This window comes from Anolis sagrei, chromosome 2 (genome assembly GCF_037176765.1).
Source record: "Anolis sagrei isolate rAnoSag1 chromosome 2, rAnoSag1.mat, whole genome shotgun sequence".
NCBI lineage: Eukaryota > Metazoa > Chordata > Lepidosauria > Squamata > Dactyloidae > Anolis > Anolis sagrei.
This window is the reverse complement of record NC_090022.1, coordinates 302301948-302568373: the sequence shown is the minus strand read 5'-3', so window position 1 is coordinate 302568373 and position 266426 is coordinate 302301948. Positions and strand designations below refer to the sequence as shown.

Genomic DNA, 266426 nt, shown 5'->3' with positions numbered 1-266426 from the left:
TGTTGTGAGCTGAGGGGGGGCTCCTCAAGTGGCAGTCGAGGGGCATTTACAGAGGCGCCACTGTGCCCCTGGCAAAAAAAAAGTGTTCAGCGACCGCTTACTTCGCGTAATGGACGAGCCACCCCTGCCGCCAGGAGATCCAGGAAGCCGGGAGGGAAGGGGCCACTCTGGAATCCGTTGGTTTATAGAGCTCCAAGGGAACTCGAAGGGGCATCCAGTCCAACCCCCTTCCTCCAGGCAGGGACAACAACAACAACAACAACAACAACAATGTTCTTTCTGACCATTCGGCCAAGAAGCAGGAATATTGCATTCAAATCACCCCTGACAGATGGCCATCCAGCCTCTGCTTCAAAGCTTCCAAAGAAGGAGCCTCCACCACACTCCCTCCGGGGCAGAGAGTTCCACTGCTGAACGGCTCTCTCAGCCATGAAGTTCTTCCTCATGTTCAGGTGGAATCTCCTCTCTTGTAGTTTGAAGCCTTTGCTCCATTGCGTCCTAGTCTCCAAGGAAGCAGAAAACAAGCTTGGTCCCTCCTCCTCCCTGTGGCTTCCCCTCACATATTTATACATGGCTATCATGTCTCCTCTCATCCTTCTCTTCTTCAGGCTAAACATGCCCAGCTCCTTCAGCCGCTCCTCATAGGGCTTGTTCTCCAGACCCTTGATCATTTTAGTCGCCCTCCTCTGGACACATTCCAGCTTGTCAATATCTCTCTTGAATTGTGGTGCCCAGAATTGGACACAATTCGTGTAGAGTTTGGTCCAGATCCATCAGTGTTTGAGTCCACAGTGCTCTCTGGATGTGGGTGAACTACAACTCCCAAGCTCAACGTGAATGCCCACCACACCCTTCCAGTATTTTCTGTTGGTCATGGGAGAAATGTGTGCCAAGTTTGGTTCAATTCCATCCTTGGTGGGGTTCAGAATGCTCTTTGATTGTAGGTGAACTATAAATCCCAGAAACTACAGCTCCCAAATGACAAAATCATTTTTTTGAGTGAAGTACCTACATTGGGTTGTTAGGTGTCTTGTGTCCAAATTTGGTGTCAATTCCCCCAGTGGTTTTTGAGTTCTGTTAATCCCACAAACAAACATTACATTTTTATTTATATAGATGTGTTGTGTTGTATGCTTGAGGCCAAACCCAGAACTCCCTGCCTTCAAACTGATCTGACCTGCAGCAGGGAGTTCCACAGTTCTCCAATGCCCCGCTTGGGCCAACCACATGAGCGTGGCCACAGCAGCAGCTGCAACTCAGAAGCCTTCTCATTTCTTTGCTTTTCCCCCTTCCTAACATTGTAACTAATCACCCCAATAAAAAGTATCAGTTAGTTGTAACTTTTCCCTTTCCATAGTGTTACTTTGTGTCCTTTTACTGCCTCAAACCTCTTTTTCCATCAATCTTTCTTCTCCCGGGCTACAGATGCCTGTCAGTCCTCCTGGGATGCAAGGGGGCTGTCCAGACTTGGAACCGGTGCTTGGCTGCTGTGTCGGTCTGGATGAGGGCTAACAAATTGAAACTGAATCCAGACAAGACAGAGGTCCTACTGGTCAGTTGCAAGGCCGAACAGGGCATAGGGGGACAGCCTGTGTTGGATGGGGTCACACTCCCCCTGAAGGCGCAGTTGGCAGCTTGGGAGTGATCCTGGACTCATCGCTGAGCCCGTACCTTGGGAAGTCTGATCTGGCCACAGTGGTCCACGCTCTTGTTACATCCCGTATAGACTACTGCAACACGCTCTACATGGGGTTGCCTTTGAAGACTGTTTGGAAACTTCAACTAGTCCAGCGGATGGCAGCTAGATTTCTCACTGGAGCACCATACAGAGAGCATACCACTCCTCTGTTATGTCAGCTCCACTTGCTGCCGATTCAGTTCTGAGCACAATTCAAAGTGCTGGTTTTGCCCTATAAAACCCTATACGGCTCCAGCCCAGCGTACCTGTCCGAACAAAGCCCTATGAGGAGCGGCTTAAGGAGCTGGGCATGTTTAGCCTGAAGAAGAGAAGGCTGAGAGGGGATATGATAGCCATGTATAAATATGTGAGAGGAAGCCACAGGGAGGAGGAGGGAGCAGATCAGGGGTCTGGAGAACAAGCCCTATGAGGAGCGGCTTAAGGAGCTGGGCATGTTTAGCTTGAAGAAGAGAAGGCTGAGAGGAGACATGATGAGGGCCATGTATAAATATGTGAGAGGAAGACACAGGGAGGAGGAGGGAGCAAGCTTGTTTTCTGCTTCCCTGGAGACTAGGACGCAAGGGAACCATGGCTTCAAACTACAAGAGAAGAGATTCCATCTGAACATGAGGAAGAACTTCCTGACTGTGAGAGCCGTTCAGCAGTGGAACTCTCTGCCCCGGAGGGAGTGTGGTGGAGGCTCCTTCTTTGGAGGCTTTTAAGCAGAGGCTGGATGGCCATCTGTCTAGGGTGATTTGAGTGCAATATTCCTGCTTCTTGGCAGAAAGGGGTTGGACTGGATGGCCCATGAGGTCTCTTCCAACTCTTTGATTCTATGATTCTATGATTCTATGTCCCGCTAGGAAGTTAAGATCTTCTGGAGGGGCCCTGCTCTCGGCCCCGCCCTTGTCACAAATGAGGTTGATGGGAACGAGGGACAGGGCCTTCTCAGTGGTGGCCCCCCGCCTGTGGAATTCACTCCCCAGGGAAATTAGATCATCATCATCCCTCCTCTCTTTCAGAAGGAAATTAAAAACATGGATATGGGACCAGGCATTTGGATAACCTGGCAGACTGACAATGGACAATGATGACTAAAGCTTTGGAAACAGACTATGATAAGCGGAATGAATTTATTTATTAATTTATTTATTATTTAGAAGATTTCTATACCGGCCTTCTCAACCTCGGCGAGGGACTCAGGTCAGTTTACAGTGCATATCAAATACAATCATATAAAACAACAATTACAGGTCAATACATATTAAAATAGTACAACTCAGTACAATAAAAACATCATCATTACATCATTACAATATGCCAAATCGTCAATCCAGTCATAGTCAAAATCATATTCATAGTCACAGTTCATCATAGGACTTAATTACGGACTTGGCAAAACGATGGCCACCAGGCCGGTATTTTATTGTATTTTTATTGTATTAATGTAAGGTTTTAACTGTTATAATTCATTTTTACTATGTATTTTACTTTGTGAATTGTAGGCATCAACGTATGCTGGTTGGAAGCCACCCTGAGTCCCCCTTGGGGGGTTGAGAAGGGCGGGGTAGAAATACCTGAAATAAATAAATAAATAAATTCCCTTAAACCGCGGATACGGAAAACACCTCGGGGCTCCGTATCCGCGGGTCAACGGATCACTTCAAAATTTGTGTCATTCTTCTCCTGGGAGAATTATAAGACTAATAGCTATCTCGGTTTTGCTCCGCTATCCCCTCCACCCCTCAGCCAGCATTCTCCAGGAATAACCTTTTTTGTCTCTGAAACCCCACCCTGGAGCCCAGCTGTTTTTCCAAAGATGATACCACGTTGCTACCATTTTGTGGATGTCCAAGGAGCCTGCTGATGTTGGGAAACTGTCACAGTCAACCCATAGGATCCTCAAGGTGTTGGCGGGCCGCCTTGGTCCTTGGAGTAGAGGGATCTGTAGTTCTCTCAGTGGATCTTGATCTCCAATGCTGGCAGCCAGCTCATAAGAACTCCATGGACTCTGGGACACCTTTCCCAACTTCCCTTGCACTTTACAACTTTTATCAATTTCCTTCAACTTTCAAGAACTTTTGACAACTTTTTGGAACTTTGTCCCAAACTCCATGAACTCCCCTTGGAGTTCCCCATGATTATGAACTCTCTCTCCTTTGGACTCTGGTGGGTGGGATGGTGTATATGAAATTCCTTTTACTTCATTATCCCTTACGTATCTCCCCTGGACCTTATAAATGCACAGCAGAGGAGCACCAGTAGCCCAAAGTGGTAAGAGAACAACAACACACAGATCAATGTATTGTTGAAGGCTTTCACTGGGTTGCTGTAAGTTTTCTGGGTTGTACAGCCATGTTCCAGAAGCATTCTCTCCTGATGTTTTGCCTGTATCTATGGCAGGCATCCTCAGAGGTTGTGAGTTCTGCGGAAACTAGGCAAGTGAGGTTTATATATCTGTGGAATGATGTCCCGGGTGCAAGAAAGAACCCTTGTCTGCTTGAGGTAAGTGTGAATGTTGCAGTTGGCCATCTTGATTAGCATGTAATGGCCTTGTAGCTTCGAAGCTACAAGGGGGGGGGGGGGGGGGGTTGGACTGAATGGCCATTTGGTCTCCTCCAACTGCTATTCTATGATTCCATGACTACCTTGGAGAGCATTGGGCTCTTCTTCCTTGGAAGCCTTGGCATGGGTGTTAGGTGGGCATTTCTCTGGAGTGCTTTCTCTGTACAGATGACCTCTGGGGGCCCTTCCAGCTTCAGGATCCTTTGGCCAGGCTCTCCTACGCATGATGCTCTGGCTGCGCATAGGCATTCTCTGTGCATGGACAGGGGGGAAGGTCTGCATAGGGCAGTGGTATTCTACCTTCCTCATGCTGAAATCATGGAGGAATTCAAAAGGGTCTGGCCCTGAAGGAGATACCCTTGTGGACCCACCAAAAAGGGCTCACTACAATGGTGAGCAAGAGAAGCCACAATGTAAAAGATTTTTCCCTAAGTTCCCAAAAGAATCTCACCAAAGTTGAAGGAAGCGCCACCGAGATGATTTTATTGTGATTCAGCTGAAAAGGATGCAAAGCATCAATATTTTGCCAAGCTAAGCATAACATGTACACAAATAAAGGCCTTTTTATACATAAAACAGAGCTGCCAGGCTTGAATCTCCCATTCCCCGCCCCTCTGCCAGCTCGATGATGATTGGCTGGTGCTCTTCAGCTGGAAGGAGGCTTGGCCTCCTCCTGAGCGCCTGGGCCAATCGCTGGGCTTCTGCTGCCTCGGCATCCTGACGAATCAGGAGAGAGGGAGGCGGGACGAGAGGGAAACAATAGATTCTTGAGAGGATTATGGAGATTTTGAGATGTCCAAGTGACCAGCGAGTCCCAAGGGCCTGTGAGCCAGTCTGGTTATCGTCACTGAGTGGCTGCAATAAACATTGATGTTTGGCGATCCTGCCAAAATCCAGATTTTTCCAGTGCTGAGAGACAAAAACAATGAGGGAATTTTGGCTGTGGTTGTTGCAATCCAGAGCAGGGAACGAGGCCCTAAGATAACTATCCACCACACTTGACTGTAAAAAACAATCCTTTTTTATTGAAGAAAAATGGTTACAAAATAAAGGAAAAATGCAAAGCCAAAAGCCACAGCAAAATCAGCAAACATGAATTTAAATGGACAAAGCAAAACCAAAAGCCTCACTGGGAAATACTGGAACCTGTTAGCAATCCACTAACCGTACTTGATATCCTAGAAATCTTCCCAAACTATGGCCAGGGAAACCGGGAGAACTGCCAAGGTCTTCATCAATCTGAAACGATGCCTGAACTGAGACAGTCAGACCAGCGGAAGGCACTTCAAGCCAAAGAATTGGTTCCGTGAACCGCCCCTCTGTTTTGAAGTCGTTTCTTTTAATTGGGAAGACCTTCGCAAGCTGAGTGATTTACTTCTGTCTTGCCAAATCTGACCCCTTCTGTTCTCATTAAAGTTACCAGATGCAGAAGGGAGTGAAAGGTCATGGCTTCCCTCTGAAACATTCTCATGAACACTGGTACTTTCATTTTCCAAATCTACAGAAGTTCCTTCCTCACTAATTTCAGGAACATTGGCATCAAGAGGTACATTTCCACTAGCATCAGTAAATATATTTTCATTAGCATCAGGAGGAACAAACAGAGAATCAGGTTCAAGTTCAAACTCAGGCTGAACCCCAACAGTGGTTCCAGTGGCTAAAAGTTGAATCAGTAACAGATTAGGACAAGGTGTGGCTTTCTGAAGGCTTCCGTTGTCCTATTGAGATATGTTCATAAATGCCAAGTGACCGCTTCCTCTGGGGGGCCAACTCCGAGCCCAGAGGTCACGGTCCTTTGTTATTGTCCATGCAAAAAGTGTCTTTTGATAAGGGTCTTTTTCAACTGGAGATTCCCTTCTTTCCAGGGTCACACAGGGGTGGCTGCCTTGTATTTTTATATGTTTTTCAATAGAGAGGAATTGGGCAAAAAGGCCAGGAAAAGGTCAGGTCAGATACACAGGGAGGAATATAGAAATATAGAAATCATGATATAGAAAACATACCCACTTATCCCTCCCACCAGAGTCCCATAGAAGTTCAAGAGAGCACATAAGTGTCAAGGGAGGGAGGGGGTTTCTCAGTAGTAAATGTGCTATCTTCTGCTATATATGAAGCCTAGGGCATAAAACCCTGATTGAATGTACACACTAGTATCTAACATGGGAAGGGTCCTTGTTGTTGTTAGTGTCTTGGCAAATTGACCAAGGCTTAACCCTTGTCCTTGTCCTTAGCAAAACTATAAGTTACTATCTTTTATGGGGGGGGGGGGAGGTCATGTTTGACTTCAATGCCACAACCCCTTGATACACTTCCTCATGTTCATAGAATCCTAGAATCCTCGAGTTGGAAGAGACCTCCTGGGCCATCATCCAGTCCAACCCCATTCTGCCAAGAAGCAGAAAAATTGCATTCAAATCACCCCCGACAGATAGCCATCCAGCCTCTGTTTAAAAGCTTCCAAAGAAGGAGCCTCCACCACACTCCCTCTGGGGCAGAGAGTTCCACTGCTGAACGGCTCTCACAGTCAGGAAGTTCTTCAACGTGTTCAGATGGAATCTCCTCTCTTGTAGTTTGAAGCCATTCCTCCATTGCGTCCTAGTCTCCAAGGAAGCAGAAAACAAGCTTGCTCCCTCCTCCTCCCTGTGGCTTCCTCTCACATATTTATACATGGCTGTCGTATCTCCTCTCAGCCTTCTCTTTCAGCCGCTCCTCATAGGCTTGTTTAGTTGTCCTCCTCTGGACTCATTCCAGCTTGTCAATACCAATATGTTGTGCTGACCTCCAACCATAACATTATTTCCGTTGCTACTTCATCACTGTAATTTTGCTCCTGTTATGAATTGTAATGTAAATATCTGATATGCAGGAATGTATTTTCATTCACTGGACCACATTTGGCACAAATACCCAATACGCTGCAGGGATTTTCTCATTTGGGAGTTGTAGTTGCTGGGATTTATAGTTCACCTACAATCAAAGATCATTCTAAACTTCACCAACAATGGAATTGAACCAAACTTGGCACACAGAACTCCCACAGCTAACAGAAAATGCTGGAAGGGTTTGCTGGCATTGACCTTGAGTTTGGGAGTTGTAGTTCACCTACATCCAGAGAGCACTGTGGACTCAAACAATTATGGATTGGGACCAAACTTGCCACAAATACTCCATAAGCCCAAATATGAACACAGATGGAGTTTGAGGAACATAGGCCCTGACATTTGGGAGTTGTAGTTTCTGGGATTTATAGTTCACCTACAATCAAAGAGCAATCTAAACTCCACCAATGATGGAATTGAACCAAACTTGCCACACATTATTCCCACGGCTAACAGAAAATGCTGGAAGGGTTTGGTGGGCATTGACCTTGAGTTTGGGAGTTGTAGTTCACCCACATCCAGAGAGCACTGTGGACTTAAACAATGATGGATTGGGACCAAACTTGGCACAAATACTCAATATGCCCAAATGTGAAGTGGTGTTTGGGGAAAACAGACCTTGACATTTGGCCGTCGTACTTGCTGGGATTTATAGTTCACCTATATCCAGAGAGCACTGTGGACCAAAACAATGATGGATCGGGACCAAACTTGGCACAAATACGCAATATGCCTAAATATGAAGTGTGAAGTGGAGTTTAGGGAAAACAGACCTTGACATTTGGCAGTCATAGTTGCTGGGATTTATAGTTCACCTATATCCAGAGAGCACTGTGGACTCAAACAATGATGGATCTGGACCAAACTTGGCACGGATACTCAGTATGCCCAAATATAAACACAGATGGAGTTTGGGAGAAATAGACCTTGACATTTGGCAGTCATAGTTGCTGGGATTTATAGTTCACCTATATCCAGAGAGCACTGTGGACTCAAACAATGATAGATCTGGACCAAACTTGGTACGGATACTCAGTATGCCCAAATATAATCACAGATGAAGTTTTGGGGAAATAGACCTTGACATTTGGGAGTTGGAGTTGCTGGGATTTATAGTTCACCTACAATCAAAGAGCATTCTGAACCCCACTAATGATAGAATTGGGCCAAACTTCCCACACAGAACCCCCATGATTAACATAAAATACTGTGTTTTGTGATAGTTTTTGGCGACCCCTCTGACACCCCCTGGTGACCCCTCCAGGGGTCGGGACCCCCAGGTTGAGCAACACTGGCACAGAGCCTGTGGACCCCCATCTGCCTCCTCTAGCCCTGGCTTCTCAAGGGCGTCCTTGGGCTCCCCCCACCCCCCAAGGATGGAAAGGCTCAGCCTGGCATATGCCTAGTGACACTCCCCAATCGCCCCCTGCAACCCACCCACCTGTTCTTGGGCATCAACGTAAGCTGCAGCCAAGCCTCCTGCAGTAATCTCACCTGGATCGGAGTGCAGGTTGGGGGGGGGGGGGGGGACAGCTGCTGGGGAGAGAGCCTGCCCCCCCCCCCCTCCAGGACAATTTTAACCAACACAGACTTAACAGTATTTCAGTGGAAGACCCCAGGGGCCATCCAGTCCAACCCCCTTTCCTTCTGCAGGAAAGGCACCATCAAAGCACCACCAACAGATGGCCATCCAGCCCTAATAATAATAATAATAATAATAATAATAATAATAGAAATCCCACAGGAGGTGGGCATCCCCTGAACATCCCCTGCAACTGTGGCAAGCATCCTCAGAGGCAAGTGGAGTGTATATATCCCTGTGGAATAATGTCCAGAGTGTTAGAGAGAACCCTTGTCTGTTTGCAGCAAGTGTGAATGTTGCAATTAGCAAGCTTGAATAGCATTGAGCAGCCATGAAGCTGTACAGTCAATCAGTGAGGGTATCTGCGTCAAAGTAGCCTGGCTGTTGTTGCCTGGAGGCACCCTCTGTGGATTGATGTTCAGGTTGGGAGGAAAAACCCTTGTCTGTTTGAAGCAAATGTAGATGTTGCAATAAGCAAGCTTGAAAAGCATTGAGTAGCATTGCAGCTGCAAAGTCAATCAGTGAGGATATCTGCATAAGGGTAGCCTGACTGTTGTTGCCTGGAGGCACCCTCTGTGGGATGATGTTCAGGGTGGGAGGAAAAACCCTTGTGTGTGTGAAACAAGTGTAGATGTTGCAATTAGCAAGCTTGAAAAGCATTGAGTAGCATTGCAGCTGCAAAGCCAATCAGTGAGGATATCTGCATAAGGGTAGCCTGACTGTTGCTGCCTGGAGGCACCCTCTGTGGGATGATGTTCAGGGTGGGAGGAAAAACCCTTGTGTGTGTGAAACAAGTGTAGATGTTGCAATTAGCAAGCTTGAAAAGCATTGAGTAGCATTGCAGCTGCAAAGCCAATCAGTGAGGCACCCTCTGTGGACTGATGCCCACGGTGGAGAAAGAACCCTTTTCTGTTTAATGCTGCAATTTGCATGCACTGAATAGCATTAAGTAGCCACAAAGCTGCCAAGTCAATCAGTGAGGGTATGTTTGTGAGGTGTTTACTAACCCTTGATAGTACACTGTGGAATGATGCCCAGGGCAGGAGAAAGAACCCTTGTCTGTTTGAAGCAAGTGTGAATGTTTCCATTAGCAAGCTTGAATAGCATAGAGTAGCCATGAAGCTGCAAGGTCAATCAGTGAGGGTAATTGCATAGAGGTAGCCTGGCCTCTGTTGCTTGGGGGCTACTCAACAGACAAGAGTTCTTTCTCCCACCCTGGACATCATTCCATAGGTGTGATATATATATATATATATATATATATATATATATATATATATATATATATACACACACACATATACACACACACACACACACACACACACATACATACACATACACATACACACACACATACATATACACATGTGTGTGTGTGTGTCTGTGTGTGTATCTCCATATGCACACACACACACACACCACTTGCTTCACTGCCAACAGAACCTCTGAAGATGCCATGAGGCACAGATGCAGGCAAAACGTCAGGAGAGAATGCTACTGGAACACATTGGCCATACAGCCTGCAAAACCCACAGCGACACAATACACAGATGGCTACTGTTTTTGGAATAGCATCAAGGCGGGTTAATAAAATATGTCGAGAGTCTGTCGGGAGTGCTTTGATTGTGCCTTCCTGCCTTGGGAATGAATGGCATTCCCTTCCTTCCAACGGTGTGGTTCGGTGAAAGCGCACCCCTGGCCCTTTGCCCATCCTGATCAATCACTCCTGTGGTGTGGCCCAGGGTCAGGAGAGGGCCCGCTGACCACCGGAGCCTCCTTTGGCCACTCTCCTCGTCGGCCTCCTGGACACACAGGCTTGGCTGGGCAGCCCTTTGAGGGGAGGGAGGGAGGGGACGCGTGGCTGACCTGCTGCGTGGCTCCTGGGTTGAGTGACCGCTGCCCTCCTGCCATCCGGCTAATTCCCTTGGAGTGACAGGCCGGGAACAGGTGTGGAAAGGGGAGGGGGCGCCTGCCTGCCTTCCTTCCCCCCCCCCCCTTGACCGGCCTCCAGGGTCTATTTCTGGCTCTGGACTCAGTGCAGGCATCTGGGGATTAGGGGGGCTCCACCTCTGCCGGCCTTGGCCCAAGAGCCTGACCTCTAGCACTGCTCCGGCCCTCCAGGGACCCAGGCCGTTGCACCATTGCAGGATGGACAGAGGAAGGGATCCTTGTGAAGTGGAACATGACCCCCCCCCCCCTAAGAGATAGTAACCTATAGTTTTGCTAAGGGCAAGGACGCCAGGCTGGATAGTAAGGGTTAAGCCTTGGTCAGTTTGGTGTGGATCATTTAATCAAGGCTTTGTGCCCTATTTTCATATGTTTACAGCAGAAAGTGATTTTCAAAATGCCATGTGGCCTGCGAGACAAAGGATTACTGAATTTGATTACTGAAAATCATGCCACAAAAGTATTTGAATTTTCCCACCTGGGACACACCTGGGCTCCTGAGGGTCCCCCACCTCACAATCAAGGGACTCTCTTTCCCCCTCGTGGATATAGTTCCCTTTATGGACCTTCCTATGAATAATATGAACTATGGACACATAATATATATTTCGTGGCAAAGGCTTTTCCCCTTTTTATTGACCCTTTGTTCCCCTATACTCATGAGGAAATCCCACCAAGGGATTGCAGAGCTCCAGACATCCCAAAGACCCTAATCCACGGTTTCCTTTGCATGGAAAATAGACTGGCAGGTGGCTTTGTTTTCGGAGGTTTGCCCAACAATGCTGTTTGCCCCCTGGCAGACCCCTGGCCATCTCCCTATCTGGAGATCAGTGGGCCTTAGGAAAGCCCTCACCTCCGCACTGATTAAATTTTACTGTATATTCATCAAAGAACAATCACGTCAGCCTTATCTTCATTGTTTTCCTGTTTGCTGGCCTGGAAAAATCTGGTCTTTCCTCACACATGCCACTCAAGGGACAATAGACTAGCCCTGCTTTGAGACCTTTCCTTTGTCTCGCAGGCCACATGGCATTTCCTTTTTTTCAAAACTCATTCATAGACTCCATTGTGTTCCCTCATCCCGCCTCCCTCTCTCCTGATTTGCTGTTGCCACCAGGAGGCAGAGGTCTCCCCATTGGATCCTACGGACCACTGGAGCTTCCTGATTGGTCCAGAGCCGCCAGGGGCGGGAGGGCCGCTTCCCAGCTGTTCACCCACCGCCCAATCATGGCAGGGAACAACAGGGAAGCCGGGGCGGGGAGTTTGAACTCTGCAACTTTGAATTTGCTATAAATTTATTTATTTATTTACTGCACTTGTAGTATAAATATGACTGTATTGGTGTACTCCCCTCATGCTTAGCTTTGGCGAATGATTGCAGCTTTGCATCCGTTCCAGCTGAATCGCATTAAACCTCGATGGCCTTTCTTCAACTGGTGAGACTTTTCATTGGGAAATCAGGGAAAAATATGGGATGCTTCTCTGTCTCGCCAGGGCAAAAAGAACTCTTTGATGAGTCTAATTGGTCTCTGCCTCCTGGCAAAGACCCCTAAATTTTAGCTCTACAACACTGGGCCTTGTGATCTCAGGGTGACGCTCTCAATGGAGGAGGACCCAGAGGAAGCTGCTTCGGGACGTCCCCAAAGCAGCTCCAGCCACCCGAGTGCCTTCTGTGACATGCAATGGATTGCTGCTCCCACTGGTCTGGATCGTGTTGTGGGTCCCTCTGAAAGCATGTCAAAGCAGCTCCCCATGCAGGATGTCCAGCTGAGCCTCTTGGCCATGGACATGCCTCCATTCCTGTGGCCCCTGCCACCCTCCTGCCCGAGACCACAGCTTTGCTGCAGAGCCCATCTTGGTTACATCGAAAATGGACTACTGCAATGCACTCTATGTGGGGCTGCCTTTGAAGATGGCCTGGAAACTGCAATTAGTGCAAAGGTTGGCTGCCACATGACTCAATGGGCTAATTATAGGAGCACACATTGCTTCTATTAAAGTAGATGGCAACAGTGGCTCCCAAAGTGACCCATTTAAGGTGGAATCAGGTGTCAAACAGGAATGATGTGTTCTTGCCCCAACTTTATTCTCCATCTTCATCGCCATGATACTTCACCTTGTTGATGGGAAGCTTCCCACCAGAGTGGAAGTAATCTATCGGACAGAAGGCAAGCTGTTTAACCTCAGCAGACTGAAAGCCAAAACTAAGGTTACAACAAAATTTGTTATAGAACTCCAGTATGCTGATGACAACGTCGTCTATGTGCATTCAGAAGAATATCTACAAGCCACTCTAAACACCTTCGCAGACGCATACGAGCAGCTCGGCCTGTCATTAAACATTGAGAAAACCAAAGTGCTGTTCCAGAAGTCTCCAGCCAATCCCTCTCCAATGCCAGCGATACAGCTTAATGGTGTTAACATTAGAAAATGTTGACCATTTCCGCTCCCTTGGCAGCCACCTCTCCACCAAAGTCAATATCGACACCGAAATACAACCCGCCTGAGCTCTGCGAGTGCAGCATTTTTCCCAATGAAGCAGAGAGTGTTTGAGGACCGGGACATCCGTAGGGAGGGCAAGGGGCTTGTCTATAAAGCTATTGTCCTCCCAACCCTGCTCTATGCCTGTGAAACGTGGACTGTCTACAGATGTCACATGCAACTCCTGGAACGATTCCATCAGCGCTGCCTCCGGAAAATCCTGCAAATCTCTTGGGTAGACAGGCGGACAATCATCAGCGTGCTGGAAGAAGCAAAGACCACCAGCTTTAAAGCCATGCTCCTCCGCCATCAACTCCGCTGGGCCGGCCACATTGTCCGGATGCCCGACCACCGTCTTCCAAAGCAGTTGCTCTACTCTGAACTCAAGAACGGAAAACGGAATGTTGGTGGGCAGGAAAAGAGATTGAAAGATGGGCTCAAAGCCAACCTTCAAAACTCTGGCATAGACACTGAGAACTGGGAAGCCCTGGCCCTTGAGCTGGAGGTCAGCTGTGACCAGCAGTGCTGCAGAATTTAGGGGTCTCTTCCCACTCTTAAGATGCTACAGTTCCTGGGGGCACCTGTCCTAGGTGGCAGGTCTCTGCAAGGAAGGAGTTGGACTGGATGGCCTTTGGGGGTCCCTTCCCAGTCGTAAGATATTCCTGGGAGCACCTGTCCCAGGTGGCAGGTCTCTGCAAGGAAGGGGTTGGCCTGGATGGACTTTGGGGGTCTCTTCCCTGTCTTAAGATGTTCCTGGGGGCACCTGTCCCAGGTGGCAGGCCTGGATGGACTTTGGGGGTCTCTTCCCAGTCTTAAGATGTTCCTAAGGGCACCTGTCCCAGGTGCCAGGTCTTTGCAAGGAAGGAGTTGGACTGGATGGACTTTGGGGGTCTCTTCCCAGTCTTTAGATGTTCCTAGGGGCACCTGTCACTCCGAGGCCAGGTCTCTGCAAGGAAGGGGTTGGCCTGGATGGACTTTGGGGGTCTCTTCCCAGTCTTCACATATTCCTGGGGGCACCTGTCCCAGGTGGCAAGTCTCTGCGAGGAAGGGGTTGGACTGGATGGCCTTTGGGGGGTCCCTTCCCAGTCTTAACATATTCCTAGGGGCACCTGTCCCAGGTGGCAAGTCTCTGCAAGGAAGGGGTTGGACTGGATGGCCTTTGGGGGTCTCTTCCCAGTCTTAAGATGTTCCTGGGGGACCAGTCCCAGGTGGCAGGTCTCTGCATAGCCAGGCCACTCAAGGTGGGCTCTGGCTGAGGATGAAAGGAGAGGCTCCTGCCCCCTATGATTGTGTGCATCTCCTCCCTCTGGGGTCTGGCTTTGATGGCAGCTGCGCCTCCTGCCCGCTCTTCCAGCTCCTCCATGCCTGGCATTCTTTCCATGCGCGATAAGCATGCCTTAGTGCCAAGGAGAGTCTCCCACAAGAGTTATAAATGAACCTTGGCTGCATGGCGGGCATCCAAAGGGGCGCGTGTGACGAGGAACCAGTGGCTTTCAGGTGTCGCAAAGGGCTTTCCGGTGGCCACGCTCAACCAGGACCAGGATGGGCCCCACACAGCTCCCCTTCCCAGTGGGGTTTCTCTTGAGATGACTCAAAGGGTGAGGGGCAAGTGTGCTGGGAAATATGAGGGTGTCACTCCTGTCCTGGCTCTTTTGAGGTCCGAGGAGGGCTACCTCAAGCTGCAGGAAAGGAAGGAGAAGCCAGCAAGACCCAGACTGTGGCCTCCTTTGGAACGCTGCCCCACATTTCTCTTGCCCGAGGAATGCCCTGTGTTCGTCCAGTCCATCAGCGCCTGGTCTTCCATGTGGGTCAGAGAGTGGTGCGCTTGCATTTCCAAGATCCAAGCACAGACTTGCTGCTGGCTCAGCTGAAGACGGGGAGGGCCCTGCCAGGCTGGATTTCAGGGAGGCTTACGTCCGAGTGAGAGCCAAGGAAGGGGCCAAATATAAAACAAGCTATTTGGGAAACAGTCATAGCAACTGTTCTTCCAATTTCAAAGTTGGACTTTACTTTGAGAGACAGGTTAGCTCTGCACCTGAGGTCTACCCACCTCCCTTGGTGTATGTTTATATATGTGTGTGCATATCTGTCAACACACAGGAGACAGATGTACTATATTTGGACCTCAATCCCATCCAAGGCATGCTCTGACACAGTCCTGTGTGTCAGTGTCTGTGTCAAGGATACCAAGGTGCTTGTCTACAAAGCTATTGTCCTCCCAACCCTGCTCTATGCCTGGGAAACGTGGACTGTCTACAGATATCACATGCAACTCCTGGAACGATTCCATGAGCGCTGCCTCCGGAAAATCCTGCAAATCTCTTGGGAAGACAAGAAGACAAACGTCAGCGTGCTGGAAGAAGCAAAGACCACCAGCATTGAAGTGATGGTCCTCCGCCATCAACTCCGCTGGACCGGCCACGTTGTCCTGATGCCTGACCACTGTCTCCCAAAGCAGTTGCTCTACTCTGAACTAAAGAACGGAAAATGGAATGTTGGTGGGCAGGAAAAGAGATTGAAAGATGGGCTCAAAGCCAACCTTAAAAACTCTGGCATAGACACTGAGAACTGGGAAGCCCTGGCCCTTGACCACTCCATCTGGAGGTCAGCTGTGACCAGCAGTGCTGCAGAATTCGAGGAGGCATGAGTGGAGGGTGAAAGAGAGAAATGTGCCAGGAGGAAGGCGCGTCAAGCCAACCCCGACCAGGACCGCCTTCCACCTGGAAACCGATGCCTTCACTGTGGGAGAAGATGCGGGTCAAGAATAGGGCTCCACAGCCACATGCGGACCCACAAAAATAGTCATCAAGGAAGACCATCTTACTCGTCCAACGAGGGATCGCCTAAGTAAGTAAGTATGCTCTGACAACAACCAAAAGCAGGGGAAAGACATTTGAGTGTTCGTGGGAAGACAGGAAGGCCTAACCCAACATGGACATGCTCAGGCGTCAGCTTCACATACACACTCTCTTATGGCAGATCAGACCCCCATTGGCCCACCTCTGGGCTGGACATCCACCACTCACCCCTGGAGGCTTTGGAACAGAGGTCGGACGGCCATTGGTTGGAAGGGCTTGGGTTGTGTCTTCCTAGACTCACCGGATTGGAAGAGAGCCCGAGGGCCATCGAGTCCAACCCTATTCCTACCAAGGGAGGAGGTCACAATCACATGAAGAGGATGGACGCACTGAAGTCGTCACCACGGAAAGGTGTGATCTTCCTTTCTCTTTGAAACACTTCAACCCATGCTTCTATGACTTGGCTCTTCTTTCTCCTTGAAGCCACTTGGTTTCGGGAGATGTCCTCAGCCCTTTGATCAAGTGTGGAAGGTGTAAAAGTTTGCAAAGCAGGTGAGCCAGGAGTGTGTGTGTGTATTATTATTATTATTATTATTATTATTATTATTATTATTATTATTATATGAGCCAACAATGTGATGTGGCAGCAAAAAAAGCCAATGGGATTTTGACCTGCATCAATAGGAGCCTAGTGTCTAGGTCCAGGGAAGTCCTGCTCCCCATGCTCTCTTCTGCCTTGATTAGACCACTTTACCTGGAATATTGTGTCCTATTCTGGGCACCACAATTCAAGAGAGATATTGACTCTAAGCTGGAATGTGTCCAGAGGAGGGCGACTCAAAGGATCAAGGGTCTGGAGAACAAGCCCTATGAGGAGCGGCTTAGGGAACTGGGCATGTTTAGCCTGAAGAAGGGAAGGCTGAGAGGAGATATGATAACCATGTATAAATATGTGAGAGGAAGCCACAGGGAGGAGGAGGGAGCAAGCTTGTGTTCTTCTTCCTTGGAGACTAGGCCGCAATGGAGCAATGGCTTCAAACTACAAGAGAGGAGATTCCACCTGAACATGAGGAAGAACTTCCTGACTGTGAGAGCCGTTCAGCAGTGGAACTCTCTGCCCCGGAGTGTGTTGGAGGCTCCTTCCTTCTTTGGAAGCTTTGAAACAGAGGCTGGATGGCCGTCTGTCAGGGGTGATTTGAATGCAATATTCCTGCTTCTTGGCAGAATGGGGTTGGACTGGATGGCCCACGAGGTCTCTTCCAACTCTTTGATTCTATTATTATTATTATTATTATTATTATTATTATTATTATTATTATACTGACACAAAAGCACAGTATGTCACAGCAAACGAGATCTCTCTGCTGGGTTTCATATCCCAAAATCACAAGTCGAACCCTTTCCAAGTGTCTAGCACTGTGTGATGTATTTTCGAGTGATGTGCGCAGATCCAAGTCAGACGGCCTTTTGCAGTTGACAGATCGTGATTTTGTCTATGTTTATTGTTTCCAAATGCTGGCTGAGATCTTTTGGCACGGCACCCACTGTGCCCATGACCACTGGGACCACCTGGACTGGTTGATGCCATCAGAGCCTTTGCCATTCAATTTTGAGGTCCTGATAGCGGCTGAGTTTTTCCTGTTGTTTTTCCTCAATGCGACTGCCACCTGGAATGGCGACATCAATAATCCAGACTTTTTTCTTTTCCACAATCGTGATGTCTGGTGTGTTGTGTCCTAAAACTTTGTTAGTCTGGATTCAAAAGTCCCACAGTATTTTTGCGTGTTCATTTTCCATGACCTTTGCGGGTTTATGATCCCTTTGCCAGTTCTTGACTCCTGGCAGGTGGTCCTTGTGACATAAGTTCCAGGGAATCATCTGGGCCACAGCGTTGTGCCTCTGTTTGGAGTCCATCTGTGTGATTTTCTTGCAGCAGCTGAGGAGATGGTCCATGGTTCCATCCACTCCCTTGCACAGTCTGCATTTTGGGTCATCCGCTGATTTTCCAATCCTGGCCTTAATGGCCTTGGTTCTGATGGCTTGCTCCTGGGCTGCAAGAACCAGGCCTTCTTCTGTCTCCTTCTTCAGGGTTCCATTCGTGAACCATCACCAAGTCTTCTCCTTGAAGGAAGAAAGTAGAACTAGGAAAAAGGGGTTATTATATATCTGTGGAATGACCAGGGTGGGACAAAGAACCCTTGTCTGTTGGAGCTAGGTGTGAATGTTTCAACTGACCACCTTGATTAGCATTTGATGGCAGTGCCTGGGGCAATCTTTTGTTGAGAGGTGATTAGATGTCATAGAATCATAGAATCAAAGAGTTGGAAGAGACCTCCTGGGCCATCATCCAGTCCAACCCCATTCTGCCAAGAAGCAGGAATATTGCATTCAAAGCACCCCCGACAGATGGCCATCCAGTCTCTGTTCAAAAGCTTCCAAAGAAGGAGCCTCCACCACACTCCCTCCGGGGAAGGCAGAGAGTTCCACTGCTGAATGGCTCTCACAGTCAGGAAGTTCTTCCTCATGTTCAGATGGAATCTCCTCTCTTGTAGTTTGAAGCCATTGTCCCATTGTGTCCTAGGCTCCACGGAAGCTCCCTCCTCCCTGTGGCTTCCTCTCACATATTTATACATGGCTATCATATCTCCTCTCAGCCTTCTCTTCTTCAGGCTAAACATGCCCAGCTCCTTATGTCACTCCTCATAGGGTTAGTTCTCCAGGCCCTTGATTGTTTCCTCTCTGTTGTTCTGCTGTTGTAATTTTAGAGTTTTTTTTAATGCTGGTAGCCATGAAAATGAACAAGATCCGGCTACCAGTATTAAAAAATTAAAACAGCAAAACAACAGAGAGGAAACAAACAAGGACATCTAATCACCTCTTAACAAAAGATTACCCCAGGCACTAACAAGCCACACCAAACAACTGCCAAGCCATCAAATGCGAACCTAGGTGGTCTGTCGAAACATTCACACCTCACTCCAGCAGACAAGAGTCCTTTGTCCCACCCTGGACATCATTTCACAGATATATAAGCCCATTTTCCTAGTTCCAACAGACCTCACTACCTCTGAGGATGCTTGCCATAGATGCAGGCGAAACGTCAGGACAGAATGCCCCTAGAACATGGCCATATAGCCCGAAAAAACCTACAACAACCCAAAGTTTTTGCAGATTAACAAACCTTTTCCCGTGTTTTTATGATAGAACCCATTAGGAAATGACATTTGTAACCCAGGAACAAAAACCATGGTGTCACACACTGTAATAATCCCCCCTGGGAGGCTTTTGGAGGGGTGGAAGTCCATCCCCAGGAGCCGAGCATTTTGGACAGAGTTAGGCCAGAGAGTTCCACTCTTCTTCCTTCGGTCACTCTTGGCCTGGGGTAGCAAGACCCTGCTTTCCGGGTTGGGGGCTGCTGGCATTTGGGGAGTCCGCTTGGCAGCCCCCCTCCCCCCCCATGCTGCTGCTCTGTATTTTTGCACAGGTTCTATTCTGCTTTCAGACATGAATGCAGTAGGGCCATTGACATGGCGATCCCTCATAGTCCGAGGATGATGGTCCTCCAAGTTCGGTGTTCTGGGGGTGGGTCCGTAGGTGACTGTGGAGCTCTCTTCTTGACCTGCATCTTCTGCAGTGAGGGCATTGGCTTCCAGGTGGAAGGTGGTCCCGGTCGGGGTTGGCTTGACGCGCCTTCCTCCTGGCACGTTTCTCTCTTTCGCCCTCCATTCATGCCTCTTCAAATTCTGCAGCACTGCTGGTCACAGCTGACCTCCAGCTGGAGTGCTCAAGGGCCAGGGCTTCCCAGTTCTCAGTGTCTATGCCAGAGTTTTCAAGGTTGGCTTTGAGCCCATCTTTCAATCTCTTTTCCTGCCCACCAACATTCTGTTTTCTGTTCTTGAGTTTGGAGTAGAGCAACTGCTTTGGGTGAAAGTGATCGGGCATCCGGACAACGTGGATGGTCCAACAGAGTTGATGGCAGAGGAGCATTGCTTCAATGCTGGTGGTCTTTGCTTCTGAGCAAAGGAATGTTGGTGGGCAGGAAAAGAGATTGAAAGATGGGCTCAAAGCCAACCTTAAAAACTCTGGCATAGACACCGAGAACTGGGAAGCCTTGAGTGCTCCAGGTGGAGGTCAGCTGTGACCAGCAGTGCTGCAGAATTTGAAGAGGCACGAATGGAGGACGAAAGAGAGAAATGCGCCAAGAGGAAGGCGGCATCAAGCCAACCCCGACCGAGACCGCCTTCCGTCTGGGAAGTGATGCCCTCACTGCGGGAGAAGATGCAGGTCAAGAATAGGGCTCCACAGTCACCTACAGATCCACTGCCAGGATACTACACTTGGACCGCATTTCTGTGTAGGAATCCACACGTTCTCTTCAATCATCTGGAGAGGCCCTGCTCACACTCCCAGTAAATCCTTCATTAATTAATAGTCCCTTTATAAAAACAGCTCCTAAGTTGATATTGATAGTTACTGGACTTCCTCACAGTAAGTCTAAAACCAGTCCTGGGGTCTGTGTGCCTGCGGCTTTCTCTGAAAGTGCCGGATGCAATCTGTCCCACTGAAAATGTATTAAACAACATGTTAAGGTTCAGGAAGTGACGCCTGGCTCGAGAGCAGTACGTGTGAAAAAGATCTTGGAGTCCTCGTGGACAACATGTTAAACATGAGCCAGGAATGTGATGTGGCGGCAAAAAAAAAGCCAATGGGATTTTGGCCTGTATCAAGAGGAGCCTAGTGTCTAGATCTAGGGAAGTAATGCTCCCCATGCTCTATTCTGCTTTGGTTAGACCACATCTGGAATATTGTGTCCAATTCTGGGCAGCACAATTCAAGAGAGATATTGACAAGCTGGAATGTGACCAGAGGAGGCAGACTCAAATGATCAAGGGTCTGGAGAACACGCCCTATGAGGAGCGGCTTAGGGAACTGGGCATGTTTAGCCTGGAGAAGAGAAGGCTGAGAGGAGATATGATGAGAGCCATGTATAAATATGTGAGAGTTCACAAGCTGGAATGTGTCCAGAGGAGGGCGACTAAAATGATCAAGGGTGTGGAGAACAAGCCCTATGAGGAGCGGCTTAAGGAGCTGGGCATGTTTAGCCTGAAGAAGAGAAGGCTGAGAGGAGATATGATAGCCATGTATAAATATGTGAGAGGAAGCCACAGGAAGGAGGGAGCAAGCTTCCTTTCTGCTTCCTTGGAGACTAGGACGCAAGGGAACAATGGCTTCAAACTACAAGAGAGGAGATTCCATCTGAACATGAGGAAGAACTTCCTGACTGTGAGAGCCGTTCAGCAGTGGAACTCTCTGCCCCGGAGTGTGGTGGAGGCTCCTTCTTTGGAAGCTTTTAAGCAGAGGCTGGATGGCCATCTGTCAGGGGTGATTTGAATGCAATATTCCTGCTTCTTGGCAGAATGGGGTTGGACTGGATGGCCCATGAGGTCTCTTCCAACTCTTTGATTCTATGATTCTAAGTATTGGCTGGATCCCAGACCCTTGGTGCAGGTTGGGAGAGGGACTGACCAGTCGCGGCTGGCTGACCCTCGGCACCCGGACCCTTGTTGTCCCCTCGTCCAGCCAAGGAGCTTGAAAACATGGTTGTTCCAGTGTGCCTTCCCAGAATAGTGATCCCATAGCACTTTGTCCTCCAAAGCACTTTATATTGTTTTAGGTCTGCTCGTATGTTCCCACAAACCGCCTCATCACTTTTTCGCCCATGTCCAGCATTATTTTTCATTTTTATTACATTTGGCCTACCCATAGTTTTTACACTGTGTGGTCCTATTGTCAATGCTTATGTTATTGTTTTATTGTCTTCTTCGTTTTTAAATTGCTTGTATTGTTGTTGTTATTGCTTGTATTGTTGTATTGTGGGCTCGGCCTCATGTAAGCCACGGTAGTACACGCTCTGGTCACATCCCGCCTTGACTACTGCAACGCTCTCTACGTGGGGCTGCCCTTGAAGACAGCCCGGAAGCTCCAGCTAGTCCAGCGCGCAGCAGCCACGTTACTAACAGGAGCGGGACGCAGGGAGCACACAACGCCCTTGTTGTTCCAGCTCCACTGGCTGCCGATCTGCTACCGGGCCCAATTCAAGGTGCTGGTGTTGGCCTACAAAACCCTAAACGGTTCCGGCCCAAAATACCTGTCTGACCGCATCTCGGCCTATGAGCCTACGAGGACCTTGAGATCGTCTGGGGAGGCCCTTCTCTCGATCCCGCCTGCCTCACAGGCACGCCTGGCGGGGACGAGGGACAGGGCCTTCTCGGTGGTGGCCCCCCGGCTGTGGAACACCCTCCCTGTAGACATCAGACAGGCGCCCTCCCTTATGACATTCCGCAAGAGACTAAAGACGTGGTTCTTTGAGAAGGCGTTTGAGTAAGTGCTACAACAATTGGCAATGACGATTGGAACGGAACACGGATAACGAGATTTGGATTGTGATTCAACGATGAGACGTCGCGAATGATTTAGTGTAATTGTATTATTGATAGTTATGTTGATATTCTGTTGTGATATTGCCTTATTGTAAACTGTTTTTATATGTGACTGACCTTGAGGGAGCTGGGGGTGGTAACGGCCGACAGGGAGCTCTGGCGTGGGCTGGTCCATGAGGTCACGAGGAGTCGGAGACGACTGAACGAGTGAACAACAACAACACCGCCGTGAGTCGCCCTAGGGCTGAGAACGGCGGTCAACAAATGCAGTAAATAAATAAATAAATTGCTTGTATTGTTGTTGTTATTGCTTGTATTGTTGTATTGTGGGCTCGGCCTCATGTAAGCCGCACCGAGTCCCTTGGGAGATGGTAGCGGGGTATAAATAGAGTATTATTATTATTATTATTATTATTATTATTATTATTATTATTCTGCGTCCACCACAAGCACAGAGATGTTTCTGCAGGGAAACCCGTTTATTCAAGCAAAGCCTTCCTCGGCAACCATTACCCTCGCGCACTTCTGTGCCGACCTCCCCTCCCTCATCATCCTCATCATCCTCATTGTCCACATCATCATCATCACCATCATCCTCAACCCTCTCTTCCCTCCTCCCTGGTTCCCCGACAAAAAAAAAGAGCTTTTGAGAGGCAGCTTAACTGTAGTATCAAAATTACAAAAGGTGAGAAGCCTCAGCGGGTGAGGGTCTTGGAAAGGGGCCGCAAAGCGTGGTGAGATGAGATGGGGAGAGAGATGGGGGGGGGGGGCATTTGCAGCAAAGGGGTGAGTGAGGCAGGCCGGAAAGGAAGGGGGGGGGCACTTGGGAAAGCAGCAGAGGCACTTGGGAAGAAAGAGCAGCAGCACCGGCGGCAGAAAGGGGAGCACACGTATGGGGAGGGGGGCACAGAAGACATGCTTCCATCCTCTCCCCCCCTCCCCAAGCTCCCCTTGGATTAAGGCAAAACCATTGTCAAAATGGGTGGGTGGGTGAGGGAGGGAGAGAGAGAGAGGCAGCCCCTCCCATTGCACGATTCGGAGAGGACCCCCCCCCCCACCCCAAAAAAGGCACATGGAATATTCTGGAAAGAAAAGGCAAAGAGGGGAGGGGGAAGGGCTTGGATCCCCTCCAAAAAAAGGCAGTCCGGACTCACACGACCCCTTTGGACGGGGCGTAGTGGGGGGGGGGGGTGTCTTTGGGGCTTGTACAACAAGCAAGCCTTGGATGTGGGGCAGCAGGAGGAGCAGTCCGTGGGGCGCTCTGTGCGCCTGCCCTCCTGGCTCGGGCGGGTGGCATCCTTAAATAGGGGGGGCAGGCAGGCAGCGGTGACAGGGAAAGAGGGGGTGGGTGGGCGGTGTGCCCCCCCCCTCAGTTCTGCCCTTCGTCCCGCAGCTCCGAAGGCAGGAACTTGTACTGCTGCTGCCGGATCATGGCCAGCTTCTTGCGCGCCTCCTCCAGCTCCCGCTCCTTGCGCAGCATCTCCTCCTGCGCGGCAATGATCTGGGAATGGCAGGCGGGAAAGGCGTTTAGTCACTTCCGTCCCCCATGAAACCGCTTGAAGTTTTGGAGTTTGGTGTCAAATTTATGCGGACGACACCCAACTCTATGACTCCTTTCCACCGAATGCCAAGGAGGTTGTTGTGGTCCTGAACTGGTACTCACCTGCGCGATGCCGCCCACCATCTTCTCCTTCACCACCACCGTCTCGTTCTCGTGGTCCTGGAAAGCGGCCGCCTTCTGAGCCGCCTTCACCAGGTTGTCGGACGCTCGCTTCACGGCGTTGCCGGCCGCCTGCTCACCAAAAAAAGTGAAAGAGAGAGGACTCAGAGCAGTGTTTCTCAACCTTCCTAATGCCGTGACCCCTTAATACAGTTCCTCATGTTGTGGTGACCCCCCAAACATAGAATCATAGAATCATAGAATCATAGAATCAAAGAGTTGGAAGAGACCTCATGGGCCATCCATTCCAACCCCCTGCCAAGAAGCAGGAATATTGCATTCAAATCACCCCTGACAGATGGCCATCCAGCCTCTGCTTCAAAGCTTCCAAAGAAGGAGCCTCCACCACACTCTGGGGCAGAGAGTTCCACTGCTGAACGGCTCTCACAGTCAGGAAGTTCTTCCTAATGTTCAGATGGAATCTCCTCTCTTGTAGTTTGAAGCCATTGTTCCGCGTCCTAGTCTCCAAGGAAGCAGAAAACAAGCTTGCTCCCTCCTCCCTGTGGCTTCCTCTCACATATTTATACATGGTTATCATATCTCCTCTCAGCCTTCTCTTCTTCAGGCTAAACATGCCCAGTTCCCTAAGCCGCTCCTCATAGGGCTTGTTCTCCAGACCCATGATCATTTTGGTCGCTCTCCTCTGGACACATTCCAGCTTAGAGTCAATATCTCTCTTGAATTGTGGTGCCCAGAATTGGACACAGTATTCCAGGTGTGGTCTAACCAAAGCGGAATAGAGCATGGGGAGCATGACTTCCTTAGATCTAGACACTATGCTCCTCTTGATGCAGGCCAAAATCCCATTGGCTTTTTTTGCCGCCACATCACATTGTTGGCTCATGTTTAACTTGTTGTCCACGAGGACTCCAAGATCTTTTTCACACGTACATAAAAATATTTTAATTGCTACTTCGTAACTGTAATTTTGCTACTGTTATGAATTGTAAATATCCAATATGCAGGATGTATTTTCATTCACATTTGGCACAAATACCCCATACGCATTCAGAACTCTACCAACAATGGAATTAAACCAACTTGGCACACAGAACTTCCATGACCAACAGAAAATACTAGAAGGGATTGCTGGGCATCTGAGCTGGCGAACATTGAGCATGAGATTGACCTTATTGACTGTGATATATAATTGATTGTTTTAACTGCTATAACTGTTTTAATTGCTGTTTATATACGATTTTTGTACTATTGTGTAGGCATCGAATTGTGCCTTTTGCAAGCTGCCCTGAGTCCCCCCTCGGGGGTTGAGAAGGGCGGGGTAGAAATACGCGAAATAAATGAATAAATAAATAAATCGTCCTTGAGTTTTGGAGTTGTAGTTCACCTACATCCAGAGAGCACTGTGGACTCAAACAATGATGGATATGGACCGAACTTGGCACAAATACTCAATATGCCCAAAAGTGAACACTGGTGGAGTTAGGGGAAAAGAGAGCTTGATGTTTGGGAGTTGTAGTTGCTGGGATTTATAGTTCACCTACAATCAAAGAGCATTCTGAACCCCATCACCTGTAGAATTGGGCCAAACTTCCCACACAAAAGCCCAATGACCAACAGAAAATACTGCATCGGAGACCCCCTCACGACCCCCCCCAGGGGTCCCGACCCCCAGGTTAAGAAACACTGACTCAGAGGAAGGAAGGAAGAAATAATAATAATAATAATAATAATAATAATAAACCTTTATTTATACCCCGCTACCACCTCCCGCAGGTCTCGGTGCGGCTTACAAGAGGCCGAGCCCAAATACAACAACAATAAAACACAACGACAACAATACAACAGTAAAAACTCATAAACAAAGCAAAACAATAACAATAATATCACGACGCATTTAAAAACCTGTGGCAGGGCCAAATGTAATGATTAAAATAATTATTACATTAATAATAATAATAATAATAATAATAAAAATTTTAAAAATGCTGGGCATGTCAAAGTGAAATAGGATGGATATTTTAGGGATTGGTGGGCGTGCAGACAAACCTAACTCTCTCGTAAAGTGCATTTGGGACATATTGCTTGGGATTCCTTATTCTGGGAAGGCACCCTGGAACATCCATGTTTTCAAGCTCCTTCTAAAGACTGTCAGCGTTGGGGCATGCCTGATGTCCTTTGGGAGTGAGTTCCAGAGTCGTGGGGCCACCACCAAGAAGGCCCCGTCCCTCGTTCCCACCAATCGCGCTTGCAATGCAGGTGGGATTGAAAGCAGGGCTTCTCCAGATGAATGGAGGGAATGCGTGGGTTCATATATGGAAATGCGGTCACACAGGTAGATGGGTCCCAAACCGTTTAGGGCTTTGTAGGTAAGCACCTGCACCTTGAATTGGGCCCAGAAAATGAACGGCAGCCAGTGGAGCTCCTTAAACAGGAGGGTTGACCTCTCCCTGTAAGGAGCAGCAGTTAACAACCTGGCTGCCGCCCACTGGACCAACTGAAAGGATGGAAGGAAGGATTGACTAATGGACAGAGGAGGTAGAGTCTCAGCACAATGGATAAGTGGAGGGGCCACCGATACCAGGGTCCCCCCAGAAAGCCCCTCTGCTTCTTAGATTTATGTGGCTCAAGGTGTTTGGCTTCCTCTTGGCATAAAGAGGTCATCTCCTCCCACTTTGAGTCCCCTTGTAGAGAGAAAAAGTGGGTTATAAACAATTATATTCTCAACTCCAATGGGGACTCACATTATTATTATTATTATCATTATCATTATTATTATTATCATTATCATCATCATCAGGAGTTAGGGTGAAAGCCAGAGCTCAAGTGTGCTTTTTAAAACTGTGAGCTGAAAACAAGGTCAGCAGCTGTGCCATAAATCTCTGCTAACTGGGATAAGGACTCTGCAGTGTTTTGGATTAGAGCTAATTGCTTGCCTTGAGGACAGTTATGTCTCATGTGCAGTTCGAGGAGGATGCGAGAGAATTTATTCACTTAGCAGAGGTGTTTTGTGTGTTTACTTACCCCCGTGACATTGTCGTCCCACAATGGATAAAAGGGTCTTTGTGGATTTCCACAAAGACCCTTTTAATATTTTACCAGAGCACCTTCCCTCTCATTTCCTATCACAGGCTCATACACACACACATACATATACACACACAGACATACAGCACAGGCTCCACTGCCTCTGACCTCTTAGAGATGCCCCAATATGTACCCCCAAGTTCACATTAATTATCATTATCATCATCATCATCATCATCATCATCATCATCATCATCAGGAGTTGGGATGAAAGCCAGAACCCAAGTGTGCTTATTAAAGCGGTGAGCTGAAAACCGGGTCAGCAGCGTGCTATAAATCTCTGCTAACTGGGATAAGGACTCTGCAGTGTTTTGGATCAAAGCTAATTGCTTGATTTGAGGAGAGTTACTTCTCATATGAGAGAATTTATTCACTTAGCAGAGGTGTTTTGTGTGTTTACTTCCCCCCGCGACAGTGTTGTTCCATGGGATTTCTACAAAGACCCTTTTAATATCTTACCAGAGCTCCTTCTCTCTCATTTCCTACCACAGGCTCACACACACGCACATACATATACAGCACAGGCTCCACAGCCTCTGCCCTCTTAGAGATGCCCCAATATGTACCCCCAAGTTCACATTAATCATCATCATCATCCTCAGGAGTTAGGATGAAAGCCAGAGCTCAAGTGTGCTTATTAAAGCGGTGAGCTGAAAACAGGGTCAGCAGCTGTGCCATAAATCTCTGCTAACTGTGATAAGGACTCTGCAGTGTTCTGGATCAGAGCTAATTGCTTGCCTTGAGGAGAGTTACGTCTCATATGAGAGAATTTATTTACTTAGCTGTTTTGTGTGTTTACTTTCCCCCGCGACATTGTCGTTCCATGGGATTTCTACAAAGACCTTTTTGATATCTTAGCAGAGCACCTTTTCTCTCATTTCCTACCACAGGCTCACACAAACACACGTGTGCACATACATATACACACAGAGACATACAGCACAGGCTCCACAGCCCTCTGCCACCAATGTGTGCATTGGTATGCAGTTTTCTCTTAACTCTATGTTGTTTGAGTTTGTGGGAGGGACCACAGACTACGTGACCAGATCTGGGACTATTCAGACTGAGACTCCATTTTAGAAGTCAGTGTTGTGTTGTGTATAGTGTTGTACTGTCAATGTTAGTTATGCATAAGACACCCCAATATGTTCCCCCCCCAGGCGACCCCTCCCTCCGTCCCTGGGCCCACCTGCAGGCGCCGCATGGCTTCGGAGTCCTGGTCGGCCTTGACCTTGCAGGCCACCAGCAGCTGAGCCGTGGAGGCCGCCACTTGCTTGGCCGAAGAGATGAGCTTCTCCTCGCTGGCATGGCCCTGCACTGCTGCGTTGGCCGCCTCGCACAGGTTGTTCGTGGCCGCGGCCACCATCCGGGCCTTGATTGCGGGGGAGAAAGAGAGCGTGAGGAGGGGGAGAGGCCAAAAGGGGGGCTGGGGACCCCAATGCACATGGCAGCTCCTGTTGCTGCCATGTGCCTCTCTAGAGGTCTGGATCACAAAATTAAAAAAAAATTAAAATATCAGGTTGTTGAGGCCCTTTGCCCAAAGGGAGTGCAGACCATGGGATCACATCTGGGACTATTCAGACTGAGACTCTATTTTAGAAGTCAGTGTTGTGTTGTGCACAGTAATGTGTAGTCAATGTTAGTTATTTCTAGTCTCCATCCCAATCAGATCAAAACATCCTGGCATCCCCTGGGCAACGTCCTTGCAGATGGCCAATTCTCTCACACCAGAAGCGACTTGCAGTTTCTCAAGTCGCTCCTGACATGACAAAAAAAAAATCCCAATCCGAAACTAGAAAAAAGGAGATTTAAAATACAATAGTTTAATCTGCAGAAAATACACAGGGGTGGGTGTATTAGTCGAGCGCCCTATACCATTGCTTACTATATTGGATATGTGAGCATTGGTATGCATGCAGTTTTCTCTTAACTTTATGTTGTTTGAGTTTGTGGGAGGGACCGCAGACCACGTGACCAGATCTGGGACTATTCAGACTGAGACTCCATTTCCGAAGTCAGTGTTGTGTTGTGTATAGTGTTGTACAGCCAATGCTAGTTATGCATTAGACATAAGGCAGAGAAGAGACTGCCACAGAATGCCTTAGAGAACTTACTGTGTAAACTTCCAAATGATAAGCACTGAAATTTGTAAGTAAACATTATTTTTAACAAATACTACTTATTTTTGTCTCTTGAGAGCCTGATTTAAAACCAAATATATTTTATGGGAGAGCAGATGTTTTTGGGCACTGAAAGAAACAATGCTCTGCTATATATTTTGTGCATTGGCATATCTTTGTTCCTGACAGTTCAGAGAGATAACCAGGGATATCAGTCTAACAACTGAGAAACCCAATTGCCTTGCATGGATGCTAGGATATTTACCACTAAGGAGATGATTCACTCAAGCAAGTTTTTAACTCTTCTCAGGAAGATCAGACTTTTCAAAAGGGTGATGATTTTGCAAATGGCCGTGAATGCCAATTAATCTCCCAAAGGTCACGCTTCCAAAAGGCTGTGGAGATTCTGGTTTTCCAAAAGGTTATGATCTCAAAGGTCATCCTTTCCCCAAAAGGTCACGCCTTTCCAAAAGGATGGGTAAAAAGCAAAATTATATAAATACTGGTTCAAATATGGAACACTCACCGCTGAAATGAGGCCTTGGGACCACTGACCGTCGTCCAGAGCGTTGGCCGGAATGGCACCCACCTGGGAAGAAATGGAGGGAGGAATGGAAGGGGCAGGTGAGTCCCAGGTACTTCCAGGAGGAGGAGGAGAAAGCCCCGCCCCTAACACAGGTGAACCCACCCCCTCTCCAATACATAGACACACACAGACTGACCTTCCCTTGGGCCACCAGCTCCCTCTGGGCCGCCGATGCCGCCTTGACCAAGGCGCTGGTTGCCGCCGCGATGGACTTGGCCGCCTCCAGGATCTGCTCCTCAAAGTTCAGGCTCTCGTCCGCTTGCTGTCATTGGGGGGCAGAAATCCAAAATATGACAACAGAATATACCGTGCGCACTGACCCAGAGAGAGATCTACTTTTATACTGTCAGATCACATATGTGTGTGTGTAACCGGACAGTATAAAAGTAGAGTGTTTTAAAATACATGGCACACTCAAGCCAAGTAGAGCACTTCTGGATTTGCTTGTAATATACAGAAAGCGTTCCTAATGGTGTACACAAGACAACAAGCTATGGAAACGGTTGGTCTTGATTTCTGAAATATCAGATGGGAGTTGGGACCAAACTTTTGCCTCCATTGTGTAAAAAAGATATTTATATCCTTAATTATGTCATTTATAATCCCACTGGCCTGTGATCAAATGAAGCTCGCAAAAGCTGACCCATGAATGACCCATGCACCTGCAAAGACATTGTCCACTTTGGGGACGGAAATAACGATAGCTTCGCTTTTTCTGGACACAAAACAAAATGTTTCATACACAAAATTATTAAAAAATGTTGTATAAGCTTATATTCAGCCAATGTGTATGTAGTCCATATGAAAAACTAGCTGTACCTGCCATGCGTTGCTGTGGCCCACCTTCCTCTTTCTCTCCTTCTTTCTTTCTCTCCTTCCTTCTTTCCTTTTCCTTTCCTTCTCTCTTTCTTTCTTTCTCTTCCTCTTCCCTTCCTTCCCCTCCCTTTATCTTTCCATTTTTCTTTCTCTCCTGTTTTCCTTCTCTACCTATTCTTGGACTGCAACTCCCATCAGTCCTCCTGATCAATCTCTCTACCTACCTACCTACCTCTATCTATTTTATCTATCTGGAGGATTGCTGGGAGTTCCAGGGATTTCCTATCCCTGGGAGTCCATGGATAGGAAATAGGAAATATGCCAGGATTGGGATGCTCTCAAAGAAATCCAAGGAGAAGAAAGCTTGCATCTTGGAAGCAGCGCACTTGGATCCTCCTTGTAGCGAGGGAGAGAGACTATTACTTTTTTTAAGAGAACCTCTTTACTCTTATAATGATTCAGTTTCTTCTATTATATTAGCTGAGGCTTTCTGTGTGCTATTTAATCTTTGTACAGGCACTGAAACACACTTCTGTATAACAAAGTAACACAGTTTATTTATAACTTCTGGCTCCAATGCTTGTGGTTACATTTGCATTTTGTTGCAATCTTGAGGCTTACAGTCAGTGTAATATACTTGGTTTACTTTTCTGAAATAGACTTTCAATGTTTCACATTCACAAACAGGTTACTTGCTTAACATACTCTTGACTGAAATTATATTCTGACTAAAGCACCACTGGCTTTCTTTATGTTCCTAAAACTTGAGCTCTATTTAACTAACTGCTTCTATATATCAGAAGTCTTTAACACATCTTCATAACTGCTTATTTCTAACAGGAGTTCCTAACTCTTTTCTCTCACAGAAGCTCCTGTCTCTCACAAACCGCAATTCCTAACTACCTTCACAAACAGCAATTCCTAACTAATTCTTTTGTCTCTCTAACTGCCTATTTTTAAACCTTGGCTCCGCCCCTTTGGAATGTTTAGCTCTGCTCTCTCTCCAACTGTCATTTTGGCCAGCAACCTTTTCAAATCCTGGGCCTACGCTAATCTGCATATGACCAATTAGCTTCCATATGCAAATGAATCCTATCTCTGCTGTTGCTACCCTGTCTGTGCCTATTCTTCCCTATCTGCCATATGTAAACATAGAGCTATACACCAAAAATTTAACATAGAGTAGCAATTTCGCTACACTCCTCTCTTAAAGAGCCTGGTCTAGGGGATGCTGGGAGCTGTAGTCCAAGAGTGTGTGTTTTTCAATGTTTTTATGAGTGATGGTCACTCGTTGGCCTGATGGGTGTATTGTGTCCACATTTGGTGGTTTTTGAGTTATGTTAATCCCACAAATGATATTACACTTTTATTTATATAGATAAAGGAATTTCATGTTTAGGATCCCATCTAATGTATATTTTAAATGGTGATGATGATGCTTTTATTATGTTAGGCTGCTTTGAGTCCCATACCTGACATATAACAATGAAAACTGCCTTGCTCAAACCTATGGAGCAGGATAGCCCTGCCGCTGCCTGTGTCCACATGCATGGGGTGCCTCTCCGTTCTCCTGGCACTGGGGGCTATGGATCCCCACCAGGGAATGATTGGGTGTGTGTGTGTGTGTCTCCATGACCCACCTTGGGCTTGGCCCTGGGCTTCAGCTGCTCCAACTTCTTGGCCGCAGCCTCAATGGCCGCCGCTGCTCCCAGCAGTTCGTTCTCTGCAATGACCGTGGGGTCTTCGGGGTCCACCCACTCCGTTCCTGGAGGAGGAAGAGGAAGAGGAGGGGAGAGTGTGACTCCCCACAAACATGCACACACCATCCCACCAAAGCCGCTTGCAATGGTTGAGCAGGAGGTTAGGCTCCGCACACAGCCTACCAGGCCATTCCCATCCCTATGAGCCTTTTGTCAGGTAGAAAGAGGCTGTATTAGGTAGGAATGCGTTGCATGGAGCTCCAGTGTGGGTGAAAAATACAATTCTAATGTGCATGTGTTCACAGAAGAGTGCATTGAAGGGTTAAGAAAGCACAGATGTAGTCCTAAGGCCCTTTCACACAGCCAGAATATCAAGGCAGACAATCCACAATATCTGTTTTGAACAGGATTATCTGAGTCCACACGGCCATATAATCCAGTTTAATCCAGGGTCAGGATTAGAGAGTTTAGGATAAATCAGCCAGTCCAAGTCAGGGAAGGAGAAGGCTCAGGGAAAAAAAAAGGCAGTCTGATGAAGTACAATTAAGGACTAGTCAGAGGAAGGTTCTCAAGCTGCTGCTAAAGGCGCGGAGAAAGAGAACTGGAGGCTGTAGCCCCTCCCACTGGCTATATGCACTCTCGGGGGAGAGTGGGCGGGGCTACCACCAAAAATGTTTAATAATTTTGCTAGAAGGTTCCGAAGCTACTCTGCGCAGGTGCAGGAATAACCCATATGTGCGATTCACAGTTGACCACGATGGGAAAAATACAATTCTAATGTGCATGTGTTCACAGAAGAGTGCACTGAAGGGTTAAGAAAGCACAGGTGTGGTCCTAAGGCCCTTCCGCACAGCCAGAATATCAAGGCAGACAATCCACAATATCTGCTTTGAATTGGATTATCTGAGTCCACACTGCCATATAATCCAGTTTAATGTGGATTTTATTCAGCTGTGTGGAAGGAGCCCTAGAGAGACAGCCCAGTGAATTTCTCCCTGGAGGGAGACATGGGAGTGGCTTGCATGTAAGCTTCCTCTTGGCCATGCTCTTGCTCTCCGCCATCTTAGATAGCTGGCCATGATCTCTCTGCATCTGTAATCCATCATCATCCCTGTTGTGTGAGTGTCTTGCTATGTTTGTGAGTATCTCTGTATACTAATGGCAGATGTGTAAATAGTTGTATATAGTAACGACTGAAGAATAAAGCTCCAAAGGATGAAAGCCAGAGCTCAGGTGTGCTTATTCAAGTGGTGAGATACTAAACAAGGTCAGAGGCTGTGCTATAAAATCTCTGTTCACTGTGACCAAAACTCTGCAGTGTTTTGGATCGGAACTAACAGCTTGCCTTTGAGGGAGTCCGTCCTATTACGCAGCTAGAGAAGGATGTGAGAGGAGGAATTCACATGCCTACCCAGCAGAGGTGTTGTGCGTGTACTTACTCTCCATGCAATCATCCCATGACACTTTTGATTTTCCTCCAAAGCCCTGGTTTGAGGGAGAAAGAAGGCTACCCCCCCCCAAACAGCCCCCAGTTGAAACCCACCTTTCATGGCTTCTGCTGCCTGGATGAGTTCTGTGACGGATCCGGCCACCCGCTTGGAGTAGGCGGCCAACTGCTGCTTCAGATCGTGGCTCGGCTTCTGGAGGACCTGCCATTTGGGGAAAGGTGGAGGGGAGGAGGAGGGGTTGAGGTCCACTTGGGCAACGAATGCAACCCAAGGGTGTTTTGGGCCAACTTTGGCCTTCCCTCCAGGTGTTTTGGACTCCAATTCTCACAATTCCTAACAGCCTCAGGCCCCTTCGTTTTCCCCCTCAGCCACTTAAGACCTCACCTCTGAGGATGCTTGCCATAGATGCAGGCGAAACGTCAGGAGAAATGCCTCTAGAACATGGCCATATAGCCCGAAAAAACCCACAAAAACTGAGTGATTCCAGCCATGAAAGCCTTCGACAATACATTAAAACCTAAAAAACTAAAAAACCTTAAAAACTAAAAAAACTAAAAAAAGGTTTTGGCACTTCTCTAAAAGGCTATAAATGCCATTTTCTAAAAGATTATGATCTTAAAAAGGTCATGCTAAAATAAAAAAACTTTAAAAAAACTTATAAAACTAAGAAACCCTTAAAAAAAGGTTATGATCTCAAAAAGGTCATGCTAAACTAAAAAAAGTAAAAAAAAAACCTTTAAAAACCCTAAAAACAAAAAAAAACTTTAAAAGTTTTTGGCACTTCTCTAAAAGGCTATAAAAGCCATTTTCTAAAAGGTTATGATTTCAAAAAAGTAATGCTAAACTAAAAAAATTAAAACTAAAAAAAAAACCTTTAAAAACCTCTAAAAAATTAAAAAATAAAAACTAAAAGAAGGTTTGAAAATTGAGTTCCACATTAGATTTGATGGTGCATTAAACTTGAGTAAACACAGGTATTCCTCTACATGTGGAATTTCTACACCCAATACCAGGACCTTAGAAGTTCTGCCTTGCCTAGGGAACACGGCACCCGCACGCCATGGCACCCTATGTCACAACGCACACGCCAGAAGGAGAGTATCAAGGTGCTCGGGGTTCAGATCTGTGTTGAGGGCTCATACCGGGCTCGGCCACAGCAATGGCCCCATCCTGTGCTAGTCCCCCTCCTCCTTGTGCCCCTTTTGCCCCACACCGTGCTCGCACACACGGCAGGCCACGGCACACCATGCCAGGTGGCACACACTCCCATGCATGGCACACGCCGTACTCACCGGCTGCCCAGAAGAGGAGAGAAAGAAGGAAGGAAGAGGTAAGGAAGGAGGAAGGAAGGAAAGAAGGGAAGCCCCCACCGAGACCGAGCCCCACACCTCCCCACCGGATGAGACGGATGGCTCTTACCACCAGCACGTGCTCCAAGAGCTCCAGGTATCCGCTGGCGCACTCCTGGCCGAAGCGCAGGGCCCGGTGGCGCACCTCCCCGCTCACGTCCGGATGGTAGGCTGCCTCCTGCGGAGCAAGACCTCAGTGAGGAGCAGCCCCACAAAGGTGAGTGTGCTCACCACCCGTCCCCCAAACACACACACTGAAAGTGAAGACACTCTCAACCAAAGTGAGCTAGCTTTCTTTGGTCCATCTACTCTGACAATATGGGATAAAAGTAGGGGTTCACCCTTTCTTTTTCTGAAAACCTGGCAGAATATATGTTGTCTTCACTGTCCACATAAGAAACAAACATTAGAATGTATTAACTATGGAGAGCATTACAATTGCGGAAGGCAGACATGATTCCATTGCAAAATCAGAGTCATAGTCATGCAGTTATGCATCTGGGTGAGAATCCGTGCATAATTTTCCTTTAAAAGGGTCAAAATCTACCTTGAGAAGAGAAAGAGAATGTCAAAATAGGGTGTAAACAATGTGCAACATGTTCAGAATGGTAGTTTTCATGCTGGTGGGTATCTGATTCAACCGTTATACCTCACCAGAGGATTTACCCATCTGCTTTTATTATTGTTATTATTATTATTACTACTACTACTACTAGCTGTACCCGCCACCTTCCCTCTTTCTCTCCTTTCCCTTCTTCCTTCACTCCCTCTTTCCTTCCTTCCTTCCCATCTTTCCTTCTCTTCTTCCTTTCTCTTTCCTACCTCCCCCCTTTTTCTTTCTCTTCTGCTGTCTCTCTTTTCTTCCTTCTCTCTTTCCTTCTTTCCTTCCCTCCCTCTTTCTCATATTCCCCCTTCCTTCACTCCCTTTCCTTCCTTCTTTCCTTTTTCTTTCTTTCTCTCCTTACTTCCTTCTCTAACTTTCCTTCCATCCCCCTTTTTCTTTCCCTCCCTCTTTCTCTCCTTTCTTCCTTAGCTACCTCTTTCTTTCCTTCTCTCTTTCCTTCCATGCTTCCTTCTTCCTTTCCCTCCCTCTTTCTCTCCTTTCTTCCTTCTCTGCCTCTTTCCTTCCTTCTCTCTTTGCTTCCATGCTTCCTTCTCCCTTTCCTTCTTTCTTCCCCTCCCTCTTTCTCTCCATTCTTCCTTCTCTACCTCTTTCCTTCCTTCTCTTTTCTTCCATGCTTCCTTCTCCCTTTCCTTCTTTCTTTCCCTCCCTCTTTCTCTCCTTTCTCTATCTCTTTCCTTCCTTCTCTCTTTGCTTCCATGCTTCCTTCTCCCTTTCCTTCTTTCTTTCTTTCTTTCTTTCTTTCTTTCCCTCCCTCTTTCTTTTCTTTCTTTCTTTCTTTCTTTCTTTCTTTTTGTTCTCCCCTTCCCTCCCTCTTTCTTCCCTTTTTTCTGTAATGTCATTTAGCTTTTCATCATTTAGTTTTTTGGGGGCTTTTAAAGTCCTTTCTGCTGCGTTTTACAGTGTTTTTATGAGCGAAGGACATACATTGGGTTGTTAGGTGTCTTGTGTCCAAATTTGGTGTCAATTCCCCCAATGGTTTTTGAGTTCTGTTAATCCCACAAACGAACATTACATTTTTATTTATATTGATTTTACTGACACAAAAGCACAGTATGTCACAGCATATGAGATCTATATGCTGGATTCCGTATCAGAAAATCACAAATTATTATTATTATTATTATTATTATTATTATTATTATTATTATTGAATATACAAAGAATTAATCTTCTGCTGGTCTGCATGCATTGCCAAACCGTAACATCTTCCACCCCACATCCCAGGCAAGGAAGCCTTTGGGTCAAAAGTGTGCCCGCTTTGTCGCATTGCCTCTCACTTGCTTGGCCCCCTTCCACTCCCTTTGCCCCCTTCCACCCACCTTGCAAGAGCGCAGCATGTCGGCGATGGCGCGGCGGCTGAGGTTGGCGGTAGCGATCACGTCCTCTTGTCGGCACGAGTTGCCGGCCGCCACCGCCTTGGCTGTGGCCATGGTGATGCCTTTGGTCATGCGGATGAAGTCCTCGGGCGTGGAGGTCTTGGCGGGGGGCACCTGGGAGGAGAAGACCTGTGGCGGAGAAGAACGGAAAGGAAAGTGGCAGGGTGTCACACCTCAGAGTAGAACCACCTTGCTTAGGACACCAAATAGCACACCAGCAATAGTCATTATGGTTTATTAAAATAAAAGACCCTTGCGCTGTGCTACTCTGCTGCTGAGTGTGCATTCCCAGTGTGGAACACATCCCACCACACTAAAACAGTGGAAGTGGCTCTTAATGAGACATGCCGCATTATCACGAGGTGTCTGCGCCCTACACCACTGGACAAATTACACTGCTTAGCCGATATTGCACCACCTGACATCCACCGGGAAGTAGCAGCCAATAGTGAAAGGACCAAGGCAGAGACATCTCCAGCTCATCCCCTGTTTGGGTATCAACCAGCACATCAGCGACTTAAATCAAGACATAGTTTTCTAAGATCTACAGAGACACTCGCTGGAACACCCCAGCAAGCAAGAGTCCAAAAGTGGCAGGCTCAAACCCAGAACCTCAACCAAAGGCTGATACCAGATGAGAGACTCCCCCCTGGGCACACAGAGGACTGGGCGACCTGGAAGGCACTGAACAGACTGCTCTCTGGCACCACGAGATGCAGAGCCAACTTCAAGAAATGGGGCCACAAAGTGGAATCCACGACATGCGAGTGTGGAGAAGGGCAAACCACTGACCACCTGCTGCAATGCAAACTGAGCCCTGCCACATGATGCACAAGGGAGGACCTTTTTCTTGCGGCAACACCAGAGGCACTCCAAGGGGCAGATACTGCTCAAAGGACATTTAACCAACTACCAAACTCACAAGTTTTGCATTTTGTCTGTTTGTTTGCTTTGTTCTGTTAGAAATGTAATATAATGGACTGGTTGCTCTGACACGACAAATAAAATAAATAAAAATAAAAGATAAAAAGTTCAAAAGGCGAAAGTATATTTCAAAAGATCAATCCAAGGTAACATAGGCAACCAAGATCCATGAAGACACAAGCAAGGCAAAGTCCCATGAGAACATGACAAAGTCCTGAAACATGAGCATGAAAAGCTGCAAGATAAATCCAAAGTCTCTGGGTTGAAGCGGGAAGTTGCTCTGACACTGAAGCACATTCAAACAGGCTGTTTAATACTCTTTGGACAACATGAAGGTGTTCCTCTGGCCCCGAGCCTCCCTCTCTCACCTGCTAGTGATCCTGACACTCCTTCAAACCTTAAATTCCAACCGATCAGCTCAATCTAAACCTCCGGCTTCATCAAGGTCAATTCCCTCATTAGTGCTTTTCCCCTCATTATCAGGCTGAGAACTATCCTCCCTTCCTGAATCCTGCACCTGGCTCTCAGAAGTTTCACTTTACTGAGCGTCATCCCTTGCTGTGGGAAACAACTGAACTTCTGCCCCCTCTTCCTGGTCTTCATCTAACACAGGGACATCCTTGCTTTGCATCTGAATCTGAATCCCATCATCCCCACCAGAATCATTCACACTATCACTCTGTGATTCCAGCTGAGTCACAACACAGGGTCAGGCAGGAGTGGAGGGTCAGTGGTGGCATGAGGGAGGGAGGGAGGGTCACTCACGGCCAGCTCCTGGCGGATGTGCTCGATGGTGGCCTCCAGCGCCCGCGTGCCCTTGGTGGCCTCGTCCTCCACCGCCTTGACCGTCTTCAGCAGTGAGGTGACGTTGGTGACCATCACCTGCAAGGAACCCTGGAATTAACATGCATTTCGAGGGCCCTGAAACGGCCTCTTAGTTGCAATGCACACTGCAGGGTATCTTTAGGGAGGAAAGTGCAAAGCAAAGAGCGTAACTGAATTTGGCTGTTCGAGGAAGTCAATCCTCACAATATTGGAAAAGAAGTAGTGAGGAAGAAAGTATATTTTGTGCATACATGGTATGATGCTGCAGCAAAAGAGAAAGAAAAACCTTCCTGCTTATTCGGGAAAGAAAAAAAAGTCTCTGCGTGTTTTTTGTTGTTTGAGTAGAAAGAAACTCACTCACAACTGTCTGAGTGTCAGCTGCATTAAGATCACTTCTGGCCATAAGGCAGGGAGCTTTGAGATGGTTGAACAGAAGCTCTCCGAAGCTCTAGGTGCTCTTACTGCCGATGACAGGGAAAACCAGATGATCCCTAACCCATCTAAAACACAGACATGTGCCTTTCACCTTAAGAACAGACAAGCATCCCGAGCTCTGAGGATTATTACCTGGGAAGGAATCCCTCTGGAGCATTGCAGCGCACCCAAATCCCTGGGAGTCACCCTATACCGTGCTCTGACCTACAAGAAGCACTGCCTGAACATCAAGCAAAATGTGGGCACTAGAAACAATATCATACGAAAGCTGACTGACACAACCTGGGGATCACAACCAGATACAGTGAAGACATCTGCCTTTGCGCTATGCTACTCTGCTGCTGAGTACGCATGCCCAGTGTGGAATACATCTCACCACGCTAAAACAGTGGATGTGGCTCTTAATGAGACATGCCGCATTATCACGGGGTGTCTGCACCCCACACCACTGGAGAAATTACACTGCTTGGCCGGTATTGCAGCACCTGACATCCGCCGGGAAGTAGCAGCCAATAGTGAAAGGACCAAGGCAGAGACATCTCCAGCTCATCCCCTGTTTGTGTATCAGTCAGCACGTGAACGACTTGAATCTAGAAATAGTTTTCTAAGATCTACAGAGACACTCGCTGGAACACCTCAGCAAGCGAGAGTCCAAAAGTGGCAGGCTCAAACCCAGCACCTCAACCCGTGGGTGATACCAAATGAGAGACTCTCCCCTGGGCACACAGAAGACTGGGCGACTTGGAAGGCGCTGAACAGACTGCGCTCTGGCACCACGAGATGCAGAGCCAAACTCAAGAAATGGGGCCACAAAGTGGAATCCACGACATGCGAGTGTGGAGAAGAGCAAACCACTGACCACCTGCTGCAATGCACCCTGAGCCCTGCCACATGCACAAGGGAGGACCTTCTTGCGTCAACACCAGAAGCACTCCAAGGGGCCAGATACTGGTCAAAGGACATTTAATCAGCTACCAAGTTTGCAAAATTTGTGTGTTGTTTTTTATCTGTTTGTTCGTTTTGTTCTGTTAGAAATGTACTACAATGTTCTGGTTGCGGACGACACAATAAATAAAAAAAAACAACAATAAATAACCATAAGGTCATGAGTTCGAAGCCAGCCTGGGTCGGAGTGAGCTTCTGACCAATTGTGTAGCTTGTTGTTGACCTTTGCAACAGACAGTTGCATCTGTCAAGTAGGAAAATTAGGTACCATCTATGTATGGGGAGGCTAATTTAACTAATTTACGAGGTCATAAAAAAGGCTCCAGCAAAGCATGCGAGGAATGTGGAAGTACTTCATCAGCGTCGCAGATGGACGGTGAAAGTGACAGCTCCCCTGGCAGCCAGAAAAAGTTAAATAGCCTCTGACGTCTGTCTGTATCTGTTGTGTGTCTGTGGCATTGAATGTTTGCCATATATGTGTGCATTGTAGTCCGCCCTAAGTCCCCTGTGGGGTGAGAAGGGCCGAATATAAATACTGTCAAAAAATAAACTGGAGACCTGGTTCCTTAACCAGAACTTCTGCAAGAACTGGAGTTTTCAGCCCTGACAACTCCTACCTTTGCCGAATTCTTCAGCTGGTAGACAGCCGGGTCGTCGCCAGATTTGCCGGCTGCGGCCTTTGTGGCGCTGATGAGATCACCCAAGGCTTTGGCCACGTCCTTCACGGCGTTGATCAAGACCACCTGAAAGAATGCAGGACCCACGTTCAGGATTGGGGAAGCAGGGAAGGGGACACCACCCTATATACCAGGCACGGGCCATCTTCGGCCCTCCCTCCAGGTGCTTTGGACTTCAACTCCCATCATTCCTAACAGACTCAGGCCCCTTCCTTTCCCTCCTCAGCCGCTTAAGCGGAAAAGGAAAGGGCCTGAGGCTGTTAGGAATGATGGGAGTTGAAGTCCAAAGCACCTGGAGGCAAGGCCAAAGATGGCTCGTGCTTGCGATACACCTTGTTCCCTCCCACGTTCCCCTTCTTGTGGCTGACCTGAGTTTCAGGGTCTTCGGAGCCCAGGCTGGCGGCGCCCAGCTTGACCACCTCGGCCAGGCGTGTGATGGTGGCCACAGACGACTGGGCAGCTTGGGCCAGCTTCTCCTGGCTGGCAGTGGCGTTCTGCACCAGCACCTTGGTGTCCTCCACCAGCGCCTTCGCCGTCTTCAGGATGCCCTCCCTGCCAAGGAAGGAAGGACCAGGCCGGCCTTATTATCACCTTTTCACATCAATGTTGGGGTAAAAACGTTGACTACCTGCATCGAGTGCCATGCACCATCGAATCTAATGCGCACCTCTATTTTCAAAACAAAACATTATTTGCTGGATGTAAGACAATAGGATCTGTATAGCAATATTAAATAACCACTCACAAGCCGGTTTTGCTTTGAAATGGATATATTGCTTGTATCTCTGCAGCAAAGAAAGACACTACTGACTTTTCCCCACCACCACTTCCTTTTATACACCTTTCCTGCCCATCTCCCCCTCTTCTCACTTTCCTTATTAGAACTTGTTGCTTCACAAGTTCCAATACAAGGCTTTCAAAATGTCACAGAGAGAGCATTAATTCAGCCAGGATGATTCAGTCAGGATGTCACGGCGGGAATTTGTGATGCCTTCATACCATCAGAAATTGACTCCGGACACTGGCAAATGTAATGCACAGCGGCAAAAAGTGCAATCTCTGTCATATGGTCATTGATTAGGATTTCTTCTTCAAAAACAAAAGTGTGGAGAGCACCACAGCTTTAGCAATGGAAAGGTAAACCTTGGGGTGCATCTATACCAGGGATGGGCAAACCTGAATGCAGCCCCTTGAGCTCTTTTCTCAGGCTCCCCCCTCTCTCACCATCCTATCCTTCTTTCCTTCTCTCTTTCCTTCCACCTTCCCTTCCTTACCTCTCTCATTCTCCTTCCATCCTTCCTTCCCTTCCACACTTACGTCCTTCCTCCCTTTCTCTTTCGTTCATCCTTCCCTCTCTTTCTTTTTCCTTCCTTCCTTCTTTCTCGCTCCCTCCCTCCATTCCCTTCCACCCTTCCTTCTTTCCATTCTTCCGCCTTCTTCCTTCCTTCTTTTTCCTTCCCCTCTCTCTCACCATCCTATCCTTCTTTCCTTCTCTCTTTCCTTCCACCTTCCCTTCCTTACCTCTCTCATTCTCCTTCCATCCTTCCTTCCCTTCCACACTTACGTCCTTCCTCCCTTTCTCTTTCGTTCATCCTTCCCTCTCTTTCTTTTTCCTTCCTTCCTTCTTTCTCGCTCCCTCCCTCCATTCCCTTCCACCCTTCCTTCTTTCCATTCTTCCGCCTTCTTCCTTCCTTCTTTTTCCTTCCCCTCTCTCTCACCATCCTATCCTTCTTTCCTTCTCTCTTTCCTTCCACCTTCCCTTCCTTACCTCTCTCATTCTCCTTCCATCCTTCCTTCCCTTCCACACTTACGTCCTTCCTCCCTTTCTCTTTCGTTCATCCTTCCCTCTCTTTCTTTTTCCTTCCTTCCTTCTTTCTCGCTCCCTCCCTCCATTCCCTTCCACCCTTCCTTCTTTCCATTCTTCCGCCTTCTTCCTTCCTTCTTTTTCCTTCCCCTCTCTCTCACCATCCTATCCTTCTTTCCTTCTCTCTTTCCTTCCACCTTCCCTTCCTTACCTCTCTCATTCTCCTTCCATCCTTCCTTCCCTTCCACACTTACGTCCTTCCTCCCTTTCTCTTTCGTTCCTCCTTCCCTCTCTTTCTTTTTCCTTCCTTCCTTCTTTCTCGCTCCCTCCCTCCATTCCCTTCCACCCTTCCTTCTTTCCATTCTTCCGCCTTCTTCCTTCCTTCTTTTTCCTTCCCCTCTCTCTCACCATCCTATCCTTCTTTCCTTCTCTCTTTCCTTCCACCTTCCCTTCCTTACCTCTCTCATTCTCCTTCCATCCTTCCTTCCCTTCCACACTTACGTCCTTCCTCCCTTTCTCTTTCGTTCCTCCTTCCCTCTCTTTCTTTTTCCTTCCTTCCTTCTTTCTCGCTCCCTCCCTCCATTCCCTTCCACCCTTCCTTCTTTCCATTCTTCCGCCTTCTTCCTTCCTTCTTTTTCCTTCCCCTCTCTCTCACCATCCTATCCTTCTTTCCTTCTCTCTTTCCTTCCACCTTCCCTTCCTTACCTCTCTCATTCTCCTTCCATCCTTCCTTCCCCTTCCACACTTACGTCCTTCCTCCCTTTCTCTTTCGTTCCTCCTTCCCTCTCTTTCTTTTTCCTTCCTTCCTTCTTTCTCGCTCCCTCCCTCTATTCCCTTCCACCCTTCCTTCTTTCCATTCTTCCGCTTTCTTCCTTCCTTCTTTTTCCTTCCCCTCTCTCTCACCATACTATCCTTCTTTCCTTCTCTCTTTACTTCCCTCCCTCATTTTCCTGCCTCTTTCTCCCTTTCTCCTTCCTTACCTTCCACCCATTCATCCTTCCTTCCCTCCCTCCTACCTCCTGACCTCTCTCCCTCTTTCTTGCTTCACTGTCATCAGAACCTCTAAAGATGCCAGCCACAGATGCAGGTGAAACATCAGGAGGGAATGCTACTGGAGCACAGCCATACATCTCACAGCAACCCAGACAAGGGTTCTTTTTCCCATTCTGGACATTATTCCACGGATTTATTACACTCCACTTGCTTCACTGTCAAAAGAACCTCTGAGGATGCCAGCCACAGATACAGGTGAAACATCAGGAGAAAATGCTACTGGAGCTTGGCCATACAGCCTGGAAATCTCACAGCAACCCAGACAAGGGTTCTTTTCCCATTCTGTACATTATTCCACAGGTATATTACACTCCACTTGCTTCAGTGTCAACAGAACCTCTGAGGATGCCAGCCACAGATGCAGGCGAAACATCAAGAGAGAATGCTACTGAAGCACGGCCATGCAGCCTGGAAATCTCACAACAACCCAGACAAGGGTTCTTTTCCCATATTACACTTCACTTGCTTCACTGTCAACAGAACCTCTGAGGATGCCAGTCACAAATGTAGGCAAAACATCAGGAGAGAATGTTACTGGAGCAAGGCCATACAGCCTGGAAATCTCACAGCAACCCAGACAAGGGTTCTTTTCCCATTCTGGACATTATTCCATAGGTATATTACACTCCACTTGCTTCAGTGTCAACAGAACCTCTGAGGATGCTAGCCACAGATGCAGGCGAAACATCAAGAGAGAATGCTACTGGAGCACGGCTATACAGCCTGGAAATCACACAGCAACCCAGACAAGGGTTCTTTTCCCATTCTGGACATTATTCCATAGGTATATTACACTCCACTTGCTTCACTGTCAACAGAACCTCTGAGGATGCTAGCCACAGATGCAGGCGAAACATCAAGAGAGAATGCTACTGGAGCACGGCCATACAGCCTGGAAATCTCACAACAACCCAGACAAGGGTTCGTTTCCCATATTACACTTCACTTGCTTCACTGTCAACAGAACCTCTGAGGATGCCAGCCACAGATACAGGTGAAACATCAGGAGAAAATGCTACTGGAGCTTGGCCATACAGCCTGGAAATCTCACAGCAACCCAGACAAGGGTTCTTTTCCCATTCTGTACATTATTCCACAGGTATATTACACTCCACTTGCTTCAGTGTCAACAGAACCTCTGAGGATGCCAGCCACAGATGCAGGCGAAACATCAAGAGAGAATGCTACTGGAGCATGGCCATACAGCCTGGAAATCTCACAACAACCCAGACAAGGGTTCTTTTCCCATATTACACTTCACTTGCTTCACTGTCAACAGAACCTCTGAGGATGCCAGCCACATATGCAGGCGAAACATCAGGAGAGAATGTTACTGGAGCAAGGCCATACAGCCTGGAAATCTCACAACAACCCAGACAAGGGTTCTTTTGCCATATTATACTCCACTTGCTTCACTGTCAACAGAACCTCTGAGGATGCCAGCCACAAATGCAGGCGAAACATCAGGAGAGAATGCTAGTGGAGCAAGGCCATACAGCCTGGAAATCTCACAGCAACCCAGACAAGGGTTCTTTTCCCATTCTGTACATTATTCCACAGGTATATTACACTCCACTTGCTTCAGTGTCAACAGAACCTCTGAGGATGCCAGCCACAGATGCAGGCGAAACATCAAGAGAGAATGCTACTGGAGCACGGCCATACAGCCTGGAAATCTCACAACAACCCAGACAAGGGTTCTTTTCCCATATTACACTTCACTTGCTTCACTGTCAACAGAACCTCTGAGGATGCCAGTCACAAATGTAGGCAAAACATCAAGAGAGAATGCTACTGGAGCAAGGCCATACAGCCTGGAGATCTCTCAACAACCCAGACAAGGGTTCTTTTCCCATATTACACTCCACTTGCTTCACTGTCAACAGAACCTCTGAGGATTGCAGCCACAGATGCAGGTGAAACATCAGGAGAGAATGCTATTGGAGCAAGGCCATATAGCCTGGAGATCTCACAGCAACCCAGACAAGGGTTCTTTTCCCATTCTGGACATTATTCCATAGGTATATTACACTCCACTTGCTTCACTGTCAACAGAACCTCTGAGGATGCCAGCCACAGTTGCAGGTGAAACAACAGGAGAGAATGCTATTGGAGCACGGCTATACAGCCCAAAAAACTCACAGCAACCCAGTGATTCCAGCCATGAAAGCCTTTGACAACTCATTGATGAGGTATTCATTGAAAGACTATAGTAAATGCGCTGTACCTGTGGTCAGCAAACGTCTCTGCGTTCTCCCGGTTGAGGGTGCCGGCCGTGGCGAACATGATGGTGGTGTCCAGGTCGGCGATGATGCCGGACACGGCACTGGCCGCAGTGATGCACGCCTGGGTGCCCCGGTTGCCGGCCTGCAGGGCTGCCAGGACGTGGGAGACCTGTGGGGAAGAGGGGAGGCGTTTGCATCCGTGCAGACCCCACAACATGACAGCTGGGTGATCTCTTGACCCCCAGGCCTGCCCCCTTCCCTTTGCTGTCTCCAAAAAGTACAAGGCTACTCAAGTTTGCTAATTGCAACATTCACGTTTGCTTCAACTTGGCATCACTTCAAACAGGCAAAGGGATGCTCCATCCCTCCAGGTGTTTTGGACTCCAACTCCCACAATTCCTAACAGCCTCAGGCCCTTTCCTTTTTCCCCCTCAGCCGCTTAAGCGGCTGAGGGGGAAAAAGGAAAGGGCCTGAGACTGTTAGGAATTGTGGGAGTTGGAGTCCAAAACACCTGAAGCAGTGTTTCTCAACCTGGAGGTCAGGACCCCTAGATGGGGTCACGAGGGAGTCGTCAAAGACCACCAGAAAATATAGTATTTTCTGTTGGTCATGGGAGTTCTGTGTGCCAAGTTTGGTTCAATTCCATCGTTGGTGGAGTTCAGAATGTTCTTTGATTGTAGGTGAACTATAAATCCCAGCAATGACAACTCACAAATGTCAAGGTCTATTTCCCCCAAACTCCATCAGTGTTCACATTTGGGCATATTGAATATTTATGCCAAGTTTGGTCCAGATCCATTACTGTTTGAGTCCACAGTGTTCTCTGGATGTAGGTGAACTATAAATCCCAGCAACTAGAACTCACAAACGTCAATGTCTATTTTCTCCAAACTCCACTATTGTTCACATTTGGGAATATTGAGTATTTGTGCCAAGTTTTGGTCCAGATCCATCATTGTTTGAGTCCACGGTGCTCTTTGGATGTAGGTGAACTACAACTCCCAAACTCAAGGCCAATGCCCACCAAACCCTTCCAGTATTGTCTATTGGTCATGGGAGTTGTGTGTGCCAAGTTTGGTTCAATTCCATCATTGGTGGAATTCAGAATGCTCTTTGATTGTAGGTGAACTATAAATCCCAGCAACTAGAACTCACAAATGTCAAGGTCTATTTCCCCCAAACTCCACTACTGTTCACATTTGAGAATATTGAATATCTGTGCCAAGTTTGGTCCAGATCCATCATTGTTTGAGTTCACAGTGCTCTCTGGATGTAGGTGAACTACAACTCCCAAACTCAATGCCCACCAAACCCTTCCAGTATTGTCTATTGGTCATGGGAGTTCTGTGTGCAAGTTTCGTTCAATTCCATTGTTGGTGGAGTTCAGAATGTTCTTTGATTGTAGGTGAACTATAAATCCCAGCAACTAGAACTCCCAAATGTCAAGGTCTATTTCCCCCAAACTCCACTATTGTTCACATTTGAGAATATTGAATATCTGTGCCAAGTTTGGTCCAGATCCATCATTGTTTGAGTCCACAGCGCTCTTTGGATGTAGGTGAACTACAACTCCCAAACTCAATGCCAATGCCCACAAAACCCTTCCAGTATTTCCTGATGATAATGGGAGTTCTGTGTGCCAAATTTGGTTCAATTCCGTCGTTGGTGGAGTTCAGAATGCTCTTTGATTGTAGGTGAACTATAAATCCCAACACCTCCAATTCCCAAATGACAAAATCAATCCCTGTGCCGTCGCGCCTGGGGGCTATTATTCTCAATAAAGGAGGGATGGACGTGGCACCTTTCCCCCAGGGGATTGCTTCTTGCCCTCCTATAGGAAACTGGAACTCCCAAAAACCCAAAACGACGTAAATTGCATCGGTGGAGTTCAGAATGTTCCTTGATTGTAGGGGAACTATAAATACCAGCAACTAGAACTCACAAATGTCAAGTCTATTTTCTCCAAACTCCATCAGTGTTCACATTTTGACATATTGAGTATTTATGCCAAGTTTGGTCCAGATCCATCATTGATTGAGTCCACAGTGGTCTCTGGATGTAGGCGAACTACAACTCCCAACCCCACCAGTATTTAAATTGGGGTGTATTGGGTATTTGTGCCAAATTTGGTCCAGTGAATGAAAACGATCCTGCCTATCAGGTATTTACATGATGATTCAGAACAGGAGCAAAATGACTGTTATGAAGAAGCAGCGAAAACAATGTTGTGGTTGGGGGTCACCACCACATATGAGGAACTATATTAAGGGGTCACAGCTTTCGGAAGGTTGAGGAACACTGATCCACAGCAAACTACATATTACACATCCAGTGTGAAGTGGCAATGGGATATGAGAGCATGAATAGATGGAACGCAGCAGGTCCGTTCCGGGTACCTTCTCGGAGACCCTTCGTGCGCACTCGATCAGCTCCTTCTTGGTGTATGCGTCGCTGGGGCTGCACTGGAGCGCACCGGCCTTGGTCACGAGAGCGGCACAGCCGTGGCCCAGCTCCTGCACACGGTTCTTGATGTGGGAGCCAATCTGGGGGTGGAGGAAGCACACAAGAGAAGCCTCAACTCATCCCTTCTGCACATCCCAGGCCAGAATTTATTTATTTTGCTTTATTTCTATACCGCATTTTTCAGCCCTTAACAGGCGACTCTGCTAGAAACGCCGAGCTAATTGGGAGCAGCCCTAGCAGGTGCCTCTGGTTCCGCTCAGGAGGGAGAAAGGCGCCGCATAAACAAATACATGCCACATAGAGTGAAGAAACACAACCTACAAACGATCTGTCCTGATTTGTCCCCCAAGAACAGCCTTAATACCACGTTGAAAGTAAACTACTTCAGCAAAACGTAAGAGAACAGCACACGCAGTTGTATAATGGAAAAGAAAGCAAAGAAGTCTTAATGCAGACACAATACTCAAGTCTCTGGTAAAGTCCAAAACAAAACAGCAGTCTTACATCAGACAACGGGCAATCTATATACATAAAAATGTCACGTTCGTTTGTGGGATTAACATAACTCAAAAACCACTGGATGAATTGACACGAAATTTGGATACAATACACCTAACGGTCCAATGAGTGTCCATCACACATAAACACAAACACACACACACACACACAAAACCCCAGCAGAACAGACTTAAATACCCTAAAATACACCATATATACATATACACATACACTCATACACATGCACACATTCATACACACACACACATATATATATGTGTGTGTGTGTGTACAAACACACACAAATATACACATATACACACATACATAGAATCATAGAATCATAGAATCAAAGAGTTGGAAGAGACCTCATGGGCCATCCAGTCCAACCCCCTTCTGCCAAGAAGCAGGAATATTGCATTCAAATCACCCCTGACAGATGGAATATACATATGTGTATACATATACATACACACATATATGCACATACGCATGCACATATACATGCACACATACATATATACATATACACATGCACACACATATGCATATCCATACATATATACAAACAAATATGCATATGGACAAGCACACACACGTACACAATATGCATGTATATAGACTAGCCGTTCCCTGCCACGCGTTGCTGTGGCCCAGTCTGTGTATATGTGTTTTGTGTGTGTATATATTTGTGTTTGCGTGTATGTGTGTGTGTGTGTATAGAGGTGTATCTATTGTGTGTACATATTAGTGTATTTGTGTGTGTATATTTGTACACACACAAATAAACTAATATGTACACACAATAGATACACCTCTCTCTATATATACACACACAAAACACATACACGCAAACACAAATATATACACACACAAAACACATATACACAGACTGGGCCACAGCAACGCGTGGCAGGGAACGGCTAGTCTATACAAATAAAAATATAATGTTCGTTTGTGGGATTAACATATCTCAAAAACCACTGGACGAACCGACACCAAATTTGGACACAAGACACCTCTCAGGCCAATGAGTGACCATCAATCATAAAAACACTGAAAAACACAGCGGAAGAGACTTAAAAAGAAAAAAAACATTACAACGCATGCACAAAACCACATATATATATGCAGACACACATATATACACAGATTGGGCCACAGCAAGGTGTGGCAGGGGACAGCTAGTCTGTATAAATAAAAATGTAATGTTTAATGTATTGTGGAAGGCTTTCATGGCTGGAATCACTAGGTTCTTGTGGGTTTTTTCGGGCTATAGAGCCATGTTCTAGAGGCATTCTCTCCTGACGTTTCGCCTGCATCTATGGCAAGCATCCTCAGAGGTTGAGAAGGTCTGTTGGAAGTAGGAAAAATGGGTTTATATATCTGTGGAATGGCTGGGGTGGGGCAAGGAGCTCTTCCCTGCTGCACAAAATCTGGCTACCAGTATTAAAAAACTCTAAAATTATAACAGCTAAACAACAGAGAGGAAAAAACCAGGCACAGCTTAACACCTCCCAGCAACAGATTTTCCCAGACTCAGGCAGGCCTTCAAATGCTAATGAAGGTGATCAGCTAAACATTCACACCTAACTGCAGCAGGGAAGAGCTCTTTGCCCCACCCCAGCCATTCCACAGATATATAAACCCCTTTTCCCAGTTCCAGCAGACCTCACAACCTCTGAGGATGCTTGCCATAGATGCAGGCGAAACGTCAGGAGAAAATGCCTCTAGAACATGGCTCTATAGCCCGAAAAAACCCACAAGAACCTAATGTAATGTTTGTTTGTGGGAGAAACATAACTCAAAAACCACTGGATGGAATGACATGACATTTTGACACAAACCTAATAGCCCAACGAGCATCCAACACCCCTAAAAACATACAACCCCCCCCACAGCAGAATGGACTTTAACCCCCCCAATAAACCATATATACATATACACATACATTCATATACATATACACATGCACACATACATACATACAGACACACACACACATACATGTAAGCACACACATACATATATACCTACACAATATACACACATACATACACATATATGCATATACACAAACACACACATACACAATATAGATATACACATATAAACACAGAAATACACAAATATATACATATGTATACACACATGCATATGGACACAAAACACACTTATATACACAAATATATACACACACCCCAAACGCATATATACACACACAAAACCCATATACACAGACTGCTTAGTTTCCAATATGCCACGCAACCTCTCCATAGATGTGGGCGAAATGCTAGGAGAGAATGCTTCTGGAATATGGACAAAGAGCCTGTGATTCCGGTCATGAAAGGACAGATAGCAACCCAATGATTCCAGCTATGAGAGCCTTCGACAACACAATATATATATATATATATATAAGAATTGGGAACACCATGGGGGGAGGGGGGTCATTTGCCTCAATGAGTAGGAAAGGACTCTCCCAAGGTGTCTACCTTGAAGGCATCTATCTCCAGAAGGATGCCTTCCAGCTTCTGCTAGACTCTAGAACTGCCCCTCTGAACAGGAGACCCCCTACCCAGCACCAGCCATGCTTATTTCCTCCTCCCGCTCAAAAGGCAGCCCTCACCTCCTCGTTCTCGGCAGTAATGGCTGCCGGCTTGGCTTGGTGGGCCAGCTGTCCGTAGTCGCTGGTGAGCTGGTTGGCCAACGTGCCCAATTCATCTGGATTGGTGGTTGATTTGGTGACCTGCGGACGAGGAAGGGCGCCATGGTGAAGAGAAGCACACTTCAGGAGGCCCTTCCACCCCACCTCTGGGCATGGAGGAGCCCCTCGCCACCCTCCCACAGCGCCCTCCTCACCATCTCTTGGACGGTCACAGCGATGGCCTTGGCGGTCTTCACCATGGTCGTCTGGTAGTCCACAAAGGCCCCGTCCGGTTCCCCTACTGGTCCCTCGTCCAGCTGCAGAGAAGAAGGACAAGACACACTCCTTCCGTGGGATGCTCTGATGGAACACGGGCTACTCCTTGGGGTCACAGTGGCCTCAGTCTCCTGGTCAGGGGCCCATGGTCAGTTCCTAGTGACAATTTGGCACTGGGCAAGGCGGTTGGACGGCCAGAAGGTGAGCCAGTTGGCACTTAATAGCACCGGGATTGTGGCGCAGCTGGCTGAGTGTCAGCTGCATTAGGTCACTTCTGACCAGAAGGTCATGAGTTCAAAGCCAGCCCGGGTCGGAGTGAGCTTCTGACCAATTGTGCAGTATTGTAAGCTTCTGACCAATTGTGAGCATATTTGTGGAAAGCGTTCACAAATATACTCACCTACCTACCTACATACATACATACATACATACATATGTTCACTTTTGCTAGATAAATGCACCAGGACTATTGCACAGCTGGCTGGGAGTCAGTTGCATTAAGATCACTACTGACCAAAAGGTCATGAGTTCAAAGCCAGCCCGGATCGGAGTGAGCTTCTGACCAATTGTGCAGCTTGTTGTCGACCTTTGCAACCCGAAAGAGAGATATTGTCAAGCTGGAATGTGTCCAGAGGAGGGTGACTAAAATGATCAAGGTTCTGGAGAACAAGCCCTATGAGGAGCGGCTTAGGGAACTGGGCATGTTTAGCCTGAAGAAGAGAAGGCTGAGAGGAGATATGATAGCCATGTATAAATATGTGAGAGGAAGCCACAGGGAGGAGGAGGGAGCAAGCTTGTTTTCTGCTTCCCTGGAGACTAGGACGCAATGGAACAATGGCTTCAAACTACAAGAGAGGAGATTCCATCTGAATGTGAGGAAGAACTTCCTGACTGTGAGAGCCGTTCAGCAGTGGAACTCTCTGCCCCGGAGTGTGGTGGAGGCTCCTTCTTTGGAAGCTTTTAAGCAGGGGCTGGATGGCCATCTGTCAGGGGTGATTTGAATGCAATATTCCTGCTTCTTGGCAGAATGGGGTTGGACTGGATGGCCCAGGAGGTCTCTTCCAACTCTAGGATTCTAGGATTCTATGAAAGACAGTTGCATCTGTCAAATAGGAAAATTAGGTACCACCCATGCGTGGAGAGGCTAATTTAACTAATTTATGAGGCCATAAAAATCTCCAGCAAGCATGCGGGGAATGCAGAAGTACTTCATCAGTGTCGCAGATGGACGATGAAAGTGACAGCTTCCCTGGCGGCCAGAAAAGTTAAATAGCCTCTGTCTGTCTGTCTATATCTGTTGTGTGTCTTTGGCATTGAATATTTGCCATATATGTGTACATTGTAATCCGAACTGAGTCCCCTGTCAGGTGAGAAGGGCGGAATAGAAATAGTGTAAATAAATAAAGAAATAAATGGTGGTAACCACTATGAATGCTGTGAGGACCCTGTTGCACTGACCGTCCATGTGGAGAGGCTGTCCGGCCCAGGGCCACCAACCCTCATGGGCCTTGGAGTGACCCATGCAAGTAGTAGCCCAACAAGCAGTCTCCTGGAAGATATTCCTCAACAGAGTGGCTCGGTCTTCCAGAGACCGAGCCACTCTGGTATCCAGAGATACCACCATTTACCACCAACAATGTGATGTGGCGGCAAAAAAAGCCAATGGGATGTTGGCCTGCATCAAGAGGAGCCTAGTGTCTAGATCTAAGGAAGTCATGCTCCCCATGCTCTATTCTGCTTTGGTTAGACCACACCTGGAATATTGTGTCCAATTCTGGGCACCACAATTCAAGAGAGATATTGACTCTAAGCTGGAATGTGTCCAGAGGAGGGCGACTAAAATGATCAAGGGTCTGGAGAACAAGCCCTATGAGGAGCGGCTTAGGGAACTGGGCATGTTTAGCCTGAAGAAGAGAAGGCTGAGAGGGGATATGATAGCCATGTATAAATATGTGAGAGGAAGCCACAGGGAGGAGGAGGGAGGAAGCTTGTTTTCTGCTTCCTTGCAGACTAGGACGCAATGGGACAATGGCTTCAAACTACAAGAGAGGAGATTCCACCTGAACATGAGGAAGAACTTCCTGACTGTGAGAGCCGTTCAGCAGTGGAACTCTCTGCCCCGGAGTGTGGTGGAGGCTCCTTCATTGGAAGCTTTTAAGCAGAGGCTGGATGGCCATCTGTCAGGGGTGATTTGAATGCAATATTCCTGCTTCTTGGCAGAATGGGGTTGGACTGGATGGCCTATGAGGTCTCTTCCAACTCTTTGATTCTAGGATTCTATGATTCTATGAAAGACAGTTGCATCTGTCAAATAGGAAAATTAGGTTCACCCATGCGTGGAGAGGCTAATTTAACTAATTTATGAGGCCATAAAAATCTCCAGCAAGCATGCGGGGAATGCGGAAGTACTTCATCAGTGTCGCAGATGGACGATGAAAGCGACAGCTCCCCTGGCGGCCAGAAAAGTTAAATAGCCTCTGTCTGTCTGTCTATATCTGTTGTGTGTCTTTGGCATTGAATATTTGCCATATATGTGTACATTGTAATCCGAACTGAGTCCCCTGTCAGGTGAGAAGGGCGGAATAGAAATAGTGTAAATAAATAAATAAATGGTGGTAACCACTATGAATGCTGCGAGGACCCTGTTGCACTGACCGTCCGTGCGGAGAGCCTGTCCGGCCCAGTGCCACCAACCCTCATGGGCCTTGGAGTGACCCCTGCAAGTAGTAGCCCAACAAGCAGTCTCCTGGAAGATATTCTTCAACAGAGTGGCTCGGTCTTCCAGAGACCGAGCCACTCTGGTATCCAGAGATACCACCATTTACCACCAACAATGTGATGTGGCGGCAAAAAAAGCCAATGGGATGTTGGCCTGCATCAAGAGGAGCCTAGTGTCTAGATCTAAGGAAGTCATGCTCCCCATGCTCTATTCTGCTTTGGTTAGACCACACCTGGAATATTGTGTCCAATTCTGGGCACCACAATTCAAGAGAGATATTGACTCTAAGCTGGAATGTGTCCAGAGGAGGGCGACTAAAATGATCAAGGGTCTGGAGAACAAGCCCTATGAGGAGCGGCTTAAGGAGCTGGGCATGTTTAGCCTGAAGAAGAGAAGGCTGAGAGGAGATATGATAGCCATGTATAAATATGTGAGAGGAAGCCACAGGGAGGAGGAGGGAGCAAGCTTGTTTTCTGCTTCCCTGGAGACTAGGACGCAATGGAACAATGGCTTCAAACTACAAGAGAGGAGATTCCATCTGAACATGAGGAAGAACTTCCTGACTGTGAGAGCCGTTCAGCAGTGGAACTCTCTGCCCCGGAGTGTGGTGGATACTCCTTCTTTGGAAGCTTTTAAACAGAGGCTGGATGGCCATCTGTCAGGGGTGATTTGAATGCAATATTCCTGCTTCTTGGCAGAATGGGGTTGGACTGGATGGCCCATGAGGTCTCTTCCAACTCTTTGATTCTAGGATTCTATGATTCTATATATGGAATGAAAGCACCAAAAAAAAAAAAACAGCGGGGAGGGGGGTCTTGCAAGAAAGCAAGCCCACCCTTCCCATGTTTCTCTGGGGCAAAACAACAGGGCCTGAGGTTCCTTTAATTTTGAATATGCATTGAATATGCTTGAATGGTTTTTAACTGTGGGTTTTGCTATTTATATTTTCTTCTGGTTTTTTTTTTCATCCCAAGGAGGATAATCTCCTTCTCTGGATGCCATGTGTGTGGTGTGCTTTGATTGTGTTTTCCTGCCTGGCAGAAGGGGTTTGGACTAGTGGCCCTTGTGGTCTCTTTCCAACTACGTAGTCCTAGGATTTCACCCCAGATCTCGTTCTGAATGTGCCCAACATTTTGAAGAAGTGACGTAAATGAGAAGGAACTTCTCTGCAGACGTGAAAGAAATAAACATTTCTTTGGACATGTGTCAGGAGTCAATTTCTGAGGGCATGAAGACATCACAAATTCCCTCCGTGACATCCTGACTGAATCATCCTGGCTGAATCAGTTCTCTCTCTGTGACATTTTGAAGCTAGCAGATTGCACTGGAAACCTTGTTTTGGAACTTGTGAAGCAACAAGTTCTAATAAGGAAACTGAGAAGAGGAGCAGATGGGTAGGAAAGGTGTATAAAAGGAAGTGGTGGTGGGAAAACGTCAGTAGTGTCTTTCTTTGCTGCAGAGATACAAGCAATATATCCATTTCAAAGCAAAACCGGCTTGTGAGTGGTTATTTAATATTGCTATATAGATCCTACAATCTGACAACATAACCAGAAAACTTACTTGAGTGAACCAGAGAATTCAAAACTGAGAAATTAGAGAATTCATGAAACCAATCAACACCTGATCAAGAGGAGGGTTTGGATGTGCTCTCTTAGATCTTAAGAAGCGGGAGAAAACTCAGATTTCAAGACCGACCAAAACAACAGAGAGATGATACTGAGGCTAAAACGATTGAGGCTTTTGCTGATTTTGGGGGGAATTTCATGCCAGATCCAGTGGCCACAGGCAGACAAACAGCCACTGGGCCACTGCAGTCCAGCAGAGTAGCCATGCCTTAGCCAGTGGGCCTTCAGTAAGCCCACAAGTGAGGACACGTGCCATGGCCGCCTGCAACCACATCAACAGGTCCTCCCAAAGTCCACAGGAGACCTTCCCGTCCACAGCAAGCTCTCCTTTCTCCCGCAGTTAGAGGAGGAAGGGGCTCACAGGCTGGGCCCAGGATGGTGCCCTCTTGCCCTGTCCCTTGCGGCCTCACAGCCCCACTGCCCAGTCATCCCACTGGATCCCTGTCGCACCTGGTTGATGGCTTGGGTGATGGAGTCCACCATGCCGCCCACCACGCCTGCTGCGCTGGCAGCCTCGTTCAAGGTAGCGGTGAGGTCCTCCACGGCTTCTTTCATCATCTGCACAGCCTCGTCCAGGGCTTCCTGGGTGTGGGGCGCTTGCTGGGGGGAGAGAGCACAGCTCAGAGTCAAGGAGTGGGACATCAAGAGGACACACTTTGGTGATGCTCGCTCATCCATGGGTGGATATGACAGGTGATTCTGGCCATCAGTCCACGCATGGGGGAGCACATCTGTGCTGACCGCCCAGTCTCCCCTCCCCCAGGCTCCACCTGCCCCACCTTGGGGTTTCCGCCGGCCTCTTTGGCCGTGTAGAGCATCTGCAGGGCTGACTCGGCCAGCGTCTTGGTCTGGTCCAGGAGGTTCATCTGCTGCTGGTGGTTGAGCATCTTGGAGGCGGCACCCACGGCTGCCAGCACCAGCGGTTCAAAGTACTGAGCCAGCTGAGACACCTGCAGAGAGGGAAGACTTGGAACTGAAGCCCTGCTATGGCACAAGGAGAAGGGGGACTTGGGGAACTAGCTCTTGCTCGAGCATCAAAGCTGCGATTAGCCTCCTGCATTGCTCTGGCTTCTTTGCAAAGAGTTTCAAGACACAGAGTTAGGCCAAGAATTCTCCCTCCCCATTGTGCAAAGAGAAGCATTTGGGAGACCCTGCAAGGGGATATACCAGGCATGGGCAAAGTTTGGCCCTCCCTCCAAGTGTTTTGGACTTCAGTTAGGCCAAGAATTAAGAATTGTGGAAACTGAAGTCCAAAACACTTGGAGGGAGGGCCAAACTTTGCCCATGCCTGGTATATCCCCTTTCAGGGTCTCCCAAACGCTTCTCTTTGCACAACGGGGAGGTGAGAATTCTTGGCCTAACTCTTGACCTAACTGAAGTCCAAAACATCTGGAAGAGGGCTGAAGTTTGCCCATGCCTGAGCTATAGGAAGAGCAGGGATGACTCATATGGGAAGGAAGAGATCAATATCCACTAATTGCAGCAGTGCAAATGTATCTAAACAAACTCAATGTATACATACAAATGCAAATGTCAATAAAATATAAGATGGTTACATTCACATTAAACAGAAATAATTTGTTCTTTTCTTGAAAGATGAAAAAAATATTCTTCATGTGTCTTTACTACAGACGAGTAGACTACAGGTCCTTGCACAAGGACTGTCCTATTTTCTTTATTACACAAGAGTAGGCTCCAACATTCGGTTTCTCCTTTTTGCATATAGGAAGGAACCAGGCAGTGAATGGAGAAGCCACAGGTGAATATGGGAGGCCATTCTGTTCCATCAGCCGAGAAAGGGGACGCCAACTTCACAAGTCCTCCCTTTAGTCTCTCCCCAAGGTGTCAGGGGGTGACATTGGTGAGTCCTCATGTGTCAGTCAAGTTTGGCCAGAGCTGACAGAGGAGGCCACAAACTCTCCCTCCTCCCTAGGACTGAGTAGGAAAGACCACGGGCAAACTGGCACACTCCTGCCTTGGCACCCATTGCTTATGGGGCAAGAGGCTGCCGCTACAAGGAAAGCTTGCCTGCAGGGATAACACTCCCCATGCCCACCCTTTGTGCAGTTCAGCAGGCACCTTCTGCGGTCCCATATGTAGCCTAACCTCATGGATGCCTGACCACCGTCTCCCAAAGCAGTTGCTCTATTCCGAACTCAAGAACAGAAAACGTAACGTTGGAGGACAGGAAAAGATGGGCTCAAAGCCAACCTTAAAAACTCTGGCATAGGCACTGAGAACTGGGAAGCCCTGGCCCTTGAGCGCTCCAGCTGGAGGTCAGCTGTGACCAGCAGTGCTGCAGAATTTGAAGAGGCACGAATGGAGGGCAAAAGAGAGAAACGTGCCAAGAGGAAGGAGCATCATGCCAACTCCGACCGGGACCACTTTCCACTTGCCCTCACTGTGGGAGAAGATGCAGGTCAAGAATAGGGCTCCACAGTCACCTACAGACTCACCGCCAGGATACTACACTTGGAGGACCATCATCCTTGGACTACAAGGGATCGCCTAAGTAAGTAAGTAAGTAAGTAACCTCACGGCAATCTGAAAGTGGTCCAGAGCAACTGACATCCCTCAGAAACAGTCCTACAAGGTAAAGCCATACATGTCTGAGTTTCTGGTCAACTTTAGACTGAGCTTGGTTACTTGTGGTGCTGATTCAGAAAACTGCATTGGACAGACCACCTCAGCTCTAGTTTCTGATACAGAACATACACCATCTAGTAGTCGCCATATGCCCACCCACAGGAAACCATATTTAATAATTAGGGGGTGATGTGGTCGTAGTAATCTTTCGTGGGTAGTCCCCCTCCCCCTCCCGACATCCCCGTTGTCTTGGAACCAGAAGAGGGTTTTGCGAGACCATTCACTCTCATTGCCATGTGGTTTAGAGCCAATAGTGCAGTAATGGTGAGGCCAAAGACCAGATTTTCAATCTTGGGGACCACTGGTGGTCCACTGACCACAGGCTGAGAACCACTGCCTTAGGCCATGACACTTTACTGGTCTCCCTCCTGGGTTTGACCCAATGCCTCCCATCTCCTCCTAGGACACGGAGCAGGACATACACACAAGTTGGCCCACAGTACCTTGTGCCCAAGCTGGGAGGCTTCGGCTCGGGCGGCTCCAGCCACCGGCTCAATGAGGTTGCTGATCTCCTGGACGGCGGTCATCATCTGGTTGTGCAAGGCCTGTGGGGAGAGAAAGGGGCCAAGTGGGGGTGAATTCCTAGAAAAGCTGCCCCAGGAAGCACGGGGTCAGAACCACCTCCTCTGGCTGACCAACCACGGTAGCAACTTTCCATTCTGACAAAATGTATTTATTTATTTATTTAAAGCATGTATATTCCGCCCTTCTCACCCCAACTCAAGGGACTCAGGGCGGAGCACAACATATAAACAGCAAACATTCAATGCCAAAACGTACTAACCATACACATACAAAAACATTAAAATCACTCATCTTGATGTTAAAATCCTCTAGTTAAAACTGTTTCAGAAACCATATCGACTTTGGTTAGCACACTAAGGGTTCCCATCTCTTCCTCATTGCACAGTCCCAAAGGCTTGGTCCCACAGCCACGTTTTTATCATCCTTCTAAAGGACAAGAGGGAGGGGGTTGACCTGATCTCATTAGGAAGTGAGTTCCATAGACCAGGGGCAATTACGGAGAAGGCCCTGTCTCTTGTTCCCGCCAAACGCACATGCGATGGTGGTAGGACCGAGAGCAGGGCCTCCCCAGAAGATCTTAATCTCCGTGGCGGTTCATAGAGGGAGATGCGTTCGGACAGGTAATTTGGGTCAGGCCGTTTAGGGCTTGATAGGCCAAAGCCAGCACTTTGAATTGTGCCTGGTAGCAAACCGGCAGCCAGTGGAGCTGGCGTAACATGGGAGTTGTATGCTCCCTGTATGCCGCCCCAGTTATTAACCTGGCTGCCTCTCGCTGGACTATTTGAAGCTTCCGAGCAGTCTTCAAAGGCAACCCCACATAGAGTGCATTGCAGTAGTCTAGTTTTGTTTTTCTGCAACTTGGCAAGCATGAGCCAAAGGGTGGGGCTTCTACTGTGCAAAGGAGTCTCCCTGCTGCTACAACTTGGGATGGACTATGGAGAGGGCTTCTTCAGTTTGCAGACCCCCTTCCCCTTTCAGACAGCAACATGGAACATTACGATGAGCAGGAGCAGGCACTATGTGCAGGAACAGCGCACTGCGACAGGGTGAGTCCTCCAGGCAGGAGCAACAAAGTGCTGGGCTCCTTGGGGTCAAGGAGCCCTCCAGACCCACAAAAGGCTGGCCGATTCCTCCTTCTGGCTTAAAAGCTGCCATTGAGCGAGCAATGGTCAGGGCCGCCTCCATATCTTAGTGACGCACCAGCACAAGAGAGCTCTTCCCCACCCACTCACCTCATGGGAGATGCCCTCGCGGGGCGCCAACTGCTGGCTAATGGCGGCCAAGGAAGCCTGGTCCACGTCCCGGATGCTCTTGGTCAGCTGCTCAATGGCCTCGTCGCACTCGCGCTGCCCAGGGGCCTTGTCCCTGAGGGAATTGCCACAGATGGTTAGCCAAGAGGCCTCCTCTCTGGCTCCCACGCCTCATCCCTGCACCACTCAAGCCCCCCCTCTCTGGGTCCCACTGCTACATTGTCCAACATGCCAGGCCAAGGCTCACTCCGGACCACCAGGAAGCCCAGAGCCACCACTGAATGGTCCTTTGCCACTGTTCTGGACTGGGCCACACCTACTGTTGGGGTTCACCCTGCATGTGAACCTGAACCTGATTCTCTGATTGTATTTCCTGATGCTACTGAAAATGTATTTTTCCCTGATGATAATGAAAATGTTGATTCTGAGGTCAGTGGCTTGGAAAGTGAAATTACACATTCTGATGAGAATGTTGCAGAGCCAAGCGGTGATAGCTCTTCAGAGGAGTTAACACCTGGGTTCCTTAATGAGGATAGAAAAAGACAGACTTGGAAAAACAGGAGTGAATCGCAGAGTCTGCGAAGGTCAAGCAGATTAAGGGAAAAGGAAACACAGGCTTCAAAGCCTGGAGGCGTGTCATGAAACAGTTTCTTCAGTTTTAAGTGCCTCTCGCCAGGTTGCCTCATTAGATCAGACATCGTTTAGACTGAGGCATTACCTTGGCAGATTTCCCGTTTCCCGTGGCTTACATCCCAAGAGGCTTCTAGTGCTCCAAGTACGGTTAGTGGATTGCTAACAGGTTCCAGGTTTTTACAGTGTTGCTTTTGGATTTTGATCTAGTTCATAGATATTCTTGACTGCTGAATTTTACAATGGCTTTTTGACTTTGCATTTTCTTCTATTTTGTAACCATTTTGCATCAATAAAAAGGGATTGTTTTTTCCCACAGTCAAGTGTGGTGGATTGTTATCTTATGGTCTCGTTTCCTGCTCTGGGTTGCAACACCTACCTCATGTTGGTGATGAGCTTCTTGATGGAGTCGGAGACGGTCCGGGAGTGTCCGGCCAGGACAGACCACTTGGGCGGGTCCTTCGGGTTGACGGCCAGCGAGCGGGCGGTCTGGATGAGGCCGGCAGAGCTTTCCAGCATAGTCTTGGCCGAGGCGACGATGGGCTCCATGGCTCTGCGGCCCTGGCAGGAAAGGGGAGAGGGAGGTGGTCATTGCTCAAGGGTTCCCAGCCATGGCTCTGCAAGGGCCCCCTCCCCTAAAGAAAGCCATTCTTGGCCACCCAAGGGCTGGGTGAGATGTGTGGCAGTGGCTCCTTTTCCCCTGCTCCGCCCGATTCCAGGGCCGTACGTACCTCTGGGCTGATCTGAGCCGGGACAGTGGCAAACTCGGGGTTGGCGGCAAAGGCGGTCAGGTTGTCCACAGCCTCGATGAGGGGAGCTGTGGCTTCACGGCAGCGCTCCCGGTTCTCTGGGGTGAACGCCCCGTCCAGGGCCTGAGGGGGACACAAAGGTCAGCCTCCCCTCCTTGGGGGAGAGAAGCCCACCCCCAGGGGAAAAAGCAGGGGACCCCCTCCTGCCTCATCTGGCTTCATGAGGCACAGAAGACTCCCTCCAAAAGGGAGAAATACCCAACTTTATGGCTGGAAAGAGGTCCTGGAAGCAGGAGTCCAACCTCTGGCTGGCTAGATGTTGTGGGACTCCAATTCCCATCAGCCTCAACCACTGGCTGTACCTCTGGAGCTGACAGGGAACCACAGGGGGACACCTGCCTTTGACTGAGCACCTGATCCCCTCCAGCCCTGGCAGGTTGGGCATCCACAGCCTTCCACATATTCCAGGACTACAATTCCCATCACTTCCAGATAACAATGGTAAAGGGCATTGGAGGCTATCATCTGGGAGTGATGACCAGAGGAGCTGTCTTCTGCTCTTTGCATCCTCCAACCAATGGATTCTCCTTTTGGAGAGTGACCATTTATTCCACTTCTGTTTGCCCCACCTATAGTGTTGCCCCTATGATGCACTTTCCCCTGCCCTAAACTGAAAGCCGTACCCCACTGTTTATCCTTCTTGGTCTCCTCTCACTTACACATTTTCAATTCCTATCTCACCCAGGGTTTTATCATTTTATCTCGTCCATTTGGCCTGCCCTTCCTGTCTGATTTTATATTGTGTTAATTTTGCTTTATTGTTTTGTTTTGCTACTGTAATTATTTTCTGATCTAAGTTTTTTTTTTTTTTTTTTTTTTTGCATTCTGTATATTATTGCGTTGTACTGTACTGTCTGGGCTTGGCCTCATGTTAGCCGCCCTGAGTCCCCACTGGGGAGATGGTGGCGGGGTATAAATAAAGATTATTATTATTATTATTATTATTATTATTATCCAATGTATTTTCGAAGGCTTACATGGCTGGAATCACTGTGTTGTTGCAGGTTTTTTTGGGCTATATGGTCATGTTCTAGAAGCATTCTCTCCTGACGTTTCACCTGCATCTGTGGCAAGCATCCTCAGAAGACCTCACTACCTCTGATGATGCTTGCCATAGATGCAGGCAAAACGTCAGGAAAGAATGCTTCTAGAACATGGCCATATAGCCCAAAAAAACCTACAACAACCCAGCGATTTTCTGTTATTCTTTCTGCCTCCAGCTAGATCCCTTTCCTTGGTCAATGGTTGATCCCATGAGCCAGAGAGGCATTCACTGATGTCACGTGGCCATATTGGCGGATAGGGGTAGAGACTTGGACCTTCAGTGGCTTCTGGCAAATGACATATATACTAGGCTAACACCAGGTTTTGCGTTGCCAAAGCCCCCTTTTCAGTTCCTCTGTTTTGCAGGCTGTGCTTCCTCATGGCCTGGGGAGGGGGAACCGAGGGGCTGCGGGGGGGGGGGGTACACCACTGAAATGAATAACAGGAGCACCCCTCCTCCCCCCCCTCCTTCCCTGCCAGCAAGAAGGAACTGGCTTCAGATCCCATCTCTCCCGCACAAATATTTTCCGTTCCATTTCTATCTCATCCTGAGTTTTAATCATTTTATCTTGTTCATGTGGCCCACTCATTGCGATTGTATTTTTTGCACTGTTTTATTATTTTCTTATGTTTTATTTACTTCATTACGATGTTTGTTTTGTGTTTTGGTTTTAAAATAATAAAACAGTGCACCGGGATTGTGGCGCATCTGGCTGAGTGTCAGCTGCATTAAGATCACTCTGACCAAAGGTCATGAGTTCGAAGCCAGCCTGGGTTGGAGTGGGCTTCCAACCAATTGTGTGTAGCCTGTTGTCGACCTTTGCAACCGGAAAGACAGTTGCATCTCTCAAGTAGGAAAATTAGGTAGGGGAGGCTAATTTAACTAATTTATGAGGTCATCAAAAAGACTCCAGCAAAAGCATGTGGGGAATGCAGAAGTACTTCATCAGCGTCACAGATGGACGATGAAAGCGACAGCTCCCTTGGCGGCCAGAAAAGTTAAATAGCCTCTGTGTATGTCTGTATACCTTGTATGTCAAAATTGGCATTGAATGTTTGCATATATATGTTCACTGTAATCTGCGGGGTGAGAAGGGCGGAATATAAATACTGTAAATAAATAAATAAATAAATAATATTTTGTAGTAATGCACTACTGGGCTTGGCCTCATGTAAGCCGCACCGAGTCTCTTGGGGAGATGGTAGCAGGGTATAAATAAAGATTATTATTATTATTATTATTATTATTATTATTATTATTACCTGCAAGTGCCAGGCATCAGATTCCCCGTGCCTAAGGGCCATCGGGTAACGGGTTCAAGCCCCAGCGTTGCAGACTGGCGAGCTCCCTTGATAAGAGCCACCCACACCAGACTGAACGCGAGTGAGGGGAGAGCGGTACCTTGATGGTCTTGACGAGGTTCGCGGTGCTGTTGGCCACTTCCTTGGCCGACTGGACGAACTGGCGCTTGGCCACCGGGTTGGCCGTGCGGGAGGAGGCCAGGCGGCAGGTGTTGCAGAGGGCGGACGTGTGCTTGGCCACGATGGTGGCTGCCGACAGGACCTGCGGGGCCAAACAAGGCTCGCTCATCTCAGCCCTTTGTACCCACAGGCACCCTCCCTTGCCCCATCCAGGCAGAAGAAGGCACGCTTCCTTCCTTCCTTCTTCCTCCCTTCCCTTCAAGTCCCTGCTTCTGCTCCCAAGGCAGAGCCACCAGACCGCGTGGCACCTCTCTCTTGGGCTTTGGGGTCGGGTCTGGGGGTGTCCCACCTCCCACAAGATCCCTTGCAGGAATTTCAGGAGAGGATTTGCTTTGCCTGTTCACCAACTGGCCACCTGCCCTTCTGCTGAGTGGCTCACGACAGCGGCCCCTTACCTGGGACTGGGTGCAAGCCGGGTCGATGAGGTTCTGGCAGGCCATCTGGATGGCGTGGTTGGCACGGGCAAACTGGGTGGGGTCCACCAAGCCTTGCTGCCCTTCCTGGCTGTTGGGATCGGAGACGCCCACCAGGTAGGCGGCCTAGGAGCAAAGGTGGGACAGAAGAGGAGGGGTGAGAGCAGAGAACGGAAGGGAACTAAGTGGGGAGAGACTCTGTGACGCTGCCCTGTTGGGATTCAACCCCACGCTGACCAAGTCTCAAGTCCTCAATGAGCAACAGTTTAGTTAGCTTAGTACAGACTAAGGGTTTCCCTTCCCTCACGTCTCCTGTATGACAGTTGGGAATGTATCTGATTTCTGTATTTTGCTGTATTATATCTTCAGGCTTGGCTTCATGTTAGCTGCCCCGAGTCCGCTTTAGGGAGATAGTGGAGGGGTATAAATAAAGTTTATTTATTTATTTATTTATTATTCTCCTGTCTCTGTTTCTGCTCTCATTCTGATTGGTTGTTTAGAATGGATCCTTTTCTACTACAAGCTTTTTGAATCTGCCTTCTGCTTTCTCACACTTTATGGAGAACAAAGTGCTCTGCTTCCTTGGAGACTAGGACGCAATGGAACAATGGCTTCAAACTACAAGAGAGGAGATTCCATCTGAACATGAGGAAGAGTGGCACAGTTCCTGACTGTGAGAGCCGTTCAGCAGTGGAACTCTCTGCCCCGGAGGGAGTGTGGTGGAGGCTCCTTCTTTGGAAGGAGCCATCTGTCGGGGGTGATTTGAATGCCATCTGTTGGGGGTGATTTGAATGCAATATTCCTGCTTCTTGGCAGAATGGGGTTGGACTGGATGGCCCATGAGGTCTCTTCCAACTCTTGGATTCTATGATTCTATGATTCTATGAGTATGTGCTGTGTGCTTTGAGATCTTTCTCTGCTCATGTGTTGGAAGAGATGTAGTGACTGAGTTTTCCCTCTCTGAAACCTTAAAAGAGATGGGCGTTAGAGTAGGCCTCAGGCCCAGTTCTTTACTATGAAGAATTGTAGTTAGTTTTTGTGCCGTCACACCCAGACACTATAAAAAGTTAAAATAAAGATGCGCTTTTTTCTTTATCCGGGTGAACTGCAGGTGCCTTACTTAGAAGCTTAGGATTCTCAGCAACTGAGGCCAATCCAGATTTGAACATCAAACAGAACATTTATTTTTCAAAGTCCTTGACAGACTTGGCACAGCTTGATGAAGTTACAAACACAAGCAGTCAACTTGTGAAATTATATAGATGTTCTTTCCTTTTTCCTTCAGCTGCTGAGTTAACTTTCCCCCAACGGTAGAAAAATCCTGGGATTCTTTACCCTAACCCTGAGCTGCTTTTTTAAGAAAGAGCAGGTCTTTCCCTATCAAAGCTCAAGATTAGTTTGGGGATGAAGTAATAGAGCCTCTCTCAATGGCAGAGAAATCCTGAGATATTCTCTGCCCCAGCGCCGACCTGCTATCTCTAAAAAGAGCAGGTCTTCCCCTATCTGAGCTCAGCACCGGTTTCAAAGGCAAGAGGGTAACCATACTCACAATAATAATAATAATAATAATAATAATAATAATAATAACAACCTTTATTTGTACCCCGCTACCATCTCCCGGAGGACTCGGCGCGGCTTACATGAGGCCAAGCCCAAATACAACAGTAAAAACAACGACAACAATACAACAAAATGAAATCAAAACAAAGCAAAGCAATAACAAAGCAAAGCAATAACAGCTGCGCCCGTACCTTGGGAAGTCTGACTTGGCCACGGTAGTCCACGCTCTGGTTACATCCCGTTTAGACTACTGCAACGCTCTCTACGTGGGGTTGCCTTTGAAGACGGCTCGGAAGCTCCAACTAGTCCAACGCTCGGCAGCCATGATTTTAACAGGAGCGGAGCGCAGGGAGCATACAACCCCCCTGTTGCGCCAACTCCACTGGCTACTGATCTGCTACCGGGCTGAATTCAAAGTGCTGGCATTGGCCTTTAAAGCCCTAAACGGTTTCGGCCCAAGCTACCTATCTGACCGCATCTCTGCCTATGAACCCACCAGGACTTTGAGATCTTCCGGGGAGACCCTGCTCTCGATCCCGCCTGCTTCTCAAGCTCGGCTGGCGGGGACGAGAGATAGGGCCTTCTCGGTGGTGGCTCCTCGGCTGTGGAACGCCCTTCCTACGGACATTAGACTGGCACCATCTCTAATGGTATTCTGCAAAAAGGTGAAGACCTGGATGTTTGTGCAGGCGTTTGAGTAATTGAGTGCAATCTGGTAATGGAACATAGGAATGGAACAATGGACGACGAACCTGGACTACGCTTGGATGATGAGAAGATTGGGCACGGTTGTTTTTTGTAATAATTGTGTATTGTAATTGCTTATTGGTAATTTATGGATAATGTGTTAAGTCAATTGTTATATGTTGTATGGAACCACTGCTGTTTCTACTGTTTTTACTGTTTGTGAACCGCCGTGAGTCGCCTTCGGGCTTGAGATACAGCCGTAGAGAAGCAAAGTAAATTAATAAATAAATAAATAATAACATTAACAAAACACCACGACGCATTAAAATCTATCGCAGGGCCAAACGTAATAGTTAAAATTAAAAATATGCTGGGCATATTTTTAATTTTAACTATTAAAGAGTTAAAATTAACTGCCTAGCTTGACCACAAGCACATCCGAGGCTTTTTCTAAACTGAAGAAGGCAGAAGAGCTTCTCCAAAATGGAGTTCTCATCCCCAGGAAAAAGGGCGGTCTCTGGACCAAAGAGATACTTTTTTAAACCAATAACAGCAAAAGGCTTTTGCAGGCTGGCTTTAAGCCCCTGTTAATAGTTAACTTTCAGGGTGCTGCTGAGACTGTAGCAACCCTGGGAGAAATGCAAAAGGAAGGTATTTCATGCAACTAAGGGGCAATGCAAACCAAGCTCCTGGAAGACGGAACAGTCCTTATTATTGTAAATATATCCTTCGTGATTTTTTTAAGATTGGACTTTGCATCTTTGCCTCCTAAGCTCTGGATTCTTTACAGCCACATCACACGGCACTTCACGCTCTGCTCGCTAATGAACTGAATGCTCAACTTTTGTATCCTGTTTGTTTTTGGATGCTCTGCTGTATATTTTGGGGTAGTTTTTCCTAACAGCCTCTTGGTCACATTCCTCGTGCAATGGGCACCAAACACAACACAGCACAGCACGTGGGGGACAAGAAGGAATCGTGCCCTTCCCGCACTTCCTTACCTGGGCAGCGGCTTCAGTGAAACCGCAGAGAGCCTTGGAGGCGGTGCTGATGGACTCGCCAAACTCGGGCAGCTTGCTGTTCTTGGCATTCTGGGAAATGCCCGCCATGGCCTCCCCCAGGACCTGCAAGAGGAAGAGAGGGCATCAGCTGGCCGGCCGTGGGGTTTGGCTAAGGGCCACTTATGGAAATACATTCCAAGGTGATGAATTCCATGCCCAAGCCAGAGCAGGACATCCCCTGCAAGGCTCACCACAATGGCAGCAAACACAGCTGCTTTGTGTGTGACAACCTGGCAGCTGGTGGATGTCTTCACAAAGGGACCCTCACCCTCAACAGGGAGTTCTTTCATGGTTTGGTCTCAGCAAGGGGAAAGTCTAACTATCTGGTTACAGTCACATCCTGATTTTGGTTTAACTCTCAGTTTACAATACCTGGTGCTCCAAAAAGTGTTCCAGAGGCCAGGACTTTTGGCCAGACAGAGCCCAACTTCCATTTCTCCCCCAAGGTGACCTTCCGACACACCTGGGACCCTCTTGTGACTTGGGAGAGCTGCCTTTGGACCCCTACCTTGCCCCTGCCCTGAGGAGGGGGGTCTCAATCCAGAAGGACCCCAGGCAAAGCAAGAGCCACAAATAATCCTGTCCTGGCCAAACCAGAGCCCAACTTCAATTTCTCCCCCAAGGCAACCTTCCGCCACACCTGGGACCCTCTTGTGACTTGGGAGAGCTCCCTCTAGACCCCTGGCTGGCCCCTGCCCTGAGGAGAGGGGTCTCAATCCAGCAGGACCCCAGGCAAAGCAAGAGCCACAAATAATCCTGTCCTGGCCAAGCCAGAGCCCAACTTCCATTTCTCCCCCAAGGTGACCTTCCGACACACCTGGGACTCTCTTGTGACTTGAGAGAGATGCCTTTGGACCCCTACCTTGCCCCTGCCCTGAGGAGGGGGTCTCAATCCAGAAGGACCATAGGCAAAGCAAGTGACACAAAAAACCCAGCCTTATGGGCCACCCAAGAGACAGGGAGGTGCCTCCCCCCCCCCAACACACACTCACCTTGGAGTTCTCCATGACACTGTCCAGGCAGTTGAAGTAGGACATGTCATTGACCGCCTGAGTGGGGTTCTCCAGAAGCTCTCGCACAGTCTAGAGGGCAGCGGGGAAGGAAAGAGAGCGGTCAGCAGACCACCAAACCCTGCTGCTGAGGACCCCTTAGCCTCATTTCCTCCTAGCCAACCTGGGCAAATGTAGCCCATCCCACCCACATCACCTCCAGCTCTCTCAGGGCGTTGTCACACTCCTTCTGTCCTGGCGCTTGCTGGGTGCACATGGTGATCAGCTGGTTGATGCTGTCCGTCACCGCTCTGCAATGGTAGTGGGCACCCCATGAGTCCCCTCTGGGCAGAATGGCTGGATAGTTTTCTCAAGCCAGTGAAGCTTAGCCATTCTCCTCCCCCCACAAAAAAGGGCTCAGGAGAGACCCCCCAACTCTGTCCCACCCCACGTTCCAGCAGAGGACTCTACCGAGCAGCGGCTGCCAGTTGGTTCTTGAGGTTGGGGGCAGCAGGGTCAGCCGAGAGGGCCTTGGCGGCCAGCAGGAGCTTGCTGGATGACATGGAGATGCTCTTCAGGTTGGAGACCACCTGGGCCTGGGCTTCCTTGGACTGTGGCAGAGGAGAAGAGAGAGGATCAAATGGTCACGCGCTGGAGCTGGTTGGGACACTTGCCCCCTGGCACCCCATCCTCCATACTTAAACCAAACATCTCCATCAACCCAATTGACTGCCACCGGTAAACCCTACCCAAGGAGACCACCCAAGAGACCCACCCCCCTCGGCCACACCAAGGAGCAGCTCTCACCGGGGACTGGCCGGCCATCTCCACGCCGGCCTGAAGGAACTCATTGAAGTCTTGGCCAAACTTGCCGGAAGCCTTGCCCAGGTCCTGGGCGGTGCCTCTTGAGGCCTGCACCAGCTCATTGGCGGACTGGTTGAGACCAGCTGCGGCCTGGTTCAAGTGGCTCTGGGCCTCCTGGAAGTTCTTGGCACTTGGTGGGAACTTGGGTGGATGGGGGGGGGGGGGAGAAGAGGACAGAAAAAGAAGATAAGAGACTCTGCAATGGTCTGGAGGTGAAGCAGCTGGCCATGCCTTCAAGTTGGTGAAGAAGAAGCGGTCGCATACTGGGCTGCTGACTACTAGGACTTGCACTGCAGGAACCATGGCAAAGATGACAACACCAGGCACCTGCATCACCACCCCAAACACAACATCCTCACCAAGCTATACCCACCTCAACCAGAACCTGCAATGAAACTATGACCAACACCCTGGTAGCCTGGAACTAAAGATAAACCCAACTGGACTTTTCAGGGGAGGAGGACACAGAGGACCTTGGTGGCTTTGGTGGGTTGGATGGACGCCCTGAACCACAAACTCAGACATTGCCCAGTTCTCTAGAACCTAAACACGGTCAGTTGTCCAATAGGAAACCCACTGTATGATACCAGGGAGGGCTAGAAGGCCTTGGCAGAAATGCTTCTGGGGAGCCTGCCAATTAGAGTCCTGGACAAGACCGCCTCCAGGAACCTAACCCAGAGAAAGGGCAGCCTCCTGCATTCCGAGGGACAATCACTCAAGGTCTGCAGGAGTTCACCTGTGACTGAAGAGGAAGACATGCAAGGCTGGGGGTGTTTGGCTTTGCAGCATTCCTCAAGGGGAACGGCCTTCCTCTCTGGCCCTTCCTCTCACTCCCTTTTGCTACCTCCTCCCATCTCCTTATCTCATTCTTAATGTCTTCTTTTTTTTTTTTGGAAAATTCACCATAATCTGTCCATAATATTTCTAATATTACAATGTAATGCAATAGAATACTAATACTAATAATAAGATATTATAATTATATATTTACATTACATGTAATAGGTTCTTGTGGGTTTTTCTCGAGGCATTTTCTCCTGACGTTTCGCCTGCATCTATGGCAAGCATCCTCAGAGGTAATGAGAGGATCCTCATTACCAAGCATCCTCATCCTCCACAGGGAGGAGGGAGCAAGCTTGTTTTCTGCTTCCTTGGAGACTAGGATGCGGAACAATGGCTTCAAACTACAAGAGAGGAGATTCCATCTGAACATTAGGAAGAACTTCCTGACTGTGAGAGCCGTTCAGCAGTGGAACTCTCTGCCCCGGAGTGTGGTGGAGGCTCCTTCTTTGGAAGCTTTTAAGCAGAGGCTGGCTGGCCATCTGTTAGGGGTGATTTGAATGCAATATTCCTGCTTCTTGGCAGAATGGGGTTGGACTGGATGGCCCATGAGCTCTCTTCCAACTCTTTGATTCTATGATTCTATGATTCTATGAGGATGTTTGTCATAGATGCAGGCAAAACATCAGGAGAAAATGCCTTGAGATCATGGCCATATAGTCCGAAAAAACCCACAAGAACCTAGTGATTCCAGCCATGAAAGCCTTTGACAATACATTACATGTAATATTACTAATAATATTACAATATAATCGTATAATACAATATAGTAATATCTAATACTAATATTATACTATTCTAATAATACAATGTATTGTATGTATATATATCTTGTTAGCTGCTCTGAGTCCCCTTCGGGGTGAGAAGGGCGGCATAGAAATGCCACAATAAACAAACAAACAAATAAATAACTAAGTGGAGGGTTACTCACCGATTCAGCCAGGAGCCTCTTGCTAGCCTCGCCGATGGTGCGGATGGCGGCGTCCACATCCCGTTGCCCTGGCAGGCAGTTCACGCAGCGGTTGAGGGCCTGAGAGACGGCCTTGGCCACCTGAGAGAGGGAGAGAGGGAGACACCCACCCATGGGGTTCAGCCTCCCATTCTGGGTGGGAAGCACTGCCCCACTCACCGGGCGACCCCCATTGTGCCCCAGCAAAAATGGCCTTGCATCTGGCGGGGGGTCACGGTCAATGAAGGCAAGCCAGACTCAACTCCTGCCCTCAACTCACCTGTGCCAAGCGCTGCTGGCTCTCCGGGTCTCCCGGTTTGGCCACGGCCTTGCGGGCCTCCTCAATCAGGTTGCCGGCCTTGTCCATGACGTCTCCAGCGCAGTCCAGGACGGCCGCTTGCACCTGGGGGTCTTCCGTGTTGGCCGCTACGCCGCGTGCCGCCTGGCTGAGGGAGCGCAGCGCGTGGGCCACATCCCGGGCCGCGATCCCTGCAAGAGGGGGAGGACGAAGAAACAGAAGATCGAGGGAGAGCCTGACCTTAAGGCACACATGGGCAAACTCTGGCCGGCACTCCAGGTGTTTTGGACTTCAGTGCTGCACCTCAGAATAGATTCACCTTGCTGAAATCACCAGAACGGCACACAGGCTGAAGTCTTTGTAGTTTATTAAAAAATAAAAGATGAAAAGTTTAAAAAACAAGTAATGTTCCAAAGATCAATAAAACATAATACTATAAAGCAGGATTCCAAGAGGCACCAATGAAACAAAGTCCCGTGAGAGCATGACAAAATCCCAAGACCATGGACACAAGAACTGCAAGATAATCCAGGCAAACGAGCACAAGCTGCTTGGTTGAGCGAGAAGTTGCTCTGACAAAGGTTTGTTTTCAAACACACTGCTTAATACCCTTTGCAATACATGAAAGCATTTCTTTGGCCTCAGACCTCCTTCTTGTTGGCTATTCTCACACTCCTTCGAACTCTGAATTCCAAATGGTCAGCCCAATCTAAGACTCCCGTTTCATCAAGGTCAGGCTGCTCGTTAGTGTCAGCCTGGTTGCCTTCCTGCTTACTATCAGGCTGAGAACTCTCCTCCTTTCCTGAGTCAATTTGCACCTGACTAGTTTCAGTATCAAAAACATCCTTCCCTGCTGTGGGAAACTGAACTTGCACACCTTGCTCCTCATTGTCTACAACAGGAACATTTTGAACCTGATTGTGAACCTGAATCCCATCATCCTCATCACTCTGAGATGCCATCTGAGTCACAACACTATCAGTCTGTGTCTGTGGTTCCAGCTGAGTCACAACACTCAGCTCTCACAATTCCTAACAGCCTAAGTTTATTTTTAAAATAATTTTGATTCACATTTTCAATTGATCCTTTACATAAAATTATGTAGGGAAATAAATAGGGTGTGAGGGTAGGGTGAGGGGGTGAAAAAATGGGTAGGGATTTGATAGGGTTAGGGAAATGGAAAGAGAGGGTCAATAATGGGGAGAGGGAAGGGGGTGGAAGATGGTTGTAGCTTCCGTTCTTGTCCTTTGAGGTTTTGTTCTCCTTTGAGGAGTATTATCCAGTCTCTTATTCCCTATTCTTTTTTCTTTATCTATATAAATAAAAATGTAATGTTCATTTGTGAAATTAACATAACTCAAAAACCACTGGACAAATTGACACAAAATTTGGACACAAGACACCTCTCAGGCCAACGAGTGACCAGCACTCATAAAAACACTGGAAAATACAACAGAAGAGACTTAAAAAGCCAAAAAACAAAAAAAAATGCGCAAAACCACATATATACACAAACACACATATATATACACATTTACACAAATATATACAGAAATATATACACACATATATGCACACACAAAACACATACACAGAAAGGGGGAAGGAAGGAAGGAAGGAGAGAAAGAGGGAGAGAAAGAGAGAAAGAAGTAGAGAAGGAAAGAAAGAAAGGTAGAGAAGGAAGGAAGGAGAAAAGGAAATAAAAAAGTGAAAGAGGGAAGGAAGGAGAGAAGGAATGAAAGAGAGAAAGAGGGAGGGAGGGAGGGAGGGAAGGATGAAACCAAAGAGAAAAGAAAGTGAGAGAAAAAAACAGGTAGAGAAGGAAGAAAGAAGAAGGGAAAGAAAAAGAGGGATGGAAGGAAAGAGGGAAGGAAGGGAAGGTTGGCCACAGCAGAGCTAGTGTGTGTATGTGTGTATATATTTGTGTGTGTGTGTGTGTGTGTGTGTGTGTATGTATGTATGTGTATATATATATATATATATATATATATATATATATGTATATGTATATGTACATGTACATATATATTGATAAAGAAAGGTTAGGGGAAAAGGTAACGTGGTAGAAAAGAAAAAAAGTTTTTCACATGTAAAGTAGGAGAACAATAATAACAGAAAAAGTAATACTCAAGTAATACTACAAAAAAAGGGAAAAAAACCTGATAAAAATGATTTTAAAAAGATAAAAATAAAAGTCCTGGTGACTTCCATCCAATCCTTTGCAGTTTCAAAATTATGTGTTCTATAGTGTTCTGTATTATTGTATTACATCGTGTTCTGTATTGATTTTAACATAATAAAACTTCCTTCTTCTTACATTCCCTTTAATAAGAGTTTTATGATTCTTTAATTTTTTTCATTTCTTCATATTCGTCCATCAGTGACCAATCTGTCTGTTTAGTTGGGTTTCCCGAATTTTCCTTTAGTAGAAAAGTTAATTTGTCCATGTCTTTTATTTCCCTTATTTTCTTTAACCACTGATCAATTCCTGGTGTTTTCCCCTATTCTTTTTTCAAGTTCCTAAACTAACAGCCTTGGAGCCCCCAGTGGCGCAGTGGGTTAAAGCACTGAGCTGCTGAGCTTGTTGATCGAAAGGTCACAGGTTCGATTCCGGGGAGCGGCGTGAGCTTCCGCTGTCAGCCCTAGCTTCTGCCAACCTAGCAGTTCGAAAACATGCAAATGTGAGTAGATCAATAGGTACCGCTCCGGCGGGAAGGTAACGGCGCTCCATGCAGTCATGCTGGCCACATGACCTTGGAGTTGTCTACGGACAACGCTGGCTCTTCGGCTTAGAAATGGAGATGAGCACCACACCCCAGAGTCAGACATGACTGGACTTAATGTCAGGGGACTACCTTTACCTTTAAACTAACAGCCTAAGTTTACCCATGCCTGACTAAAGTGCTAGTGACGAACGTGCTGCAACCCACCTGCAGAGGAGGCCTTACGTACCTGTGTAGTTCTCATTGCCCTGGGTCACCTCTCCCAGCAGCTGGGCAATGGCCGAGCTGACGGCTTTGGTGCTGTTCCCAAGGTCCTGGGCCGATTTCTCCATCTAAGGCAGGCAAGCGGTCAGAAAGGGGTCCGCTAAGTCCCAGGAGACACCCCCCCCCCCCCGGACTTCCTCCCCATGGTTCAGCCAGCCCTCGTGTCCCGCACAAGCTCTTCATCTTCATGCCAATGGCAGCCCCTCTGCTCACCGTCTCCCCCGGAAGGGGCTTCAGCTTGCCGTCCCGGGCGGCCGCCTTGGCTTCCTGCAGGTCCCGCTCCAGGCTCTGCACCAGGCTGAGGGCCGAATCGATCTCCAGGGGCCCACAGGCTTCCTGGGCCTGAAACAAAGACGCAACATTCTTAGGATTTTATTGATTTCATAGAATCATAGAATCATAGAATCAAAGAGTTGGAAGAGACTTCATGGGCCATCCAGTCCAACCCCATTCTGCCAAGAAGCAGGAATATTGCATTCAAATCACCCCCGACAGATGGCCATCCAGCCTCTGCTTAAAAGCTTCCAAAGAAGGAGCCTCCACCACACTCCTCAAGGGGCAGAGAGTTCCACTGCTGAACGGCTCTCACAGTCAGGAAGTTCTTCCTCATGTTCAGATGGAATCTCCTCTCTTGTAGTTTGAAGCCGTTGTTCCTTTCCGTCCTAGTCTCCAGGGAAGCAGAAAACAAGCTTGCTCCCTCCTCCTCCCTGTGGCTTCCTCTCACATATTTATACATGGCTATCATATCTCCTCTCAGCCTTCTCTTCTTCAGGCTAAACATGCCCAGTTCCCTAAGCCGCTCCTCATAGGGCTTGTTCTCCAGACCCTTGATCATTTTAGTCGCCTTCTTCCTCTGGACACATTCCAGCTTGTCAATATCTCTCTTCAATTGTGGTGCCCAGAATTGGACACAATATTCCAGGTGTGGTCTAACCAAAGCAGAATAGAGCATGGGGAGCATTACTTCCCTAGATCTAGACACTATGGTCCTCTTGATGCAGGCCAAAATCCCATTGGCTTTTTTTGCCGCCACATCCCACTGTTGGCTCATGTTTAACTTGTTGTCCACAAGGACTCCAAGATCTTTTTCACACGTACTGCTCTCGAGCCAGGCCTCATTGTCCCCCATTCTGTATCTTTGCATTTCATTTTTTATGCCAAAGTGGAGTATCTTGCATTTGTCACTGTTGAACTTCATTGCGTGAGTTTTGGCCCTTCATCTCTCTAATCTGTCAAGATCGTTTTGAATTCTGCTCCTGTCCTCTGGACTATTGGCTCTCCCTCCCAATTTGGTGTCGTCTGCAAACTTGATGATCATGCCTTCTAGCCCTTCATCTAAGTCATTAATAAAGATGTTGAACAGGACCGGGCCCATTTATTTATTTGCTTCATTTGTATATTGCTCTCTCTCAGCCCGTCGGCGACTCAGAGTGGTTTAGAACCAAATCAGTATACAAAGTGCACAACATTAGCATTTAAAACAGTAATCATGATAACTACATCAATATAACAATACATCAATATAGCATCAATACATCCATATAACGAATCCATCACGTCTCATCAGTAAAGTCATAATCCGATCTCCTTGTCCATTATTCCATGTTCCAATAGTCAATCAATTAGTTGCACTGCTTAATTAAACGCCTGTTCAAAGAGCCAGGTCTTCACTCTTCTCCTGAATGCCAGTAGGGAGGGGGCCGATCTAATGTCTGCAGGAAGGGCGTTCCACAGCCGAGGGGCCACCACTGTGAAGGCCCTGTCTCTCGTCCCCGCCAAGCGCGCCTGTGAGGCTGGCGGGATCGAGAGCAGGGCCTCCCCGGACGATCTTAATGTCCTAACTGGTTCATAGGGGGTGATGCGTTCGGACAGATAGGTCGGGCCAGAACCGTTTAGAGCTTTAAAGGCTAAAGCCAGCACTTTGAATTGTGCCCGGTAGCAAATTGGCAGCCAGTGAAGCTGGCTCAACAGAGGAGTGGTGTGCTCCCTGAGTGCCACTCCTGTTAACAGCCTGGCTGCCGATCGTTGGACCATTTGTAGCTTCTGAGCAGTCTTCAGAGGCAACCCCACGTAGAGAGCGTTGCAGTAGTCTATACAGGATGTAACCAGTGCGTGGACTACTGTGGCCAAGTCAGGATTGGCTAGATTAAAAGGACGCCTCTCTCCACGTCCATCCATCCATCCCCTTTCAAGGCAATGAGACTTGCATCCATCGTAGGATCTCAATTACACTTTTTTTATTCCAACCTCATCCAGGGTTTTATCATTTTACCTCGTCCATTTGGCCTGTCCACTGTGCCTGATTTCATGCTATCTCAATTTGCTTTATTTATTTTATTTTGCTACTGTATGTATTTTATTCTGATATAATTTTTGTTGTCTGTTTTTTGCAATTTTTTTTGTTGCATTGTATCTTTGGGCGTGGCCTCATGTTAGTCGCCCCGAGTCCCCTTTGGGGAGATGATGGCGGGGCATTAATAATAATAATAATAATAATAATAATAATCTTTCTCCCCTTAATCAAACTAGACAAGCTGACACCCTTTCTCCTTGGGCCATCACAAGAGGGCTTCAGAAATAAAAGGAGGGCAATTAGGAATATGGGAACCAGATTGCTCTAAGACAGCATTTCTCAACCTGGGGGTCGGGACCCCTGGGGGGGTCGTGAGGGAGTGTCAGAGGGGTCGCCAAAGACCATCAGAAAACACAGTATTTTCTATTGGTCATGGGGGTTCTGTGTGGGAAGTTTGGCCCAATTCTATTGTTGGTGGGGTTCCGAAAGCTCCCAAACGCCAAGTGTACTTTCCCTACACTCCACCAATGTCCATATTTAAACATATTGATTTTCATGCCAAGTTTGGTCCAGATCCATCATTGTTTGAGTCCACAGTGCTCTCGGGACATAGGTGAACTACAACTCCAAAACTCGAAAGCCTTCCAGCATTTTCTGTTGGTCATGGGAGTTCTGTGTTCCAAGTTTGGTTCAATTCCATTGTTGGTGGAGTTCAGAATGTTCTTTGATTGCAGATGAACTATAAATTCCAGCAACTACAACTCCCAAGTGATGGAACCCTCAATCCCCCTCAATCCCACCAGTATTCGAATTTGGGCGTATTGGGTCTTTGTGCCAAATTTGGTCCAATGGATGAAAATATATCCTGCATAACAGGAGCAAAATTACAGTTGTGAAGTAGTAATGGAAATAATTTTATGATTGGGGGGGTCACTACAACATGAGGAACTGTATTAAGGGGTCCCGGCATTAGGAAGGTTGAGAACCACTGCTCTAAGAGGTAGTCATTCAAAGAGGAAGAAGGAGAAGAAGCCCCCCCCCCCACCACCACCACCAATGGGCAAATGCCTATCTCTGCCTTGAATGGCCAGTGGAGATGCCATGGGGATGCCCAGGGAGGCCAGGCGCTGAGCAGAGCCAACCCTTCTTAGCGGTGCCTCTTACCTTCTGAGCGGCGGTTCGCAATTCGGCCAGGGCCCCCGCCAGGTTCTTGGCGCATTGGCTGAGCTGCATGGCGGAGGCCTGGTCTGCAATGGTGGGTACCGTGGCTTTGGCAGCTGCCACCATCTTTCCTCCCGGCTGCAGGGAAGGAAGCAGAAGGGGAAACCGTCAGGAGGACCATTCCAGGAGCACAGAGGAAGTCCTGGACCATAGCCTTGCAGGCACAACTCAGGACAGTAATAGAATTCAACAAACAGTTATATAAACATGTTGTACTGTTCAACTTCACAGTGATATCAAACAATATTGTGCAAATTTTGGTACAGTTCCTTTGATGGAGATACCACTGAGCCAAAAATCTGTATCTCCTGAGGAGATCAAATTCTCAAGTGTATAACTTTGTAAGTAGGTTCTTGTGGGTTTTTTCGGGCTATAGGGCCATGTTCTAGAGGCATTAAATGCCTCTAGAACATGGCCCTATAGCCCGAAAAAACCCACAAGAACCTAGTGATTCCAGCCATGAAAGCCTTCGACAACTTTGTAAGTACTTAAATGTGTTGTAACTTATGGTATTTAATGGATATGATCAACAAATATTGTTGTAATAACAAGGGTGAAGACTTAACTAATTTCTTAATGTGTAAAATACTTTAATATTTAATACTTCTACAAAATAATCATTTTTAACATAGTAATTTTCAAACTCTCATAGGCACATTTCGTTCCTTTGATGTAGATACCACTGAGCCAAAAATCTGTATCACCTGAGGAGAACAAATTCTCAAGTGTATAACTTTGCAAGTACTTAAATGTGTTGTAACTTATGGTATTTAATGGATATGTTCAACCAATATTGTTGTAATAACAAGGGTGAAGACTTAACTAATTTCTTTGAGTACATTTCAGTATAAGATGTTCTATACGTATGCAACTGGAGCAAAATATTGATTTATACATTAATTTCAGTCCACCAGAAGAAGGCCTGAAGTAGGCCGAAGCCGGTCGTGGACGGCTGATCTATAAGCTACTCAACATAAGAAGATACGACTGTTCCAAAATGTGCACAATATTGTTTGATATCACTGTGAAGTTGAACAGTACAACATGTTTATATAACTGTTTGTTGAATTCTATTATTGTTTACCTTATATAAGTGGTATGAAGTGTATGCACTTCATTCAGGAACCTATTTATATTATATTACAACTCACCTGCAGGAAGTTCTGGCTGGCAGAGATGAGGGAGAGCTGGGCGCTGGGGCTGTCCGGCTGGGCCTGGCTCCCACGCACCCCCTGCACCAGCATCGGGATCTGCTCGGCCACCACCTGCGGAGAAAGGAGGATGAGGAAGGGGATGGGGTAGCCCCAGAAATATGGGGAAGTCACTCCAAGGAAGCAATATGGGGAGCTCACACCAAGGATGCAATATGGGGAAGCCACTCGAAGGAAGCAATATGGGGAGGTCAAGAATGCAATTTTTTTTGGGGTCAGGAGCAACTTGAGAAACTTCAAGTCGCTTCTGGTGTGAGAGAAGTGGCCATCTGCAAGGACGTTGCCCAATGTTTGATATTCTACCATCCTTGTGGGAGGCTTCTCTCATGTCTCAGCTGGAGCTGACAAGAAGGAGCTCAACCTGCTCTCCCTGGATTTGAACTGCTGACCTGTTGATCAGCAGTGCTGCTGGCACAAGAGTTTAATCCAATGATGGGCATCCTTTTGAGCTTGGTGTGTCAAAATTTGTCAAAAACCCGACCATAACTTGGGTGGGGTGTCAACTTTGAGAAAAAAATACATGTAATTTTGCAATATTTATAGTTTAAATAAGAAAAAATTTATATTCCATGCTGAGTTATGGAGTGAACAATGCTCAAACATGCAGATGTTAAATTTGTAGAGCCTTTTACAAATTTAAGGATGGAATTAGATTGGCTCTTATAAGGTGTATTTCTCTGTATGCGGCCGCATGTGGCTGCATGTCATCAAAAATAGCCATGTGTGTCAGTGCTGACACGCATGTCATAGGTTCACCATCACGGGTTTAACCCATTGTGCCACGGGGACTCCAAAAATGCAATATAGGGAGGCTGCTACAAGAAAGCCATATGTGTGGTCACTCCAATAGAGAAAAAGGAGGGACTCCAACAGACAGCATCCTTTGCAACAACTGAATATAACGTTATTAAATGTTTTAGATGCTTAATATGTGCTGACTTTAATTTAATTTAAACTTAACTTTAATGTTAATTTTAAATTAAATTTAAATTTAAACTTAACTGTGGCACAGCTGGCTGGGAAGATCACTACTGACCAAAAGGTCATGAGTTCAAAGCCAGCCCGGGTCAGAGTGAGCTTCTGACCAATTTGTGTAGCGTGCTGTCGACCTTTGCAGCCCGAAAGACAGTTGCATCTGTCAAGTAGGAATCATAGAATCAAAGAATCATAGAGTTGGAAGAGACCTCATGGGCCATCCAGTCCAACCACCTGCCAAGAAGAAATTTAGGTACCAGTTATGCGGGGAGGCTAATTTACGATGCCATAAAAATCTCCAGCAAGCATGCAAAGAATGAGGAAGTACTTCATCAGTGTCACAAATAGACGGTGAAGCGACAGCTCCCCCGGTGATCAGAATACCCTCATGAAAAAAAAAGCTGGAATGTTAAATAGCTTCCGTGTGTCTATCTATATATGTTGTGTGTCTATAGCATTGAATGTTTGCCATGTATATGTACATTGTGATCCGCCCTGAGAAGGACAGAATATAAATACTGTAAATGAATAGAATAGAATAGAATAGAATAGAATAGAATCGAATCCTGGAGTTGGAAGAGACCTCCTGGCCCATCATCCAGTCCAACCCCATTCTGCCAAGAAGCAGGAATATTGCCTTCAAAGCACCCCTGACAGATGGCCATCCAGCCTCTGTTTAAAAGCCTCCAAAGAAGGCGCCTCCACCACCCCGGGGCAGAGAGTTCCACTGCTGAACACCACACATAATGCTTGATAATAATGAGACGCTAATGATGTTGTTTTTATTGCTTTTGTGGTGTTTTATACTGTTTAATGTTTTAATTTGTATTATGTTTTTATATGTACTGATTGGTTAGAAACCGCCTTGAGTCGCTGATTGGCTGAGAAGGGCAGTATACAAATAAATAAATAAATAATATAAATACTGTAAATAAATAGAATAGAATCCTAGAGTTGGGAGAGACCTCATGGGCCATCCAGACCAACCCCATTCTGCCAAGAAGCAGGAATATTGCATTCAAAGCCCCCTTGACAGGTGGCCATCCAGCCTCTGTTTACTGGGATTGTACGTGTTTTAAAGCATTGAATGCCTCTGTTGTAAGCTGCCTTGAGACCCTTCGGTGGAAAGAAAGGCGCAGTATAAATAGAGTAAATAAATAAACAAACAAACAAACAAATAGGCATCGCTGAGCAAGACATGCGGTCCACCTCCAAAGTTCAACTGATTGCCCCCCCCCCCCAACCTTGAGTCTGGCCCAGGGAACCTTTGCTAACGAGAAACATGCTGAACCTCCCTCCCTACCATTCCTCAATCTCCCCCCCCCCCTTCCCACAAATTTCCCATAAGTTACCTTAATTGTTATTATCCCCATTTATGTAAATTTGCCCATTTGAAAATTATAATAATAAATATTTCAAAAAAAGAGAAAGAAACACACTGACCCTGGCGATGCCCCTTGGCCAAAACTCTCTTCCCTCTGAGAGCAAGATTTATGGTCTGGGAAGCTGAGAGTCCAAGGTGACCCTGGGCCAGCCCTCCCCATGCACTCTGCCTTGCAGGGCTGCCCTGCTTCAGTGAAACCACCCCACTGCAGGCCTCTGACAAAACTGGGGTGAGGGGGCACCCCCTCCCATCCCTTCCTCCTGCTCACCTTGCAGCTCTGGGCCAACTGCTGATGGGCAGCCGGGTTCTTGTTGGTCGTGGCAGCGTGCTGGGCAGCGGCAATGGTCTGGGTGGCGGCAGCAGCTGCCAGTTTGGCCGCATGCTGAAAACAGGGATGTGGAGAGCAAAAGAGGGGGAAATTAAGTCATTTTGGGGGGAGGGGGCACTCAGGTCAGCCTCAGCCGCCGAGGCCGAGGGGAACGGTCTCAGGTGAGCTTAAAAGGCTCACCTGCCGCTGGGTCTCCCGCCTCCCACCCATCCCAGGATATAACCCCCGACACGGACCTCCAGCCTGTGGACCAGCTTCTTCTTGATGGCGTTCTGGGCTGCTGCGTTGGTGGCCATCCGGAGCCCTTCGGCCGCCTCCCGCAAGCGCTGCTGCTGCTCCTCGCTGTCCGGGTGGGCCGCAGCCCCCTTTGGGTATTGAGGATGACCAGTCACAACAGCCTCCCTCTCCCGCTCACCTTTGCACCCATGCCCACTTCCATCCCCCTACCCCAAACAATGGGGAACAAACCAGGTCAGGTATGGGCCAACTTCGGCCCTCCTCCAGGTGTTTTGGACTTCAACTCCCAATTCCTAACAGCCAGCTTGCCCATGCCCAAGCTAGAGTTACCTATGCCAATACCCTGTGATATTGTTGCAAGTTCGAAGCCCCTAGTTGGTGTGAGCTGCCAACTGTCAGCCTAGCTCATTGCTTACCTAAGCAATTCAAAAACAGCTTTAGCTGTGATTAGAGAAATTAGGTACCGCTAAAAGCAGGGGAGGTGTTTTACAACGCTATAAAGAAAGAAGTTCAGAAAATGCTGGGCGATCAAAAGGAAGAAGCAAGTACTGACAGCTTTTCGTCATAGAGGATAGAGCAACATCACCCCTTGGACTCGAGCCCAACCTTCCATGGCACCTCCTTCTGTTCTGTCTGTCTGTGTATTGTCTACACAAAGCAGCATTGAATGTTTGCCGTGTATGTGTGTTGTGATCTGCCCTAAGCCCCTTTCAGGGTGAGAAGGGTGGATTATAAATAAAGTATTATTATTATTATTATTATTATTATTATTATTATTATTGCCCTCAAGATGAGGGAGGACGCAATCTATAGGTAGCTATTCCATCCCATCCCATCCCATCCTTAATCTCAAATTCACAGATTATCTGGCCTCATATAATCCAGTTTACAGCAGAACACCTGGAATCAGACCCTGGGATATAGAACCGATCTGGAAGGGTCCTCAGATATCTCAACTCCCAATTCCTAACAGCCAGCTTGCCCATGCCCAAGCTAGAGTTACCTATGCCAATACCCTGTGATATTGTTGCAAGTTCGAAGCCCCTAGTTGGTGTGAGCTGCCAACTGTCAGCCTAGCTCATTGCTTACCTAAGCAATTCAAAAACAGCTTTAGCTGTGATTAGAGAAATTAGGTACCGCTAAAAGCAGGGGAGGTGTTTTACAACGCTATAAAGAAAGAAGTTCAGAAAATGCTGGGCGATCAAAAGGAAGAAGCAAGTACTGACAGCTTTTCGTCATAGAGGATAGAGCAACATCACCCCTTGGACTCGAGCCCAACCTTCCATGGCACCTCCTTCTGTTCTGTCTGTCTGTGTATTGTCTACACAAAGCAGCATTGAATGTTTGCCGTGTATGTGTGTTGTGATCTGCCCTAAGCCCCTTTCAGGGTGAGAAGGGTGGATTATAAATAAAGTATTATTATTATTATTATTATTATTATTATTATTATTGCCCTCAAGATGAGGGAGGACGCAATCTATAGGTAGCTATTCCATCCCATCCCATCCCATCCTTAATCTCAAATTCACAGATTATCTGGCCTCATATAATCCAGTTTACAGCAGAACACCTGGAATCAGACCCTGGGATATAGAACCGATCTGGAAGGGTCCTCAGATATCTCAACCATCTCACGAGACAGTTGAGATGGGAATGTTGCAAACTATCCAAGACTGTCTTCTCTGAATAGACCTCAAAGACGCATATCTCCATAAACCCATGGAAGGATCGGACAGATAGTTTTCTGAGATTTCAGGTTCAGAGCCAGCATTCCCTATTCAATGTTCTCCCATTTGGTCTAGCATTGGCACCGCGAGTTTCTGCAAAGACGCTAGCACCCCTGATTGTCTATTTCAGAGAAAGGGAATTGTGTTTGCACCCCAATCTGGGTGAGGAATGTGGGCAGGCTCATAGCCACTCAACCACTTTCCCCTGACCTTGCTTCCCTAGTGAACTGCCTTTCAGGAATGTGGCCTTCAGACACAGATTGCTCATTTTCAGGACTTAAAATCTCAGAATCTCCAGTGTCATCAGAATAACTTGCAGGCCCAGAATCCCCAGAGAAATCAGGTGCAGGCACAATCAAAGGCTGAAGCACAACGTGTATATAGAGAGCAACAAGGGGCAGAGGGAACCCTGTGGGGCATGTCTCTCATCTGGTTACCTGCCACCGTTTCTTAGAGCCACGTAACTCAAGGTGTTTAGCTTCCTGCCTGGACTGAACAGGTCACTTCTCCTTCCTTTCTTCCCAAAAGCCTTTAGTGCTTTATTAGCCTTTGTTTACGAAGAAACATGAACTTTCTCTTTGCACCCCTATCTGGGCGAGGAATGTGGGCAGGCTCATGGTCCCTCAGCCACTCCCCGCAAGCCTCGATCCAGCCCCTCCCGGCACCTGGGACCCCTTCTTTCTCCTCGCCCTCCCTCTCCCTCCCTCTCCCTCCACCCCAGACCTTGGCGGCTTCCACCATCTTGGCTGTGGCGTCCGCTAGGATCTTGGCTGCGCTGAGCAGCTTGCGCGAGTTCTCCAGGTCCGTCTCCCCCTCGGCATCGGCCTTGATGGCATTCACCAGGTCAGAGGTGGCCTGGGCCAGGATCCGGGCCTGACGCACCATTTCCCCTAAGAGAGGAGAGTAAGGAGTAACTCAGAAACAGAGTCATTGGAAGAGACCCCCTGAGGGCACCCAACCCAACCCCTGACATGTAGGAATAGAGGGAGAGCCCTACTCTATGTACCCATGTTTTACACTCCTGGTTTATGACTTACTTGTCTGAATGAATCTCCCCTTATGAACCTGCTAGGACAGTGGTTCTCAACCTGGGGTCCTCAGATGTTTTTGGCCTTCAACTCCCAAAAATTCTAACAGCTGGTAAACTGGCTAGGATTTCTGGGAGTTGTAGGCCAAAAACATCTGAGAACCACTGTGCTAGGACTTTAAGATCATCCGGGGAGGCCCTGCTCTCGATCCCACCTGCATCACAAATACGTTTGGTGGGGACGAGAGACAGAGCCTTCTCAATGGTGGCCCCTTGGGTTTGGAACGTCCTTCCTGGGGACATTAGATTGGCCCCCACCCTCTTAACATTCCAGAAAAGAGTCAAGACCTGGCTGTTTGAGCAAGCGTTTGAAAACGCAATATAGAAGACATAGGAACTTGGAACGACTGGATGGATAATGTTTTTAATTAGGAGACAGAAATGGCTTATGTTTTTATTACTTTTGTTTGGTTTTATACTATGTATTAATGTTTTAAAAGTTTTATGATGTTCTTGGGCATCGAGTCGTTGCCTCTGTAAACTGCCCTGAGTCGCCTGAGGGCCGAGAAGGGCGGGATACAAATATAGTAAATAAACAAATAATTATGTTATTAAAAACTCTGAAAATGAAATTAAAATCTGGTAAAAGAAAAAAGACAGCACAATACAAAACTTAAAAAAACCCAATTGATGAAGGGCTAGGAGGCATGATCATCAAGTTTGCAGACGACACCAAATTGGGAGGGAGAGCCAATAGTCCAGAGGACAGGAGCAGGATTCAAAACGATCTCCACAGATTAGAGAGATGAAGGGCCAAAACTAACGAAATGAAGTTCAACAGTGACAAATGCAAGATACTCCACTTTGGCAGGAAAAATGAAATGCAAAGATACAGAATGGGGGACAATGAGGCCTGGCTCGAGAGCAGTACGTGTGAAAAAGATCTTGGAGTCCTCGTGGGGAGGAAGGGGAACATGAACCAACAATGTGATGTGGCGGCAAAAAATGCCAATGGGATTTTGGCCTGCATCAAGAGGAGCCTAGTGTCTAGATCTAAGGAAGTAATGCTACCCATTCTCTATTCTGCTTTGGTTAGACCACATCTGGAATATTGTGTCCAATTCTGGGCACCACAATTGAAGAGAGATATTGACAAGCTGGAATGTGTCCAGAGGAGGGCGACTCAAATGATCAAGGGTCTGGAGAACAAGCCCTATGAGGAGCGGCTTAGGGAACTGGGCATGTTTAGCCTGAAGAAGAGAAGGCTGAGGGGAGATATGATAGCCATGTATAAATATGTGAGAGGAAGCCACAGGGAGGAGGAGGAGGGAGCAAGCTTGTTTTCTGCTTCCCTGGAGACTAGGACGCAAGGGAACAATGGCTTCAAACTACAAGAGAGGAGATTCCATCTGAACATGAGGAAGAACTTCCTGACTGTGAGAGCCGTTCAGCAGTGGAACTCTCTGCCCCAGAGGGAGTGTGGTGGAGGCTCCTTCTTTGGAAGCTTTTAAGCAGAGGCTGGATGGCCATTTGTCAGGGGTGATTTGAATGCAATATTCCTGCTTCTTGGCAGAATGGGGTTGGACTGGATGGCCCAGGAGGTCTCTTCCAACTCTTTGATTCTATGATTCAATTAAATAGTAAATACATACACACAGACCCCAATCCCACCCACCACCCCCACGGCCCACCCCCGACCCTTCCCCAAAGGAAGGTCTTGCTGGTGCCACCCGATTCCTCACCTGCGTCCCCCATGGAGCTGAAGATGTTCTCGGTGACGTTGAGGATGGTGTCGGTGGCCTGGTCGTAGCGGCCGATGGGCTGGCCTCCCATGGCGTGCTGCTTGATGTGCTCCAGCAGGTCGTTGAGGGCCTGGGTGACCGCCGTGGCCGCCACCCCCACTTGCTTCAGGAGCTGCTCATCGGCCGTGGCCGCCTGGGAGGCATCCACGCAGCCCTCCACCGACTTGGCCACCAGCTTCCCAGCCTCCACCAGCTGCTCCTGGCAAACGGGAGAGCTGATCGTGGGAGCCACCACCTGCCACGGGAGGAAGGAAACAGCACTGGAAAGTTAGCGAAAGGCAGAGCCTGACCGGGGAGAGCGGCCTAGCCACTGCAAGAAGACCCAGCAGAGAGAGAGAACAAGGGGCAGTGTGTTGTGGCTGAGCTAGTTTCTGACGATGAGGATGATGGGATTCAGATTCCTGTTGGGTTTCAGCTTCCTGGCTCTTTGTCTGTGCCTGAAATCTCTGAGCCTGCTTCCGAGGCTCTCACAGACAGACAGTGCAGTGTCAACACAGCTGTTTTCACCAGAAAGGAATTTGAACGAAGGGGATAGCGGCCAGGTGCCTTCCCACAATGATACCGAAAGTAATGATAAGGATTTGACCCGAGAAGCTCGCCTTGATCTCCGGGTCAGGCGCAGTTCACGTCTGGCAAGCAGACGGGAAGCTAGCCCGGTGCAAGGTCGTCGCAATGCTTTTATGATGCTGAGAGCTTAATGTTTTGATGTTGGGAAGGTATTTAGGCCTCCTGGAAACTCTGTGAAAGTGTCAGTTCAACGTAGCTTACTAGCCTGAAAGCTTCATGGAATAACCTTAGCCTGGAAAGCAGTACCCTTGGGATTTCTTGCATTGTGATTCTTGGGGCAAATGTTTCCTTGCTTGTACCTGGGACTCTGGTTTGAACTTTGCCAATAGGATTATGTCTCCTGCTTTTACCTGAAGGTCTTTGGAACTGTATCCTGCATTTAACCTTCATCTTTGGAACTTTACAATGCTTATTCTTTATTTTGACTTGGGTTTTTTCCTAATAAACTGTAAAACTACAGCTCTTGTGTGGTGGCGTTTGAAAGCAAGGTGAAGCCTACTCTGAGTTGCAACACAGTGACTCCGATGCATGTGCCTCATCTGCCGTGGCAGGAAGACACACTCGGGTGACTCCTATGGCTAGGGAACTGCCCTCAAGGGATCATGAGGCCAGAAGGGTGCCACTCACCTTGGTGCAGGCCACCAGCTGGGAGGTGGAGAGGGCGCACTGGGTGGCCGCCGCGATCACCTGCGTCTGCAGCACCGAGTCGTCCGTCTTCTGGGCCACGTTCTTGGCCTGCAGGACCAAGGCGGCCGCTGCGCTGGCCACGGCTTTGGCCAGCTGCATCAGCATGTCCTGAGGAAGGAGGAAGAGATCAAGGGAGGAAGACACCCAAGGGGGACGATCACAACGCCGCTCATGAAACTTTCAGCAGGGAAACCCAATCCTGCACAGTGAAAGGTGACCTTGTGCCACCGGAGAAACCTGATGCTGCATCTCTCACCCGACACACACCTGAAGTCACCGCCCTGACCAGCTGATCACTCGGCCTTCCAGGCACCATCCTTTGCAGCATTCTGAACCCTACCCATGATAGAATTGGGCCAAACCACCCACACAGACCACCAGAGTGGGCCACAGCAATGCGTGGCAGGGGACAGCTAGTTTTCAATAAACTGCTTTGCTTATTAAAGAACACTAGCAGTCCCCTGCCACGTGGTGCTGTGGCCCAGTCTGTATATGTGCTTTGTGTGTGTGTATATGCATATGTGTGTATATATTTGTGTATATGTATATATGTCTGTGTTTGTGTATATGTGATTTTGCACATGCGTTGTAATGCATTTTTCTTATTTTTTGACTTTTTAAATCTCTTCTGCTGTGTTTTTCAGTGTTTTATGAGTGATGGTCACTCGGCCTGATAGGCGTATTATGTCCAAATTTGGTGTCAATTTGTCCAGTGGTTTTTGAGTTCTGTCAATCCCACAAACGAACATGACATTTTTATTTATATAGACTAGCTGTACCTGCTACGCGTTGCTGTGGCCAACCTTCCCTCCCTCTTTCTCTCCTTCTTTCTTTCTCTCCTTCCTTCCTTCCCTCTTTTTCTTTCCCTTCTTCTTTCTTCCTTCTCTACCTGTTTCTTTTCTCGCTTCCTTTGATCTTTGGTTCCATCCTGTCTTGTCTCTTTCCTTCCTTCATTTTCTCCCTCTTTCTCTCTTTCGTTCCTTCTCTCCTTCCTTCCCTCTTTCACGTTTATATTTCATTGTCTCCCTCCTTCTCTCCTTCCTTCCTTCTCTACCCTTCTGTCTTTCCTTCTTTATCTCCTTCCCTCCTTCTTTCCCTCCTTCTCTACCCTTCTTTTTTTCCTTCCTTCTCTCCTCCCCTCCTTCTTTCTTTTGCTTCTTCTCTCCCTCTTTCTCTTCCTCTCCTTCCTTCTCTACCTTTCTTTCCTTCTTTCCCTTCTTCTCTCCCTCCTTCCTTCTCTACCCTTCTTTTTTTCCTTCCTGCTCTCCTTCCATCCCTCCTTCTCTCCCTTCCTTTGTCCTTTCTGTGTATGTGTTTTATTTATTTATTTATTTATTTCTTGCATTTATTGACCGCCCCTCTCAGCCCGAGGGCGACTCGGGGCGGTGAACAGCAACAAAAAGACAGTGTACAATAAATCACGACAATACAAACCAGACAAATACAACATAACATATACTTATACTAAAAATCCGCTTCGTCAAGTCCTGGGGTCATAGCCAAAATTCATAGTCCTAGTTCATTCCAGTGTCGTTTCAAGATACACTCAGTTGAAGGCCTGCTCGAAGAGCCATGTTTTCAGGCCCCTACGAAAGGACATCAAGGAGGGCGCCTGTCTAACCTCAGCAGGGAGGGTGTTCCACAGCCGGGGGGCCACCACCGAGAAGGCCCGCTCTCTCGTCCCCGCCAGACGTGCCTGTGAGGCAGGCGGGACCGAGAGAAGGGCCTCCCCGGATGATCTCAAGGCCCTCGTGGGCTCGTAGGCCGAGATGCGGTCTGCAAGGTATTTTGGGCCGGAACCGTTTAGGGCTTTGTAGGATAACACCAGCACCTTAAATTGGGCCCGGTAGCGAATCGGCAGCCAGTGGAGCTGGGACAGCAGGGGCGTTGTATGCTCTCTGCGTCCTGCTCCCGTTAACAACATGGCTGCCGCGCGTTGGACTAGCTGAAGCTTCCGGGCCGTCTTCAAGGGCAGCCCCACGTAGAGAGCGTTGCAGTAGTCGAGGCGAGATGTGACCAAAGCGTGTACCACCGTGGCCAAGTCAGGCTTCCCAAGATACGGGCGCAGCTGGCGCACGAGCCTAAGCTGTGCAAATGCTCCCCTGGTCACCGCTGAAACCTGAGGCTCCAGGCTCAGCGATGAGTCCAGGGTCACACCCAAGCTGCGAACCTGCGCCTTCAAGGGGAGTGCGACCCCGTCCAGCACAGGCTGTAACCCTATACCCTGTTCGGCCTTGCGACTGACCAGGAGTACCTCTGTCTTGTCTGGATTTAGTTTCAGTTTGTTCGCCCTCATCCAGACCATTACAGCGGCCAGGCACCGGTTCAGGACTTCGACGGCCTCCTTAGTAGCAGGTGGGAAGGAGTGACAGAGTTGGACGTCATCTGCGTACAGGTGACACCGCACCCCGAAACTCCGGATGATCTCACCCAGCGGCTTCATGTAGATGTTAAACAGCAAGGGGGACAAGATGGAACCCTGAGGAACGCCACAGATCAACGGCTGTGGCGTTGAACAGGAGTCCCCCAGTAACACCTTCTGAGTACGACCCTCCAGAAATGACCGGAGCCACTGCAGAGCAGTGCCCCCAAGACCCATCTCTGCAAGGCGCCCCAGAAGAATACCGTGGTCGACGGTATCGAAGGCCGCTGAGAGGTCCAGGAGCACCAACAGGGACACACTCCCCCTGTCTAGCTCCCGGCGCAGATCATCCACTAAGGCGACCAAGACCGTCTCGGTACCATGTCCCGGTCTGAAACCAGACTGTGCCGGATCCAGATAATCCGTGTCTCTCAAGAATACCTGGAGTTGTGAGGCCACCACGCTTTCCATGACTTTGCCCAAGAAGGGAAGATTGGAAACAGGCCGAAAGTTGTCCAATTTAGTGGGGTCAAGTGATGGTTTCTTCAACAGCGGCTTTATAACAGCCTGTTTTAGGCTCGCTGGAATCTTGCCTTCCCGAAGGGAGGCATTAACCACCACCGTTACCCACTCGGCCAATCCCCCTCTGGCCTCCTTCAGAAGCCAGGATGGGCAGGGGTCTAGGATGGACGTGGTGGGTCTCATTCCTCCAAGTATCTTGTCCACATCCTCGGGTTTCACAAACTGAAAAGAATCCAACAAAACTGGACAAGCAGGTGCTTGTGTCACATCCACAGAGACTGCATCTAATGTGGCGTCCAGCCCAGAGCGGATCAAAGCGACTTTGTCTGCAAAGAACCGAGCAAATGCTTCACAGCGCGCTGCCGAATTGTCAGGGCTCCCACCTGAGATGGGGGGAGTTAAAAGACCTCTGACAACCCGGAACAACTCCGCCGGACGGTTTTTTGCAGACGCAATAGTGGCCGCAAAGAAAGTTTTCTTTGCGGCTTTTATTGCCGCGGCATATGCCCTTAAAAAGGACACAAACCGTGTTCGGTTTGACTCGCTTGGGTCCGAGCGCCACACGCTCTCTAGAACCCTCTTCCTTCGCTTCATCGCTGCCAGCTCCTCAGTAAACCAAGGGGCTGGTTTAGCTCGGTTACTTGAGAGGGGACGTTCCGGAGCGATCTTGTCAATAGCCCTGGTCATCTCCCCATTCCAGAGAGCGACCAAGGCCTCGACATGATCACCTACCGCGGTGGCGGGAAACTCCCCAAGAGCCGTCAGGAATCCATTCGGATCCATTAGCCTCCTGGGGCGGACCATCTTAATGGGTCCTCCACCCTTGCGGAGGTTAGGGGGCGCAGTGAGCCTAAATCTAATCAGGAAATGGTCGGTCCACGGCAACGGAGAGATGGACAACTCCTCCACACCGCCACCCTGCTCCCATCCCTGGCAGAAAACCAAGTCCAATGTGTGTCCAGCACAGTGGGTGGGGCCAGTTATTTGTTGGGACAGCCCCATGGTTGCCATGGCGGACATGAAGTCCTGAGCCGCACCTGTGAGGGTTGCCTCGGCGTGGATGTTGAAGTCCCCCAGCACAAGAAGCCGTTGGGACTCCACCGCCAGGCTCGAGACCACCCCCGCTAGCTCAGGTAGGGAGACTGTAGTGCAGCGAGGTGGACGGTACACTAGCAGAATCCCTATTCTGTCCCGGTCACCCACCCTCAGGTGGACAGATTCAAAATTTGTGGTCTGCGGGATGGGGCTCCTGGTTAGATGGATGGTATCTCTATAGACCACTGCGACCCCGCCTCCCCGTCCTCCGGTTCTTGGTTGGTGTTGCACGGAGAAACCTGGAGGACAAAGCTGGGAGAGATTTACGCCCCCCGCTTCATCCAACCAGGTCTCCGTGATGCACGCCAGATCTGCCTGCTCCTCCAGGATTAAATCCTGAATCCAAGTTGTTTTTCCGTTGACAGACCTGGCGTTCAACAACACCACCTTCAAGCCAGAGGGCCCGCTCACCTGGTTACACCAAGTTACCTTAGGAGACCTATTGGGAATAGTTAATTTGGAAAAACGGTCCGAATTAGGCCGAATTCGGGGTCTCCTTCTCCCGCATCTCCTCCTTCCCACCACGACCTCTATGGGGGCCCCTCGGCTAGTGGAACACCTCCCCCCCTCCATGCCGCAGTTATGAGTCATAAGATTACTTTCTCCTACGTTTGTTGTTAGGTTTATTGGTTCTTGCCAGCATCCCCCCTCCCCCTCCTCCCCCCTCCCCACCCCACTTTCAATCACCGGCTCCGGGCCACTTCCTCTTCTGCCCCCTCCGCTACACCAGAGCAACAGAAACAGTACCTAAGTGCTCTAATTTGTTCTTATCACAATATGACAGATGGCAACAAAGACTACCAGGAAAGTGCTAGTTGATATTCTACGACTACCCCTTATGGGGCGATAGTGGTGGTAGTTAGCTAAATATTGCTATGACCCCGGTGAGACTCTAGACGGTTGGTAAACCAGCGGATAGGCTTCCGGAGTTTTGTGTGTGTATATGCATATGTGTGTATATATGTGTGTTTGTGTATATATATGTGGTTTTGCACATGCGTTGTAATGTTGTTGTTTTGTTTTTTGGATTTTTAAGTCTCTTCCGTTGTGTTTTCCAGTGTTTTTATGAGTGATGGTCGCTTGTTGTCCTGAGAGGTGTCTTGTGTCCAAATTTGGTGTCAATTCATCCAGTGGTTTTTGAATTCTGTCAATCCCACAAACGAACATGACATTTTTATTTATATAGATTGGTGTGTTTGTGGGTTCAAAGGTGCCTACTGCAGCCTCGGTGTGCAACAACTCCTGCAAGAACAGGAGTTTTATGACTGCACAGAATCCAACAGTGGAGTCCCTGATAGTGCAATGGCTTAAAAACTTGTGCCGGCAGGACCGCTGACCAAAATGTCAGCGGTTTGAAACTGGTGAGCAGGGTGAGTGCCCATCTGACAGCTCCAGCTTCCCATGCGGGGTCGTGAGAGAAGTCTCCCACAGGATGGTCACACATCTGGGCAACATCCTTGCAGACATCCAACTCTCTCACACCAGAGGTGACTTGCAGTTTCTCAAGTCGCCCCTGACATGGGAAAAAAACAAACCCCAACACCCTTTACACCCACACACATACACACACACACATTACACAGCTAGTGCTGCTACTGCAGTCCATCACCGTCCAGCTCCCAACACACCTGAACCTCCACCAAAGCTCAAGCCCACCACCATCACCAAACCTCTGGCCTTGATCAAAGGCTGGAGAGGGCCATGCGCCACGCCTGCCACCAAGAGCAAGTGCCAGAGCCCAACACAAAGAGTTTTCCTCAAGGAGAGAGAGAGAGAAAGAGAGAAAGAGGAAAAGAAAGAAAGGGGTGCCTGAATTTTCCAAAAAGATAGCAAGAAGTACATGGATGGAGAAGAGCCACTAGTGTGCACGCTAGTCCTCCTGGAGGAAACCAGACCTATGACCACTGCTTTACTTTTGGGAAAAATATTGAAGAAAATGGAAAACTATTTAAAATATCTGGGTTGTTGTAGGTTTTTTCAGGCCATATGGCCATGTTCTAGAGGCATTCTCTCCTGACGTTTTGCCTGCATCTAAGCAAAGCATCCTCAGAGGTAGTGAGGTCTGTTAGAACTAGGAAAATTGGGTTTATATATCTGTGGAAAGTCCAGGGTGGGACAAAGGACTCTTGTCTGCTGGAGCTAGGTGTGCATGTTTCAACTGACCATCTTGATTAGTATTTGATGGCCTGGGAGTGCCTGAGGGAATCTTTTGTTGAGAGGTGAGTAGATGTCCTTGATTGTTTCCTCTCTGTTGTTTTGCTGTTGTAATTTTAGAGTTTTCAAATACTGGGAGCCAGATTTTGTTCCTTTTCATGGTTTCTTCCTTTCTGTTGAGATTGTCCACATGCTTCTTGTGGATTTCAATGCCTTCTCTGTGTAGCCTGGCAGTGCCTGGAGCAATCTTTTGTTGAGAGGTGATTAGATGTCCCTGATTGTTTCCCTCTGCTGTTTTGCTGTTGTAATTTTAGAGTTTTTTAATACTGGTAATAAAAGGTGGTCTGCTAAAACATTCACACCTAGCTCCAGCAGACAAGAGTCCTTTGTCCCACCCTGGTCATTCCACACATATATACACCCATTTTTCCTAGTTCCAACAGGCCTCACAACCTCTGAGGATGCTTGCCATAGATGCAGACGAAACGTCAGGAGAGAATGCCTCTAGAACATGGCCATATAGCCCGAAAAAACCTACAACAACCCAATATTATTATTATTATTATTATTATTATTATTATTACATGAAGTAAAAGATCCAAAATTATTGAAAGCTATGATCTTTGCAGGACAGGAAGTGGTAGCATGGGGTTGGGAAGATGAAAGAAAATGGATTTTACGAAACTGGAATAACTACCATATCTAACTCTGGAGCGTAAAAGAAGATTAATCGGGATTGTTTGTATGAGATGCGCAAAAAGCGACGAAGCCAACTTGAATATTGTACAGAAATTTAAGAAAACTGTGCTCATATAGCTGGTTGGGAGTCAGCTGCATTAAAATCAGTACTGACCAAAAGGTCATGAGTTCAAAGCCAGCCTGGGTCGGAGTAAGCTCCCGACCATTTGTCTAGCTTGCTGTCGACCTTTGCAGCCCGAAAGACAGTTGCATCCGTCAAGTAGGAAATTTAGGGAGGCTAATTTAACTAATATACGACACCATAAAACTCTCCAGCAGCGAGGAAAAGAATGAGGAAGTACTCCATTGGTGTCACAAGTGGACAGTGAAGCGACAGCTCCCCCGGTGGCCATTTATCTAGCTTGCTGTCAACCTGTGCAGCCCAAAAGACAGTTGCATCTGTCAAGTAGGAAATGTAGGTACTGCTGATGCGGGTGGCTAATTTAACTAATTTATGACACCATAAAACCCTCCAGCAGTGTGCAAAAGAATGAGGAAGTACTTCATAGGTGTCACAAGTGGACAGTGAAGCAACAGCTCCCCCAGTGGCCATTTGTCTAGCTTGCTGTCGACCTTTGCAGCCCAAAAGAGAGTTGCATCTGTCAAGTAGGAAATTTAGGTACCAATGATGCGGGTGGCTAATTTAACTAATTTATGACACCATAAAACCCTCCAGCAGTGTGCAAAAGAATGAGGAAGTACTCCATCAGTGTCACAAGTGGACAGTGAAGCAACAGCTCCCCCAGTGGCAGAAATTCAAATACCATACCCTCCTGAAAGTTAAATAGCCTCTGTGTATCTGTCTATACATGTTGTGTGTCTATGGCATTGCATGTTTGCCATGTATACGTGCATTGTGATCCGCCCTGAGTCCCTTGCGGGGTGAGGAGGGCGGAATATAAATATTGTAAACAAACAAACGAACAAATAAATAAAAGAAGCATTTGATCTGGGCAGTAGATGGAGGGAGTGGGAAGTTTTTAGTACCATAATTTAAAAAACTAATTAAAATTATTTTAAAAATAAAAGAAAGAGAGTGGGGTGCAGATGTGGGGTGTCGAAGGAGCGGAGTCCAAAGAGACCTATATATATATATGTATAGAGAGAGAGAGAGAGAGAGAGGGAAGCAGAGCCCCAAGCCCCATGATTGGAGCTGCCACGGCCAGGAGCCACCGGGCCCTTTACCGTCTTCGGCTTGGGAGCGGACAGGCTCTGCAGGCGCCGGCTCTCCGCCATCTGCACGTGAATCCACAACACAAGGTTGGTGACGCATTGGAGCCCACCCTCCTCCCGCCTGCAGCCAGCCCCCCAACTGCCCCACAACAGGGCAAAGGAGACCCTTCCTCAGCAATATCAGTCCCGGCCTGGAAAGCGTGGCTCACCTGGAAGTGGGGGTCCGTGTCACTCTCCCCGATCTGCTGCAGCAGCTCCCCACTCGTCTGCCCCACGGCCCCCGCCGCCTGAAGCAAGTTCTGACGAGGCTGAAAGAAAGGAAGAAAGGAGGGAATCAAGGGGGAGTCAGGAAAGGGTCCAACCAATCTCCTCCTATGAACTGGAGCAGGCTGTATCATCTGCTGGGGAGGCCCTCCTCTCAGTACCACCTCCGCCTCAAAAGTTTGGCTAGTGCGGACAAGAGAGAGGGCCTAAGATCTGCTGGGGAGGCCCTCCTCTCGGTCCCAACTCTGCCTCAAAGCACGGCTAGTGCAGACAAGAGAGAGGGCCTAAGATCTGCTGGGGAGGCCCTCCTCTTGGTCCCACCTGTGCCTCAAAAGCACGGCTAGTGCGGACGAGAGAGAGGGCCTTAGATCTGATGGGGAGGCCCTCCTCTCGGTCCCAACTCTGCCTCAAAGCACGGCTAGTGCAGACAAGAGAGAGGGCCTAAGATCTGATGGGGAGGGCCTCCTCTTGGTCCCACCTCCGCCTCAAAGCACGGCTAGTGCAGACAAGAGAGAGAGAGCCTAAGATCTGCTGGGGAGGCCCTCCTCTCGGTCCCAACTCTGCCTCAAAGCATGGCTAGTGCAGACAAGAGAGAGAGGGCCTAAGATCTGCTGGGGAGGCCCTCCTCTCGGTCCCACCTCCGCCTCAAAGCACGGCTAGTGCGGACGAGAGAGAGGGCCTACGATCTGCTGGGGAGGCCCTTCTCTCAGTCCCACCTCTGCCTCAAAAGCACGGCTAGTGCAGACAAGAGGGAGAGCCTAAGATCTGCTGGGGAGGACCTCCTCTTGGTCCCATCTCCGCCTCAAAAGCATGGCTAGTGCGGACGAGAGAGAGGGCCTAAGATCTGCTGGGGAGGACCTCCTCTCGGTCCATGAAAGCTTTCGACAATACAATAATAATAATAATAATAATAATAATAACTCAGCCGTTATCAGGACCTCAAAATCAAACTGCAATGGCTCTGGCATAAACCTGGTCCCAGTGGTAATGGGCAAATGTGCCTCAAGACCGCGGCCTGCACTTAAAAACAGTAAGTGCAGACAAAATTACCACCTGTCAGCTGCAAAAGGCCACTCGACTGGGATCTGCACACATTATTCACCAATACATCACACAGTCCTAGGCACTTGGGAAGGGTCCGACGTGGGATCCAATACAACAGCCAGCAGAGTGTCAGCTGTGGACTCATCTTGTTGTGTTTCAAGTAATAATAATAATAACAACAATTATTATTATTATTATTATTATTATTATTATTATTATGACAAGTGGTGATTTTCTCAGCACCGATTGTTTTCAAGTGCTGGCCAAGGTCTTGGGGCATAGCACCTGGTGTGCCGATCACCACTGGGACCACCCTGACTGGCTTGTGCAACAGTCTTTGCAGTTCGATCTTTGAATCCTCAGATCGTGTCATCTTTTCCAGTTGTTTCTCTTCAATCCTGCTTTCACCATACTTTGTTTTTTAATTAATAATAATTATATTCTTATTATTCTTATTATTCTTATTATTATTTATAACCTGCTTTTTTCTCCACCAGGAGACTCAGAACAATTCAGTATCATTACATATATACATACATACATACATACATACACACACATAGAATCATAGAATCATAGAATCAAAGAGTTGGAAGAGACCTCATGGGCCATCCAGTCCAACCCCATTCTGCCAAGAAGCAGGAATATTGCATTCAAATCACCCCTGACAGATGGCCATCCAGCCTCTGCTTAAAAGCTTCCAAAGAAGGAGCCTCCACCACACTCCGGGGCAGAGAGTTCCACTGCTGAACGGCTCTCACAGTCAGGAAGTTCTTCCTCATGTTCAGATGGAATCTCCTCTCCTGTAGTTTGAAGCCATTGTTTCGTGTCCTAGTCTCCAAGGAAGCAGAAAGGAAGCTTGCTCCCTCCTCCTCCCTGTGGCTTCCTCTCACATATTTATACATGGCTATCATATCTCCTCTCAGCCTTCTCTTCTTCAGGCTAAACATGCCCAGCTCCCCAAGCCGCTCCTCAAAGGGCTTGTTCTCCAGACCCTTGATCATTTTAGTCGCCCTCCTCTGGACACAGCAAAGACCTGTCCACAACACACATACATATATATATTTCCAATACATCACTTTTCCCACTAAAATCACCTCCAGAGTGGTGCACTAAAGGGGACCCCGGCCCACAATTCCTAAGCAACAACCCACCCAGGAGAGGCCTCCAGAGCCTGTGCGACTCGTTGCCTCCACACCCCCTTTGCCTCCCCAAACAAAGCAGCTTTGTCTTCATGATGCCAAATGTTCCAGAAACAGAGCTTAACACCGATTTAGTTTCGGCAAGGCTTCTGGAGCAGGAGAAACGCATGGAATTTCCCCAGGAATGTGCTGTTTAACAGAAGCTGCTCAAAGGCAGGGGCTGCAATGTGATCAGTGGAGGGGTGGGGAAAGTTCAGGGGCATAGAATCCCCAAATCACTCAGGAAAGCCAAGATGGGCCTATATGGAGGCCTCCCTTGGGCCACTCTACCCCTGCCGCCACCTCTCACCTCAGCGCTGGAGGGCTGTGCCGTTTTGAGGAGGTCCGAGACGGCTCCGGCCAAGTTCTTGGCGGCCTGCAGGAGCTGCCGCCCGTTGCCCCCCTCGTCCTCCATCAAGGCGGCCAAGAGCTTGACCCCCTTGGACATCTCCGTCAGGTTGGAGGAGATGGTGGTGACGGCGCAGCCCACGGCCGTGTAGTCGGTCTCGGCGGGGTCTCCAGCCGTCAGGTTGACCACCGAAGCTGTGCCAGCCGTGATGGCGTCCACCTGGGAGTGGATCTCGTGCTTGGACTCGTCCATCTTGTTCTTGCGCCATGCCTTGGAGGCCTTGGAGGAGAAAGGACCCTCAGTCAGTCAGGCAAAGGGCTTTTTGGGGGCCCCGTGGCACACCCCATGCTCCCTGCGATACTCACCGCGTCCTGCCCCAATGGCGGAAGCGTCTCGAAGTCGTCCAGGTTGGACTGGGCAGCGTGTACGGCCTGCATGCTGGAGTTGATGGTCCCTGTGAGGGCCTGTTGGGCTGATGTCTGCGAGGCAAGAAGGATGGAAGGGAAGAAGCATTTGCACTTGTATTGTTGCACTCCAAGGCTGGGAGACACATCTGTACTTAACACACACATTCCAGTCCAATATAATATAATATAATATAATATAATATAATATAATGTTCCTTATGTTTTGGTTTTATTTTGCTTTGATGTTGTAAGACTGTAGGTTTTATATAGCAATATTAAATAACCACTCACAAGCCGGTTTTGCTTGGAAATGAATATATTGCTTGTATCTCTTTAGCAAAGAAAGACACTACTGACTTTTCCCCACCACCACTTCCTTTTATACACCTTTCCTGCCCATCTCCCCCTCTTCTCAGTTTCCTTATTAGAGCTTGTTGCTTCACAAGTTCCAATACAAGGTTTCCAGGGACTCTGCTGGCTTCAAAATGTCACAGAGAGAAAACTGAGGCAGCCAGGATGATTCAGTCAGGATGTCACGGAGGGAATGTGTGATGTCTTCATGCCGTCAGAAATTGACTCCTGACAGATGTGTTGTTTGGGCTTGGCCTCATATAAGCCGCCCCGAGACCCAGTTGGGGGAGATGGTGGCGAGATATAAATAAAGCTTATTATTATATTATTATTGTTATAATATATTGTATAAACATATAATATTTATAATATTATAATGTAATGCAATATAATACTAATAATATGATATTATAATTATATATTTATATTACATGTAATATTACTAATAATATTACAATATAATGGTATAGTGCAATATAGTAATATTTAATACTGATATTGTACTATGCTAATAATATAATATATTGTATTTATATATATCTTGTAAGCCGCTCTGAGTCCTCTTCGGGGTGAGAAAGGCGGCATAGAAATGTTGTAAATAAATAAATAAATAAACAACAAAGCACTTTATTGAAGAATATATATTAAAAAGCAATTCAGCAGAATAGTATTAAAAAACCAAAGTCCAAATATCAGGAATAATCCACAGAAAGGTAAGGATAGGAATAGCATCAAAAATCAGGAACACAAAAGCAAAATAAATCCAAGACATAAGATTCGGGAACAGTCCTCAAAACTTGGAATCATGAGACATGAACAAAAGGGAACATGGAACTAGGAATCCCTTGACTTGACAACAGATCTATACTCAGACACCAGCGTTGCCTGGACTAACGGACCCATCTGCTGAGCTAGCAGATATAGGGAGAAAATCATGCTTTCTCCCCTGGGAAACTGACAAGGATTTCTTCGTAAACTCTCCTGAGAAGCCCTATGTTGACGAAACGTAAATCTCCTATCGAACTGCTCATTAGTCTGTTCACCTGGGCTTTCATTTTCATCCTCTCAGCTCAGATCTGTTTGTGACCTAGCTCCCCTGCCCTTTAGGAATGTGGCCTTCAGACACAGACTGCTCGTTTTCAGGACTTAAAATCTCTTGCTAGCTTGCAGACCCAGAATCCCCAGTGTCATCAGAATGACTTGCAGGCCCAGAAACCCCAGATCAATCAAAGGCTGAACTACATGTATACATGTATATGCAGGCATGTAGCCGGGGGGGGGGGGGGGGGGCTCGGGGGGCTTCGCCCCCCCCCCCCCCCAAATTCTCATGGTGGTTCGCGAAAAGGCCTTACTGGTGAATTACTTAAACTGTTATGTTTATTCATATCATGATCTGATCACCCTACTCAATATATCCCATATGCATGATGGGGGTATTATTGGGGTAATGATACAAAAGGTTTGCCAGACTCAGCCCCCCCCGAAACTCACCCCCCCCCGAAACCCCCCCTGAAAAAAATTCAGCCCCCCCCGAAACGAAATCCTGGCTACAGGCCTGTGTATATGTATACATGTATATGTATGTTTCTTAGAGCCATGATGGCACTCAAGGTGTTTAGCTTCCTGCCTGGACTGGACAGGTCATTTCCCCCTCCTTCTTCCCAACAGCCTTTAGTGCTTTATTAGCCTTTGTTTAAGAAGAAACATGAACTTTCCCCGCTTTCTGATGCCCACGGGCCTTCCTTCCTTCCTTCTTTCCTTCTTTCCTTCGGCCAAAGAGGCCTGGGCTCTTACCAGGGGGGGCATGTGCCCCCGGTGCATCTGTCCACTGGTGACCTGCTGCTGGGCCTGGGGCATGGAGCCCATCTGGAAGTTCTCGGGGCCCCCGGCCCCCGGGCGGATGAGGGCGCGGAGGGCCACCGAGCCATGCTCCGCCTTGTGCGTCTGGTTGAACTGCTGCTGCAGGACGGTCGACCTGAGGGGGGGGCAGGGAAGGAGGCGGGTGAGGGGGGAAAGGGCCCCCCAATGAGACCCCTGCCCCACTCCTTAATAATAATAATAATAATCATCATCATCATCATCTATATAAATAAAAATGTAATGTTCATTTGTGGGATTAACACAGCTCAAAAACCACTGGACGAAATGACACGAAATTTGGACACTACACCCCTAACAGAGCAACGAGTGACCATCACTTATAAACACCGCTCCCCCCCCCCAAAAAAAACAGTGGAAAGGACTTAAAAACCCCAAACAGCTAAATGACGAAAAGCTAAATGGTGATACAGAAAAAAAGGAAGGAAGCGGGAGGGAAGGAGGGAGGGAGGGAGGGAGGGAAAGAAGGAAAGAAGGAAGGAAAGAAGGAAGGAAGGAAGGAAGGAAGGAAGGGAGGAAGGGAGGGAGGGAGGAAGGTAGGAAGGGAGGAGAGAAAGAAAGAAAGAAAGAAAGAAAGAAAGAAGCATGGAAGCAAAGAGCAAAGGAAGGAAGGAAAGAGGTAGAGAAGGAAGGAAGGAGAGAAGGAAAGAAAAAGGAAAGGAAGGAAAGGAAGGAAAGAGGGAGCGAAGGAAGGAGGGAAAGAGGTGGAGAAGGAAGAAAGGAGAGAAAGGGAAGGAAAGGAAAAGGAAGGAAAGAGGTAGAGAAGGAAGGACAGAAAGAAAGAAGCATGGAAGCAAAGAGCAAAGGAAGGAAGGAAAGAGGTAGAGAAGGAAAGAGAAAGAGGAAAAGAAAAAGGGGAAGGAAAGAAAGAGGTAGAGAAGGAAGGAAGGAAAGAAAAAGGGAAAGGAAGGAAAGAGGGAGCAAAGGAAGGAGGGAAAGAGGTAGAGAAGGAAGAAAGGAGAGAAAGGGAAGGAAAAGAAAAAGGAAGGAAAGAGGTAGAGAAGGAAGGAAGGGGAGAAAGAAAGAAAGTAGCATGGAAGCAAAGAGCGAAGGAAGGAAGGAAGGAAGGAAGGAAGGAAGGAAGGAAGGAAGGAAAGAAAGAAAGAGGTAGAGAAGGAAAGAGAAAGAAGAAAAGAAAAAGGGGGAAGGATGACCACAATGGCTGGACTGGTTTGTAAGAGGAGATTGCTGACCCTGCCCCCCCCCCAATGACCCCTGTGACCCCCTCCCCTGTGCACACACCCCCCCCCCCCTCGCCCAGCACCCATGAGGCCTTACTTTTTTGGGGAAACAGAATCTTCGAGCATGGTGGACTCCTCGTCGCCCTCCAGGCCAAAGTGGTCTTTGCTCTTTTTCTGCAGGTCAGAGAGGAAGGCAGAGCAGCCGCGGTCACTCTCCACTTTCCCCACTGCTACCCCAATCTCCCCCCCCCCATCCTGAATCAGGCCATTCAGATGCCCCCACCCCCTGGCCCTGTACCTTCTTCAGGATGATGTCAATGTAGCCGGCAATCAGCTGGGCAATTTGCTCCCCTTCGGTGGTCTGCACAGAGTAGTAGCCGTCCTGGTAGTCCCCAAAATCCTGTTGCGGCGAAGCAAGAACAATTGGCAAAATGGGAAAAGGCAGGAGTGCACCGTCTTGGGTTCCAGCCCCCTAAGGGACACCCTGGCCCTTCTCCCTCTTGAGCCCCCAACGGAAGGGAGACAGAGATGAGCTGCAATCCACGCTGGGGGTCAGAAAAGAGTGTGGCAGGGCAAGTGGAAAGGAAGAGGAGGAGGAGGAAGGCCAGCCCTGGAGCCAGAAGGAGAAATGGCCATCTGGCTGGCCAAAGGAGGGACTGACCAGGGTGAAGCTCTTGGGGGAGGCGGCCCAGCGCTTGATGTTGGTGAGGCTCCACTCCTGAATGACCTCCTTGGTCTTCTCGTCCACCCGCATCACGCACTCCTTGGTGATGCCCAGCAGGCGCGGGACCAGCTTGTTCTTGCCTTTCATCTTCTCCTGCAGGAAGGAAGGTCAGGACGAGGTCACGGGTGGTCACCTTCAGCAGAGACCTGTCCACAAGTCCCATAAGATAAGCTCTCCCCACCAACACAGGCACATACAGGTCTCCCCAGGACTCACCTTGACCAAGAAGAAGGAGACGCCGTAGGTCTTGAGAGAGCGAGCCAACTTCACGTAGCGCACCTTGGCTTCAATCTCACTCATGTTGCCGCAGTTCTTGTGGGCCTGAGAGGAGAGGAGGGATCAACACAAAAGACCTGTGAGTCCCAAAGAGGCCTTCCTTCCCCTTCAGCCCCTGGCCTGGCCATGCTCCCTGGCCCTCCTTTGCACCATCAGAAGAAGCACTCCACAGACCTTCAGGGAAGGTGCTCTGCAGAATACCTGGATGGTGTGCAAACTCCATTCTCAAAGTTAGCTGATTGCGCTCAAAATCAAAGTGTTCTGAACCTAACCCTCTTCCAGGGCAGGAGTCTTACAATATGTTGTCCTATCTAAGCACTTAATAACCAATGTACATTTATACATTTTATATATCATAGAATCATAGAATCAAAGAGTTGGAAGAGACCTCCTGGGCCATCATCCAGTCCAACCCCATTCTGCCAAGAAGCAGGAACATTGCATTCAAATCACCCCTGACAGATGGCCATCCAGCCTCTGGTTATGAGCCTCCAAAGAAGGAGCCTCCACCACACTCCGGGGCAGAGAGTTCCACTGCTGAACGGCTCTCCCAGTCAGGAAGTTCTTCCTTGTGTTCAGATGGAATCTCCTCTCTTGTAGTTTGAAGCCATTGCTCCATTGCGTCCTAGTCTCCAGGGAAGCAGAAAACAAGCTTGCTCCCTCCTTCCTCCCTGTGGCTTCCTCTCACATATTTATACATGGCTCTCATCATATCTCCTCTCAACCTTCTCTTCTTCAGGCTAAACATGCCCAGCTCCTTAAGCCGCTCCTCATAGGGCTTGTTCTCCAGACCCTTGATCATTTTAGTTGCCCTCCTCTGGACACTTTCCAGCTTAGAGTCAATATCTCTCTTCAAATGTGGTGCCCAGAATTGGACACAATATTCCAGGTAAAGTGGTCTGACCAAGGCGGAATAGAGCATGGGGAGCATGACTTCCCTAGATCTAGACACTAGGCTCCTCTTGATGCAGGACAAAATCCCATTGGCTTTTTTTGCCGCCACATCACATTGTTTAACTTATTGTAAGGGAGACCACCAATTCGGCTAATTCGGCCTAGAAATAGTAAAAATTTTACAACCCAAATTCGGCCTAGGGAAAGAAGGAAAAAAAAACTTAATCACTTGTAATCGGTCTCCTGACTTGGTAAGTGGGTGTACCCAGGTTGGTAGTCCCTCTGGGTTGAAGATGGTGCTGCTGAACGCCAGATCTGTCAACGGCAAAACATCTTTCATCCAAGATCTAATCTTGGAGGAACGGGCAGATCTGGCGTGCATTACGGAGACCTGGCTGGATGAAGCTGGAGGAGTTAATTTGACCCAGCTTTGTCCGCCAGGATTCTCCGTACAGCACCAGTCGAGACCTGGAGGGCGGGGAGGCGGAGTTGCGGTGGTCTATAAAAATTCTATCCCTCTGACCAGAGGCCCCATCCCACAGTCAACCAATTTCGAGTGTGTCCACCTGAGGGTGGGTGACCGGGACAGAATAGGGATTCTGTTAGTGTACAGCCCACCTCGCTGCACTACGGTCTCCCTACCTGAGCTAGCGGGGGTGGTCTCGAGCCTGGCATTGGAGTCTCAACGGCTTCTTGTGCTGGGGGACTTCAATGTACATGCCGAGACTTCCCTAGGAGGAGCGGCTCAGGACTTCATGTCATCCATGGCAACCATGGGGCTGTCCCAACAAGTATCTGGCCCCACCCACTGTGCGGGACACACATTAGATTTGGTTTTCTGTCAGGGATGGGAGCAAGGTGGCGGTGTTGAGGAGTTATCCACCTCTCCGTTGCCATGGACCGACCACTATCTGGTCAGATTTAGACTCACCACACCTTCTAACCTCTGCAGAGGTGGGGGCCCCATTAAGATGGTCCGCCCCAGGAGGCTTATGGATCCGAACGGATTCCTGACGGCTCTTGGGGATTTTCCTGCCACCTCGGTTGGTGATTCTGTTGAAGCCCTGGTGTCTCTCTGGAATGGGGAGATGACTAGGGCCATAAACACGATTGCTCCGGAACGTCCCCTCTCAAGTAGCCGAGCTAAACCAGCACCTTGGTTCAACGAGGAGCTGGCAGCGATGAAGCGAAGGAAGAGGAGACTAGAGCGCGTGTGGCGTTCGGATCCGAGCGAGTTAAATCGAACACGGTTTGTTGCCCTATTAAGGGCATATGCCGTGGCAATAAAGGCGGCAAAGAAAGCTTTCTTTGCGGCCAATATTGCGTCCGCAAAGAACCGTCCGGCGGAGTTGTTTCGAGTTGTCAGAGGGCTATTGAACCCCACCATTCCGGATGGGAACCCTGACAACTCGACGGCCCGCTGTGAAGCATTTGCTCGGTTCTTTGCGGACAAAGTCGCTTTGATCCGCTCTGGCCTGGATACCACGTTAACGGCAGTCTCTGAGGATGTAACACGAGCATCTGCTTGTCCGATTTTGATGGATTCATTTCAATTGGTGAAACCCGAGGATGTGGACAAGATACTTGGAGGAATGAGAGCTACCACATGCATCCTAGACCCCTGCCCATCCTGGCTTCTAAAGGAGGCCAGAGGGGGATTGGCCGAGTGGGTGGAGGTGGTGGTTAATGCCTCCCTTCGGGAAGGCAATATTCCAGCCAGCTTAAAACAAGCTGTAATAAAACCGCTGTTGAAAAAAACATCACTAGACCCCACTCAATTCGTCAACTATCGGCCTGTTTCCAATCTTCCCTTTTTGAGCAAAGTCCTGGAACGTGTGGTGGCCTCACAACTCCAGGTATTCTTGGTAGACACTGATTATCTGGATCCGGCACAGTCTGGCTTTAGGCCGGGACATGGTACCGAAACAGCCCTGGTCGCCTTAGTGGATGATCTCCGCAGAGAGCTCGACAGGGGGAGTGTGTCCCTATTGGTCCTGCTGGATCTCTCAGCGGCCTTCGATACCGTCGACCACGGTATCCTTCTGGGACGCCTCGCGGGAATGGGCCTTGGAGGTACTGTTTTACAGTGGCTCGGGTCCTTCCTAGAGGGTCGTACCCAGAAGGTGTTGATGGGGGACAGCTGCTCGTCCTCACAACCTTTGTCTTGTGGGGTCCCGCAGGGTTCAATACTGTCCCCCATGTTGTTTAACATCTACATGAAGCCGTTGGGAGAGATCATCCGGAGTTTCGGGGTGCGGTGTTATCTGTACGCAGATGATGTCCAACTCTGTCACTCCTTTCCACCTACTTCTAAGGAGGCTGTCCAGGTCCTGAACCGGTGCTTGGCTGCTGTGTCGGACTGGATGAGGGTGAACAAATTGAAGTTGAATCCAGACAAGACAGAGGCACTCCTGGTCAGTCGAAAGGCCGAACGGGGCATAGGGTTACAGCCTGTGTTGGACGGGGTTACACTCCCCCTGAAGACGCAGGTTCGCAGCTTGGGTGTGACCCTGGATTCATTGCTGAGCCTGGAGCCTCAGGTCTCAGCGGTGGCCAGGGGAGCATTTGCACAGCTTCGGCTCGTGCGCCAGCTGCGCCCGTACCTCGGGAAGTCGGACTTGGCCACGGTAGTCCACGCTCTGGTCACATCCCGCATAGATTACTGCAACGCGCTCTACGTGGGGCTGCCCTTGAAGACTGCCCGGAAGCTCCAGATGGTCCAGCGCTCGGCAGCCAGGTTGCTAACAGGAGCAGCTCTCAGGGAGCATACCACTCCTCTGTTGAGCCAGCTCCACTGGCTGCCAATTCCCTACCGGGCACAATTCAAGGTGCTGGCATTAGCCTACAAAGCCCTAAACGGTTCCGGCCCCACCTACCTCTCCGAACGCATCTCCTCCTATGAACCGACACGGACATTAAGATCGTCCGGGGAGGCCCTGCTCTCGGTTCCGCCTGCGTCACAGGCACGGTTGGCGGGAACGAGAGACAGGGCCTTCTCGGTGGTGGCCCCTCGGTTATGGAATGCCCTACCAAGCGACATCAGACAGGCCCCTTCGTTGCTGGCATTTAGGAAGAAGCTCAAAACCTGGCTTTTTGAGCAAGCGTTTGGCTAATCAGCGCAATGGTACACAGAACGACGGTAAACTGAACATAGGAACGGTATAAGGATATGAGACTGGATCTTGTTTGCGATCGAGGCATTGTATGAATGGTTGTGTGTTTGTTATTGGGTATGCTGTGCTTTAATTGTTATTGTTGTGGTAATTAATATTGTGTAAACCGCATTGAGTCACCTATTATAGGTTGAGAAACGCGGTATAGAAATAAAGCAAATAAATAAATAATAATAAATAATTGTCCACGAGGACTCCAAGATCTTTTTCACATGTACCTCTCTCGAGCCATGCATCCCCCATTCTGTCTCTTTGCATTTCGTTTTTCCTGCCAAAGTGGAGTATCTTACATTTGTCCCTGTTGAACTTCATTTTGTTAGTTTTGGCCCATCTCTCTAATCTGTCAAGATTACAATATATATTCAGCAGTGGAACTCTATGCCTCTTTGGTGTCTGATGGAAGCTTCTTCCTTGGAAGCTTTTAAACAGAGGCTGGGTGACCATCTGTTAGGGCTTTGTATGTGTTTATCCTGCATGGCAGAAAGAAAAGGGTTGGACTAGATGGCCCATGTGCTCACTTCCAACTCTCTCTCTCTCTCCACACACACACACACAAATGATTTTAATGTTTGTGCATGTGTATAGTTTATTTATGTCCCAGCATTGAATGTTTGCTGCTTGTATGCTGTGCTCCACCCTGAGTCCCCTTTCGGGTGAGAAGGGCAGAATATAAATGCTTTAAATAAATAAATAAAATAAATTATTATATACACACACACATATACAATATTACACGCATGCATACAATATTACACACACACATACACACATGTACAATATTATACACACACACACATATACACACACATACATTATACACACACACATTGTGCACACACATATATACACACACAATATTACATGTACACACAATATTATATACACACATACAATATTATACACACACACACATATAGTAAGACTCTATCCTGGTATTTATACACACATTTATTTATTTATTTATTTATTTATTTACTGCGCTTATATACCGCAATTCTCAGCCCTAGGGCGACTCATACAATATTATACACACACACATACATTATACATACATATATATATACACACACAATATTGTACACACACACACATATACATACATACAGTATTACACACACAATATTATACACACACACACATATACATACATACAGTATTACACACACAATATTATACACACACACACATATATATATATAGAGAGAGAGAGAAGGACTGTATCCTGGTATATATTCACTCATACAATATTATACACACACACACACACATTTATTTATTTATTTATTTGTTTGTTTGTTTGTTTGTTTATTTATTTGCTATGCTTGTATACTGCCTTTTTCAGCCTATCGGTGACTCAAGACGGTTTACATCAAGTCAGTACACATAATAGCAAAATACAGATTAAGCATTGAAACAATAATACAATAAAACAATATAAAACAATAAAGCCAATACCAACGTATATATAGTAAGACTCTATCCTGGTGTAGGGTTGTGAAGTTTTCTTCCCAATAAGATACACATGTTTTACTACTATTACAAGGTGGAAAATTACTACTGTTCATTGACAGCTTTATTTACCAATAGTTATAACTTGCACACTTTGGAAATAATGCAAAACAAAACCCTTTTCAGAATGAACTGGAAGGGGCATGCCTAGGGTGAAAAGGTCAAAGCACCTCCTGGGGTCCCACAAGAGAAGGGTCTGTGGTCCCAGGCGCCTCCGTCCCCCCACTCACCATGAAGATCTTGCGCTCCCCCTTCTGCTTGATGTACTCCTTGGGCAGGAAGTCCCTCAGGCTGGAAAAAGGAGAGAAGAAGGCAAGTGGAGACATCAGATAGGGTCCAAGTGAGCTACCCACATGGCCCATCGCACAGGAAGTGGAAGCAGGGAGGGGCCATAGGGCAAGGCTTCACCAGGTAGGATCCAGTGCAGATTAACATGGATCTGCCCCCCTGCCCCCCCCCCCCCCCCCAAAGACAGGCACTCACTCCAGGAATCCCGGCTTGTGCTTCTGTTCGTTGTGGGACCCAAACTGGACCTGGCACTGGTAGCCGGCAAACTCGCAGGCTTTGTCGAAGGAGACCGGGTGGGAGCCGTTCAGGATGTCGTCACGGGCCTGCAATTTTAAAAGGGGGGCAGTTAGCCAAAGGCACCCCCCCCCGGTCATTATGACCAGAGTCCAGCCCCTGACCTGTCAGAATGTGTCAATTTCTCAGCATTTGTTCAAGTACTAATTTTTATTTTATTTATTTATTGACGGCATTTCTATGCCGCCCTTCTCACCCCGAAGGGGACTCAGAGCGGCTTACAAGATATATTTTCATACAATATATTATATTATTACCATATTACAATATGAGTATTATGTATTACTATATTGCACTACAGCATTATATTGTAATATTATTAGGAATATTACATGTAATTTAAACATATAACTATAATAATAGTACTGTATTATTATTATTACTAGTATTATATTGTATTATATTATAATAATTAAATAAAATAAACAAAACAGAATCAATGTCTCAGGATCAACCCCTGCAAAGTGGTAGCAAAGCGCTGAGACTGTTGCCTAGAAGTTTGTAGAAACCCAGTGAGGGTTGGAGGTTAGTGTATGGAAATAGGAGAGAGAGACTTTGTACATACTGTAAGTACTGTGTTTGTATTGGTAGTATTATTACGGCAACTTAAGAAATGTATTGAGGTTGGTGGATGGAGACAGCACAGAGAGACTGTGTACAGACTTTAAATCAGGTACGGGCAAACTCAGGCCAAATGCAGTCCCTTGGGCTCTTTTCTCAGACTCTCCTCTCTCTCACCATCCTATCCTTCCTTCCTTCTCCCTTTCCTTCCTCCTTTCCTCCCTCTTTCTCCTTCCCTTCCATTCTTTCCTCCTTTTTTCCTTCCTCCTTCCCTTCCTTCCATCCATCCTTCCCTTTCACCCTTTCATTCTTCCCTCCATTTTCTTTCCTTCCTCCTTACCTCCCTCCCTTGCTCCTTTCACCCTTTCCTCTCTCCCCTCCCTCCCTTCCCTCCTTTTTGTCTTTCTTTCCTTTATAATAAATAATAATAATAATTATTATTATTATTATCCTTCACTTCCTTCCTTGCATCCTTCTCTTCATCCCTTCCTTCTCTCTTTCCTTCCTCCTTCCCTCCCTCTTTCTCTTTCCCTTCCACTCTTCCTTCCTTCCTTCCTTCTTTCCTTCCACCTAATAATAATAATAATAATAATAATAATAATAATAATAATCTTTATTTGTTACCCTGCCACCATCTCCCCAATGGGGACTCGAAGCGGCTTACATGAGGCACCTTCCCTCCCATCCTTCCATCCATGCATCCATCCTTCCCTTCCACCCTTTCATTCTTCCCTCCTTCCCTCCCTTTTGTCTTTCCTTCCTTCCCTCTTTCCTCCCTCCTTCCCTCTCTCCCTATTTCTCCTTCCATTCTTCCCTCCCTTTCCCCTTCCTTCCTTTCTTTTTATCTTTCTTTCCTTCTCTTTCTTTTATCCTTCCTTCCTTCCATCCTTCTCTTCATTCCTTTTTCTTCCTTCCTCCTTCCATTCTTTCCTTCCACTGTTTCATCCTTCCTTCCCTTTTGTCTTTATTTCCTTCCCTCTTTCCTCCCTCCCTCCTTCCCTCTCTCCCTCTTTCTCCTTCCATCCTTCCCTTCCTCCCTTTTTGTCCTTCCTTCCTTCTCCCTTTCCTTCCTCTTTCCCTTCCTTCCATCACTGGGCACCTAGTCCTTCTAGCAGAGAGTGCTAGCATGCAGCCCCCAGTCAAAAAGTTTGGCCAGTCCTGCTGCAAATACTATATTTTTCTATTATTATTACTGCAACTTAAGAAAGAAAAGCCTTCTGGTTGGAACGAACAGCTTTGTGCCTGTGTGTTGTTTTTGTTCCTGAGAGGAGATATCACTTCACTACAATAAGTTATTTGACTCCCTTTTTCCACTCTACAACAGGGAATTTCATGCTGATTTGAACCCCTGACATGACCCACCACTATCTCTGGGCCCAGGGCTCCAGGAAAGGTCACGACCCAGCCTGAAGGACACACACACATGGGGGGGGGTGTCAATGGGGAGGAAGCCCACCTGGACGTAGAGGAGGTTGAGCTGCACCGGGTCCCGCGAATCCACGTTCTGGTCGGAGTAGAAGAACTTGCGCCGGAGGAGGAGCGTCTCGCTGTCGTCGATGCCTTGCTCCCTCAGCGTGCGGCCATGGTCCAGCCAGTTGACTGGACAAAGAGGAAGAGGAGGGAGGGAGGAAGGAAGGGGTGGGGGGTCAGGTGTTAGGGTTAGCAATAAGGATGATTCTAACAGGAGCGGAGCGCAGGGAGCATACAACCCCCCTGTTGCGCCAACTCCACTGGCTACCGACTTGCTACCAGGCTCAATTCAAAGTGCTGGTGTTGACCTTTAAAGCCCTAAACGGTTCCGGCCCAAGCTACCTATCTGACCGCATCTCGGCCTATGAACCCACCAGGACTTTGAGATCTTCCGGGGAGGCCCTGCTCTCGATCCCGCCAGCTTCACAAGCACGGCTGGCGGGGACGAGAGATAGGGCCTTCTCGGTGATGCCCCCCCCCCCCCCCCCCCGCTGTGGAACGCCCTTCCCTCAGACATCAGATTAGCACCATCTTTAATGGCATTCCGCAAAAAAGACCTGGTTATGTGGGCAGGCGTTCGAATAATTCAGTGCAATGACTGGTAAAGACATAGGAATGGAACAATGGATGACGAATCTGGATCATGTTTTAGTGATGAAACGTTAGTGAATGGTTATGATAGAAATTGTGTACTAACTGTGTATTAGATTAGGTTGTTAATTGTTTTTATATTGGTGCATTGAATTTTGCTGTGTCTTGTGTCTTGTGAACCGCTGTAAGTCGCCCCCGGGCTGAGAACAGCGGTATAGAAGTAAATAAATAAATAAATAATAAGGGCTTTTTGGTCCAGACTCTGAGTCAGGGGTAAGCAAGGGGGAGATTCCTCAGCCAGACCCTGAGGAATCTCCCCTTGCAGAGCAAGCCCAGGAGCCTCAGGGCAACAGACCAGGAGGTAAGCCTTCCAACTATGAAGGCTGCAATGAAGAACTGGTGCCACCCAACCAAGCAGATCTAATGGGTTGGCTCAGAGGAGGGACAAGCGATGAGAGCGCTTGCGAAAGTGGCATAAAGAGCTGGAGGCTGGAGGTGGCCGTTTGCTGGGAGCAACGTCGTGGAACTGCTATAGCACAAATCACTGTTGATGAACCTTTAGATTTGGTGACAGAACTATGCTTTTGGACTACGACTGGGTGAGATTGCTTGGCTTTGACCCTTGGAAAAACCTCTGGACTCTTCGTATGATTTGCCCTTAGAATCATAGAATCAAAGAGTTGGAAGAGACCCCCAGTCCAACCCCATTCTCCCAAGAAGCAGGAATATTGCATTCAAAGCACCCCCGACAGATGGCCATCCAGCCTCTGTTTCAAAGCTTCCAAAGAAGGAGCCTCCACCACACTCCCTCTGGGGCAGAGAGTTCCACTGCTGAATGGCTCTCACAGTCAGGAAGTTCTTCCTCATGTTCAGGTGGAATCTCCTTTCTTGTAGTGTAAAGCCATTGTTCCATTGCGTCCTAGTCTCCAGGGAAGCAGAAAGGAAGCTTGCTCCCTCCTCCTCCCTGTGGCTTCCTCTCACATATTTATACATGGCTCTCATATCTCCTCTCAGCCTTCAGGCTAAACATGCCCAGCTCCTTAAGCCGCTCCTCATAGGGCTTGTTCTCTTGATCCTTTGAGTCGCCCTCCTCTGGACACATTCCACCTTGTCAATGTCTCTCTTGGATTGTGGTGCCCAGAATTGGACACAATATTCCAGGTGTGGTCTAACCAAGGCAAAATAGTGAATAACTTCCCTGGACCTAGACACTAGGTTCCTACTGATGCAGGCCAAAATCTCATTGGCTTTTTTTGCCGCCATATCACATTACTGGCTCATGTTTAACTTGTTGTCCACGAGGACTCCAAGATCTTTTTCACACGTGCTGCTCTCGAGCCAGGCATTGTCCCCCATTCTGTCTCTTTGTCCTTGTTGGACTGTGTATGACTATGGACTGCCTTTTGCCTACGAGACGGTGGAGGCTGCATTAACAGACCTTCAGTGTCAGGTCCTTGCTATTGGGGGTCCTGAGAGGTGCAGCCAGGCAGCCCACCTGTTGTGGTTCAATGTGATGAGAATGATGGGATTCAGATTCCTGGCTGTTCTTCTGTGCCTCAGCCCGAGGCTCCCACAGACAGGGGAGATTCAAGCAAGTGGTTCTCACAGGAAAGGAATGCCAGTAAGGGAGTGAGCACCCAGGTGTCTTCCCACGCTGATAGTGAAGGTTGGTGGAGAGGAAAATAGATTTAAAGATGGGCCCAAAGCCAACCTTAAAAACTCCGGCACAGACACTGAGAACTGGGAAGCCCTGGCCCTTGAACGCTCCAGCTGGAGGTCAGCTGTGACCAGCAGTGCTGCAGAATTTGAGGAGGCACGAGTGGACGGTGAAAAAGAGAAACGTGCCAAGAGGAAGGCGCGTCAAGCCAACCCCGGCCGAGACCGCCTTCCACCTGGAAACCAATGCCCTCACTGTGGGAGAAGATGCAGGTCAAGAATAGGGCTCCACAGCCACATACGGACCCACAAGAATAATGGAAGACAATCCTCCTTGGAAAATGAGGGATCACCTAAGTAAGTAAGTAAGTAAGTAAGTGAAGGCCTTGATCTTAGCTAGTCGACGAGAGGCCAGGTCGGGGAAAGGTCATGGGACCACTGTGAGAGCAGAATGTTTTCATGATTAGAAAAAGGTATTTAGGCTTCTTGCAAACCAAGGGAAAGTGTCAGTTCAATGTAGCTTATTAGCCTGAAAGCTTCATGGAATAACCTTAGCCTGGAAAGCAGTACGCTTGGGATTTCTTGCATTGTGATTCTTGGGGCAAATGTTTCCTTGCTTGTACCTGAGACTCTGGTTTGAACTTTGCCAATAGGATTATGTCTCCTGCTTTTACCTGAAGATCTTTGGAACTGTATCCTGCATTTAACCTTCATCTTTGGAACTTTGCAATGCTTATTCTTTATTTTGACTTGGATTTTTTCCTTAATAAACTGTAAAACTACAGCTCTTGTGTGGTGGTGTTTGGAAGCAAGGTGAAGCCTACTCTGAGTTGCAACACCACCTGCCCTTTGCCCACCCCCAACCCCCCCCCCCCCTCTGCCCACAACTTACGCTCGTCGTCCGTGTGCAGCTTCTGCTTGAGCTTCTCCATCTTCTTCTCGTCACGGAGGAGGGTCTTGTCCTTCTTGAGGGTCCCCGTCTGCTCCTCCTTCTTCTCCTCCGCCAGTTCCCGCACCAGAGAGTACTCATCGTAGTTGGTGATGCCTGTGGGCAAGGAGGGGGGAACAATGTTTGCCGTGAGAAGAGGGGGAGGGGCAGCAGTGGACACTCCACCTGGCACAATGGTCACCCAACCCAGATGTTCAGCACACCCTTGTTCTACTCCAGGCATGGGCCAAGTTTGGTTCTCCCTCCAGGTGTTTTGGACTTCAACTCCCACAATTCCTAACAGCCGGAAGGCTGTTAGGAATTGTGGGAGTTGAAGTCCAAAACACCTGGAGGGAGAACCAAAGTTGGCCTATGCCTGTTCTATACACTGGATTGGTTAATTAAGGGTTTTGGCGCCTCTTACCAATCCTGGCGCAAATGGTCATGAGCATATCTGTGACCGTCTTGGAGTCGTCCACCATGACCGTCTTGACCGTCCCGTCCAGCATTCGGATCTTCAGTGGGCGCTGCTTCTTCTTGTATTCCATGGTGTCCTGAGAAATTGAGGGGAAGGGTATTTAATAATGGAGAGGTCAAGCCACCTGAATACAAGGAGCAAATGGGAGCCATGGGCCAGAATGGCCATCTATCCTGGTCAGTCCCAGAAGCAGTGCGTGTTTCAACAATATCACTTGAGCATATATTCTCAAGCAGAGCAAGGTCCAAGCTGACCAGGGCTCTTGGTCCAATCCTGACTCAGTGCTGGCCTTCCTGGAAGCCCCTTGAGGCAGCTGGCACAATGTTCTGTCTCCTAGAAGCAGAAGCCGAGACTCACCCCATTGCGGAGCATGTAGTAGTCCAGAGCTTTCCCAGCCTCCAGCCAGATGCCTTTCTTCGGGTCTTCGTCGGACAGAAAGAGGCCAAAATCGTTGGCTGGAAAACAGAAGAACAGCATCATGAATGTCCCGTCAGAGACACAGGCCTACATAGGATCCTAGAGTTGGAGGAGACCTGGTGGGCCATCATCCAGTCCAACCCCATTCTGCCAAGAAGCAGGAAAAATGCATTCAAAGCACCCCCAACAGATGGCCACCCAGCCTCTGTTTAAAAGCCTCCAAAGAAGGAACCACCACACTCCGGGGCAGAGAGTTCCACTGCTGAACGTCTCTCACAGTCAGGAAGTTCTTCCTCATGTTCAGGTGGAATCTCCTCTCTTGTAGTTTGAAGCCATTGCTCCATTGCGCCCTAGTCTCCAGAGAAGCAGAAAGGAAGCTTGCTCCCTCCTCAAGATTTCCTCTCATGTATTTATACATGGCCCTCATCATGTCTCCTCTCAGCCTTCTCTTCTCCAGGCTAAACATGCCCAGCTCCTTTCGCCTGCATCTATGGCAAGCATCCTCAGAGGTTGTGAAGTGTGTTGGAACTAGGAAAAAGGGTTTATATATCTGTGGAATGACCAGGGTGGGACAAAGGACTCTTGACTGCTGGAGCTAGGTATGAGTGTTTCAACTGACCACCTTGATTAGCATTTGATGGCCTAGCAGTACCTGGGGCAATCTTTTGTTGAGAGGTGATTAGATGTCCTTGTTTGTTTCCTCTCTGCTATTGTGCTGTTGTAATTTTAGAGTTTTTTTTAATACTGGTCAATTGAAACACTCATACCTAGCTCCAGCAGACAAGAGTCCTTTGTCCACCCTGGTCATTCCACAGATATATAAACCCTTTTTCCTAGTTTCAACAGACTTCACAACCTCTGAGGATGCTTGCCATAGATGCAGGCGAAACATCAGGAGAAAATGCCTCTACACCCATGATGGTGAACCTATGACACGCGTGTCAGCACTGACACGCATGGCTATTTTTGATGACACGCAGACACATGTGGCCACATACAATGAAATACACCTTATAAGAGCCAATCTAATTCCATCCTTAAATGTGTAAAAGGCTCTACAAATTTAACATAAGCACGTTTGAGCATTGTCCACTCCATAACTCAGCACGGAATATACATTTTTCTTATTTAAACTATAAATATTGCAAAATTATGTGTTTTTTTTCTTGAAGTGACACTCCACTCAAGTTATACTCAGGTTTTTGACAAATTTTGACACACCAAGCTCAAAAGGTTGCCCATTACTGCTCTAGACCATGGCCATATAGCCCGAAAAAACCTACAACAACCCAGTGATTCTGGCCACGAAAACCTTCGACAATACCAAGGTTTTCTTTTCCACTGCTGGAAGCTGTGGTGCTCTAACACTTTGGCAGCCTCTGTAATGCACACCTTTTCTGGACCAATCACAAAGAGTGCACTTTGTGCTGCTGCGCATTACATTCGCCAGCAAATACTTGTTTTGGTTTCAGGGTTTTCAAAATGGAGGTGTGCATTAGAGTTGATGACACATTCGATTCAAGTAAATACAGGTCATTGCTGTAGCTGCAATGGGGTAAAGGTAAGTTTGCAATTTGCTGTATTTTCCAGCTTTGATAGGCCTCTGGCACAGGCTCAAGGGGTGGGGGTGGGGGGGTTCTAGGCCTTCCCTCCAGACCCAGACCCCGAATGGGCTCTGGGTCTGGAGGGAAAGCCTAGAACCCCCCACCCCACCCCTTGAGCCTGTGCCAGAGGCCTAGGGAGGAAGTTGTTGCTGTTGTTGTTGAATTCCTGCGCCAATTGGACTCACGCTGCCCCATCTGCGCCTCGGGCACCCGCTCCCGGATGATTCGGCAGGCGTCGTAAACCATGGTGGAGGGCTCGAACTGCATGGTCTTCACCACGTTCCCGATGCTGATCTTGAGCGACAGGGCGACCATGATGGCGGCTGGCGAGTCCCCTCTCCTGCTTCACCTGGGATCGGAAGGAAGGAAAGGAAGAGAGAAGAGGAAAAGGAAAGGGAGTTAGAACCTTTTGCAATTTTTGGGGGGTGCATTTCCCATCAGACCCCCATCTGAAGCCCCTCTTAAAGGTGTCCCTATAATCCAATGAGCCTCGCAAGTGGAGGAAGGGTGCGGCAATACGTCTCCCATTTGGAAAAGCCTTGTGTCCACTTCTGGGTATCACGATGCGAGAGAGAAAATGGACACGCTAAAAGGGGTCCAAAGAAGTGTTAGAGCTAGCAGAAGAATCGCGGAAGCACTGAATAATGGACTCTGGAGTCACCGGTAAAAAGCAGGTTTCAGCTTTACTTGAGCAGTTCATAAATCCAACACATACCATCAGTGAACAGACTCGAAGAACAGAAAACGAAAGAGACAGGCACTAAAGACAAACTGCAGCTGGAAAGGAGTTATCTCTGGCACTCCCTAATTCTTCACACAGCAAGAAACTCAGGGTCACATTCTCACAGCTCTTTTTGTGTAAACATACAACCTGGCAATACAATTCTATTACAGTCTATTACAATCACAATCCTATCACATAAAATTGCATTTAAACATACATCATACATAAATCATACACTGACAAGAAGATGACCAAAATGGGCAAAGGTTTATCTGTTCCTCTTCCGCAGAATGATACTATGACGGAGGGATCGGGCAAGGGAAAAGCCAACAACAGAAAGGGGCATCGGGGATGGATGCCATTCAATGCCAAAGGAAGGCCAGCAGAGGATTTTGGAAAATGGCATTCATAACCTTTTGTAAGGTATTGTTGGAGTTCAGCCTGTGATTGCGTTTCAAGATCAAGGTGCTTTAGATGTGGGGAATGATGTCAATGAGCGTCAAGATGGCAATGGTCTGGTCAATGATATTAATGCAGAGAATGACATAGAGACACCGGTTCAAAGTGTAGTTTCCCATGAGAATGTTCCTACAGGGTGTAGGGATGAGAGTTTACTCCCTGAATTGCTCCCAGAGAGTTCCCAGGATTTGGGGCTTGAAAACAACTTGGCACCTGGAGACACTAATGAGCATATAGACAGGCAGGTGGAAATTAGCCAAAACAGACAGCTCGGCCAAAGCCTTTGCCATTCTGCCAGGCTTCAAGAGATATGGGTGAGAGGCATTCAGGGAAAATGAAACCAATGTCTAAGCGCTTAGAATGGCTTAACAAGGGGATATAAAGTTCCAACCATGGAAAATATAGTCAGATGAAGCATCATTTTAGAATCCTGCTAAGTTCTTGCTCTTGTCTTATGGAAGCCTTGCTTGGAAGATTAATGTTTAAGGATTTCTTGTTGATGGTTTGACTCTCTGTCTCTTGTGATTATATATTCATGCTTCAGATCAATGTTTTCCTGGTTCTTTGGATTTTATTAGAGAAGTCTGGACTTTGTTTTGAACTTTGCTAAACCCTACCTTGGAATACTTTGTTCCTACTTATCTTCCTATCTAATTGGATTTACCTATTTTCTTAACGTGTTTTGTTTTACCTTGCTGTTTTTACTTATCTTCAATAAAAAAGGATTGTTTTACTACTCAACGTGTAGAGTTTTACAGGCAGAGGGTTATTCCTGTTCTGAGAAGAGTTAAAAACTCGCTTGCGTCAACCTTATCCTAAATATCCACCAGCATCCATGCAAGGCGATTAGGTTTCTCAGTAGTTAGACTGATATACCTAGATATCTCTTTAAACTGTTAGGGATAAAGATGTGCCAATGCACAGAAAACAGCAGAGTTTCAGAAGTCTTCTTTTGAGTTGCCCAAAAACATCTAGTCTCCCTTAAAATATACTGCTTCTAAATCATGCTCTCAAGAAACAAAAATAAAGTAGTCTTTAAAAGTATCATAGTTTGCTCACAAACTTCATGTATCCAGCATACAGGCACATTACATTTCAATCCAGTTACAGATAGATTTGAAGTACCGTATATTCTGGCATATAAGACGACTGGGCATATAAGACGAACCCCAACTTTTCCAGTTAAAATATAGAGTTTGGGATATATTCGCCGTATAAGACTACCCCTCTTCCAACACACACCAAATAAAAATTTAAAAAGCATCAGATTTGAGTTCAATATGATAATTTTCCTATTACTGTCCCTCCTTCTCTGCCTCTCAGATCTCACACATGCGCACCTGCACCGCTTCACTGCAGTCTTCAGGAGCGAGATCTGAGAGGCAGAGGAGGAGGGACGGTAATAGGATACAAGGGCGGGCCAGACAGGTAAATGAGGTGTGTTTGTTTGGGCCCAGAGCCACTCGAAGTCTTTTTTCCATACCTTGGGCGCCCCGGACGCCTGCAGCTTGCTCCGCCCTTCACTTACACCTTCCCGGTGAGGCACCCTTCGCCTCACCATCGGGACCGCATTAAGTCCACGAATCCTGATGAATGGATTTTCTTCTACCGTACTTGTACAGCGTCGCCATTAATGCTTTCATACAGTCGCTATGTACGGCAAGGATGCGGCCACTGCCATTTTTGAGCTCCTCCCATCATATGCGACAACCACAGATTCTCCAATCCAGATTGGAAGTTTCAGCACCCGCTCTATAAGACGACTCCCGCGTATAAGACTGCTCCCGCATATAAGACGACTCCTGTGTATAAGACTATCCCCGTGTATAAGCCTACCCCCACGTATAAGACGAGCCCTGACTTTTGAGATTTCCTTGAGTTAAAAAGTAGTCTTATACGCCAGAATATACGGTAGTTTCTTCATGCAGGTAACTCAGGGCATCTTTCTGCTAATCAACAGTCCATAGTCTAAAGCATCTCTCTGTTCTAGTGGCTTCTCTATCTTTCGAAAATGGAGTCTGAGTCCTGAATAATCCCAGATCTGGTCACATAGTCTGCAGCCCCCTCCTACAACATATTCACACATATACAATACAGTAAGCAATCTGAATTATAGGCATAACAATTAGTATCGGAGGCTTGTAGAAGGTTGCAATTTCCAACAGAACCATTGCCCCCAATGCAGTTGTTCACTTGCAACTGAAGTCGTGTCATTAAGTTCTACCCCAACTTCCATCTGCTGTGGTCAGGCCTCACTAGGAATAACAATCCCGAGTCCAGTTCTGGGCAACACAATTTAAGATATGGATAAGGACCAGGCGTCCTGCTGCCCACAAGAGGAAGGGACCAGGCAGGGAGGCCCAGCCGATAAGCCCGGCCCCAGACCGCAGGGGATGAGGAAGAGGAGAAGGAAAACCACCGTGGTTCACAGCCCATGTCTAGTGTTTGAAGGCCTGGCTAATGCTAATGCTAATGCTAATGAAGGTGGTCATTTGAAACATTCAGACCTAGTTCCAGCAGAGAAGAGTCCTTTGCCCCACCCCAGCCATTCCACAGATATATAAACCCATTGTCCTAATTCCAACAGACCTCCCTACCTCTGAGGATGCTTGCCATAGATGCAGGCGAAACGTCAGGAGAAATGCCTCTAGAACATGGCCCTATAGCCCGAAAAAACCCACAAGAACCTAGTGATTCCAGCCATGAAAGCCTTCGACAATACAAAGCACCCACACTTCCACACTCTAATCATGATTGCACAACCCCTCATCCCGCATCACACAGAGTTCACATAATAATAATAATAATAATAATAATAATAATAATAATAATAATAATAATTGCAGTGCCTCAAGACCTTGGCCTGCACTTAAATACAATCGGCACTGACAAAATTACCACCTGCCAGCTGCAAAAGGCCACCTTACTGGGATATGCACACATTATTCGCCGATACATCACAGAGTCCTAGACACTTGGGAAGGGTCCGACGTGTGATCCAATACAACAGCCAGTAGAGTGTCTGCTGTGGACTCATCTTGTTGTGTTTCTAATAATAATAATAATAATAATAATAATAATAATAAAGACTCTGGCACAAGCCAGTCAAGGTGGTCCCAGTGGTGATGGGCACACTGGGTGCAGTGCCTCAAGACCTTGGCCTGCACTTAAACACAATCGGCGCTTACAAGATTACCACCTGCCAACTGCAGAAGGCCACCTTACTGGGATCTGCACGCATTATTCACTAATACATCACAGTCCTAGACACTTGGGAAGGGTCCGACGTGTGATCCAATACAACAGCCAGCAGAGTGGACTCATCTTGTGGTGTTTCAAATAATAATCTATATAAATAAAAATGTAATATTCGTTTGTGGGATTAACAGAACTCAAAAACCAATGGACGAATTGACACCAAATTTGGACACAAGACACCAATGAGGACAACGAGTGACTATCACTCAAAAATTGATTTTGTCATTTGGGAGTTGTAGTTGCTGGGATGTATAGTTCACCTACAATCAAAGGGCATTCTGAACTCCACCAACTATGTAATTGAACCAAACTTGGCACACAGGACTCCCATGACCAACAGAAAACACTAGAAGGGTTTGGTGGGCATTGATATTGAGTTTTGGAGTTGTAGTTCACCTACATCCAGAGAGTGCTGTGGACTCAAACAATGATGGATCTGGACCAAACTTGGTATGAATACTCCATATGTCCAAATGTGAACACAGATGGAGTTGGGGGGGGGGGGGGGAATAGACCTTGACATTTAGGAGTTGTGGTTACTGGGATTTATAGTTCACCTACAATCAAAGAGCATTCTGAACCCAACTAACGACAGAATTGGGGCAAACTTCCCACACAGAATCCCCATGACCAACAGAAAATGCTTAAGGCTATCCAGTCCAACTGCCTTCGCCAAGGCAGGAAAATGTAATCAAAGCTCTCCTGACAAAGAGCCATCCAGCCATAGATATAGATAGATATGATTCGCACGCACAGAGATATAGAGAGAGATATAGAGAGAACTGCTGTGAGAGCCGTTCAGCAGTGGAACTCTCTGCCCCGGAGTGTGGTGGAGGCTCTTTCTTTGGAAGCTTTTAAGCAGAGGCTGGATGGCCATCTGTCAGGGGTGATTTGAATGCAATATTCCTGCTTCTTGGCAGAATGGGGTTGGACTGGATGATGGCCCAGGAGGTCTCTTCCAATTCTTTGATTCTATGATTCTATGATTCTAGTACCCTAGATTTGAAAGGGACCCCTAAAGAAGGACAATGATATGTTGTATGTTCCAGGGTGGGCAAACCAGACACTCTCCACATCAACACCGACAAAGAAACAACAAGAAATACTGTTGATCCACAAGCAGGAAGACATTACATAGATTAGAAACCAACACTTTCTCATTACTTTATTTTCCAGATCACCCGCCTGGGCCACAGCAATGCGTGGCAGGGGATGGCTAGTAATAATAATATTAATTCCAAAGGCAGCAGGGAACCCCCTGTTAAATCTCCCCAAATGGCACCACCAGGATCGTGAGACCCCCAAGAGGCTTATCCCACTGTTGGAAGTCATCTCACCTCGACGGGCACGCAGCCCCACCTGCCCTTGTCCCAGCCCCACCTCCGAGATTCCACCTGTGCACTATGACCTCCTACCTGGACGGTCTGCTCTGCAGAGCCACCAATTCCAACAGAGACAAGGCAAAAGCCAAGGGAGCCCCCCTCCCAAACCCTCTGGCCTCTCTCTTGGGTGCCTTCCCAGAGCAGCAGCAATAGCAGCAAGACTGCAAGCACCCTCCTCTTCCTCCTTTCTTTCTCTTCTTCCTCCTCCTCTCCCGCCTTCTATCTCTTTCCCAGCAGCTGGAGCCCACTTCCTGCCTCTGACCCCAGCACTAGCCATAGAGGCTTCCACCACCCAGGAGCTGCCAGTCTTCTTTCCTCTTTCTCCTCCCCTTCTTTGGTGCCAACACACCCATTCCCAATAGAAGGAAGGCTGGATTTGGGGGGGGGGGGGTCCCTGTTGCAACAGCATTACCAGAACCTCTGCAGACAGGCCATCCAGGGCTGACCAGCAAACAGGAGCCAGACTGTCCTTTCTGCTGTAAAACCACTGCAAGGTTTCTACGAGGGATGAATGAAAAGTAATGCCTCCACCTTCGCTACTTGGGTTTGGATGGGGATATTTTAATAAATCAAACACGGAAATAATCCTTAGAATGTGCTCTATAACTACCACTATTCACTTTTCCACATAATCACCAGACAATTGGATACATTTCAGCCAACAATGAATAAGTTTTCTGAAGCTGTCACAGAAGAAGTCGACACTCTGTTTCCGCAACCAGCGTCTCACAGTTCTCTCATCCTGGGAACTCATAGTGCACAGATCTTGTGATACCCAAGCAAAGCAGTAATGTGACCCACACGTCTCATCCTGGGTACTCATCGTGCACAGATCTTCTGATACCCAAGCAAAGCAATAATGTGACCCACACGTCTCTCATCCTAGGTACCCATCGTGCACAGATCTTCCAATAGCCAAGCAAAACAGTAATATGACCCACACGTCTTTCATCCTGGGTACCCATCGTGCACAGATCTTCCAATAGCCAAGCAAAGCAATAATGTGAGCCACACGTCTCTCATCAAGGGTACCCATCATGCACAGATCTTCCAATAGCCAAGCCAAGCAGTAATGTGACCCACACGTCTCATCCTGGGTACCCATCGTGCACAGATCTTCCGACACCCAAGCAAAGCAGTAATGTGACCCACACGTCTCTCATCCTGGGTACCCATCGTGCACAGATCTTCCGACAACCAAGCAAAGCAGTAATGTGACCCACACGTCTCTCATCCTGGGTACCCATCGTGCACAGATCTTCCGACAACCAAGCAAAGCAGTAATGTGGCCCACACATTCTAGTGAAATGCCGATTATGCTTGAAATTTCTCTCTGAGTGATACGATGATCGTCCTGAATCAATCTGTCAATCTTTTGCTTGAGAAACTCAGTGTCACAGGACGTCCAACTCTTTGTTCCTCACACAAGTCAGATGTTCCCACCTCAACATCTTTAAACTTACTTGCCCAACAACGCACAGTACTCACATCAACACAATCACCATAAATAGTTTGCATTCTCTGATGAATCTCCTTTGGGGTGACACCTTCTGTGTCATGAGTTCAATGACTGCAAGTTGCTTAAGTCGCATTGACCAACCGTCTGCGCAGGGTTCCATACTTGGCACTTTAACAACACAACCGTTCAATGCTAAGGCTTCCTGCCAAAATGGAACTGTAAAGGAGAGTCTACTGAACAATCCAGTACCTGCCGCATACCATTATTACCATCTGTTGAGGAGTTACCAAGGTGGAGGCATTACTTTTCATTCAACCCTCGTAACATTGGACCAATACTTCCCTGGCTTTTCTCTGAAACCAGAGGCAAAAGCTCCTATATTTCACCTGTAGATCGACTGATTCTGCAACCAGCTATCCGACGATGGGACGCCTGCGATACGTGGACTGTCTACATACGTCACATGCAACTCAAGGAACGATTCCATCAATGCTGCTTCCGGAAAATCCTGCAAATCTCTTGGGAAGACAAGCAGACAAATGCCAGCGTGCTGGAAGAAGCAAAGACCACCAACATTGAAGCGATGGTCCTCCGCCACCAACTCCACTGGACTGGCCACGTTGCCTGGATGCCCGACCAGCATCTCCCAAAGCAGTTGCTCTACTCCGAACTCAAGAATGGAAAACAGAATGTTGATGGGCAGGAAAAGAGATTTAAAGGTGGGCTCAAAGCCAACTTTAAAAATTCTGGCATAGACCCTGAGGACTGGAAAGCCCTGGCCCTTGAGCGCTCCAGCTGGAGGTCAGCTGTGACCAGCAGTGCTGCAGAATTTGAAGAGGCACGAATGGAGGGCGAAAGGGAGAAACGTGGCAAGAGGAGGGGTGTCAAGCAACCCTGACTGGGACCGCCCTCCACCTGGAAACCGACGCCCTCACTGCTGGAGAAGATGCAGGTCAAGAATAGGGCTCCACAGTCACCTACGGACCCACCACCAGGATACTACACTTGGAGGACCATCATCCTCGGACTACAAGGAATTGCCTAAGCAAGTAAGTAAGAACTATAAATCCCAGCAACTACAAATCTCAAATGACAAAATCAATTTTTTGGAGTGATGGTCACTCCTTGGGTTAGTAGGTGTCTTGTGGCCAAATCTGATGGCAATTCGTCCAGTGGTTTTTGAGTTCTGTTAATCCCACAAACAAACATGACATTTTCTATTTATATAGATTATTATTAATGTTCGCAAGCACCTTGAATCATAGAATCAAACAGTTGGAAGAGACCTCCTGGGCCATCCAGTCCAACCCCATTCTGCCAAGAAGCAGGAATGTTGCATTCAAATCACCCCTGACAGATGGCCATCCAGCCTCTGCTTAATAATAATAATAATAATAATAATAATAATAATAATAATAGAATCAAAGAGTTGGAAGAGACCTCATGGGCCATCCAGTCCAACCCCATTCTGCCAAGAAGCAGGAATATTGCATTCAAATCACCCCTGACAGATGGCCATCCAGCCTCTGCTTAAAAGCTTCCAAAGAAGGAGCCTCCACCACACTCCCTCTGAGGCAGAGAGTTCCACTGCTGAACGGCTCTCACAGTCAGGAAGTTCTTCCTCATGTTCAGGTGGAATCTCCTCTCTTGTAGTTTGAAGCCATTGGTCCATTGTGTCCTAGTCTTCGTTGCTGACGTTTCGGAGAATGGTCAAGACCTGGCTTTACGAACAAGCGTTTGGCTAAGCAAGGCAACTAATCAAGGAAGACGGTAAATGGAACATAGGAATGGCGCAACGACTACGAGAACGGATCTGATTTCAACTGAGGCGTTATATATGTTGTTTGTTGATTGTCCTGTCTGATTGTTAATTGTTGTGGATCGACGTCGTCGATCCTGTTGTTGCATTGTTGTGTTTTAATTGCACTGTAAACCGCATTGAGTCGCCTGTTAAGGGCTGAAAAATGCGGTATAAAAATGAAGCAAATAAATAAATAATAAATAAATAATAGTCTCCAAGGAAGCAGAAAACAAGCTTGCTCCCTCCTCCTCCCTGTGGCTTCCTCTCACATATTTATACATGGCTATCATGTCTCCTCTCAGCCTTCTCGTCTAAACATGCCCAGCTCCTTAAGCCGCTCCTCATAGGGCTTGTTCTCCAGACCCTTGATCATTTCAGTCGCCCTCCTCTGGACACATTCCAGCTTGTCAATATCTCTCTTGAATTGTGGTGCCCAGAATTGGACACAATATTCCAGGTAAAGTGGTCTAACCAAAGCGGAATAGAGCATGGGGAACATGACTTCCCTAGATCTAGACACTAGGCTCCTATTGATGCAGGCCAAAATCCCATTGGCTTTTTTTGCTGCCACATCACATTGTTGGATTCCCACAGTGGGCTGCGGGCCCACATGGAGTTCTAGAACGACGGAGCTGGAACCGTCCACTCCCCGCAGACATCGCACATTGGTCAAGGAACAACAACAAGCGCAAGGCACTCATGCATGCCTGAGATACCAAGAGGACAGGATGTCAGCAGTATATAAGAGAGAGAGAATGCAAGGGTGACTTCCTTGCTGATGAAAGAAGGACCCACGCCTTTGCCTTCTTAGGAAAAGGGAAGGAAGGAGCCTTCTGCAAGGCAGGAGCATGACTCTGTCGTCTCCCCACCACCACCACCAAGCCCAGCAGACCCTTCATGCTTTGCAGCCGCAACATAGAATCATAGAATCCAAGAGTTGCAAGAGACCACATGGGCCATCCAGTCCAACCCCATTCTGCCAAGAAGCAGGAATATTGCATTCAAATCACCCCTGACAGATGGAAATCCAGCCCCTGTTTAAAACCTTCCAAAGAAGGAGCCTCCACCACACTCCGGGGCAGAGAGTTCCACTGCTGAACGGCTCTCACAGTCAGGAAGTTCCTCCTCATGGCGATTCCCCTTTGACAAGTGCCAGGTTTCGGCCAAAATTCATTTCTGGTCTTTGATCCCTTGGTTTGTTTAGGCTTCCTGTTTCCTCCCCTGTCATCTGCATCATGGCCCTGTTTGTTAGCCACTCTGAAATGCAGGAAACCCATTTTATTATTATTATCCTGGGGGAAAGGGGGTCTCCACTGATGTTCTCTCCCCAAACCTTGTTTCCACCACAAGCCACATTTTCCAAAACCCAGTTCTCACAGAACAAGAGGTTCTGTAGGTTTGTTCTTAAGTTGAATTTGTATGTAAGTCAGAACAGGGACTTTCTAAAAGTGTAACTCTCTCTCTCCACACACACACACATATATGAGAGAGAGCTTTAGGTAGCATAGGGAAGGGTCAACACGCAACATCCCCATGGAGTTTGCTTTACACCCTGTTTTGCTCCTGTTCAGAAGATTTGAGCTCAGTTGCAATCCCTGCAATAACTGGATTTTGCAAAATGTGGCTTGTTGTGGGAAAAAGGAATGTTGTGGGGAAAAGGTTGTTGGAGACCCCTTTTTCCCAGCGATAATACCTTTTCTCACTTCGTGTTGTCTCAGCCCCGTTCTGAACTAGGAGTTGTTTGTAAGTCGGATGTTTGCAACTTGGGGGCACACTGCACATATACAAAATAATAATAATAATAATAATAATAATAATAATAATAATAATAATAATTGAACTGCAAAGACTCTGGCACAAGCCAGTCAAGGCAGTCCCAGTGGTGATCGGCACACTGGGTGCAGTGCCTAAAAACCTTGGCCTGCACTTAAAAACAATTGGCGCTGACAAAATTACCATCTGTCAGCTGCAAAAGGCCAACCTACCCGGATATGTATGCATTATTCACTGACACATTACCCAGCCCTAGATGCTTGGGAAGGGTCTGACATGTGATCCAATAAAACAACTAGCAGAGTGATCTTGTTTGCGGTGGACTCATCTTGTTGTGTTTCAAATAATAATAATAATAATAATAATAATAATCCCAGGCGACAGCAGGATTGAAGAGAAACAGCTGGAAAAGATAACACGATATGAGGATTTAAAGATTGAACTGCAAAGACTCTGGCACAAGCCAATAAAGGTGGTACCATTGGTGATAGGCACACAGGGTGCAGTGCCTAAAGACCTTGGCCTGCACTTAAAAACAATCAGCACTGACAAGATTACCATCTGCCAACTGCAAAAGGCCACCCTACTGGGATCTATATGCATTATTCGTCGATACATCACACAGTCCTAGACACTTGGGAAGCGTCTGATGTGTGATCCAATACAACAGCCAGCAGAGTGTCTGCTGTGGACGCATCTTGTGGTGTTTCAAATAATAACAATAAGAATAATAATTTTTTGTTGTGTCAGGAGTGACTTGAGAAACTGCAAGTCGCTTCTGGGGTGAGAGAATTGGCCACCTGCAAGCTGGAGCTCATCCGCTCTCTCCCCAGATTCAAACCTGCGACCTGTCAATCTTCAGTCCTGCCGGCACAGGGGCTTAACCCACTGCACCACCGAGGGCTCCATAATAATAATAATAATAATAATAATAATAATAATAATAATAGGAATATATAATACAGGATCATAGAATTGGAAGAGGCTACACAGGCTATCTAGTCCAACCCCCCTGCCATGCAGGAAAAGCACAATCATGGACAGATGGCCATCCAGCCTCTCTTTGAAAGTTTCCAAGGAAGGAGCTTCCACAGACTCTGAGGCAGAGAGTTCCACTGTTGAACCACTCACACGGTCAGGAATTTCTTCCTAATGTTCAGGTGGAATCTCCTTTTCTGTAATTTGAACCCATTTCTCCGAATCCTAGTTTCAAGGGCAGCAGAAAGGGCATAGAATTTTTGCCTTTTTTGTGTTATAAACCCTCCTGAGTCCCCTTGGGGAGAGAGGGTAGTCTATAAATAAAGATTGTTGTTGTTGTAGTTCAAGATCCAAGTCCCTTTGGGGAGATGGTGGCAGGATATAAATAAAGATTATTATTATTATTATTATTATCATTATCTTTTTCATATGTAATTTGCCTATGGAGCCAAGCGTCATCCATCCTGTATCTTTGCATTTCAGTTTTTCTGCCTAAATGAAATATCTCACATTTATCTTGGTCGCAATTTGTTTTGTGAGTCTTGGCCAATCCGTTCTCTCATCTGTTGAAGTCATTTTGAATTCTGATCCTGTCCTCTGGAGTATTAGCTCTCCCTCCTAATTTGGTGTCATCTGCAAACGTGATAAGCATGTCCTTCTAATAATAAGATATAATAATAATGATGATGATGATTCCTGTCACTTTTTGTTGTCTCAGCCCTGTTCTCAACTAGGAGTCGTTTGCAAGTCGGATGTCTGCAAACCAGAGACGGGCCTGTAGACATGATCAAAGGCTGCCTTTCTGTATTATTTTTAGTCTTTTCTATGGTTTCTTTATTTTCAGAATTTAAAAAAACAGCAAAAAGGGGAAGAGGAGGAGGCCGTCCATGGCCGGGGCCCAAGAGGCCGGAGAAAGAGGAGGAGGAGGAGGAGGAGGCCCCTGCTCCGCGCCTGGAGACCGTCCAGAGTTGCATTCCTCTGAGCCTGCAAATGCAAGGCAAAGGAATGAAAGCAAGGAGAGCGCCGATGCATTCCTTCCCCGCTGGCTCTGCATCCAGAAGCCCTGCACAGGAATGCGGCAAGGACTCCGAAAAGCCTCAGGAGGGGGACAAGGGGGCACTTCTGCAACTGCGCAACTGGGGCATATATATATACACATACATGCATGCATGCATGCATATGCACCCCAGCCTCAAAAAGGAGAGAGGGAAGTTATGGGAGGGAATACTATGGGGCCACTTTTGAATTTGATTCCTCTGTTTTCTATTTTAGTGTCTGTGTTTTCTGCGGCATATATATATATACACATACATGTATGCATGCACGCATACACACGCCAGCCTCAAAAGGGAGAGAGGGAAGTTATGGGAGGGAATACTATGAGGCCACTTTTGAATTTGAATCCTCTCTTTTCTATTTTAGTGTCTGTGCTTTCTGCAGCATATATATATATATATATACACATACATGCATGCATGCACGCATTCACACGCCAGCCTCAAAAGGGAGAGAGGGAAGTTATGGGAGGGAATACTATGGGGCCACTTTTGAATTTGATTCCTCTGTTTTCCATTTTAGTGTTTGTGTTTTCTTGAAATTCTTAAAATTTTGGATTGAAGTTACATTTTGAACCAAAGAAATGCTAGAGGTGTTGGGCTTGGTTCATCAATACACGTGGGTGCTTCCCTACTCAGGTATCTAATTATTATTATTATAAAAGGACAAGAAGGATCCCCTCACCTCTGCAGGAGTCTACCGTGTACCATGCAGCTGTGGACAAGTCTACATAGGGACCACCAAACGCAGCATTGCCCAAACAAGAATCCAGGAACATGAAAGGCACTGCAGACTACTCCAACCAGAGAAGTCTGCTTCCTTGGAGACTAGAACGCAGAACAATGGCTTCAAACTGCAAGAGAGGAGATTCCGTCTGAACACGAGGAAGAACTTCCTGACTGTGAAAGCTGTTCAGCAGTGGAACTCTCTGCCCCGGAGGGAGTGTGGTGGAGGCTCCTTCTTTGGAAGCTTTGAAACAGAGGCTGGATGGCCATCTGTCAGGGGTGATTTGAATGCAACATTCCTGCTTCTTGGCAGAATGGGGTTGGACTGGATGATGGCCCAGGAGGTCTCTTCCAACTCTTTGATTCTATGATTCTAAGTCAACAATAGCAGAGCACCTGAGGAACCAGCCTGGACGCAGCATTTTATTTGAGAACACAGAAGTGCTGGACCACTCTCACAACCACCATGTCAGGCTACACAGAAAAGCCATTGAAATACACAAGAAGCATGTGGACAATCTCAACAGAAAGGAAGAGACCATGAAAATGAACAAAATCTGGCTCCCAGTATTAAAAAAACTCTAAAATTACAACAGCAAAACAACAGAGAGGAAACAATCTAATCACCTCTCAACAAAAGATTCCCCCAGGCACTGCCAGTGCCGCAGGGTTCCGTCCTGGGCCTGGTCCTGATCAGGATCTTTATTAATGACTTAGATGAAGGGCTAGAAGGCAGGATCATCAAGTTTGCAGACGACACCAAATTGGGAGGGAGAGCCAATAGTCCAGAGGACAGGAGCAGGATTCAAAGGGATCTTGACAGATTAGAGAGATGAAGGGCCAAAACTAACAAAATGAAGTTCAACAGTGACAAATGCAAGATACTCCACTTTGGCAGAAAAAATGAAATGCAAAGATACAGAATGGGGGACGAGGAGGCCTGGCTCGAGAGCAGGACGTGGGAAAAAGATCTTGGAGTCCTCGTGGGGAGGAAGTTAAACATGAGCCAACAATGTGATGTGGCGGCAAAAAAGCCAATGGGATGTTGGCCTGCATCAAGAGGAGCCTAGTGTCTAGATCTAAGGAAGTAATGCTCCCCATGCTCTATTCTGCTTTGGTTAGACCACACCTGGAATATTGTGTCCAATTCTGGGCACCACAATTCAAGAGAGATATTGACACGCTGGAATGTGTCCAGAGGAGAGCGACTAAAATGATAAAAGGTCTGGAGAACAAGCCCTATGAGGAGTGGCTTAAGGAGCTGGGCATGTTTAGCCTGAAGAAGAGAAGGCTGAGAGGCGATATGATAGCCATGTATAAATATGTGAGAGGAAGCCACAGGGAGGAGGAGGGAGCAAGCTTGTTTTCTGCTTCCCTGGAGAGAGACTAGGACGCAAGGGAGCAATGGCTTCAAACTACAAGAAAGGAGATTCCATCTGAACATGAGGAAGAACTTCCTGACTGTGAGAGCCGTTCAGCAGTGGAACTCTCTGCCCCGGAGTGTGGTGGAGGCTCCTTCTTTGGAAGCTTTTAAACAGAGGCTGGGTGGCCATCTGTTGGGGGTGATTTGAATGCGATGTTCCTGCTTCTTGGCAGAATGGGGTTGGACTGGATGGCCCATGAGGTCTCTTCCAGCTCTTTGATTCTATGATTCTATGATTCTATGAAATGCTAATTAAGGTGGTCAGTTGAAACATTCCCACCTAGCTCCAGCAGACAAGAGTCCTTTGCCCCACCCAGGTCATTCCACAGATATATAAACCCTTTTTTCCTAGTTCCAACAGACCTCACTACCTCTGAGGATGCTTGCCATAGATGCATGCCAAACGTCAGGAGAAAATGCCTCTAGAACATGGCCCTATAGCCTGGAAAAACCTACAACAACCCAGTGATTCTGGCCTTGAAAGCCTTCGACAATACTATTATTATTATTATTATTATTATTATTATTATTATTTACACTCCACCTTTTCTCTTCACAAGGAGACTCAAAGCGGCTTACATGAAAAGCATGTTGATACCATTTAAAATTTACAAATATACAAATATTAAAACAGAATTAAATATCACTGGTATTTTTTTTAAAAAAACCAGTTAAAAGCCATGACAAAGCATACTCAAAACTAAAAACCGCAACACGCTTTGACTGGATCTTAAAATCCTTCTTTTAAAATATTTGATGTGTGTGCATGCATGTTTACATGTAGACACATATATATCTGAACATATGTGTGTATATGTATGTATACATGTGTGTATGTGTGTGTGTGCATATATATATATATACACACACACACACACATACATACTAGCCGTCCCGTCACGCATTGCTGTGGCCCAGTCTGTGAATATGTTTTTTGTGTGTGTATATATGTGTATATATACACACATATACCTTTGGGTAAGCTGACAGATGGATAAAAGACAATAACGACCAGAGTAGGAAAGGACTATGACAATGCTGGATGGATTATGGATTTATGAATTGGCGAACGTTGACCACAAGATAATTTTATTGCTGCTATTGTATTAATTTGTTTGTTTTAACTAGTTATAATTGTTGCTGTTATACTGTATTTTGTATATTGTATTGTGTGATCTGTTGGGCATCGAATTGTACCTTTTGTAAGCTGCCCTGAGTCCCCCCGAGGGGGTTGAGAAGGGCGGGGTAGAAGCACCCCAAATAAATGAAATAAAAATATATATTTGTGTATATGTGGTTTTGCGCTTGCATTGTAATGTAATTTTTTGGCTTTTTAAGTTTCTTCCACTGTGTTTTCCAGTGTTTTTATGGGTGGTGATCACTCGTTGGCCTGATAGGTATATTGTGCCCAAATTTGGTGTCAATTTGTCCAGTGTTTTTTGAGTTATGCTAATCCCACAAATGAACATCACATATATACACGCACGCACGCACGCACTGTATATATGCATGCATTCATCTTGGAACCAGACAAAAAAATGCTCTCATGTACATACATTTATGACTGAATATATTTGTGTGTGTGTATATATATATATACATATATGTGTGTGTGTATATATATTATTCATCTTGAAAGCAGCCAAAAGAGCGCTGACTAATCCTCTCCCCAGCCGGGTCTTACGGCAAAGACGGGAGGGAAGCAGCCATATGACGGCAGGGCAGCATTTCTGGGGACTGACGCATGGGGTCCGCAGCCATTCGGTAACGCTGCCTCATTAGGCTTCCACTCTTTGCACAGCGTCCAAAATTAGCCTCCCATATGACAAAAGCAGACCTGGGCTTCCCCTTCCTGGTATGAGACGCATGCCTCTCTCCTTGAACCACAGCAAAAGCCCTCTCGTCTTCCTCCTTTTTCAATTCCCTATAGAACATAGGGATGTTCTATAGGGAATATTATCCAAAACATGGCACAGAGGATAAGGAACCAATCATCACTTACAGAGTGGCTAATTTTTGTGGGAGTTGAAGTCCAAAACACCTGGAAGGAGGGCCAAAGTTGGCTCAGGCCTGCTTGAAAGTTATACAATTTATATGAATAAAAATGTAATGTCCGTTTGTGGGATTGACATAACTCAAAACCCACTGGACAAATTGACACCAAATCTGGACACAATACACCTCTCAGGCCAATGAGTGACCATCACACACACAAAAACCCTGAAAAATACAGCAGATAACACTTTAAAAAGCCAAAAAAGCCCAAAAATAAATTACAACGCATGTGCAAAACCACATATGTAAACAAATTTATTTATTTATTTATTTCGGGTACTTCTACCCCACCCTTCTCAACCCCCGAGGGGGGACTCAGGGCGGCTTACAGAAAGGCACAATTCGATGCCTGCACAACATACACATAATGTATAAAACCATAGTTAAAACAATTATAACAGTTAAAAACAATCAGTATATAACACATCAATAAAACTATTCTCATGCTCAGCGTTTGTCTTTCAGAGTTCCATAATTCCATTCCATTAGTCAATTCCTGTCCCTTGTCAAAGTCAAGGAACACACATATATGCACATATACACACACATATATGCACATATACACACACATATATGCACATATACAGAAATATATACATATACAGGGTTAGTCAAAATGAATAGGCCAATGTGTATATATGCACACACAAAACACATACACAAAAGGGGGGAAGGAAGGGAGGGAGGGAGGGAGGGAGGGAGGGAGGGAGGGAAGGAAGGAAGGAGGGAGGAAAGAAAGAGGGAAAGAAGTAGGGAAGAAGAGAAGGAAAGAAAGAAAAGTAGAGAAGGAAGGAGGGAAGGCGGGAGGGAAGGAAAGAATGAAGGAAGGAAGGGGAGAAAGAGGGAAAGAAGTGGGGAAGGAGAGAAGGAAAGAAAGAAAGGTAGAGAAGGAAGGAAGGAAGGATGGAAGGAGGGAGGGAGGGAGGGAAGGAAGGAAGAAAGGAAGGGAGGGAGGAGAGAAAGGGAAAGAAGTAGGGAAGGAGAGAAGGAAAGAAAGGTAGAGGAGGGAGGGAGGAGAGAAGGAAAGAAAAAAGTGAAAGATGGAAGGAAGGAGAGAAGGAACAAAGAGAGAAAGAAGGAGGGAGGGAGGGAAGGAAGGAAGGAGACAAGGAAGGATGGAACCAAAGAGCAAAGGAAGCAAGAAAAGAAACAGGTAGAGAAGGAAGAAAGAAGAAGGGAAAGAAAAAGAGGGAAGGAAGGAAAGAGGGGGGGGGGGAGGGAAGGAAGGAGAGAAAGAAAGAAGGAGAGAAAGAGGGAGAGAAGGTTGGCCACAGCAATGCGTGGTGGGTTCAGCTAGTCATAATAATAAAATCCATTCATTCAAGGCGCAGTCCCACTCCCTCGCAAGGCTATCAGAGCCCCATGAAGACAAAGCAAATGCAGCCCCATCCCAGCATCACAACCTGCCCTCCCCCCACCCCCAGCCTTCCAAGAAGAGGCCAGGAGTGAACAGGAGAAGGGTCGTGGGCAAGTCCGGGCACTCTTTGGGGAGAGGGATTGCTCCTATGCTGCACAGCCAAGCAGCGAGAACCCTCAAAGATAGACAGAGAGAAGCACAGAGGCCAGACAAGCAGCAGGAGGAGGAGGAAGGGCCACTCTGGCCACAAGGCCGGCTGGCAGGACCCCAAGGCCACTGGGAGAGGCAGCCAAGGCCACAGTCCACTTGGCAGGCCGGAGGTTCGCCTCACTTGCTCCTTTTCAGCTCTGGGAGGAGGCACCCCAATGCCCTCCCAAAGCAAAGGAAAGAAGGAAGACTTTCCCATCAGAGCAGAGACACTCACTGGAACACCTAGGCAAGTGAGAGTCCAAAAGTGGCAGGCTCAAACCCAGAACCTCAATCAATGGCTGAGACCAGATGAGAGACTCCCCCCTGGGCACACAGAAGACGGGGCGACTTGGAAGGCGCTGAACAGTCTGCGCTCAGGCACCACGAGATGCAGAGCCAAGAAATGGGGCCACAAAGTGGAATCCTCGACATGCGAGTGTGGAGAAGAGCAAACCACTGACCACCTGCTGCAATGCAACCTGAGCCCTGCCACATGATACACAATGGAGGACCTCCTTGCGGCAACACCAGAAGCACTCCAAGGGGCCAGATACTGGTCAAAGGACATTTAATTAATTACGAAACTCACAAATTTTGTATTTTGTCTGTTTGTTTGTTTTGTTCTGTTAGAAATGTAATATAATTGACTGGTTGCCCTGACACGACAAATAAATAGAGGCCCCTTTGTCCTTCTGGAAGCAGTCAGCCCCAGTTCACCTGGGGATGCTGCTGCTCACCTGCAGCTCACCTGAGGGAGCCCTCCTGCCCTTCAATACCACGTTGCCTACGTTCCAGAGTTGCTTCAGGAGTCACACCAAGAACAGAGCTTCCTGGCATTTGTTTTGAGCCATATGAGCAGACAGGCCTCAGAGAGTGACCCGAGAGAGTGACCACGCTGCTATGCTGCAACATTGTGAAGCAACACAACTTCTGGCAAAGGGGGAAAACAAGAAGGCACAAGCCACAGGGACAGCTCTGTGAAGGAATGCACAATATGTGTGGCAGGAAGAAGAAGCAGCCACATCTGCACACTTGCCTTGGGGGCTGAACGGAATCAAGGGAACCCCTCCCAGGGCTGGGATAGATAGCCGACCCTTAACCTCCACCAGACCCCTGACCTCCACCACTGACCGCACTGGCCAGACCTCACACTTGCTCCTGCCCAAGGCAGGGCCAAAGGACAGAGCCGGGTTTTCTTTCCAACGTGGAAACAACTCTGCTCCGAGACAACTCTGCAGCCACCAAAAGGAGAGGCCCCACAAAACCCAGCAGAATGAGCTTGGGATGGACATCCACTGGCCACAGTCCACTTGGCAGGCCAGAGGGCAGCCAGGGGAGGGGGGAGAGGAAGAAGATCCTCCTGCCCCAAATTCCAGGGCCGGCCCCACCACATCTGCACCCCCAAATGGCCATTTGGAGAAGGGAGGTGAGGAGGCATGGCCTCGATTTGGGCCAACACTTTGACCATTAAGTTCTTGTGGGGTTTTTTGGGCTATATGGCCATGTTCTAGAGCAGTGGTTCTCAGCCTTCCTAATGCCGTGACCCCTGAATCCAGTCCCTCATGTTGTGGTGACCCCCAACCATAATATTGTTTTCATTGCTCCTTCATAACAGTCATTTTACTACTGTTATAAATCATAATGTAAATATCTGATATGCAGGATGCATTTTCATTCACTGGACCAAACTCGGCACAAATACCCAATACGCCCAAATGTGAATGCTAGTGGGGTTGGGGGAGGACTGATTTTGTAATTTGGGAGTTGTGTTGTTGTTGTTCATTCGTTCAGTCGTCTCCGACTCTTCGTGACCTCATGGACCAGCCTACGGGAGTTGTAGTTGCTGGGATTTATACTACACTTCTAATCAAAGAGCATTCTGAACTCCACCAGTGATGGATTTGAACCAAACTTGGCTCCCATGACCAATGGAAAACACTGGAAGGGTTTGATGGGTATTGACCTTGAGTTTGGGAGTTGTAGTTCACTTATATCCAGAGAGCACAGTGGACTCATGCAATGGTGGATCTGGACCAAACTTGGCACAAATCCTCAATATCCCCAAATGTGAACACTGGTGGAGTCTGGGGAAAACAGATCTTGACATTTGGGAGTTGTAGTTGCTGGGATTTATAGTTCATTACAATCAAAGAACATTCTGAACTCCACCAACGATATAATTGGCTCAAACTTCCCACACAGAATCCCCATGACCATCAGAAAATACTGTGTTTTCTTATGGTCTTTGGCAACCCCTCTGACATCCCCTCGCGACCCCCTTGGGGGTCCCGACCCCCAGGTTGAGAAACACTGTTCTAGAGGCATTTCTCCTGACGTTTCACCTGCATCTATGGCAAGCATCCTCAGAGGTAGTGAGGTCTGAGCACTTTGAGCATTGCTTGGTCCCAGCACAGGTTCCTGCGGCCAGGGTGACTTGTCCCAAATCCCAGGATCCTTGCCAGCTTCTGCAGCTTGGCTCCCACTGGACCTGACCACTGGTCAGTTGGGACACAGCAGTCAAAAAGAAGAGGCTCCTTTCTCCCCAAAGAGAGAGGAAGCCCAACCAACTGCATTATGACCACCCCAAAATAAGACCCAACATAGAAGGTGACTATGGGCAAACTTGGGCCCTCCAAATGTTTTGGACTTCAACGCCAGTTTTGGAATTTAAGTCCAAAACACCTGGAGGGCCCAAGTTTTTTCCGTGCCAGGGTTAAACTCCCGTTTGCTAATAAAACTGAATGACTGTGGCACACGCAAAAGGATGCCAGTCTCGAAAGCATGCCACCAACAGAGGAAGCACTTTTGAAACCGGTCCCCAGAAATATATGCGTGGCATGCACTCTGTTCTCCTCCTGGGCCACTTAATTTCAAGATGGCTCCCCGGGCCCTCTTCTTGCGTTCTCCTTGGGCTGTGAACTTCCGAGAGAGAAGCTTTTAATAAAAGCCGAAGGCTGAGATATAAATAATTTTAAGGAAGGAGAGAAATGCCCTGGGAGAAAGAGGCCGTGCCAAGGAAAGGGAAGTGTCTCTGGCCACTGAAAGGGAAGAGCGTGTGGCCAAAGGGAGCCGGCCGTGAGGGGCTGGTCTTGCATCCAGTTGCAAAGGTCAAGCATTTGCCCACAGCCAGAACTGAGCAGCTATTGTAGAGAAGAAGGAAGAGAAGAGGGAAGGGAAGGGAAGAGGGAAGGGGAAGGAAGAGAAGGGGGAAGGGAAGGGAAGAGAAGAGGAAGGGAAGAGGGAAGGAAGAGAAGAGGAAGGGAAGAGGAAGGGAAGAGGGAAGGGGAAGGAAGAGAAGGGGGAAGGGAAGGGAAGAGAAGAGGAAGGGAAGAGGGAAGGAAGAGAAGAGGAAGGGAAGAGGAAGGGAAGAGAAGAGGAAGGGAAGAGGGAAGGGAAGGGAAGGGAAGAGGGAAGGGAAGGGAAGGGGAGAGGGAAGAGGGAAGAGAAGAGGGAAGGGAAGAGGGAAGGGAAGAGAAAAGAAGAGGGAAGGGAAGAGGGAAGGGTGGGGAAGGGAAGAGAAGAGGGAAGGGGAGAGGAGAGGGAAGGGAGGGAAAGGGAAGGGAAGAGAAGAGAAAAGAAAAGAAGAGGGAAGGGAAGAGGAAAGGGAAGGAAAGTGGAAAGGGAAGGGAAGGAAGAGAGAAGGAGAAAAGGAAAAGAAAGGAAAGGAAAACAGGGTGACCAAACTACAGTTCTCCTAACTGTCCAGCACTTGGACAGGATCCGCAGGTGGAACACTAAGTGACATCCCCTTAGAAATAAAACAATATTATGTTTTCGAAATAATTTCCAGCAGCATTCTCTCCTGACATTTTGCCTGCGTCTGTGTCTAATGGCACCATCAGGAGTCTATTGACAGTGAAGCAAGTGGGGTGTTGGCTGTTGTTGCCTGGAGGAGTCTACCTTATTATTTACCGTATTAATATACCGCCTTTCTCACCCCTGTGGGGACTCATACCGTGCAACCACTGCAGGAGTCTACCGTATACCATGCAGCTGTGGACAAGTCTACATAGGGACCACCAAATGCATCAGCGTTGCCCAGGCACGAATCAAGGAACATGAAAGGCACTAAGTCAACCTCAGAAGTCAGCCCATAGCAGAGCACCTGATGAACCAGCCTGGACACAGCATATTATTTGAGAACACAGAAATGCTGGACCACTCTGGACAACCATCATGCCAGACTACATAGAGAAGCCATTGAAATCCACAAAAAGGTGGGCAATTTCAACATGAAAATTAACGAAATCTGGTTAAAAAACACCAGAATCAAGACTGTGAATAAGGAACACCACTCAGAAACAGGGGAAGTCCAGACAGCAAACAATCAAGGGCCAGTTATCACCTCCCAAACAGAGAGTGCCTCCAGGCAACACAGGTCAGGCTATCTCTATACAGATAACCCTACTGATTGACTTCACAGCTGCAAGGCTTCTCAAATGCTAATTGAAGCGTGCTAATGCTTGCTATTGGGTTCTTCATCCCACCCTGGACATTATTCCACAGGTATAGAGACACTCCACTTGCTTCACTACCTCTATTATTTATTCATTTATTTACGACATTGCTATGCCGCCCTTCCCACCCAGAAGGGGACTCAGAGTGGCTTACAAGGTATATATACATACAATATATTATATTATTAGCATAGTACAATATCAGTTTTAAATATTGCTATATTATACTATACCAATTATATTGTAATATTATTAGTAATATTACAATTATATCATATTATTATTAGTAGTATTATATTGCATTACTTTATGATTTTATAAATATTATATGTTTATACAATATATATTATATTATATTATATTATATTATATTATATTATATTATATTATATTATTAGAATAGCACAGGAGACAAGGTGGAACTATGATAGATACCCTCACTGATAGACTTTGCAGCATCACTGCTACTCAATGCTATTCAAACTTGCTAATTGCAACATTCACAACTTCTTTAAAAGAGGAGAACTCCAGACAGCTAACAATCAAGGGCCAGTTAACACCTCCCAAACAGAAGGTGCCTCCAGGTAACATAGGCCAGGCTCCCTCTATGCAGATACCCCACTGATTGACAGCTGCAAGGCTTCTCTAATGCTAATTGAAGCTTGCTAATTCCAACATCCAAACTTGCTTCAAATAGACCAGAGTTCTTCCTCCCATCCTGGATATTATTCCACAGGTGTATGTACACACAAATACATACATACATACATACACACACACACATACTCCACTTGCCTCACTGCCAACAGAACCATTTGTCAGGGGTGATTTGAATGCAATATTCCTGCTTCTTGGCAGGGGGTTGGACTGGATGGCCCATGAGGTCTCTTCCAACTCTTTGATTCTATGATTCTATGATTCTCTGAAGATGTCATTGGCCACAGATGCAGGCAAACCTTCAGGAGAGAATGCTGCTGGAACATGGACAGACAGCCCAGAAAACTCACAGCAACTCATTACTATTGTTCATTGGTGGCTTTATACACCCCTAGTTATGTTATAATGTGTAGAATTTGGAAAGAGGAAGAAAAAGACTAAGTGACCCCTGCCGGCCCCTGTTTTGGGCTCAGCAAAGTCTCCCCCTTCTGAGCCAGAAATATTATCTGACCTTGCGACCTTTGGCGCTGGCTTGTTCTCCCCAAAGACTCCAAGCCAACTTCCCCTGCAGGCCTTGGCCTCTCTCTGAGGGCGGCTGCAAGGGAGGAAGTGGCGCAGGAAGTTGTGCAAGGGAGCTGCGCACAGCGGTTCAGCTGGGCCAGAGCCCAGAGCAAGCAAGCGGCTCCTCTGCATCAAAGCTTCCCGGGCAAAGCGCATGGACACTCTCCTGCCCTTTGCCCCCTGCACTCACCGACCCCTCTTGCTGCCAGAGCCCAAATGCAATGGACACTCGGTTCACCAGGAAGCAGGACCCTGCTTGCTTGGCTCCTGCTAGAGATGAGTGTGTGGCTGTGCAAACGTATGCACGCTCCATCCGCTGAGCTGGACTTCCTGCCCAATAAGCCAGAAGCTCCAAAGCAAAGGGGCAGGGAGGTCAAGGCACAGTTCAGGCAGGGAGGGAGGGAGGGAGGATTCCAATGAAAGAGAAGAATCTTGTCACTATCTTTGGGAAGGGGGAAAAAAGACAATTCAAACATTTACTATCCAGCCAAGTCAGTGTTCTTCCTGACCAGAAGAGTTGTTCAACAGTGGAACTCTCTGCTTTACAGTCTGGTGGAAGCTCCTTCCTTGGAAGCTTTTAAACAGAGGCTGGATGGCTATCTGTCAGGGATGCTTTCATTGTGCTTTTCCTGTATGGCACAAAAGGGACTGGACTGGACGGCCCCTGTGATTCTATGGTTCTAGGATTGCATGAGAGGGCATGTGGATCAGGTACACAGGTGACCCTGAATTGGGAGGGACTACCCCAGAGAAGAGGATCACGGTCCAAAATGACCCCAACAGATGAGAGAGCAGATTGACCAAAATTCACAAAATGCCTTTCAACAGGAAGAGGTGCACTGTGCTTCGCTTTGGCAGAAAGAAACTGAAAATACAGCACTGCTGGTCACAGCTGACCTCCAGCTGGAGCGCTCAAGGGCCAGGGCTTCCCAGTTCTCAGTGTCTATACCACAGTTTTTAAGGTTGGCTTTGAGCCCATCTTTAAATCTCTTTTCCTGTCCACCAACATTCCTTTTTCCGTTCTTGAGTTTGGAATAGAGCAACTGCTTTGGGAGACGGTGGTCAGGCATCCGGACAACGTGGCCAGTTCAGCAGAGTTGATGGCGGTCTTCAATGCTGGTGGTCTTTGCTTCTTCTTCCAGCATGCTGACATTTCCCCACTTGTCTTCCCAAGAGATTTGCAGGATTTTCCAGACGCAGCACTGATGGAATCATTTCAGGAGTTGCATGTGACGTCTGTAGACAGTCCACGTTTCGCAGGCGTAGAGCAGGGTTGGGAGGACAACAGCTTCATAAACAAGCCCCTTGGTCTCCCTACGGATGTCCTGGTTCTCAAACACTCTCTGCTTCATTCGGAAAAACGCTGCACTCACAGAGCTCAGGTGGTGTTGAATTTCAGTGTCCATGTTGAAAGCATCCCTGACAGATGGGCCAGCAGAGGCTAGATGGCCCTCTGTTGGGAGGGCTTTGAATGTGTCTTTTTGCCTGGCAGAAAGAGGGAGGTTGCTTTGGGATTCTCTTCTATGAGTCTTCTCTGATGGAAGGGTTCCCACCCTGGCCCTCTCTTCAGTGCCAGGCAGAGGCCCCTTCATTCCTCCTGGCTATAAACATTCTGTACTTCTGCTGTGAAATTGCATTTCGGCGGTTCCATAAATCTAGACCATAGATTCTCGCTCCTGCCTACATCACAAACGCGTTTGGCCAGGACAAGAAACAGGGCCTTCTCGGCTGTGGCCCCTGCCTGTGGAACACACTTCCAAAGGGGATAAGATCAACCTCATCCCTCCTGGCTTTCAGGAAGAAAGTGAAATCATGGTTGTGGGATCAGGATTTTAGACAGCAGACTTATTTAGCACTTTAGTTGGAAATTGACTGGAATGATGATACAGCCGATGATGTTGTATTATTGGAGCCCCCAGTGGCGCTGTGGGTTAAACCCCTGTGCCGGCAGGACTGAAAACCGACAGGTCACAGGTTCGAATCTGGGGAGAGGCAGATGAGCTCCCTCTGTCAACTCCAGCTCCTCATGCGGGGACATGAGGGAAGCCTCCCACAAGGATGATAGAAACATCAAATCATCCAGGCATCCCCTGGGCCACCTCCTTGCAGACGGCCAATTCTCTCACACCAGAAGCGACTTGCAGTTTCTCAAGTCACTCCTGACATAACCAAAAAAAACGTATTATTGTTTTAATTAATGTTTATGTACTGTTTGAATTAATGCTTTAAGTATTGTATTATTGTAAAAATTTTATATGAAGCGGCATCGAATCGTTGCCTAACATAAGCCGTCCTGAGTCCCCTTTTGGGGGTAGAGAAGAGGCGGGGTAGAAATACCGAAAATAAACAAACAAACAAACAAACCAGTGGTTCCCAACCTTTTTCTGACCAGGGACCACTTTGACCAGGGACCTCTTTGACCAGGGACCACGTTGATCAGGGACCACTTGACCAGGGACCTCTTTGACCAGGGACCACTTGACCAGGGACCACGTTGATCAGGGACTACTTGATCAGGGACCACTTTGATCAGGGACCACTTGACCAGGGACCACTTGACCAGGGACCACGTTGATCAGGGACCACTTTGACCAGGGACCACTCTCCAACATTAGTGCTAAAAGGGTTACAAATCAGTTTTTGGTCAACTTTAGATTTGGTTTGGGGTGCTGATTCAGAAATTTGCATTGGATAGACCACATCAGCTCTGGTTTCTGATACAGAACGTATGTCGTATGCCATAGTCAGCAACGGGGAAGGAGTACCAGGCTGTGCAAAAGGAGCAGAAATAAAATAAATAAAGAGGAAGGAGGCTCGTGGACCAGATTTTCATCCTCGTGGCCCATTAGTGGTCTGAACCACTGGTCAAAGATATAGAATGGGTGACGCCTGGCTCGAGAGGAGTACGTGTGAAAAAGATCTTGGAGTCCTTGTGGACAACAAGTTAAACATGAGCCAGGAATGTGATGTGGCGGCAAAAAAAGCCAATGGGATTTTGGCCTGCATCAAGAGGAGCCTAGTGTCTAGATCTAGGGAAGTCATGCTCCCCATGCTCTATTCCGCTTTGGTTAGACCACACCTGGAATATTGTGTCCAATTCTGGGCACAATTCAAGAGAGATATTGACTCTAAGCTGGAATGTGTCCAGAGGAGAGCGAATAAAATGATAAAAGGTCTGGAGAACAAGCCCTATGAGGAACGGCTTAAGGAGCTGGGCATGTTTAGCCTGAAGAAGAGAAGGCTGAGAGGAGATATGATAGCCGTATAATAAATATGTGAGAGGAAGCCACAGGGAGGAGGAGGGAGCAAGCTTCCTTTCTGCTTCCCTGGAGACTAGGACGCAATGGAGCAATGGCTTCAAACTACAAGAAAGGAGATTCCGCCTGAACATGAGGAAGAACTTCCTGACTGTGAGAGCCGTTCAGCAGTGGAACTCTCTGCCCCAGAGGGAGTGTGGTGGAGGCTCCTTCTTTGGAAGCTTTTAAACAGAGGCTGGATGGCCATTTGTCAGGGGTGATTTGAATGCAATATTCCTGCTTCTTGGCAGAATGGGGTTGGACTGGATGGCCCATGAGGTCTCTTCCAACTCTTTGATTCTATGATTCTATGATTCTATGAGGTCTCTTCCAACTCTTAGATTCTATGATTCTATGATTCTATGATTCAAGACTCTCCTGGGCTGCTGCTTCTGGTGGGTTTCTAAGGCGGCAAAAAGGAGGCAGGCAGCAAGCGAGTGCGAAGAGAGCAAAGGCAGGCCGAGTCTGTTTTGGTGCCTCCCAGGCACAGAAAAAGGGAGCCAGAGAGGGATGACGCAGAGCAGAACCCAGAGCCACGGGCCAGGCCACCGCCTCCTCCCACGGCAGCCGGAAGAGGAGTGCCGCCACTGCCAAAGAAGGAGCCCAGCATTTGGAAGAAGGAGGAGAACGAGGAGGAGGAAGAGGATCCCTGCCTGCGGGGCAGACAGGCGGCAGGCCTCCTCCTCCCCGGGAAGAAGGCTGCTCAGGAATGCAGGAGGAGGAACAAGGGAAGGAAAAGGTCCCATGCAGTTGGGAGTGGGCCCCAAAGGCCATCCAGTCCAACCCCCTTTCTGCCAGGCAGGAACAGCACAATCCAAACACTCCCTACAGACTGAAAACCTCCAGAGAAGGAGACTCCAAGGATTCCTCTGCCAAACAGCTCTCCCTCTCAGGACTTCCTTCCTAATGCTTAAGTAGCAATTGGAATCTGTTGTATCTCTGGAGGAAACAAGCTTGCCCTCAAAGTAACATCATTTAACATGTTTCAACGTGGCTCCTCTCATGTCCCCTTCTCACAGGCTTCCTCTTCTCCAAGCCAAACATGCCTAGCACTGGGTTGTTGTAGGTTTTTTCGGGCTATATGGCCATGGTCTAGAGGCATTCTCTCCTGACGTTTCGCCTGCATCTATGGCAAGCATCCTCAGAGGGAGTGAGGTCTCTTGGAACTAGGAAAAAGGGTTTATATATCAGTCATGCAGGCCACATGACCTTGGAGGTGTCTATGGACAACGCTGGCTCTTTGGCTTAGAAATGGAGATGAGCACCACACCCGAGTCAGACATGATTGGACTTAATGTCAGGGGACTACCTTTACCTTTACCTTATATCTGTGGAATGACCAGGGTGGGGCAAAGGACTCTTGTCTGCTGGAGCTAGCTGTGAATGTTTCAACTGACCACCTTGATTAGCATTTGATGGCCTGGCAGTGCCTGGGGCAATCTTTTGTTGAGAGGTGATTAGATGTCCTTGTTTGTTTCCTCTCTGTTGTTGTGCTGTTGTAAGAGGAAACAAACACGGACATCTAATCACCTCTCAACAAAAGTTTGCTCTAGGCACTGTCAGGCCATTATATGCTAATTAAGGTGGTCAGTTGAAACATTCACACCTACCTCCAGCAGACAAGAGTCCTTTGTCTCATCCTGGTCATTCCACAGATATATAAACCCTTTTTCCTACTTCCAACAGACCTCACTACCTCTGAGGATACTTGGCATAGATGCAGGCAAAACGTCAGGAGAGAATGCCTCTAGACCATGGCCATATCGCCCGAAAAATCCTACAACAACCCAGTGATTCCGGCCATGAAAGCCTTCGACAATACAATGCCTAGCACTCCAAAGACATAGTTTCCAAAACGTGGGCCATTTCGATGGCCCTTCTCTAGACACCTTCCATTTGGTCCTGGATTGTGGTGGCCAGAACTGGACCCAGAGTTGCTATTGCAAGTGAGGCCTGACCAAAGCATGACTGCTGCCCCAATGGCTGCTACAGGTCTACCTGGAAGGTGTACCTTGGCGGCGGCGGCAGAGAGACTAAACAAAAGTCTCAAATGTGACATCGAAATATATATGTTGACATTTCTCTCAACAAAAGATTCTCCCAGGCACTCACAAGCCACACCAAAAAACTGCCAGGCCATCAAATGCTAATCAAGGTGGTCAGGTGAAACATTCACACCTGCCTCCAACAGACAAGAGCCCTTTGTCCCACCCTGGTCATTCCACAGATATATAAACCCAATTTTCCTAGTTCCAACAGACCTCACTACCTCTGAGGATGCTTGCCATAGATGCAGGTGAAATGTCAGGAGAGAATGCCTCTAGAACATGGCCATATAGTCTGAAAATACCTACAACAACCCAGTGATTCCGGCCATGAAAGCCTTCGACAATACTTTGGCTTTTCTGTTGGCTGCGGGGCAGAATGGTGGGGGAGGCAGGTGCCCAAGAGTGGTGCCCACAGGTGAGACCGCTGAGCTTCAGGTAAACAACAGGGCACCAGAGAGGGCAAAGACATCAAAGGGGAGTTGCGCCTTCTCAAGATAGATGGACAGAACGCCATTTCCGCATCCTCTCTGCTGTTCTCGAGATCTGCAGGGCTGCACGCAAAAGCTGAACCCTTGTGCAGAACCTCTTCCTCTTTTCTCACTCTGACAAACACTTTGAGTCACTTTTAGGGGATTTTCCACCATTCTGCAAAGCTCAGAGAGGCCAAAGCCCTTTGGGAAACGTAGTGCAGGGGAAGAAAGAGATACTCAGAGCTTTGGCACAGAAATGCACACATTCCTACAGAAGCCAAACCTTTGCAGAGGAAGTGTGGGGTTTTGCACCAAAAGCCACAACCAGCAGGTAACACCTTTGTGTGTGAGCCTATCCCCAGAAAGAGCCAATGTGGTAAAATGCAAGGCGGCTGGCGAGGCGTTTCTAGGGTGGGAATGGAAAGGTCTTTGGGGTAGCTCTTCCCACCCCACTGAACCACCCCAAAGACCTGTTCATTCGGTTCAAGACCTATTGCAGAGGAGACTCCCCTGGCTCTCCTCACTTGCTTGTTTAGAGTTGTGGGAAGAGACACCCCAATACGCTCACAAAGTAAAGGAAGGAGAGAAGCCTTTCCCATCAAAGCAGTCTTCTTTGTCCTTCTAGATGCAGCCAGGACCAGTTCACCTGCTGCTCACCTGCAGCTCACCTGAGGGAGCCCTCCTGCCCTTCAGTGCCTTCCACAGTTGCTTCAGGAGTCACACCAAGAAAAGGACCTTCTTGCAGCAACACCAGAGGCACTCCAAGGGGCCAGATACTGGACAAAGGACATTTAATCAACTACCAAACTCACACATTTTGTATTTTGTCTGTTTGTTTGCTTGCTTTGTTCTGTTAGAAATCTATATACATGCTCTGTGCATAATGAGTACCTTAAAAACAAAAGAACCAATGAACGAAATCACACCAAATTTGGCAACAAAACGTCTCACAACACAAGGAGTGACCATCACTCAAATAATTATGATTTTGTCATTTGGGAGTTGTAGTTGCTGGGATTTATAGTTCACCTACAATCAAAGAGCATTCTGAACTCCATCAATGATGGAATTGAACCAAACTTGGCACACAGAACTCCCATGACCAACAGAAAATACTGGAAGGGTTTGGTTGGCATTGACCTTGAGTTTGGGAGTTGTAGTTCACCTACATCCAGAGAGCACTGTGGACTCAAACAATGATGGATCTGGACCAAACTTGGCACGAATACTCAACACGCCCAAATATGAACACAGATGGAGTTTGGGGGAAATAGACCTTGACGTTTAGGAGTTGTAGTCACTGGGATTCACAGTTCACCTACAATCAAATAGCATTCTGAACCCCACCGACAAAATTGGGGCAAACTTCCCACACTAAACCCCCATGACCAAAAGAAAATACTGAAGGCAATCCAATCCAACTCCCTTCACCAGGGCAAGAAAACGTAATCAAAGCCCTCCCAACTAAGAGCCATCCAGCCATAGATTAGATAGATAGATAGATAGATAGATAGATAGATAGATATGATTCACACACAGAGAGATATAGTATCATAGATTTGAAAGTGATCCCTAAAGAAGGACAATGATATGTTGTATGTTCCAGGGTGGGCAAACCAGACAATCTCCACATCAACACTGACAAAGAAACAGCAAGGAATACTGTTTACCCACAAGCATAAAGAAATTATATATATTAGAAACCAACACTTTCTCATTATTTTATTTTCCAGATCAACAGACTGGGCCACAGCAACGCATGGCAGGGCACCGCTAGTGTAATATAATCGACTGGTTGCCCTGGCACGTTAAAAAAAAACCAAGAAAAGAGCTTTCTGGCATCTATTTTGAGACTTATGAGTAGACAGCCCTCAGGATCCTCATGAGAGTGACCACGCTGCGATGCCGCAACAGTGTGAAGCAACACAACTTTTTGCAACGGGGACAAACAAGAAGGCACAAGCCACAGGGCCAGCTCTGTGAAGGAATGTATAATTTGTGTGGCAGGAAGAAGATGCAGGTGGCAACGGTCACCCACTTCCGTACCTTTGCACCCTGCTACTGTATTGGGGGTCAAACAGGAACAAGAGAGACCCTCATCCCCAGGACAGGGATAGCCAGCTGACCCTTGACCACATTAGGCAGATCCCTGCTCAAAATGCCTCCACAGCTTCACAAAGCCCCACAAGAGAAGGGCCAAAACTAACAAAATGAAGTTCAACAGGGACAAATGCAAGATACTCCATTTTGGCAGGTAAAACGAAATGCAAAGATACAGAATGGGGGACGATGAGGCCTGGCTGGAGAGCAGTACGTGTGAAAAAGATCTTGGAGTCCTCGTGGACAACAAGTTAAACATGAGCCAACAATGTGATGTGGCGGCAAAAAAAGCCAATGGGATTTTGGCCTGCATCAAGAGGAGCATAGTGTCTAGGTCCAGGGAAGTCATGCTCCCCATGCTCTATTCCGCCTTGGTTAGACCACTTTACCTGGAATATTGTGTCCAATTCTGGGCACCACAATTCAAGAGAGATAGTGACAAGCTGGAATGTGTGCAGAGGAGGGCGACTCAAATGATCCAGGGTCTGGAGAACAAGCCCTATGAGGAGCGGCTTAAGGAGCTGGGCATGTTTAGCCTGAAGAAGGGAAGGCAGAGAGGAGATATGATGAGGGCCATGGATAAATATGTGAGAGGAAGCCACAGGGAGGAGGAGGGAGCAAGCTGGTTTTCTGCTGCCCTGGAGACTAGGAACAATCTCTTCAAACTACAAGAAAGGAGATTCCATCTGAACATGAGGAAGAACTTCCTGACTGTGAGAGCCGTTCAGCAGTGGAACTCTCTGCCCCAGAGGGAGTGTGGTGGAGGCTCCTTCTTTGGAAGCTTTTAAACAGAGGCTGGATGGCCATCTGTCAGGGGTGATTTGAATGCAATATTCCTGCTTCTTGGCAGAATGGGGGTGGACTGGATGATGGCCCAGGAGGTCCCTTCCAACTCTTTGATTCTATGATTCTAAGAGGGGCTTCTGGGAGAGACCCGTACCCTGAGTTGAGGGTCGAGGGGGTGTGGGGAGGGAAAGGACCGGTCAGCTGGCTCCTCCAAGGGACGTGGCAGTGACCCTCCGAATACAGAGCCGGGCTTTCTTTCTTCTGGGGAATCCTGCTCCGAAACAATTCTCCAGCCACCAAAAGGAGAGGGGCCACAAATCCCACATTGCCGCTGGGCATAATGAGTTTGGGCTAGACATCTGCCGAGGTCTCAGGATAATACGAGTTGGATGAGAGTCACTTCCAAGTGTGGGGAGAAGGGGAAGGAAGCCCATGGGACACGCCTGGACCAAAACACACTTATTTATAGCCTTCCCCATCCCTTCTCTCTTTGCGGGACATTCACCCCAGCTAAGAAATGACACTTTCTTCTCACCCCTTGACTTAAAGACTTACAAGCCACTCTAAACACCTTTGCAGAAGCATACGAGAAGCTTGACCTGTCATTAAACATTGAGAAAACCAAAGTGCTGTTCCAGCAGTCACCAGCCATCCCCTCCCCAATGCCAGAAATACAGCTTAATGGTGTAACATTAGAAAATGTGGACCATTTCCGCTCCCTTGGCAGCCACCTCTCCACAAAAGTCAACATTGACACGGAAATACAACACCGCCTGAGCTCTGCAAGTGAAGCATTTTCCTGAATGAAGCAGAGAGTGTTTGAGGACCGGGACATCCATAGGGAGACCAAGGGACTTGTTTATCAAGATATTGTCCTCCCAACCCTGCTCTATGCCTGGGAAACGTGGACTGTCTACAGATGTCACATGTAACTCCTGGAACGATTCCATCAGCGCTGCCTCTGGAAAATCCTGCAAATCTCTTGGGAAGACAGGCGGAGAAACGTCAGCGTGCTGGAAGAAGCAAAGACCACCAGCATTGATGCGATTCTCCGCCATCAGCTCCGCTGGACCGGCCACGTTGTCCTGATGCCCAACCACCGTCTCCCAAAATAGTTGCTCTACTCTGAACTCAAGAACGGAAAATGGAATGTTGGCGGGCAGGAAAAAAATATTGAAAGATGGGCTCAAAGCCAACTCTGGCATAGACACTGAGAACTGGGAAGCCCTGGCCCTTGAGCGCTCCAGCCGGAGGTCAGCTGGGACCAGCAGTGCTGCAGAATTTGAAGAAGCATGAATGGAGGATGAAAGAGAGAAATGTGCCAAGAGAAAGGCGCGTCAAGCCAACCCCGACCGGGACCACTTTCCACCTGGAAACCAATGCCCTCACTGTGGGAGAAGATGCAGATCCACCCCCAGGATACCCCTCGGAGGACCATCATCCTCGGACTATGAGGGATCGCCTAAGTAAAGTAAGTAAGTGACTTAATGTGCATTGATGTTTGGATAGGAGGAGTCAGGAGTCTAAAAATGCTAACTTTGCAACCAGCTGGCCTTTTTGCCCCCTTCTGCCCACCCCCAAGGGCTACATTTTGGTGGGGGGGGGAATGTATGCCTTTAAGGACCATGGGGTTGCCACTCCCATCACCCCTTCCTGCCTTCCTTCCTTCCTTCCTTCCTTCCTTCCTTCCTTCCTTCCTTCATGCAGGGCTGCACCCTCCGGACAGTCATGCGTCACCCGTGTGCGCAACCCGTGGCTCATGGCATCTGCTTCCCCCTCCCCCTCCAAATGGGCCTGATCCTCCTTTTCTTCTCCTCCTCCTCCTCCTCCGTTGCTCAGAGGGAGAATCCAGCAACCAGACTGAAGTGTGGCGCGCAAAGCAGCCGCTGTCGCTGCCAATGAGAAGTAAACAATGACTGCTACCAAATATGGAATTTGCAGGCAGACGGAGCGTTGCAACCCCCCTTCGGTCCATCCTTCCATTCCTCCCTCCCTCTCTCTTTGAGCTCCGGCCAGAGAAGTAAGACCAAGGAAGCCCTGGATGGGAAAAAGTGGGGCCAAAGGGCACACAGGCACTGACCACTGGCAAAAGCCAACATAAGTGGACACAGGGAAGGAAGGGGCCCTTGCTTCAAAATATAATAATCATCATCATCATCATCACCATCATCTATATAAATAAAAATGTAACTTACGTTTGTGGGATTCACAGAACTCAAAAACCACTGGGGGAATTGATACCAAATTTGGACACGATACACCTAACAACCCAATGTATGACCTTCACTCAAAAAAAATGATTTTGTCATTTGGGAGTTGGAGTTGCTGGGATTTATAGTTCACCTACAATCACAGAGCATTCTGAACCCCACCAATGATGGAATTGAACCAAACTTGGCATAAAGTTCTCCCATGACCAACAGAAAATACTGGAGTGGTTTGGTGGGCAGTGTCCTTTGGTTTTGGAGTTGTAGTTCACCTACATCCAGAGATCATTGTGGACTCAAACAATGATGGATCTGGACCAAACTCTACACGGAGATTCAATATGCCCAAATGTGAACACTAGTGGAGTTTGGGGAAAATAGAATCTTGACATTTGGGAGTTGTAGTTGCTGGGATTTATAGTGCACCTACAATCACAGAGCATTCTGAACCCCAACGATAGAATTGGGCCAAACCTCCCACACAGAACCCCCATGTGGGCCACAGCAACGCGTGGCAGGGGACAACTAGTAATAATAATAATAATAATAATAATAATTTCTCTGTAAGTGCCCCACACAAGGCCACAATGTACTAAAGGCAAAGAGCAGATTAGGGTTAGGAGGGTCCCCCAGTGACCATCCATTCTGGCCAGGAAGGCACAATCCGATCCCTCTTGACTGATGGCCACTCGGTCTCTGTTTAATAATAATAATAATAAATAGAACCATACAATCCTAGTATAGGAAGGGAACCCCATATGTCATTCAGTCCAACCCCTTGCCATGCAGGAAAAGCACAATCCGAATTATGCCAACAGATGGCCATCCAGCCTCTGCTTAAGAAGAATAATCATAGAATCAAAGAGTTGGAAGAGACCTCCTGGGCCACCATCCAGTCCAACCCCATTCTGCCAAGAAGCAGGAATATTGCATTCAAAGCACCCCTGACAGATGGCCATCCAGCCTCTGTTTAAAAGCTTGCAAAGAAGGAGCCTCCACCACACTCCGGGACAGAGAGTTCCACTGCTGAACGGCTCTCACAGTCAGTATAATAATAGAATCATAATCCTAGTATTGGAAAGGATCCCCAAAGGTCATCCAGTCCAAACTCCTGCCATGCAAGAAAAGCACAATCCGATACCTTCCAACAGATGACCATCCAGCCTCTGCTTAAGAATAATATAATTATAAATCTAGTGTTGGAAAGGATCCCCAAAGGTCATCCAGTCCAAACCCCTGCCATGCAGAGAAAGCACAATCCGATACCTCCCGACAGATGACCATGCAGCCTCTGATTAAACGCTTGCAGAGAAAGAAACTTTGCATCACATTTTAAAGCAGCACCAGCAGCAGATTCCAAACAGCTGTGATGGTCAGGAAGTACTTCCTAAACGTTTGAGGTGGGATCTCTTTTCCTGCTCTTTGAATCCACAGCTCCATTGTGTCTCCGGAGCAACAAGCGTGGCCTCCTCCTTAATATGTTATTTGTTCCAATATCTAAACAAGGCTGTCATGTCCCTTTCTCTCAGCCTCACATCACTGAGATGAACATGTCCATCTCTTTACGAAGGATTTTGCAGCTTCCATGCTTCTGGACATTAGGGCGGCCCTTCTCTGGACAGCCTCCTCCTTGTCCATCATCATCATCATCATCATCATCATTATTATGTACATTACAATGGATGAAACGAGACACATCACAGAGTTATAATGCATATCATAACGGATGAAGTTCAGAAGTCACAAAACTGGGAATGATGCAAGTCTAATAGACCTGAGAATAGTCATCGTGGCATTGGAAATGCCCTGCAATAAGTCCATAAAAGTCTGTTTTAAAAGACTTGTTGTCTTCTTGGATCAAGGGAAAACCAACTAGCAGCAGCAACATTATTATTTTTTTGTCGTGTCAGGAGTGACCTGAGAAACTTCAAGTCGCTTCTGGTGTGAGAGAATTGGCCGTCTGCAAGGACGTTGCCCAGGGGACTCCCAGATGATTTGATGTTTTTATCATCCTTTATCATCAGCAACATTTTGAAAGAATGGGAGTGCTTTGTATTATTATTATTATTATTATTATTATTATTATTAATACCTCACTTTATCTCCCCAAAGGGATTCAAAGCAGCTTGACATGAAAGCATTAGTAAATAATTTAAAATATAATCTTTTTTTTAATCGTGTTGGGAGCGAATTGAGAGTATACTGTAAGTTGCTTCTGGTGTGAGAGAATTGTCTGTCTGCAAGGACGTTGCCCAGGGGATGTCCAGATATGTTACCATCCCGTGGGGCTGACGGACAAGAGCTCATCCTGTTCCCTGGATTTGAATCGCCAACCTTTCAGCCAGCAGTCCTGTCATCACAAGGGTTTAATGCATCGTGCCACCAAGGGACAATAATAATAATAATAATAATAATAATAATAATAACAATATAAAAACTTTATTTCTATCCCACCCTATCTTCCCAATGGGGAATCAGAGGGGTTCACAACACACAGCAGCAACTATTTATCTGTATTTTAAATTTTATGGTGTATTTTTATGGCATTGAATGGTTGCCTTTTATGTTGTAAGTCACCTCTAGTACCCATGAGGAGATGGGGTGGTGGTATATAAATAAAGTTCAATTGATTGATTGATTGAACCGTTCTGAGTTCCCATTCGGGAGATAAGATGGGATAGAAATAAAATTTTATTATTATTATATTTTAAATTATATACTAATGGTTTCATGTCAAGCTGCTTTGAGTCCCCTTTGGGGAGATAAAGCGGGTTATAAATAATAATAATAATAATAATAATAATAAATGAAAAGTCGACAATGACAGATCCCAAATGTAGACTCTGCAAGGAAGCAGATGAAACAATAGATCCCATCCTCAGATGCTGCAAGAAGATCGCGCAGACAGACTCCAAGCAGAGGCGCAACACCCTTGCTCAGATGATCCATTGGAACTTGTGCCACAAACACCATCTGCCAGCGACAAGAACTGGTGGGATCACAAGCCAGAAAAAGTAACAGAGAATGAACACGTCAAGCTACTCTGGGACTTCCAAATTCAGAGTTTTGGAGCACAAGACTCCTGACCTCATGATCATATTAAAAAATGAAGTATGGATCGTTGATGTTGCAATCCCAGGCGACAGCAAGATTGAAGAGAAGCAACTGGAAAAGCTGTCATGCTACGAGGATTTCAAGATCGAACTGCAAAGACTCTGGCACAAACCAGTCAAGGGGGTCCCAGTGGTGATTGGCACACTGGGTGCAGTGCCTCAAGACCTTGGCCTGCACTTAAACACAATCGGCGCTGAGAAAATCACCACCGGTCAGCTGCAAAAGGCCACCTTACTGGGATCTGCATGCATTATTTGCCAAGACATCACACAGTCCTAGACCCTTGGGAAGTGTCCGATGTGTGATCCAATACAACAACCAGCAGAGTGATCTTGTCTGCTGTGGACTCATCTTGTTGTGTTTCTAATAATAATAATAATAATAATAATAAATGGAAAAGCTGACACGATATGAGGATTTAAAGATTGAACTTTACATGGAGATTTCATCTGAACATGAGGAAGAACTTCCTGACTGTGAGAGCCGTTCAGCAGTGGAACTCTCTGCCCCGGAGTGTGGTGGAGGCTCCTTCTTTGGAAGCTTTGAAACAGAGGCTGGATGGCCATCTGTCAGGGGTGCTTTGAATGCAATATTCCTGTTTCTTGGCAGAATGGGGTTGGACTGGATGGCCCAGGTCTCTTCCAACTCTTGGATTCTATGAACTGCAAAGACTCTGGCACAAGCCAGTCAAGGGGTTCCCAGTGGTGATTGGCACGCTGGGTGCAGTTCCTCAAGACCTTGGCGTGCACTTAAACACAATTGGTGCTGACAAAATTATCACCTGCCAGATGCAAAAGGCCACCTTATTGGGATATGCACACATTATTCGCCGATACATCACACAGTCCTAGACACCTGGGAAGTGTCCGACGTGTGATCCACTACAACAGCCAGCAGAGTGTCTGCTGTGGACTCATCTTGTTGTGTTTCAAATAATAATAATAATAGAAAGTGTCCCAGAACCATGATTTTAATTTTTTTCTAAAGGTCATAAGGCAGCAGATCTTACCTCCTTTGGGAGTTTGTTCCATAATAATATTAATTATTATTATTATTATTATTATTATTATTACTATTATACAAAGTGCCCCCATTCTTTCACGAGTCCCCCTGGGGAGGTAGTGTGGGCTCCAAATAAAGTTTATTACTATTATTATTATTATTATTTGAAACAGAAATTATTATTATTATTATTATTATTATTATAGAAAGTGCCCCCATTCTATTCTTTCATGAGTCCCCCTGGGGAGGTAGGGTGGGCTAGAAAGTTTATTATTATTATTATTTGAAACACAAATTATTATTATTATTATTATTATTATTGTTATTATTATTGTTATTATATGAGTCCCCCTGGGGGGGCTACAAATAAAGTTTTTTAAATTATTATTATTATTATTATTATAAACACAAATTATTATTATTATTATTATTATTATTATTCTAGAAAGTGCCCCCATTCTTTCATGAGTCCCCCTGGGGAGGTAGGGTGGGCTACAAATAAAGATTATTATTATTATTATTATTATTATTATTTGAAACACAAACTATTATTATTATTATTATTTGAAACACAAATTATTATTATTATTATTATTATTATTATACATTCTTTCATAAGTCCACCTGGGGAGGTAGGGTGGGCTAGAAATGAAGATTATTATTATTATTATTATTATTTGAAACAGAAACTATTATTATTATTACTATTATTATTATACATTCTGTCATAAGTCCACCTGGGGAGGTAGGGTGGGCTACAAATAAACTTTATTATTATTATTATTGTTTGAAACACACATTATTATTATTACTATTATTACTGAGTTTATTCCAAAAAGTTTCTGCTAGTTGCTTAAGTGGCTGGGAGGGGGGGGGGGGAGGAAAGGGCTTGAGTCTGTGAGGAATTCTGGGAGTTGTAGTCCCAAACACTTGAAGGGAAGGCCCAAGTGGGCCCAGGCCTGCCTGAAAGCCCCAGCCTGACTTTAGTGACCCCTGAATGGCTCTTTGGACCCCCCAAAGCCCCCCCCCCCTCAGAGAGGGACCCCCGCCCCCTCCTCACCCCAAAGAGAGAGGCACCCCCAACCCCAAAATAGGCCTGAGGACGCCCCCCAAAGCCCCCCTCCCCTCCCCTCCTCCCCTCCCCTCCTCCCTTCCTACCTGGGGACTCTCTCTCTCTCTCTTGAGGCGTCGGCTTTGGCTCTGGCCGAAGGGGCGTGGCCAGCGCAGCCTCTCCCTCAAGCCCCGCCTCCTGGCGCCCCGCCTCCCTCCCTCCCTGCCCCGCGCATGCCCAGAGCCTCCCGCCGCCTCCCTCCCGCCATCTTGGGAGAGGCCCGCCTCCTCGCCGCCATGCTGGGGGGGGCGGCGGGCAGACCACAGCGCCATCTTGTTTGCGGGTGGGGGAAAAGGGGAAGGAAACGGCCGCCCCCTAGAGGGACTTTTGGGGTACTGCAACATGTATTTATTTAGCAACAGCTTTTAAAGGGGAAAAAAAAGAGGAAAAGGAAAAAGGAAAATATTATTATGATTAAATATTGTATTTGTTATATCATATTATTAATTTATTATTTTCTTACATTACATTATTATAATTATTAAATATTTATGTTATCTATATATATATATATATATATATATTAGGGCTGGGCGGTTTCGTTCGTTAATTTCGTAATTCGTTATTAATTCATATTTAAATTAGCTTACGATCCGATATTGAGCCATGCAGGAGTAATTAAAAATCGAAACGATTTTTTCAATTTGTTTCGTAATTGTTTCATAATAGTTTCGAAATTGTTTTGAAATTGTTTCGTAATTATTTTCGCATTTTTCAGCATATTTTTAGCATATTTGGAGGGGTTTTTTTTGCATATTGCGCAATTGCGTCCGCCATTAACTAATCAATCTGAAATTTACGAAATTTCATAAATTTCGAATTTTTTTAAAGAAAAATTTCGGAATTCTTTTAAAAATCGAAACGCAAAAAAACCCTAAAAACGAAACGAGTTTAGAAACAAATTTTTCCGTTGTTACCCAGCCTTAATATATATATATGATCTGGCCACAGTGGTCCACGCTCTTGTTACATCCCCCCCCCCCCCGAATAGACTACTGCAATACACTCTACATGGGGTTGCCATTGAAGACTGTTCGGAAACTTCAACTGGTCCAGCGAGCGGCAGCCAGATTGCTCACCAAAGCGACATACAGGGAGCACACCACCCCCCTGCTGTGTCAGCTCCACTCACAAAATTTTTTCATGCCATCATGTCATCACGGCGCCTCCATGATGACATGATGGCAACAGTTTTGGCACTGCAATGGCTCCCAAAGTGACCCATTTAAGGTGGAATCGGGTGTCAAACAGGGATGATGTGTTATTGCCCCAACTTTATTCTCCATCTTCATTGCTATAATACTTCACCTTGTTGATGGGAAGCTTCCCACCCGAGTGGAAATCATCTCTCAGACAGATGGCAAGCTATTCAACCTCAGCAGACTGAAAGCCAAAACCAAGGTTACAACAACATCTGCTATAGAACTCCAGTATGCTGATGACAACGTCGTCTGTGCGCATTCAGAAGAAGACCTACAAGCCACTCTAAACACCTTCGCAGAAACTTATAAGAAGCTCGGCCTGTCACTGAACATCGAGAAAACCAAAGTGCTCTTCAATCAGTCACCAGCCATCCCCTCCCCAATGCCAGAGATACAGATTAATGGTGTAACATTAGAAAATGTGGACCATTTCCGCTCCCTTGGCAGCCACCTCTCCACCAAAGTCAACATCGACGCCTAAATACAACACCGCCTGAGCTCTGCGAGTGCAGCATTTTCCCGAATTAAGCAGAAAGTGTTTGAGGACCGGGACATCCGTAGGGAGACCAAGGGGCTTGTCTATAAAACTATTGTCCTCCCAACCCTGCTATATGCCTGCGAAAGGTGGACAGTCTACAGATGTCAACATTGACACTAAAATGCAACACCACCTGAGCTCTGCGAGTGCAGCATTTTTCCGAGTGAAGCAGAGAGTGTTTGGGGACTTGGATATACATAGGGATACCAAGGGGCTTGTTTATAAAGCTACTGTGCTCCCAACCCTGCTCTATGCCTGCGAAACGTGGACTGTCTACAGGCGTCACATGCAACTCCTGGAACGATTCCATCAGTGCTGCCTCCGGAAAATCCTGCAAATCTCTTGGGAAGACAGGCAGACAAATGTCGTGCTGGAAGAAGCAAAGACCACCAGCATTGATGCGATGATCCTCCGCCATCAGCTCCGCTGGACTGGCCACGTTGTCTGGATGCCCGACCACCATCTCCCAAAGCAGTTGCTCTATTCCGAACTCAAGAACGGAAAACGGAATGTTGGAGGGCAGGAAAAGAGATTGAAAGATGGGCTCAAAGCCAACCTTAAAAACTCTGGCATAGACACATAGAACTGGGAAGCCCTGGCCTTTGAGAGCTCCAGCTGGAGGTCAGCTGTGACTAGCAGTGCTGCAGAATTTGAAGAGGCACGAATGGAGGGCGGAAGGGAGAAATGTGCCAAGAGGAAGGCACGTCAAGCCAACCCTGACCGGGACCGCCTTCCACCCGGAAACCAATGGCCTCACTGCGGGAGATGATGCAGGTCAAGAATAGGGCTCCACAGCCACCTACAGACTCACAAGAGTTCTGATCCTGGAAGACTATCTTACTCGGCCAACGAGGGATCGCCTAAGTAAGTAAGTAAGTAATACATCTCTAAAGCAGTCCAGGGCTAACATGCACTCGGCCAAAGGTCCTGCCGAGTTTCCTAATCTTTTCTCGGCTATTTCCCAATGCATCCCAATGTCATCCCTTTGCGCTGTTTTGCAGTAATGCAAAGCCATTAAAATAATGATATGACCTCTAGTAGGACTTTTGAAACGGACTGTCTTAAGAGACAGTCCTGGCACCCAGGGTGACAGTAGTGGGCTCTGGAGGATCTTCTGAAGATCTGCTATATCTGTTGTGCATTGGCACATCTTTGTACCTGAGGTCAACGAACCCAGAACTCTGACTTGCAGCAGAGAGTTCCACAGTTCTCTATCGTCTGCTTGGGCCAACTTCTATGGAACGTGGCCACAGCAGCAGCTACAATCAAGAAACCTTCTTTTTGCTTCACTTTCTTCCCCTTCCTAACATTGTATCAAATACCCCAATAAAGTACTTACTTACTTAGGCGATCCCTCGTTGGACGAGTAAGATGGTCTTCCATTCTGGATTTCCTTGTGGGTCCGTATGTGGCTGTGGAGCCCTATTCTTGCTCTGCATCTTCTTCCGTAGTGAAGGCATTGGTTTCCAGGTGGAAGGCGGTCCCGGTCGGGGTTGGCTTGACGCGCCTTTTTCCTCCTGGCACGTTTCTCTCTTTCACCCTCCATTCGTGCCTCCTCAAATTCTGCAGCACTGCTGGTCACAGCTGTCCTCCAGTTGGAGCGCTCAAGGGCCAGGGCTTCCCAGTTCTCAGTGTCTAAGCCAGAGTTTTTGAGGTTGGCTTTGAGCCCATCTTTCAATCTCTTTTCCTGCCCACCAACATTCCGTTTTCCGTTCTTGAGTTCGGAGTAGAGCAACTGCTTTGGGAGACGGTGGTCAGGCATCCGGACAACGTGGCCGGCCCAGCGGAGTTGATGGCAGAAGACCATCGTTTCAGTGCTGGTGGTCTTTGCTTCTTCCAGCACACTGACGTTTGTCCGCTTGTCTTCCCAAGACATTTGCAGGATTTTCCGGAGGCAGCGCTGATGGAATCGTTCCAGGAATTGCATGTGACGTCTGTAGACAGTCCACGTTTCGCAGGCATAGAGCAGGGTTGGGAAGACAATGGCTTTATAGACAAGCACCTTGGTCTCCCTACGGATGTCCCGGTCCTCAAACACTCTCTGCTTCATTCGGGAAAATGCTGCACTCGCAGAGCTCAGGCAGTGTTGTATTTCGGTGTCAATGTTGACTTTGGTGAAGAGGTGGCTGCCAAGGTAGCGGAAATGGTCAACATTTTCTAATGTTACACCATTAAGCTGTATCTCTGGCATTGGAGAGAGGTTGGCTGGCGACTGCTGGAAAAGCACCTTGGTTTTCTCAATGTTCAGTGACAGGCTGAGAAAACCCAATAAAGTATCACTTAATAGTAAATTTTTCTCTTCCTAGTATTACTTTGTGTCTTTTACTGCCTCCAAACTTTTCTTTGCATGATCTTTTGCTCTCCCGGCCTGCCTGGGATACGATTTTAGCGTCCTGGGGAGGGTGGAACTGCGTCTCTCTGAACCGCGGATACAGAATCCCACTGGGCTTTATTATTTATTAATAAATTATTTTTATTATTATTAAATTATTTATTAATTATTTATAAATAAAAAAATTATTTTCGTTAATAATATTATTTTATTTTTATTAAACATTTTATCAAACTTAACAGTTATTTTTAAAAGCTATTTTCATTAAAATTATTGCCTATTATTAAATTATTTTATTAATTATTTATTGATAAAATAATTTTATTTTTATTTTAATTTTTTATTAAAATTATTTTAATTAACGCTATTATTTATTTATCAATAAATAATTTATTGTTATTATTAATTTATTTTATTAATTATTTATTGATAAAATAATTTAATTTTTATTTTAAAATTTTATTAAAATTATTTTAATTAACGCTATTGTTTATTTATCAATAAATAATTTATAATTATTATTAAATTATTTTATTAATTATTTATTGATAAAATAATTTAATTTTTATTTTAAAATTTTATTAAAATTATTTTAATTAACACTATTATTTATTTATTAATATATAATTTATTATTATTACTAAATTATTTTATAAATTATTTATTAATAAAATACTTTAATTTTTATTTTAAAATTTTATTAAAATTATTTTAACACTATTATTTATTTATTAATATATAATTTAATATTATTATTAAATTATTTTATTAATTATTTATTAATAAAATACTTTTATTTTTATTTTATTAAAATTAATTTTATTGAAATTATTTACTTATTAATAATAAGTAATAATTTACTTATTATTGTTATTAATAATAATTATTATTATTACTAAAAACAATTAAAAACACTCAAATGCAGGATTGGGATGATTTCATTGACTCTTCTCTGCAGCATTCGAGATTGAGATTCGCACAATGAATGGCAGCCGCGCGGCCCAATGAGATTCCGGCTTGAGCCGGGCCTGTCCAATCCGCGCGGGGGGAAAGGCGGGGCTAACTCTGTCTCTCTCTGTTTCTCTCTTTGTGGGCGGTGCCACAGGGGGGAATTCCCCAAGGCTCTAAGTGTCAGCCGCGTGGCCCAATAAAACACCGCCTTGAGCAGGGCCGGACCAATCAGCGCGTGAGAAGGGCGGGGCTTTCTCTTCGGTCTCTCTCTCTCTTTGTGGGCAGTGCCACAGGGGAAATGTCCCAAGGCACTGAGCGGCAGCCGCGTAGCCCAATGAGACTCCGGCTTGAACCGGCCCTATCCAATCGGCGCGCTGGGGAGGCGGGACCTTCTCTTTCTGCCTCTCTTTGTGGGCGGTGACACGAAGATAAATTTCCTTAGGCACTGAGCGGCAGCCGAATAGCCCAATGAGACTCCGGCTTGAACTCGGCCTGTCCAATCGACGCGCGGGGAAGGCGGGACCTTCTCTTTCTGTCTCTATTTGTGGGCGGTGCCACAGGGGGGAATTTCCTCAGGCGTTGAGAGGCACCCGCACAGACCAATGAGACTCCGGCTTGAACTGGGCCTGTCCAATCGGCACGCGGTGAAGGCGGGACCTTCTCTTTCAGTCTCTATTTGTGGGCGATACCACGAAGATAAATTTCCTAAGGCACTGAGCGGCAGCCGCACAGCCCAATGAGGTTCCGCCTTGAGCCGCGACTGTCCAATAGCCGCGTGGGACGGGCGGGACCTTCTCTTTCTGTCAATTTGTAAATTTCCTGAGGCGCTGAGCGGCAGCCACGACGCCCAATGAGCTTCCTGATTGAACTCGACGTATCCAATCGGCGCGCGGGGGAGGCGGAACCTTCTCTTTCTGTCTCTATTTGTGGGAGGTACCACCAAGATAAATTTCCTCAAGCTGTGAGCGACAGCCACGTAGCCCAATGAGGTTCCGCTTTAATCCGGGACTGTCCAATCGGCGCGCAGGGGAGGCGGAACCTTCTATTTCTATCTCAATTTGTGGGCGGGAATTTCCTCAAGCTGTGATTGGCAGCCGCGTAACCCAATAAGGTTCCACTTTGAGCCGGGCCTGTCCAATCGGCACGCGGGAGAGGCGGGACCTTCTCTTTCTGTCTCTATTTGTGGGCGGTGTCACAGGGAGGGAATTTCCTCAAACTATGAGCGACAGCCGCGTAACCCAATAAGGTTCCACTTTCAGCCTGGCTTGACCAATAGCCGCGCGGGAGGGGCGGGCCTTTCCTTTTCTGCCTCTGTAGGCGACGTCACCCTTGCCCCGTTGGAAGTGAAGGCGAGGCACCGGCGAGGATGGAGCTGGCGGCGGAGTGGTGGGCCCCGGAGGAGGAGTGGGGGGACCATGAGGAGGAGGACCTTCTGGACTTCCTGCTGGGAGGGGATGCTTCCTGCCCACTTCCTGCAGGCCCCGCCCCCTTATTGACAGCAGAGGTGAGCCCCCCCTCACTGTATAGCTTGGGACTACAACTCCCAGAATTCCTCACAGCCTCAGGCCCCTTCCTTTTGCCCCTCAGCCGCTTAAGCGGCTGAGGGGCAAAAGGAAAGGGCCTGAGGCTGTGAGGAATTCTGGGAGTTGTAGTCCAGACTCAATGGAGGGCCCAATCTATCTCCTCAGGACCCGGAAGGCGAGGATGAGGAGCTGGGGGCGCTGCTGCGGTGTCTCTGGGCGCCCCTCCAGGAAGAGGAGTTGGAAGAAGCAGGCCACGCCCCCTTTACAGGAAGCCCCGCCCCCTTCTCGGCTAGCCCCGCCCCCGCAGAGAGCGTCCACTCCGAGCACAACTACTTCCTGAATCTCTCCGACGCTTCCGCCTCGCCAGAACCCCTCGGGGCCGAAGTAGCCATCGATCTAGGTGAGGGGGCGTGGCCTCTGGGAGTGGGCGGGGCTTAATGCACCCTGGGACATTGGGATTGGGTGAGGGGGCGTGTCCATTCGGAGTAGGCGGGGCTTGGAGTGTGGGGGGCGGGGCCAATATTGCTAAGTAGGAGGAATGGTGGGATGTGTCCTCTGGGAGTGGGCGGGGCTTGTCATGTCAGAGGCGGGGCCAATATTGCTAAGTAGGAGGTGTAAATGGGCGTGTCTTCTGGGAGTGGGCGGGGCTTGAAGTGTGGGGGCGGGGCCAATATTGCTAAGTAGGAGGCATGGTGGGATGTGTCCTCTGGGAGTGGGCGGGCTTAGTGACTGAGGGGCGGGTTCAATGTGATGGAGTTCTAAAGTGAAAAGGAATTGGGTGAGGAGGCGTGTCCTCTGGGAGTGGGTGGGGCCTACTGGCTTGGGGGCGGGGCCTCTGGGAGTGGGCGGGGCTTAATGCACCGGGGGCATTGATATTGGGTGAGGAGGCGTGTCTATTCGGAGTAGGCGGGGCTTGTCATGCGGGGCAGGGCCAATATTGCTAAGTAGGAGGTGTGAATGGGCGTGTCCTCTGGGAGTGGGCGGGGCTTGTGGTACGGAGGCGGGGCCAATATTGCTAAGTAGGAGGTGTGGTGGGGCTTGTCCTCTGGGAGTGGGCGGGCTTACTGACTCGAGTTGGAAAATGAAATGGAATTGGGTGAGGGGGCGTGCCCTCTGGGAGTGGGCGGGGCTTGTCCCAAGTGGAGGTGTGCTTGGTTAGGGGTGGCGGTGATTGCCACGGGATGGAGTCCAATGTTGCCAAGTGATTGGTTGATGGGTGAATCGGGGCGGGGCCAATGTAGTTGGAAGGCGGGATGGGATTGGGTGAAGGGCGGGGCCTCTGGAATGGGCGGGCTTAATATTGCTGAGTAGGAGACGTAGTGGGGCGTGTCTTCGGAGAGTGGGCGGGCTTACTGACTGGGGGCGGGGCCTCTGGGAATGGGTGAAGTTTGCTGGGGGCGGGGCCTATATTGCTAAGCAATATCTTCTGGGAGTGGGTGGGCTTACTGACTCGAGAGGCGGGGCCAATTTGAGATGGAAAGTGAAATGTGATTGGGTGAGGGGACTGGCCCTCTGGGAATGGGCGGTCTAGTCGTGTCAGGGGCGGGGTCAATATTGCTAAGTAGGAGGTGTGAATGGGCGTGTCCTCTGGTAGTGGGTGGGACTTGTGGTACGGAGGGAGGGGCCAATATTGCTAAGTAGGAGGGGTGGTGGGATGTGTCCTCTGGGAGTGGGCGGGGCTTGTGGTATGGAGGGTGGGGCCAATATTGCTAAGTAGGAGGCGTGGGGGCGTGTCCTCTGGGAGTGGGTGGAGCTTGTCATACGGGCGGGGCCAATATTGCTAAGTAGGAGGCGTGGTGGGGCGTGTCCTCTGGGAGTGGGCGTGGCTTGTGGTACGGAGGGCAGGGCCAATATTGCTAAGTAGGGGGCGTGGTGGGGCTTGTCCTCTGGGAGTGGGCGTGGCTTGTGGTACGGAGGGCAGGGCCAATATTGCTAAGTAGGGGGCGTGGTGGGGCGTGTCCTCTGGGAGTGGGCGGAGCTTGTCATGTTAGGGGCGGGGCCAATATTGCTAAGTAGGGGCATGTTGGGTGTGTCCTCTGGGAGTGGGCAGGCTTGCTGCCTTGGGGGGCAGGGTCAATGTGAGTTCTAAAGTGAAATGGAATTGGGTGAGGAGGCATGTCCTCTGGGAGTGGGCGGGGCCAACTTGCTTGGGGGCGGGACCAATGTGGTCAAGCTGGAAGGCGAAATGGGATTACTAGATGAGGGGCGTGGTTGGATGGGTGCGGTGCCTCTCGGAGTGGGCGGGGCTCGCTGAGTCAGAGGCAGGGTCAACATTGCAGGGCTAGGGTTCGTGGTTGGTGCTAGGCTGACCAGTGAGCTGGGCCTGTTGGGATTGGCGGGGCTTGTGCTGGGGGCGGGCCTATTTATCATCCCTAAGGGGACTCAAAGTGCCTTACAATCAGAGGCGGCCCTAGGTAATTTTCAACTGTAAGCAAACTGTATTTTGGTGCCCCCTCCAACCAATCATTGATATATATCTTCTGTTTGTCGTGGGAGTTCTGTGTGCCATTTTTGGTTCAATTCCATCATTGGTGGAGTTCAGAATGCTCTTTGATTGTAGGTGAACTATACATCCCAGTAACTACACTTGCTGCACTTGCTCCCTTGCCTGGCCCGCTTTGGGTCTGGAGGCGTGCCTGAAGACCCCGGCGTGTGCACCAAAAGTCACCTCTTCTCCTGACTTTCTCCTCAGCCATTGGGACCAAGAGACAGAGAGAGAGAGAGAGGTGGAGATGCCCACCTTTCCTGAAGCTAGGCGCAAAAACAAAGGAGGGAGCGGAGGTGGGAGATACCTCCAGCTGGAGGGGCTCTCTCCCTCTCTCTCTCTCTCTCTTGGTCCCAATGGCTGAAGAGAAAGTCAGGAGAAGAGGTGACCTTGGTGCGCACGCTGGGGTCTTCAGGCACGCCTACGGACCCGAAAAGGGCCAGGCATGGCGGCTCCCCCCCTTGGCCCACCCGCGGATTGGGGAGAGGAGAGGAAGCGAGTGGAGCGCCGGGGGATCAGGAAAGGGAGCCGGTCATGGGGAAGGGATCGAACGCGGAGAACGATTGATTGCCGGCTCTGCTCGTGCACTCGGTGGCCGGGTGGAGCAGGAACGAGAGGGGCTAGGCGAGGCTCAAGGGCCCGGCCCCTTTGGGAAGAGGATCGCCTGGCAGCGAGGCAAGAAAGCAGAGGCCCCCCCCGGACTGCGAGGGCTGTTGTGAGCTGAGGGGGGGGGGGCGCTCCTCAAGTGGCGGTCGAGGGGCATTTACAGAGGCACCTCTGCACCCCTGGCAAAAAAAAAGTGTTCTGCGACCGCTTACTTCGCGTAATGGATGAGCCGCCCCTGCTTACAATATATATATATATATATATAGACAATATATTATATTATTAGCATAGCACAATATCACTATTATATTGTTGAAGGCTTTCATGGCCGGAATCACTGGGTTGTTTTAGTATTATATATTACTTTTAGTATTATATATTACTATATTGTGTTATACCATTATATTGTAATATTATTAGCAATATTACATGTAATATAAAATATATAATTATAATATCTTAATAGTAGTAGTAGTATTATATTGTACTAGCTGTCCCCTGCCATGTGTTGCTGTAGCCCAGTCTGTGTATATGTGTGTGTATATATTTGTATATATATGGGTGTTTACATATGTGTGTGTGTGTGATTTTGTGCATGGGTTGTAATGTATGTATTTATTTATATCTTTTTAAGTCCCTTCTGCTATGTTTTTCAGTGTTTTTATGACTGATGGTCACTTGTTTTGCTAATCCCACAAACGAACATTAGATTTTTATTTATATACTAGATGTCCCCTGCCATGCCTTGCTGTGGCCCAGTCTGGGTATATGTGTTTTGTGTGTGTGTGTATGTGTATACACGTAGTTTTGTGCATGTGTCGTAATGTATTTTTATTTTATTTTTTTGGCTTTCTAAGTCCCTTCTGCTGTGTTTTTCAGTGTTTCTATGAGTGATGGTCACTCGTTGGCCTGAGAGGTGTCTTGTGTCCAAATTGGGTGTCATTTCATCCAGTGTTTTTTGAGTTATGCTAATCCCACAAAGGAACATTACATTTTTATTTATATAGATGATTCTAAGTAATAAAATAATACTACAAATCAGCAGCTGTTTGGATTATTCTTATTATTATTATATTGTATTATTATTATTCCTTCCTTCCGCAGAGTGGTGGGGGGACCCAGAGGCCTTGGAAGAAGGCTCCACTTGCAGCAGCAGCAGTGTGGGAGGCAGCAGCCCTGGGGGGTCCGATCTGCCTGTCTCCATCCCGGTGGAAGACCCTCTTCCAGGAGAGGGCAGCCTGCAGGTAGCCCCCCCCCCCATCCCTTTGAGCCCCTTTCCTAGCAGAGTGACAATTGGGGGTCGGAGGCGTGACGGATGAGGCTGGCCTGAACCCCCCCCCCCCTTGTGTGCCCCTGGCAGGTTGCTCCGCTGGTGCTGACGGAGGAGGAGAAGAGGCTCCTGGAGAAGGAGGGGGCCACCATCCCCCCCAACATGCCCCTCACCAAGGTGCGTTTAGGTGATTCTAGAGTGGCTTCTTGGAGGGGGGGGTGTGGCACGGGGACTGGGTGGGGAGGGGGCCACATGGGGCCCAGGGGCCCACTCCTTTCTTATTTATTCTAATATTATAATATATTGTATATACATATAATATTTATAATATTATAATGTAATGCAATATAATAATAATATGCTATTATAATTATATATTTATATTATATGTAATATTACTAATAATATTACAATATAATTGGTGTAAAGGAGGGTATATGTCGTGACCCACAGAACACAGAATGTCTTAAACTGCAGTTGAGGTGCAAAATAGTAGTATTTTAATTCAAAACAAACTAAATGAGGCACTTTAAGAGTCAGTGCAAACAGTTCAAAGGATGTTTTCAAACAGGAACACAAAATGCTAGATAAGCAGGCTTGAATTGCAGCCAAGAAATAACAAGAGATACGATGGACTAGGAGCAGAATACAAAACAAAACAGTCTTTAAGGGTTGCAAGGCATGGAGCAAAATCCGGTAGGCAAACGCGTAGTCAGTCAGTTCCAAGGGTCAAGAAGCCAGATGTACACTCACGAGCGAAGGTTCCAAGGTCCGGAGCACGGCAGGGAAAACAGGATACTGGGAATCCAAAACAAGATTAGGCAGAGAACAACACAAAACAACACTTTGTCGTCTGCAAAGGAATAGGTCCCAGAGTGCTCATTTTATTCACTATCAGAAGAATGAGATTCATTGCTTGCATCTGATTCTGCTCCCACAGCTGAAGCATCTACACCACGCCAAGCCTGCCACCTTTGCTCTAGTGCCTGATCCTGCCAATCAGTACTCTCATTCCCATTATCCCTAAAACCTTCAAAATCATCACTTGATGTTGCTTGATTGCAAATGTCTCTAATGTTTATTTATTTATTTATTTATTTATTTATTTATTAGATGCACTTATTGACCGCCATTCTCAGCCCTTACGGGCGACTCATGGCGGTGTACAGTACACATAAAAAGACAGTTACAGAGGCCACTATCAACAACATATGACTATACAACAAATACAAACTACATAAAAATCCGCTTCGTCTCTTAGTAGAATCATAGCCAGTCTCATTTTCCTTGTACCATTCCAGTTCTCATTACCGTAATGTTGTTGCTTAGCACTTAATTAAATGCCCTCTCGAACAGCCAGGTCTTAAGGCTTTTTCGAAAGGACATGAGGGAGGGCGCCTGTCTGATGTGTGCCGGGAGAGTGTTCCACAGCCGGGGGGCCACCACCGAGAAGGCCCTCTCCCTCGTCTGAACCAGAGTCCAGTCTACAGCCTCCTCCAACTCATCCTCACTATCACTGGAGTTATCTGCTGTGTCTCTAAGCCTCTTAGACATAGTGTCACTTTCACTGCCAGAATCACTAGCCACTCTCTTCACTCCCCTGTAATCTGCTTCCATAGCCTCCTCTGGCCTGAATCCTGCAAAGTCTTCTTCATCACTGGGAGCCAGAAAGATGTCACGAATACGTTTCAGCTGGCGCTGATTCTCCTCTGTTTCTGCATCACTCCTTCTTCTTCTCCTACTACTAGTAGTAGGTATGGTGTCAGAATGCTAACTCACAACAGTATAACTACTGCCACCTAATCTGTGAGGAAAGCCGGGCAATAATCAATATCAGCTTAGGAGCTGGTTTATAAAGGGACTATTATTTACAGAAGTATTGATAACGTAGCGTTTTCTGTCCCTGGTTTGGCTTTACTTCTTATGCAGGCTGTTTGCCTTGAGAGAAACTGTATTAGGCAAGGCTTGAGGAAAACAGTAACAAGTTTATTTTAACAGGAGTATGACATGGTCAATTGTTTCATGAGTAACCTCAGGCACAGACTTCAAGAGGTTTCTATAAGCAGATGTATCTCTTCTGGACAACTGTCCCAACAAAACAAATAAGCCAAAAGGCCTATTCAACAGAATTGGCTCCCAGCCAAATCTTGATTCTTAACCCAGAATCAATAACCCCCTGTAGTTTTATCACTACCGGGTCCTTTCCTGTAACCCCTTTGGTCACAAATAAACTCCCTGGTTCTCCCACTAGAGAAACCAGTCCTTCCCTGTAGCTCACCGGCTTACAGACTGCCACTTTCCAACTGCTGCCCCGTGAAGAGGCAGTTGACTCCGCCCCCGTTGCTATGGCAACTCAGCTCAAGCCACCAGCCATCATCTCTAACAAAATATAATCCTACATACTTACCATTTATTAACTACTGTTTAAACAACACATAACCATAAGAATAAAAGTTATACATCGTTACAATTGGTATAGTACAATATAGCTATATTGAAAACTGATATTATACTATGCTAATAGTAATATAATACTATAATTATATATTTACATTGCATGTAATATTACTAATAATATTACAATATAATTAGTATATTACAATATAGCTATATTTAAAACTGATAATTTACTATGCTAATAATAATATAATATAATTATAATTATATATTTATATTACATGTAATATTACTAATAATATTACAATATAATTGGTATAGTGCAATATAGCTATATTTAAAACTGATATTGTACTATGTTAATAATAATATAATATAATTATATATTTACATTACATGTAATATTACTAATAATGTTACAATATAATTGGTATAGTACAATATAGTAATATATAATACTGATATTGTACTATGCTAATAATAATATAATATTATAATTATATATTTACATTACATGTAATATTACTAATAATGTTGCAATATAATTGGTATAGTACAATATAGTAATATATAATACTGATATTGTACTATGCTAATAATAATATGATATTATAATTATGATTATATATTTACATTACATGTAATATTACTAATAATATTGCAATATAATTAGTATAGTGCAATATAGCTATATTGAAAACCGATATTGTACTATGCTAATAATAATATAATATTATAATTATATATTTACATTACATGTAATATTACTAATAATATTACAATATAATTGGTATAGTACAATATAGTTATTGTACTATGCTAATAATAATATAATATATTTTTATTACATGTAATATTTCTAATAATATTACAATATAATTGGTATAGTACAATATAGCTATATTTAAAACTGATATTGTGCCATGCTAATAATATAATATATTGTATGTATATATATCTTGTAAGCCACTCTGAGTCCCCTTCGGGGTGAGAAGGGCGGCATAGAAATGTCATAACTAAATAAATAAATAAAATTTCCCCACATTGGGGTGGGCTAGCCTGGAGCATCGTTGCAAGCATGCGTCTGCACTGCAAAATGTTCTAAAGTACTTACAAATCTAAAGTTCTGGTTGCGAACACTAGGGGGCGCTGGTGCTTTGCTTCTACAGTGTTGCTAAAGTTCTGGTGGTGAAAATTTCAGAACTCTAACAAAACTAGCCCTGCAATGTTTCATTATTATTTCATTATGGGTGGTTTTTATGACAGAACCCATTAGGAACTGCCATTTATCGTGGAATTTTAAAAGTTGTGTTAGAGTTCTGAAATTTTCACCACCAGAACTTTAGTAACACTGTAGAAGCAAAGCACCAGCGCCCCCTAGTTTGCATCACCAGTAGTTTTGTAAGTATTTTAGACCCATGGATTGCCCATGCCTACTGCTTAGGGCCCTCGTTGGAGGGGGGCATAGGCTGTGGAAAGAGTCCTTGGAGCCCCTCAAAGTCGAGGTCAAACTTCTTCCTTCCTTCCTTTTGCTGCAGGCGGAGGAGCGCGTCCTCAAGCGGGTCCGCCGGAAGATCCGCAACAAGCTCTCTGCGCAGGAGAGCCGCCGGCGGAAGAAGGTCTACGTGGACGGCCTGGAGAGCAGGTGGGCGATGCGGGAGGAGGTGGGGCTTTATTTGGGGGTGGGGAGGGGCTTCCTTCTCATGGGACCCCCCCTCCTAATGTCCGATTTCCCCGCAGAGTGGTGGCCTGCACAGCCCAGAATAGCGAGCTCCAGAGGAAGGTCCAGCAGCTGCAGAAGCAGAACTCGTGAGTCCCACTTGGCTTTGTGTATGTGTGGGGGGTGGGGGGAGTGTGCTTGTGCCCTGAAGTTGGGGCCAGTGTGCCCCCACCCCAAAAAAAACAGTGGCTTGCTTTGGGGTCCATGACCTTCCCTTCTTGCTCCCCGTCGCAGGTCCTTGTTGGAGCAGCTGCGGAAGCTGCAGGCCATGGTCCAGCGGTCAACCACCAAGACCACCACGGCCAGCACCTGCATCATGGTGAGTGTGCATGAACCGCCCATGACTCAAGGCCATGGGATTTTGGGGGTTGTTCTGTCGCCGCTGGAGCTAAAATTAAATGCTTCCAAAAGAGGATGCAAGGCTTGCGTCCAGCGGGAAGCCCGGGCCCCCAAGAAAGAACCTTTAGAGGATTTTCTCCTACTAAGCAGGCTTTAGGAGACTTAAGCTTGAATACAACAGTCTTTATTAAGGAACAAGCAGGAATTGTAAAATTTCTGAATAGTCTATTGGCTTTGCAGTCTTGTTTACAGGAAACAGGCACTATCTTCAAGAAACTTTGTTTAACAGGAAAAAAATCCCCTTTAAAGCTTCTCCCAGGCTGCTGTGAACTTAAACCTGACTGGTTTGAGTCTGCTACTGGCTGAACTGCGTCTCAGAACCAAACAAACGTACCACAGGCTTGAAATCACTTAGCTGGAGATGAAGAGCTGCTATTCCCTCCGGAGGTCCTCGGGGCTGTAAAGCTGTTCCCTGGAACCCTTTGGGAATCTGTAGAGGCCTTCAATCTGTTCTTCCCCAGGAAGTCTTAAAAGATGAAGCTTTTGCACAGGAGGAACGTCTGTACACATCCTCTGCCTTGGCTTCCCTGGCTGTAACTAACTGAAAAATGGCCCCTTCCCTCCAAAAGGCAAAAAGGGGGCGGGACCAGGGATCCTAACTATTATTGAGAGGTGGCTTGCCCTATGAATGCAGCCAAAGGAAGCCACCTATCTGCAAAGTCCCTGCAACTTAGGACTATGAACAAACAGTGCAAAACACAAAATTGGAGCCCCTGGAACACCCGTTCCAGAACAGGGGTTGTCGTTTATTTATTTATCTATTTACAGTATTTCTATTCCGCCCTTCTCCTTACCCCGCGGGGAACTCAGAGCAGATCGCAATGCACATATATATTTATTTACAGTATATATATATTCTGCCCTTCTCACCCCACAGTGGACTCAGAGCAGATCACAATGCACACAGACATTCTTATTATTATTATTATTATTATTATTATTATTATCTTTATTTATACCCCGCAAAATCTCCCGAAGGACTCGATGTGGCTTACAATGGTCGAGGCCGCCGACAACACAGCATACAATACACAATAAACTCATAAGCAAATAATAAACCATCAAGCAAGACAATAAGACAATAAACAATAACATCGTGACACAATTAAAACCAATTGTGGCAAACATTCAGTGCCATAGACACACATAGATAGAGATACACAGAAACTATTTACTTTTCCAGCTTTGTGAGAGTATGTTTTGAATTCCGGCCACCGGGGGAGCTGTTGTTTCACCGTCCACTTGTGACATCAATTGAGTACTTCCTCATTCTTTTGCATGCTGCTGGAGAATTTTATGGCGTCGTAAATTAGTTAAATTACCCTCCCCACATAAGTGGTTGTAAATTAGTTAAATTACCCTCCCCACCTAAATTTCCTACTTGACAGTTGCAACTGTCTTTCGGGCTTCAAAGGTCGACAGCAAGCTAGACAAATGGTCAGGAGCTTACTCCGACCCGGGCTGTGTTTGAACACATGACCTTTTGGTGATTTTAATGCAGCTGACTCTCAACCAGCTGTGCCACAACCTGGTCCACAACCTGGTGAGATATTCCCCTTCCTCTGCCAAAGGGAACTGCAAAGAGTGTCACCTTTGGTGCTTTTGTAAGCACACTCTGTTTATGTTCTATGTAGAGAAGAGGAGAAAGCGAATAATCTGCAGCTACTTTCTTACCAACTTACTTACAATGCCAAGGACCAGCTCCCCTGTTTTCCATATTTATTTATTTATGTATTTATTTATTTACATTATTTATTTATATCCCGCCCATATCAGCCCGCAGGCGATTCAGGGCACTTACTTACTTAGGCGATCCCTCGTTGTCCGAGTAGGCTTGTCTTCCAAGACGTGTGTCTTGGTGGTGGGTCCGTAGTGGGCTGAGGAGCCCTCTTCTTGACCCGCATCTTCTCCTGCAGTGAGGGCATCAGTTTCCAAACAGAAGGTGGTCCCGGTTGGGGTTGGCTTGACGCACCTTCCTCTTGGCACATTTCTCTCTTTCGCCCTCCATTTGTGCCTCTTCAATTTCTGCAGCACTGCTGGTCACAGCTGACCTCCAGCTGGACCACTCAATGGCCAGGGCTTCCCAGTTCTCAGTGTGCATGCCAGAGTTTTTGAGGTTGACTGAGCCCATCTTTAAATCTCTTTTCCTGTCCTCCAACATTCTGTTTTCCGTTGTTGAGTTCGGAGTTTGGGAGACGGTGGTCTTTGGGCATCCTGACAACGTGGCCGGTCCAGCGGAGTTGATGGCGGAGGAGCATCGCTTCAGTACTGGTGGTCTTTGCTTCTTCCAGCACGCTGACCTTTCTCTGCTTGTCTTCCCAAGAGATTTGCAGGATTTTCCGGAGGCAGCGTTGATGGAATCGTTCCAGGAGTTGCATGTGACATATGTAGACCGTCCATGTTTCGCAGGCGTAGAGCAGGGTTGGGAGGACAATGGCTTTATAAACAAGCACCTTCGTATCCCTACGGATGTCCTGGTCCTCAAACACTCTCTACTTCATTCGGAAAAATTCTACGCTTGCAGAGCTCAGGCAGTATTTTATTTCAGTCTCAATATTGACCTCTGTAGACAGTCCACGTTTCGCAGGCGTATAGCAGAGTTGGGGGGACAATGGCTTTATAAACAAACCCCTTGGTCTCCCTACGGATGTCCCGGTCCTCAAACACTCTCAGCTTTATTCAAAAAATTGCTGCACTCGCAGAGCTCAGGCGGTGTTGTATTTCAGTCTCAATATTGACATCTGTAGTCAGTCCACGTCACACAGGCGTACAATAGAGTTGGGAGGGGAATGGCTTTATAAACAAGCACTTTGGTCTCCCTACGGATGTCCCGGTCCTCAAACTTTCTCAGCTTCATTCGGAAAAATGCTGCACTCGCAGAGCTCAGGCGGTGTTGTATTTCGGTTTCGATGTTGGCTTTAGTGGAGAGGTGGCTGCCAAGGGAGCAGAAATGGTCCACATTTTCTAATGTTCCACCATTAAGCTGTATTTCTGGCATTGGAGAAGGATTGGTTGGTGACTGCTGGAAGAGCACTTTGGTTTTCTTGATGTTTAATGACAGGCCGAGCTGCTTTTCGTCTGCTTCTGCGTACTGGAGACTATATACTCGAAATAATCTTCCAAAGATACCAGATCTGGGCTTAAACGCCTTGCATGTAGCCTTTATTCAGCATTTAAAAGCACGCAGCCATTTGGGACCAAGGGAGCAGTCCCTCTCTCACTCATCCGTCCCATGCTTACAGAGAATTATCAAGGGTCATCCAGACGAACCCCATTCTGCCAGGCAGGAAGACACCATCAAATCGCTCCCAACAGATGACCATCTAGCCTCTGAATCAGAGAATTATCCTAGAACAGCCCTCTTGAAGAATTAATGCTTCCTCTTCATCACTAATGCTTCCTCTTCATCTTGGAAAGAAGTGACAAGTGGAGTGCCGCAGGGTTCCGTCCTGGGCCCGGTCCTGTTCAACATCTTTATTAATGACTTAGATGAAGGGCGAGAAGGCAGGATCATCAAGTTTGCAGACGACACCAAATTGGGAGGGAGAGCCAATAGTCCAGAGGACAGGAGCAGGATTCAAAACGATCTGGACATATTAGAGAGATGGGCCAAAACTAACAAAATGAAGTTCAACAGTGACAAATGCAAGATACTCCACTTTGGCAGAAAAAATGAAATGCAAAGATACAGAATGGGGGACAATGCCTGGCTTGAGAGCAGTACGTGTGAAAAAGATCTTGGAGTCCTCGTGGGGAGGAAGGCGAACATGAGCCAGGAATGTGATGTGGCGGCAAAAAAAGCCAATGGGATTTTGGCCTGCATCAATAGAAGCATAGTGTCTAGATCTAAGGAAGTAATGCTACCCCTCTATTCTGCTTTGGTTAGACCACATCTGGAATATTGTGTCCAATTCTGGGCACCACAATTCAAGAGAGATATTGACAAGCTGGAATGTATCCACAGGAGGGCGACTAAAATGATCAAGGGTCTGGAGAACAAGCCCTATGAGGAGCGGCTTAGGGAACTGGGCATGTTTAGCCTGAAGAAGAGAAGGCTGAGAGGAGATATGATAGCCATGTATAAATATGTGAGAGGAAGCCACAGGGAGGAGGAGGGAGCAAGCTTGTTTTCTGCTTCCTTGGAGACTAGGATGCAATGGAGCAACGGCTTCAAACTACAAGAGAGGAGATTCCATCTGAACATGAGGAAGAACTTCCTGACTGTGAGAGCCGTTCAGCAGTGGAACTCTCTGCCCCGGAGTGTGGTGGAGGCTCCTTCTTTGGAAGCTTTTAAGCAGAGGCTGGATGACCATCTGTCAGGGGTGCTTTGAATGCAATATTCCTGCTTCTTGGCAGAATGGGGTTGGACTGGATGGCCCAGGAGGTCTCTTCCAACTCTTTGATTGTAGGATTCTATGAATTGATCAGAGATGCAGCGCTGATTCTGACACATCCTGCATCTGAAATAATTCCTTTTTATATCATTTTACAGCCATTTTAGTCTATAGTTTCCATCAGTTGGTTTCCGCATTCCTTTCCGTTTTCAATCCCTGGCAATATCCAACGGTTCTTTTCATGTCCTGGTTCTCCTCTTCTTGTTTCCCAACTTAATCCATTGTTTTTGAAGGGATGTTGTTTTTGGAATTCCCAGGTGCGGAACGCCTTTGTTTTTACCTGTTAAGGAGACATTCTTGCTGTCTTCAGTCCATCAAGTTGCAAAAGTAATCTTCTGGACGAACCCATTTCCTGCTTCGACTGTCGAAAGTTTCCATTCCACAATGCATTGCTGTTCTCTCTTTTGCAATCATCATGCTCTTCTTTCTTCATCTTTCTTTCCAGCTCAAACACTCATTTATTGATTGATTGATTCATATATTTGCCATCTTGATGCCTCGCCCTTCTCATCCCGATTGGGACGCAGAGCGGCAACAATTCAATGCCAGATCAAACAGACAGTCAACTAAAATAAACAATCGCATTAAGACATCAAATTAAAACTTATGAGTATTAATATTTAAAAGCCACGCAGTCTGTTTATATTTACTGCCAGCTTTCCAACTCAGACCTGGAAAGAGTGTGTTTCCCGGTCAGCCAAACCCGGCCAACCGAGGCCGACTTGTAACTTGAAGGTTGAGCTCCAAAAATCCGAACGCTGACCTTTCGGATCTAAAGCACTTTGGAGAATGAGCAAGCAACCACCCACCCACACTGCACGGTTATCACAATTTGATAGCACCTTAAATACCATGGCTCAATGTAGTGGAATACTGGGGTTGGTAATGCCAGCAGCCCCTGAGTTGCAAACATCCAACTTACAAAGAGGCTGAGATTGTGGCGCATCTGGCTGAGCGTCAGCTGCATTAAGATCACTCTGACCAAAAGGTCATGAGTTCGAAGCCAGCCCGGGTTGGAGTGGGTTTCCAACCAATTGTGTGTAGCCTGTTGTCGACCTTTGCAACCTGAAAGACAGTTGCATCTCTCAAGTAGGAAAATTAGGTACCACCTTAAAGTGTGGGGAGGATACATTAACTGATTTATGAGGCCATTAAAAAAAGACTCCAGCAGGGAAGCATGCGGGGAATGCGGAAATGCTTCATCAGCATCGCAGATGGACGATGAAAGCGACAGCTCCCCTGCTGGCCAGAAAAAGTTAAATAGCCTCTGTGTATGTCTGTATACATTGTATGTCAAAATTGGCATTGAATGTTTGCCATATATGTGTACACTGTGAGTCCCCTGCGGGGTGAGGAGAAGGGCGGAATAGAAAAAGCTGCAAATAAATAATAATAATAAATGAGATCACAGAAAGCGAGAGGAATCTCCCCCTTGGAAGGAAGGGGAATCCACTCCTGGAAGAGTTACTATTATTATGGGGGAAAGGGGGTCTCCACTGAAGCTTTCCCTCCAAATCCTTGTTTCCACAACAAGCCAATGTATTGACCACCTCTCCCTTCTCAGGTGCTGCTGCTGTCTTTCTGCCTGATCCTCTCTCCCAACCTGTTCCCTTTCGGAGGGCAGGAGCGCCAGGCGGAGCTGCAGAGAGGTGAGTCCTTGGGGGGGGGGGGGTCTCTATATGGCAATACAGGGCAGTATAGCCATGTGTATGTGTGTGAGAGAGAAATTTTATGCTAGGAGACAGGAGAGGACATACTCAGGCTGACGCTCCAATCAGGTTTAATAATAATAATAATAATAATAATAATAATAATAATAATAGCCAAATTGACAAAGAAAAACATGGCTGTGGCTCACAAATGGGACTCTAAAAAAGGAGACAGAGGAAGGTCTGATTCTGGCAGCACAAGAACAAGCCATTCGAACCAAGGCCATCCAAGCCAGAATTGAAAAGTCCACAACAGATCCCAAGTGTAGACTCTGCAAGGAAGCAGATGAAACAATAGATCCCATCCTCAGCTGCTGCAAGAAGATCGCGCAGAGAGACTCCAAGCAGAGGCACAACACCCTTGCTCAGGTGATTCATTGGAACTTGTGACACAAACACCATCTGCCTGTGACAAAGAACTGGTGGGATCACAAGCCGGAAAAGGTTACAGAAAATGAACACATCAAGCTACTCCGGGACTTCCAAATTCAGACAGACAGAGTTTTGGATCACAACACTCCTGACCTCACAATTGTGCTAAAACACAAAGTATGGATCGTTGATGTTGCAATCCCAGGCTACAGCAGGATTGCAGAGAAACAACTGGAACAGCTGACACAATGCGAGGATTTAAAAATTGAGCTGCAAAGATTCTGGCACAAACCAGTAAAAGTGGTTCCAGTGGTGATGGGCACACTGGGTGCAGTGGCTAAAGACCCTGGCCTGCACTTAAATACAATCGGCGCTGACAAAATCATTATCTGCCAGCTGCAGAAGTGATTATTGGGATCTGTGTGTATTATTCGCCAATACATCGCACAGTCCTAGACACTTGGGAAGGGTCTGACGTGTGACCCAATACAACAGCCAGCAGTGTCTGCTGTGGACTCATCTTGATGTGTTTCATATAATAATAATAATAATAATAATAATAATAATAATAATAATAATAATGTTGGGGTTCAGCCTGAGTTTGAACTTGAACCTGATTCTCTGTTTGTTCCTCCTGATGCTAATGAAAGTATATTTACTGATGCTAGTGGAAATGTACCTCTTGATGCCAATGCTCCTGAAATTAGTGAGGAAGGAACTTCTGTAGATTTGGAAAATGAAAGTACCAGTGTTCATGAGAACGTTTCAGAGGGAGACCTTGAACTTTCCCTCCCTTCTGCACCTGTTAGCTGTAATGACAACAGAAGGGGCCAAATTTGGGAAGACAGAAGTAAATCACTCAGTTTGCGTCGATCCCCCCGAATTCAAGAATTAAAAACATTGGCTTCAAAACAGAAGGGCGGTTCACGGAACCCATTCTTGAGTTTTAATTGCAATACGCCAGGCTGATTGCCTCAGTTCAGGCATCGTTTCAGAATTGATGAAGACCTTGGCAGTTCTCCCGGTTCCCTGGCCATAGTTTGGGAAGATTTCTAGGATATCAAGTACGGTTAGTGGATTGCTAACAGGTTCCAGTATTTCCCAGTGAGGCTTTGGGTTTTGCTTTGTCCATTTAAATTCATGTTTGCTGATTTTGCTGTGGCTTTGGACTTGCATTTTTCCTTTATTTTGTAACCATTTTTCTTCAATAAAAAAGGATTGTTTTTCACAGCCAAGTGTGGTGGAGAGTTATCTTAGGGCCTCGTTCCCTGCTCTGGATTGCAACAAATAATAATAATAATAATAATAATAATAATAATAATAATAATAATAATAATCACAGAGTCCTAGACACTTGGGAAGGGTCCGACGTGTGATCCAATACAACAGCCAACAGAGTGTCTGCTGTGGACTCATCTTGTTGTGTTAATAATAATAATAATAATAATAATAATAACAATAATAATAACCCCTGTCTCTCTCCTCTCCTTGCAGTGCTGTCCCGCCGCCTGCGCGAGTACCAGAGCAGCGCCGTGCAGGACCTGGTCAGTGACGGCCCCCAGACCACGATGGCACCGCCCAGCGCCGCTTTGCAGACCCTGGAAGAGGAGGCGCTGCACCCCCCAGAAGCCCTGCTGCAGCCCAAGGAGGGACCCCTCCTCAACCAGTCCCTGGGAGACCCCCGAAGCCCCCCGCCGCCCGGCCAGGACCCCTCTGATTACGACAGCAGCAGCAGCAACTCCTCTTCTGCTTCTCCGTCTTCACCCGCCCCTGCTCTCCAAGGGGAGCCCCCAAAGAAGGAGGGGTCTCCCCCCGGGACCCCCCTCGGCCAGGAGCGCAGTTGGGTGGGCCGCACCACCAGCGTGGTCATCCAGCCGCGGCACTCGGACGAGATGTGACAGGCAGGCGCTTGGGCCGCAAAGCTTGGACGCTTCCGGAGGGTGGTCAGGAGTGGACTGCATTACCCCCCCCCCCCCATTTGGGAATGGGGGGGGGGTCTTTTCTCCTCTGGGGAGCATTGTGTGGGGTGGTCAGGACTTGGAGGAATTGCCTCTCTGTTTGGGAATGGGAGGGGGGGTCTTTTCTCCTCTGGGGAGCATGGTGTGGGGAGGCAACAGGGGCACCCAAACCCCACAATGGAGGGAGGGCAGGCCCTTCTCCTGGACCCCTCCCCCTCATTGCCCCTTCCTCTTGGGAGCAGTTGGTCAGGACTTGGTGGCATTGCTCCCCTGTTTGGAAATGGGAGTGAGGGTCTTTTCTCCTCTGGGGAGCGTTGTGTGGGGAGGCACCCAAACCCCACAGTGGAGGGAGGGCTGGTCCTTCTCTGGACCCCTCCCGCTCGTTGCCCCTTCCTCTTGGGAGCAGTTGGGGGGGGGGGTCTTTGCAGGAAGACCCAGGCCTCTCCTTGGCTCTTGTCACTTGCTGAGCCTCCAGATGCAGCAGGAATATTGCAGACCCCTTTATTGTGGGGAGTGCCCCCCTCCACAGGTTTGGAGAGGAGAGGAGTGGCCACCAGCCAGGCATAGCATTAGAGAAGGGCACCCCAAAGGTCATCCAATCCAACCCTCCCCTTTCTTCCAAGTAGGAAGACACAACCCAAGCTCTCTTGACAGATGGCCATGCAGTCCCTGCTTCAATAATAATAATAATAATAATAATAATAATAATAATAATAATAATACTTTATACCCCACCACCATCTCCCCAAGGGGACTCGGGGCAGCTTACACGAGGCCAAACCCTAGAATAATAACAACATACGACAACACTAAAATAGGCCTCCAGAGAAGAAAGATTCACTGGAAAGCAGTGTCGTCCACAGTCTGACCATCCAAGGTTGAGGTGGGGTCTCTTCTCCCTACAGTTTGGATCCAGCTAGAGGCTCCCATGGGGTTTGGTGCCCACCCCTCTGTGCTTGCCACCCCATTGGGGGCAGCAGAGAAGAGGGTCTTTCTCCTTCCCTTTGGGTGGAGAGGGTTGATGGCCGTGTCCCCCAAACCAAAGCAAGCCCAGCCAAAGAAGGGGGTCAACAGGGGAGGGGGGCTGATGACCCCTCCCTCCAGAGTGAGGGTGTAGGGCCCCTCTTCCCTTTGGGGAGACCCCGGTGTGCAGTGGCCTAGGTGGGTTGGGGGCAGAGTCCAGCAGTGCCATGGGGCTGGTCATGGGCAGTAGTCCAAGAGACCCCTCCCCAACAGCAGCCCCTCCATCCCCACATCCAAACTTGCCCCCACCCTCCCAAAGAAGGAAGCCCACCCCCACTTTGGCTCCTTCTCCTCTTCCTCCTGGGCTTTGGCTGAGCTTCCTGCCTCTTGCGCGCGGCCCCTGAGGACGGAGAGGGTCTCCCCGCTTCAGAAGGGGTCCCGCCTCTTTTGCGGTGGTCTCGCTCTTCCCTTGGCTGTTGTCACGGCATGTGTAAATAAACGAAACCCCTCTGTGACGAAAGACTTTTCAATGACTTTAAAGCATGGGTTCTTTTTATTGCAATTCCCAGGGTGAGAGGGGACATCAGATTACAGGGAAAAACATTTAGACATACACACATTCAGATTCTATTTAGACATACACACATACAGATTCTACGCAACTACATTGGTTTCAAAATTGCATTGGTTAACAAACAAATAAAGGAGAATTACATTTTCGATCACCATTAACGCACAGTTCTTATCACAGCTTGCTTTTCAGTTTCGTATTAGCAACTTTTAATTACAGTCCAGTAAGCAGGCTTAGTCATTGCAGGCCTTAATATTCTCCTGGTGTTTCCAAAATTATTAGCTCCACTCATTCATTCGTCTTCCATTCTTCCATTCATTCCCACACATCATATTAAATCCACATTTATCAAGTCTGCACATTACGTTTTTGTGACACCTCCCCAGTTCTGGTCTCTGCGTTTAAAAACCTGTGGCAGGGCCAAATATAATAATTAAATTTTTAAAAATGCTGGGCATGTCCAAGTGAAATAGGATGGGTATTTTAGGGATCGGTGGGCGCACAGACAATCCTAAATCTAGGTTCTTGTGGGGTTTTTTCGGGCTATAGAGCCATGTTCTAGAGGCATTCCCTCCTGACGTTTCGCCTGCATCTATGGCAAGCATCCTCAGAGGTTGTGAGGTCTGTTGGAAGTAGGAAAAATGGGTTTATATATCTGTGGAATGGTTGAGTTGGGGCAAGGAGCTCTTCCCTGCTGCAGTTAGGTGTGAATGTTTAGCTGATCACCTTCATTAGCATTTGAAGGCCTGCCTGAGCCTGGGAAAATCTGTTGCTGGGAGGTGTTAATGAACAAAATCTGGCTACCAGTATTAAAAAACTCTAAAATTATAACAGCTAAACAACAGAGAGGAAACAACCAGGCACAGATTAACACCTCCCAGCAACAGATTTTCCCAGGCTCAGCCAGGCCTTCAAATGCTAATGAAGGTGATCAGCTGAACATTCACACCTAACTGCAGCAGGGAAGAGCTCCTTGCCCCACCCCAGCCATTCCACAGATATATAAACCCATTTTCCTAGTTCCAACAGACCTCACTACCTCTGAGGATGCTTGCCATAGATGCAGGCGAAACGTCAGGAGAAAAGGCCTCTAGAACATGGCCCTATAGCCCGAAAAAACCCACAAGAACCTAGTGATTCCAGCCATGAAAGCCTTCGACAATCCTAAATCTCTCATAAAGTGCATTTGGGACATATTGCTTAGGATTCCTTAATCTGGGAAGGCACACTGGAACAACCATGTTTTCAGGCTTCTCCTAAAGACTGCCAGAGTTGGGGCATGTCTAATGTCCTTGGGGAGTGAGTTTCAGAGTCAAGGGGCCACCACCGAGAAGGCGCTGTCCCTCGTTCCCACCAATCGTGCTTGCAATGCAGGTGGGATCGCGAGCAGGGCCTCTCCAGATGATCGAAGAGATCGTGTGGGTTCGTACACAGAGATGCGACCACGTAGGTAGGCGGGTCCCAAACCGTTTAGGGCTTTGTAGGTAAGTACCTGCACCTTGAATTTGGCCCAGAAAATGAACGGCAGCCAATGCAGCTCATTGAACAGGAGGGTTGACCTCTCCCTGTAAGGAGCACCATTTAACAACCTGGCCGCCGCCCGTTGAACCAACTGAAATTTCCAGGCCGTTTCCAAGGGCAGCCCCATGTAGAGTGCATTACAGTAGTCCAATCTGGAAGTGACTAAGGCATGGACCACCCTGGCCAGATTCGCCTTCACGAGGTACGGTCGCAGTTGGCGCACGAGTGTCAGTTGTGCAAACCGCCGACGCCTGAGCCTCAAGCGTAAGTGATGAGTCCAGAAGGACACCCACACTACGGACCTGTGACTTCAGGGTTGGTGGGCCCCTCCATCCCCTCAATCCACAGAAGCAGAGAGTGGGGGGGGGCCCCAAAGGCCATCTAGCTGAGCCCCCTTCCCGTGTTTTGATGATAGAACCAAATAGGAAATGGCATTGATAACCCAGGAACAAAACTTGTGTCACATAGTGTAACAACAACAACTACATCCAGGCCTTTGTCGCCCTGAAGCCCACCCCCACTCCCCAATACTTTGATTTGTGTTGATTTCTGCCCCAAATTGGCCCATTTCCTCCGATGCCAGCATTTGGGTAATGTCACAAACATATATACAAACACATACACGCCCTGTTTTCACAATATCCGTAGGATGATTCTGCAACACAACGTTGGCCCATCAGGGTTGCCTCACTGCCCGCTCCCTGTCTGTTTACCATCTTCATATTTGCCCTATTTGGAAGGCCAAAGCTGTCGCTTCACCGTCCACTTGTAACACCGGGTCCTTTGATGGAGTACTTCCTCTTTCTTATGCATGCTTCTGGAAGGTTTTATGGTATCGTAAATTAGTTAAATTAGCCTCCGCGCACAAAGCGGTACCTAAATTTCCTACTTGAGAGATGCAACTGTCTTTGGGGCTGCATAGGTCAACAGCCAGCTAGACTATTAAGGTTTTATGGCATCATAAATTAGTTAAATTAGCCTCCCCGCACAAAGCGGTACCTAAATTTCCTGCTTGAGAGATGCAACTGTCTTTGGGGCTGCATAGGTCAACAGCCAGCTAGACTATTAAGGTTTTATGGCATCATAAATTAGTTAAATTAGCCTCCCCGCACAAAGCGGTACCTAAATTTCCTGCTTGAGAGATGCAACTGTCTTTGGGGCTGCATAGGTCAACAGCCAGCTAGACTATTAAGGTTTTATGGCATCATAAATTAGTTAAATTAGCCTCCGCGCACAAAGCGGTACCTAAATTTCCTACTTGAGAGATGCAACTGTCTTTGGGGCTGCATAGGTCAACAGCCGGCTAGACTATTAAGGTTTTATGGCATCATAAATTAGTTAAATTAGCCTCCCTGCACAAAGCGGTACCTAAATTTCCTACTTGAGAGATGCAACTGTCTTTGGGGCTGCATAGGTCAACAGCCAGCTAGACTATTAAGGTTTTATGGCATCATAAATTAGTTAAATTAGCCTCCCCGCACAAAGCGGTACCTAAATTTCCTGCTTGAGAGATGCAACTGTCTTTGGGGCTGCATAGGTCAACAGCCAGCTAGACTATTAAGGTTTTATGGCATCACAAATTAGTTAAATTAGCCTCCCTGCACAAAGCGGTACCTAAATTTCCTACTTGACAGATGCAATGTGGACCCTCCCCCACAACTCAGCCCCACAGAATGCCACAGACTTGAGCTATTTCGAGCAAATACTTTTTAATAAGCCGGCTTATTATGGTAATAAGATGCAACAAGGAGGCGATATTCCAACGAACGCTACAGAAGACCCAAATAGGAAGTAATTGCAATTCAGCATATTACACTATGTAACAAAATTTGAGACATTGTTCTGTTCCTGGTTTGAAAGCATTGTTTCCTGTTTAATGGTGTGGCTATGAAGCTACAAAGTCAAACAGTGAGGGTATCTGGATAGAGGTAGCAAGTGGTGTGTACCTATCCCTGTGGAATGATGTCCAGGGTGGGAGGAAGAACCCTTGCCTGTTTGAAGCAAATGTGGATGTTGCAATGAGCCAGCTTGAATAGCATTGAGTGGCCCTGAAGTTTGCAAAGTCAATCAGTGATGGTATCTGCATAGAGGTAGCAAGTGGCGTGTACCTATCCCTGTGGAATGATGTCCAGGGTGGGAGGACGAATCCTTGTGTTTGGAGCAAGTATGGATGTTGCAATGAGCCAGCTTGAATAGCACTGAGTAGCCATGAAGTTTGCAAAGTCAATCAGTGAGGGTATCTGCACAGAGGAAGCAAGTGGCATGTATATATCCCTGTGGAATGATGTCCAGGGTGGGAGGAAGAACCCTTGCCTGTTTGAAGCAAATGTGGATGTTGCAGTGAGCCAGCTTGAATAGCATTGAGTGGCCCTGAAGTTTGCAAAGTCAATCAGTGATGGTATCTGCATAGAGGTAGCAAGTGGCGTGTACCTATCCCTGTGGAATGATGTCCAGGGTGGGAGGACGAATCCTTGTGTTTGGAGCAAGTATGGATGTTGCAATGAGCCAGCTTGAATAGCACTGAGTAGCCCTGAAGTTTGCAAAGTCAATCAGTGAGGGTATCTGCACAGAGGAAGCAAGTGGCATGTATATATCCCTGTGGAATGATGTCCAGGGTGGGAGGAAGAACCCTTGCCTGTTTGAAGCAAATGTGGATGTTGCAATGAGCCAGCTTGAATAGCATTGAGTGGCCCTGAAGTTTGCACAGTCAATAAGTGAGGCTATTTGCATAGAGGAAGCCTATCCTTTGTTACCTGGAGGCACCCTCTGCTTGGGAGGTGTTAACTGGCCCTTGAGTGTTAGCTGTCTGTAATTCCCCTCTTTTAAAGAAATGGTGAATGTTGTAATAATTAGCAAGTTTGAATAGCATTGAATAGCCATTAAGTTTGCAAAGTCAATCAGTGATGGTATCTGCATAGAGGTAGCAAGTGGCGTGTACCTATCCCTGTGGAATGATGTCCAGGGTGGGAGGACGAATCCTTGTGTTTGGAGCAAGTATGGATGTTGCAATGAGCCAGCTTGAATAGCACTGAGTAGCCATGAAGTTTGCAAAGTCAATCAGTGAGGGTATCTATCTGCATAGAGGTAGCCTAACCTTTGTTACCTGGAGGCACCCTTGGTTTGGGAGGTGTTAACTGGCTCTTGAGTGTTAGCTGTCTGTAATTCTCCTCTTTTAAAGAAATGGTGAATATTGCAATCAGCAAGTTTGAATAGCATTGAGTAGGCATGAAGCTGCAAAGTCCATCAGTGAGGGTATCTAGCTGCATGGAGGTAGTGAAGCAAGTGGCGTGTATATATCCCTGTGGAATAATGTCCAGGGTGGGAGAAAGTGTCCTGATTTGCCCTTCAAGAACAGCCTTAATACCACGTTGAAAGTATTCCCCAGGCAGGAGGTGCTAGGGCTGCTCCCAATTAGCTCAGCGTTTCTAGCAGCTCTTCTAGCAGAACGCCGTCTGTGCTCTGTTTCCTTTCACCTTTTGCACCTTTTGATTCCAATTCCTCCTCTACTTCCTGAATACTTCCCTGCTCCCTGTTCTGAAGATGAGGAATCCCTAACAGAAAGAACCCTTGTTTAAAACAAGTGTGCGTGTTGCAATTAGCCACTTGATTAGCATTGAGTAGGCGTGCAGCTGCAAGCCCAATCAGTGAGGGTATTTGCATAGAGGTAGCCTGGCTATTGTTTGCCTGGAGGCACTGGATTGTTTGCTGCCTGGAGTTCCCTTGTGTGGTGTGCCATAGCAGGATTGAGGACGAACTCACAGCTCCCACCTTCAAGCAGATCTGAGATGCAGCAGGGAGTTCCACAGTTCCTGTAAGTATGGACTTGATGAGGACAAAGCGACTGTGGCTCCAGTAGCAGCTTCAACACAGGGACTTTCATTTTTCCTACTGAGCTCACCCTGTTTAATAGTAACAAACCCACTGATAAAAAGTATCCCTTTTCTTTAACTTTTTCTTTCTCCAGAGTGATATTGTGTCCTTTACTGACTGACTTTATTGAACATTTCCTCTTCGGAGCCTCGGAACTCCACCAGCTCACCTGTGGCGTTCTGGGGAGGCCGAAACAGCATTCCTTTGAACTACGGATACGGAAACCCACTGGGTCCCCGTATCCGCGGGTCAACCAATTGACTCCAACTAGTGCCATCTTTTTCCTGGGCTAATTCTAAGACTAACTGCTATCTTACTTTGTGCCCTGCAGCATTCTGGGGAGGCCGAAATGGCATTCCTTTGAACTACGGATACGGAAACCCACTGGGTCCCCGTATCCGCGGGTCAACCGATCGACTCTAAACCAGTGCCATCTTTTTCCTGGGCTAATTCTAAGACTAATTGATATCTTACTTTGTGCCCCGCAGCATCCTGGGGAGGCCGAAATGGCATTCCTTTGAACTACAGATACGGAAACCCACTGGGTCCCCATATCCGCGGGTCAACTGATCGACTCCAAACTAGTGCCATCTTTTTCCTGGGCTAATTCTAAGACTAACTGCTATCTTACTTTGTGCCCTGCAGCATTCTGGGGAGGCCGAAATGGCATTCCTTTGAACTACGGATACGGAAACCCACTGGGTCCCCGTATCCGCGGGTCAACCGATCGACTCTAAACCAGTGCCATCTTTTTCCTGGGCTAATTCTAAGACTAATTGATATCTTACTTTGTGCCCCGCAGCATCCTGGGGAGGCCGAAATGGCATTCCTTTGAACTACAGATACGGAAACCCACTGGGTCCCCATATCCGCGGGTCAACTGATCGACTCCAAACTAGTGCCATCTTTTTCCTGGGCTAATTCTAAGACTAACTGCTATCTTACTTTGTGCCCTGCAGCATTCTGGGGAGGCCGAAATGGCATTCCTTTGAACTACGGATACGGAAACCCACTGGGTCCCCGTATCCGCGGGTCAACCGATCGACTCTAAACCAGTGCCATCTTTTTCCTGGGCTAATTCTAAGACTAATTGATATCTTACTTTGTGCCCCGCAGCATCCTGGGGAGGCCGAAATGGCATTCCTTTGAACTACAGATACGGAAACCCACTGGGTCCCCATATCCGCGGGTCAACTGATCGACTCCAAACTAGTGCCATCTTTTTCCTGGGCTAATTCTAAGACTAACTGCTATCTTACTTTGTGCCCTGCAGCATTCTGGGGAGGCCGAAATGGCATTCCTTTGAACTACGGATACGGAAACCCACTGGGTCCCCGTATCCGCGGGTCAACCGATCGACTCTAAACCAGTGCCATCTTTTTCCTGGGCTAATTCTAAGACTAATTGATATCTTACTTTGTGCCCCGCAGCATCCTGGGGAGGCCGAAATGGCATTCCTTTGAACTACAGATACGGAAACCCACTGGGTCCCCATATCCGCGGGTCAACTGATCGACTCCAAACTAGTGCCATCTTTTTCCTGGGCTAATTCTAAAACAAGCTGCTATCTTATTTTGTGCCCTGCAGCGTCCTGGGGAGGCCGAAATGGCATTCCTTTGAACTACGGAAACGGAAACCCACTGGGTCTCCGTTTCCGCGGGTCAGCCCATCGACTCCAAACCAATGCCATATTTTTCCTGGGCTAATTCTAAGAGCCGTAGCAAACTAGGATTTTGCAAGAGCAAACTAAGCCAGCACAACGATGCTCCGCCTCTTTCTCTGCCTATTTCCCTTTGCTAGGGCAGCGTTGCGAGCATACGCTCGTGCCGCAGCAAACTACAGGAAGCTTGCGCTCAGGCTTGCTCTGAAGCCCCACCTTTTTTCCCCCCGAGGCTGCTCTCTCTCTTGCTAGCGTGCCTGTTTTCCATTGCAGAGGGCAGGGATGCTAGCGTACGCTCACGGTTGAATTCTGCCAACTGCGAGAGTACACTCGCATCGCTTCCCTAGCAAGGGAAAACAGGCACACTAGCAAGAGAGAGAGCAGCCTCGGGGAAAAAAAGGCGGGGCTTCGGAGCAAGCTCGAGCACAAGCTCGCTCTCGCTTCCAGTAGTTTGCTACGGCTCTAAGACTAACTGCTATCTTACTTTGTGCCCTGCAGCGCCCTGCGGAGGCCAAAATGGCATTCCTTTGAACTACGGATACAGAAACCCACTGGGCCCCCGTATCCGTTGGTCAACTACTGAGCTCACCCTGTTTAATTGTAACAAACCTACCAATAAAAAGTATCCCTTTTCTTAACCTTTTCTCTCTCCAGAGTGATACTTTGTGTCCTTTACTGACTGACTTTACTGAACATTTCCTCTCTGGAGCCTCAGAACTCCACCAGCTCACCTGTGGCATCCCAGGGAGGCCGAAACGGCATTCCTTTCAACTACAGATACGGAAACCCACTGGGTCCCCGTATCCGCGGGTCAATTGATTGACTCCTAACCAGTGCCATCTTTTTCCTGGGCTAATTCTAAGACTAACTGCTATCTTACTTTTTGCCCCGCGGTGTCCTGGGGAGGCTGAAATGACATTCCTTTGAACTATGGATACGGAAACCCACTAGGTCCCCGTATCCGCGGGTCAACCGATCGACTCCAAACCAGTGCCATCTTTTTCCTGGGCTAATTCTAAGACTAGCTGCTATCTTACTTTGTGCCCCGCAGTGTTTTGGGGAGGCCGAAATGACATTCCTTTTAACTATGGATACGGAAACCCACTGGGTCCCCGTATCCGCGGGTCAACCGATCAACTCCGAACCAGTGCCATCTTTTTCCTGGGCTAATTCTAAGACTAATTGATATCTTACTTTGTGCCCCGCAGCGTCTTGGGGAGGCTGAAATGGCATTCCTTTGAACTACGGATACGGAAACCCACTGGGTCCCCATATCCGCGGGTCAACCAATTGACTCCAAACCAGTGCCATCTTTTTCCTGAGCTAATTCTAAGACTAACTGCTATCTTATTTTGTACTGAACGGACCCCTGTGCCTGGGAACCCGCCTTTTTGTGTGAAAAGCTCATGTGGGGACCGGCAGGCTTCTTCCGATGGCTCCACACAGTCTGGCTGGTCTCTGTCTTGGCAGGGCCCCCAAATTTGTGTTTGACATCAAGATGACTTCCCTCTCTCTCCGGAGCCTCGGAACTCCGCCAGCTCACCCGCGGCATCCCAGGGAGGCCGAAACAGGCATTCCTTTGAACAACGGATACGGAAACCCATTGGGTCTCCGTATCCGCGGGTCAACCGATCTACTCCAGATCAGTGCCATCTTTTTCCTGGGCTAATTCTAAACTTCTATCTTACTTTGTGCTGAACGGACCCCTGCACTCTGGGAACCCACCTTTTTGTGTGAAAAGCTCATGTGGGGGCCGGTCTCTGTCTTGGCAGGGCCCCCAAATTCATGTTCGGCATCAAGATGACTTCCCTCTCACAAAGACAAATACTGTGCAGTTCAATAAACTTTTCTCATGTGTTTATGATGATAGAACCAATTAGGAAACAATGACATTTATAACCCAGGAACAAACATTGTGTTACATAGCGTTAGAAAGGAAAGACGAGCTTTGGGTGAGAACATTGCAGAGTCCTGGTAGCGGGTTGTCCGGTCAAAGGGGGGTCTCTCACTTGAGGCGCAGGAAGGTGTTCTTTCCGACTCTGGAGGAAGAAGGAAGAAGGAAGGTGAAGGAAAGAAAGGATCCTGCCTTCAGAGACCCCCCCCCCTCTATTCAGCCCCCCAATTCTCCCCCCAATTCCTCACCGGGTGGCCTTCCAGTCCTGGGCGTGGGAGGGGGCCGCCTCTCGCAGGAGCCAGGTGGTCTCTAGGGTCTCCTCACCGCTCTCCGTCACAAAGCACTGCCCCACAAAGGCCGTCGTAGAGTCTACAGCAGGAAAAACAAAGGGGCGGAGAGGAGGGAGACGTGGAATTCTAGAGCTGGAAGGGGCACCCAGAGGCCATCCAAACCAACCTTCCTTTGGCCAGGCAGAGAGAGGCCATTGCATTGGACTACTTTAGATGCAGTATCACTCTGATGGCTTATTTTCACCAACTTGGAGAAGTGTGAATGTTGCAATTAGCAAGCTTGAGTAGCATTGAGTAGCCATGAAGCTAAAAAGTCAATCAGTGAGGGTATCTGCATATAGGTGGCCTGGAACTCCGGGGAAGCCGAAATGGCATTCCTTTGAACTACGGATACGGAAACCCACCGGGTCCCCGTATCCGCGGATCAACTGATCTACTCCAAACCAGTTGCCTGAAGAATACAGAAATGCTGGACTACTCGGACAACCATCATGCCAGACGACACAGAGAAGCCACTAAAATCCACAAGTAGGTAGACAATTTCCACAGAAAGGAAGAAACCATGAAAATGACCCAAATCTGGTCGCCAGCATTAAAATAAAACTCCAAAATCCGGACAGTAAACAAAGAACAACACTCACAAACAGGAGAACTCCAGGCAGGAAACAATCAAGGGCCAGTTAACACCTCCCAAACAGGGGGTGCCTCCAGGCAACAGAGGCCAGGCCACCTCTATGCAGACACCCTCACTGATTGACTTGCAGCTTGATGGCTACTCAATGCTACTCAAGCTTGCTCATTGCAACATTCACACTTGCTTCAAATGGACAAGGGTTCTTCCTCTCACTCTGGACATTATTCCACATGGATATCATGGGGAGATATATATATATATATATATATACACACACACACACACACACACACACACACACACACATATACATACATACATACATATACATACATATAAATATAAATAAAGATAAAAATGTAATGTTCGTTTGTGGGATTAACAGAACTCAAAAACCAGTGGGTGAATTGACACCAAATTCAGACACAAGACACCTAACAACCCTATGTATGTCCTTCACTCAAAAATTTTTGATTTTGTCATTTGGGAGTTGTAGTTGCTGGGATTTATAGTTCACCTACAATCAAAGAGCGTTTTGAACTCCACCAACAATAGAATTGAACTAAACATGGAACACAGGACTCTTATGACCAATTGAAAATACTGGAAGGGTTTGGTGGGCATTGACCTTGAGTTGGGGAGTTGTAGTTCACCTACATCCAGAGATCACTGTGGACTCAAACAATGATGGATCTGGACCAACTTGGCACAAATATTCCATATGCCCAACTAGGAACACAGATGAAGCTTGGGGGAAATAGACCTTGACATTTGGGAGTTGTAGTTGCTGGGATTTATAGTTCACCCACAATCAAAGAGCATTCCAAACTCCACCAATGATGGAATTGAACCAAAGGTGACACACAGGACTCCCATGACCAACAGAAAACACTAGAAGGATCTGGTGGTCATTGACCTTGAGTTGGGGACTTGTAGTTCACCTACATCCAGAGATCACTGTGGACTCAAACAATGATGGATCTGGACCAAACGTGGCACGAATATTCCATATGCCCAACTAGGAACATAGATGGAGCTTGGGGGAAATAGACCTTGACATTTGGGAGTTGTAGTTGCTGGGATTTATAGTTCACCTACAATCACAGAGCATTCTGAACCCCACCAATGACAGAATTGAACCAAACATGGCATACAGGGCTTCCATGACCAACAGAAAAAACTGGAAGGGTTTGGTGGGCAGTGTCCTTTGGTTTTGGAGTTGTAGTTCACCTACATCCAGAGATCACTGTGGACTCAAACAATGATGGATCTGGACCAAACTTGGCACAAATATTCCATATGCCCAACTAGGAACATAGATGGAGTTTGGGGGAAATAGACACTGATGGAGCTTGGGGGAAATAGACCTTGACACTTGGGAGTTGTAGTTGCTGGGATTTATAGTTCACCTACAATCAAAGAGTGTTCTGAACTCCATCAATGATGGAATTGAACCAAACGTGGCACATAGTTCTCCCACAACCAACAGAAAATACTGGAAGAGTTTGGTAGGCATTGACCTTGAGTTGGGGAGTTGTAGTTCACCTACATCCAGAGATCACTGTGGACTCAAACAATGATGGATCTGGACCAAACTTGGCACAAATATTCCATATGCCCAACTAGGAACACAGATGTAGCTTGGGGGAAATAGACCTTGACATTTGGGAGTTGTAGTTGCTGGGATTTATAGTTCACCTACAATCAAAGAGCATTCCAAACTCCACCAATGATGGAATTGAACCAATGATGGCACACAGGGCTTCCATGACCAACAGAAAACACTAGAAGGGTCTGGTGGGGATTGACCTTGAGTTGGGGACTTGTAGTTCACCTACATCCAGAGATCACTGTGGACTCAAACAATGATGGATCTGGACCAAACTTGGCACAAATATTCCATATGCCCAACTGGGAACACAGATGGAGTTTGGGGGAAATAGACACTGACATTTGGGATTTGTCGTTGCTGGGATTTATAGTTCACTTACAATCCAAGAGCATTCTGAACCCCCCCCCCCAATGACAGAATTGGGGCACACTTCCCACACAGAACCCCCATGACCAACATTGGCAAGAGTGTATTGGACCAATCAAGGGCCTGAAGGGGAGTACCTGAGAAGCTCCATTGGACAGTGAAGCTGAAGGTGGGCTGGGGTCCCTGTTGCTGGGCCCCACTGAGCCCGGAGGTGCGGATGGGGTTCTGCGAGGCGGACACGCCGGTCAAGTAGGAGCCCGAGAAGCGCCCCTCCTCGTCCAGCGCCGAGATGGACATCCGGGAGCCCAGCTCGTTGACCCAGGTGCCCTCCAGACGGCACTGCAAAAACAAGGGGGAGGGGGGGAGTAGTGAGGAGGGGTTAAAGGTCACAAGGGGGGCTCACCAGGGACCCTGACCTCCAAGCTCTCCAAGGTCCAGACCTCCCCCTCCCACTTCTGGTCAGTTTGGAAGGGGTTCCCAAAGGGCATCCAGTCCAACCCCAACTGAAACCCAACAAGTGGCCCTCCGGCCTCAATAGAGACGCTCCACCACCAGCCATTCTATCTGGACAGCTGGACGAGGAGGGTCCTAGTGCTGGAAGAGACCCCAAGAGACCACCCAGTCCAACCCCTCCCGACAGAGGGCCATCCAGCCTCTGCTTAGAGACCGTCACAGAATTAGGCTCCACCGGACTCCGAGATAGTTAGTATTCTGCTAGGTTTGGAAGGGGCCCCCAAAGGCCATCCAGTCCAGCCCCCTTCTTCCCGCCAGGCAGGGAAACACAATCTGACCCCTCCTGACAGATGGTCGCACAGCCTCTGCTGAAAATCCTTCATTCAGAGGTTGAATTGGGCTTCTATATAGTCTATATTCCACAAGAGATGGAAGGGGCCTCCAAAGGCCATCTAGTCTAGCCCCCTTCTTCCTACCAGGAAGGAAAACACAATTTGACCCCTCCTGACAGATGGTCGCACAGCCTCCTTCAGACAGAGGCTCTATTGGACTTCTACAAGGTTTATATTTAATTAGAGATGGAAGGGACCCCCAAAGGTCATCCAGTCCAGCCCCCTTCTTCCCGCCAGGCAGGGAAACACAATCTGACCCCTCCTGACAGATGGTCGCACAGCCTCTGCTGAAAATCCTTCAGGCAGAGGCTCCATTGGACTTCAACAAGAGATGGAAGGGACCCCCAAAGGCCATCCAGTCCAGCCTCCTTCTTCCTGCCAGGCAGGGAAACACAATCTGACCCCTCCTGACAGATGGTCGCACAGCCTCTGCTGAAAATCCTTCAGACAGAGGCTCCATTGGACTTCTACATGGTTTATATTCATCCAGAGATGGAAGGGACCCCCAAAGGCCATCCAGTCAAGCCCCCTTCTTCCTACTAGGCAGGGAAACACAATCTAACCTCTCCTGACAGATAGTCACCCAGCTTCTGCTGAAAATCCTTCAGACAGAAGCTGCATTGGGCTTCTACATGGTTTACATTCAACCAGAGATGGAAGGGACCCCCAAAGGCCATCCAGTCTCCTTCCTCCATCAAGGAAGGCACAGATCCCTCCCAACAGACGGCCTTCCACCCTCTGCTTAAAACCCTTCAGGGAAGGAGGCTCAGCCAGATTCCCAGGCCTATGTCCCTCTAGACTTAGAAGGGATCCCCAAAGACTATCCAGTCCAACCCTTTCCTGTCTTCCAGGCAGGAAGACCCAATCTAACCCCTCCCGACAGATGGCCATGAAGTCTCTGCTAAGACTTCTTCAAGAACGGAGGCTCCACTAGACCCTGAGATAGTCAATATTCCGCTAGAGTTGGAAGGGACCCCCAAAGATCATCCAGTCTCCTTCCTCCGTAAAGAAAGACACAGATCCCTCCCTTCAGTCTATACCCCCAAAAGAGCTGGAAAGAGCCCCAAAAGTCCATCCAGTCCAGCCCTCCGAACCCCCACGGAGAAGCAGATTCCACTAGTGTCTGTAGGGACCCCAAAGGCCATCCGGTCCAGCCCCTTCTTCCTACCAGGAAGGAAAACACAATCTGACCCCTCCTGACAGATGGTCACCCAGCCTCTGCTTAAAATCCTTCAGACAGAGGCTCCATTGGACTTCAACCAGAGATGGAAGGGACCCCCAAAGGCCATCCAGTCCAGCCTCCTTCTTCCTACCAGGAAGGAAAACACAATCTGACCCCTCCTGACAGATAGTCACCCAGCCTCTGCTGAAAACCCTTCAGACAGAGGCTCCACTGGGCTTCTACATAGTTTATATTCAACCAGAGATGGAGGGGACCCCCAAAGGGCGTCTGCTGGGAGACCTGTCTCGCTTTGGCTGCAGCCCACCCACCTTCCCGGGTGCCTGGGGGGCTCCAGTGGGGAAGGCTCGCCCCTCCCCAAGGAAGACGAGGGAGAAGACGGAGAAGAGCAGGGAAGCCATCGGTGGTGCGGCCATAGTCGGGGCTTCGGCTTGGAGGCGGGGGGAGTGTCCGGTCACTGGGCGAGGGCAGCCCTCCTCTTTATGGCCTCCCGAGGAGCCCAGGGTTGCGCAAAGTGGGGCTGCCCACGGGGGGCGGGACTGGGGGGGCTGGCACCGGGCCCCAGCCTCTTTCTCGGAAGGAAGGAATTGCCGGTCTTGCCCAACCTGCGCCGGGGATTAGACACCCGTGGAAAGAATAACAACAACAACACTCACAGACAAGATGCCTTTGTCCCTGGGGGCGGGGGGGGGGGGGGGGGAAGGAGGAGGAGGGCCAGGATTTCCTCAGTGGGGCTATCATAATTATATATATAATTATATATATATATGAATGTTCTGTGCATAATGAGTTCCTTAAAAACAAAAGAACCACTGAACGAAATCACACCAAATTTGGCAACGAAACGTCTCACAACACAAGGAGTGACCATCACTCAAAACATTATGATTTTGTCATTTGGGAGTTGTAGTTGCTGGGATTTATAGTTCACCTACAATCAAAGAGCATCCTGAACCCCATGAACTACAGAATTGGAGCAAACTTCCCACACAGAAGCCCTATGCATGACCCACAGAAAATACTTAAGGCCATCCAGTCTTACTCCCTTCTTCAGGGCAAGAAAACGTAATCAAAGCCCTCCTGACAGAGAGCCATCCAGCCATAGAGATAGATAGATAGATAGATAGATATGATTCACACACACTGATATAGTATCATAGATTTGAAAGGGACCCTTAAAGAAGGACTATGATATGTTGCATGTTCCAGGGTGGGAAAACCAGACACTCTCCACATCAACACTCACAAAGAAAGAGCAAGAAATATTTTTTATCCACAAGGATAAAGACATGACATTAGAAACCAACACTTTCTCATTCCTTTATTTTCCAGCTCATGAGACTGGGCCACAGCAACGCAGGGCAGGGGACAGCTAGTATAACATAACAAAACATAACATAACATAACATAACAACATTATTAAATGTAATATAATATAATATAATAATACAATATTATTAAATGCAATATAATATAATATATATATAATATATAATATAATATAATATAATATATAAATATCTCTATATAAATAAAAATGTCATGTTCGTTTGTGGGATTAACAGAACTCAAAAACCAGTGGGCGAATGGATACAAAATTTGGACACAAGACACGTAACAACCCAATGTATGTCCTTCAGTCAAATTTTTTTGATTTTCTCATTTGGGAATTGTAGTTCTTGGGATTTATAGTTCACCTACAATCAAAGAGCATTCTGAACTTCACCAATTATGGAGTTAACCCAAACTTGGCCCACAGGACTCCCACGACCAACAAAAAACACGAGAAGAGTTTGGTGGGCATTGACCTTGAGTTTGGGAGTTGTAGTTCCCCTACATCCAGAGAGCACTGTGGACTCAAGCAATGATGGATCTGGACCAAACTTGGCACGAATACTCCATATGCCCAAATGTGAACTCAGATGGAGTTTGGGGGAAATAGGCCTTGGCATTTGGGAGTTGTAGTTACTAGGATTTATAGTTCACCTACAATCAGGGAGCATTCCGAACCTCACCAATGATAGAATTGAACCAAACTTGCCCTGATGAAGGGAGTTGGACTGGATGGCCTTAAGGCACCATTTATCAACCTAGGGGTTGGGACCCCTGCGGAGGTCATAAAGGGGTGTTAGAGGGGTCACCAAAGATCATCAGAAAACACAATGTTTTTTGTTGGTCATGCGGATTCTGTGTGGTACAATTCTATCATTGGTGAGGTTCAGAAGGCTCTTTGATTGTAGGTGAACTATAAATCCCAGTAACTACAACCCCCCAAATGTCAAGGTCTATTTCCCCCAAACTCCATCTGTGTTCATAATTCGGCATATGGAATATTTGTTCCAAGTTTGGTCCAGATCCATTATTGTTTGAGTCCACAGTGCTCTCTGGGTGTAGGTGAACTACAACTCCCAAACTCAATTTCAATGCCCACCCAACCCTTCTAGTGTTTTCTGTTGGTCATGGGAGTCCTGTGTGCCATGTTTGGTTCAATTCCATCATTGGTGGAGTTCAGAATGCTCTTTGATTGTTGTGAACTATAAATCCCGAGAACTACAACTCCCAAATGAGAAAATCAAAATTTTTTGAGTGAAGGACATACATTGGGTTGTTAGGTGTATGCTGAACATGAGCCAACGGTGTGATGCCACAGCTTAAGAAAAGGCCAATGCAATGGTGCATCCTTTCACAGCAGGAGGAAGGTGGGACTGGATGGCCTCTGGGTGCCCCTTCCAGCTCTAGGAGTGGCTCAAGGAGGGCATGGCCCAGGCAGTGAGGCCCATGACATGCTGCCCAAGGCTGAGCCATGCTCTCGGGGAGGGCCATTACGGGCAAGGCAGGCGAGGGGATTTCCCAGAGGAAGGAAGGAAGGAAGGAAGGAAGGAAGGTAGCAAGGGAGCTTTGCAATCGGGGACTTTCCATCTCTGACCGCCTCCCCCTCTTCTCTTGACCGGCCTGGAGTGGCACGGTGGCATGGAAGAGGAGGAAGAGGAGGAGGAGCCCACTAAGACTGGTCAAATCAAGACTCGGGACTCCAGGAAAAGCAGCATTTGAGGGAAATGTGGCCTCCACTGCCCGCCTTCCTCTGTACACACAGGGCAGACTCTCCACATCTGGTGTCAGGCCCGGAAAAAGTGGGGCCAAGGTTCCCCTGCAGCTTGGCAACATTCCTCCTGGAAGGTCAACCTGACCCAGGACGGGGTGGACGCGCAGCCTCTTTGGCCAGCAGCAGCCTCTGCAATGGGGCCACCGATCAAAACCTCCAAATGGAGAGCAAAGGCAGCAGAGGCCCAGAGCAAGAGTGAGGCTCGCCTCAGGATGCCCCTCACACTTTGGAGGAGGGGGCCCTGGAGCCTCTCAACTGCCCACCCACTGCCTGAAGCCCACCCTGATCCCCCAGCCCTCAAAAGCACAGCCTGTTACAGTAAGTTGTAGCAGGATCAAGTGTGTGTTAAAGAAAAAACCATATGAAGTTAATTATTATGTGCAGCTGGTAACGTAGGTCAGCCAGCATGCTTGAGCCACAGCCAGTGGGGTATAACTGTCCGTAGCCCCTCAACTACCCACCCACCGCCTGAAGCCCACCCTGATCCCCCAGCCCTCAAAAGCACAGTCTGTTACAGTAAGTCGTAGCAGGATCAAGTGTGTGTTAAAGAAAAACCTTATGAAGTTAATTATTATGTACAGCTGGTAATGTAGGTCAGCCAGCATGCTTGAGCCACAGCCGGTGGGGTATAACTGTACGGAGCCCCTCAATTGCCCACCCACCGCCTCAAAAGCACAGCCTGTTACAGTAAGCCGTAGCAGGATCAAGTGTGTGTTAAAGAAAAACCATATGAAGTTAATTATTATGTGCAGCTGGTAACGTAGGTCAGCCAGCATGCTTGAGCCACAGCCAGTGGGGTATAACTGTCCGTACCCCCTCAACTACCCACCCACCGCCTGAAGCCCACCCTGATCCCCCAGCCCTCAAAAGCACAGTCTGTTACAGTAAGTCGTAGCAGGATCAAGTGTGTGTTAAAGAAAAACCTTATGAAGTTAATTATTATGTACAGCTGGTAATGTAGGTCAGCCAGCATGCTTGAGCCACAGCCGGTGGGGTATAACTGTACGGAGCCCCTCAATTGCCCACCCACCGCCTCAAAAGCACAGTCTGTTACAGTAAGTCGTAGCAGGATCAAGTGTGTGTTAAAGAAAAACCTTATGAAGTTAATTATTATGTACAGCTGGTAATGTAGGTCAGCCAGCATGCTTGAGCCACAGCCGGTGGGGTATAACTGTACGGAGCCCCTCAATTGCCCACCCACCGCCTCAAAAGCACAGCCTGTTACAGTAAGCCGTAGCAGGATCAAGTGTGTGTTAAAGAAAAACCTTATGAAGTTAATTATTATGTACAGCTGGTAATGTAGGTCAGCCAGCATGCTTGAGCCACAGCCAGTGGGGTATAACTGTCCGTAGCCCCTCAACTACCCACCCACCGCCTGAAGCCACTAAGAGCCACATCCACTGTTTTAGCGTGGTGAGATGTGTTCCACACTGGGCATGCGTACTCAGCAGCAGAGTAGCATAGCGCAAGGGCAGATGTCTTCACTGTGTCTGGTTGTGATCCCCAGGTTGTGCCAGTCAGCTTTCGTATGATATTGTTTCTAGCTCCCACTTTTTGCTTGATGTTCAGGCAGTGCTTCTTGTAGGTCAGAGCACGGTCCAGAGTGACTCCCAGGGATTTGGGTGTGCTGCAATGCTCCAGTGGGATTCCTTCCCAGGTAATCCTCAGAGCTCGGGATGCTTCTCTGTTCTTGAGATGAAAGGCACGTGTCTGTGTTTTAGATGGATTAGGGATCAGCTGGTTTTCCCTGTAATAGGCAGTAAGACCACCTAGAGCTTGGGAGAGCTTCTGTTCTACCATCTCAAAGCTCCCTGCGTGAGTGGTGATGGCACGATCATCAGCATAGATGAAGCTCTCTGTATCCCTTCTGGCAGTGGCTGGTCATTTGTGTAGATGTTGAACATGGATGGAGCAAGCACGCTCCCCTGAGGCAGGCCGTTCTTCTGTTTCCGCCATCTGCTTCTCTGGCCCTGGAACTCAACAAAAAAGCTCCTGTTTTGTAGCAGGTTTCCTATGAGGCGGGTGAGGTGGTCGTCCTTGGTGATATTGTACATTTTTCTCAGGAGGAGGCGGTGGTTCACGGTATCATAGGCTGCTGACAGGTCTATGAAGACAGCTCCTGTGATCTGCTGCCTTTCAAAGCCATCTTCTATGTGCTGAGTCAGGTTCAGCACTTGCAATGTGCAGCTTTTGCCTTTCCTGAAGCCAGCTTGCTGTGGGATCAGACATGGGTCTATTTTTTCCTTAATTCTATGCAAAATAAGTCTCTCCAGAACTTTGTAGAGGTGGCACAGCAGGGAGATTGGTCTGTAGCTTTCTGGGTCATTACGGTCTTTGCCTGGCTTCAGGATGGCGATGACTCTTGCTTTCCTCCAGATTTTGGGGATCTGACAGGATGCAGTGCAGTTGTTCATCAGCTCCAGCAGCCAGCGCCTTGCTTTTGGGCCAAAGTTCTTGATTTGGTCCATCCGTAGATCATCCAAGCCAGCTGCTTGGCCATTTTTACATTTATTTTGCATGTAAAATAGGACTGCATCAAGAGCAGGCATGGGCCAACTTGGGCCTTCCCTCCAGGTGTTTTGGACTCCAACTCCCACCATTCCTAACAGCCGGTAGGCTGTTAGGAATGGTGGGAGTTGGAGTCCAAAACACCTGGAGGGAAGGCCCAAGTTGGCCCATGCCTGGTCCAAACTAAACGCGAAACAGATTCCGCTCAGCAGGAAAAACCATTTATTATTATTATTACGATTATTATTATATTAAATTAAAATCACTCGGCATCTATAAAATAATAATTCTGGCGCCATCCAGATTGTGTACAGCTTGATTGTGTGCAAATCAATTGGAGGGAAGGGGGAAATGGGGGAGGAAAATGGGGGGATGCCCTTCAGAGACCCTTCCCCCCTTTGACAGCGAGTAGGGTGGGGAGGGAATACCACTGCCCCCCCTCCCCCAATTTAAAAGAAAGGGGAAGGGTCTCCTTCATATGGACCATGAAAGCAGCCAAGGGAAGTAGGGACAGGCAGCCCCCCAATAAATGACTCTATGGAGGGGGGAAGTCTTGGTCCTGGTCCTTGCGGACCCCCTCTGTGTGCCCAGGAAAGGCAGCCCCGCCCCCTTCCAGCTGGGCATATGGGGACCCTCTCCTTCTGTCCACGCGGTGGGGGCTCTTCCTGCGCTGACCCCTCTCCTGTGCGTCCACTCAGGGGCTAGAGGGGGCTCTGGACGCCCCTTTGGCCACTTTTGCGGCCTCCCTTTTCTGCCGCTCTAGGGCTAGCTGCATGCTCCAGATGCTGAGGGGCCGCATGTAGGCTAGGGAGCGGTAGACCCTCTTCTGGCAGTAGGCCTCGGGCGTCTGGAAGGCCATGCCCAGCTGCTCCCACACCGTCCGGTAGCAGCCCTCCGCCGTCCGGAAGCCCTCCTGGACCAAGCCCTGCGGAAGAGGAGCGAGAGGTTATGGGTCAGTGGGCTCAAGGGCTTCTGGTCTGCCCCCCTCCCCAATCTGACCTATGTGTTTTGTGTGTATATATATATATACCCACACAAAGCTAACCTTAAAAACTCTGGCATAGACACAGAGAACTGGGAAGCTCCAGCTGGAGGTCAGCTGTGACCAGCAGTGCTGCAGAATTTGAAGAGGCACGAATAGAGAGTGAAAGAGAGAAATGAAGCAGAGAGTGTTTGAGGATCGGGACATCCGTAGGGAGACCAAGGTGCTTGTCTATAAAGCTATTCCCCTCCCAACCCTGCTCTACGCCTGCGAGACGTGGACTGTCTACAGACGTCACATGCAACTCCTGGAACGATTCCATCAGCGCTGCCTCCGGAAAATCCTGCAAATCTCTTGTGGAAGAGGAGCGAGAGGTTATGGGTCAGTGGCCTCAGGGGCTTCTGGTCTGCCCCCCTCCCCACTCTGGCCTGCCTTGGTCAGTGTCCTGCATTCGCCTGCCTTGAAAACACCCCAAGAGAATTTATTTAATTAAAACATTTATATTCCGCCCATCTCACCCTGACTCAGGGGACTCAGGGTGGAACAGAGCATATATACACCAGGACTGTGGCGCAGATGGGTGGGGGTCAGCTGCATTAAGATCACTACTGACCAAAAGGTCATGAGTTTGAATCCAGCCTGGGTTGGAGTGGAGGGGCCAGGCTTGTTCTCTGCCGCTCTGGAGACTGGGACACAAACTCTAGAAGAAGAGACTCGCTGTGAGTGGAATCTGCTGCCGCCTGAGAATCCAGTGGAGTCTCCTTCTCCGGATGTTTTGGATGGCCATCGGTTGGGTGGTCATTGGTTGGGAAGCCCCCAATGGCACAATGGGTTAAACCCTTGTGCCAGCAGGACTGATGACTGTCAGGTCAGTGGTTCAAATCTAGGGAGAGTGGGGTGAGCTCCCGTTTGTCAGCTCCAGCTTCTCGTGGAGGGACATCTTCCTCCCCACAAGGACTCCCAGATCTTTTCCTCTCATCTTGCTCTTGAGCCAGGCATTGCCTCTTTGCATTTCTTTTTTTCTGCCCAAGTGGAGCGTCTTGCATTGGTCCCTGTTGAACTTCATTGTGTTAGTCACTTCCTCTTGGTGGCTGACAAGCAGAGGATGAGTCCAAAGTGTGAGGCAGAGGCTAAAAGAGCCAATGCGATTCGAGGCAGCATCCTGAGGAGGAGCACCGCTTCTGAGAAACCCAAGAGAGATCCCTTTGCGCTCAGTGACCAATGGTTCCGAGCTCCACCTAGTGGCACTCCAGAGGGTGACCTCTCACTCCGGCCCTAGAATCATAGAATCAGAGTTGGAAGAGACCTCATGGGCCATCCACTCCAACCCCATTCTGCCAAGAAGCAGGAATATTGCATTCAAATCACCCCTGAAAGATGGCCATCCAGCCTCTGTTTAAAAGTTTCCAAAGAAGGAGCCTCCACCACACTCCGGGGCAGAGAGTTCCACTGCTGAACGGCTCTCACAGTCAGGAAGTTCTTCCTCATGTTCAGATGGAATCTCCTCTCTTGTAGTTTGAGAAGCCTTGCTTGCCCCTTTCCCCTGCTCTTCGGAAGGACTGTATTTATTTATTTATTATTCCAACTTCTATGCGGCCACTCCCCTGGAGCTCGGAGCGGCTTACAAGAACAGGCTAAAATCGAACACAATTTAAAAACAATTTAGAAACAGCAATATCAAAGATCAAAGGCCTGTCGAAACAGACATGTCTTCCATGCCCTGCGGAAAGCTTGCAAGTCCCGCAAGGCACGGACTTCAGGTGGCAGAGTGTTCCAGAGCGATGGGGCCACTGCTGTGAAGGCTCTGCGTCTTTTTGCTGTTAGGCGCAAGGTCTTGACACTGGGAATTTCCAATAGATCTTGGTCCTCAGAACGGAGGGGTCTCTGGGGTTGGGAGGGGTGAGGCGGTCCCTCAGGTCCATCGGCCCCAGACCATGCAAGGCCTTCAAGGTGAGTCCCATCCCTTTGAAAGTGATCCGGTGCTCAATGGGTAAGATTGGGGTGATGTGGCATCTCATCGGAATTCCCGCAAGAAGCCGAGCAGCTGCATTTTGTACCAACTTGAGCTTCCGAATCACCGACAGAGGAAGGCCAATGTAGAGGGCATTACAGTAGTCCAGCCTTGAGATGACCGTGGCCTGGATGACCGTAGCCAGGTCGTCCCTGGACAGGGAGGGGGGCAGCCGTCTAGCCTGCCGCAGGGGAAAGAAAGAAGGCGGTTCTGCTCACGGCGGAGAGAGACCTGGGCCTCCATCCTCAGCAGAAAGAGGGTCCCAAAGGACTCCCAGGCTCTTGACCAACGGTGACGGGCGTGGTGCCTCCTCGCCATCCAGGGTAGGCAGCTGGACATCCCCACTGCCCGGTCGACCCAGCCATAGGATCTCCGTCTTTGCTGGATTCACCCTCAACCTGCTGGCACGCAGCCGTCCAGTCACGGCCTCGAGGCACTGATGGAAACAATCGGGTCCAGAGTCCGGTCAGCCTTCCATCTTCAGCACCAGCTGAGTGTCATCAGCGTACTGGTCACACTCCAGCTCAAAACCTCGAACCAGCTGAGCAAGTGGGCGCATAGAGATGTTAAACAGCATTTACCATTCCCTCTGCTTTAAGAAAGCTCAGAATCTTCTGAAGGATCCTCTCACCCTGGATATCATTCCCTTTTTGAATTATCACCATCAAGCAGATGGGAGAGGATGATGGTAACAAGGACAAAGAGGCTGGGTTGCCCTAAGTTTTCCAGGTTGCCTGGCTATGTTCCAGAAGTCATGCTCCCCATGCTCTATTCTGCTTTGGTTAGACCACTTTACCTGGAATATTGTGTCCAATTCTGGGCACCACAATTCAAGAGAGATATTGACCCTAAGCTGGAATGTGTCCAGAGGAGGGTGACTAAAATGATCAAGGGTCTGGAGAACAAGCCCTATGAGGAGCGGCTTAAGGAGCTGGGCATGTTTAGCCTGAAGAAGAGAAGGCTGAGAGGAGACAGGATGAGGGCCAGGGATCAACATGTGAGGGGAAGCCACAGGGAGGAGGAGGGAGCAAGCTTGTTTTCTGCTTCCCTGGAGACCAGGACGCAATAGAACAATGGCTTCAAACTACAAGAAAGGAGATTCTACCTGAACATGAGGAAGAATTTCCTGACTGTGAGAGCCGTTCAGCAGTGGAACTCTCTGCCCTGGAGTGTGGTGGAGGCTCCTTCTTTGGAAGCTTTGAAACAGAGGCTGGATGGCCATCTGTCGGGGGTGATTTGAATGCAATATTCCTGCTTCTTGGCAGAATGGGATTGGACTGGATGATGGCCCAGGAGGTCTCTAGGATTCTAAGTCCTGGTGCCCCTCTCTTCTTCTGCTTTGGCCTGACCTCTTCATCTGGGATCTTGGCCCCGCATCCAGTTCCAGCCAAAGCAAGTCAAGAGAAGAGATTCCAACATTAGGAAGACTCTCCTGGCATTCAGAGCCACTTGACAGTGCTGCTTCCTGCTGTCCTTCTCTGATGCTTTTAAGCAGATGGCCATCTGCTGGGAGGGCTTTGACTGTGCCCCTCCTGCCTGGCAGGAGGAGGTTGGGTTGGATGGTCTCTGGGGACCCCTCCTGGTAATGCGCACTTACCTCCTGGATCATGGTGGCGGCCAGGGAGTAGACCACACCCACCCAGACCTCGTCCGACTGGACGCTGGAGGTGTCGGGCACCCCGTCCGGGCGCATGCCATTCACGGCCCCCATGGCCCCCTCCGAGAAGCCCAGCACGTTCATCTCATAGATGGTCCGCAGGGCGCTCTGCACATGCTCTGGGGGGAAGACCTGCAAGGGAGGTCAAGAAGGGAAGGCTGATGTGGGGGAAGGTCCTTCCACAGTGTTGACGTGCTCGCCATTCAGGTTCTGCCTGGTTGGAGCCCATCTCCCCCAGAAGACCTGAGTGTCATGGGTTGATTGGGCAGGAGAAGGTAGTCCTGGAGGACATCTGGACCCAAACCATGGAGGGCTTTCAGGGTCAAGACCAACACTGTGTAGTTTTCCCGGAAACTCATTGGCAGCCAATGGAAGGACTTTAGGACAGGTGTAATATGTTCACTCAGGGATGTTCCTGTAACTAATTCTGGCCGCCATGTTTTGACCTAATTGGACTGTCCACATGTGGTCCAGAGGTTGCGCAAAGTACAGCATTGCACTGCAGATTTTTTAAATGACATTATTCTCGTCTAGTCCACATTTAATCCGCTTCCTAATATTGCAGCTTACTAATATTTAATATACTGTATAAGCCTAGTTTTTCAGCCCCTTTCTTAGGCTGAAAAAGCTCCCTTCAGCTTATACTCGAGTCAAAGTTGTTTATTATTCTGATATTAGTATTAGTTTTATTACATTATTATTATTATTACTATTATTCTATTATTATTACATTTGCATTATTTTACTTTATTATTATTTTATTGCATTTATTATTTTACTCTTTATTAATATTACATTTATTTCACTCTTTATTAAAATTATTGCATTTATTATTTTACTCTTTATTAATATTACTGCATTTATTATTTTATTCTTTATTAACATTATTACATTTATCATTTTGCTCTTTATTAATATTATTGCATTTATTATTTTAATCTTAATTAATATTATTGCATTTATTATTTTACTCTATTGTTATTATTATTACATTTATTATTTTACTTTATTTATTATTGTTATTATTACATTTATTATTTTACTCTTTATTAATATTATTACATTTATTATTTTGCTCTTTATTAATATTATTGCATTTATTATATTAATCTTAATTAATATTATTGCATTTATTATTTTACTCTTTATTAATATTACTGCATTTATGATTTTACTCTATTGTTGTTATTATTGCATTTATTATTTTACTATTTATTAATATTATTGCATTTATTATTTTACTCTTTATTAATAATAAATGTAATGTAATAATAACAATAATAAATAAATGCAATAATATTAATAAAGAGTAAAATAATAAATGTAATAATAACAATAATAAAAAAGTATAATAATAAATTTTACTCTTTATTAATATTATTAATATTATTACATTTATAATTCTACTTGATTATTTCTGGGTATATATGTATATATGTGTGTATGTAGATGTATGTGTGAATGTGTATATGTGTGTGTGTGTGTATATATGGTGTGTGTGTGTATATGTATGTGTGTGTGTGTGTATGTATGTGTGTGTGTGTGTGTGTGTGTGTGTGTGTATATATATATATATATATATATATATATGGTGTATTTGGGGTTTTTTAAGTCCATTCTGCTGGGTTTTTTTATTTTTAGGGGTGATGAACACTCGTTGGACTGTTAGTTGTATTGTGTCAAAAGTTCGTGTCAATTCATCCAGTGGTTGTAATGTTAATCTCACAAACGAACATTACATTTTTATTTCTATAGATTATTATTATTATTGGTAGTAGTAGTAGTAGTTATGTTGCAACTTGCTTCTAGCCACAAGGTGAGGCAGGTAAGTAACACAATTATTATTGCTGTTGTTACTATTATTATGGCATGAAATCTTCTTCCAAAATGCATCCAGGGATTACTATTTCTCTCACCAGCTTCCAGTTTCATGATTTCTGTTTTGGTGGCCAATGCTATAGATGTATGCTTTTGGGGTGCCCTCCTCTCTGTGTCCTATGGAAGGCCAGGGTGGGAGGCTTTGAGCCAGGACTGGTTTGTGCGATTGTGCAATTAGACCCTACCTCATCCTCAGATCCCCTCCCTGGTTCTTACATTGTCCTATCTCCCAGTGTTTTAAAATTTTATCCTTGAATTTGGCTCTGCTCAGTGTGATCATCATGCCGCATTATCACAGGGTGCCTGCGCCCCACACCACTGGAGAAATTACACTGCTTGGCCGGTATTGCACCACCTGACATCCGCCGGGAAGTTGCAGCCAATAGTGAAAGGACCAAGGCAGAGGCATCTCCATCTCATCCCCTGTTTGGGTATCAGCCAGCACGTCAACGACTTAAATCTAGACATAGTTTTCTTAGATCTACAGAGACACTCACTGGAACACCTCAGCAAGCGAGAGTCCAAAAGTGGCAGGCTCAAACACAGAACCTCAACCAATGGCTGATACCAAATGGGAGACTCCGCCCTGGGCACACAGAAGACTGGGCAACTTGGAAGGTGCTGAACAGACTGTGCTCTGGCACCACGAGATGCAGAGCCAATTTTAAGAAATGGGGCTACAGGGTGGAATCCACGACATGCGAGTGTGGAGAAGAGCAAACCACTGACCACCTGCTGCAATGCAACCTGAGCCCTGCCACATGCACAATGGAGGACCTTCTTGCGGCAACACCAGAGGCACTCCAAGGGGCCAGATACTGGTCCAAGGACATTTAACCAACTACCAAGTTTGCAAAATCTATTTTTTGTTTTGTTTTGTTGTTTTTTTAATCTGTGTGTTTGTTTTGCTCTGTTAGAATTGTAACACAATGGTATGGTTGCTGATGACACGATAAATAAATAGTGTGATCATCTGTGTTTTACTGTTTGATTTTATGCTGTTGTGTTGTTTATTTATATTGGTTTTGCATCTTATGTAAAGTGTGATCATCAGTGTGTTTTACTGTTTGATTTTATGCTGTTGTGCTGTTTACTTATATTGGTTTTGCATCTTATGTAATTTATTTTGTTGTTGTTGTGTATTTGTGTTTATATTGTGTTTTACTGTATTGATGGGGCATGGCCTTATGTAAGCCGCCCCGAGTCCCCTTGGGGGAGATGGAGGCGGAGTATAAATAATAATAATAATAATAATTATTATTATTATTATTATTATTATTATTGAAGGCTTTCATGGTGGAATCACTAGGTTCTTGTGGGTTTTTTCGGGCTATATGGCCATGTTCTAGAGGCATCTAGAGGTTCTAGAGGCCTTATGTAAGCCGCCCCGAGTCCCCTTGGGGGAGATGGAGGCGGAGTATAAATAATAATAATAATTATTATTATTATTATTATTATTGTTGAAGGCTTTCATGGTGGAATCACTAGGTTTTTTGGGTTTTTTCGGGCTATATGGCCATGTTTTAGAGGCATCTAGAGGTTCTAGAGGCCTTATGTAAGCCGCCCCGAGTCCCCTTGGGGGAGATGGAGGCGGAGTATAAATAATAATAATAATAATAATAATTATTATTATTATTATTGAAGGCTTTCATGGTGGAATCACTAGGTTCTTGTGGGTTTTTTCGGGCTATATGGCCATGTTCTAGAGGCATCTAGAGGTTCTAGAGGCCTTATGTAAGCCGCCCCGAGTCCCCTTGGGGGAGATGGAGGCGGAGTATAAATAATAATAATAATAATAATTATTATTATTATTATTATTGAAGGCTTTCATGGTGGAATCACTAGGTTCTTGTGGGTTTTTTCGGGCTATATGGCCATGTTCTAGAGGCATCTAGAGGTTCTAGAGGCCTTATGTAAGCCGCCCCGAGTCCCCTTGGGGGAGATGGAGGCGGAGTATAAATAATAATAATAATAATAATAATTATTATTATTATTATTGAAGGCTTTCATGGTGGAATCACTAGGTTCTTGTGGGTTTTTTCGGGCTATATGGCCATGTTCTAGAGGCATCTAGAGGTTCTAGAGGCCTTATGTAAGCCGCCCCGAGTCCCCTTGGGGGAGATGGAGGCGGAGTATAAATAATAATAATAATAATAATAATAATTATTATTATTATTATTGAAGGCTTTCATGGTGGAATCACTAGGTTCTTGTGGGTTTTTTCGGGCTATATGGCCATGTTCTAGAGGCATCTAGAGGTTCTAGAGGCCTTATGTAAGCCGCCCCGAGTCCCCTTGGGGGAGATGGAGGCGGAGTATAAATAATAATAATAATAATAATAATAATTATTATTATTATTGAAGGCTTTCATGGTGGAATCACTAGGTTCTTGTGGGTTTTTTCGGGCTATATGGCCATGTTCTAGAGGCATCTAGAGGTTCTAGAGGCCTTATGTAAGCCGCCCCGAGTCCCCTTGGGGGAGATGGAGGCGGAGTATAAATAATAATAATAATAATAATAATAATTATTATTATTATTGAAGGCTTTCATGGTGGAATCACTAGGTTCTTGTGGGTTTTTTCGGGCTATATGGCCATGTTCTAGAGGCATCTAGAGGTTCTAGAGGCCTTATGTAAGCCGCCCCGAGTCCCCTTGGGGGAGATGGAGGCGGAGTATAAATAATAATAATAATTATTATTATTATTATTATTATTATTGTCGAAGGCTTTCATGGTGGAATCACTAGGTTCTTGTGGGTTTTTTCGGGCTATATGGCCATGTTCTAGAGGCATCTAGAGGTTCTAGAGGCCTTATGTAAGCCGTCCCGAGTCCCCTTGGGGGAGATGGAGGCGGAGTATAAATAATAATAATAATAATTATTATTATTATTATTATTGTCGAAGGCTTTCATGGTGGAATCACTAGGTTCTTGTGGGTTTTTTCGGGCTATATGGCCATGTTCTAGAGGCATCTAGAGGTCCTAGAGGCCTTATGTAAGCCGCCCCGAGTCCCCTTGGGGGAGATGGAGGCGGAGTATAAATAATAATAATAATAATAATAATAATTATTATTATTATTATTGTCGAAGGCTTTCACGGTGGAATCACTAGGTTCTTGTGGGTTTTTTCGGGCTATATGGCCATGTTCTAGAGGCATCTAGAACATGGCCATATAGCCCAAAAAAACCCACAAGAACCTAATAATAATAATAATAATAATTATTAAGTCCCTGTGGTGCTGAAGCTGGTCTGGAGCCCTGCTTGGCCCCTTCCTTCCTTCCTTCCCTCCCCTTCCCCCCCTCCCCTCCTTCCCACTCACCTGGTACTTCCCTTCTCCCAGACCGCAAGCCCGGAGGAACCACTGCCCGGCCAGCTGGTCAGACATGATGCTGTTGGAGGACGGCCCGCCACCGCTGTCGTAGTTGTAGTACCTGCCTGTGGCGGAAGAGCAGAAGTCAAGGGGGTTGGGGCTCAAAGAGTGACAATAGGGGGTGGGGGTCCCATCCTGCTGCACAGACCTACCATTCCAGAGCAGCCTCTCGAAGGCGGCGGTGCCCGAGGCCAGGATGGAGGAGTATTTCTGCAGAGCGGCCCCCTCGTCCAAGATCTCGGCCATGCGGCACATCATGCAGACGGCCGCCAGCCACAGACCGCCACAGTAGGCACTGCCAAAGCAAGGGAGGGAGGGAGGAAGAGAGAGGGAAAGAGAGAGAAGAGGAGGGGTTGGCACCCCACAGCGAGAAGACCACCCCCAGGAAGCAGCCCAAGCACCACCCAAGGCCACTTTCCCCAGGCCAGAGGAAACCCCACCAAAGAGCCATGGAAACACCGGAGCGTTTCCATTCTGCAACAGAGCGGATTGCAAGAACCAAGGTGTGCCCGGTTGTGAGATGGCCATCACTGTAAATCTCACAAGAAATACAATGTGCAGTGTATTGTCGAAGGCTTTCATGGCTGGAATCACTAGGTTCTTGTGGGTTTTTTCGGGCTATAGGGCCATGTTCTAGAGGCATTTCTCCTGACGTTTCGCCTGCATCTATGGCAAGCATCCTCAGAGGTCCTGAAGCATCCTCACTACCTCTGAGGATGCTTGCCATAGATGCAGGCGAAACGTCAGGAGAAATACCTCTAGAACATGGCTCTATAGCCCGAAAAAACCCACAAGAACCTACAATGTGCAGATTTGATGTGCGTGGGTATGATGAATGAGTGGAAGCAAATAATTTTGGAGAGACCTTTCTAAAATATTCAGTCTGTAATGGATAACTACCTACTTGCCAGACTGTAATTAAAAGCTGCTAATGAGAACTAAACTGTGAAAAGAATTGTGACAGTGATAAGAGAAATGTTTACAATGTTAAGAAGGAGGCTGACACCAATCATGAAGGGTCAACATCTGGCTACCTACTTGGAGTTATGGAAATGCCAGGGCGTTTCCATTCGGCAACAGAGCGACTTGCAAGCGTGCCCGGTTGTGAGATGGCCATCGCTGTAAATCTCACAAGAAATACAATGTGCAGATTTGATGTGCGTGGGTATGATGAATGAGTGAAAGAGAATAATTTTGGAGAGACCTTTCTAAAATATTCAGGTCTGTAATGGATAACTACCTACTTGCCGGACTGTAATTAAAAGCTGCTAATGAGAACTAAACTGTGAAAAGAATTGTGACAGTGATAAGAGAAATGTTTACAATGTTAAGAAGGAAGTCAACACAAGGCTGACACCAGTCATGAAGGGTCAACATCTGGCTACCTACTTGCTGGACTGTAATTAAAAGCTGCTAATGAGAACTAAATGGTAAACTGTGATAAGAATTGCGACAGTGGTAAGACAAATGTTTACAATGTTAAGAAGGAAGTCAACACAAGGCTGACACCAATCATGAAGGGTCATCATCTGGCTACCTACTTGCTGGACTGTAATTAAAAGCTGCTAATGAGAACTAAAAGGTAAACTGTGATAAGAATTGCAATAGTGGTAAAAGAAGTGTTTATAATGTTAAGAAGGAAGTCAACACAGCGCTGACACCAATCATGAAGGGTCAACATCTGGCTACCTACTTGCTGGACTGTAATTAAAAGCTGCTAATGAGAACTAAAAGGTAAACTGTGATAAGAATTGCAATAGTGGTAAGAGAAGTGTTTATAATGTTAAGAAGGAAGTCAACACAAGGCTGACACCAATGATGAAGGGTCAACATCTGGCTACCTAATTGCTGGACTGTGATTAAAAGCTGCTAATGAGAACTAAACTATGAAAAGAATTGTGACAGTTATAAGAGAAATGTTTACAATGTTAAGAAGGAAGTCAACACAAGGCTGACACCAGTCATGAAGGGTCAACATCTGGCTACCTACTTGCTGGACTGTAATTAAAAATTGCTAATGAGAACTAAATGGTAAATTATGATAAGAATTGCGACAGTGGTAAGAGAAGTGTTTATAATGTTAAGAAGGAAGTCAACACAAGGCTGATACCAATCATGAAGGGTCAACATTTGGCTACCTACTTGCTGGACTGTAATTAAAAGTTGCTAATGAGAACTAAATGGTAAATTATGATAAGAATTGCGACAGTGGTAAGAGAAATGTTTACAATGTTAAGAAGGAAGTCAACACAAGGCTGATACCAATCATGTAGGGTCAACATCTGGCTACCTACTTGCTGAACTGTAATTAAAAGTTGCTAATGAGAACTAAAAGGTAAACTGTGATAAGAATTGCGATAGTGGTAAGAGAAGTGTTTATAATGTTAAGAAGGAAGTCAACACAAGGCTGATACCAATCATGTAGGGTCAACATCTGGCTACCTACTTGCTGAACTGTAATTAAAAGCTGCTAATGAGAACTCAATGGTAAACTGTGATAAGAACTGTGAAAGTGGTAAGGGAAGTGTTTACAATGTTAAGAAGGAAGTCAACACAAGGCTGACACCAATCATGAAGGGTCAACATTTGGCTACCTACTTGCTGGAGTGTAATTAAAAGCTGCTAATGAGAACTCAATGGTAAACTGTGATAAGAACTGTGAAAGTGGTAAGGGAAGTGTTCACAATGTTAAGAAGGAAGTCAACACAAGGCTGACACCAATCATGAAGGGTCAACATCTGGCTACCTACTTGCTGGACTGTAATTAAAAGCTGCTAATGAGAACTAAATGGTAAAGTGTTATAAGAACTATGACAGTGATAAGAGAAATGTTTACAATGCTAAGAAGGAAGTCAACACAAGGCTGACACCAATCATGAAGGGTCAATATCTGGCTACCTACTTGCTGGACTGTAATTAAAAGCTGCTAATGTGAACTAAATGGTAAACTGTCATAAGAACTGTGAAAGTGGTAAGAGGAATGTTTACAATGTTAAGAAGGAAGTCAACACAAGGCTGACACCAATCATGAAGGGTCAACATCTGGCTACCTTCTTGCTGGACTGTAATTAAAAGCTGCTAATGAGAACTAAATGGTAAACTGTGATAACAACTGTGAAAGTGGTAGGAGAAGTGTTTACAATGTTAAGAAGGAAGTCAACTGAAGGCTGACGCCAATCATGAAGGGTCAACAGCTGGCCAGGAAACTGAGTTGGAGTCAACATATTCCAGGAGGCGAAGACTCAAGGACAATTATTTACGACAGCAGAATATTCCTATAAAAGACTCAATCTAATAATGCTCAAGTGTGGCAGAATGCAGGCGTCTGTTCCACCCACTATACTCTGCTTCATGGGAAAGAGAGAGACGGTGTATTTGGTTATCTGCATTTCATAGAATCATAGAATAATGATAGAGTTGGAAGAGACCCCCAAGGGCCATCTAGTCCAACCCCCTTCTGCCATGCAGGAAAGCATGATCAAAGTATGGAACTGGATGAGTCCCTTTTGGTCATATAAGTCGGGGTATGGTTCATACTCTTGTTCCAAAAGTTGCATTTCAGATGCAACCATTTCAAATAATAATAATAATAATAATAATCCTCCAGTAAATTGCTATGCTCCTCCCATCTGCTTCCTGTTGGAGTGGCATTGACCCAGGCCTGGGCCAACTTTGGCCCTCCTTCCCTCCCTCCAGGTGTTCTGGACTCCAACTCCCACCATTCCTAACAGCCTCAGGCACTGGAGGGAGGGCCAAAGTTGGCCCAGGCCTGCCCTATTGACCCTGACCCCTCCTCAGTTCACCCAAGCAGCCAGAGAAGCCCACCAAGTGGCAAAAGGGAGGCCCACCTGGGAGGAGCCCAGGGAGCATCCCCCCATACCCACCCAAAAAGAAAGGAAGTGCCACCCTCCTGAGCCCCGCAGAGCCAGGACTGCAGGAGACCCTTCCCCAAAGGGAGGGAGGGGGGAATTGCCAAGCACTATGACAACAGGTCACATTGGATGATGGGCAGGAATGCTGTGGCTGCTCCTAGTTAAAGGGGGGGGGGGGGGAGAGGGATGCTTGATCACAAATCCATAGACGAGTGGGATTGTGTGACGTTCTGTGGCTCCAACCGCCTCAGTTCCCACTATTGTTTACAGACAATAATCATCTGATTGATTAATGAGTTGACTCAACTAAACATCTATATAAATAAAAATGTAATGTTCGTTTGTGGGATGAACATAACCCAAAATCCACTGGATGAATTGACACCAAATTTGGACACAAGACACCTCTCAGGCCAACAAGTGACCATCACTCAGAAAAACACTGAAAAACACAGCGGAAGGGACTTAATAAGCCAAAAAAAAAAGTGCATTACAATGAATGCACAAAATCACACATATATATGCAAATACACATATATACATACATACACCAATATATATACACACACAAAACACATATGGCTAAAAATGTAATTTTCGTTTGTGGGATTAACATAACTCTAAATCCACTGGACGAATTGACACCAAATTTGGACACAAGACACCTCTCAAGCCAACGAGTGACCATCACTCATAAAAATACTGAAAAACACAGCGGAAAGGACTTAATAAGCCAAAAAATAAAATAGTGCATTACAACGCATACACAAAATCACACACACACACACACACACACACATATATATATGCAAACACACATATAGACACACATACACAAATATATACACACAAAACACATATACACAATCTGGTCCACAGCAATGCGTGGCTAATCTATATAAATAAAAATGTAATTTTCGTTTGTGGGATTAACATAACTCAAAGACCACTGGACGAATTGACACCAAATTTGGACACAAGACACCTCTCAAGCCAACGAGTGACCATCACTCATAAAAATACTGAAAAACACAGCGGAAAGGACTTAATAAGCCAAAAAATAAAATAGTGCATTACAACGCATACACAAAATCACACACACACACACACATATATATGCAAATACACATATAGACACACATACACAAATATATACACACAAAACACATATACACAATCTGGTCCACAGCAATGCGTGGCTAATCTATATAAATAAAAATGTAATTTTCGTTTGTGGGATTAACATAACTCTAAATCCACTGGACGAATTGACACCAAATTTGGACACAAGACACCTCTCAAGCCAACGAGTGACCATCACTCATAAAAATACTGAAAAACACAGCGGAAAGGACTTAATAAGCCACAAAATAAAATAGTGCATTACAACGCATACACAAAATCACACACACACACACACACATATAGACACACATACACAAATATATACACACAAAACACATATACACAATCTGGTCCACAGCAATGCGTGGCTAATCTATATAAATAAAAATGTAATTTTCGTTTGTGGGATTAACATAACTCAAAGACCACTGGACACCTCTCAAGCCAACGAGTGACCATCACTCATAAAAATACTGAAAAACACAGCAGAAGGGACTTAATAAGCCGCTGGGTGAGATCATCCGGAGTTTCGGGGTGCGGTGTCATCTGTACGCAGATGATGTCCAACTCTGTCACTCCTTCCCACCTGCTACTAAGGAGGCTGTCGAGGTCCTGAACCGGTGCCTGGCCGCTGTAACGGTCTGGATGAGGGCGAACAAACTGAAACTAAATCCAGACAAGACAGAGGTACTCCTGGTCAGTCGCAAGGCCGAACGGGATATAGGGTTACAGCCTGTGCTGGACGGGGTCGCACTCCCCTTGAAGGCGCAGGTTCGCAGCTTGGGTGTGACCCTGGACTCATCGCTGAGCCTGGATCCCCAGGTTTCAGCGGTGACCAGGGGAGCATTTGCACAGCTTAGGCTCGTGCGCCAGCTGCGCCCGTATCTCGGGAAGTCTGACTTGGCCACGGTGGTACACGCTCTTGTCACTTCCCGCCTGGATTACTGCAACGCTCTCTACGTGGGGCTGCCCTTGAAGACGGCCCGGAAGCTTCAGCTGGTCCAGCGTGCGGCAGCCATGTTACTAACTGGAGCGGGTAGCAGGGAGCACACAACGCCCTTGTTGTCCCAGCTTCACTGGCTGCCGATTTGCTACCGGACCCAATTCAAGGTGCTGGTCTTGGCCTACAAAGCCCTAAACGGTTCCGGCCCAAAATACCTTTCTGACCGCATCTTGGCCTACGAGCCCACGAGGACCTTGAGATCGTCTGGGGAGGCCCTTCTCTCGATCCCGCCTGCATCACAGGCACGGCTGGCGGGGACGAGGGAGAGGGCCTTCTCGGTGGTGGCCCCCCGGCTGTGGAACACTCTCCCGGCACACATCAGACAGGCGCCCTCCCTCATGTCCTTTCGAAAAAGCCTTAAGACCTGGCTGTTCGAGAGGGCATTTAATTAAGTGCTAAGCAACAACATTACGGTAATGAGAACTGGAATGGTATAAGGAAAATGAGACTGGCTATGATTCTACTAAGAGACGAAGCGGATTTTTATGTAGTTTGTAGTTTGTATTTGTTGTATAGTCATATGTTGTTGATACTGGCCTCTGTAACTGTCTTTTTATGTGTACTGTACACCGCCATGAGTCGCCCGTAAGGGCTGAGAATGGCGGTCAATAAGTGCATCTAATAAATAATAAATAAATAATAAATAATAAAAACCAAAAAAATACATTACAACGAATGCGCAAAACCACATATATACAGGCAAACACACATATACACAACTATATACACACACATATATACACACAAAACACATATACCCAATCTGGGCCACAGCAATGGATGGCAGGGGATGGCTAATCTATATAAATAAAAATGTTATTCTCGTTTGTGGGATTAACATAACTCAAAAACTACTGGGTGAATTGACACCAAATTTCGAGACAGCACAACAAGTGACCATCACTCATAAAAACACTGAAAAACACAGTGGAAGAGGCTTAAAAAGCCAAAAACAAAAAAAAATACACTACAGCCCATGCGGATAACCACATATATACACATATACACAAATATATATATATATACACACACACACACACATATATGCACACAAAACACATATACACAATCTGGGTCACTGCAATGCATGGCAGGGGACGGCTAGACTATATAAACAAAAATGTAATGTTTGTTTGTGGGATTAACATAACTCAAAATCACTGGACGAATTGACACCAAATTTGGACACAATAAACCTATCAGGCCAATGATACTAAATAAAAAAATAAAATAAATACTAAATAATAAATGCTAAATAAAATAAATAAATGAGTGTCCATCACTCATAAAAACACTGAAAAACACAGCAGAAGAGACTTAAAAAGTAAAAAACAAAACATTACAACGCATGCACAAAACCACACAAATATATACACACACATATATAGTAAAGGTAAAGGTAGTCAGTCCCCTGACATTAAGTCCAGTCATGTCTGACTCTGGGGTGTGGTGCTCATCTCCATTTCTAAGCCGAAGAGCCAGCGTTGTCCGTAGACACCTCCAAGGTCATGTGGCCACTGGCAGGACTGCATGGAGCGCCGTTACCTTCCCGCCGGAGCGGTACCTATTGATCTACTCACATTTGCATGTTTTCGAACTGCTAGGTTGGCAGAAGATACACACACATATACACACACAAAACACATATACACAGACTGGGCTGCAGCAACGTGTGGCAGGGGACGGCTAGTATAGTTTAATACTAACACAATACAACAAATATTATAATTTACTATGTTATTTAATATAACAGTAACAGTGTAATAACATAGGTAAAGGTAAAGGTAGTCCCCTGACATTAAGTCCAGTCATGTCTGACTCTGGGGTGTGGTGCTCATCTCCATTTCTAAGCCGAAGAGCCAGCGTTGTCCGTAGACACCTCCAAGGTCATGTGGCCACTGGCAGGACTGCATGGAGCGCCGTTACCTTCCCGCCGGAGCGGTACCTATTGATCTACTCACATTTGCATGTTTTCGAACTGCTAGGTTGGCAGAAGATACACACACATATACACACACAAAACACATATACACAGACTGGGCTGCAGCAACGTGTGGCAGGGGACGGCTAGTATAGTTTAATACTAACACAATACAACAAATATTATAATTTACTATGTTATTTAATATAACAGTAACAGTGTAATAACATAGGTAAAGGTAAAGGTAGTCCCCTGACATTAAGTCCAGTCATGTCTGACTCTGGGGTGTGGTGCTCATCTCCATTTCTAAGCCGAAGAGCCAGCGTTGTCCGTAGACATCTCCAAGGTCATGTGGCCATAGGCATGACTGCATGGAGCGCCGTTACCTTCCCGCCGGAGCGGTACCTATTGATCTACTCACATTTGCATGTTTTCGAACTGCTAGGTTGGCAGAAGATTCACACACATATACACACACAAAACACATATACACAGACTGGGCTGCAGCAACGTGTGGCAGGGGACGGCTAGTCAAAATATAAGGCCAAAAACGAAAGGCCCATCTAACCCAGCTTTCCATTCACACGGCAGCTTCTCCCACCCAACCTTGGATGTCAATGGGAAGCTGAAAAGCAAGACATCTCCATCTCCGGCCGATGCTCCTGTGACCGGCCTCTCAGCCTCAGTGCCCACCCGTGTCCTGCAGGAGCCAGACCCCAACCCAGTGAAGAGGAGGCCTGGTTTGCACTAGCAATAACTGAGAGCTGGGGGGTCCCTTTGAGTCTCTGCCTGCCTGTGTGTTTGGAGAGGGCAGCCCAAGGTCTGGCCCAGGCCGCTGCCCACCCACCTGCCTCTAGCGAGCCCTCACCTGGCCCCGGTCACCACCCAGGCGTCGTAGGTCTGGTCAGCGAAGCCGGAGTTCTCGATCAGGCCGTCCCCGTCCGTGTCGAACTTCAGCTCCGACTCCATCACGGCCTGAGAGGGAGGGGCGGGAGGAAGGTCAGAAGGGAAACGCCCTTGATCTTCTCCCAAACCTTAATTGTCCCACCTGGGTTTAAGATGGGGCATTATTGTGGGAGTTGAAGTCCAAAGCACCTGGGCAGAGGGCCGAAGTTGGCCCAAATATTTAGTTATTTATTTATTTACAACATTTCTATGCCGCCCTTCTCACCCCGAAGGGGACTCAGAGCAGCTTACAAGATATATCTATATAAATAAAAATGTAATGTTCGTTTGTGGGGATTAACATAACTAAAAAACCATTGGACGAATTGACATGAAATTTGGACAGAAGACACCTAACAGTCCAACGAGTGTCCATCACCTGTAAACACACACAAAACCCCAACGGAACAGACTTAAAACCCCCCCAAAATACACCATATATACATATACACATACACGCATAGACATATATACATGCACACATTTATTTATTTTATTTATTTATTATTGCGCTTATATACCGCTATTTCTCAGCCTAAGTCGGCGACTCAATGCGGTTTACAACACTACAAAAATCAACAATATTCAGTTTAAAAGCATAAAAACACATATACAATACAAGTTATTGGGCCACCAATAACAATCCAAATGCATCTCTTAACTAGAATTGCAATCCAATTTCATCGTCCATGAATCCATTCCTTAATCGTCAAAGTTCATTGCACCGGGTTAACCGAATGCTTGTTCAAACATCCATGTCTTCAATCTTTTCCGAAACACCATCAGCGAAGGGGCTGATTTACACCCACCCACGTATATATATGCACAAACACACACAGATATACATATATACACAAACATACATATACATACACACAGATATACACATACACATGCACACACATATACATATCCACATACATTCATATATACACACAAATACACAAATATATACACACACTTATATAGTAAAGGTAAAGGTAGTCCCCTGACATTAAGTCCAGTCGTGTCTGACTCTGGGGTGTGGTGCTCATCTCCATTTCTAAACCGAAGAACTGGCATTGTCCGTAGACACCTCCAAGGTCATGTGGCCAGCATGACTGCATGGAGCGCCGCTACCTTCCCACCAGAGTGGTACCTATTGATCTACTCACATTTGCATGTTTTCGAACTGCTAGGTTGGCAGAAGCTAGGGCTGACAGCGGAAGCTCATGCCGCTCCCCGGAATCGAACCTGCAACCTTTCGATCAACAAGCTCAGCAGCTCAGCGCTTTAACCCACTGCACCACCAAGGGCTCCATAGACACTTATATACACCCATATATATATATATATATATACACACATACATACAAACACACACACACACACACATACACGCACATATATACACAAATATATACACATACATAAACACATATATACACACACAAAACACATATATACAGACTGGGCCACAGCAACGCGTGGTAGAGGACAGCTAGTGTATGTATGTATGTATGTATGTATGTATATATATATATATATATATATATATATACACACACACACACATATGTACACACAATATATATTATATTATTAGCATACTACAATATCAGTATTATATATTACTATATTGTACTATACCATTATATTGTAATATTATTATTAATATTACATCTTATATAAAATATATAATTATAATACTGTATTATTATTATTAGTATTATATTGTACTACATTATAATATTATAAATATATTATATTATTAGTAAAGAAGACGAGACAAGATGGAACCATCTTCTGCCCCCCTCTCTCTTCAGCTGTTGATGTGGGGGGGGGGGGGGGGGCTCCCAACTGATGATATAGGCAGGAGAGAAGATGGAACTGTCTCCCAAACATTGGGAGTCCCCTCCCCTACTTCCTGTTCTTACCTGGCAGACAGGCCACATATCCCTCAGGTAGGTGCAGTCCTCCGTGAGGAAGAAGTCCCGGTAGACCTGCAGAACGAACTTCAGGTTGAGGTCCTTCCAGTCGGCCGTGTCGTGGATCAGGTAGGCGTTGACACGCTGCCAGGGCTCCTCGTCTGCAGGAGGAGGGAGGGAGGGAGGAGGGGACACCATCAATGTCAGAGGAGGAGCCTGGCCCACCCACCCACCCACCCACTTCTGTGGCGCCCCTCATCTCCGCTCCTTTTCACTCCCTCCTTCTGCATCACGAGCGAAGGGGGCTCACCTGGCTCGCCAATGTCGTGGGGCACCACATTGCGCAGCTTCACCTGGGCTGTCTGCCCGTTCATCAGGTAGACTCGGGGGCGGGGGTCTTCGCTCAGCACAGCCACCGCTGGGAAAAAGAGAGAGGGAGGGAGGGGTCAGCCAGTCTCATCCAGAGCCACACCAAAGGCCAGCTAGCCATGTCCCTGGTCATGGAGAAGGAAGGCCCCCTCCCCAGAGAGAAAGGGTCACAGGGTGGAGCCATGATGGAGGAGGGAGGGGATCCGCCTGTCTGTGGGGCCAACCCACCCATGTCGTACTGGAGGCTGAGCTCCAGCTTGGGCCACAGCATGGCGAGCGCAAAGGAGGCGTAGAAGTGGACGTCGTAGGTGTTGTACATCCGGTACTCCTGGCCTGAAAGGAAGGGAGGAAGGAAATGAGGAAGGGTCAGCAGAGTGGGCCCCTGCGAGTAATGGAAGACTATGGGGGCCGCACTGGAGCCCTCTGCTCCCACCCCCAAGGAACCACTCTAATGGAGCTGAGATTACAGAAGGGTGGATTTTACAAGAAGAAAGTTTTGAGAATGGGTTAATGCAGGTCCCATATGGAACTGTGGGAGTTGAAGTCCAAAACACTTGGAGGGAGGGCTGAAGTTGGCCCATGTTAGGGATTCCCCTTCTTCAGAAGAGAAAGGGGAGCAGGGAAGTGTTCAGGAATTGGAAGAGGAATCAGTTGATGAGGGCTTGTAAGTGCCCACATTTCTGGAGAGGCGAAAGGAGACAGAGCACAGACGGCGTTCAGCTAGAATAGCTGCTAGAAACACTGAGCTAATTGGGAGATGCCCTAGCATCTTCTGCATGGGAATTCAGGGCTATAAATCAGAAGCAGGAGCAGTTAGCTTTTGCTGGTAACAAACGACTCTGATGCTGATATTTTCGCTCCAATGGAACCTGCTTCGTAGCTGCTAGAAACGCTGAGCTAAATGGGAGATGCCCTAGCATCTCCTGCGTGGGGAATTCAGGGCTATAAATCAGAAGCAGGAGCAGTCAGTTTTCGCTGGTAACAAATGACTCTGATGCTGATGTTTTTGCTCCAATGGAACCTGCTTCGTAGCTGCTAGAAACACTGAGCTAATTGGGAGATGCCCTAGCATCTCCTGCGTAGGGAATTCAGGGCTATAAATCAGAAGCAGGAGCAGTCAGGTTTCGCTGGTAACAACAACTCTGATGCTGATGTTTTGCTCCAATGGAACCTGCTTCGAGTCTGCTTCTGAGGATTTAGTGATCATGGCCCGTTGTCTGATGGAAGACTGCTGTTTGTTTTGGGACTATATAAGAGACTGTACTTTTGTGTCTGCATTAAGACTTCCTTGCTTTTGTTTGCATTTTTCAACTTCCTTTGATGATCTTTTGTGTTTGCTGAAGTAAAGCATTTTTCTTCTACTTTCAACATGATATCATAGCACTTTGTCCTCCAAAGCACTTTACATTTCTTTAGGTCTGCTAGTACGCCCTTACAATACACCTTATTTCCTTTCGTCCATGTCCCAACATTATTTCCAATTTTAACTTTACATTTGGCCTTCCCACAGGCGAGGGGCCACCACCGAGAAGGCCCTGCCCCACTGCTTTTAATTGTGTGTTGTCTTAATGATAATGTTGTATATTTTATTGCCTATGTTTTATTTTTGTATTTATTTTTAATTGTGTTGTATTGCTGTTTATTGTCTGTATTGTTGTATTTGGGCTCGGCCTCATCTCCCCGAGTCCCTTGGGGAGATGGTAGCGGGGTACAAATAAAGTGTAATAATAATAATAATAATAAAATAACATTGCATTAAGTCCATTTTTGAAGGGCTATCCTGGGCTAAAGAGAGTGAAAAGGAGCGGAGGAATTGGGAAGAGACAGTGTTGTGGGATGTGTGTGGGAAGTGGAAAATATCTTATTATTATTATTATTATTATTATTATGTTTATTTATATTCTGCTTTTCCTCTCCATAGGGAGACTCAAGGTGGCTAACGTTGAAACCATTACAATACAATATACACATATTAAAACATCATTAGTATTGAAAACAATTCAGATTAAATCCATAGAAATGCATAAAACCACAAAATGTCCTCACACTACAGGAAAAGAGATTGCACTTAAACATCAGGAAGCACTTCCTAAGGATTTTTTTTTTTGTCCTGTCAGGAGTGACTTGAGAAACTGCAAGTCGCTTCTGGTGTGAGAGAATTGGCCATCTGTAAGGACGTTGCCCAGGGGATGCCCAGATGTTTTGATGTTTTATCCTGAGGGTAAGAGCTGTGGAATACACTTACTCGTCGGCATATGTTAGAGTCTCCTTCTGTGCAGGTTTTTAAATGGCCATCTGTTAGGAATGCTTTGATTGTGAACCCATCGGTTTGGTGAGGCAATCAACTATTACACTCCACACCCCTTAGTGTTATTCTGCATATTAAATTATTGCATTTCCATCTCCGAGGATAAGAGCTGTGGAATACACTTACTCGTCGGCATACGTTAGAGTCTCCTTCTGTGCAGGTTTTTAAATGGCCATCTGTCAGGAATGCTTTGATTGTGAACCCATTGGTTTGGTGAGGCACTCAACTATTACACACCCACCCCATATTAAACTATTGCATTTCCATCTCTTCATTTCGAGTGCCCGATTGGAAACAGAGACGAGGGGTCTTTGGGCACTGAGCCTCAACGCCTCCCCGCCTGCAAGGGACTGACCTTCCAGGTAGGCAAAGCGGCCGTACTCCTTGAGGACCGGCAGCAGGCCGGAGAGGCCTTGACCGGCACCCAGGGAGGGGGCGTCTTCAGGCTGGAACTCCACCCAGAGGGTCCCTCCGTCCGACAGGAAATACAGCTCGTTGAAGAGGGCCGACTTGTACCACGCGGGCAGGTCGCTGCAGGGATGCGGAGCGGCAAGGAAGGAAGGAAGGAAGGAAGGAAGGAAGGAAGGAAGGAAGGAAATAAGGAAGTTGTGAGCTGCCTTGGGTCTCCGTATGGAGAGAAAAAGCAGGATATTAATAATAATAATAATAATAATAATAATAATAATAATAATTCAGACAGAGTCCTGGAGCACAAGCCTCTTGATCTCAGGATGACCTCTCCATGGACACTTCCTGGCAAAAATTGAGAGCCAAATTGACAAGGAAGAAACCTGGCTGTGGCTCACAAATGGGACTCTGAAAAAGGAAACGGAGGAGGGCCTGATTCTGGCACCCCAAGAACAAGCCATTCCAACCAAGGCCATCCAAGCCAGAATTGAAAAGTCTACGACACATCTCAAGTGTAGACTCTGCAAGGAAGCAGGTGAGACAATAGATCCCATCCTCAGGTGCTGCAAGAAGATTGTGCAGACAGACTCCAAGCAGAGGCACAACACCGTTGCTCGGATGATCCAGTGGAACTTGTGCCACAAAGACCATCTGCCTGCGATAAAGAACTGGTGGGATCACAAGCTGGAAAAAGTTAGAGAAAATGAACACGTCAAACTCCTCTGGGACTTCCAAATTCAGACAGACAGAGTTCTGGAGCACAAGACTCCTGACCTTATGATTGTGTTAAAAAACAAAGTATGGATTGTCAATATTGCAATCCCAGGCGACAGCAGGATTGAAGGGAAGCAACTGGAAAAGCTGACACAATATGAGGATTTAAAGATCAAACTGCAAAGACTCTGGCACAAACCAGTAAAGATGGTCCCAGTGGTGATGGGCACACTGGGTGCAGTGCCTAAAGACCTTGGCCTGCACTTAAACACAATTGGCGCTGACAAGATTACCACCTGTCAGCTGCAGAAGGCCACCTTACTGGGATCTGCACACATTATTCACCGATACATCACAGTCCTAGACACTTGGCAAGTGTCTGGCGTGTGATCCAATACAACAGTCAGCAAAGTGTCTGCTGTGGACTCATCTTGTGGTGTTTCAAATAATAATAATAATAATAATAATAATAATAATAATAATAATAATAACAATAACAACAACCAATAATAATAATAATAATAATAATAGATAAAAAATAAAGATCGAACTGCAAAGACTCTGGCACAAACCAGTCAAGGTAGTCCCAGTGGTGATTGGCACACTGGGTGCCGTGCCTCAAGACCTTGGCCTGCACTTAAACACAATCAGTGCTGACAAGATTACCACCTGCCAACTGCAGAAGGCCACCTTACTGGGATATGCACGCATTATTCACCGATACATCACACAGTCCTAGACACTTGGCAAGTGTCTGGCGTGTGATCCAATACAACAGCCAGCAGAGTGTCTGCTGTGGACTCATCTTGTTGTGTTTCTAATAATAATAATAATAATAATAATAATAATAATAGTAATAATAATGCTTTATTTATACCCCACCACCATCTCCCCAAAGAACATGAGGCCAAGCCCAACAACTACAACAAAGCAAAATAGAATAAATACAAATAATAATAATAATAATAATAATAATAATAATGATCTCGTTTGCATAGAGATCTCGTTTGCTGTGACAAACTGTGCTTTTGTGTCAATAACAATAATAATAATAATAATTGGAAAGTGTCCAACGTGTGATCCAATGCAACAGACAGTAGAGTGATCTTGTCTGCTGTGGACACATCTTTTTGTGTTTCAAATAATAATTGTAGTAATAATAATAATAATAATAATAATAATTATTATTATTATTATTATTATTACTACTACTATTATTATTATTATTTATACCCCACCACTATCTCCCCAAAGAACATGAGACCAAGCCCAACAACTACAACAAAGCAAAATAGAATACAGACAACAAAGAATAACATCAAATAAAATATAAACAAAACAAAACAAGGTAAACACAAGATATGAAATAAAATAATAAAAACTTGAGCATGTACTAATTTCTCCCATGTTTTTATGATAGAAGGATATTAGGAAATGACATTTATAATCCTGGAACAAAAATTGTGATACATAGCGTAATAGTTAGCAATACTCTACCTGGCTGTATCTGCTCACCTGAACATTGAACTACAGTCCTTGGGCCAGGAAGTCTTTGGCTGCAGCCGGCCACTTGCACGTGTAGAGAAGGGCCATGCCAAAGGGAACGGCCCCTCCCTCCTCAGCTCCCTTGGCCCAAAAGGGCACTCTGTGCAGGCTCAGAGGCACTGTCATTATCATCATTATATTTATACCCCGATTTATCCCTCCTGTAGGAGACTCAGGACTGTACCTGTCCTCCAAGATGGGCCTCTGCCAGGCCTCGATCTTCTTCTCCCACTCCGGGTAGTGGGTCAGCGTGTAGTGGGCGAGGGCTGGGCAGGCGTCCCCCTCCCGGCCAAAGAAGCGCGTGTACCACCTGCAGGACGGAGGGAGGGACAGCAGGTCAGGGCACAAGAAGGGGAGGGGTGACAGGTGGCTGACCGGTGGGTGACCCCCCCCCCTTTGCCTCCCTCACCATGGCCCAAGATGTGCTGCTCTGTGCAGATGAAAGGCAAGGAGAATCCTAGGAGTGGAGGGGTCCCACAAAGGCCATCCAGTCCACCCCTGTACCTCAATGCGAGATATGGGCAAATCCGGGGTTGCACAGAGGGCTAACGAAGGGGGAGATCATTATCAGATGCAAGGCAAGGAGATTCCTAGGGTAGGAAGGGCTCCCCAGAGGCCATCCAGTCTACCCTTATCTCAATGCAAGGTCTGGGGAAACCTTGGGTTGAGGAGATGGATACTGAAGGGGAAGGCCATTATCTAACCCCCCCATCCATAAACCCCAGCCTTTTTACAGTAAACAACAACAATAATGGGTTGTTGTAGGTTTTTTCAGGCTATATGGCCATGTTCTGGAGGCATTCTCTCCTGATGTTTCACCTGCATCTATGGCAAGCATCCTCAGAGGTAGTGAGGTCTGTTGGAACTAGGAAAAAGAATTTATATATCTTGTGGACTGACCAGGGTGGGACAAAGAACTCTTGTCTGCTGGAGCTAGGTGGGAATGTTTCAACTGACCACCTTGATTAGCATTTGATAGCCTGGAAGTGCCTGGAGCAATCTTTTGTTGAGAGGTGATTAGATGTCCCTGATTAGATGATTAGATGTCCCTGATTGTTTTCCCTCTGCTGTTTTAATTTTAGAGTTTTAATACTGGTAGCCAGATTTTGTTCATTTTCATGGTTTCCTCCTTTCTGTTGACATTGTCCACATGCTTCTTGTGTATTTCAATGGCTTCTCTGTGTAGCCTGACATGGTGGTTGTTGGTGTGGTCCAGCATTTCTGTGCTCTCAAATAATATGCTGTGTCCAGGTTGGTTCATCAGGTGCTCTGCTCTGGCTGACTTCTCTGGTCAAGGAGTCTGCAGGGCCTTTCATGCTCCTGCTGCTGCGTTTGGTGGTCCCTATGGAGACTTGTCCACAGCTGCATGGTATACGGGAGACTCCTGCAAAAGACTGCTCCAGGCACTTCCAGGCCATTATATGCTAATCAAGGTGGTCAGTTGAAACATTCACACCTAGCTCCAACAGACAAGACTCCTTTGTCCCACCCAGGTCTTTCCACAGATATATAAACCCACTAGCGGTCCCCTGCCAGGCGTTGCTGTGGCCCAGTCTGGTGATATGGAAAATAAAGTAATTAGAAAGTGCTGGTTTCTAATCTATGTAATGTCTTCCTGCTTGTGGGTAAACAGTATTTCTTGCTGTTTCTTTGTCAGTGTTGACGTAGAGATTGTCTGGTTTGCCTCCTCTGGAACATGCAAGATATCATTGTCCTTCTTTAGGAGTCCCTTTCAAATCTGTAATACTTTATCTGTGTGTGTGTGAATCATATCTATTTATCTATATGGCTGGATGGCTCTTTGTCAGGAGGGCTTTGATTATGTTTTCTTGCCCTGGTGAAGGGAGTTGAACTGGATGGCCTTAAGTATTTTCTGTTGGTCAGGGGGGTTCTGTGTGGGAAGTTTGCCCCAATTCTGTCATTCGTGGGGTTCATTCAGAATAGTTTACCCACAAGCAGAAAGAAATTACATATATTAGAAACTAACACTTTCTCATTACTTTATTTTCCAGATCACCAGACCGGGACACAGCAAAGCATGGCAGGGGACAGCTAGTTCTACTCTATAAAGGGTAGGAGTGGATGCAGAAGAATGGTGGGGGTCTCAGCACTTGGGGAAGGGGCTTTTTGGGAGGCTTCTTCTTCCAGGTGGCCAAAACCACCAGCAGCCCCCGCCTCTCTGCTCCCCTCTCTTCTCCCATCCTTGAGACCCCGCATGCACCTGTAGTGTTCCTTCTCCTTGGAGCCAAAGTGGATGCGTGGCATGTCCCAGGCCAGGCCCAGCTCCAGGGTCCCGTGCCCGAGGGGCGGCACAGTGCAGGTGGCGCATACGGCAGCCGCACACGCCTCCCCCTTCTCCGTCGGGGGGCCCTTCCCTGCAAACGAGAGAGAGTGCGATTCGCCCGTCACGGCCTTGTGGTCAGGGGCCTGGGCCGGACTACTGCCCCTCCTGCCACACCTGGGGCTCACCTGGTGGGGAGTCCAGCTTGCCGTCCTCCAGGAGGTCACGCCACACTTCCTCTCCGGTGCCAGCGGGGTTGAAGGACGTGAAGTGCGTGACCTTGGTGCCCGCCTGCAGGGAAGGCAAAAGGAGGGAAGGGGTGTTGTGGCTCAGCAAGCGGCAGGGGATTTTTCTGATGTTTCAGAGGATGAGGGAATTGATGGGTTTCAAAGTGAAGCGTCTGCTAGTGACCAGAGAGAATGGCAGGCCGAGGATGGCGATGGTTGGGATTCCTGTGCTCGGTCCCAGGCAACGGAAAGTGAAGATTTCAGTTCTCTTGTGAAATGCGCTTTGGCTGATGGGCAGTTTTCCTGAGAAGCCAGATTAGGTTTGAGAACGGAGGGAGTGAAAAGTAGACTAATTAGACATTCTGAGAGAATCCATGACAAGTCCTTGAAGCCCCGGCCATTAGGAGGAGGGAAGAGAGATGCCAAGGGAAACCGCTTGCACACCCTCATGTCTATCCTGCAGGAAGATATAGTACACACCGTCCCTGAGTTTACAAACATCCAACTTACAAACGGCTCATAGTTTATAATTATGATGTTTTTGTTTGCGTTTTCGGTTGTGTTTTGGTTCTCTTTATTGTAATTGTTGTTCGGGCCTGGCCCCATGTTAGCCACTCCGAGTCCCCATTGGGGAGATGGTGGCGGGGTACAAATAAAGATTATTATTATTATTATTATTATTATTTAGAGAAGGCCTGGGCCAACTTGGGCCCTCCCTCCAGGTGTTTTGGACTCCCACAATCCCACAATGCACTTTAACATTGATTTAGGATTGCCTGCGCACCCTCATCTTTCCTTGAAAACCCTATCCTAGTTATACCCTACCTTGTTCAGCATTGTTTAGATTACTGCAACGCTCTCTACGTGGGGTTGCCTCTGCCTTGAAGCTTCAATTAGTCCAACGTGCAGCAGCCAGGTTACTAACGGGAACGGGGTACAGGGAGCATACGACTCCTCTGTTGCGCCAGCTCCACTGGCTGCCAGTCAGCTTCTGACCACAATTCAAAGTGCTGGTCTTAACCTATAAAGCCCTAAACAACTCCGGCCCAATTTACCTGTCCGAACGTATCCTCCCCTATGAACCATCAAGATTGCTAAGATCGTCTAGAGGGGCCCTGCTCTCGATCCCACCGGACTCACAGGCGCGGCTGGTGGGGACGAGGGACAGGGCCTTCTTGGTGGTGGCCCCTCGACTCTGGAACTCCCTTCCACTGGAGATCAGAACTGCCCCTTTGATCTTAACGTTCAGGAAACAGGTGAAAACCTGGCTTTGGGGGTTGGCATTCAACGAATGAGCCATGATCCTGTGATATGGACGGATGACGACGAATAATGACTTCGATGACGACTGACCAGTGTAATCATATGATTGTATTTTTGCTATTTTAATTGTTTCAATGTTTTAATGTTTTAGTGTGATTTAGAAATATGGTGTTTTAATGACAGTCTGTAATATTGATGTTGGAAAACGGCCCGAGTCCCTCGAATGGAGGTGAGAAGACCAGGATACAAAACTACCAAATAAATAAATAAATAAATAAATAAATATTTTTGATTTTTTACAAAATTTAAATTATTACATTTGGCCATAGGTTTTTAAATGCTTGTATGTTATTGTTATTGTTTATTTTTGTTGAGATTTATTTTACTGTTTTGTATTGATTATTTTGTTACTGCCTTCGTTTTATTGATGTGCTGTGGGCTTGGCCTCATGTAAGCTGCACTGAGTCCCTTATTATTATTATTATTATTATTATTATTATTATTATTATGATTCCTGACAGCCTTCCGGCTCTTGTTATTGTGGGAGCTGAAGTTCAAAACACATGGAGGGGAGGCCAAAGTTGGCTCATGCATAGTGCAGATGCCCCCTTAGTGGTCAAGAAAATGCAACGCAAAGGCAGCAGTTCGGCCGCACCTTCTCCCTGGCGGCGATGGCCAGCGTGTACCCGTTGACCGGGAGGCAGTGGTGCAGCAGGACGCCCCGGACGCAGTGGCCGCCCTCCTGGAGGCAGAAGGGCTCGTTCCAGTGCCCACCCCGGCGGTCCTCCTTGGTCTCCGTGCCGTTCTGGAAGGTGAACATGATGGAGACCTCCACCTCCTCGTCGCGCAGGTTCTCCACCTCCCAGACGAAGACCCCCACCGGGAGGCTGGTCTCCTGAGGGCACAAAAGGCACAGAGAAGGGGCTCAGAGAATCGTAAGAAGAATTGGCAGAGTAATAAACCCCATTTGCCTAGTTTCCAACAGACCTCACAACCTTTGAGAGTGCCTGCCATAGATGTGGGAAAAACATCAGGAGAGAATGCTTCTGGACCATGGCTAAACAGTCTGAGAAACTCACAGCAACCCAGAGAATCTGGCCAAGAAAGCCTTCCGTTGACCATATTTTGAAGACTAATTTGAAGATGGTTTTTGTTTGAGGAATCCTGGGAACCTTCGGCCTCTTTCTGGGCTTGGAGACACCCTTTTTGGGGGACCACCACTCCCAGAATGCCCAGCGGTTCACCTGGGAGTGATTTTGGAGTGATGGTCCCGAAAGGGACGTTTCCCCTCTTCGATGGGAGTTCGATCCATTCTTTCTTTCCTTCTTTCCCTCCTTTTCCTTTGCTCCCTCTTTCCTTCCTTCCCTTATTTTCTTTCCTTCTCTCCTTCCTTCTCTACCTCTTTCCTTTCTTCCCCCTTCTTCTTTTCCTTTTCCTTTTCCTTTCTTCTTTCTCTACCTCTTTCCTTCCTTCCTTCCTTCCTTCCTTCCTTCCTTCTCTCTTTCCTTCCTTCTTTCTTTCCCTCCCTCTTTCTCTCTTTCTTTCTTATTTTCTTTGTCCCCTTCCTTCCCCCTTTTCCTTCCCTTTTTTCTGTATTGTCATTTAGTTTTTCATAATTTAGCTTTTGGGGGGGGGGGGGTTTAAGTCCTTTCCTCTGTTTTGGGGGGGGATTTTATGAGTGACGGTCACTCGTTGGTCTGTTAGAGGTGTGGTGTCCAAATATCGTGTCAATTTTTCAAGTAGTTTTTGAGTTCTGTTGTTGTGATTCAGCGTCTGTCTCATGTACCTACTAGTAGTAGTAGAAGGAAGCGACGTTTGGAAGCAGAAGACGCCCAGCAGCAGCTGAAGCGTATTAGAGCCTACAGATGAGGAGGATTTCGAGGGGTTTACTCGCGAGGAAATGGAGGTGGAGGATTACCGCGGTGTAAAGCAAGTAGCAAGCAGCTCGGATAGTGATGGGGAATCTGTGTCTAAACGCCTTAAAGATATAGCTGATTGTGAGGAGTTTGACAGCGAAGAGGAAGAGCTGGATTGGACCAAGGTTCAGGAAGTGCTAGATGTGGTTAATGCTCCCACTTCTAGTGATGAGTTCCAGGGTTTTACTGACACTTGGGTTGCAGATACTACTTTGCAGGATGCAGTCCAAAGTACAGAATGGCAGCAATGGAGAAGTCGGGATTCACCTGTGGAGATGGACGCACCTGAAAGTAACTCCAGCGACTCGGATGAGATTTAAGGAGCAGTTTGGGAGTAGACAAGTTGCAGAGTTCAAAGTGTCGTGTTACTGTGTGCCTTGTGTTTAACTCTTGCCCTGAGTTCCTGCTTTCAGCTTCGTGGATTCCTGTTGGTGTGGACGACCTCTGCCTGGAACTGGATTTGTGAGTCTCTTCTCCTGCCCTGACCCTCGGACTGCCTGACCACTCTACGTTTCTGCTTATCCCTTGGTGACTTCGTTGGACCGCTCCTCATGCGGATTCCTGTTTGCTGTTTTGTTTGGACTTGGAATGGACTGAGTTTCTGCTGCTGAAATCAAGCATTACTGCCTGTGTTTGTTGCTTTCCTTTTCCCAGCGAGGACTGACTGGGACTTGGTTTGTTTACATTCTTGCAACCCCAAACCCTTTTGTGTTTACAGCTCTGATTTAAGAGCCCTTTTTCTTATGTTAATTGACATTAAAGAGCTTTGTTTAACTCCTTAACTGCCGTCTTGCCTTGCTGGTCTGCCTGGGTCTTGACATCTGTTAATCCCACAAATGAACATTACATTTTTATTTATATATTATAGATCAATATATGTATATACAATATATTATATTAAGCTATATTATATTACTAGCACAGTGCAGGACGCAAGATTTTATTAAAACGTTAATGGATCGGTGGTTTGGACATGGGATTAAATGGACAGGTGGGGGCTTGGAAGGAGCTCACAGAATTATTATTTATTATTATTATTATTATTATTATTATTATACATATTTATTTACATATAGCTTTATCTTCCCCAAAGGGGACTCAAAGCGGATTAGCATAAAAGCTCACAGAATTATTAATTATCAATTATTATCAATTATTTTCATTATTATTATTATTATTATTATTATATTTATCCATACCTTGCTTTATCTCCCCTCAAAGAGTACTGAAAGCAGCTTAACACAAAAGCATCAGTACTACAATTTAAAATAAACAAACATGTAAACATCAAAACAGGAGTAAATATAAACAGGATGGAGGGATTTGCTTGTGCCTTCCTGCCTGGCAGATGGGGGCTGGACTGGATGTCCCTTGGCGGGGGTCCTTTCCCCATCTCTATCATTCCTTCCATTGGCCTCCACCTGCCAAGGTGAGCCCGCAGACCCAAACCTGGGACCCTCTCCGTCCACCCACCTACCCGTCCGCCGGCTCACCTTGTAGTCGTGGGGGATGATGGGGGTGACCTGGCGGCAGGTGAGGACCAGGTCCTGGCCGGGCAGCTGGTAGACGCTCCATGCGCGCGGGTAGAGGGCGTGGTAGAAGGCGTAGTGGCCGCAGAAGCTCCAGTTCCAGCCCTGAAGGCAGCTGGGCCGCTCCACCGACAGCACCTGCTGGTAGGCCGTCTGGCCCTTGCGCCGAAGGCACACCGTGAACTGAGGAAGAGGAAGAGGAGGAAGAGTAAGCCCCAGCCCCAATTGGCACACAGGAAACACGCCCCAAAAGCACAATTATTTTTATTTATTTATTTATTATATTTATTTACTTTATTTCTATACCGCCTTTCTCAGCCCCGAGGAGACTCAAAGCGGTTTACATAGTACAAATTATCACAAGACAGTATCATAGGCAATTAAAAACACATTATACATAACAGTCAATATCAATAGACAAACCCCTCAAGGGACAAAGCACCCCCCCCCCCAAAGCCTCAGAGTGGAACTGAGACATTGATGGGTAGAGCAGGCAGGGGACAACTCTGGCCTTCCAGGTGTTTTGGACTCCAACTCCCACAATTCCTAACAGCTGGTAGGCTGTTAGGAATTGTGGGAGTTGGAGTCCAAAACACCTGGAGGGTCAGAGTTTGCCCAGGCCTGGGGTAAAGGAACCTCCAGCTTTCGAAGGAGCAATTCAGTTGAGTATAGATGCCTGGCAAAATGGGGCTGGACTAGAGGACCCTTGGGGGTCCATTCTGACTTTGTAAGAGTGCGATGGATGGATGGATGGATGGATGGGGCAATGGAAGCTCCATCTTGATGGGAAGGGCTTTAAACATGGGCCTCTTTTGGGAGGCGTTGAGTTGAGCATGGCTTCCAGGCTGAATGGGGCTGGACTAGATGACCCTTGAGGGTCCCTTCCGAGTATAACGTTGCAAGAGTGAGGTGGATGGATAGGTAGATGGAGCCATGGAAGATCCATCTTGAACAGTTTTAAACATGGGCCTCTTTTGGGAGCAGTTGAGTATGCCTTCCAGGAAGAATCAAGCTGGACTAGATGACCTTTGAGGTTCCCTTCCAATTATAAGGTTGTAAATGAATATAAATACTGTAAATAAATATAAGGTTGTAAGACTGGAGTGGATGGATAGATAGGTGGGGCTGTTGAAGCTCCGTCTCAAAGGGAAGGGCTTTAAACATGGGCCTCTTTTGGGAGCGGTTGAGTTGAGCATGGCTTCCAGGCAGAATGGGGCTGGACTGGATGACCTTTGAGGTTCCCTTCCAATTATAAGGTTGTAAGACTGGAGTGGATGGATAGATGGGGCTGTTGAAGCTCCATCTCAAAGAAAAGGGCTTTAAATATGGGCCTCTTTTGAGAGCAGTTGAGTTGAGCATGGCTTCCAGACAGAATGGGGCTGGTCTAGATGACCCTTGGGGGTCCCTTCCGAGTATAACGTTGTAAGAGTGGGGTGGATGGATAGGGAGTTGGAGCAATGGAAGCTCCATTGGCTGCTTTTGGGGGTGGTTAATTGAGTTGAGCATGGCTTCAAAGCAGAATGGGGCTGGACTAGATGACCTTTGAGGTTCCCTTCCAATTATAAGGTTGTAAGACTGGGGTGGATGGATAGATGGGGCAATGGACGCTCCATCTCAAAGGGAAGAGCTTTAAACATGGGCCTCTTTTGGGATTGCTTGAGTTCAGCATGGTTGCCTAGCAGTATGGGGCTGGACTAAATGACCCTTGAGGGTCTTTTCCAAGTATAAGGTTCTAAGAGTGCGATGGATGGATGGATAGATAGAGAGCTAATGGAAGCTCCATCTTGAAGCTTTTAAACATGGGCCTCTTTAGGGAGCAATTTAGTTGAGCATGGCCGCTCACAGAATGGAGCTAGACTAGATGACCTTTGAGGTTCCCTTCCAATTATAAGGTTCTGAGATTGGGATGGATGGATAATAGATGGGGCAACAGAACTTCCATCTTGGAGTGAAGCTTTTAAACATGGGCCTCTTTTGGGAGTGGTTCAGTATGCCTTCCAAGCAGAATCAGGCTGGACTAGATGGCCTTTGAGGTTCTCTTTCAAGTATAAGGTTGTAAGTCCGGGGTGGATGGATAGATAGATGGGGCAATGGAAGGTCCATCTCAAAGAGGAGGGCTTTAAACCACTCTTTTGGGAGTGGTTGAGTATACCTTCCAAGCAGAATCAGGCTGGACTAGATGGCCTTTGAGGTTCCCTTCCAAGTATAAGGTTGTAAGAGTGGGGATCATGGATGGACTAATGGAAGCTCCGTCTCAAAGGGAAGGGCTTTAAACATGGACCTCTTTTGGGAGCGGTTGAGTTGAGCATGGTTGTCTAGCAGAATGAGGCTGGACTAGATGACCCTTGGGGGTCCTTTCCAACTATCAAGTTGTAAGAGTGCAATGGATGAATGGGTAGATAGATCAATAGAAGCTCCATCTTGATGGGGAGGGCTTTAAACATGGGCCTTTTTTGGGAGTGGTTGAGTTGAGCATGGCTTCCAGGCAGAATGGGGTTGGACTAGATGACCCTTGAGGGTCCCTTCCAATTATAAGTTTGTAAGTCTGGTGTGGGTAGACAGATATATGGGGCAATGGACGCTCCATCTCAAAGGGAAGGGCTTTAAACACGGGCCTCTTTAGGGAGTGGTTGAGTATGCCTTCCAAGCAGAATCAGGCTGGACTAGATGACCTTTGAGGTTCCCTTCTGAGTATAAGGTTGTAAGAGTGGGGTAGGTGGATAGGTAAATGGAGCAATGGAAGCTCCGTCTCAAAGGGAAGGGCGTTAAACATGGGCCTCTTTTGGGAGTGGTTGAGTATGCCTTCCAAGCAGACTCAAGCTGGACTAGATGACCTTTGAGGTTCCCTTCTGAATATAAGGTTGTAAGAGTGGAGTTCATGGATAGGTAGATGGAGCTATGGAAGCTCCGTCTCAAAGGGAAGGGTGTTAAACATGGGCTTCTTTTGGGAGTGGTTGAATTGAGCATGGTTGCCTAGCAGAATAGGGCTGGACTAGATGACCGTTGGGGGTCCCTTCCAACTATCATGTTATACGAGTGCAATGGATGAATGGATGGACAGATCAATGGAAGCTCCATCTTGATGGAGAGGGCTTTAAACATGGGCCTCTTTTGGGAGTGGTTGAGTTGAGAATGGCTTCCAGGCAGAATGGGGCTGGACTAGATGACCTTTGAGATTCCCTTCCAATTATAAGGTTGTAAATGAATATAAATACTGTAAATAAATATAAGTTTGTTAGACTGGAGTGGATAGATAGATAGATAGATAGATAGATAGATAGATAGATAGATAGATAGATGGGGCTGTTGAAGCTCCACCTCAAAGGGAAGGGCTTTAAACATGGGCCTCTTTTGGGAGCGGTTGAGTTGAGCATGGCCACCCAGCAGAATGGGGTTGGACTAGATGACCCTTGGGGGTCCCTTCCGAGTAAACATTGTAAGAGTGGGGTTCATGGATAAGAGTGGGATGGATGGATAGATGGGGCAATGGAAGCTCCATCTCAAAGGGCTTTAAATGTGGGCCTCTTTTGGGAGTGGTTGAGTTGAGCATGGCTGCCTAGCAGAATGGGGCTGGACTAGATGACCCTTGGGGGTCCCTTCCAAGTATAAGAGTGGGATGGATGGATAGATGGAGCAACAGAACTTCCATCTTGGAGAGAAGGGCTTTAAACATGGGCCTCTTTTGGGGATGATTTAGTTCAGCATTGCTACCTGTCAGAATGGGGCTAGACTAGATGACCCCTGAAGGTCCCTTCCGACTTCCAGGTTCTTTACTGGTCCCATCCACTTTTTGCAGCCTAGCAACACTGAGCCCCAAGAGACAAGGGTCACCCACCCCGTGAATGCCAGGCTGACCACAAAGGCCTCTGGCCGCTCACCTGGTCAGCGACGACCCTCTTGTAGTGGTAGAGGCCCGGGTTCAGCTGCCACCGGCAAAAGTCCCCCTTCCATCCGCGGGTGATGGTCCCTCCCCCAAAGCCCCCCAGCGGGCAGCCTGGAGGAGAAGCAAAGGGGGACCACTGGTCAGTGTCAACCCAGTGGTCAATGGTCAGCCTCTCCCTCCCTCCCTCCCTCTGCCCCACTGACCGTAGATCTGGCGAAGGGGCTGGGAGTTGAAGAGGTCGATGAAGGGCTGCTTCTTCTCCAGGCGGGTCTTCCGGTACCACCACCTGAAGTACCTGGAAGCAAAGATCCTTGGGTTGGAGGGGACCCTAGAGGCCATCCAGCCGACCCCTTCCCCTTCTGCCATTGCAGGAAGGCACCATCAAAGCCCTCCCAACAGATGGCCAAGCAAAGCCCACCCCAGATCCCTCAGCAGCAGCAGCAGCAGACCCCATTCTCAAACACCTCTGACCCACAGGTCGGATTTAGGGGCATCCAGCCCACCCCTTCCCCTTCTGCCATTGCAGGAAGGCACCATCAAAGCCCTCCCAACAGATGGCCAAGCAAAGCCCACCCCAGATCCCTCAACAGCAGCAGCAGACCCCATTCTCAAACACCTCTGACCCACAGGTCGTATTTAGGGGCATACGGCCCACCCCTTCCCCTTCTGCCATTGCAGGAAGGCACCATCAAAGCCCTCCCAACAGATGGCCATGCAAAGCCCACCCCAGATCCCTCAACAGCAGCAGCAGCAGCAGACCCCATTCTCAAACACCTCTGACCCACAGGTCGGATTTAGGGGCATCCAGCCCACCCCTTCCCCTTCTGCCATTGCAGGAAGGCACCATCAAAGCCCTCCCAACAGATGGCCATGCAAAGCCCACCCCAGATTCCTCAACAGCAGCAGCAGACCCCATTCTCAAACACCTCTGACTCGCAGGTCAGATTTAGGGGCATCCGGTCTACCCCTTCCCCTTCTGCCATTGCAGGAAGGCACCATCAAAGCCCTCCCAACAGATGGCCATGTAAAGCCCACCCCAGATCCCTCAGCAGCAGCAGCAGACCCCACTCTCAAACACCTCTGACCCGCAGGTCGGATTTAGGGGCATCCAGCCCACCCCTTCCCCTTCTGCCATTGCAGGAAGGCACCATCAAAGCCCTCCCAACAGATGGCCAAGCAAAGCCCACCCCAGATCCCTCAGCAGCAGCAGCAGACCCCATTCGCAAACAACTCTGACCCACAGGTCAGATTTAGGGGGGAATCACTGGACCCTACTGTTAAATAAAACATATATTATGCTTATATTTTGTTTTTGTTAATCTTATGGTTATGTTGTTTTTATTTTGTATGTTTTGTGATGTTACCTGGGAACCACTCTGAGTCCCCTCGGGGAGATGGAACGGTAGATAAATAAAGGTATTATTATTATTATTATTATTATTATTCCCTAAACTGCCCCTCAAAGGGATTCATGGCTTCCAAGCATGGTCATCATTCCAGGTGAGAAGGCCTGACCAAAGCAGAAGGCCTGGCTCAACTGAGACACAACTGTCCTCTGAATTACATTGGCCTTTTCCGCTGCTGCACCACACCTTTGGCTCAGGTTCGGCTTCTCTTCCACGACACTGCCATATACAATCCAGATTATTATCTGTTTTGAACTCTGTTTTGTCTCGGGTAATCCAGTTCAAAGCAGGGAATGTGGGTTGTTATATGACTCCAAGCTATAAACTATCTGGGCGGGCCAGCCTCTCCCTTCCTGTGACCGGTGCCATTTGTTTTCATTGCCTCGGGAAAGCGCTGCCCGGATCTCTCCAGGCTGAAGTCCACTTTCCTGCTCCTTCTGGCCAGCCACATGAAATCCAGGTGATCTGGTTTGAGCTGGACTATATGGCAGTGTAGACTCCTGTAATCCAGTTCAAAGGTAGGCTGTTGGGAATGGTGGAAGCCCAAGTCCAAAATACCTGGAGGGAGGGCCCAAGTTGGCCCAGGCCTGAGTACAGATAATCTGCTTTGACGATCTGGATTACATTTATTTATTTACGATATTTATATGCTGCCCTTCTCATCTCGAAGGAGACTCAGAGCGGCTTACAAGGTATATATTACATACAATATATATAATATTATTAGCATAGTACAATATCAGCATCAAACATTGCTATATTGCACCATACCACTATATCATAATATTATTAGTAATATTACACATAATATAAATATTTAATTATAATAACATATTATTACATTACATTATAATATTATAAATATTATTATTAGCATAGTACAATATCAGCATTAAACACTGCTATATTGCACCATACCACTATATCATAATATTATTAATAATATTGCACATAATATAAATATATAATTATAATATCATATTATTATATTGCATTACATTATAATATTATAAATATTATTATTAGCATAGTACAATATCAGCATCAAACATTGCTATATTGCACCATACCACTGTCATAATATTATTAGTAATATTACACATAATATAAATATATAATTATAATATTATATTACTATATTACATTACATTATAAAAATTATAAATATTATTATTAGCATAGTACGATATCAGCATCAAACACTGCTATATTGCACCATACCACTATATCATAATATTATCAGTAATATTACACATAATATAAATATATAACTATAATATTATATTATTATATTACATTACGTTATAAAATTATAAATATTATTATTAGCATAGTACGATATCAGCATCAAACACTGCTATATTGCACCATACCACTATATCATAATATTATCAGTAATATTACACATAATATAAATATATAACTATAATATTATATTATTATATTACATTACATTATAATATTATAAATATTATAAATATTATTATTAGCATAGTACAATATCAGCATCAAACATTGCTATATTGCACCATACCACTATATCATAATATTATCAGTAATATTACACATAATATAAATATATAACTATAATATTATATTATTATATTACATTACATTATAATATTATAAATATTATAAATATTATTATTAGCATAGTACGATATCAGCATCAAACACTGCTATATTGCACCATACCACTATATCATAATATTATCAGTAATATTACACATAATATAAATATATAACTATAATATTATATTATTATATTACATTACGTTATAAAAATTATAAATATTATTATTAGCATAGTACGATATCAGCATCAAACACTGCTATATTGCACCATACCACTATATCATAATATTATCAGTAATATTACACATAATATAAATATATAACTATAATATTATATTATTATATTACATTACGTTATAAAAATTATAAATATTATTATTAGCATAGTACGATATCAGCATCAAACACTGCTATATTGCACCATACCACTATGTCATAATATTATTAGTAATATTACACATAATATAAATATTTAATTATAATATTATATTATTATATTACATTACATTATAATATTATAAATATTATTATTAGCATAGTACAATATCAGCATTAAACATTGCTATACTGCACCATACCACTGTCATAATATTATTAGTAATATTACACATAATATAAATATATAATTATAATATTATATTATTATATTGCATTACATTGTTATATTATAAATATTATAAATATTATTATTAGCATAGTACAATATCAGCATTAAAAATTGCTATATTGCACCATACCACTATGTCATAATATTATTAGTAATATTACACATAATATAAATATTTAATTATAATATTATATTACATTACATTATAATATTATAAATATTATAATGTAATGTAATATTTGACCCGACAATTACATTACATTATAATATCATAAATATTATATGCGTATACATTATATTATATTAATTATATTATATTATTAGAGTAGCACAGGAGACAAGGTGGAAGTGACCCCTGGTCTCCTCTCTCTCCACTCTGGCCCAGAACAACATGGCAAGGTAGGGAAGGGGGTCAGCAAAGAGGGTCTGAAGGGACCCCCAAAGGCCATCTAGTCCACCCTCTTCCTTCCTTGCTTCCTGTCTGGAAAAGGAGGAAAGTCACCATTGGATCCCTCCAGACAGATGGCAGGCCAGCTTCCTTCTGGCCCATCTAGAATAAGAGAAGGGATCCCCCAAGCCCACCTAGTCCAGCCCCTTTCCTCCTTCCTTCCTGCTAGGAAAGGACACAATTCAATCCCTCCCAATAGATGGCAGTCATCTGAATGCCTGAACGACACGCCAGCTTCCTTCTGGCCCATCTAGAATCAGAGGAGGGACCTCCAAAGGCCATCTTGTCCACTTCTGTCCTTCCTTCCTCCCTGCCTGGAAAACAAGGAAAGGCACCACTGGATCCCTCCAGACAGATGGCAGGCCAGCTTTCTATTGGCCCGTGTATAATAAGAGAAGAGACCCCCCCAAAGGCCATCTAGTCCACTTCCTTCCTTCCTGCCTGCCAGGAAAAGAAGTAAAGGCACAATTCGATCCCTCCCGACAGATGACAGTCGGCTGAGTGCCCATCTAGAATCACAGAAGGAAAAGGTACCATTCAATCCCTCCTGACAGATGACAGTTGGCTAAGTGTCTGAATGACGGGCCAGCTTCCTTGTGACCAGCTGTTTCTGGTCTAGAATCACAGAAGGGGTCCCCAAAGGCCATCTAGCCTATCCCTTCCTTCCTGCCAAGAAAACAAAGGCAGCATTCGATCCCTCCCAAAAGATAACAGTTGGCTAAGTGCCTGAATGACAGGCCAGCTTCCTTCTGGGCCATCTAGAAGTACAGAAGGGGATCCCTAAAGGCCATCTAGTCAATTTCCTTTCTTCCTTCCTGCCAGGAAAAAGAAGGAAATGATGCACCCCCAAAGGCCATCTAGTCCACTTCCTTCCTTCTAGGAAAAGAAGGAGAGGCACCATTCGATCCCTCCCAACAGATTTCAGTCTGCCGAGTTCCTAAATGACAGGCCATTTTCCTTCTGGCCCATCTAGAATCACAGAAGGGACCCCCAAAGGCCATCTAGTCCACTCCTTCTTCCTTCCTGCCTGCCTGCCTGCCTGCCAGGAAAAGAAGGAAAGGCACAATTCAATCCCTCCCGACAGATGACAGTGGGCTAAGTGCCTGAATGACAGGCCAGCTTCCTTCTGGCCCATCTAGAATCACAGAAGAGACCCCCAAAAGCCATCTAGTCCATCCCCTCTCTTACTTCCTGCTAGGAAAAGAAGAAAAGGCACCATTTGATCCCTCCCAACAGATGACAGTCGGCCGAGTCCCTGAATGACAGGCCACTTTCCTTCCAGCCCATTTAGAATCACAGAAGGGACCCCCAAAGGCCATCTAGTCCACTTCCTTCCTTCTAGGGAAAGAAGGAAAGGCACAATTTGATCCCTCCTGACAGATGACAGTCAGCTGAGTGATTGAATGACAGACCATCTTCTTTCTGGCAAATTTAGAATCATAGAAGGGAGCCCCAAAGGCTATTTAGTCCACTTCCTTCCTTCTAGGAAAAGAAGGAAAGCCACCATTCAATCCCTCCCGACAGATGACAGTCGGCTGAGTGTTTGAATGACAGACCATCTTCTTTCTGGCCTATTTAGAATCGCAGAAGGGACCCCCAAAGGCAATCTAGTCTATCCCTTCCTTCCTGCCAAGAACATAAAGGCACAATTCGATCCCTCCAGACAGATGACAGTCGGTTGAGTGATTGAACGACAGACCATCTTCTTTTTGATCCCTCCCAACAGATGGCAGTCGACTGAGTGTTTGAATAACAGACCATCTTCTTTCTGGCCCATTTAGAATCACAGAAGAGACCCCCAAAGACCATCTAGTCCACTTCCTTCCTTCTAGGGATAGAAGTAAAGGCACCATTCGATCCCTCCTGACAGATGACAGGCTGACAGGCCAGCTTCCTTGTGAGCCACCTAGAATTAGAGAAGGGACCCCCAAAGGCCATCTAGTCCACTTCCCTCCTTCTAGGAAAAGAAGTAAAGGCACCATTCGATCCCTCCTGACAGATGACAGTCGGCTGACAGGCCAGCTTCCTTGTGGGCCACCTAGAATTAGAGAAGGGACCCCCAAAGGCCATCTAGTCCACTTCCCTCCTTCTAGGAAAAGAAGTAAAGGCACCATTCGATCCCTCCTGACAGATGACAGTCGGCTGACAGGCCAGCTTCCTTGTGGGCCACCTAGAATTAGAGAAGGGACCCCCAAAGGCCATCTAGTCCACTTTCTTCCTTCTAGGGATAGAAGTAAAGGCACCATTCGATCCCTCCTGACAGATGACAGTCGGCTGACAGGCCAGCTTCCTTGTGGGCCACCTAGAATTAGAGAAGGGACCCCCAAAGGCCATCTAGTCCACTTCCCTCCTTCTAGGAAAAGAAGTAAAGGCACCATTCGATCCCTCCTGACAGATGACAGTCGGCTGACAGGCCAGCTTCCTTGTGGGCCACCTAGAATTAGAGAAGGGACCCCCAAAGGCCATCTAGTCCACTTCCCTCCTTCTAGGAAAAGAAGTAAAGGCACCATTCGATCCCTCCTGACAGATGACAGTCGGCTGACAGGCCAGCTTCCTTGTGGGCCACCTAGAATTAGAGAAGGGACCCCCAAAGGCCATCTAGTCCACTTCCCTCCTTCTAGGAAAAGAAGTAAAGGCACCATTCGATCCCTCCTGACAGATGACAGTCGGCTGACAGGCCAGCTTCCTTGTGGGCCACCTAGAATAAGAGAAGGGACCCCCAAAGACCATTTAGTCCAGCTTTGTAGTTGAGGAATGGGCCAATTTAGGACTTTCCTCCCTCAGGGTGTTTTGGACTCCAACTCCCAGCATTCCTCACGGCCTCGGGCCCCTTCCGAAGGAAGGGTCCCGAGGCCGTGAGGAATGCTGGGAGTTGGAGTCCAAAACACCCTGAGGGAAGGCCGAGCTGTTTCTGGTCAAGCCGGTTCTCGAACCAGGAAGCAAATATTATAACACTCTCTGAGGAGAAAGAGGGCGTGGCCGGCGCGACCTTTGACCCCGTCCCCACCCGGAAGCGCCCCCTCCCCTGGTTTCCCTACCTGAGGGCCAACCCGAGGTGCTTGAAGGCGTGCGAGGCGGAGATGTCCGAGGCCTGGTAGGGCTTCCTCCGCTCGGCGAAGCGGTGCGCCAGGCAGACCCGCCAGCCCCACGACGGCACCCCCCGGCCAGACCCCTCCGACCCCTCGAAGGAGCCCATCAGCGGAGGGGAAGAGGAGGAGGGGGCGCCCTTCCCGCGGGAAGAAGACCCTCCCCCGCTGCAGCCCAGCCCGCAGCCGTTGCCCGGCGTCGCCATGGCCGGAGGAGCCGCCGTCCGAGCAGGCGAGCAGGCAGGAATGGACAGGCGCCCCTCGGACGGCGGAAACTGCCGAGTGGTTCCGAAGGGAAAGAATGGGCGGGGCCTGGCGTTGACTCCGCCTCCCGAAGGAATCCGAATAGAAGGAGTGGGCGGGGCCTCGCTTAGGCTCCTCCTCCAGAAGGCTGCGCCCAATAGGATCTCCCTCCCGAGCGGCTCCGAAGGGAAAGAGTGGGCGGGGCCTGGCTTAGGCTCCTCCTCCCGAAGGCATCCGAATGGGTGTACGATAAGATCTCCCTCCCGAGCGGCTCCGAAGGGAAGGAATGGGCGGGGCCTGGCTTAGGCTCCTCCTCCCGAAGGCTGCGCCCAATAGGATCTCCCTCCCGAGCGATAAGATTTCCCTCCCGAGCGGCTCCGAAGGGTAGGAATGGGCGGGGCCTGGCTTAGGCTCCTCCCCCCGAAGGAATCCGAATGGAAGGAGTGGGCGTGGCCTGGCTTAGGCTCCTCCTCCCGAAGGAAGCCGAATGGGTGTACAATAAGATCTCCCTCCCGAGCGGCTCCGAAGGGAAGGAATGGGCGGGGCCTGGCGTTGACTCCTCCTCCCGAAGGCTGCGTCCAATAGGATCTCCCTCCAGAGCGGCTCCGAAGGTAAAGAGTGGGCGGGGCCTGGCTTAAGCTCCTCCTCTCGAAGGAATCCGAATGGAAAGGAGGCGGGGAGTGCGATAAGATCTCCCTCCCGAGTGGTTCCGAAGGGAAAGAGTGGGCAGGGCCTGGCTTAGGCTCCTCCTCCCGAAGGCTGCGTCCAATAGGATCTCCCTCCCGAGCGGCTCCGAAGGGAAAGAGTGGGCGAGGCCTGGCTTAGGCTCCTCCTCCCGAATGCTTCCGAATGGGTGTACGATAAGATCTCCCTCCCGAGCGGATCCGAAGGGAAAGAGTGGGCGGGGCCTCGCTTAGGCTCCTCCTCCCGAAGGCTGCGTCCAATAGGATCTCCCTCCCGAGCGGCTCCGAGGGGGAGGAATGGGCGGGGCTTGGCTTAAGCTCCTCCTCCCGAAGGCATCCGAATGGATGTACGATAAGATCTCCCTCCCGAGCGGCTCCGAAGGGAAGGAATGGGCGGGGCCTCGCTTAGGCTCCTCCTCCCGAAGGAATCCGAATGGAAAGGAGGCGGGGCGTGCAATAAGATCTCCCTCCCGAGCGGCCCTGAAGGGAAAGAGTGGGCGGGGCCTGCCTTTGACTCCTCCTCCCGAAGGAATCCCAATACAGAGGAGGCGGGGAGTGCAATATCCGAAGGCTAAGAGGGGGCCGGCGGAAAGGGCCGAGCGTTTCCGAATGGGGAAAGTGGGCGGGGCATCACTCAGGCTCCTCCCTCTCCTCCCACCACCGGCAGGCCAACGAACGGGCAGAGCAAGGGAACCAGCTCAGACGGCGGAAAGGGCCGAGCGTCTCCGAAGGGAAAGAGTGGGCGGGGCCTGCCTCTGGCTCCTCCTCCCGAAGGCATCCTAGTAGAGAGGAGGCGGGGCCAGCGCCTCCGAAGAGGAAGGAGTGGGCGGGGCGTTCCTGTAGCTCCTCCCCCCGAAGGAATCCAAATAGAGTGGGCGGGCCTCTGACTCCTCTCCTAATGGAGAAGAGGCGGGGCTTGCTACACGGTCTCCGAAGTGGAAAGATAGGGCGGGGCGTTACTGTGGCTCCTCCTCCCGAAGGCATCCAAATGGAGAGTGGGCGTGGCGTGCTATAGGGTCTCTTCTTCCCGAGCAGACCCGAAGCGAAGCAGTGGGCGGGGCGTGCTTGTGGCTCCTCCTCCGAGGGCATCCGAATGAAGAGTAGGCGGGGCGTGCGATAGAGACTGTCTTCCCGAGTGCCTCCGAAGGGTGGCTCCTCTAGAGGGAGGCCAGCGGAAAGAGCCGAAGGGGAGGAGTGGGCGGGGCATCCCTCTGGCGCTTCTTCCCGAGCGGATCCGAATTGAAGAAGTGGGCGGGGCGTGGCTGTGTCTCCTCCCCCGAGCGCCTCCGAAGTTCCCCGAAGGCTCCCGAAGTCTCCCGAAGGCCTAACTCGGCGGAGGCAGCGTCGGAAGTGCTGTCCGGCGATGATCGAGGTGTCTGCGTGGCTGGTGCGGGGCGCGGTGTTCCTGGCCGGGGAGGCGCTGGAGTGCCTGGTCACCCTCCGCAACCCGCTCCCGCCCGACGCCACCTCCGCCTCCAGGTAGGCCTTCTTGCCCGTTGTTGTGATTGAGGCCTGCCTGAGGAGAAGCAGGAGGGGGCGGGGCCTAAGGCTGGTATGCAAATCGATTGGCCACGCCCCTCCCCGCAGGCCACGCCCCCTTCGGCAGATGGCCACCCAGTCCCAATACTATTAATGATTATGATGATAATAATAATAATAATGGAATTGGGAGGGACCTCTAAAGGCCATCTAGTCCAACCCCGCAGGAAAAGCACAGTCAAAGCACCCCTCACAGATGGCCATCTAGCCTCAAAAGTATTAATGATAATAATAATAATAATAATAATGTGGGAAAGGAACTCTAAAGGTCATCTAGTCCAACCCACCTTTTGCCATGCAGGAAAAGCACCATCAAAGCACCCCTGACAGATGGCCACCCAGCCCAAATACTGTTAATGAATAAGGACAGTATATAGATGATAACAACACCAACATTGCAAGGGACCTCTAAAGACCATCAAAACCAACCCACCTTTTGCCATACAGGAAAAGCACCATCAAAGCACCCCCGACAGATGCCCGCCTAGCCCCAATATTGTTAATGAATAAGAACAGTACCATGATGATGGTAATATAATAATAATAATGATTTATATAAATGATAACAACAACATTGGAAGGGACCTCTAAAGGTCATCTAGTCCAACCACCTTTTGCCATGCAGGAAAAGCGCCATCAAAGCACCCCTGACAGATGGCCGCCCAGCCCCAATATTATTAATCAATTAGAACAGTACCATGATGGTAATATAATAATTATTATTATTATTTATATAAATGATAACAACAACATTGGAAGGGATCTCTAAAGACCATCAAAACCAACCCACCTTTTGCCATGCAGGAAAAGCACCATCAAAGCACCCCTGACAGATGGCCACCCAGCCCCAATAATATTGATGATGATGATGATGATGATGATGATAATGTGGGAAGGGACCTCTAAAGACCATCTAGTCCAACCACCTTTTGCCATGCAGGAAAAGCACCATCAAAGCACCCCTGACAGATGGCCGCCCAGCCCCAATAATATTAATGATGATGATGATGATGATGATGATGATAATAATGTGGGAAGGGACCTCTAAAGACCATCTAGTCCAACCACCTTTTGCCATGCAGGAAAAGCACCATCAAAGCACCCCCGACAGATGGCCACCCAGCCCCAATTCTATTAATGAATAAGAACAGTACCATGATGATGATGATGATTATCACAATAGTTGGTCGAGGCCACATGGGCCATCTAGGCCAACCCCCTTCTGCCAGACAGGAAAAGCATCCCCAACAGATGGCCATCCAGCCTCAATAATATTAATGACTAGCCGTCCCCTGCCATGCGTTGTTGTGGCCTAGTCTGTTTATATTTGTTTTCTCTGTGTACATACATATGCATATATGTGTGTGTATATATTTGTGTATATGAGTATTTGCGCATATATATGTGGTTTTGCGCTTGCGTTGTAATGTACTTTTAATATATTTTTTGGCTTTTTAAGTCCCTTCCTCTGTGTTTTTCAGTGTTTTTATGGGTGATGGTCATTTGTTGGCCTGAGAGGTGTCTTGTGTTCAAATTTGGTGTAAATTCATCCAGTGGTTTTTGAGTTATGTTAATCCCACAAACGAACATTACATTTACATTTATATAGATGATAACAGTAACAACAACAACAACAATAATGTTGCAAGGGATGTCGAAATGTTGCAAGGGATGTCTTTTGTCATACGGGAAAAGCACAATCAAAGCACCCCCGAAAGAGAGCCACACAGCTATGGAAGCTACTTCTCAGAGGGATGGATTACCCATGTTCTCCAGACCTTTGACCCTTTTAGCCGCCCTCTTCCTCTGGACCCCTTCCATCTTAGAGTCAACAATAGGAAGATAGAGATGGCCTTCTGATTTTGGAAGCTAAGCAGGGTCAGCCTTGGTTGGTATTGGGATGGGAGACTCTGAACAGATACTGGGGGAACGCACTGGCCTGAAAGCCTCCTCTGAGCGCGTCCCTTGCCTAGGAAGGCTCTTGTACGATGCCTAGGGCTACCCTCAGTGGACATTCCCAGCTGGACTCATGCAGGTCTGGCTGCCTAGTTGCGTCATGGAGCCCGTGGGTCCAGTTTGGCTGGATGGACATGCCCAACTAGCCCCCCCCCCCCAAATGACTTTGTTTTGCTGGTGTTTTTGGTCCAGTCTGTTGTTGCATTTTAATTGGTTCTTATTCCCTGCTTCCCAGTAAAGTGGCCTTCTGCAGCTGGCAAGTGGTCATCTTGTCAGCGCTGATTGTGTTTAAGTGCAGGCCAAGGTCTTGAGGCACTGCACCCAGTGTGCTGATCACCACTGGGACCCCCTTGACTGGCTTGTGCCAGAGTCTTTGCAGTTCGATCTTTAAATCCTCGTATCGTGTCAGGTTTTCCAGTTGTTTCTCTTCAATCCTGGGATTGCAACATCGACAATTATTATTATTATTATTATTATTATTATTATTATTACTACAAAGGCTGCATAGCCATTTTGTTGGAGGTACTTTGTGTTTTTCCTGCATGGGTTTCTGCTATTATTATTATTATTATTATTATTATTATTATTATTATTACTACAAAGGTTGCACGGCCATCTGTTGGGGGTACTTTGATTCTGTTTTTCCTGTATGGGTTTCTGCTTCTATTATTATTATTATTATTATTATTATTATTTTACTAACACAAAAAGACAGTATGTCACAGCAAAGGAGATAAATATGCTAGACTAGCCGTCCCCTGCCATGCGTTGCTGTGGCCCAGTCTGGTGATCTAGAAAATAAAGTAATGAGAAAGTGTTGGTTTCTAATATATATATTTTCTCTATGCTTGTGGGTAAACAGTTCATGGGGTTCAGAATGCTCTCTGTTTGTAGGTGAGCTGTAAATCCCAGTAACCTTGATGCCCAAATGTCAAGGTTTATTTCCCCTAAACTCTATCTGTGTTCATATTTAGGTATATTGAGTATTCGTGCCAAGTTTGGTCCAGATCCATCATTTTTTGAATCCACAGTGCTCTCTGGATGTAGGTGAACTACAACTCTCAAAGTCAAGGTCAATGACCACCAAACCGTTCTAGTGTTTTCTGTTGGTTATGGGAGTCCTGTGTGCCACATTGGGTTCGATTCCATCATTGGTGGAATTTAGAATCCTCTTTGATTGTAGGTGAACTATAAATCCCAACAACTACAACTCCCAAATGACAAAATCAATTTTTTTGAGTGATGGTCACTCCTTGGGTCAGTAGGTGTCTTGTGGGCAAATTTGGTGTCAATTCGCCCAGTTGTTTTTGAGTTAATCCCACAAAGGAACATTACATTTTTATTTATATAGATTGCGTATCACAAAATCACATGGCAGAAAAAAAAATGAGGTTGGACTGGATGGCCCTGGGGGTCTTCCACTGAAATACTATTAAGTTTACCTTAGTTGATATCATTCTCCATTTTGAATATTGTATTGTATTGTATTTATTTGCGCACTGTGTGAATTAGTTCAGCCAAACATTTTCCATCCATCTGCCACTGACCTGGCCCGTGCATGATCTATATGCACCTTCTATATAATATAACATATAAACATGTCTTGGGGTTCCATGAGAAACTTTTTGCTTCGAAAAGAGCTCCGTGTCTGAAAAAGTTTGCGAAGCCCTGCTCTATTGTCTTGTGGGCATGTTTAGCCTGAAGAAGAGAAGGCTGAGAGGAGATATGATAGCCATGTATAAATATGTGAGAGGAAGCCACAGGGAGGAGGGAGGAAACTTGTTTTCTGCTTCCCTGGAGACTAGGACGCAAGGGAACAATGGCTTCAAACTACAAGAGAGGAGATTCCACCTGAACATGAGGAAAAACCTCCTGACTGTGAGAGCCGTTCAGCAGTGGAACTCTCTGCCCCGGAGGGAGTGTGGTGGAGGCTCCTTCTTTGGAAGCTTTTAAGCAGAGGCTGGATGGCCATCTGTCAGGGGTGATTTGAATGCAATATTCCTGCTTCTTGGCAGGGGGTTGGACTGGATGGCCCATGAGGTCTCTTCCAACTCTTTGATTCTATGATTCTATGATTCTATTGCGATGGGGTCTTCACTCAAGCTACCTTTGCACATCTTAGAAAGCCTCTCTCGTGTTTATTTTTATTTTTTTTTTTTTGGAATCATTTTTATTAAAATTTTCATTGTCAATACATCGACTGGGTGTTAATCATCGATACATTTCTTGGATCTTAATGATAGAAATAAAAATAATAAAAAAAAAAGGGCTAGGGGAAGGGAAGTAGGAAGGGCTAGGGGTAAGGTTTGAGGGGGGCGGGTAAGGCACCTTTCTACAGAATGGGGATGGTAGAAGGGGGGTTGGAGGGGGGGTAGGGTGGTGGGTACCCTAATCTATCGGGAAAGGCGGCGGGGGAAGTTGGGGAAGGGTGTGCACGTGGTTGGGATGTGGGCCGTGGAGTGTGTTAGTATTTTATATTCCCTTTTATTTACTCATTGCGTCCCCATATTTGGTTAGTACTTGTGTTGTCTTCTAAGTTGTTCTCCAGTCTTTTACTTATTTTCTTCCTGTTCTGTACGTGTCTTTAATTATTCTCCAAATAGTTTCTGATGGGAGACCAGTCTGTTTTGTTTGTGCTTGCCGTTGATTTTGTTCTTAGGTGTTGTGTTAATACGTCCATGTTTCTTATTTCCATTAATTTTAATCTCCAATCTTCTAATTTAGGGATTTCTTCGTTCTTCCATTTACTTGCTAGTACTAATCTTGCCGCTGTAGCCATGTGAAATAGGAGTTTATCAGTGTTCTTATCAGTCTCGAAGTCCAAGATTCCTAATAGATAATATTCGGCCTTCTTTTCTATTTGTAGTTCCAATATGTTGGTTGTTGTTCGATGTACCTCCGCCCAAAATTTTTTAACCTTCTCACATGTCCACCAAAGGTGTAGGAAAGTGCCCCTCTTCTCCTTGCACTTCCAGCACCTTTCGTCTATTTTTTTATAATATTTGGCTAGTTTGTTTGGGGTTAGATACCATTGGAACATCATCTTTATCCAATTCTCTTTGAGGCTATAAGAATTAATCCATCTTAGTTTTACCTTCCATATTTTTTCCCATTCCCTTTTGTCTATAGTATGTCCCAGGGTATCTGTCCATTTTGTGATGTAGCTGTTGATGTTATTTTTATCTGATTTCCAACTCAGTAGAATTTTATACAATTTCGTAATTCCTTTTCTCTTTGTGACCATTATTCTCTCCCATTGCTTTTCGTTGTCATCGAAGCCCTCCTTCTTGTCTTTGTTAAATGCTTCTATTAATTGTCTATGCTGAAACCATGTGATTTCACCGTATGTTGATTTTATCTCTTCTAGCGTCTTGAGTATGTGGCCTTCCCTGTCTTTCTTTAATATGTCTTTGTATCTGGGCCAGTGTTCCCATCCTAGCTCCCTCCTTTGGGCTGCCTCTAGTGGGGAAATCCACATAGGGGTTCTTTGATGAAATTTGTTCTTATATTTTTCCCAGATTTTAATGAGTGATGACCTTACGAAGTGGTTGCCGAAATTTTTTTCGATTCTCCTCTTGTTGTACCATAGGTACGCGTGCCAACCACTACGTAGGTCATATCCTTCTAGCGTTAGGATTTTTTGGTTATTTATGTTGGCCCATTCCTTGACCCAGTTCAGTCCGCTAGCGTCATGGTATAATTGTAGGTCTGGTAGTCCCAGTCCGCCTTTTTCTTTATTTTCAATTATGCTTGCAAATTTGATTCTTGGTTTTTTCCCACACCATATAAATTTTGATAATTCTTTGTTCCAATTCTTAATTGTTTTAGTGTTTCTGATTATTGGAATGGCCTGAAAGAGGAAGAGGAGTTTCGGTAGTATCATCATCTTAATTGCTGATATTCTACCCAGCATGGAGAGGTTTTGATGTTTCCATTTTTCCATGTCGTTCTTTATATCTTTCCACTTTGTCTCGTAGTTGTTCTTAAGCAAGTTGGAATTCTTTGCTGTCATAGTTATACCGAGGTACTTGATTTTTTCTGCTACTTGGATCCCGCTCTTTTCTTCAAGTATTTTCTGTCTTTCTTTGGTGATATTTTTTGTTAACCATTTTGTTTTCTTCTTATTTATCTTTAATCCTGCCAACTTTCCGAATTCTTCGATTTTGTTAATCCATAATTCATGGTTTTCGATAGGGTCTTCGATAATACATATTAAATCGTCCGCAAATGCTCTAAGCTTATACGAGTGTTTCCTGATTCTTGTTCCTTTTAGACTGTTATCTTCTCTTATATTATTCAGTAGAACCTCTAAGGACATTATGAAGAGCAGCGGCGATAAAGGACACCCTTGTCGCGTTCCTTTTGAAATTTGAATGTTGTTTGTGGTATTCCCGTTTACGCTTATTTTTGCTTCTTGTGAGTTATAAATTGACTCTATTGAATTTATAAAATGGTACCCCATGTCTAATTCCTTTATGAGTTCTAAGAAGAAATCCCAGCTAATCCGATCAAAAGCCTTTTCGGCGTCCAATGCCAATAGTGCACATTCCTTGTCTATGTTTTTGTCGTAGTATTCAATAATATTAACTACTATTCTAATGTTGTCCTTTATTTGGCGGTGAGGCAGGAACCCTGCTTGTTCTTCTTGGATCCACTCCACGAGGAAACCCTTTAGCCTTTCGGCAATTATACTCGCGTAGATTTTGTAGTCCACGTTGAGCAGGGATATTGGGCGGAAATTTTTAACGTCTGTTTTTTCTGTTCCTTCTTTGTGAATCATGATGATTTTTGCTTGTCTCCATGTTTTTGGTATTTGTTTCGTTTCTAGTGCTTGGTTCATCAATCTTTTCATTTTGGGTACTAATTCTGTTTCAAACGTTTTATAGTACAGGGCCGTAAAGCCATCTGGTCCCGGGGTTTTAGAGACGTCCATCTTCTTTATTGCATTTTGAATTTCTTGAATTTCTCTCGTGTTTATTTATTGTGTCAGGGATAACCAGACAATTGTATTACATTTCTAACAGAACAAAACAAACAAACAAACAGACAAGACACAAAATTTACAAGCTTGGTAGTTGATTTGACCAGTCTCTGGCCACTTGGAGTGCCTCTGGTGTTGCCACAAGAAGGTCTTCCCTTGTGCATCATGTGGCAGGGCTCAGGTTGCATCTCTCGTGTTGACATCCATTGTCTCTCTGTCCTGATGCCTGGCTTGCCTTCCTTCTTCCCTCCCCATGGCTAGTGAAATGCTGGCCTGGGCCAGTGCGCAGATCCACTGCCAGCTCCACGCCAGCGAGAGCCGTGTGGCCATGCCACCTGCAGAGGACAGCCGCCACGACGTCCAGGCCGAGAACGAGACCGTCTTCGTCCCCAACAGAGGTGAGCCTCTCTCCCAACACATGCTCTCTTTGGGTTCATACAAGGGGTGAAGGAAGGGGGGCTTGGTGCCAGCCTCAGAGATGTGCCTCACTGTGGGGTCTCGCCCTGGCTCTGCGCCCATCCCTGGCCTTGCTTTTTTTTGCAGGGGAGCGTGGCAAGTGCATCCTCTCGACGCCCCCAAAGATCCTCTTCTGTGACCTGCGCCTGGATCCGGGAGAGTCCAAAACCTGTGAGCAGAGACCCCGACCCCTCTCCACCATCCCTTTCCCAATAGCAAATGGTCAGACATAACACACATAATTAATTAATGGCTCCTTTTAATGAATCATATTATATCTTGACACCACTCTGAAGGATCTTAATTGCTAATCCAACAACTGGACACTATTTTGATGGAATATGATTCTGGCACGGAGCGTTTATAAATGTATGAGGTAATGTGTATGTCATCTACTTCTACTTCATTGACTACTTCTACTTCTACTTCATCTACTTCTGCTTCATTGACTATTCTAAAGCCTTTGACTGTGTGGATCATAATAAATTGTGGCAAGTTCTTGGTGGGATGGGCATACCAAGCCCCCTTCCCTCTCTCCTGAGGAATCTGTACAAGGACCAAGTCGCAACAGTCAGAACTGACCACGGAACAACAGACTGGTTCCAGATTGGGAAAGGCGTCCGGCAAGGCTGCATACTCTCACCCAACCTTTTTAACTTGTATGCAGAACACATCATGCGATGTGCGGGGCTGGATGAATGCAAAGCTGGGGTGAAAATTGCTGGAAGAAACATTAACAACCTCAGATATGCAGATGACACCACTCTGATGGCCGAAAGCGAGGAGGAGCTGAGGAACCTTCTAATCAAGGTGAAAGAAGAAAGCGCAAAAGCCGGGTTGCAGCTAAACATCAAAAAAACCAAGATTATGGCAACAAGAATGATTGACAACTGGAAAATAGAGGGAGAAACCGTGGAGGCCGTGACAGATTTTGTATTTCTAGGTGCAAAGATTACTGCAGATGCAGACTGTGGCCAGGAAATCAGAAGACGCTTACTTCTTGGGAGGAGAGCAATGTCCAGTCTCGATAAAATAGTGAAGAGTAGAGACATCAGACTGGCAACCAAGATCCATTGCCTAGTCAAAGCCATGGTCTTCCCTGTAGTCACCTACGGATGTGAGAGCTGGACCTTAGGGAAGGCTGAGCGAAGGAAGATCGATGCTTTTGAGCTGTGGTGTTGGAGGAAAGTTCTGAGAGTGCCTTGGACTGCGAGAAGATCCAACCAGTCCATCCTCCAGGAAATAAAGCCCGACTGCTCACTGGAGGGAAAGATACTAGAGACAAAGCTGAAGTACTTTGGCCACATCATGAGGAGACAGGAAAGCCTAGAGAAGACAATTATGCTGGGGAAAGTGGAAGGCAAAAGGAAGAGGGGCCGACCAAGGGCAAGATGGATGGATGGCATCCTTGAAGTGACTGGACTGACCTTGAGGGAGCTGGGGGTGGTGACGGCCGACAGGGAGCTCTGGCGTAGGCTGGTCCATGAGGTCACGAAGAGTCGGAGACGACTGAACGAATGAACAATGTGTATGTACTTTGGTAGATTCGCTGCCACCACCTAAATTACTTTAGGATATTTGAAGATGATTTCCCTGAGGTCAACTTCTTCTTGCCCACCAGCTCCCCCTTAACTCCCAGCGTTGACTGTGATGCAGAGATGTTAAAACAGCTAGAAATGTTCTCACAGGAATGAATCACTACTGAGGCTTCTTTGCAAGTAGAAATAGAGAAAATGTTTATTTATAATATTGAACAAACAACTATCTTCTTTAATGAGGCACACAAGCTTGAATGGTTACTGAGGCACAATAATCTTGATGGTTATTTCAAACAAGTTCTTGGCTTAGATATGAGTAAAACTCCTCACTCTACAATAACACAGTAGCAGTGAGTTCCCCAGACTAACCTAACCAGGTTGTCCCTAGAGCAATTAGCTACACTCTAAGCAGAGTCCTCTACAAGCTAATCCACTGTAACCCAGAGAGCAATCCACTCGTGTAAAAACCCACACAAGCACCCAGGCAACTACTTTGATCTCCCTGGCCAATAATGCAGCCTTGCCTGTCACCAATGAGAGCAAAAATCTAAGCTCAAAAATCTACCTCTCTTCTCCTCTGTTCCCAAAATCACCCCTTCTTCTTCAAACCCTCAAATCAATCTCCCTTCTCTCTCTCAAGCTGACACTTTTCCCTCTCAGGGCTAAACTCCTCCCATCTGTCCTAACCAATCAAAAGGGAGCTTCAGCTCCACCCCTCTTCTCCTTTTACACTCCCAAGATGTCTGCTTCCTTTGCTGACACTCCCAAAATGGAGTCCTGCCTACTGATATTCCAGGCTTCTCTTTCGGCCTATGAGGTAAGAATCATTACACTCCTCTACCGCTGCAGAGGTTGGGGGGTGCCGTGAGTCTAAACCTGATCAGGTGGTGGTCGGTCTATGGCAACGGAGTGATAGACAATTCCTCAACACCGCCACTGTCCTCCCATCCCTGGTAGAAAACCAAGTCTAAAGTGTCTCCCGCACTGTGAGCAGGGCCAGATTCCATTTGGGACAGCTCCGTGGTTGCCATGGAAGACATGAAGTCCTGAGCCACTCCTAGTAAGGAGTCCACAGCAGACACTCTGCTGGATCACACGTCGGACACTTCCCAAGTGTCTAGGCCTGTGTGATGTATTGGCGAATAATGCATGCAGATCCTAGTAAGGTGGCCTTTTGCAGCTGGCAGATCGTAATTTTGTCAGCGCCAATTGTGTTTAAGTGCAAGCCAAGGTCTTGAGGCACTGCACCCAGTGTGCCCATCACTGCTGGGACCACCTTGACTGGCTTGGGTTAAAGTCTTTGCAGTTCGATCTTTAAATCCTCACATTGTGCCAGCTTTTCCAGTTGTTTCTCTGCAATCCTGCTGTCACCTGGGATTGTGACATCGACAATCCATACTTTGTTTTTTAACACGATCGTGAGATCAGGAGTGTTGTGCTCCTAAACTTTGTCTGTCTGAATCCGGAAGTCCCAGAGGAGTTTGGCGTGTTCATTCTCTGTAACTTTTTCCAACTTGTGATCCCACCAGTTCTTTGTCGCAGGCAGACGATGTTTGTGTCACAAGTTCCAATGACTCATCTGAACAACAGTGTTGTGCCTCTGCTTGGAGTCTGTCCACAATCTTCTTGCAGCAGCTGAGGATGCGATCTATTGTTTCATCTGCTTCCTTGCAGAGTCTACACTTGGGATCTGTCGTTGACTTTTCAATTCTGGCTTTGATGGCATTGGTTCAAATGGCTTGTTCTTGGGCTGCCTGAATCAGGCCTTCTGTTGTTGTTGTTATTATTATTATTATTATTATTATTATTATTATCTCACTTTCCTCTCCATATGGAGAGGAAATACATGTTTACATTTCTTTTTGCATGGGGGAATAGAGGGATTTAAACTTGCTCTTGAGCTCTGTTCCAAAATCTCGCTTGCTTGGCAGTTGCAGAGCAGAATAATGTGCTGTGGCCACAACCTGTGGAAGTATAGGATCTCTATTGTGAAACTGAACTGTAGCATGGCCTGTGATAGATAGATGTATGCGCTTCTGATAAAGTGGGAGAGAAAACACATAGGATGATGCTGACCTTCTGGGGGCTTCTTTGCCCTTGGAGCCAATGGTCAAGAAGTGGAAAGAAGTGACAAGTGGAGTGCTGCAGGGTTCCGTCCTGGGCCCGGTCCTGTTCAACATCTTTATTAATGACTTAGATGAAGGGCTAGAAGGCAGGATCATCAAGTTTGCAGACGACACCAAATTGGGAGGGATAGCCAATAGTCCAGAGGACAGGAGCAGGATTCAAAACGATCTTGACAGATTAGAGAGATGAATGGCCAAAACTAACAAAATGAAGTTCAACAGTGACAAATGCAAGATACTCCACTTTGGCAGAAAAAATGAAATGCAAAGATACAGAATGGGGGACAATGCCTGGCTCGAGAGCAGTACTTGTGAAAAAGATCTTGGAGTCCTCGTGGACAACAAGTTAAACATGAGCCAGGAATGTGATGTGGCGGCAAAAAAAGCCAATGGGATTTTGGCCTGCATCAATAGGAGCATAGTGTCTAGATCTAAGGAAGTAATGCTACCCCTCTATTCTGCTTTGGTTGGACCACATCTGGAATATTGTGTCCAATTCTGGGCACCACAATTCAAGAGAGATATTGACAAGCTGGAATGTGTCCAGAGGAGGGCGACTAAAATGATCAAGGGTCTGGAGAACAAGCCCTATGAGGAGCGGCTTAGGGAACTGGGCATGTTTAGCCTGAAGAAGAGAAGGCTGAGAGGAGATATGATAGCCATGTATAAATATGTGAGAGGAAGCCACAGGGAGGAGGGAGCAAGCTTGTTTTCTGCTTCCTTGGAGACTAGGACGCGGAACAATGGCTTCAAACTACAAGAGAGGAGATTCCATCTGAACATTAGGAAGAACTTCCTGACTGTGAGAGCCGTTCAGCAGTGGAACTCTCTGCCCCGGAGTGTGGTGGAGGCTCCTTCTTTGGAAGCTTTTAAGCAGAGGCTGGATGGCCATTTGTCAGGGGTGATTTGAATGCAATATTCCTGCTTCTTGGCAGAATGGGGTTGGACTGGATGGCCCATGAGGTCTCTTCCAACTCTTTGATTCTATGATTCTATGATTCTATGATTCTAAGAGGCCGATTGCGAGTGACCTCTGACTCTGTCTGTTCTGGCCCTCCTCTTTCCCTCCAGACTCCTATTGTGAGACACTTCCCGTGGACGGCCCCCCCTCCTTCCGCGGCCAGGCGGTCAAGTACGTCTACAAGCTGACCATCGGCTGCCAGCGGGTCAACTCCCCCATCAAGCTCCTGCGGGTGCCCTTCCGGGTGCTGGTGCTGCACGGTGCGGAGGGCGGGAGGGGCAAGGTTGGGTAGAGGAAGAACTAGGCCAATGGAAGGACTTCTAACAACCCCCTCTCTCTCTCTTCCGCCAAAGGGCTCAAGGACTACCACTTCCCCCAGGAGGCCGATGCCGTGGCCACCGTGGCCCCCTCCAACCCGTTCCTGGAGGAGGAGGAAGGGCCCGCCAAGAAGGACTCCCGCCTCGCAGACCTGGCCACCGAGCTGCTGATGGCCGCCACCTCCCGGCGCAGCCTCCGTAAGTCATGCGCTTCTCTCCCATCTCTGAGATTATGTTGAGGCTCGGAGCTGTGCAAAAGCCCTAGTACAGGCCTGAGCCAGCTTTAGCCCTCCCTCCAACTGGCTGAAGTCGTAAACACCTGGAGGGAAGGCCGAAGTTGGCCCAGGCCTGCACTAGCGCCTCTGTTTCAATCAGACATTAGAAGCGAGGAGATCAAATGCAATAGGTTTGTTTTGACAGGAGCAAAACTATTGGGTGTGCAACAGGAAAATAGTGCCACGAGGCTGAGACTCAACTCCTTTTTTCTGACATGTCGGAGGATGAGGGGTTTGGTGGGTTTCAAAGTGATGAGTCTGTCAGTGCTAGGAGAGAATTGCAGGCAGTTGAGGCCGATATTTTGCATTCCTGTGATTGTTCAAGTGAAACACCGGGTCTTCAACTGATCAGGAGTTTTCCCGGGAAACAAGATTAGGTTTGAGAACGGAGGGAGTGAAGAATAGACTAATTAGACGTTCTGAGGGAATCCATGAGAAGGCCTTGAAGCCCAGGTGTATTTGGCAGGATCTCATGGTTACTTGGCCAGGCTTAAATTTATTTATGTATTTATTTCAGGCATTTCTACCCCGCCCTTCTCACCCCCTGGGGGGGACTCAGGGCGGCTTATATCCGGCACAATTCGATGCCAACAATTACAATAAAAATGCAATAACAATAAACACAATAATTAAAACATACAATTAATACAATATCAACTAAAAACCGCTCTATAGCCCGCGTTCATCGAGTTCTAAAAACCGTCAATCCATTTAGCATTACCACAGTCCTTTCCAACTCTAGTCATCATTACCTTGTTAGTCTGCCAGATTACCTGAATGCCTGGTCCCATATCCATGTCTTCAGCTTCCTTCTGAAGGAGAGGTGGGATGTTGACGTCCTGATTTCCTCAGGGAGTGAATTCCACAGGCGAGGGGCCACCACTGAGAAGGCCCTGTCCCTCGTCTGCACCAGCCTCACTTGTGATAAAGGTGGGGCCGAGAGCAGGGCCTCCCCAGAAGATCTTAAACTCCATGGTGAGACATAGAAGGAGATACGTTCGGACAGGTACGCTGGGCCGGCACCGTATTAAGTGGCATTGTGGCTTCTCTGTGTAGCCTGACATGGTGGTCGTTGGAGTGGTCCAGTATTTCTGTGTTCTCCAATAATCTGCTGTGTCCAGGTTGGTTCCTCAGGTACTCTGCTATGACTGACTTCTCTGGTTGAAGGAGTCTGCCGTGCCTTTCATGTTCCTTGATTCGTGGTTGGGCAATTCCGCTGCATTTGGTGGTCCCTCTGTAGACTTCTTGTCCAAAGCTACATGGTATATGGAAGACCCCTGCCAAGGTGAGGGGATCCCTCTTGTCCTTTGCTGAACGGAGCATTTGTTGGAATGAATATCTTGTTGGGTCTGGAGATAGTTTGCAGGTTGTGCAAATGTTTCTTGCTTTGGACTATAAAAGGTACTGACTGAGCTCTGACTCTGATTTTGTGGCACACAGTTTGAGAAGTTGCCCTCAGTTTGTTCTGGTCAGAATAATAAAGTTGTAGTTGCACCGGGATTGTGGCGCATCTGGCTGAGTGTCAGCTGCATTAAGATCACTCTGACCAAAAAGGTCATGAGTTTGAAGCCAGCCTGGGTTGGAGTGGATTTCCAACCAATTGTGTGTAGCTTGTTGTTGACCTTTGCAACCCGAAAGACAGTTGCATCTGTCAAGTAGGAAAATTAGGTTTATTTATTTATCGTGTCATCAGCAACCATTGTATTACAATTCTAACACAGCAAAACAAACACAGAGATTAAAAAGAAAAAAAAAGAAAGAAAAAAAACCACACAGATTTTGTAAATTTGGTATTTGGTTAAATGTCCTTTGACCAGTATCTGGCCACTTGGAGTGCCTCTGGGGTTGCCGCAAGAAGGTCCTCCATCGTGCATGTGGCAGGGCTCAGGGTGCATTGCAGCAGGTGGTCAGTGGTTTGTTCTTCTCCGCACTCGCATGCCGAGGATTCCACTTTGTGGCCCCATTTCTTGAGGTTGGCTCTGCATCTCGTGGGGCCAGAGCGCAGTCTGTTCAGCGCCTTCCAAGTTGCCCAGTCTTCTGTGTGCCCAGGGGGGAGTCTCTCATCTGGTATCACCCATGAATTGAGGTGCTGGGTTTGGGCCTGCCACTTTTGGACTCTCGCTTGCTGGGGTGTTCCAGCGAGTGTCTCTGTAGATCTAAGAAAACTATGTCTTGATTTAAGTTAGGTACCACCTTAAAGTGTGGGGAGGCTAAATTAACTGATTTATGAGGCCATAAAGAAGACTCCAGCAAAAGCATTCCAGCGGGGAAGCATGCGGGGAATGCGGAAGTGCTTCATCAGTGTTGCAGATGGACGATGAAAGCGACAGCTCCCCTGGCAGCCAGAAAAAAGTTAAATAGCCTCTGTGTATGTCTGTATATGTTGTATGTCAAAATTGGCATTGAATGTTTTCTATGTATGTGTACATTTTAATCCGCCCTGCGGGGTGAGAAGGGCGGAATATAAATGCTGTAAATAAATAAATAAATAAATCTCCCGTTTCCAGTATATCACATTTGGAAGGGAAAGATACTGGGGACTCGCCGAGCCCCAACAACATCCCCCCTTTGTCCCCGATGGCTCTCTCTATCTATATACCATATATTCCAGCATATAAGACAACTGGGCGTATAAGACGACCCCCAACTTTTCCAGTTAAAATACAGAGTTTGGGATATATTCGCCGTATAAGACTACCCCTCTTCCAACACACACCAAATAAAAATTTTCTGCCTGTAGGAAGTGTTACCTTGCCCAGACTGTTTCATGTCTGGAATTCCTCTGTTTCCTGAGAGCCACAGCAACGCGTGGCTGGGTACAGCTAGTATGTCTATATGACATACTAGCTGTGCCCTCCCTCTTTCTGCAGATCTGTACAACATCAGCAACTCCCGGGGCAAAGTGGGCACCTTCTGCATCTTCAAGACGGTCTACAAGATCGGGGAGGACGTGGTGGGGACCTTCAACTTCTCCGAGGGGGACGTCCCCTGCCTGCAGGTGAGGGGGGGGGTCACTGAGAGGAAGGGAGAGCTGCAGGGGGAGGGGCGCTGCTGGGACCTAGCTCACCCTTCCATCTTGTTGCCCCGCCCTTTCCTTCCCCCCCCCCCGCCCCCTCCCCAAACGCAGTACCTGGTGAGCCTGCAGACGGAGGAGCGCGTGCAGGAAGGCTTCCGTCGCCAGAGGGCCCCCCCGGCCTCCTTCAGCACCCACGCCCGGCACCAGGAGGCCTGCCTCCACACCGCCAGGACCAGCTTCAGCCTCCCCATCCCGCTCAGCTCCGCTCCGGGCTTCACCACCAACATCGGTGAGTGGGACCCCCTATGCGGGACCTCCTATGTGGGCAGGGGGCTGTGGGAGGACGGCTTACGGCAGGTTTTGGGGCTTAAAACATCTTGATTTAAACCATGCTCTCAAAAGACAAAATAAAGTACAGTGTTCCCCACTGTTTCGCGGTTCGCTTTA

At 47.2% G+C, this 266426-nt stretch overlaps 5 protein-coding genes across 6 annotated transcripts in view; 2 read left to right on the top strand and 3 right to left on the bottom strand.

The window, feature by feature from the left end:
* Positions 1–22833: 22833 nt before the first annotated feature.
* On the bottom strand, positions 22834–158915 carry TLN1 (talin 1). 2 transcript variants are annotated; one of them, XM_067464710.1, is made up of 57 exons: positions 158828–158915; positions 118518–118681; positions 116669–116766; positions 116258–116387; positions 115798–115950; positions 112645–112787; positions 110529–110656; positions 110276–110336; positions 104410–104514; positions 104131–104286; positions 103768–103869; positions 103567–103643; positions 102205–102385; positions 100018–100131; positions 99614–99931; positions 97024–97122; positions 96827–96877; positions 88711–88878; positions 87457–87751; positions 85411–85577; positions 82960–83088; positions 82664–82777; positions 79977–80090; positions 78769–78903; positions 75525–75653; positions 75277–75379; positions 72307–72515; positions 72009–72128; positions 70181–70378; positions 69845–69984; positions 69591–69684; positions 69377–69466; positions 68325–68447; positions 65059–65202; positions 64584–64745; positions 62060–62200; positions 61708–61889; positions 60681–60813; positions 59367–59468; positions 57057–57227; positions 56728–56877; positions 51870–51971; positions 51637–51756; positions 48443–48589; positions 46049–46215; positions 41333–41516; positions 40905–41030; positions 38848–38964; positions 37102–37287; positions 35228–35335; positions 33904–34009; positions 32301–32425; positions 29981–30106; positions 29785–29847; positions 28328–28510; positions 24037–24165; positions 22834–23874 (listed from the first exon to the last, which is right to left on the bottom strand). In XM_067464710.1, the coding sequence occupies exons 2-57, from the start codon at positions 118645–118647 to the stop codon at positions 23743–23745; spliced, it is 7680 nt and encodes a 2559-aa protein (XP_067320811.1). In that variant the 5' UTR covers positions 118648–118681; positions 158828–158915; the 3' UTR covers positions 22834–23742. The 2 variants fall into 2 exon arrangements, with proteins under 2 accessions (XP_067320811.1, XP_067320812.1); XM_067464711.1 differs by lacking the exon at positions 96827–96877.
* Positions 158916–165095: 6180 nt separating this feature from the next.
* CREB3 (cAMP responsive element binding protein 3) lies at positions 165096–184119 on the top strand. The gene is made up of 9 exons (XM_067464712.1): positions 165096–165307; positions 165492–165726; positions 169522–169661; positions 169778–169864; positions 173623–173729; positions 173825–173893; positions 174039–174123; positions 180162–180246; positions 182173–184119. The coding sequence occupies exons 1-9, from the start codon at positions 165170–165172 to the stop codon at positions 182574–182576; spliced, it is 1350 nt and encodes a 449-aa protein (XP_067320813.1). The 5' UTR covers positions 165096–165169; the 3' UTR covers positions 182577–184119.
* An 8942-nt stretch (positions 184120–193061) lies between these two features.
* On the bottom strand, positions 193062–198502 carry LOC132768774 (avidin-like). The gene is made up of 4 exons (XM_067464709.1): positions 198354–198502; positions 196155–196356; positions 193364–193484; positions 193062–193260 (listed from the first exon to the last, which is right to left on the bottom strand). Exons 1-4 carry the CDS (start codon positions 198456–198458, stop codon positions 193227–193229), a joined length of 462 nt encoding a protein of 153 aa, XP_067320810.1. The 5' UTR covers positions 198459–198502; the 3' UTR covers positions 193062–193226.
* Positions 198503–203858: 5356 nt separating this feature from the next.
* GBA2 (glucosylceramidase beta 2) lies at positions 203859–248182 on the bottom strand. The gene is made up of 17 exons (XM_060761106.2): positions 247841–248182; positions 240970–241061; positions 240762–240877; positions 236848–237066; positions 234094–234333; positions 232137–232239; positions 231889–232042; positions 229852–229977; positions 227356–227531; positions 224921–225025; positions 224634–224741; positions 224333–224484; positions 222340–222446; positions 213703–213845; positions 213500–213615; positions 208244–208435; positions 203859–204578 (listed from the first exon to the last, which is right to left on the bottom strand). Exons 1-17 carry the CDS (start codon positions 248092–248094, stop codon positions 204348–204350), a joined length of 2634 nt encoding a protein of 877 aa, XP_060617089.2. The 5' UTR covers positions 248095–248182; the 3' UTR covers positions 203859–204347.
* A 1713-nt stretch (positions 248183–249895) lies between these two features.
* RGP1 (RGP1 homolog, RAB6A GEF complex partner 1) overlaps positions 249896–266426 on the top strand; it is a 20727-nt gene continuing 4196 nt past the window's right edge. Inside the window, exons 1-7 of the mRNA XM_060761105.2 lie at positions 249896–250293; positions 257552–257688; positions 257834–257917; positions 262482–262631; positions 262725–262886; positions 265834–265961; positions 266091–266268. Coding sequence (XP_060617088.2) covers positions 250178–250293; positions 257552–257688; positions 257834–257917; positions 262482–262631; positions 262725–262886; positions 265834–265961; positions 266091–266268 — 955 coding nt within the window. The 5' untranslated portion in view covers positions 249896–250177. The remainder of the gene's footprint in view (positions 250294–257551; positions 257689–257833; positions 257918–262481; positions 262632–262724; positions 262887–265833; positions 265962–266090; positions 266269–266426) is intronic.

Bases quoted from the DNA above. Each gene is read 5' to 3' on its own strand.
- TLN1 (XM_067464710.1), bottom strand. From the start codon at position 118,647: ATGGTCGCCCTGTCGCTCAAGATCAGCATCGGGAACGTGGTGAAGACC. The intron at 85,578-87,456 runs GTGAGGAATCGG...CTCCTCTCTTAG, and splicing joins CAGCTCCATGGGGGACGCAG to GGGAAATGGTGCGTCAGGCC. The intron at 46,216-48,442 runs GTACCCGGAACG...TCTTCCCCACAG, and splicing joins CACGAAGGGTCTCCGAGAAG to GTCTCCCACGTCCTGGCAGC.
- CREB3 (XM_067464712.1), top strand. From the start codon at position 165,170: ATGGAGCTGGCGGCGGAGTGGTGGGCCCCGGAGGAGGAGTGGGGGGAC. The intron at 173,894-174,038 runs GTGAGTCCCACT...TCCCCGTCGCAG, and splicing joins CAGCTGCAGAAGCAGAACTC to GTCCTTGTTGGAGCAGCTGC. The intron at 180,247-182,172 runs GTGAGTCCTTGG...CTCTCCTTGCAG, and splicing joins CCAGGCGGAGCTGCAGAGAG to TGCTGTCCCGCCGCCTGCGC.
- LOC132768774 (XM_067464709.1), bottom strand. From the start codon at position 198,458: ATGGCCGCACCACCGATGGCTTCCCTGCTCTTCTCCGTCTTCTCCCTC. The intron at 193,485-196,154 runs GTACTCCCCTTC...TTCCTGCTGTAG, and splicing joins TGTCCAATGGAGCTTCTCAG to ACTCTACGACGGCCTTTGTG. The intron at 193,261-193,363 runs GTGAGGAATTGG...TTCTTCCTCCAG, and splicing joins CAGGACTGGAAGGCCACCCG to AGTCGGAAAGAACACCTTCC.
- GBA2 (XM_060761106.2), bottom strand. From the start codon at position 248,094: ATGGCGACGCCGGGCAACGGCTGCGGGCTGGGCTGCAGCGGGGGAGGG. The intron at 224,485-224,633 runs GTGAGCCCCCTT...CTCCTCCTGCAG, and splicing joins CCACGACATTGGCGAGCCAG to ACGAGGAGCCCTGGCAGCGT. The intron at 204,579-208,243 runs GTAAGTGCGCAT...CCTCTTCCGCAG, and splicing joins CCGCCACCATGATCCAGGAG to GGCTTGGTCCAGGAGGGCTT.